The following is a 235946-nucleotide window of genomic DNA, read 5'->3' on the forward strand; positions in this document are numbered from 1 at the left end:
TTTCACCACCAGCAGCCTACATAGCACCTTCCAACAGTACGAAAACTAGCCAGTGGACAGGAAGCTTCTGACTTAGTTCAAGCTTGATTTCTCTATGTCCCACAATCACTTTCATGTCATGTAAATGACCAAGCCAGCTCAGTCAGTCAAATGGGTCTCGAGGGAGGGAGTAAGGACTAAAGAAAAAAAGAGAGAACTAGACAACATTATAACACTACTCCAGTGCTGAAACTGAATAAGGTTTATTTTTTTCCCAGCCCGCTTTTATACAGTTCTAGGTACTTGCAAAGAATAGGGTCAGCTCTTAAATCAAAGGCAAAGTAGTCAAAGAAAGCAATAAACAAAGCCCCATGGTCACTGTCTTCAGGGACTTATCAGGATAACCAAGATACAAGGAATACAATGCATTCCTCAGCTGTATTCATCTTGAGCCTACTTCCTTGCCCTAGCCCAATGTCAAATTCTTTCCAAATTCCTAGCAGTCCCAAGAGTTCTCCACATGTAGACATACATTAGTTTTTATAACCATATAAAGTTCGGGAACCACATGAGAAAAAAAACATAAGGCTTCATTCACTTCTTACAGTGATATCCTATTGCGTGCATTTCCTACAAACAATGTAACTACATTCTTCATTAAGGCTGGAAACATTCCATTGTCTACACACACCACACTTTCTTTATTCCTCTGTTGATGGACACCTAGGTCAGTTCCATAACTTATTTATTGTGTTGCAATAAACATTGATGAACAAATATCTTTATGATAAAATTGACTTGCAGTAAATTCCCAGAAGTGTAGATCTATTTTTAGTTTTTGAAAAATCTCCATACTGATTTCCATGGTGGCAGGACTCTCTCTCTCTCTCTCTCTCTCTCTCTCTCTCTCTCTCTCTCTCTCTCTCACACACACACACACACACACACACACACACACACACAGCAACAATGGTTAATTTGTAATCCCTGTGTTACATAACTTTTCCTGGGAACACAGGAACAAGCATCTGTTCACTGAATTTAGGACGCCAACAAAAGACCAAATGCCAGAGTAAATAAACCATTCCATCAAAACCACCCTGGTGAACTGACTGGTTAATCGAAGCCATTCCCAGAAGTATGAATAAAAGTAGCTGTGTCACCATAAAACCCACCCATAACTGGTGACAACTCACAGAAGTGCTAACCCTGAAACTCTTTACACAGGGAGAAGGCAGTTCCACCAAAGAGTCTTCTTTCCCCCACACAATTGCTTGCTGCCTATGTGACCTGGAGACAGATCCTGTGAGATTCTTGAGTCCTCTAGGTTTCATTGCTTCCTGAGTCTCATGAACCCCCCTCTAAAGAAGACGGCTTCGATTCAGAGGAAAGAGTTACAGAAGCCCCACCTGAACTAAACCTCTAAGCATCATTTCTTTGGCATGCTGAGTGATGAGGTCCTATAGCTCCTACTTCTGATGAGAAAACTCTGCGGTGTCACCAATGCTTTCTTACAGAGGGGTAAAAATATCTCCTAGTATGCCTACAAGTTGGGAAGTAGAAGCAGAACAAAGTGTCCAAGTCCAACCTGGACTACAATAATATTGTATCTCAGAACAAACAAACAAAACGAATCTCCCTGAGAGCCTACACGAACTCACAAAGCAGAAATCATTTGCTTGCTGGAGTTTATTGTACTGTTAAGAATGATATCCCCAAAATGTGGTAGGTTTGGGGGTGATACAGTTTAACTGAAAGAAACGAAAAGACCTTACCAGTAGACTCAGAACCTCATCTTGTCTCTTCCCAGCAGAGCAGGGAGAGACTTTCTGTTTAGTTTCCTTATCAGCATTAGAGCCAGTGAAGAAATGACTACCTCTAATCTCTACCCTGAGCATTCATTAACTGAACTCATAAAGCAGGTGAAAATACTGATCTGGCAACACAATCAGATAGGCCTTTACGTCACACGTCATTGTCTTCTATTTCAGTCTTACCCAATATCCCCCAAAGAATCACCTCTAACCCACTGTCTGTTATGTAGGCCCGGTAGACTTTGACCATGGCCATGTGTGTTCCTCTAGGCTCATTCTGTTCTCCCTGTCAACCATCACTGAACTTAAAATCCCTGTCTGCCTTATCAATTGCTTCCTTCCCTGTCCCATGGAATGGGAGTATATGAAATTTTAATCATGTTGGGATGGGGTTATTTCCACTCCTGTTATTTTCTCCTTTTTATGTTAATATGCTTTTTGGGTGTTTTTTTTTCTTTTCTTTTTTTTTCTTTCCTTCTATCTTCCTGGTATGAGTTCATTTTGAGACTTCTTCACAAAGGATAGAGAGGAAAGTTCTCTTAGCTCTTGTAGTACTCAGGTCTGCTTCTATTACAACATGTAATGTCTATTCCTGGTTGTCAACTTGACTATATCTGGAATGAATAACCGTCCAGAATTGGAAGGCTCACCTGTGGTTCAGATCTTGAGGCTGGGAGACCCCAGTTTCTGACCGGATCTTAGCATGGAGATCTTGAGGCATAGTGTCTGTGAATCCCAGGAGACTAAGGCAAGGAAATCTCAGAGTTCAAGATCAGTGTGAGACAAAACAAGTCCAAGATTCATGTGTGGTGGTATACACCTTTAATCTGGACCACCCATTTCTGGTGGAGACCTACATAATGACATTAGAACCAGGAAAATTTGTTCTTCTTTGCCTGCTTGCATTTACTTCAAAGCACATATGCTGGAATCTACTAGCCTTGTGGGACTGAGCAACTACTAGAGCCTTGGACTTCCATTCACAGCTGACCATTATTGGGGAGATGGACTACAGACTATAAGTTATCACAACAAGGGCTGGAGAGATGGCTCAGCGGTTAAGAGCACTGACTGCTCTTCCAGAGATCCTGAGTTCAAATCCCAGTAACCACATGGTGGCTCACAACCATCTGTAATGAGATCTGATGCCCTCTTCTGGTGTGTCTGAGGACAGCTACAGTGTACTTATATATAATAAATAAATAAATCTTTAAAAAGAAGTTATCACAACAAATTCCCTTACTTCATAGAGACTATCCATAAATCCTGTGACTCTAAAGAACCCTGAGTAGTACAGCACAGAATGGCAGCCTTGGGTCCCCACTCTACTCTGAGCCACAACTTTGTTCCAGCATATGTCCCTAGGCAGCTGCTCACCAACCTCTGATTAAATGACCACAAAAGGCCAAGAGTGTGTCCTAAGAGGTTACAAGACCCAGCTCTTGTTGGCACTATGGGAGGTTGGTTGGCTGAATAGACCTAAAAGCAAATGCCACCTGCCCATTTCAAGGTCATCAAAACAGTCTAAGGGTAGGAAAACATGCCAAGTTAAACAGCATAAGGTTTGTGATCACATGACTTAGAGTTCCTGCCAGTCTGCATACTAGAGATCTTCATTGCTGAGTTGGAGCCACAAGGAAAAAGGACTATGAAACTTACTTTAAAAACGTGTTGGTGTTTTGGTTACCTTTCTCTTTGCATGACAAAACACCACAATCGAGACAACTTAAAAAAGAAAGCCTCTAATTTGAAGATTCACAGTTCCAGAGGATTAGGATCTATGGCCTTCATGGTGCAGAACATGGTAACAGGCAGAAACGGTAGCTAAAACCTTACCACAAGTATCAAATACAAGGCAGAGAGAAAAATGATTGGGGATGGTGTGAACTTTTAAAACTTAAAAGCTCACTATCAATGAAATACCTCCTCTAACAAGGTCACCCCTCCTAATCCATCCCAAATTGTTCCACCAACTGAAAGCCAAGCAGTCAAATATATGAGTCTAATTTGGAGATGACATATAAGTGAATTCCAGAGAGTCTCTCATGGGGGAGAGAAACAGGAGAAAGTTAAGAAGGCTCTAATTCTTTAAAAGTTTAGAGTATCTAGTCCTAGATAGCTTCCAAGGTCTTCTAACTTCATTTTTCCCAGTGCTAGGTATTAATCTCAGAGCCTTAAGTGTGCAAGACTGCTACCTCTGAGATATACCATCTGCCAATCTCATTTTTTTAATACAAAAATACCCAGAAGTTGGGTCTTGTGGTGCACACATCTAATCTTACCAAATATAAAAGTTGAGATGGGAAAATGACAAAGTAACTTGAGTGACACCATAAGACTTGTCCCGATTAGATAGATAGATAAATAGATAGATAGATAGATAGATAGATAGATAGATAGATAGATAGATAGATAGATAGAGGCTTAAATAGAGGCTTTTTAAAATGCATGTCACTGTATTACTACAAAAGTCCTGTGTTGAAGTCCTAACACTTCTATAACTGTATTTATCTTCCTTTTCATTTATTTAGGGTGCTGGAATTTGAATCTAGTATCTCACACAAACCATGAACACACTGAGTTATAACCCTAGTGATGTAACTATACTTTGTGATGGGGCTTTTGAAAGATGTTTAAATTAAAATAATGTTATAACATTGAGCCCTGATCCAATATGACTGTGGCATTAGAAGAGGAAGAGACATGCTCCGCGGGAAGGCCTTTGTAGGACAGAGGCAGAAGTATCATCTACAAGTCACAGAGAAATCATTCTGCTGAGAGCTCCACCTCAGACTTACAGCCTCCAGATCACTGAGAAACACGTTTTGTTTTGTTTTGTTTTAGATTTATTTATTTTATATGAGTACACTGTAGCTGTCTTCAGACACACCAGAAGAGGGCATCATATCCCATTACACATGGTTGTGAGCCACCATGTGGTTGCTGGGATTTGAACTCAGGACCTCTGGAAGAGCAGTCAGTGCTCTTAACCACTGAGCCATCTCTCCAGCCCGAGAAATATGTTTCTGTCGTTTAGTCCCTGAAGCTCCCTTATTTACTATGAATCCTGGCAAACCAACTCACCAGAACTTGGTCATCTGCTGAGAGCCCTCCTTCCTGATGAGCTGGAATTCAGAGGTACTGGGATTGGGATGTCGATACATCTTTAGAGAACACACTTTAACCTATAATACCAGGCATGGACTAGCAGAGATGGAAGGCAGAGGAGATCCTGGTGGCACTGGACTCCATCTCCAGTCCCTGCATTGGTGGGAGTGGAGATGTGTCATATGCAAATTCAGGAGGTCAGAGGACAGTTTTGAAGAACCACTTGTCTCCTTCCACATTGAGGTGGAGTTTGGGGATAGACCAGTGACACATGTATGTGGAAAGCATGTTTAATCACTGACCATATTCCCAGCACTCAGAAAAGACTTTCTGAGGTTCCTCACCTTAAGGTGCTATGCTATAGTGGGAAACTTGTGGATAAGCCATGGACTTGGCATGTTTGAGGCTCCTGGATTAATCCCCAGCATCAAGAACAAAAATCACATGAGGCTTAATATGTCATTTGCATGTCTCACTACATTTAGTTGTCTTTTTTATTTTTGTTTTGTTTCTTTGTTTTAAACCTGTGCCCTAACCCTTGACCTCCTGGAGGCTGAGCAGCATGGTTCCATTTGAAGTTCTCTCTTAATCAACACTCTCTGTCCCTCCCTTCCTCTTTCCCTCCCTCTTCCCGGCCTCTCTCTCTCTCTCTCTCTCTCTCTCTCTCTCTCTCTCTCTCTCTCTCTCTTTCTCTCTCTCTCTCTGCACACATGCATACATTTGTGTATGTGAGCATGTACATATAGGATATGGTGAGCTGGTGGTAGTCAGGGGACAACCCCAGGTGTAAATTCTCACCTCCACTGCCAGCTCTCTCTGTGGTTTGCCATTGGACTGGGTGCACTGAGAGAGCTAGCCCTCAAGCTTCCAGGGGCTCTCTGGTCTCTGCCTCCCATCTTGCCACTGTGATGCTGGGATCACAGAGGAGCTATCGAGCACCTAGCATGGCATGTGTTCTGGGGTCCAGACTTACACAGCTAACTCTATCCACTGATTCTTCTCCCTGGCTCTGTCTTTCGGATTTTAGACATTATTATTTTCTGCCGTGTGATTGCAGATGCCCTTCAGTAATTTCTGGCTTTCCATCTGGTATGAGATCAGTCTTTTAAAATCCATCGTCTCTGACAAGACGTTTCTTAAATAGAGGCTTTTAAAAATGCATGCCACTAATGAGGTGAGGTAGCTGGCCTTTTCATAATACAATTTTACCAAACAAAACGAACAAATTTCTTTTTGGATTTTTCAACAATCAAGGTGAAAGCAAGGTGAGTGTGAGCGGCAGCTTGGCTTTCCCAGGTTTCAGGAGCTGAGCTGCTCTGGGGACGGAAAATAGACCGGACCATAAAGGATTTGCTTTCTTTTAGCACCAAACTTATGGCAGCTTATCCTCTCCTCCTACATCGTACTGGTAGGTAGGAGTCTTAGTGCCCAAGTTAAGTACTAAAAGAGAGATTTAATGGAAGGGTCTTGTTGAGGCTCAGAGAATCCAACCACACACACACACACACACACACACACACACCACCGCCGCCGCCAACAACAACAACAACAACAGCAGCAGCAACAATAAAGGCTTTCTTCTTGAAGGGTTTTTTTCCTTTTCCTACGTGTGCATATTTTTGCAGTGCTAGATATCAAAGCCTAAGAGGACATGCATACTAGACAGGCACTCTACCGTTGATCTGCACCCCTAAGTCCCCACTTATGTTTCAAGGGAGGTGGGATCTAATAAACATTGAAGAATGGGATTGGGTATGGGAAGCAGGAGAATAGTAGAGACAGGGTGACCAACCACAAGGAGCCCCAGAGCAAAGAGAGGGTGAATTGGGATGGTTTACAGTCCTAGCTTCAGCTAACCATTACCTTTTTCCCTCAAAGAACTGATTGGGGTGATTGGCTGGAATGGCAATAATGTTATTAGCCAATAAAGTATCTACCACCCAAGAATACTGACAGACAGCAAACGTAGTAATGATCTCTGTTCCCAAGCCCAGGTGTTGCCCAAAAGCTCTACATATACAGCCCACCTGCAACAGTCTGAAGAGATATGTGTTTTTCTGTAGATTGGTTTCCCTGGCAACAGATTTCCAGATGAGGAATCATATACATGAATATTAAGAGATGCTTTGGGAAGATACACCTAGAGGAAGTTAAGAGCCCAGGATGGGGCTGAGGGTCAATCTGCTCCCAGATTTGGTTCCACTTGAGATCACATCAATTATTCAGAAAGCTCTATGTGGTAGATAAACAAACCCCCATAGAAAAGGCAAGTCTGAGCAGGCCTTGAGGAGGTGAGAGTACAGCCCACGAGGAGAGGTGTAGCAGAGTGCTGACACGTCATTACTGTGACTATTCATGGACTAGGCTGAAAAGGCTCAAGCGTGGAGAGAGTAATAACCCAGAGCCTTAAAATCTAGTCTCCCTACATTCTGCAAAGATAGAATCTTCCCTGTGCAGAGTAAGTACAAGAAAACCGGGCTGCTTTGAAGCCTTAACCACAAAGGTCCAGATTAAAGACACTGACGTTCGCAAAGAAAGGATGCAGTGTGCAAAAGAGAGCTGGGTACTTAGGAAATCATGGGAAAACTGAACTCAATAGGTAAATATGATAGTCAAGAACTTCTTCCAAACAGAAGAAGAAGATTCTTGTGACTTCATATATCTCCCTACTGGCATAATAATAATAATAATAATAATAATAATAATAATAATAATAATAACAACAACAACAACAATAATGGTGGTGGTGGTGATGATGATGATAATTCTCCTAAAATGATTAAACCTTAAGCAAATGCTTCTTGCCACTTTTGGTGACACACACCTATAAAGCCATCTTTTGGGAGGCTGAACCAAGATCTCAAGTTCAAGTTCAAGGCCAGCCTCACCTACCTAGAAAACTCTAAGCCAACTAGAGCTATAATACCAAGATCTGTCACATTAAAAGCAAAGGTGACATTAAAATGACTGTCTTAATAAGGCACAATGGCACGTTCTATAAGTCCAGAACAAGGGAGGCTGGGGCAAGATGATTGTGGGATACATAGAAAGTTCTAAGCCAGTGTGAGTTAGAGAGAGAGAGAGAGATCTTTTCTAAAGGCGGGGGGGGGGGGTGTACTTCTTCTGGGTTGGTCATTTTGATAAGCAGGGTCACCTAAGTCAAAGGTGTATTTTTTGGTTGTTTTTGAGACAGCGTCTTATTGTTTAGCCTAGACTGGCCTCAGATTCATGATACTTATTCAGTTTTTCAAACATTGAGATATATGCCACCAGACCTAGCTTTTGTTATTTTTTTCCTCTTTTGAATTGGATATTTTATTTATTTACATTTCAAATGTTATCCCCTTTCCCAGTTTCCCCCTCTGTATACCCCATCTCCCTGATTCTATGAGGGTGCTCCCCTACCCAGCCCCCACCCCTACCTCACCGCCCTGGTATTCCCCTACACTGGGGCATTTTTAACTTTTCCTCTTTGGAGTTGTCATAGGAGATAGGGGAGAGGTAATGAAGGTCAAGCCCAGGTAATGAAGGCTAGGCCAGCCTTTATCACTGAGTTACATCCCGAGTCCCCAAAAGAGCATTTCTGATTAGTGTTACTCATTTGCAGAATAGTATGACTCCTTGGTACCCTAATTCTATCCAGAAGTCACAACCCCTTGCCTAGGCACAGGTAATATCAAGCATGCAAAGTGTGAGAGTCAAAGGGGAGTTCTAGAGATGACACATGCACCATGGTGTTATCTGTTCATACAACTAGAAACGATAGAACTTCTGTCTTTCACTTTAATTCCATTGAGCTGCATGTGCAAACCAGGAGGTCAAGTCAATCCATGTTCTCCACATGAAATAACATTCTAGTGATAATGTCAGAATGTCTTGAAAAGACCAAGTAGGCAACTGTCAAGGGATGGGGAGCACATTCTCCATACCCTCTGTGATGGTTTATTTATGCTTGGTCCAGGGAGTGGCATTATTAGGAGGTGTGTCACTGTAGGGGTGGGCTTTGAGACCCTCCTGCTAGCCAATGGGGAGCCAGTCTGCTCCTGGCTACCTTTAGATGATGATGTAGAACTCTCAGCTCCTCTAGTGCCTTGATGCTGCCTTGCTCCTGCCTTGTAAGGCAGGGTGATGATGCCTTGATGATAGTGGACTGAATCTCTGAACCTGTAAGCCAGTCCCAAATAAATGTTGTCCCTTATAAGAATTGCCTTGGTCATGGTGTCTCTTCACAGAAGTAAAACCCAAACTAAAACCTCCCCCCAAGATACTAATTAACCCATTAGCAGCTGCTTCCCTAACCTCGGACCTATAATAAAGAAGATGACTAAAGGGCAAATTTTCTGGGCACAATCTCAAAAGATTGATTCATCCAGCATAACGTATGATAACAAACAATCAAAAGGTGCCCCGTGATCTCCAAATGAATGACAAGTGTCACAGTTAATGATTTATCAACAAAAGATCTCCAGAGGAAAGGGCCCATCTATACCTCAGGACCCATCTATAGTCCCGAAAGTGGGTGGAATTCCCATGAGAGAGAACTCAAACAAGGAAAAAGCAATGGTCTTAGTTCCTGGGTCAAGCATTTCTGGGATTCAGAAGCTGGTGTAAGTGAGTAAATGACTCTTGGTCCATCCTTATTGCTCACTCTTCCAGTAGTTCTTAAGTATTTTCTATATTACAGTATAAAGGAAAGACAAATACAGATCCTCCTTCAAGGATAGATCTTGAATAGTCTGTCGTCTATCAGGATTTGTCCAGCCTTTCCATCTTCAAACAGACTCCTACCCTTCTTCAGACTCTACCTCGATGCCAATAAGCACCATTCCCCAAGAGAAAAAGAGAAGGTAGGGGGCCCAAGCTTCAGAACTGAGCATTCAGTCACCTCTACTGCCAGAAAAGAACCCCAGTAGGCATAGAGCCCAGTATAGACCAGAGACATCAAAAAGGGTTTGTAGGGTTGAAGGAAATTAGCTCTGCTTTCCCTGGATATAAACAAGGACGTAATTCCAACCAAGGCTAGCAAACATCCCATCCCTGTAGCCTCGCTTGGATGCCTTACGAATTTGCTTTACATCAATTAGATAAATACACTGTCAAGAGAATCAACAATTCAAAAGGAGGAAATTTTTTTATTTTGGCCTCTGGTTTCAGAGGTTTCCATGCATGGTCAATTGGTCCCATAGCCTTTGGAACTCTCAACATGGTTAGGAAGTTGCTTGCTTGTGGTACTCAGGATGCAAAGAGAGGAGAGTAGAACCCTAACCTTCTCTTAGGGACATAGCACATGTGTTCTAACTTTATTCTACTAGATTCTTGCTCCCAAAAGTCCCTCCATCTGTCAACAATGCTACTGGCTGGCAGCCAAGCCTAAACTCAACACAAGGTTTTTGGGAAACATTTGAGATCTAAACCATCACTTTAATTCATGGCGTTAACAATATGAAGAAGACTAGGATTTTAATGAGCACTGTTTTATCGAATCCTGAACCAACTATTTGAAATATCATACAATTTTCATAATGATATACTAACAGATCCATTTTTTTAGCTAGCTACTCTATAGCTTAGGCTTGACTTGTAGATTTAAAATAATAACAACAACAACAACAACAATAATAATAATAATAATAATAATAATAATAATAATAATAATAAGCAGCAACCTGGGGCTGGAGAGATAGCTCAGTGGTTAGGTGCACACATTGCTCTTGCATGGTCCCGGCATCCATGTCAGGAAGTAAGCTCATGTGCCTGTAATTCCAGCTCCGGGTGATCTGATGCCATTTTCTGGCCTGTGTGGGCATCTGCACTCTCATATACTTCGATACTCAAACACAGATGCCTAAAGATAATTTTTTAAAAAACAATCCCAACTAGAAAAAAGCTCACAGCCTAGGCTCAGCTCTCCTGGAGAGACTGCTTTTTCTACCCTCAAACTATGAATGGAGTATTGAAACTGGTGAATTTCTCAAAGATGCATATGTTTAGGAATTAACATTAAGTGCTTAATCATCATGCAATACAAACAAGACAAGGTGTAAACTTTAATTTCTTAACAATGATGGCTAGCATGTGTTGGGTTCTGTACACAAGTGCCAGTCACTCTTGGTGACTCTTAGAGTAGCTGGCATATATTAAGTCATTTAACCCCACAGCTGGGCACTGCCATTGTCTACTTTTACACTTGAAAAGCTGAGGAGAAATTCTGTTATTCGGATGTATATTTAAAAAAAATCCACTTACAACCAAAATTCTCAATAGTCAGATAGATGGGATAGTAAATACTCAAATTCCCAACATTCACCTGGGCAGGGTGTTCCAGGCTAGCCTAGGATACCTAATGTAAATGAAATCAGAACAGTAACAAAACAATCACAGAACTACTACAGAACTCTTAGTTTGAAAATCATGGCAAAAATATCCGAATGACAGATGTTTGGGGCTCATTACACCGAAGAGGAATGTGTAAAAGGGTTGTCTTAGCTCTATTTAGTAGTGTCATTAAAAAAAGAGAGAGAGAAAAGGGAAAAAAAGAAAGGGAGGGATTGTCAATTTAGGAGATCAGTTTGGAAGTTAATGAAACTTATGTAACACAAGAACAGTAAAGAATAGCAACACAGTCGGTTACATTGGAAATATCCGTGGGAAATAATAACCTTTAAAAGTCCTTTTCCAGCTCTGAGTGACCCGGCAGCAACATCAATAGCACCTAACCCAGTGTTCCAGTCCATTCTCAGAGCCCTACACAAGGCCTTTCGTGTTGTTTTCTTCTGAAGAGAGACACAAATCCTCAGAGGATCTCTAAGTCTGGAACTGAGAACAGAGGGGGAAAAAAATCAGGACATCTTCCTACTATACTTTTGTTACCAAAAGGGAAAAAAATGTTTTCAAGGACATCAGCACCCGTGTGCAAAGCATAAGGGGCCTCCTAAAGCCACCCCTGACTATACAGTGACAGTGTTTGAAATAAAAATTGTATTGTGGATTTATGTATTGATGACATGAGAATAGAAGTGAAAATGTCTAGGCAACATGAGGGGCTGATGGGAAGGTATGGGGGATGGGTGTGTGTGGGGGATGGGAGGGTGTGAGAGATGGGGTATGGGGGGGTGGGAGTGTGTGGGGGATGGGAGGGTGTGAGGGATGGGGGTGTGGGGGAGGGAGAAAGGGGGATTATGCCCATAGTATTGAATACATCTGCTTGAACATGGCCTTATGTAACTCCATGTAATAAAAAGTTAAAGTTTACTATAGAAATAAGGTACAAACAACAAAATGAAACAAGTTAAATGTATTTCCAGGTCAACAAAATCAAACAGTGCTACCCAAACTATTAAGTCCCTTCCCACCACCCCAGGAGCCTTGTTTGTTCCAGCCACACTGGCTTCCCTTTCTGCAGGGTGAACTCTCCCAGCAAGATCCCCCTTTTGTCTTCTTATACTTTCTATGGTGTCTTCTCTACTTTTTCTCAAAGGAGAGGGAAAGGAAGTAGTTTCTAATGCGATGTTGTAGTTTGAGCATCAAGTTTATTATCGTGGCCATCATCAACACACCTTCCAGGAACAAGGTAAGTCTTGTTGAAAAAACAGAAGCTCAAAATGACACACAGTAGAAAAGCGAAGAAAACTCCTGCCCAGAGGTCATTGTAGTACAAAATGGTGAGCACAGTCCCTACTAATTTTAATATTAAGAAGGGAATGGTGCTGCTTCTAGTAATTTTGTGTACATGAGACATTAGTCATGTGGCCTTTTCTCCCTGCTTAAGGAAAATGAATGTGGAAACTGTAAGGAAAAACCTGATAGAGCTATTCCGCCTGAATGAACCCTTGCATGAACAAAAGAGGAAAAGGGTTCTACAGTGATTTCCAAAATAAAGAACGATTAGCTGCAAAGTTCCCAGCTGCAGACCCAGTCTCTCAACTGAAGAGATTAAGTCTCCATGATAATAAGAAATATGCCAGCCTTTAATACTAAGAGAACAAATCAATATTTGATTCTGACAAAGCAATCGTTATATAACAATTGTCAAGAGAGAATCTTTTTTTTTTTAAACTCAAGAATAGGCAGTAGGTTGCAAAATTAAGCCTTAGGCATAAGTGACAACCTGAAATAGTCATTGTGATGTGACAGATGTCAATGAACTATACAAAAGCCTTGAAGGAAATGGCGATTTGGATTAAAATCAACTCAGGAGACACAAGTAAGCCTGCCTAAAGATTAATCCATTCATGTACCAAGGCCCAGTCTCAGGTCCTGATAAGATAATCTTTTCTTTGTGTCTGCTAAGAATTTTGTGACCCCAGAAGGAAAAAGAAATAATAATAAGACTGAAGCCGCAGGGGTTTGTCCAAATGAGCAGAGAAAAACAAGCACAGAAATTAAAACAAACAACAAAAACAAAACAAAATACCATGCAGTCAGTGATGCCACAGAGATGGGGTGAAGCTTCAGCCCCAGGTCTTACCTTCTTTTTGTGTTCATGAACTGTGTTGTTACAATGTTTAAAAGGATTAGCTTCCTAAATATAAAACTGTAGCTACTTTAAACTTTTAAAATTTACTTATATTTTAATCAATGTTTAAACGCTTTAAGAAAAAATTGGTTGGTGATTTGGGTATTGAGCATGAATCACAGAAAGAGTCACAAGTGTCTCTTGACCTGCAAAAAAAAAACAAAAAACAAAAAACCTAGGAGCATAAGAAGCCCTGATGAGAAGCTAAACAGAAGGATTTCTTGGCCTGGATTAGTTACCCAATCTTCCAGAACCACCCACCGAGTCTTAAGTGCTTGTGTCTTTTGTTTGTGTGTTTGCTTGTTTGTTTAGATCCCCTGTCTCAGCCTGGCTTCTAGTCAGTGTTTAGCCAAGGGTGACCTTAAACTTCAGACCCTCTGACCCCACCTCCATTCCTAATACACTACAATGACCGTTTGTTTGGTGCAGATGGTACCCAGCACTTCATGTACGCTGGGCGAGCAGTCTAGCAACTGAGCTAAATCTCCAGCCCTTTGCTTACCATCTACAAACATTTATTAACTAGAGTCACAAGCTTGGATCAGCTGACTACTGTGGCTGCAGGGCTGTCATTGTCACACAGGTGCCAGGCACAGCTGCAACATTCAGATTGTCCTGGGAAAGCTCCCTCCTTTGGTCACTGACAGGTTGCTGAGGGATTAGAGGCTAGAGGTCACATTGTACTCCTTGCCCCGTGGACCTGTCCAAAACACACATGTGGCCTGGGTGAGCCAGGGAAAGAGTTACTCTTCTCTACAATTAAATCTCATAGGTGACATCACATCTTGGCCCTGTCCTCGTATTAGAAGAAAGCCTCTGGGGCTACCAACACCTGAGGGGAGATGATTGTACGAGGGCACAAATCCAGGACGTGGGCCTCACTGGAAATGATGTTTTTAAATGTATGGTTTCAGTATGAACTCTAGCCTGAGCTCAAACTGAAGAACCCCTCGCCTGAGTGCCTGCACTGGGATATGTGTCACCACACCTAGCTTGTAATCACTTTTAAAGCTATCTACTTGTGAAGCTTTGTGAATACTTTGTGAAGTATTGGCACACGAGATAACAAACACACTGAAGGCCCCGGGGCGAAGCTAGATGTACCTCAGCAAGTAATCTCCGAGTCTTCACTGATGCCTGTGTCCTGGGCACTATGGGAAGATGTGCATACAGCGATGACCAAGAAAGGAACTCTGGAAGAACGACTTCGCCACTCTTCTTCTCTTCTCTCTCTGACACCCGCCACTCTGTTTTTCTACTATCTACTTAAATCTCTGGTTTCCTGAGAAGGTGAAATTGTCCCTGAAGCGGAACACCTCTCTTTCATCTTTGTGCCTACGTGTGTCTTTCACGTTACCTGATGTGTTGGAATCCTCAGAACACACACTTTGAGTTTATAAAAGCAGATGTGGTTGGCTGTCTCTATGTTATATATACCTTCCTCTGAAGTAATGGTCCCGGTGTTCTGAGAAATACCCACTGATGGGCGGGAGTGCTTAGGAGCCCGATAGCAGTGATACTGAGGGACCTGGGCAGGCAGGAAGCACAGCGGGCAGGCCAGCTGCCCTTCCTTCGCCCTTTTCCCAGCTCGGTGGGCGTGTCTGCTGAACTGACTCCCAGCTCTTCTCTTCTTGAGGCTTTACATGCTCTGTGACAATGGCAGGGCTTAAACTCCACAGTTATGACACTGACTTAACTCCATTTCTCTCTCAAATAATTGTGTGAATATGAACTCTCTGATAACAACTATGTTTAATTAGAAAATGAGAAGATTTGGCTAATGAGAACAGGTGATTAAAAACAACTGAACATTTCTCCCTGATTTACTTTTTGCACAGACTTCACTCCAATTAAGCTCCAGAGAACCACCACAATTTTTTCAGAACTGTGACTAGTGCTCATCTGAATGAATACATTGCTGGAATAATTCACATTATTCATAAGTGGAAAACTTAGAAAACATCATCTTCCATAGGACTCAGACTTCACTGATGTTTGGAACCAATTTAAGTCAGGAAGGCAAATTTGGGGTCACAAAGTTAATGCTGAATGCAGTTTCCAAAAAAAAATTTAAATGTGTAGTTCACTGTTTGATAGAGATATTTTCTAGAAGTAAAAATGAACTTCTTGTTTGTTTGTTTCTTTTTTTCGGAGCTGGGGACCGAACCCAGGGCCTTGCGCTTGCTAGGCAAGCGCTCTACCACTGAGCTAAATCCCCAACCCTGAACTTCTTGTTTCTTAAAGTAGGGAGGCTGGGGCAGTAGTAGCTCAGTAGACAGAGCGCTTGCGCAGCAGGTACAAGGTGCTGGGATAGATCCCCGTATTACACAAAATTGGATATGGTGGCAGCGGCTATTTTCAGACGTAGAGACGGGGTAATCAGAAGTTTCAGGTCAACCTTAGGCACACAGTGAGTTTGAGGCCAACCTGACATAAATGAGACACTGTCTTTCTTTGCATCTTTCTTTTTTCCTCTTTCTTCCTTTCTTTCTTTCTCTAGAATCAATGGTTTAAGATCTCTGGGTAGTGCCTTTCTTGACTCTGCAGACATTGGTATATAGGCATGGAGGGGACATGCTGCCACTCTAGTCCACAAGGGCAGAACTGAGAAAGGAGGGCCCTGGATGCTAAAGGGCCTGTGTGTGAAGTCTAGGTGTCCTGTCGGGTGCAGGGCCAAAGAGGTGAGCCATTCTCCTCACAGCACAAGGAAAGGGATGAACAAAAATGGAAAGGCAGAAACCCTCAAAGTCCATCCCCAGTGACATACAGCCTACAGTAAGGCAAAACCTTCTCAGACCCTCACACAGTGCTACCCCAGGCATTCAAATGCCGAAGCCCATGGAGAACATTCTCATTCAAACCACCACAGGACTTGAGGGAGTAAGAAGACAGTAATAAACTTAATAACTGAATACATTTTACTATGAAGATGGTTGAAGGAACTGGGAAGTGAAAAGAACTTAGAATAAAGCCCTGCGTCCATTAAGGCTCATATGTGTTTGCTAAATGAAATAAATAGAATCTGTACACACCCATCAACTGACCTGGCTAGGAAGAGTAAATGAAATCCACTGACACAAATAGCAGTGCATAGCTGTAGTGCTGTCCCCAGATTGGAAAGTCAAAGCCACGTATTACCTTGACTTACAGGCCCAGTGCTGTAATTTCATTAGCAATAAATTCTTTTGTGCTTGTTTCCTAAGGGGCACATGCCTGGAACTTAATGGAAAACCAATGTAAAAACAGTTTGGTGATACTTCTGGATTTTTTTTGGTTTAGTTTGTTTTGTTTTGGCTTTTTTTTTTTTTTTTTTTTTTTTTTTGGTCTCACTAACCTATGCTGATCTCAAACTCAGCATTCTCCTGCCTCCTCCTCCCCTCCGCTGGACGTCCAGGCATGGGCCGTCATACTCTGTGAAACATTGGATGTTTGAAATTCCTTGTTCACTTAAAAAATTCTTGCACTTTCAGAGAACATGGCACCATGGTATCGTTGTATCACCGCATCACTGTATCACTGGCTTCATCGTATCGAAGAGCAGTAAACAAACCCGTGGTTCTACCTTCAGAATATAACATTCATATTGGACTACTTTGTACCATAAGCCACCACCTGGATCGTGGCAACTATTCCCTGCCAGCCTCCCAAGTCTCCCCTTACCCTACTGTTTTCTTCCCAATGCAACAACCAAGCAGCTAAAAATAAAAAACAAAAACAACAACAACAACAAAAAACTCCTGGCATCCACGATCTTCCTCTACTCAAAACATTTATGCCAGTCGTCACTCAACCAGGAAGAGAAGCCATTCTACACATTTCTAACAGGCAATTCATTACAGGATTTCGTTATAAAGATTCCTAATTGGTAGAACAGAAATGCTGTGACAGAAGCTGCCGGGAGCCTGACTTTAAGGAGGACTGTAGTGGGGGTTAGGTAGGGTGTCTTTCCTTTTTTTTCTCCCGGCCGTACTTCTCATTGGCAGAACTTGCCCGGCCCCCATCTGGCTAAGGAGTCTGGGAAGTGTAGTCTGCAAGCCCACGTCCCGGGCGTCAGGGGGAAATTATAGAAGGGGATCCTGTGACATTGCCTAAACAGAAAGGCCCAACCTCAGCTGCCTGTCACAGTAATACCACAGCTTCTGAAAGAGGCTCCTGCCACCCAACACACAAACACACATACATACACCACAATGACACACCTTCTTTTCTGACATCATCCCCCACCCCTGCACTACACCCCATCTGTCCTCTTGTGTGCTGCCTGCAACCACACTGCCTTCTTGACCCCTCCCCTTCCTGTAACTGTTTCCTCAATGTCTACTCTTACCCGAAACTTCTGCTACGTCTCTACTCAAGGCACTTTTTATTTATTTTTATTTATTTATTTATTTATTTATTTGGGGAGACGTGGTCTCTCTGTGTAGTCCTTGCTGTCCTGGATGGAACTTGCTCCATAGACCAGGCTGGCCTTAAACTCACAGAAATCCACGTGTCTCTGCCTCCTGAGTGCTACAATTAAAGGTGTGTGCCACCACTACCTGCCACTGAAGACACTTTTCAATGCCACTGTCTGTAATCACGTCCAGCCCTCGGTCCTTTGCAGTGTTGTTGGTTTTTTTTTTTTAACATAAATTTCTCTCTTTCTAACATAATATACATTCTATGCATAGATGTATTGTATACGTGTACTTTTATCATTTATCTATATCATTTTATGTAACTGTGACTAGTGCTCATCTAAATTAGCATCTATACTCTCTTACCAAAATATAAGCTCTGGAGGAGCCACGATTTTTTTCTTTTTGCCTGCTTCTATAGCTTTGATGATCAATAGTTGGTTTGATTTTGGTTTTTGGCTTTTTAAAGAAGAAAGTTTGGTTTAGACTCATAGTTTTAGAAGTTTAAATTCATCCAGCAGTAAGATTTTATATATTTAATACCTTATTAAGAGGTCAGATGTCAAGTATTTCTATAACAATAATTAATATCTACCTGATGAACACAATTAGTGTAACCATTAATAGACATATTTATTGTGTGATTATTTAAGACATTTGCCACCCTTCAGAGCATGTGGGACAGGTGAGGGAATAACAACTGTGTGTGTGTTGTGTAGTGTGTGTTGTGTGTGTGTGTTTTGTGTGTGTGTGTGTGTGTAAGGAAAATGAGCCAACCCAGTTCACACCTCCTTTGAGCAGCCTCCCTAAACCCACCAAGAAAGTGGCTGAAGATATAATGCAGTGGTGAAATATGTGTTCAGATGTATTAGACCTTGGATTCAAGCCACAGCACCAAATGAAAGAAAAGAACCCACTAAGTGTAACAGGGTACCCTTCTTTTACTCCAGATATATTAATCCCATCCCAGTAAAGCTACATTACACTTTACCTGTTACAAGTGTGCTTCCACTAAAAGTGTAAGACCCAGAGAACACCAAAGGCCTAGGGTCTTTGAATTACACAAAGCCTCAAACACCTATGGTACTGCTTTGTAGGCGAATGGTCCCACCAGAGTAAAGTGCTTAAGGGTCTCTAACATCCCTCCTTCTTCCGCTATGTTGGGAATGCGGAAAGGTGAACAGCTGTAAGAAGTGAATAGAGGCAGTCCCACAGTCAGGCAGTCCCACAGTCCCACAGTCACACAGCAGTGCCAAGGGATCAGGTGAGCACTGGAGAGCCAGCAAGAGCATTGTGGCTTCAAAGAGTGTCCGAACCTTTTTATTAGAAATATTCCTATTGCCTGAATGCCCCCCACTGTTGATCTAACAGAGTAAGAAGAGAATAACAAGCCTTGAAGAATTACTAAGACATGAAGTCAGAATTATTCTCGATGCTAAGCAGCGAGTCTCGCTGAATAACAAACGCCGGTCTCGTTCTCGCTGAGTGTGGAGAGTGGGTGTTCAAGCTACAAAAGTTCATTTACAAACGTGCCTTTAAAACTCAATAGCTGTCTTTAAGAGGGAATAGTCACCCTTCACATGCTCATTCGTGGGCTGTAGAAACAATATCTAGCTACGAGACCTTTTGGTTCTTCTCTTTGAGAGTTGGCGTAGATAAGCCTGAAACACCTGCTGTCCTTCTAAAGAGCCGCTGGCTAGATCTTAGTCTTAAAATAGACCTGTCTGTTTGCTAATTGACTGTGGAGCTGGCAGAAATCTTATTACAGATAACGTGCTCGAGCACCAACCTTGTCCCAATGGCTTTGGCCTGGCTTATAACCTCGCCAGTTAGAGGCACACAGAAGCATTCTACCATGTGGGAGTGCAGCTCCCTGCCTGCCCAGTAAGTGCCAGAACCGTGCCACACAGGAGCAGCCTCACAGGAAGAAGGCCCTCTCAGCTTGTCCGTCTCTGGAATGAGCATCCCGTTTTGCTTGCAGAGGCCTGTGAGAGCATCCAGTGTTGACTACCCGCTTCCCTCTTCTGCTTCATTAGAAATTTCAATTTTACCAACGACAATTTCAGATGCGTTATAAGAAACAGGAATTTGGTTCATTGGAAATCTACTTCTTTATTCCTTTCTGACCGCATAATTTTGCAAAATAGCTCCCGGCCCAGAAAATGACTTCAACCTGCTGCCTGGAGTGTACATTTAGTTATTTGTTCGCTGGCACAAGGGGAAGACTGAGCTAAATCAAGTGAGATGCATGCACATGTTCCTGGAAGGATAATTTTGGAACCTGTTTCAAAGCAGGTTCTAATTCAAAAATGCCCCTGTTACTCAGGCACGCGTAGAGATGTTACCAACTTCACAAAATGTCATCAAATTATTTGAGATTCGCTAGTGGTAGGAGTGATTGCAGCTGCAGGAGGCTCCCTTTCTGAGAGAGGCAGGAGGGAGCAGGGTGGTTTATCAGGAGTAGCGTCATGAGAGAGTACGAGAAAGACACACAGGAGAGCCAGGGCTACAAGCTATGGGCTGCAAATTCGGCAAGGTTGCAGGCCGTTCTCGTTGCAGGCAGGGCACCGGAGGGCCCGATAGGACTCCTTGAATCTGTTAGCCAGCATTGAGAACTTGCTGCCGTGGCACAGAGAACAGGTGGCAATGCCGGACCCCTGGCAGTGGAGACAGTTATCCTCAGGGACCAACCCATCCTGCAAGAGACAAGTCAGACTTCAGTTAGACCAGTGAGTGGTTAATGTCCACCATTCTCTGGGAAATCAAAGCAGTACTGGGTCTTGGCAAAGCCTGGAGCAGAATTGGAGGAAATGTTTCCCACAAATGCTAATGAGGGAGATGGCCAGGACACAGGACAGCAATTTTATCAGACTTCTTAGATGAATGCTATCGAGTACATCTGCCATCACATCTGGCATTCTGCAACTTTCTGCTCTTAACCATTCTTGTTCCCATCTGACATGACTTTTTCTCCCTGACAAGTAGAGTAACAAGCCCGTGTGACGAACCTTAGCAGGCACTCAAGGAAAGCAGGTGCTTCCCTTCATATTGAGACACTATATGACAATATCAGACATACAGCCTGGAAGAAGGGAGGGGGCAGACTCTGATCCCTTGGGACTGAACACCAGAACCCATGGTCTTTATGACTGTACATATAGCCCTTGCTGTAGCTACCCAACGTCAGGTGCTCATGAAGGAATGGTGTCTGCAACTGGCAGGCTCAGCGAGTGAATGGATTAGCTCTGAGCTCTTGTAATACTTTATTCTCTTTAAGAACTGTGTTAGGCGTAATGATTAAAAGCCCTGGGCTGTGATGGACAAGAAGGCTCATGAAGTCTCACTCCTATCTGAGAAGTTTCTGGCAACTGATGGCTGCTGGAGAAAGGGGAGTCAGTTTTCTTCGGGGACTTGACCCTTGAAAGCCTTCCTGTGTTTCGGTATAGTCCTACACCCATGCACTTACCGGTGTTACTAAATCAACTCAGTGCTGTCTTCTTTAAGAGAGAAAGCATCTGAATCAGGGAGGGGAAATGGGTGAGTATGGAACTGGAAATGGGTGGAGAATGAAGAGTGGATTCTATCAAAACACTTTATGCATGGCTGGGCAAATACACACACATTTAATCCCAGCACTTAGGAGGCAAAGGCAGGCAGAGTTCAAGGCCAGTGTGGCATGCATAGCATGTTTCCGGCCAAACAGAGCTATATATAGTGAAACCCTGTCTCAAAAGGAAAAAAGCGTATTATATGTGTATATGACATTCTCAATAAAAAAAAGCTCTGGACTGTGGCATCAGCAGACGAGACTGGAAGCTAGTGTTTGGTGAGGACAGTACAGCTGGGGCCCTCTGCTTAGCCTCCCTGTTCTCTCTATGAAACAGGACTGGTAATGCCTACCCTCTGAGTTCTGCAATACTAAGTGAGGTATCACATGGAAATGCAGTCTCTCTCCTCCTATATAGCCTAAGCTCCCCATAGAAGTCACTTTCTTTCTTAGCTAAGTCTCCTGTTTCCAGAAAATGGCCCTCGACTATGTCTTGAGACAGACTGAAGTCTCTCACAGAAATCAACCATTTCACGCTCTTCAAAACCTGAATCTCCTGAGGAGTTGGCTGCAACCCAGACTGATGCCTGGTGAACCTCGTAATGAGCACTGTCCAGTTCACCTTCTAGACATCCTCTCACATCCATCTCAGGTTCTCCCGCACCCACTTTTCCAGCCCAGGTCCCAGCAATGCTGGCACAAATTCACCCATTCTTGTGAGATGCTCTTTCCAGTCAAAGCAGTCCAACTGAGTTTCCTATCATCCTGACCATCTCAGAAGAAGTAAAAAAAAATGAAACAACAGAGAAAACAGAAAGCTTGGAGAACCCTTTTAACCAACACTTGTCCTCCTGATAAATCCTGATGATACAGCACATACCCTTAGCAGATATAATTTTTTTTTTTACCTAAACAGTAGAGCTACTGATTCCACAGAGCCTACCTGAAAGCTTTCACAGAGCTTCAGGCCCTCATCCTGAGACATGTCTACACAGCCTGGCCAAATCATCTGTTTCCAGAGGTCAGCTGTTCAGCTGTCTCCTGACAGACTTACCCACAAATTCTCCCTTGCCAGGAGTCCCACCCATGGCTGCCCCCTGCCAGAAAGTCTTCTACTCCACTGAGCCTTCCTAAGACCCTGACAAGAAACAGAACCTTTCAATCCTTTTCCTACTCCCTTTATGACCAAGGAAAAGGGGCCATGCTCCCTGAAAACATGCAAGCTCTAAAGACAGCGACCAGCCCAAGACCAGATTGTGCAGAACAAAGTGCCTGTGATCATGACACTGGTACATGGACCTAAATTTGACTGTTGTCTCTAGTGACCTCTGGCAGGTTACTTGACTTCTCTTAGCCTCAGTTTCCCTGTCTGCAGAGTAAGACTGTTGGAATACAGTTGTGAATACTCCAAGGTGTCCACATGAGAATGAAATGAACTATTGTATGTACAAACAGAGAATGGTAGCTGAGCCTTATGAAATCGGTAGCTGCTGCTGCTGCTGCTGCTGCTGCTGCTGCTGCTGCTGCTGCTGCTGCTGCTGCTGCTGTTATCATCATCTTATCCTACTTTCTCAAAGATGAGGTCACAGGAAGCACTAAAGTGCCCAGAGGTTGGCGATTATAAACCCACCAAACACAGGGCCAGGGTCCTCCCTCTTGCACATGCCTCTGAGGCTCACCTCCATTACTCTTGGGCTTTGCTTTGAGAGTTGATAGAGGTTCAAGGTGGCCCCATTCTCGGCCTTGCCCCCACTCTTTCATCAGGCTCTCTCTTCCCAGTTCCACAGAGCAGAGCAAAGTGTCTCTTAGTCAGAAGGACTTCCTTGATGCTCTTTGACCCCTTCTTTTAGAATAGAACTTGTCTGGGCATTTATTGCATGAGGGATTGAACACACAAATATCAATTTAAAACAGAGTTTAAAGGGCAGACAAGGGAAGCACAACCTTTCCCATCAACCTTCTGCTACACACTGCCCTCATTTACAGCACTACAGAAAAAGAAGACCAGGATTCTTCCGAATTGAATCGAAAGGTAATTGTCACGTGGGGCCTGCTGTTGCTTTTTCTTTTAGACTTTGGGATTGACCTGCCCCTTCCTGTTTCTTTCTCTTCTGGGTGGAGAGGGGAGTTCCTCCAAGTTACAAGAGAGTAGAAGAAATAATGGAACTGAAGAAATCTAAAGAGGAAAGGTGGTGTTCACAAGGTCCTGGCTGTTTGCCTGCTGGCATGCATGCTAGGCTCTACATCTTTTAGATGATGATAAGAAACAGTGGGTTATTTCTTACCAGTTGACACTGGGTTTTAAATTCCAGTATGTTTTCCACACACAGCTAAACAATATTTACTGAGCATCAATTATATGACAGGGAGACCCTTGGACCTGGGAACTGCAATGTTGCACCCAGCGTGAACACAGCTTCTATCTCTGTGGAGATCAGATCCCGGTAGGCATGAACGAACATTCGGTCACATAAACTGAACATGAACGAACATAAACGGTCACAAAGGTGAAAGGAAAGTCGAGCTGTGAAGAGCTGTTTAAGACCCTGGTGGGTCTATTCTGAGGATGCTGTCCTCGTGGGAACTATCAAGACACTTCTGAAGGACAAAACTCCATTGAGAATTCAAGAGCTAAAGACGAGTGGATGGAAGACCTTGGAGACATTGCATGAAGAAGGGATCTGCTTCCATCAAGAGAGTGCAAAGTCCCTGTGAGAGATGGACTGGTGGGCAGTGGAGCAGGAGAGGGAGCAAAGGCCCAGTAAGAAATATGTACCAGATAAAGCCAGAGAGGCTAGCACTGATCAGGCAAGCCAGGGCTTTCTAAAATACTCTCTGTTGTTGTAACTTGGAGGAATTCTCCTCTCCACCCAGAAGAGAAAGAAATAGGAAGGTGCAAGTCACTCCCTGGGGCTCTCTAAAATAAAGAGATCTGGTCTTATCTCAAGCAGTGTAACACCACAGAATGCTTTGAGGGGTTGGAAGGCTTAAGAAAGGAATGACAGAAACAGAGAAGCTCATTTCAAAAGTATTAACATTCTGCTGTGAATCAGCCCAATGGGTAGATAGATGAGAAACATGCTCCAGGAGCCTTTTTCTGGAGTCTAAGAGGCCTATGTTCTAGTGGAAGGAATGCTAACAGGGGTTGACAGCAACAGAGATTCTTGTTTCAAAAGCATTTGCATCAGTCCAAAGGGTAGCTGGGAACCAAATTTCAGTAGCCTTTTAATAGAGTTGATGAGGCTTGTGTTCTGGCGAGGGAGGAAGAGAGAAGCTGGATTTTTAAGAGGTGATGTGGAGAGTTAGGCATCCATGCAAGGCAGAGAAATGAGAGAGAGTAGAAAGACTTGGTGCCTTAGCCTAAGGTCACCACTCAAATCTAAGCATGACCTTGTTCTCTTTACCTTCATCCTCAAAGGGCAGGGACATCACTTAGGTTCTCCAAAGCCCTTCTGTTTTCCAATCCATCATGGAGTAGTGGGGTGAGTCCCACAGAAACTAATTTTACATCTAAGGGACCCTGAAGCATGATGATCAGTGATGACAGCAGCATCTGACTCAATCATTCACTCTTAGTATATTGCAGAAAGTTGCAGTCCCCAGGTACCCGGGCTTGTGGGTTTACAAACGATATCAGTTTCAACTCAACCTAATCTTCTAATCGACACAAGACTTTACAGGATCTTCACTGGGTGTAGACTAAGTCCCAGGCCACTAATAGAGGCACAAGTGAACCCATAAGAAGGAGGCAGAGTTGGGGCCAGTGATGAAGCTCAGTGGGTAAAGTGCTGGCCTACCGTGCAGGAAGCCCTGGTTCAATGCCAGCATCATACAATCCCGGGTTAGTGGCACATAACTCACTATCTATTATATATCTATAATCCCAAAAACTCTGGGGAGTAGAGGCAAGAGATAGACGGTCAAGATCATCCTCAGCTACATAAGGGGTTTGAGGCCAACTTGAGCTATAGATCCTGTCTTGGACACATACACACATATATAAATAAATAAATAAATAAATAAATAAATAAATAAATAAACAAACAAACAAACAAACAAACAAACTAGAACAGATTCTTTCTTCATCTCTAAAACTCAGTATTCATTCTCACGGTAAAACCTAATATTCCTAATCACATGGGAAAGAGGTCATCCAAAAATTTAAAAATACATATTTAAAATATGAAATTAAGTCGCTTATGCCAATACTACGCCATTACAATCCAATGGATGTTAAAAATCCCCTCACACTTTAACAGATTTTATAAGTGTTGTTATTCAAAAGTGTTTAGAGAGGTGATGCAGGAGCAGAGCAATCTGCAGGCCATGGCTGCAGGGCCAGCCTGAGGGGAAGAGCAGCACAGACGCACCTGTGTGTGCTGACTGTGGAGAAATGTGCGGTCTGTCTCCGGCAGGGGGCTGCTGTTCTGCTCCCTGTCTCCATCATTTTCCCCTGTGATCATCAGAGACTCTTCTTCAGCCACCTCTTCCTTTTGGAGGATTTTCCTCATGAAGTCCCTTTTGTCCATCGGAGTTCGGATGATTTTCAGGTTGTTGGTGTAGATGATTATCTTCCCAAAGTCTATAATTGGCGGAGGCTAGAGAAACAGAGTAGCATCAGCCAGCACCAAACATTGCAGAACCTGCCTGATCCCCATACCCCACCTGATGCCCCATACCCCACCTGATGCCCCGTACCCCACCTGATGCCCCATACCCCACCTGATGCCCCATACCCCACCTGATGCCCTGTACCCCACCTGATGCCCCGTACCCACCTGATCCCCCATACCAAGAAATAACAGAAGGGCTTTGCACCTGTCAAAACTGTGATTCATCCCACCCCAAGGTTTCTTTCTAAAGAAGGTTCCAAGGTTCTTTCTAAAAGTAAGAAGGGTCTCTCCTTCTTGCTGAGGATAAGAACTAAGGAAGGCTGGACCACTAAGAGGGTAGGACTCTAAAAGTCCCTATTCCCACTATTCCCCAGGATAGTCAGTGAAGGCCTGGGCACAGGCGAAAGGACACTTTAGGACCATGCAAAGATTTCTCTATTTGTCTATGCATAGATAACATTAGCACTGCTTATTGAACACTATATATCAGGTGTCATGATAAGCATTTTACTGACATCCCTTCCCTACCAAACATCCCTATGAAGTAAATGCTATGACTTGCACTCTTTACAGGCAAAGACTAAGTCTCAATGGGGTCAAGTATCTCACTAAGGTTATCACTGACTCGAGAGCTGTGGCTGGGATTCAAACCGAAGATCTTTTTTAAAATTCTAGATTCATTCATTTTACTTTAAGTGTAACAGTGTTTTGCCTACACATATGTATGTACACCTCACATATGTTTGGTGCCTACAGAGATCAAATGAGGGCATTGAACACACCAGAACTGGAGTTCTGGATGGCCATGAGCATCACGTGGGCACTGGGAACCAAGCTTGGGCCCTCTGCAAAAGCAACCAGTGCTCTAACCGTTCAGCCAGTGCTCTTAACCATTCAGCCAGTGCTCTTAACCATTCAGCCAGTGTTCTTAACCATTCAGCCAGTGCTTTTAACCATTCAGCCAGTGCTCTTAACCATTCAGCAAGTGCTCTTAACCATTCAGCCAGTGCTCTTAACCATTCAGCCAGTGCTCTTAACCATTCAGCCAGTGCTCTTAACCATTCAGCAAGTGCTCTTAACCATTCACCCAGTGCTCTTAACCATTCACCCAGTGCTCTTAACCATTCAGCCAGTGCTCTTAACCATTCAGCAAGTGCTCTTAACCATTCAACCAGTGCTCTTAACCATTCAGCCAGTGCTCTTAACCATTCAGCCAGTGCTCTTAACCATTCAGTCAGTGCTCTTAACCATTCAGCCTTCTCTCCAGACACTAAAACACATGCAATTGCTTTCTTTCCTTCCTTTCTTTCTTCCTCTCTCTCTTTCTTTCCTTCCTTTCTTCCTTTCATTCTTCATTTCTCACTTTCTCTTTTTTACATGGTATCACTATGTAACCTTGGCTGGTCTGGAACTCATGATGTAAACCAGCAGACCTCAAACTCATTGAGATCCACCTGCGTCTGTTCTCAAAGGCTTGTATTAAAGGCACACACCATTCATGCCTGGCCCTCAAAAGCTAATATTTTTATACTGCACTATTCACAAGCATTCCTTTCCTCCCAAATAGATCTCAATATAAACCAAATATATATATATGTATATATATATTCAATGCATCAATAAATATACCTTGTCATTATCCATTTTTATTAGAATAATATGGAATGTTTTATGTCAGTGTACTTCTAAATGATCATTGTTATTATCTAATGTCTCATTCTATGGATTTACCATGTGTTAATGCTTTGCTTATGAAATAAATGGGCAATGCTATAGTTCACTAAAGAGGGAGATGGAAGGCAGGGCTGTAAGGTTGTAGTTCAGTGGCAGGGAGCTTGCCTAGCACATTTGAAACCTTGGGTTCAGAAAGCCCAGGAAGAAGAGGGGAAACAAGAAGGAGAAGAGGGAAGACGAAGATGAAGACAGAAGAAGAAGAAGAAGAAGAAGAAGAAGAAGAAGAAGAAGGAGGAGGAGGAGGAGGAGGAGGAGGAGGAGGAGGAGGAGGAGGAGGAGGAGGAGGAGGAGGAGAAGGAGGAGGAGAAGAAGAAGAAGAAGAAGAAGAAGAAGAAGAAGAAGAAGAAGAAGAAGAAGAAGAAGAAGAGGAGGAGGAGGAGGAGGAGGAGGAGGAGGAGGAGAAGGAGGAGGAGGAGGAGGAGGAGGAGAAAAGGAGTCTGAGAATCTGAGAATGCTGGAGAAGAAGGAGGATGATGAAGAGGAGGAGGAGGAGGAAGAAGAGGAAGAAGGGGGAAGGAGAAGGAGGAAGAGGAGGAAGAGGGAAAAATCAACCAGAAGAGGCAATATTCAGGTACCACTTGATCAGGAACACAGAGTTCTGCCAAGTTACACATCTTGGATGCAAACAGCCTTGGATTCCAGTTCTGACATCCACTAGTTACAAGATAGAGGGCAATCACAAACTCTGATGAACTCTATTTTGATCATCTGTATACGTCTTGAGATCTAGCTGGTAGGCATTCCCACAGACAAGCTAGTTCCTTAAATGCAAAATTTCAGTGTACTACCACACTAGTAGTACGTAGATATGCTGAAACTCCTGGATCCTGCCACACATTACTCAGGTGGGGAGCTTCCAACATTGTCAAATTCAGTAGTATAAGGGTTAATGCTAGCTGTGTAGTGGTGGCAAATGCCTTCAATCCCAGCACTTTGGAGGCAGAGGCAGGTGGATCTCTGTGAGTTCAAGGCTAGCCTGATCTACAGAGGGAGTTCCAGAACAGGGCTACACAGAAAGATCCTGCCTCATGCCTCCCTAAATAGGGATTAATACTTAAGACACCAAGTTCCAGGGCCCTTCCGCAGCTCTCTTGGGCTTAGCAATACCCACATGGTTACATACTTTGACGCTAGTACCTCAGGATAACGGCGTCTTCTCAGAACGGAAGGTGGTATGAAACATACAGAAAAAAGAGCGATTTGCAGACGCTCGTGGTGATTTGCAAACGTAAATGTCGTCACTGTTGTTATTAAAACTTTTTGGTAGTGTACATCAACTCAAGCTTTACAACAAAATACCTCAGCATAAAATATGTTTCTTGATTCTAGAACTGGATAACCACAGTCTACTTAGATGATGCCCCACTCTAATATTTAAAGTATTCAGTCAGAATCTAGCGTGAGCAAGAATTCAACGTTCAGACTGCTGTAAACAGCCATGGGGGTTTCAATGAATACTTGAGCCCAGGCTTCCTGTCTGGCCCTCTTTCCTCCCTCTTCAGGCGATCCTGTAGCAGATTCCATTTCCTTTTGTTTTATGCACACTGGATTCCCATTTCGCACTCTGGACTATCAGTTTCTGACATCAGGAGATAAGGATGGTGGTACTTTTGGAAGGTTCTGTTTCTACTTCCTGTAATAGCCAAAAGGTTCAGTTACTAGGAAGCCTCCACTGTCCAGGACTCTTGGTTTCTTCTCTTGGAAGACTCAACTTTCAGTAAGCTCAAAGAATGAGTGATCACCAGCCTCAACTCCCTGCCCCCAAACCAGTCAATATCTAAGATATCAGTCAATATCTAAAGTAGTAAATACTTTTACTCCAAAGATGGACGGTCAAAGCCATTCTGCATGTGTGCTTGGTTTTAGTCCACGTGCCAGCCAGATTCTCCCTTGTGTCTGAGCAAACTCTCTGGACATAGCTAAAGTTTACATGGTCTGGTTACATCTAACTGCCTGCAAGGAAAAATCCTCTCTTGTATTATAGAGGACTGAATGGAGCCAAGAATCTTTTAGCTTCTTGTGAACAGTCAAAATGGCAGCTTATGTGGGAAAGTATCTGAAAATATTCTGGTTTCTGTAGCCACATACCTAGAGACACTTATCCAGACACAGAGTAGCCTTGTTAGGTACTAGAAATTTAATGGGCTTTGGAGTCAGCGAAATCCTATCTATTATTATTATTATTATTATTATTATTATTATTATTATTATTATTTTACTGTTGTCTACTATTATTGTGGGGTTTTTTTATTTTTTGTGACAAGGTTTCTATGTACTTCTGGCTGTTCTAGAACTCATTCTGTAGATCAGACTGGCCTAGAACTCAGAGATCCACCTGACTCTGCCCTACTCCGGCCCCTGCCCCAACACCCAAGTCCTGGAAGTAAAGGTGTATGCCACTACAGCCCAGCTCCAATTCAAATTTTATTCCAATGTTACTTGACAACTATGCTAGACGGACACATTATTTTATCCCTGTAAATGTCCGTTTTCCCAACATGAAAAATTCTTTCTCATTGAAATTATGAGATCACTTAATACAAGTATATATTGGATGTTCAGTAAGTGTTATCTCCCTTCCTTTCCCTGTTCAGTTTCACAAGCCCTACACATTCAGTAGGTTTTGGTTCCTTGGCACACTTTTAAATCTAGTATCACCTTTTGTGCCTGCCACATAAAATAAAAGACTAAACACTTCCTTAAACTGTGTTCACCTCTGCAGTCATGGGTACCACCTGCTAACCATTCAGGATGCCACGCACATGGCAGGCATTATCAACCCTAACCATCTATGGCCCTCCTAAGAAGACTTGTGTTATTCTCAGACGAAGATGATGACATTGAGGTTCAACAAAGTTACATACTTTGTCCAAACTCCCACAGGAGTGGATAGAACTGGACATTGACAGGTATCAGAGCCCATGGTTTGTTTTTATTATTCAATTAAGAGTATGATACACATAAAATGCAATTTACTCTTTTAACCATTTATAAGTGTAGAGCTCCCTGATATTCACATTGTACAATATTTCTCTCTAAAACTTCATCTTCCCAAAGTGAGATGCTGAGTCCAGAAACAGTAACAACTTCTTCTCTACCCCTAGCCTGACAACCGCCATATTCCTTTCGTCTCTATTGATTTGAACAGTCTAAGTTCACTGAGCAGCTGCAATGGTACAGGTTTGCCTCCTTATGCATGGCTTATTTCATTTAGCCTAATGTGTTCAAGCTTCATCCATGCAGAAGTATGTCAAATTTCCCTAAGATATCAGAATATCCCGTTATGTGCATGTACTACTTCTGCCCAGTCATTCAGCAACTGCCGAACAGTCAAGCTGCTTCCACCTCTAACTGATTGAGAATTTCTGTGAATAGTGGCGTATAAATACTTGGCTAAGCTCCAAACTCTTAAGTGAATCACTGCACCCAACTACGGCCTATGGCACTATTATAGACAGCATTCATGAAGGGTTAATTTTCAGCTCCACCTGCTAGTAGGGATCATTAACTCCAGCTCTGGTTTCCTTATTTTGCATGAATAACATTGTGAATTGTTTCACCATGTGTGCCGCACACATCCATGCAGGTCCCTGTCACACTCATAGCAAAACTAGGCTCTGGCAGTTGATAAAACAACAGAGAAAACAGGATATAATGAGGCAAACAGGAGTCCCAGCTTCAGCATGGCATCTGGAATACTGTGCTGTAGCGTGGTCTTGTACATCTATGTCAAATCATTCTAACATGTGCCAAAGTTGGCGTGTGAGTTATGAAGTAGCTTAAATCATCTATCATGGCTTGTTTGCATTATGTGTTCGTTGGTTCTCAACTTCCAACTAAGATACAGCTACAAAGCACTATTGTAAGCACAATGCATTGCTGAGTACCTAGGCCATGAATAAATGGCTAATATTACCGCCATCATCAATGTCATCATTACTATGTAATGATATTCTTTGTTAAAAGGGGATGTTCCATAGAGATTAAAGTAAGGGAAACTAGAGGGTCCAGATTCCCAGTCTGACTCAGCTCCTTAGGTCCCTATAATGATGTGTGGGCCCTTTATCAACTGTGCACATAAATTTCCTCATTTACAAAGTAGAAACAAGATCATATCTGTCTTTCTCCTTGAGAGTTTGGTAAGGAAAAGAACATGACGTGGACGTAGAAGATAATCCATGAGGGGTCCGTATAACACCTAAGGCATTCCATCAGTATAAGGGATTATTCACTCTCAACTTCTCAATACAAACATGAAACCTGGTACTAGTTTTGGTAATACTAGATATGCCTACGATTATCCTTTTGCCAACCACAAAACACTTACCTGCCACGTCCATTTTTCTCAGGAAACTAACAAAAAAAAAAGATTTAAAACAATTATCTGAATAAAACCCTTCATAGATGAGGACATACTGTGGTATAGTTACCATTAATAACTTAGATACATTACATAATTACATGGCCTCTTTAAAAGAAATAACATTTATACTTCCACAACCATAGTGCATGACCAGGCCCTAAGATTCTGGAAATCAGTGAGCACTTCCCAGGTTGTTTTAGCTCAAAATAGAAATCCTGCATGGACTTTTGATTATCTGTGGTGCCAGAGGAGCTAAGGAAACCTGCAGGGAGAGCATGTGCCATTGAACTATTAGTTCAAACTTCTTCCCTAAGCAACACTACCTCCGTTTGATTTGCTTTTCACTATTTCTTCCGAGGACCCCAGCTACACAGCATTCGTATTAATGAGCGTTGGGAAGGCAAAACTAAATAAATAGACTAACAATTTAAAAAGGCAGGCAGTAGGAAAGTGATAAGGAGAAAAAAACAAGACATGGATAAACTACAGCTGAGTAATTGGCTGGAGCAAAACGGGCGCCTTCCAATATTCAATTCTTTCAGGAAACGAAATGACCTACTGCTGCATAATTCCATAAAACGGCAGCTGAGCAACCCGAAAACCATTGCGCCTCTATTTAATTTACACACTGAGGAAACTCAGCCAAAGACCCAATTACTGTGTATTACCCTGGATGGAATCTGAATGCCGTTTATGCTTATTGCGCTTTCCAATGGGTAGTCAACTCGCGTGTTATTTTTATCCGAGAAATATTATTCTAATAACGGCTCCCCATTTGACGCACCTAAAGCTCTGGCCGGTGGCTGAACGTGAGCAAGAGACACATCTGAAGCACTTCGGCATTTATCTAGACATATTCCAAGGAGGGAGCCTAACCTAGAAGGTCATAACCTCACACAATACCAACCTTATGGTCATTCGCCTTATAGTCGTTGAACAGGGGCTGGCTGCCGGCCAGAGTGTAGGCGCTGCTGTCTCTGAACACGCTGATTCTCTGAGCAGTCAGCTTGGGGGAGTACAGCTGGGGCTTGGGGACTTCCCCGGACCCATAGACACCATCCATTGGCTCAAGGGCCTCCTGGAGAAAACTGTGAGGATATTCTTCTTTGGGTGATTCTAATTCTTGCCCGTCCTCAAAAACCTGCTTCAACACTCGGCCACTGTAGGAAGAGGAGATTTTAAACCGTACTTTTCTGGGTTTGTCGTCGCTCTTCTGATTCAGTTTCTTCTCGGAGTTCTCCATCAGCAGAAAGTTCACACTCAAGTTTCCAGGCCTCCAAGTAGCCAGTGGAATCAGGCTCTGAGAAAAAGGCATCTTATTTTCTCTCCCCCTGCATATGATTAATTCAAATAGGTTCTGGAGAATGCTCAATTACAGCAACTGACACCCACACATTAAATATTGATAGACCTCATGGAAACGCAGGTGATCATGGCTATGTGAGTGGATGGAATGGAGGAGAAGATGAGTTCTCTGCCTGGTCTTACGCATACACCTAACTTCACCCTAACTCTGGGGATGAATACATTTATTACAATGATTGAGGACCAACTCGGTAAAATTGGACATTTGATCAATTAGCAATTACCTTGTTATCGTTACCAAAAGTAACTATAATCTAACAAGGAGACTCAAATACATGCCCACGTGACTCTAAAAGCACATGTGGTGGCTGACAGCCATCTTAAGTGCAGTTCCCGGAACTTTGATGCACTCTTCTGGCCTCCACAGGCACTGCACACATGTGCCACAGAAGCAAAATACTCAGAGCACTTAAGATAAAAAGGAAGTCCTCATTTGCAACTGTATCAATAGCTCCTACAGCCTAGTAAACTTAACAAATTCCCATCTCTGAGGTAGTAATTGTGAGGAATATCGGAGAAGCCTGAAGTGTGGGTTCTCCAAACAGATCTACAAGTCTATAGAAAACAGACCTACCTGCCCCATGTGAAATGGCAACCTCGTGCTTAGCGGGTAAAGTGTCCACTGATGGGTCCCCCATGGCTATTCTAGAAATGGAGTACTCTCTGAGATGAGAATACAAGACGGATTGGAAAAGCAGGGTCTGTGAGTTGGGCCTATGGGTCTGGTTTAAGTCTGAAGAGCTGGGACGCTTTACTCACTTGTACAAGCTGAGGTTTCATGCTTCTCAGCCACTTCTATGCTCTCTCTCTCTCTCTCTCTCTCTCTCTCTCTCTCTCTCTCTCTCTCATACATTATATAATCCTAAACATAATCTGTTAAGTCCATATAATGCTACTAAATCACGACTTCAGATCTGGCTGTTTGGTACTGGACAATCAACTGGTGTGCTTTACCCCGGGGAAGACCATCTCTCCTGTTCCCAGTTTTCCTCAGTTACCTATAGTTCCTTGTTCAGATCACACTTATGGGTGAGATTTCAGAGTGTAACTTTTGATATTCCTAAGAGACACAACCTCACAGCAAACTCTCTGACCCTCTCTTCCCCGTTATTTCCCGAGCCTTAGGTGTAGAGGTGACTTAAGGGTGGGAAGGTTTGGTTTGGGTTTATAATTCTAGTCCATCAGAACATAGAAGCCATGTTGGAATGGCTTAGTCCAGAGCAGCAAGGCTGTGGTGGCAGTAGCTGTCCATATGGAAATGAAGAGGAAGCAGACAGTTGCCAGAACTAGAAACCTTCCACTAGTGATAGTGACTTACTTCCACCAGCCTTGTCTTACCTCCTAAAAGTTCCACCAGACTCCCAAAACAGCACCTGTAACCAGGTAACAAGTGTAATTGTTGTTGTAAAAATATAAAAATAAAAAAGAGTATTGTTGGTCTTTTACCCGCCTAGGTCCACACCGCGGTGTCCCAAGATATCTGCTAGATATCTTGGCGGAAACACATCCCAGCCGCACACTTTCCTACACTCAAACCCTCAAATAAAAGAACACACAACACAATAATCTTGACTGTAGCTCTCTGTCTGGGGTTTGGGGCAGGGAGCCTCTCTGCAGTTCTCCATAGACCCCTCAGACCCAATCAACTTTAAATCCACCAGTACTCCTGCCTAGATCTCTACCAGAGCCCAATTCTGGGGTGAAAGGGAAGTAAACTTTTATCTCAGGTTAGTTGGGTTCTAATGGATAGGTTGGGCGCCAATTTGTTACAGTAACTTCTCCAACCTGAATGGGCCTGCACAAAGAAAACACAACTCAATTAATATGAATACAAGCTAGCGCCTAGATTGGGCAGATCCACAATCCTATTCCCAGCTCTCAAATCCCTCATCACTTGCACCTTTTCTATGCCATGTCTCCAGCTTCTCCTTCTCTGACGACTCCCTCTTCTCCCCCTCTTCCTCTCTCTCCACTTCTCTTCCCCCTGCCCAAATCACTCTTGCCTTTATTTTACAAATTAAATGAGAGTTTCTGATAAGGTCACCTGAGTCCTGAGTACTTGACTAGGCAGCCCTCCTTGCGGGAGTGGAATTAGCATCAAAATAGAGAGAACTCCTAGGCAAACCACAACCTGTAATTGCTTCAAGAACTAGGTGGGAGAACAGAACAAGAGAGGGAGAGGGAGAGGGAGAGGGAGGGGGAGGGGGAAAAGGAGGGGAGGGGAGAGGGAGGGGGAGAGGAAGAGGGAGGGGGAGACTTTTTTCATCCTGGCATTAGAAGACATATTCCTCACTTGGACGCTGGCCCAGATGTACAACAAATTGCAGGAGTCCAGGATCATAATTTTTCATCCTCTGGGAAAGCTTGGTGGACCCCAAGTCTGCATCAGTCCTGTTTGCATCCTCCGATGTATAGAGAGATATTAATGGGCATGTACATCACACTCTGGAGACCCCTAATAAACTACCATTTCCTTATGTCCTGTATTTGTAAGTGACCAGTAGCCAGTCTCGGTCAAGTCAAACCAGTGACCTGATCTCCCTAGCTACCTCACAACCAAGCATGTCCAAATGCTCCACAATGGCCAACATTAACAAGGACAACCTTCCAGAAACAAGGATTTCAATCAGCTCAAAACCCGAAATCAGTTTTCTAAGTAATATTTGTCCGGGACTTTTTTCTCACCCTTTCTCGGCAGGCTTATGAACTTTCAGTGAGTCACAGCAAAGGTGTAGAGAGTTTGGAAATGAACAAGCTCACTTGACAAGTTTTAGATGTTTGTGTTTTCAGAATGACTGCAACTCATACACTTCCAGAAGAATAAACCAAAGGCTTGAAAACAACCTTGGCAGCATTATCGAAAATCTTAAAAATGTTCCTACCCTTGAGTCTTACTAAGGAAGAAAATAACTGCCTATATCAGAAGAAATCATGTCAAAACGCTAATATCCGCCTCTAGGCAGAGGATGCGGAACACTTTTTTCTTTCCCAGTTTTATTATATTTTACATGCCAATGATAAACTCGCCTTACTGTGATAATCAGGCAGAAAATAAATTCTAAAAATCCATTCCTTTCAGCCTAATAATTTCTCCTGAGGAAATAATTTTCAAAGGAGAGAAATATTTATCTAGGTAAAGATATTCTCCATGACACTACTTATACCCAGAAAAAAAAAAACCTTAAATTTTCAACAGTAAGAATTTCACAATATGAAAGACCATGCAATTCATTTTAGAAATTTATAAAAAGTTTGAAATAATATGGAAAATATTTTTGTTAAAAATTAAGTTGGAAAATATGGCTAAGTTTTATTCTGTAGTGAATAATTTACTATAGAAATTTGTAGGAAAGAAAAGAGTGGATACATTAAAATGCTAGTAGTTCTACCTAAAAGGGAGATCAGTGAAGATCTTTTTTCTCTTTCTTTTTTGACACTTTACTGTATTTCTCTAAAATTCCTGGGGTAAACAAGTGCTGGTTTAATATTAGAAGTGCTTCATATTTTAAAAATACAGATGCAATTGACAGAAGGAAACTGATTCACTCACAGTCGACATTCTGCCATTTTTCTCCTGCTTGAATTCAAACTAGACAGAGAGCACAAAAGGTTGTTTTGCTTTAACATCTCCAGCTTTATTAACACACAGTCGATCAAAAGAAATGTATATATTTGCAGTATGCAGTATTATGCTTGAGTATATGTGTCCTATGCAAAATGTCCAAGCAAATTAATATAATCATCACCTTATATTATATCTATAGCAAGAATGCTTATGACTGGTTCCCTTAGCATTTTATTTTTCTGCTTACCATTTATTTATTTATTTATTTATTTAGTTAGTTAGTTATTTTTACTTATCCACTTTATATCCCACCCACTGTCTCCCTTCCAGTTCCCCCTCCCACAATTCTCTCCCCCTTTCTCCTCCCCTTCTCCTCTGAGACTGATACATCAAGTCTCTACAAGGCTGGGCGAATCCTCTTACCTTGAGGCCAGACAAAGCAGCCCAGCTAGAAAACATCCCACATACAGACAACAGCTTTTAAGATATATGCAGCTTAGTCTTCATGTGCGTCCTGAACAACTAGAGTGTGGATGGGGATTGGGGGTGGGGGTATCTCAAACCCTGCTTATAGTCATGTGGGAGCAGAATAGAAAGAAGGGTAAGTTCACAAAGTCAGAGAGATAGCTTGCTAAGTAAAATACTTACTCTGCAAGCATGAAGACCTGAGTTCAGTTCCCACAAGCCACATTCAAAAAGATGAGCATCATGGAGCACATTCGAATTCCTATTCTTGGGGAAGCAAAGATGGGAAGACCCCTGGAGCTCTCTGGCCATGCAGCCTAACCTACTTAGTAGACTCCAGATCAATGAGAGACTCTGAGGAACGACACCCATAGTTGATCTCTGGCTTCCACACAGATGCACACACACATACACACACACACACACACACACACACACACACACACACAGAGGTGGGAGAGATGGACAGGCAGGCAGGCAGAGACATAAATATAGACACAGAGAGAGACAGACAGAGAGACAGAGAGAATAAGCCCACCTCTGAGGTAGTCTAGACCTAAGTCCTTCTTATGTACAAGCCTAGCTCTTGGTTTACAAGAGTGACGGGGCATAGAAGAACTTGTTAAATGACCGAAGAGGAAGCAGCACACAAAGCAAAGCCGCTCTGTGGGACACCTACAAACACTAGTCTCATCCAAGGGTTATTAGATCAGGAAAATCGCATTCCATCTCCACAAAGAGTAAATTGCTATAACTAAACACAATATATGAGCTTTGACTGTTTCCTTGGGAAATCTGTCTGTGGAACGGGTACCAGGTGCAAGTACAGATATTGTTCATGTTCTCAGGCAAGGTAATACCATGTGATCGTGTGAGGCAATGTCCTTTATGTAAGAGATACATGCTTAAATATTTAAGACGATGTGCTGTGATGTCTGCAACTTAATATGGAAAAACTAACCCTGCAATATAGGTACATGCATATTTAAATATATTTGCATATAGGATTCAAGGATAGAGAAATACTGATAATTCCAGGTAGCTGGTTGTTATACTATTGCTCCAGATTTTTACACTTGAAATTTTTCTACTAAAAATGAGACAGAAATTATGCTTTCAACAAAACGAATTCACAGGTAGGGAGGTTTGCCTCTGTGCATTTTGATTTAGATCCAAATCCTTTTAGAAACAGTATCTTTATCCTATCCTGTCTGATGTCATTTACTGAGCCTTGTTTTATGTGTATTTGGGGATTTAGGAGATTATATCAGATATGTGTCTTGGTGAAAGAAATGTACAATTATTGCAAACTGAGTCTGAACGTTATCCTTTAGTGATCTTTCCACAGCTATCCTTTCTAATCAGGGTAGGGCTTCTAAATTAATTATGTCCTTTTAACCTACTCATAAGCTACTGTTCTCTCTCTCTCTCTCTCTCTCTCTCTCTCTCTCTCTCTCTCTCTCTCTCTCTCTCTCTCTCCCTCCCCTGCCCCCACGAGTGATCCTTCAAGAGACTGAGCCCCTGGGTCTTTTCAGAGTCACTTCCAAGGTTGCCTGAGCTCTCTCAGAAAGGGATGTGAGTGACTTGGTACAGCCTGATGACCTGTGCCCCATCTCCATTTTCACAGGAAAATCTAAGGAGGAGTCCATCTGAAATGCTGGACTTGGGTGGGGGATCACACTACTTAGAGGGGGAAACTTTTCCCTGCGCCATTTTTTACCAACCCATATACTTGACTGTTTTTGGGGGGAGGGTGATAATCCTAATGAAATAAACGTGGGAAACCCTGAGAGGAAACCGGGCAAAGTTCATTTCTTTCTGCCACGAGTTCTCAGAAAGCTCGCCGCTGCCTTGACGTTCTTTATCAGTCTCACTGGGGACACACTATTTCCAAAAATAGACTGCCCACAAAACTCTTTTATTTCTGAAATTACATTCCCTCGGACCAAACGCTGAGCAAAGGCAGCTTGAAAGATGCTCTCCTAAAAGGTTTACCTGTAGGAAAGTTCTCTGCATCTACCACTCCCATTCCTCTGTAATGAGCCTGCTCCTCCGGGACTGCCTTCCCATGGACATGTTCCAAGGCAGAAATGGAAACTTCAGCCCAGAGAGGTTAAGTTACCTAAGCTAGGTCCCACAGCCATTATGCAACAGTCTTTATTCTAACACAGGTCCCACCTCAAAGCTCATGCCTTTCACTTTTAAGGCTTCTATCTCATGGTGTGAAATTGGCCTCCCAGGGTGAGAAAGTGGTTTGCTAAAACTGGAATACACACAATTTTACATAGCCTCTTCGTGTTCTGAAATCCATAACTAAGTGTTGTCGTGCACAATCAGGTGAGGCTTCTCACTGGCTAGGCTGTTACCTAGTGAGTGGTTATAAGCACTGTCTGGGAGCTAGCCCAGAGTTAGCTTTGAAATGGAGCCACCTGCTTTATCTGGGTATATCTCCAGGACACAGGGATAAGCCACCTTCTTCCTCAGCTTTGAAATGCCTCTCCCTCATTGTCTCTAAGCAGGGCTGGCACAAGTCCTCATATCTTGGGCCAAACTCCCATGTCAGAGCAGAGAGTAAAGGATCTCAAAGACAGGCAGTGGGGGTTGGGGATTTAGCTCAGCGGTAGAGCGCTTGCCTAGGAAGGTCAAGGTCCTGGGTTCGGTCCCCAGCTCCGAAAAAAAGAACCAAAAAAAAAAAAAAAAAAAAAAAAAAGAAATGTATAACTTCAAAGACAGGCAGTGGACAAGAATGTGGAAAAAAAAATCAGCCCTGCCAGAAACCATAAGCCCAAATCTGAGAATTCATCAAAAATTAATCACTGAGCGGGGATGTAGCTCAGTTGATAGAGTGTGTGCCCAGTTACCTCAACGTCCTGGACTCAATTTCCACACTGCATAAAACTGGATTGTGAGGGGCTGGGAGAGATGACTTGGGAGTAGCCCTGGCTACTCTTCCACAGGACCTGGGTTCAGTTCCCAGCACCCATGTGGTAGCTCAAAACCCTCCTCTGGCTTCTGCAGCCACCAGGCACACACATGGTACACAGCTGAATGTGTGAACAAAAACACTTTCATGAACATAAAGTATTTTTTAAACTGGATATAACGGTACACACCTACTACCCCAGAGTTCAGGAGGTAGAGCCAGGAGGATAGGAAGGCAGCTCAAGATCATGCTTGACTACATAGCAAGTTCGAGACCAGCCGGGGATGCATGAGAACCTGTTTGCAAAATAAATAACAACAGCAGTAGCAACAATAACAACAACAACCATCATCACGTCATCACCACCACCAACAACAACACCACCATCAACATCATCATCACCACCACCATCAACATCATCATCTCCACCACCACCATCACCGTCATCATCATCACCACCACCAGCACCACCATGATGATGTTGTCATCGTCGTCATCATCATTATCATCGCTTGAGGGTTTGCCTGTTATTTGCTGGCCCTGTCCCAAAGGCCATGTGCCTTATAGGGAATAAGCCACTGTTTAAAGTCATGTTCATGCCGGAGGGGGTTGGTGGGGGGAGCATGCCTTTAATCCCAGCACTCGGGAAGCAGAGGTAGGCAGATTTCTGTGAGTTCCAGGCCAGCCAGGTCTACACAGAGAAATCCTGTCTCAAAAAACAAAAATTTAAAAAATAGAATAAAATAATTGTTCTCTGTTCCTTTACTTCTGGCACAATTCCTGCCAGAGAGAAAACTGAGAGGGCAGAAAACTGGCCCTAGGTTTTCTCTATTCCAGTGTTCTCCAACAGAAGGGAGGTGCAAGCTCTGGGGAGTATATTTAACTTTTCCCGTAGCAGTATTTTAATAATAAAAATACTGCTACATATTTTGATTATACGTATCTAGAGTATGTAACTACTCTTGATAATGTTTAATCAACCTACTTTCTCATGTAGACGTGTCATCCTGGGTAAAGCTATTCACGAGACTCTTTACACCCATTTGCTACCACTTCAAACTCCTGCCTCTGTTTACATTTATAGGCCACATGGTGACTTCATTGAACCTTGTTACACGTATTTGGTCTGTACCCAGATCTCTAGAAGTGTACAGCGGGCAAAGTGGTTCACATGTCCAAGTTGTTATCATCATTATTAAGTGGTAATTAAGCATCTATTCTAAATTTCATACATAACTTAAAGCATGAGGTTTTGGAACTGGCTATACTATGAGTCCAGCAGTCCCACAGGGCTTGTAACTCTCTTCTACACAGCTTGCAGCAGCCAGAGCAGTCAAGTTCTTAATGAGGCTGCTAGTGCCCCCTAGAGGACATTCTTGAAATTTGTGGAAACATTTTAGTAGTTAGTTAATTAGTTCGTTCGTTCATTCGTTCTATGCCAAGCCAGCCTAGGCTACTCTTCTCTCTCTCTCTCTCTCTCTCTCTCTCTCTCTCTCTCTCTCTCTCTCTCTCTCTCTCTCTCTCTCTCTCTCTCTCTCTCTCTCTCTCTCTCTCTCGTATACACAGCCATTTAATCAAACATTGTCAGTCCTGTTACAGTCCTAGCTATTATAGCCCAGCATCTATTTCATCATAATGTCTATATAAAGTACACCCGAGTGTTTGCTACTGAAAGGTGCACTCCTTTATTTTATTCTCAATTACTTTTTTTCATTTGTCTTTGTGTTAAAGCAAAGTTATAGTGTGTCGTTGAACTAAGACTCATGGGCAGTTATTAAATCGGTGAGATGTACTCCAGAGTAGTAAAGAGATGCTGGAAAAGATGTACACCCTCCCCACCTCATCCTCACCCCCGCCCCGCCCCATTGAGCATCCATGGGTCTGAGGAGTAGAAAGCCACATGTCTGGGGAGAAGGCTGACTGGCAGTAGTTCCTGTAGCTAGCAATCCCTGGCAAATATCTTCAAAGATATTTACATTACGATTCATAACAGTAGCAAAATTGCAGTTATGAAGTAGCAACGAAAATAATTTTATGGTTGGGGGGGGTCACCACAACACGAGGAACTAACTGTATTAAAGGGTCGCAGCGTAGGAAAGTTGAGAACTGCTGGGCTAGAGGGTGAACACTGCCACCTTCAGGCAGGAGTGTGAACTGACATTGAGTCATCACAAGTTATTAGGAAGGACACCAGACCGAGTCCAGCGCCTCTCCCGGAAGACTGGGATACAGCCCTGATGCAGGCTGCCTGGAGGGCCTTTCTCCCAAGTGGAGCGTAAAAAAAGGCAGCATCAAGGACTGGGGGAGCAGGCCAAGCAGGCAAGAGCAATCAACCGGCCAGAGGTATTCCTGGACTAGTCCAGACCTCTCTGCCTACAACCTGTCCAGGCCAGTCAATCCGGGAAAATGTACCAAGATTGGTAGTGTTTCCAATCACAAAGAGTTTATGCTTTTCCAAAGTTTGTACCCATTTAGATAGAAACCCACTTAAAAGCATACAACTAAAACAAATGTGCATCTTTCTCTGTTCAACAAACAGACATAGGAGGTTTTTTTTCAAGTCCCCTTTATGATAGCAAAAAAATAATTGTTACTGTAAATCTAGTATATATCCCTCCCAATGTTTCATGCCTCATCCTGCTCATTAATTAAAATTATGCAGTAGTGAATCAGGGACACAGACATCGTTGAGGGTTTGTGTCACATGACTTGAAGCATTGTCTCATCACAACACTGTGAGGTACGAGTTAAAATCGTGTCCACTGTACACATAAAATGTAAGAGAAGACCCCAAGGCATGGGAAGCCTCTGCGACGAATCTTGGATTTCAACCTGGACTTGTCCCAAGACCCCATGTTGTCAACCACATGTATTCTGCAGTTTTGACTTATACGAAACTTCTGTGTAGCTTAATGCTTTTTCCCCTGGGGACTAATAGGTGTTGACTAAATAGTTCCAAATCCATTTATAGCAGTGTGTACAACTCTAAATGTTGCCACAAATGCAGGTCAATGTGGGGACTAAATCACAGCTCCTCTACCTATGTTGTTACCTTGGGTAACTTGCTTAACCTCTCTGAACCACAGGAAAGTGAATCAGGGCCCTGAGAAAATAAAACACAGTGGGCCTTAATTTTGTATGCCGAGAAGAAAACTGGTCTTAAAGATGTTAGATCCAAGTATCCTGTTGGGGAAATCCAGAATCTTGACATTGTCTTCACTTTCTGACCCATCCCCCTCCAGTGAAATTCAATTCCTTCTCTATCTTCCTTTCTCAAAACTGGCTCCCTGTCTTATATCAGCGCTGTCTCTGATTCTAAGGTTATGGGAAAAGGATTTGACTCTGAAACAAAACTACTAAGGGCTGTAAACCCAGCTTATTTGTAGTTGGGCTCCAATAAATGCTTGTGACAGGAACAAAGAGTAGACTGAGGGGATTAGAAAGTAGGCTCATTTGAAGGGGCTCGAGACCCCATATGTACAACAATGCCAAGCAACCAGAGCTTCCAGGGACTAAGCCACTACCTAAAGACTATACATGGACTGACCCTGGACTCTGACCTCATAGGTAGCAATGAATATCCTAGTAAGAGCACCAGTGGAAGGGGAAGCCCTGGGTCCTGCTAAGACTGAACCCCCAGTGAACTAGATTGTTGGGGGGAGGGCGGCAATGGGGGGAGGATGGGGAGGGGAACACCGATAAGAAAGGGGAGGGGGGAGGGGGATGTTTGCCCGGAAACCGGGAAAGGGAATAACACTCGAAATGTATATAAGAAATACTCAAGTTAATAAAAAAAAAGAAAAAAGAAAAAAAAAAAAGAAAGTGGGCTCATTCCGATAAGGCTGGTAACTTTTTGGCATACAGGAAATAAATTGGCAAAAGTAGAATTGAATGGAGATTCAATATCAGGTCTATTAGCTACAGATACTCAGTGGCAAGTGACATCATCTCAAACCAACTTACAAATAGGAAATTCTTAATCTATGACCCTCAAGAACCAAACCATCCTTTTTGGTATTCACTGTCCTGCTCAGCCCCTCCCTCCCAACTCTCACCTTGGACCCATTGTTTTCTCTGGTCATTAGGAAGTTCTTAAGTGTGACATGAGCAGAAACCCATCAAGATCCTGGCACACTGGGACTTGCCTGGTGGGATCCAGCTCAAAAACCCAGACCACGGAGATCTGAAGACTGTGCTCCCAGACCACGGAGATCTGAAGACTGTGCTCCCAGACCACAGAGATCTGAAGACCGTGCTCCCAGACCACGGAGATCTGAAGACACCATGCTCCCAGACCACGGAGATCTGAAGACCGTGCTCCCAGACCTCGGAGATCTGAAGACCGTGCTCCCAGACCACGGAGATCTGAAGACCGTGCTCCCAGACCACGGAGATCTGAAGACCGTGCTCCCAGACCACGGAGATCTGAAGACCGTGCTCCCAGACCACGGAGATCTGAAGACCGTGCTCCCAGACCACAGAGATCTGAAGACCGTGCTCCCAGACCACGGAGATCTGAAGACCGTGCTCCCAGACCACGGAGATCTGAAGACCGTGCTCCCAGACCACAGAGATCTGAAGACCGTGCTCCCAGACCACGGAGATCTGAAGACCGTGCTCCCAGACCACGGAGATCTGAAGACCGTGCTCCCAGACCACGGAGATCTGAAGACCGTGTTCCCAGACCACGGAGATCTGAAGACCGTGCTCCCAAACTACAGAGATCTGAAGACCGTGATCCCAGACCACGGAGATCTGAAGACCGTGCTCCCAAACTACAGAGATCTGAAGACTGTGCTCCCAGACCACGGAGATCTGAAGACTGTGCTCCCAGACCACAGAGATCTGAAGACTGTGCTCCCAGACCTCGGAGATCTGAAGACCGTGATCCCATCTGGGCCCCTGCTGTGTCATTGCAGCAGTGTTCATGTGAACAGCCTGATGCTCCAGCAGAGAAGATAACCCCACCTGGGTCCCAGTGACTGCTTTAAAGTTAGGCAGAACAAAGCGAACGCTCGCCTGATGCTTCCATTACCTACCAAGAAAACCAATGGCTTCCAGGAGCTGCCCCAGACTTAACTTGGGCCGTAGAGAACATGTCGGCTCTCACGGAGAAAGAAGGCACAGCACTTTCAGAGGAGCAGTCACTGAATGAACCGAGACTTGGAGACATACAGTAAATGCTTAATGCTGTACATCGATTCCTGAATGAACAATTGAAAGCCCCAGTGTTTCTGGCAAAGAGAACAACACAACAGGATGTGTAGAGAGAGGCAAAGCTGGGGAGGGGCGGATAAGCGTCATAAACCTGGTCCTCGGATGCCAGACCAAGGATTCCGACTGTTATGCTGATAAGGAACCTGTCGTGGTTTGATTGTGAAATGTCACCCCACAGGTTCTTTTTGGGTTTGAATATTTGGTCTTCAGCAGGTGAAACTACTTGTGAGGTTGTGAAAACTTTAAGGTAGAACACATGATTAGCAGAAGTTTGTTCCTGAGGGCAAGCCTTTGAAGGCCATAATGCTCGCTCCCTTCCCGCCCCTGCTTTTTGGTCTTCAATCGAGCCACAAGCTCTCATCCCAAACATCTAACCAAGCCTCCCCACCATGCCTTCCCCACTCTAATGAACAGTGAAGCCAAGGTGGATCCTTTCTTCCTTAAATTGTTCCTGTCTGCTGTTTTGTCACAGCAACGTCTCTCCTGCCAGCAGTTCGAGGTGACAATGAAAACAGACCTGAGAATGAAACCACCAGGGAGGACTGCAGAGACAACAGGCACACAAGCCAGAGTCTGATGGCTTCATTTACATTCCTGGATGGAGCTGCCCTTGGATTTCTAGGAGCCTTGGAAGCGATCCATTCACATTTCTCCACCACTCAAATTGGTCGCCTGTCTTTTTGTAATGGAATGGTTTTTAGCTAAATATAGACAGGCATGTGTTGGTGCCTTAGCATTCATTCCTCTAATGAATATATCTAAGAGGCAGGTACAGATCAAGCGACCGAAAATGCATAGAAAAGCAGACACCTCTGCATCCTGGAGCTTACATTCTAGGGGAGAGCTGTGGCTTGAGGCAAGGAACAGAACCATTAGGTAAACTACATAATGTATCAAAGGGTACCATGTGCTCTAAGAAGATAAAACAGTAGGTAGGGACTGAGACCAGAGGCTGGCACGGGAATTCAGGTCTTACACAGGGTGATGAGGGGAGGCTCGACTGAGCAGGCGCTTGCTGTTGCTAAGTTGTGATCAGGACAGAGCCTTCCTGGTAAAGGAACCTTCCTTCCCAAGACAGGATTCCGCCTGACAGGTGGAAGAGCAGCAAGGAGACCTGAGTGGCTGAGGTTCGGTGGCCACAGAGAAGGTCGTCTAGATGAGAAGAACAATGGGGAAGGGTGGGCACCCCGGAGGCCACCTTAAGAATTGACTTTTGGGGGCTGGAGAGATGGCTTAATGGTTAGGAGCATTTGCCGTTCTTGCAGAACATCCAGAATCAGTTCCCAACACCCACATTGACGCTCACAGCCAAGAAGAAGAGGAAGAGGAGGAGGAGGAGGGGGAGGGGGAGGGGGAGGGGGAGGGGGAGGGGGAGGGGGAAGAGGAGGAGGAACTTTCCAGGCTGGAGGTATATTTGGTTGGTAGAGGACGTGCCAAGCATGCATGAATTACTGGGTCCAATCCTTATAAACGGGAAATGTTGGTTCACACCTGTAAACCCAGCACTAAGGCAGTGAAGGCAAGGAGGTCAGAAAGTCAAGGCCATCCTCAACTACATAGAGAATACAAGGCCATCCAGTTTCAAAATTTCCCCCAAAATTTTTGACCTTTTATCTTGAAAGCCATGAGGCTGTTGGAGAGCTTTGACAGGGCAGGGGTATGCACCAATGCATTCAAGGATCATTCTTGACAGGAGTAAAAGCTCAGGCCCCTTAGGAGACCTCAGGAATGGGGGAGGGTCTGGCAACACTGAAGGCAATGAGAACAGGCAGCCTTGGTATCTATTCGGAAGGTTCTGGCTAAAGGTAACACCAATGACTGGAATGTGGGATCACACAAGGAAAGAGAAATGTTAGGGAAGACTCCATTTTTTGTGGGAGTATCTTCAAGGATAAAGTTGTCACAAGAAAATGAAAGGAAGGGTTGGGGATTTGGCTCAGTGGTAGAGCGCTTGCCTAGCAAGCGCAAGGCCCTGGGTTCGGTCCCCAGCTCTGAAAAAAAGAAAAGAAAAAAAAAAGAAAATTAAAGGAAGCCAGCAAGGTGAGCAGACTTGGGAGTTTGTTTTTATAGCATTGGATTTGAAACACCCATCAGACTTGTAATGGGGAGACTCGGGGTAGGTGTTTGAAGCCCACAGAGAAACCAAGCTCTAACTTTCTTTTTTTCTTTCCTTTTTTTTTTTGTTTTTTTTTTTTTGTTTTTTTGTTTTTTTGTTTTTTTGTTTGTTTGTTTGTTTTTTTGAGACAGGGTTTATCCACTTAGCCCTGGCTGTCTTAAAACTTGCTCTGTAGGGCTGGGGATTTAGCTCAGTGGTAGAGCGCTTACCTAGGAAGCACAAGGCCCTGGGTTCGGTCCCCAGCTCCGGAAAAAAAAAAAAAAAAAAAAAAAAAAAAAAAAAAAAAAAAAAAAAAAAAAAAACTTGCTCTGTAGATCAAGCTGGCTTCCAACTCACAGAGATCCACCTGCCTCTGCCTTCCAAGGGCTGGCATTAAAGTCACATGCCACCACTACCACCCAGCCAGGACTCTAGTTCTAAACCTGCACCAATACCAGGGAAAGCTCAGAGCAGCTTGGGATGTTCACGTTGGTGCCCTTCCCCTGGCATGACCTCCTTTCTTCACAAGCAGCTGTGATCACCTGCAGGGCCATCAGCCCCTGGGCCTTTTCCTCCCACCTCAGAGACTGATTCTCACTTTCAACAATCCCAGCTAAGAAGTTTGTTTGCTTTAAATTTTTAACGTTAAAGTTCAACTCTGGGTATCCAGTGGAATGAAGATGGCTGAATGCAAGCATCACACTCTCCAGGAACAAAGAGTTCTGAAGCCTCCAAATAACCCAGAAATCCTGAGGACATGCAGGAGGCGGCACAGGACAGGTGCAGAGAGTGAGCCTCACTGACAGGTGTGGGGTGTGTGTGTGTGTGTGTGTGTGTGTGTGTGTGTGTGTGTGTGTGCGCGCACGCGCGCGCGCGCAGATCCAGAATCCTGCCGGTGCCATCAGCTGACAAATACTGAAATGCTCGGAGGATCTTTTGCTTAAAATAGGAACTATGAATATGGAAAAATCTTCTAAATGTTAATGGAAGCAGTATTAGAGAAGAAAATTGGACCTATTGTTTTGCAAACAGCTGGATCTACTGGAGCAAATTCAGCGAGCACGTCTGAGGGCTCCTTTCAAAATACGCTTAATTATAATAAGCAAAACTCCAGGAGGCACACTGCAAGAGAAAGACCTGGGAATTTAAAATCAGGAGATGTGGCTTCTAGCTCCAGTTCTGTGGCAGATTTCTGACTTCTGGCATCATCCTAAACTATGGTTTCTAAAAAAATAAAAATCACTCAAAACTGCAAAGTGAAATAAACGAACTTAGCCTAGCAATGCTAGATGCAGAAGCACCAAGAGTATCACACCCAGGCAATGGGTGAGACCCATGACAAGCACAGAGCTGCAGAGTCTCTATCTGGGTGATGTGTGGGTGAAGCTGAGGGCTTTGGAAGAAGAGTGCCTGGATTCAAATGCCATCCCTATCATCCTGTATCCTAAAGCAAGGTGATCGCCCTGCCCACTTGGTATCTTCATCTGCAATAATGCTTCCTACCTCCTATAAAGCAGACCGTCCATCAGAATAGCTAAAGACATCATAGTTCCCAACACTCTGTGGTAATTAGTCCTATCTATTGCTATGTTAGGTAATTCTCATATGGCTTTGAGGTTGAGGTCATTAATATCGCCACGTTGCAGCTATCTAATTAGAATGATTGTACATCCTGCTCAAGGTCAGGCTGCTAATAAATAATACATACCAGGAAGGAGAGGGAAGTGGGAATCTGTCTAGGATGAGGAGGGGACAGAGAGATCCTAGAGGCTTCCTCTAAGGCTGTCTTCATTACAGGCATGCATCGTCTTCCCAAGCTGAGATGTTCTCAACTCCCATCCCTGTGCCACTGCCTCGATCCAAATCTCCAGCCAGCATTTGTGCCCCACCATCTCAGAAAAGTTGGTGTTTTCTCAGCTAGCAGCCTGTTGTCTGCATTCTCCCCACCCTCAACCACGAGCCCACAAATCACTGCGGCTTTTCTACTTTCCTGTAGACTTCATTGCACACCTTGCTCCTTTGGTTACCACAAATCTCCCACCAGACGGCGTTTTATGAACAATGACTACGGCGTCATCTCTGTTCCACCTCCTGCCTATCGCATAAGTAGATGTTCAATTAGTGATGAGCAGCTGACACTGCGTCTCTGGGCTGTGGCCTTGTATTATTTCTCTTAGAAAGCCATTTTATTAACCTTCTATTTTGGTTCTATTGGCAAGTAGCGAAAGAGTTGGGGAACTTTCCCTGTGTTTTTTTTCTTCCTCCCCTTAACCCATTCCCCTCTCTCATCCACATTTATTTACAGGGCGGGATGGCTGTTCTTGGTTGTCAACTTGACTACAGCTGGAATTAACTAGAACCCAAGTGGCTTGGTACAGCTGTGATAGATTTTTTTTTTCTTGGTAGCATCACTTGAGGTAAATCAGGGTCTTCTGAGGTGGGAAGAGCCTCCTTAAATCTGGTAACAGTCTTTATTAAAGGCAATGGGGAAGGAAGCCCTTTCTCTCTGCCTACTAGTTGTCCTCACTCTTGGTGGCAAGTTCATTCCTTCACTGGCTTTAGAGACAACTTCTTCTGGTTTCTGTCGTAAATTGAAGATATCCAGGCTGGTGTGTTGGGATTTGACTTGTACTTACATGGGAATTTGCATGACTGCCACAAGACCCTGTCAGCAGTTGATTTTCTTTGACTGGCCTATAAAGACCCAGCAGCCAATGGCTGGGCAGGGGAATAGAGGCGAGACTAAGAAACAGAGACAGGGGGAGAGATTCCACCTTCTTCACCATTACAGGGTGAAGAAGACTGAGGTGCAGGAGGGAGAGCCCAGTAATGTGTAAGAATTGGGGAAAGTGGCCCCAGGGGCCACTCCCCAAATTGGGTCTGGGGTAGCAGAGATGAAATATAGATTTAGCAAATATTAACGCAGGAATATTGGAAGACAGTGTTAACCACATGGAGGTCAAGAGTGACCCAGCTATTGAGCTAGCCAAGGCAAATATGAAGGTTGTGTGTACATGTCTTCCATTTGTGAGTCCAGAGCTATTGGACAGGGGCAGAGCACTGTACTCTCTCTTTATTCTTCTGCTGACTTGGGTTGCCCAACTTCGATAACGTTTTCATGATCACACTACTTTCTATTTTGTTAAGTTCTGTTCTTACATCCAGATGCCTGCTGCAGGGGGCTCTGCACTGTTTCAGTGAGCCCAGTGTTATGTGACCTGCTTCAGTTGGTTAAAGGTGTCTGGCTCATTCCTCAGGAGAGCCCTCAGCTCTAAGGCAGGTGGGTGGGGCATGAGATTCTCCCTAGTGGACATCAATTATCCACCACAAGGGAAACACCACTTGGGGATTAGCATATGCATATTTTTGTGTTGTTTTCCTTTCTGCTTATGAAAGTTTGCTAGGCTACACTAGTGGACTGGACAACTCCTGGATTCTTAGAATTTTCATTGGTAGACAGCCATCATTGGACTAGCTGGACCACAGCCCAGAAGCCACTCTAATAGATCCTGTATTTATATACATTCTATCAGTTCTGTTCTTCTAGAGAACCCTGACTAATACCCAAGACTAACATACAATGTAATCAGCCAGGGTTTTCTTCTCTCTAAAAAGCTCGTGCTCCATTGTGAGACTTAGCAAGACTCCCATTCCTCCTCAGTGTCGTGCTGTGTGGCTGAGCCAATATTGGGACTCATATCATATGTGGGAGTTCATTGTCCCAACAATGCTATACCTGCAAGCAGAGTTCTCTGGTAAGTTTGTTATAGTAACAACACTCCAGTGGGGAAATGCCGACTGATTCACAACTCACACTAGAACTGCTTGACAGGGTAGGGTGGAAGAGCCTTTCTAGAAACAGTCTTCTCACACATGGACAACCACTGAGACATGTGCCTGGTTTTCTCAGCCAGGACCCCCAGATTCCAGCTTGACCTCTTACCCTTTCCATTCAGGAAAGAGAGCCCCATCACCTGATCTTTTCCTTTCTTTCTAATAACTTTCCCACTAACAATAACCAGAAGTGATAATGACATAACTGTTATGAAGCTCTATAGTGTCCACTGTTCTTTACCCGGAGTATGGTAAAGAAAGACATATAGCTGATCTTCCTGTCTGCAGTCCAATCAGAGGAACACACACACACACACACACACACACACACACACACACACACACACACACGACTTGATAGAGCTGTGGCCATTTTGATCCTAACTGCCATTTTGCCTGTAAGATGACCCTATTCTCTTCCCATCCCAAGTCAGTGTCAGCCTTGATTCCAAGGTTTTTGTCCAAGGGTTTTCGTTAACTGATGTTAGTTCTGCTAACAGTGGGGGTTTTTTAGAGTCTAATTTTAGTGTGTACGTGTGAGTGCAAGTGTGTGTGTAGGTGTGTGCGAGCTATTCCTTGGAGCTGGAGTTACAGAAAGTTGTGAGTTGTAGCGTGTAGTTTTTGTTGCTTCATTTTATGGATGGACCATGCTACCAGCCCCACCCAGGTTCTTTCAGACCCACGAATGAAAGACACACACATTAGGTTATCGTTTAACCTGTCTTATGGCTCAATTGTTGGGTTCTTTTAGTCTCCTGTGGCTAGGCTCGTGTGCCCTTCCCAGTGCTCTTAGCTCAGCACCCTAATCTGCCCTCAACTTTAGTTACTCAGTCCCCTTCTCCTTGTTCACCAACCCCAAACTGGACTCCGCTCTACTCTCATTTCTCTTTTAATCTCTCACCTGGGAGAAGTGCCCCATGGCTGCTCCACCCAAGATCTCACATGGCTGGGTCAGCTTTTCTCCCAGATACTGAGAATCAAACTCCAGTCTTCTGCAACAGCAGCAAGCATTCAACTCCAGCCTGCTAGTATTTTTAAAATAAAATAAAATAATAACCAGGTGCATTCTGGTTAGCCATGGCTCATTTTGGCTAGCTGAGCTTATAGACCACTTCCTCCTGCCCAGAGTATGGTTATCTGTTTGTTTTGGCTCTTGCTTCTGTCCGTAAGTCCCAATAAATTTCACTTCATAAGTGAACACTGCCTGTTCCTTCCTTCCAAATCTCTATACCCCTTTCCTTTGGCAGTTGTTTCTGGACAGCAGGATCATGTCTTTCTAAAATAGAATGATGGTGAATTATGATATCTGAAGGATACTCATACCCAGCTGAGATTAAGGGATGAAACCCACTTTGGATAAAACAATAAAATGCAGGCTAAGGTCAAAAGGATGAGACTGTCAGTCACCTACATGTATGTTTGCCTGTGGATAGCCACATCCCTGTACTGTGGGTGAGTCCTCAGCTCTGAGAGATCTTCTACCAAAGGTCACTGACATATTACAAGGCAGGAGGGTATGCGTGTTTGTTTTGCTTTACTCTTTAAGATTTATTACTTATAATTAAATTTAAGAGTTTTTTTATTATTATTCTGTCTCTGTCTCTCTCTTTCTCTCTCTCTCTCTCTGTGTCTCTCTGTGTGTGTGTGTGTGAGTGTGTGTGTGTGTGTGTGTGTGTCTGAGACATGTATGAACACCATGTACTCATGTGAAAATCAGAGGGTCTTGTGGAAGTTGGTTCTCTTATTCTACCACACAGGTTCCAGGAACCAAGCTCAAGTTGTTAGACTGAGGTTAGGTTGTGAGCAAGGGTCTTGACCCACAGGGCCATCTCACCAGCCTAAGTGAGGCTCCTAAAAGGTACTTATTTTCTTCCCCTTTTCAAACCAACACATAATAATGACATTTATTTACAAGGTACAGTGTAGCAATTTGATGTGTAGCTATCACGTGTAATGACATAACCAGAGTAGTTAGCATAGCTGTCTCCTTAAACGTGTGTCATTTCTTTGAACGTCCCTCTTCTGGTTCTTTACAAAACACACAGTCAGCTTGAACAGTTGTTTTGCTAAACCACAGAACATGAGAATCTATTTCTATCTGTGTTTAGGTACTCTTTGTCCGACATTCCTCCCTGACTCCAACTCCTTCCCCTTCCAGCCTCTAGTAAGCACCATTCCATTCTGTAATCCTGTAGAGGATTTGAAGAGGAAAGCTCAAATATGTCATATTGCTTTTTGTTTACATTTTACGAAAATAGGATTTTATTCGGAGATTTTTATTTGACAAAATTTTACATATTCAGGGTGTTCAATGCGATGACTACATGCTATGCACTGGTTGCCATGGTGACAATAACACATCCATCACTTCCCATAATTAGCATTTTCTCCACGGCTTTGCTCTAACTGTAGTTGCATAGTTTTTCTGTAGTTCTGTTTTCTGCATCAAATCTAAGACGTCGCAGGTTGGATGCCCAACTGAAGAAGGGGTTGGGTGTTACCTCCTATGTTGCCTGTACACAGCAACATGGCTGACTCAGATTCCCAGGTCTGCACAGGGAAGAAAAGGGCATAGCAGAATGAACCAGAAGGAAGCCATCAGGGCCAACAGGAGATGTGGTTTTTAGAAAATGTGGCTGACTAAAGGAAAACACACAGGGGAGGAAAACATAGGAAGAACCTACTCAAAGCCAAAATAGGACGGTCTCAAGCCCCCAGGTTTGCCCTTCCTGGCCCACTCTGTGATATTGGCTGAATGTTGACATTTATTTCTGATCCCATAACCAAACTACTTTCTTCCATCCCAATTCTTACTAGTGCTAGAGGCAGATGCTGACTGATTGAATGCTCAGCCCTGTGTAATAAGCATTATAAGCAAACTGTCCTACATGGTTTGTGCTCACTGACTTGAGCTTGCGTTGAAGAGAGGTTAGGCCCATATTTCAGATGGAAGCTTGTCTTAAAGGATCTTTCAATGTCCCTCACCTGGAGATGGGCTGTCACCCAAACTCTGTGACAGTGAGGGACGAGAGCAGCTCAAGAGTAAGAGCACTTGAGAACCACTGATCAGAAGCCATTCCCCATAGAAGTTACTACTGCTATCCAATGTTAGATGTGTTACTGTGGGGAAAGAGAACGTCAAAGGAATCCCCTCCACCTTCTACTGGGTGTTGTGAGCCCAGCTTTAATGATTTTACGGCTCTCTGTTATTATCTGTTCTTTCATGCAAAAGCCACACTTAAGAGGATGCCCTGCTCCTCCTAGGCAGCTCAGTTGGAACCCTAGCTCACTACCTCATAGATGCTTCCTAAGTCCATTTCTGCTGAATGTTTTCTGCACTCAATTTGCTATCTATCACCTATCTACCTACCTACCTACCTACCTATCTATCTATCTATCTATCATTATCTATCATCTATCTATACAACTATCTGATCTATTTATCACTTTCTACATTTTTTCACTTTAGCTTCTTATATTCTTAATAAACCTACTTTAAACTAAAAGTATGGTTTTCGTAGATCATTTTCTGGAATGAAAACACACTTACAAGACAAAGCGAACCAAGTGGTCCTTAACTTATCTCCAAAGTAGCAAGTGCCCAGAGTAGTGACTCTGTTGACCCCCATCATCACGATGGCCACCTCCAGCCAAGTATCATCAGCTCTGAGAATACAAAGGGAAATCATCCCACCCACCACAGCTTAAGGAGATGAATCACCTGACAGCTAGACTCTTCAGAACAAGATCCGTGCAGGTGGAGGAGTGCCAGAAAGTCATAGACACCAGAAAAGAGGGCTCCTGACCCTGCACGGGTATCATGAGGCTTCCTAATAGAATATCTCTTCTTTTATCCACTCAGCAAGCATGTGTAGAACCCTTTATGGATCCAGAAGCCACCCTAGCTACAGAGAGCAGAATTGGAACTAAGACTTGTCCCTCCTGGAGCCAACATCCCAGAGAGTAAGGAGACCCAAACAAATAAAGAACAAGCAAATGACTAACTTAATAATCTGATTGCTGGTGGTAAGTCCTTGAGGGAGAAAACTCAGAGGAAGGTCCCATGGTGTTAGAAGAGCGGGAGACCTGCTGTAGAATGGACAGCGTCAAAGGTCCAGAAGAGCCATGGGTGTCACTATGAGCAAAATAAAACAAGGAAAAGGACAGCAATGACAGATTCTGTATCTTTAAAACGTAACTCTGGCTACACTGAATGCAGATTATTGAACACTGAACACACATGGTGATGGTGTCTTTTTTTAGAGGGGTGCTTTCTCAAGGTTTCTCTGTGTAGCCCTGGCTTTGTTGCCTTACACCCAGAGAGATCCACCTGCCTCTACCTCCAAGTGCTGGGTGGGATTAGAGGCATATGCCACCATCATCCAGCCTGGTATCTGTCTTTTTAAATATTAAACTTTAATTTGGGAACAATTTAAGACTTTTAGGAAAGTGACAAAAGTAGATCGCACGCTTCCTACATCCCTGCTGATAACAGATCTCCTAGTGATGGAGCGCATCACTACCAGAACACCTCAAGGGCAACACTGACTTTACCTGCTTTGTAATATCCTTTTCCTGTTCTAGGCTCCACTTTAGGACTGTGTGCTGGGCCCAGAGCTTGCTTTTCTAGACAGCCTCTAGATCCTGGAGGAAATGCCACTTTAACCAAAATCTGATCTGTTAATTTACAGCCGTGGTTCTCAACCTTCCTAATGCTGCAACCCTTTAATTCAGTTCCTCATGTTGTGGTGACCCCCAACCATAAAATTATTTTTGTTGCTACTTCATAACTGTAATTTTGCTACTGTTATGAGTTGCAAATACCTGTGTTTTCCAATGGTCTTAAGGCCACCTCTGTGAAAGGGTCATTTGACCACCGGGGTTGTGACTTACAGGTTGAGAAAGACTGATCTAGAGCAACCAGTCCTGGAAAGGAGGAGAAGAGGTGCAGACAGGGCGAGCAGCATTCTCAGGAGTGGCTTCTATCATCCAGGCTGGAGGTAAGGGCCTACAGAATGACAGGTGATGTCCACCCAGTCAACACAGGCCAGTGGATCACTACCACCTCATCTAATATGTGTTGTTTAAGACTCCCAAACACAGAAAACAGTCTTAGACCTTCACATTGAGCAAACATGGCTTTCTGAAGCTCCTCCTTTTTTCTGAGAAAAGGGAACCTTCATGTGGATATACAGTGGCCCAGCTCACAGACACTCACTCAATGCGAATGACCTCTAAAACCAAAGATGGACTCATGGAATTGCAATAGACAAAAACTTCCTGGGCACCTTCTGTGCATTGGGCACCAGGAGAGCTACTTGTGAGAGACTCCTTTGCTGCCCTCGGAGATGTCAGATGCACTCTGGCTTCAGAAGCATTGTAAGGAAGGACCACAGAAAATGAAATAACTAATTGCAGATTGGTGACGTAGGAACTGACAGAGCTGGTTAAGTTCAAAGCAATTTGATGTGTCTGTGTGGCTGAAATATGAGCACAACCTCCAGGGTAGGTTGCTAAAGAGATCTTATCAAACTGGGCGGGCGGGGACAGTCACTCCTCTTCTTGCAAAGTAGGGACTTCCCACATAATTTATTCAGAGGAAAGCGGGCTTGGAGGTGCTGCCTACATAAGCAGCTGTCTTTCTAACCTGCCCTTTTTGCAGTTCATCTTCCTTCTTTACCCTCCCTGCTTCACTTGGTCCTTAGACCTTAGACCTTAGACCTTAGAATGGCTGATAAAAATGTCCACCATTGCCTGGAAATTAAAAATGAAAAGCAAACATTATCGAGCTTCTGCAAAAACAAAAACAAACAGAAAAGAAAAAGGCAAGATGATAGAAAGGAATGGCTGGATCCTCAGACTTCTCGGCCTTATCACATGGAGCAAAGTACTAAAGGCACAGTGACTAACGTGGAGGGACAGCAGGGCCACGGGGCTGCAGTTATACTCCCCGATACCTGGGAGTATACCTGGGATACCTTTGGGGCAAAGTCAACCACTGACCAGCTGGTGCTATGTGCTGCCTTTTCCTGAGGAGCAACGGAGTCCTAGGACCTTGTATTAGGATAAGCAGAAATGCTTGGTACAATTTAAAAATCCTGGCTCCCTATCCCAGACCACTGAATTGAAATTTCTGGGAGAGGTCCTTAGGATGAGGTCATAGGTGATGCTAACCTTTGGAACGACTGTCCTCTAGGATCCCTGGGTCTCCATGAAAGACTCCAGAGGAACAAGTGTCAGGAATACACACTGACCTGGAAGGAATTCCTACAGGAGGTGGGCAGTGAAAAAAGACATGACATAGAGGCTAATTTCAAGCAGGTCATTCCTGTCCTCAAAGGGAAAAGGTCATGTTTTGTAATTGTTTTTTTTGTTTTGGTTTTGAAACAGGGTGTCACTACTTTTCCCAGGCTGGTCTTGAACTTGCAATCTTCCTATCCTACTCTGCTTCTCAAGAAGCTGATATCACCCATTATTTTAGTAGTACTAGACATCTCTCTGTCTCTCCATATATATATATGTATATATAAATATTAAAATATGTGTGATATATATGATATGATTACCCACATACACACAGTTTTCTTGAGGCAAGATTTCACTGTGTAGCTCTGATTGTCTTGGAACTCATCCTGTAGACCAAGCTGGCCTCAACCTCACAGAGATCCACCTGTCTCTGCCTCCCAAGTGCTGGGATTAAAGGCATGCACCACTATGCCTGCATACTTTCATTTTATTTTGAAAAGAGAGAGAGAAAAAGATCAGCTCAAGAACCCAAATATTAGAGAGCTGTACAACCTCTAGCTTTTTTTGTGCCTCAGTTTCCTCATTTGACCATGGGGTTCCACCAATCTCCATTTCCATCTGTGAGTGAATGAGAATGTCTATTCAAAGCCCTCAGTGTGTGTCTTGGACAGAATGAAAGCAAGATAAATATTTACACAAATGTACAAGTTGTTGAAAAAAATTGCGTGGGAACACACAGAACACACTGACACAGAAGTCACCATGAAGAAATGGAGGATAAAAAGAGACAGTGAAAGGTGAAAAGACACTGTCAGGGGGTAAAAAGAGACACCTGTTCATGGAGGAACAGGTGATCCTCTGTGGAGAACTCCAAAAGCTGCTCCAGGCTGTGTGGGAGGCATGGGGCAGAGGGGGCACTCCTCTGAGCTCCTGTGTGTGCAGGAGTGGGAGTGTGACAGAAAGGAGGAGAAAGGAAGGCAAGTTATACTCAGTGTGCTCATCTGTCACCGCGGATGAGTAATAGACAGGGTAAGAATCCTCAAGGCAAAGCTGTGTCATCAGAGTGGGAATGGAAAGGTCTCATTATTAGAGAAACCGATGCTGTGCGAAGCCAGAGCTTTTAGAGCACAGGGCACCAGCTGGACATTTTCCCAGGCTGGAGAAGTTGCTTTATTGATGGTTGGTGAAAGGTCTTGGGGGCTTTCTCTTACTTCATTGTTTATTGCCCGATTTTCTTTACCAGCCCCCAGGTGGAATCCTGAGGAAGTCTACTACGAAAGGAGGGGAGGGGGGATGGTTCCTTGTCACTGAAGGCAACCCTGTACTTTGAAGGGCTTGATTTGAACTGCTTAGAAAACCCGTCAGTGCAATTCATTATAAGCCCACCGAATGCTTTCAAAGAGCAGAAGATTGGGATGCAGAAACTGATGGAGGTAAACCATGCTTAAGTGACACTGGAGAAGCCTTCGCCATATCTATACTGTATTGGGAGAGATACACAAATGTCACACAGGAAGCCCTCAGGAAGCTTGCTAGGGTGCAATCATCATTGATTGTTATTAGCTGTGTACCACTATAGCTGTGGTCAGCATTCTCTCTCCATCTAAAAGACTGTGGAAGCACCTTCAGATCAAGTCTTCAGCCTTAGAAGCATAGCAGCATCACATGACACTGTTAACAGTGGGAGCCACCATCTTTTTATTTTGTAGATTCCCTGTTCTTACTGGGGGTAGCAGGAAAGGCAGCTATCTCTGGGATGGAGATCGCCAAGAGGCCACACCTCCCTTTCACGTCACCTTGCTGTGTCAAGGCAGACAAGTTTCCTACAGGACTCCCTTATTACTCCCAGACACCACTAATTACCATCCCAGGGTCTCTTTTCCAATTTGCAAGGCACAAACAGCTCAGAGGAAAGAGCAATTGTCATCTCCCTGTCTCAGATTTCCCTGTGTTTTAGATGGAAATGCTTGGACTTCCGTATCTGATCTCCGCAGAGCTGTGGATCACAATAAGGACATTTCAGAAAAAGTTCCGAGACTGAGAAAGAATGTGCAAACCACCAAGGGCACAGTTGCAAGACAAAGGTACCCTCCCAACGAGTCATCCTGCAAGCACCAAGGATATATCTGGGGGTATCTGGCCGACAATGGGAGGACAACTTAGTCCTTCATATAGAAGTCCTGGTCTGGACCCATGTGGTATGAAGGGAGGCTTTCTCAGGACTGACCCCGTGATGCTTCCTGATGAGCACATGTCTATGGCCCCTCATCAGGGGTGGGTTGTAAACACAATATATCTCAAGACATCCCCTCATCATTCACTTTCCACCACAGTGAGGGGACATCCTATATTGAAAGCTACTGTCCCTCATCCTCAACCAAGCCAAAACCGTTGCTTCAGTTCTTTTAACAGAATGCCATGGCTTATAAAAGCTTTCTGTTTTTAATGTCTGAAGGAAAGGCAAGCAGTTTTGCTCTTGTCTTCTGGATGAGGGAGTAAATGGCCAGCAGCCTAAGAGCTCAAAAGTACAAGAGCCAAGTATAAGACCTATCGTCTGCCTGAGTAAAGCGACCAGCAAACTCATCTGAAGATCAGCACCGTTTCCTGACCCCTGAGGCATGCTTTTTCCTTTCAAATGAAATCCAGCAAAGCCCTGATGGAGAAAATAGATTTAGACTCATGTTCAAGCCCCATCCTGCACTCTTCAAAGAGCTCTGTGGAAGGAAAGCTGAGAGTTCTTGCATCCTTCGGTACTGGTGGAAGAGATCAAGTTTGTCCTGAGGGCAGAGCAGAGGTCACGAGGTCCAGAGCACCGGGAACACACAAAGTGTATCCAGCACTGAGCAGCTGCTTCAGGGGCATTATCATTAGCAGATATCCTTTCACCTTCCCCAGCCCGTGCAGCTTCAGCCTCCCTCCCCAGTACTGACCCATCTCAGGAGCCAGTTGCCTTGGATCCCTCTTTAGCATTTGTCTCTTGTCTTTAAGTTCCCATCAGAATTCACTTGTTATCCCCCTCTGGCTTCCTATGGTCTGCCGCTCCTCATGGTCTCAGAGTCTGGAAACGGCACACAGAGTTGGGTTCTTATCTATCCTCACTGCCCCACAGAGCGCAATGCCATCTACAAGCCCCACCTATAGTTCCACTCTACAGTTGCCGCCATGACTATGAGACACCTTTGCCATATAACCTTGGGGTAACAACTTGTGGCTTTAACACTTGCTTCCTAGGGAAAATATCCATTCTTGGGACAGATTGAGGCAGATTTCTTTGTAGAGCATCCACCTTTCCTGTTTCTTCTGTGCCTTTAAAATACAAAGTTTTCCTCTTCCAGCCCAAAGCCATATAAACAAGTCCAGGAGGTTAGAGGATATGGGCCCCACGAAGAAGCTGACTGTTATTACTACACGTATTTGGGAAAGAGGACCTGAGTAGGGGGCATGTGCAGGAATAGATCCCCAAAATGAGTTTTTTCCATGATATTTTTGGTCCTTTCTTAAGAATAGGCTTTAAATTTTTGTGTGTATGTTTTTCTGTACTTACGTATGCCACGTGTGTGGTATATGTTTGTAACCGTAATGGTTAGATGGGAATATTGGGTTCCTTGGAGCTGCCATTACAAGAACTTGTGTGCACCAAATGTGGGAGCTGGAAACTTAACTTAGGTCCCCTAAGGAACAGGAAGTGGTTCTTGGCTGCTGGGCTATCCCTTCAAGCCAGAGTTGTGGTTTTTTGCTTTTTGTTTTGTTTCGCTTTTTAATACCAACAGGCATATCTAATGAATACATACAGGAACCCTACCGTTCTCAGTATAGATAAGAACATAGTGGACATAGTCTCTGAGACAGGAAGGGAGAAGTTGGCCCTGATCTCAGAACCTAGGGCCTCCACCCTATCATGACGTTGCAACCGAGCCTTGCTCTCCCTGGTTGTATCGACAGGGTTTGCAAACCCAGAGAGTGTTTCTTGCTGCAGGATTTCTCTGAGAAGCGAAGACAAAGAACGATTTAGGTAGTGGGTGAGTGGGTGGGTGGTAGGAGGAGGGAGGAGAAGCTGTTAATTTTGGATCTGTAATTCAGACTGCTCATTAAATGGCAGAGATGTCATTGCACCCTTACCTTCTCCATTCACCTTCTGAACTAAAAAGTCACAGCCTGGGATCTCTCCTCCCCATCCTTATAAGCTCTGGGAATAGTGGGGCTTTTTCCAACTCACCACAGAGAATCCTGCCCTGTGAGTCTCCTGTCATTCATGTGATCTCCCCAAAGAATGCATTCAACCTCTGGTAGAGCGTTTCACAGTGTAGGAGAATTTTCCAGGAATTGTTTTTTATTCTGGGCATTCCCACAGGGGTTAAGATAATCGAACCTCCCTGGTACCTAGTCGTCCAGGGGCCTTGTTCCTATTTCTGGGTCACTCAGATGTCGTCATCAGTAGGAATAATTGTTCCTAGCCTCCTAAATACTAAATCCCTCTTCAACTATGTTTGTCCTAGTTCTGCACACATTGAAAATCAAGCGAAAATCAAGCACAGCCAAAACAAAAACCCTAAGATCAGTATTGCATTTAGGTTTGTGTCTATGACCGATTATTACATTTTCTGTGTGCCAGGTTGTAAGTGGCCCTGTACAACCACACCAGTGATAGCTGGTCATGATACCTATACCTGGTCCAGGACCAGATACTGAGTCAGAACCCCTGAGGATGGTCCCATCAGCAGGAACCTTCATAACTCTGCTGTTTCTCAAGTTTGAGAGCCTTTGTCTCACTATCGGACATTACTGCTTACATTCATAAAGAAGGTCTCTAAAGGCTTAAGAACATGGAGTGAGCTGCCCACAGTATCAGTAACACCCAGGTGGGAACACAGTCTAAGATCTTGCTTTCCTATTGGTGAATACTTGGCATGCCAGAGAACCAAGGAGACAAACAGCTATTTCTATGGAAACAACAAGAGAGTTTCAGTTATTCAGGAAATAAACATTCGCCAAGCACCAGATTTGTGCCAGTCGCTATGCATCAAATGGCTGTGTCTCCTCAAATTCTTACATCCAAATTACAATCTCTCAAAGTAATGACATGGGGATGGGGTTGGGGGTTGTTTTAGGGAGTGGTTAGGGCAGCAGCCAGAGATTTCATAAACGGGGTAAGTGCCCTTACAACAAAAGAGCCTAGAAAGACCCCTTGCCCACCCCTTTCATGTTGTGTGGACACCGACAGACTTCACTGACTATGAATCAAGAAGCATCTGCATTCTGATCCACACATGGGATCCGCCAGTGCCTTGATCTTGGACTTCCAGCCTCCGGAAGAGCAGGCAAACACATGTGGTATCAGTTCGGGCAATCTGCTATAGTAGTCCCAGGAGGTTTAAAGTACCATGCATACTTATGTCCTCTCATTTAGTACTTGTCATAGGCTGGGTCAGGTAAGCATTCTGAAATCAGTAAGCTGCAGAGAAGAAACTGAATCCTGCTTAGTCTCTCTCTAAACCCCTCAGAGCTTCCCTGGGGCACATGTGCACATTCAGCAAATCCATGGTTCCTTGTGGCAGAAAGACCAGGAAACCAAGGGTGGATGCGTACACATCAGCAAATGAGATCACTCCGCTCCAGGGCCGAGAGTCCACCTCTCCAGCTCACTCGACACCCCAGACTGCTCATCCTCCCCTCCCTCTGAAAAAACACCAGCTTTCCCTTTTCTCCTTCTGAAACAGGGAAAACAAGTTCTTACCAAATTGGACATGTTGAGTCTCTTTCTTTTAATACCTTTCCAGGGAAGCAAGGCCCTCAGTAGGCTCCTGATGCCAGGAGCAAGATGAATTGCCAATTGGAAGCTTAGTAATATTCAATGAGGATTATCTTAATGCTATGAATGCCTTCAGCCAGCTCCCCACACAGAACGTGTACACGCCCTCGAAACTGGCTTGGGATTACCAGCAACCATCCAAATCGATGGCTGAGTTGATTTGCAAGCTCTGTGTGGTGACACGTCATAAAATGTCTGTGAAGGCAGGCAGCCGAAGGTGAAAGATTGGCATCGGTTTGTATGTTGTCTACAGTCTCCCAGTCATCATAATGTACTATTTGTTAAATATTTTGCTATTTTCATTTAAAGACAGATTTTTTTTACTCCTTGATTTATAGATTCAAAGAGATAGAAGGTAGAAACTCCGAGAATATTCGTTGACACAAATCATGCTAAATCTAAAGACAACCTGTCACTCCCTACTTAAGAACTTGTGATGGTTCTCTGCTACTTTAAGAATGGAGCTCAGAAGCTCCAATCCAGTTTAGGAAGCATTGTGTGGCCAGCCATGCTCCAATCCTAGTGTCTGATGCTCTTACACCCCTCTGCCCAGGTTAGGCAACCCAAGCAGTGCTCAGAAGGTCCCAGATCTTCCCATATTTCATTGCTCTGCAACCTTTAGGCTCTCAGCCTAAAATCCTCCCAAACTAACCAACTTCCTCTGGTCCCTAAAACCTTTGCCCACTTGTCACTTCTTTGGGACATATCCCTTCACTTCCTTGGAGTCGTCTCCAAAGCTGACCCTCATGACTCATGACATCACTCTTCTCATGGTTCATAGTAGTTTACTTATTTTTGTGTCACCTCCAAAGATAGGAGCTCCACGGAGGCCCACCACAGTGCTAAGCAAACAGTAAGCACTCACAGCATCATTGCTGAATGACTGAGCGATGACCTCATCACGTTCGTTTATTGTGCTATAGGGATTGAACTCAGGATCTTGTGTGTTCTAGGCAAAGGTTATATAACCAAACTAATAGCCTCTGCTCTTTTATTTTTGCCCTCGTTTGAGATGGTCTCACTAAGTCACTCACACTGCCCTCACACCTGTAATCCTCTTGCCTCTGTTACTCCCAGTAGCTAAGATTATAAACATAGGTCACATATGCCCAATATTTACATTCCCCGAGGGCTATGGATAGAACCCCAGAGATGAGAAATAAATGATTGTTCTCAGCCAATACTCTTGAAAAGCCCGTTCTACACCCATGGACTCTTATGGCCCAACAGGGTCAGCACATCTCAAAGTTCCCAAACCCTAGTCCAAAACATTACTTAGATAAGCCCATTTTTATTATCTAGATAAGCCCCACAATATTCACCAACCTAGAGAATGAAGTTAGACCAAACTCTGGACTCAGTCCCAGGCTGGAACTGTCTAAAAGCTCAATTTGATTCAGAGCTTCCTATTACAAGGCTGTATTCTGTGTGCTGGGAGATAGTGTATGCATTACAGAGAACTCCAAGGCAAATACAAACTGATGAAAACAGGTAACTGTGGTGGTTGGCGGCGTTGTTTCAATGACAGTCTCTGGACTTACCTAGGTCACAAGCCTTTAGCATCTATCATTAAGATTAGGTTAGCCTCTGGACATGCCCTAAAGGAGGGCAGCGCCACTCCCTGTGCTTGAGCCCTGAATTCCATAAAAAAGATGTGACTCCTAAGGCTGGGGAAACATCACAGAAGAGGAGGCAGAAAGAGTGTAAGAGCCAGCAGACGGAGTAATGCTGTGAAATGCTGTCTTCTGGACACGGCATGGCTATTATACGCATGAGCTCACTGCAGCTACGGTTCCAAGACCAAGCTATGATCAGTCAACGGTGTAAGGGGCGGTACTAATGCAGACTACAAGGCAAGAACAGGAGGAGAGCACGGAACTGGGAGAACGTGGTGGAAGTGCCTGGAGGTATTACCATCACTATGGGAACGGCCGAGGGGGTGTTAAGGAACAGGGTGGATATGACCAGGAGACAAAGTTTACATACGCTAAAAGCCAAGGACTAAAGTAAAAGGTGTTCTTAAAAGACCTGAAGGAGGTAAACTGAGCTTGAGTGGTTATTGTTCTCTGCTTCCGGACTGTGGATGCAGTCCACAGATCCTGCCACCGGGACCGCAACACCATGACAGACTAGACCTTCACACTGAGATCCCAAATATGCCCTCCCTCTCTCCCCTAAATTGCTTTTGTACGGATGTTTTCTCACAGCAGTGAGAAAAATGACTAACACGGCTGTGGAAGATGGTCCCCTAATACTGGCCATCAATACAATTCTCCAGCGACTGTTGGCAAGCCCATTTGAGAATCTAACATAAAGCGAGCCTTCAAGACAAAGCCAGTCGCACTTGACCACATTCAATGTATTATTTAAAATACTTCTATTAGTTACCACTAAATAAACACCAAAGGTTTTCACATAACCGAGGCATTTTTCTGAGGCTCCACCTTTGGAGGTGACAGGGACATGAGCAGGCTATCGCAAACCATGAAGTGCAAAGTCCCATGGTTTCCAGCTATTCTCAGAAATCATTCACAGTGATAGCTGAGACTGAGAAACACCAGTCACTTGCCATGAAGCATGCCCTTAAGGTTCTCACAGCTCCAGCCTGGCCTACTGACAAAGCCAGTCTGGCTTCCATATGCTCTGGAGTTTAAAATCGCTGTTGTGCGTCTTTACAAAACTTTTCTAAAGGGCTAAGGAGATGGCCCAGATAGCTCAGTTGCTAAAGTGCTTGCCCTGGAAGCATAAGGACCCGAGTGTTGATCCCAGTATCCACATAAATGCACATGTGCAGGTCCTATGCGTACTGTCACAGTCTCTGTCACTTCATCAGTGCATCGGTCCAGTTCCACTTACCTTGAAGTCAGATAAAACAGTTCCTAAACCAGTCTTTTGAGAGAGTCTCTTTCGGAACTTGGAATTTCCTGGTTCAGCTTTGTTGGCTAACTAGAAAGGTCCAGTCTCTCTCTGTCCAAGTGATAAGATTACAGGCATGGGCTGTTGTGCCCAGCTTCTTATGTGGTTACTGGTGATCCAAACTCAGAGGAAAGCTAGTAGTTTTTGAAAGGGAGGGGAGGAGGAGCAGTCTGGGGTGTCAGGTGAGCTACTGAGGTGGACTCTCAGCCCTGGAGCGGAGTGACGTCGTTTGCATGTGTCCGCATCAGATCCAACCTTGGTTTCCTGGTCTTTCTGCCACAAGGAACCATGGATTCTCTGAATGTGCCCCAGGGAAGCTGTGAGGGTTTAGGGAAAGAGTAAGCTGTTACAGTTTGTTCTCTGTAAGTTACTGAGTAGTAAAAGCTGCTCATCCTACCTGATCTGACTTCAGAATGCTTATCTGGCCCAGCCTATGACAAGCATTAAATGAGGGAACATGTCTACGCGTAGTACTTAAAGTCTTTTGGGCCTACTATAACAGATCTCCCAAACTGGTGTCTTATAAGCAACCAAATATATTTTTCCTGATGTTCTGGAGGCTGGAGGTACAAGATCAAGACACTGGCAGATCTTGTGGATGTATGGATCAGAAAATAGCTGATTCTTGATTCATTCCAGTATTCGGGAACACGCTGTTTCCTTGGATTTGGCCACGTCCTCCAGCTCTTACACTCCATCTTCACCCTGTCCCACATAGATCTTGAAGCTTGAGGGAAATGGTGTGGTGCCTATGTAGAAGGAGTGCTCCAGAGTCCCTCACTTCTGCACGCTGTCCAGTCTTGGGTCTCTGTGCTAATTACCATCTACTGTAAGAAGAAGCTTCCCTGCTGAGGGTTCAGTGGTGCACTATACACGGGTAGCCATAGGTCATTAGGAGTAGTTTTATAACTATGCTCATCTACCAGGATAATTGCAATAGATTTCATCTAAAGCCTCTGACCTAGCCACTCTCAGGCTTTTGACCTCATTAATTGTGTTAGCTGCAATTAATAAAAGTTAATGCTATTAATTGCATTAATAGTGTCAGGTATGGTTTCATCGAGGCTGACTGAAACGTGGCTGGTTACTTCCATAATAGCGATGCCACTATTGCGCCAGTGAACACGTCTTGCAGGCAGGTCACTGTTGTAGCTTACAGAGTTCATAACTGAATGATATTGATGATTGCATTTCCCCTCTTGTAGCATGGATAGTACCTTCCAGCATTACCAACGCTGGTCGGTAAGATGCTGCTAGTTGAGCACCAGTTCAATTTCTTCATGTTTAGGACAAGTATGTGGTATTTTTAGCAATAAAGTCTTCGCATTAATTGTAAAGTGCAACAAATAGCACTGTCAATAGCTTGTAGCATTTTGAGACATCTATGGGACCCCTTTGGCCAATAACTCAAAAAGATGTAACCCATTCCTGTTACCAAGAATTTTATTTGGTAGCATATGATATCTATCCCATTGAGACATTGTTTCCTCCATTAAATCTCCATTAAATGGTGACTCCATTTAAATTGCATTTATATCCATATGCATATATGTATATTCTTCCACATAGCTATAATAAACTTTCTCCTCCACCATACCTAGAAGCAGTCACAGCTTTTCCTTTCCTTTATATTTCTTTTTTCATCCACATTCTTAGTCCAACCCACAGCTGATTGACCCAAAGATTAAAAAAAAAAAAAAACAGAGAGAAGAGTCAGACCTAACAGAACAAATATTTTTCAGACTTGAAGCTGAAAAGTAATTTAGAGACAAAAAATTGGACATAAAAACAAAACTGGGTGATTCTGTTTACCTTTGAAGGACTCTCTATTTTTGATTTAAAAATAGATGAATTTTTATCCAAATGTATTGTATCAACTGGTCATTATTTACTGTTCTGGCATATCCCTCCTTTTTCTTCGACAGGGTTTCCTGAGGTAGCCCAGGTTGGCCTTTGCCTCTCAGTCCTGTCCCATCCTGCTGAGTGCTGGGATGACAGGTGCCTGCTGTAGCCAGCCATTTCTTTCCATTCTCTCCTTATCTGTTCCAAACTCACTTCCCTCTCTTCTTGCAATAGATTAACCTGAAGTTACTGTTACAGTTCCAAGGACTGAACTCTACTGTCTGAACCGAAATAAAAGTCTGGGATCAAAGCTACTGTAGATGTTACTGATTGCAATAACACGTCCTTTTATATTACAGCTATGTTACATGGGATACAAGAAGGTCAAGAGCACAGACCAAGTAGATCTGAATCCCAGGTTCACTTTGTAGACTCTGGAGCATACATGACCTCTCTAGGACTCTATTTCCTCATCTGTAAAATGAAGTTTAGTTCAGAATCTGGCAGAATAATGATAATTGCTATTGTTTATTCTAGCACACAGCCAGCCCCACCCCTATTAAACTTCTACAGAGTGCTGCAGTACCCAAGACCATGTAAGCCTCTAGGCAACCACTTTGTGGACGGACAGTCATGCAAAGGTCATACGAATAACAGCTTTGGTAAAAGTCAGGAGCTGGGCTCAGTTTTAAACTGTACTTTAGATGCAGCCAGATTAATAATAAGAGGCCAGGCGTAGGGATAATGGGTAACCTTGACTGGGCACTCACCCTGTGTCACACTCTTTGAAGCGTTTTATGAGCATCTTTTGTATGTATGTACACAACAGCTCCACTGGGTGTTATTATTCCCATCCCTTATATCACACATGATTGTTTAGACAGGGTCTCATGTAGTCCAGGGTGACGTCATATTCCCTAAGTAGTCAAAGATGAGCCTGAGCTCCTAATCTTCCTGCTTCTACCTCTGAAGTGCCAGAATTGCAGGAGCGTGGCACCACCCCCAGCTTTGGGCCTTACTCTTATTTAATAAGATGGCTAGGTTCACTTGACCCCAGAGGAACGTGGCTAGGACACATAGAAAGTGCAGGCACTGTGACCAATATCTTTTGCGCACTCTCTATATGGTAGCTATTGCTCCAAGCACCGCCAATACTTATTAAGAAACGTGTCGCTCACAACAAGCCTGAGAAGTAGAAAAGTTGTTGATTGCAACGTTTATGGGTGGGGCTTGGAAATGCTGAACACACTGTTGATGGTAGAGCTGAGATTTCCAGACGTCAAGTCCTAAGCCTTCTCCTTAGGAACGTAGTAATAGTTCAATGCAATTGAACTATCCTCGGTGCTCAGCAGATCTTTACATCAATTGGTCTCAGCACAGAGTGATCAACACAGATGTTGTTCTTGCTTCCTGAGGTGGAGACAATGTAGAAGAAAAGTGAAGGGGAACGCAAGTAAATGGGACATAGTAGCATATGATTAATGTATAATTGGCACCAACCAGAAGTCCCTCAGAAGTGTCTAATTGATTTGACAAATGTTACATTCAGGAATAGAAAATTCATTTCATTTAAATATTAAAAAGAGAGTGCTTGTTTCTCATGCATTCTGTACTTGTCCTTGAAGACCAGACTCAGGATAGATGGACGTCTAAGACTAATCATAGCACTCGGTGTGACTCAGTTATGCAGTTTCCTTGCCTGTGTAATCAAAATCGCAATGCTGTGGTTGCCCAACAGCCTTGGCAAACCGCCAGTTTTTGCACAAGTCTGCTTGGCCATATCTTGTTTGTGGTTTTAATCAAAGCATTTACTGAGTTCCTCAGAAAGGAAACAGTGAAAAAAAGACAGAGTCCACTTAGAGTGGCGTGCCAGTCATGGCCTTTCCTTTCTCCAGGCAGGTACCTGTTCTGGATTGCTGGTGGACAACTTCACTTTCAGATCCTGTGGAACTCATTGTCTTAATATTATATGGGCAGGATATTCGGATTTACCTCACTTCCTTGCAAGCGTTGTAGTAAATCTTCGATGATTTAAGCTATTTGGGGGTTTGGGGTTTGTGAGTGTATGTGTGTGTGTTCATATATATATATATGTGTGCAATGTGTGTAGAGGCAGAAGTCAATCTTAAATATCATTCTCAAGAGTTATCAACCTTGTTCTTTGAGATAGGGTCTCTCCCAGGGATCTGGAACTTAGCAATGCTAGTGGGCCAGGGAGCCCCTAGCTCCACCTCCCCAGATCTGGGATTACAAGCACGTGGCTTCCCAGATGGGTAATAAGGTCAAACTCAGGTCCTCATGTTTGTGGGCTAAGCCCCTGTTTTGTTTGTTTGGGTTTTTTGTTTGTTTGGTTAGTTGGCTGGTTTATTGGTTGGCTTGGTTTCGTTTTTTGTTTTGTTTGTTCCTGTTGTCTTTAGGAAAAAAAAATGTAGTTGAGACTGTCCACAAACTTACTATGCATCACAGTTTGACCTCGAACTCCTGATCCTCTCCCTTCTATCTCCCAAGAACTAGGATTACAGAGTGTACCACAACGCTCTGCATATATATATATATGTATATATTTGTATTTATATGTATATATGTATATATATATTAGAATTGTATGTTCATTATTAAAAATTACAAAGATGCACAAGCAAACTGAAAACAATAAAACCCAAATAATAAGCCAACCTATCATAGTTAACTTTGACTTGTATTCTAATCAAAACACTGTATATCTGTGTATTGTTTAAAAATAACCTTAACTCTGCTAGGCATGGTGGTACACACATGTTACCACAGCACTTGAGACATGGAGACAATCTAATTGCTGCCCTGAGCGACAATGTGAGACTCTGTCTCAATAAACAAACAAAGAAACACCTTCCAAAAAAGAACAAAACTAACTAAACAAAAGGAAGCATACTGGAATCATGTGATTTTTTTCACATTTCTATTCAGTTAGTTGTTAATGTTCTTCATGACATAAAATACATTTCCCTCTATCATTACTAAAAGTTACAGAGCATTCTCATATCACATGTGTTTAACTAGTTTCCCATTGTTTCATATTAAGGCTCTTTGTAACTGCTCACAAGTGTAACTAGTGCTGTGAGAAATACACTTGGGTATGTGTCTGTTCACATTAGAATAAACTTCTAGATGTACCATGGCAGTGGGTGAACAGGTTATACTCTTAGGGCTGTAACTATATGAGGATTTTTTTCAGAAGACTTTGTAGAAATGATACAGAGGACCCCTTGTACACTTTCCACACTCCTCAGTAATGGCATCTTCTAGGGCATAATAGACATGAGCCAACTGACATGGGAATACAGTTGACTGGGACTTAGAAGCAGAGTCATTTTTCACTATTGATAGAATGATAAGATGCACTCTTACCTAGTTTTCTACTTTGTGTTCTCACATGATGCCTTTTAAGTCTTCTAGTCTGGAGAGAAAACATAGGTACACTTATCAGGCTAGTCCACTGAAAATCGGGAGGAAGATTCTCACTAAAGGCAAAGATGGCCAAACCACTCTTCATGATACACTTCTTTATAAGACGCCAGTACAGAGCATCTCAAAGCCAGGTACCCTAACCCAGGGTCCTTCTCTCTTAGTCTCAGGGTGAGGAATCCTTCCTGCCTCCCCTTTTCATTCCTGACTATACCAAGGACACTTTAGTGTCCCTTTTTAGCCATAACTACACAAACTACATCTGCAAATATACCAAGTGAATCTTTGGCTCATTTGCAGAATTATTTTTGAAGTTCCCTTTTAAGATAAATTTTCATCAGAAAAAAACGATTTAATGTTTTTAAGTGTATTCCTATGACAGGAGCCATGAGAGTGGAAGCATTGTTGACCGGAGCCTTCCATTCGATAGGGAACTGGGTGGCTGCACATACTGACCGCTATGTTCTTCCTTGGAGTTAATTTGGTTTAGAATGAAAAGTCTTTGGCACCTTTTCAAAAGTCTGTTTACCAAAAAGGAAGAAAAAGAGGAGGAAGAGAAGAATCCTACATCTAGTAAGCGCCTTTTGACTGCATCAACAGACTCCTTGGGAAGAATCCATGAGGTGTATCCCATAAGTAACCTCATTTGCTACATGAGGAATGCAAAGAAGAGAGGAATGAAGTGGGCTATGTAGCAACTGGCAGAGCTGGAACTCAGATCAGGTTTGTAGGAGTCCCCAGTTATGCTCTTGTCATGGGTTCAAATTGCTTCTCATTAACTTAAGGACCACAAGTCCTCTTGAGAACATAAATAATAACTCTTACCCTTGTCTCAGACTTAAATGACTTTACTGCAGGCCCAATGGTTGCACAGGACTAAAGTAACCCTCCTCACCTACAAACATCTCCTGATGAGAAATAAACCCCTCAGGTAACTTCATTTCAAAGAAAGACAGGGTGGAACCCCATTGTCAGCCAGACTACCCTTCTAACTGCTTTCAAATCCACTGCTAGAAAGGTGCCCATTTTTCTACCTGCCTTCTATTTCCTGAAGAGCTCCAAAATTTCCCAAGAACTCACTGGAAAATCAAACCACAGGGGCTAATCTAACATCAGGAAATAGCACATCTCTATTTAAATATTATAAATGAATATGCAAATTTATACTATGCACTAAAGGAGGAGAGGGTGAGAAGAACAAGCCTCCTCCAAAATGCAATGAGAGCCAAGAGAGGCCATCTTAATGTCACAACTCTGGCTGCAGAGAGCTAGAGGTTACGGGAACTCTTTGAATGGATTACGGAAGGATTAACGCTGTGGTAGAGATCCTGAGGTTATGAACACTAAAAGCAGAAAAGAAAAATGATTTACGTGGGTCATTGAGATAACTTCAGTAGCAAAAGCACTTGCTCCCCAGCCTGACCTTCTGAATCTAACTCCTGGACCATTTGAAGGAAGGAGGGAACTGACTCCCAGGAGTTGTCTTCTGATCCCCACACCTATGCCATCACACACATAACTTGTGTCTACACAAAGACACATAGACACACACATACATAGAAATAGACACACACAGGCACACATGCACATACCAGACACACACAGACACACAGGCATACACAGACACAAGCCATACTACCGAATAGTATGTTTTAGATGGCATACCACTAAAATTATAATTCCAAAAATTATATCCAAACCAGGTGCATTTATTTTATGATTTTCACACTGAAAGAAATTCTCTTCGTCTGAGAGAAAGGCTGGTAATTTATTCAGCAACAGAAGTTAGAGGCAGTCATTCTGTGTGACACCTTCTGGACATAAACTTACCTCTGCTCACAGGACTTACCAAAATCTCAGAAGAATCATGAAAAGAAACAAGAGATGAGAATGTTCTCCATAAGCCATCACCACCTAAGAAGACTCTGCTTCTGGATCAGGGCCCTATGAGTGTGATCAGGTTCTCAAAGGTGACCTACATGACCATCAGACAACATTTGTGTTTGGAGGCAAGCAGTATATGGGAAGATCTTGACACTGCCTAGTGACATCTACTTAAATCTAGTGAAAATTCTTAGTTCAAGTAAAAGGTGGAGCTCAGTGTATTCAGTTTGACTCCAAAGATGTGTCTGATATAATACAGGTTTGATGTATAGTGCCCTAAATATGATTTTTTGGTAGTCTTTCAAGTTGGCCTTGAACTCACAATCTAGTACTCAACATAGGCCTGACTTCCAAACACAACGCTTTGAAAACAGTATTCATCCATTCATGCATTTCCCCCTTCCACTCATAAGTTCACTTGTACACATATAAACACCAACTACATACCAGTCACATAGTTGGCCAAATAAGTGCTTTGCTCCCCTCTGCTCTGTTTGGGAGCGTTAGACATTAATGGATGATTACAGGGCCGAGTTGCAGTTGTGAAAACCTTTATAAAAGAGGATGACAAACTCACTACTCACAGAAATCAAGACCATTTCCCAGAAGAAGGGGCATTTAATTAAAGCTCAAAGTTACAGAGAATGTGAAACAGGCAAAGAGGGAGGGAAGAGGAAAGAGAGAGAGAGAGAGGGAGAGGGAGAGAGAGAGGGAGGGAGGGAGGGAGGGAGGGAGAGAGAGAGAGAGAGAGAGAGAGAGAGAGAGAGAGAGAGAGAGAGAGAGGGAGAGAGAGAGGTTGAAGGAAAAAAGGCAGTGCCTCTGGAATAGAGAGAGATTGAAGGAAAAAAGGCAGTGCCTCTGGAATACAGAGAGGATATGTTCACACAAGCTCAGGCAGATAAGCCAGATCATACACAGTCTTGCAGGCCAGAAGAAAGACTTGGATTTCAGCCTAAGGCCAGTAGGAAGGATGTTGAACGGGGAACCAAAACAATCAGATTAGCCTACTTTTAGCATGAACCGACATGTGAATACAGGCAGTGTAAACCTAAGTGCTGCAGACATTAAACAGGCAGGTAGCCAGGAACTGGCTTGTAAGGAGTTGGTGAATCCGATTGTGATGCAGGGGACCTAGAGTCTGGGAAGGATGTAGAGTTCACGGTTTTGTTTGTTTGTTAGGAACTAAGCTGTTTGTCTGATTTGATGCCAAGGTAGTGCTTGGGAAAGCCAAACTAAAATCTCCATCTAAATCCATCCCCCCACCCCCAACCCAGTCTTCCAACGCTTCAAAAGAAAGGTTCTTCTAGAGACTAACCTCTCAGTGGGTGGTTGGGGACCACCTACAGGTATGAATTGAGAGCCCAACCCTTGACCCCCAGTTAATGTAAACTTTGTCCTGCCCAAATCTTCCACCCTCACTCTGCGGGTTTTGAATTTCCAAATGCCAAATGCACTAGAAAAGGGTAACTCATTGGTCTTTCCTGCCTGCCTTCTCAGGGGAGCAGATGTGATTGAATTTTCTCAGTAATGGGAGGCTCCAAAGAAGTTTGCAACCACCCTGACTGCTGAAACAGAGAGGGGCTGTGAGAGGAGAGAGCCAAAGAACTCTAATTTCCTTTATTCTTACTTTTCTTTTTTCCCTGTAGCCTGAGTTGGTGCAGAACTTCTGACTTTATTTCCAAAGTACTAGGCTTACAGGCAGGCATCACCATGCCTTATTTAGGAGAAAACGGTTACAAAATTTCAAAGAACACTTAAGGAACAAGGTAGACAACAATGCTTATTTTATTATGTAATTTTGTATCACTGTACCGATAACATCTGGTTCACTGGATTTAAAAAGACCTGCTTTGAGTGTGCTCACTCAATGCAAAAAAATTAAATTAAAATTTACAGTATTATAATTTGAATAGATGCCAAATGTCCTGTTCCTTTTCTCCAATCAGGAAGGGAAACTTCGTTTCCAAATCACTTGAAGGTTGGACAAAAATAACCATTCCCCCAACATTCTGTAGCATCCCAGGCAGACTTCAGCCCTTCAGAGAGGACATCCCAGCTCTCATGATTTTGTCAACCAGGAGAACTTTGGTGGCAATCACAGTATAGGGGTGAAGCAGCTGCTTCTTCACACAGTAGTTATCCCACACACCCATTTCTGTGGCCACCATCAGCTCACCTGTGTTCAGATCCACACCTACAAGCTGACCAGATTCTGAATGTTCAGCTTGAACTTTAATGTTTTCTGAAGATCAAAACCAGAGTTCTGTGCCAGAACCTTGGGAATGATGAGCAAGGCGTCTGTACATGCCTGGACTCCAAGCTGAGCTCTGCCCTTCACACTGGGCTTGTATTTAATCAGAGCCTCTGCTAGTGCCACTTCTGCACCTGCACCTGGGACAACCGGGACAACACAGCCATCATCAATAGCATTTTTGACAGCCCTCAGGCCGTCTCTTATTGTATCCTTGATTTGAGTCAACATGTGCTTATTTGGTCCTTTAACCAGTAAAGTGACAGAACAGGGATTGCTACATTTCTCAATACAGGTGAACATCTCCTTGCCTAGTGTATACTCATAGACAAGCCCTGCATGCCCTAAACAGTCAAGATTCAGGTCATCAAAGGAGTTAAGAGCTATCCCACCACAAGCAAGTGTCAGCTTTCCATGTTTCTCCTCTTGGCTCTGAGCAGAGCTATGATACCTTCTTTTGCAAAGAAAAGGGGTCAATACCCTTTTGATTAATAACAAGTCCTTTATCTGAATCACCACAGACTTTCTTCTTCAGTTCTATGATTTTTTAAATTCTATCTTCAATGAATTTTCTTTCAGCCTTTACTAGTTTCTCTCTCTTTTCTGTTCTCTTGCAAAAAAAGAAAAAAAACCAAAACAAACAAACAAACAAACAAACAAAAAAAACAGAATTCACTCTGTCTTCTCATGTTGCATGAGATGTAGGCATTTTCTACTCTTTTCTTCATATCAGGATGCCGTGCCCCATGATCCAAAACAAGCCCCCGATTAAGCTTGTATCAGTTTCATATTTATGCTTCACCTCCATGATCTCAACCATAAAGAGGTCAATGGGCTCATCTTTTTTCCTAATGGCCAAAATGGAGTCCACCATAGCCTCTGCAAGACATCTGCACATCAATGAGTGTTTCTCTGTCCATCTCTTTGCTTACTTTGACTTGTTCCAAAAACTGGAGTGCTTTTTCCTTTGCAGCTTCAAAACCTTCAGATATTATTCTAGGATGAAGACCTTCAGAAACGTAGAGGTCCTCTTGTTTGTGCAGCTCCCCGATGATGAGGACATTGGATGTAGTGCCATCACCAGTTATGTCATCCTGGGCTGTAGCCGCTTTTGCTATCAAAGAGGCTGTGGGTGTTGAATTAGCATTTCACGAAGCAGCACATTGCCATCTTTAGTACATTTGATGTCTCCAGCACCAGATACAAACATCTTCACGGTGCCCTTAAGCCCCGAGTTGGTCCTCAGAACATCCTGCAAGCCCCATGCTGCGCTGCTGTTCACCACCAGCACTGCCTGTGCCCCGGCCACCTCGGCTTTAGGATTTAGGGTCTTCACTGCCATCATGACTGGCCTAGCTCAGGGAAAGGCCGAGAACAATGTTGTTCTTACTTTTCTTGGGTTGCTTCCGCAGTCTGTGAAAGATACACAGTGGACTTCATGTGTAAATATGTGTGGACTTACATAGTAAAATTATTTGAGTAGACTCATTGTAGTACAGGAGTTTGTAACATTAAAAACTCAGGTTCAAGTCAAAAGTTGTAACTGGAAAAGTTATAGCACCTACAACCTAGAGCTTCTGGAAGATTCACTGAGGTAGTTTGCTTAAAGTTTTCTCACTGGTATTGAAAGAGCATACCCCAAAACGGGGAGCCACATCTCTCGCTCCGATCGTGGGGTGGGGTGCCCCCAGGAATCACGAGTAGCCATTTTTTTTGGTTCTTTTTTTTTTTTTTTTTTTTTCGGAGCTGGGGACCGAACCCAGGGCCTTGCGCTTCCTAGGTAAGCGCTCTACCACTGAGCTAAATCCCCAGCCCCACGAGTAGCCATTCTTGATGTAACAGCAAGAGGTAGCTTTTATTAACGAGATCCCGGATCTTAGCGGGATCCAGGGTCGACACGTATCTCACACAGGAGACAGAGGAATCGACCCCGAGCTTCCAAACTCGGGGGTTTATATAGGGGAGGTAAGGGGCATTCGCTCGGTTACACATGATTGGTCAATTCAAATGGTACACAGTTACTTTCGGCGCGAAATGACATCAGCAAGGAGTATGTGTTATCTAGCAGCTCGGCAGGCAGGTAGGGTGGCTCATCTCACTCAGGGGGGTGAAGGAAGGGGAGGGGGTGGCTACGGATGGTCAGTGTCCTTGGGGCTGATAGCTGGTTTGGCAAGTCCTATCTCTGGCTCTCCCTCAGGCACGTCCGGCCCTGCACATACGGACTCTGACAATGAGCAACCTTTATGAAACTCTAGTTCTGCACATTTGGACTCTGACAATGAGTAACCTTTATGAAACTCTAGTTCTACAGTATCTGGCATATATTAAGTTATCTATAACATTTCTATTGTTGCTATGCATTTATTACCTATTTACAAATGTTATATACTGAGAAGACTAGGCTGACTCCATGAGAGGCTTCAAATTGGTAGTTCAGGAAAAGAGGCCTAAATCTCTGTTTCCAAGAACTGGGCAAGTCCAGGCAAGTCCAAGCCTTAGAAGCTGTCCCCATCCCCCACCCCCCTGCCTGAGGCAAAGACAATGGGTCAGCAGCAGTTTCCAGACTTCCCCAGCAACAGTTTCCAGCCCCCACACCGCAGGAATGGTTCTGGTGGAATGTCTCTAGAGATGGAGTAAGATAAAGGTCACCTGCCCCAGAATTTCCCTAAAGTGCTTTAAACATGCCCTGCGAGCTCACTTGGTTTTCTCTCTATCTTGGTAATGGGAGCCCCCAGCATGCTGGGATTCTGCAGAATAAAACACCCTTCGTGTTTATATACTATTTGAATACAGTGTATCATTCTTTGGAAAGTCATAGACCCTTACAATTCCAGTTCAAGCTTAACTGTATATGTGTGCAGAAGGGGGGTTGTCAGGGAGATAGAGTGTATCTGAGAATGAGAGAGGGAAGTGGGGGACACTCCCAGATCCTACTGCAGAAGTGCCGGTATTGAAGCGGTGCTTTCTAAAAGGCAAAGGAACTGCAGGAAAGTTCTCTGAGGAGCTGAGCTTTCCTGAGAGGAAATGAGAATGAAGACCTAGCAGAGAGCTTCAAATGCCCATGCGGTCAAACACAGCAAAGCTGACTGGGATGGGCTACTGCTGAAGCTCAAAGGGAGAAATTTGAAGAGTTATGAGTGTTCTCTCAATTGAACATAGGTAGAAGTTAAGGCCTGAGACCAGAAGAAAAGACTATCCCCACTCCTTTACGATACTCCGTTCATTCTGAGTGTCTTCCTTCCGTCCTTCCTTCTTTCCTCCCTTCCTTCTTTCCTCTCTTCCTTCCGTCCTTCCTTTTTTTGAACTGACATGGAGGAACACTGAAAGACAAACCATACAGACTCCCTGACTCCCTCTTAGGACTTTCAAAGAAGCCATGTCTACATGATAAATAATTATTATCAGGCAGGGCATTCAGACCATGATAGAATCATTGGAGCAAGTATGAAGCCCTAGGTTCAACCCCTTCTTTGTTCCCCCACCCAAAGATTGTTACCCCTCTGTTTAAACATAAGAAAATTAATTAAGTAGATAGAGGGTGTGGGAAAAAAGAGAAAAAGAAAATTTATTTGTGTTGGCGGGGGTGGGGGATAGAGTCTCACATTGTAGTCGAGGATACTGGACTCAAGGTATGCCTCTGGTTTCTCAGTATTAGGATTACAGGTGTGGACCATACACGCAGCTAAAAGATACAAGGAGGAGGAGGAAGAGAAGGAAGAAGAAGAGAAAAGGAGAAAAAGGGAAGAAGAGGAGAAGGAAGAAGTAGAAGAGGAAGAGGAAGGAAAGATAAAGAAGAGAAGGGGGAAGAAAGAAGGGGAAGAGAAAGAGAAGGAAGAAGAGGAGCAGGAGCAGGAGCAGGAGGAAGAGGAGGAGGAGGAAGAGGAGGAGGAGGAGGAGGAGGAGAAGAAGAAGAAGAAGGAGAAGAAGAAGGAGAAGAAGAAGAAGGAGAAGAAGAAGAAGGAGAAGAAGAAGAAGGAGAAGAAGAAGAAGAAGGAGAAGAAGAAGAAAAGAAAAGGAGGAGGAGGAAGATCCAGTTTCTAGTTGCAGCTGTATCCTCACATCACTCACTAGGCAACTTGAGAGAATCTCTTGATCTCTCTGGGCACAGCTGCCTCATCTGCAAGGCATCCTGATTGGTCAGTCAGGGTCATTTTCTCTTGACTTCTTGCCATCCTAGATGAGGTTGGGTGCCCTCAACCCTCTCTTCTCTTAAAGCCTGCTTACCCTGTGGCACAGTAGTTAAGAGCACAGACCACCTTCCCTCCATCTGATGCCACTTGTCTGATGACCTGTTTTCCTGTCTGTCTTAGCATCCTCATCTGGGTGGTTAAGGTAAGGGTGAAGCAGGTGAATCCAGGTAAAGTATTTAGAGTAGTTGCTAACCGAGACAGGGGCCACCCTGCTGTTACATGATGCTATCTCCTACATCACAATGCTTTGCAACTTCACATGAGACATTATTGATAAATCAAAACTGGAACTTCAGCATCATTTAGGGGTGTGGAATGACTACAGGAAATAACAACAGATCTGCCACCATTACTTTTGCCTTTTTTAAAGACCTCCTTGTGTTTCGATTTTCAAAGCATGCGCATGCACACCCCACTCTTTTGTTAACTGGAAGAAACTGAGCCAAAGATTACTGAAGTGCCTCGCATCTCAGAATTCAAGAAGTGATTATTACTTTTAAGACCAGTATTTTATGAGAGGCTGGCTTATCTTTGCAACACAGCTACCATGAAAATGTTTGACCTTCTCAGGAAATACTTATAAAAGTTTAAAACTAAGTATGAGCACTCTGGCATGTTTCTAACTAAGCAAGTTTAAGCTGCTTGTGAAGGGGAGAAAAAAAAGCAAGGAAAGTGGACACGCAAACTCTTTACTGCTTGTCCCTGTGCTGTGACATCAAGGATAGGTCAGCCACAGTGAGGCTGGCAGGCAGTGGCAGTGACAGTGTTAACAGGGCTGGGTAAGGTGATCCCTTGAAACTGGAAGGACTTTGTAGAAGTTTTCAAAGCTTGGCCGTCAGCTGCCCAACCCTTCAGAGGAAAGAAGGCTGGCCAGTTACAAGGAGCAAGCTCCAGCCGAGCCCAGAACTCAAGCAGAGAGTAACTGCAGTTATAGGCACAAGGTTAGTGGCCTCACACACTTCACCAGTGTGCTGACAGCTCTGGAAAAGACAACCCCCACACCTCCACCCCCACACTGCTAGCCCAGGCGCCTCCTTTGTTCAGCCCAAGACATTTCAGCTCTGATAACTGCTGAGGGCCACTGGCCCTCCTGCCAACCAAGCCCACCCCTGATGTCTGCGGTCACACCAGAGCCTGGGTGTAACTGACTTGTGGGGGAGGGGCATCCGAAATGAAACTGTTTCTAAAGCCAGGATTGTTTTGTTTTGGTAACACACACACACACACACACACACACACACACACACGCCTGCCCGTTCACTCACACTGGGCTCTCTGGGTTTCTGTAGGCTGTAATCACAAGCCTGAATTCCTTTCTGCTTCTGCTGAAACCCAGGACAATTGTCAAAGCTACTAAACAGGCCCCAGGACCTCACCTGGTAGGAGGAAGAATGTCTCTGACTAAACTAATCTGGAATGGAGGAACACAGGGAGGCAAAGAGGGGGAACAAGGAGAAGAACGGGACAGAGTTAAGACCAAACAATATTGGGGAGTAGGAACTGGTCTTGTATATTGCTAGAACAAAATAGTGGGACAAGCTCCCCTATGAGAGATAGAAGTCTACATCCGCACGGGAACTGATAAACACTTCACTAAGCTCATCTGTGTTGCTGGAGTTCAGAAGACAAACCGATCTGGGGGTGTGGGGGCGGGGAAGGAAAGGTAGGTAGATATCCTCACAGAAATCATCAGGGCCTTAGACTGAGTTAAGACTGACTGTGCTCCAGGCAGGAGAAAGGATCCCTCCAGCCCCTCCAGTAGAAAAGTAACTCCCTGTCTCAGCTAGACAGCCTTCTTTCCTTGCTAGGGCCCTCCACTCAGGCAAGGAGCAGTCCGTCATTGTGCAGAATTCCCTCTGATCCCTGCAGCAGGAACAAGCTGAGTCTTCTAACCTGCCGCACAGAATGAGTCATTTGACGCTCCCGGAACAAAGTACTTGCAGCTGCCTCCCAAGACACTGCCTCCATGTAGGTGGGACACACCTCTCAGGGCAGTCACATTTTTTTTTCCTCCTTCTTTCAAACAGGCAGGGAGTTCTGATGCTCCCAAAAGACTGGCTCTACCCCTTCGGTTCGGCTGCCCCTACAATGTGGATCCTGCTTCTCCAGGTTGGGACTGGAGTTTTAAAATAAAATGGATGATTTGACGTTACTTGATCTCCTGGAGTGCCCCGTGTGCTTTGAAAAGCTCGATGTTACAGCCAAAGTTCTCCCCTGCCAGCACACCTTCTGCAAACCATGTCTACAGCGGATTTTCAAGGCCCACAAGGAGCTGAGGTGCCCGGAATGCAGGACCCTGGTGTTCTGCAGCATCGAGGCTCTGCCAGCCAACCTGTTGCTGGTGCGTCTGCTGGATGGAGTGCGCTCCGGGCACAACTCGTGGAGAGGAGGCTCCTTTCGAAGGCCTCGAATACTAACCTTGCAGGACAACAGGAAAGCCAAGAGCAGCCCCAGAAGTCTGCAGGCCAGCCCTTTCCGGCTGGGGCCCACTGTCAGGATCCACATGGATGGGGTAAGAGAAATCCTGCTTGCTCACATCATGTGCACTTTGGAGGTTGGCTATGTGTATGCCGAGAGCTAGGAAACAGATTTCCTTCAGTCATGTAGAGACAGGCTTCCCACCAGAGTGCTGGAGGTAGATGACTGCCTAGAAATCAGTTGTGTGAGCTGTGATCACTTTACAGAGACACAACGGGAACTCGGAAGCCTGTCTAACCTATCTGACAATTGGCCTCAGAACCTTTAAGGCTTCCTAGATTGTCTTTAGTTCTTTTCCAGAGGGAGTTGGAATGAGGAAAGCACTTGTAGATGATCGTTCTTGGTCTTTCTCCTGTGCTGTTCAGGAACCAGACCAATATGTGGGAAATGACCTGGGGGGTGAGGAACAAAGAAAAATTGAAAGTTGCTTTTGAGATTTCTGAGATGTTTTCAAAGATCAGGTGTTGCTTGAAATCTGTCTAAATCCCTTGTCTTAAAGTGCTGTTAAGAGGATGCTCATTCATGGTGTGCTTGAAGTACATCTCTCGAGATACTTGATGCGTGAAATCACACAGGAGGGAAGTGTCTATTCGAGTGAACTGATTGATGGCAAAGGCTAGGATTATATAATAGAATCCGTGTGTATGTGAACGCCGCCATTGTGTGTCTACAAAGCAGGAGAACACACAAAATGCGTACCAGGGCAAGGGCTACACTACAGACCCAGTCAAACCATATAGATTACCAAGTAAAGCCTCCTACACTCCTATCTAACCCTGATAGCACATCCTAAGAACATTATCTGGGCCGCTGTGCAAGAGCACAAGTCTGGAGGAGAACTCAGTCCTGTGAGTCCACCCAGATTATTTGCATTGTCATCCCCAGACTCCCTGAACCAAAATGGACATAACACTATGGCTTAGACTATTGGCATACGTAAGTCATCAAAGATGCATTCTTTGAAGCCCTGCCTACAGCAAGCTTTAATGCTAGCAGCACAGTCCCAGGACTGTTCCAGAGAGCTGTAGTGGGTACAAGTTAGTGTTTGGCCCTGGACTCTCTCCTTTCACAGAAGAGGCCTGGAGTGTGCACTATCAGTTATTTCCTAAAAGTTTTCTTCTGAGAGTTCAGTCTCTTGGAGTTCATGCCTTTACGACAACCATGTGGTAGAGTTGTGTGTGTAAGTATTCAAAAATGAGAGCGGGAAGTTGGTGCGGTTTCATCGCTGAAGATTTTTTTTATTGCTGTTGTGCTTGTGTGTGTGAACACATTCCAGAGAAGGGATGGGCGCTCACTCCTCTGGAAGTCTCCTCAATCGATCAGAATCCACAGGCTTCCAAAGGTTAAGTAGGGTGGAGAACAAACTTTATTCAAACAGGCCTTGTTAACAGAGAAAAGCTATCTGTCTCCAGGTTGGCAAATCTCCCTTGAACGCCTAACACCTAGAAGCCTCTTCTCTTCTGTTCCTTAGGAAAGTCTGACTTGCCTTTCAGGAGATACTCATCATCACTGTGGGGATGTTGCCTGGAAGGAGGCAGGTTCCCTGTAATACTTCTGTTTAGGTTTTCATCTTTCCCCCATGTTGCTAAGAAAAGTGACTCCACAGTTATCAAGGAGTTGAACCATGCTAGAGTCACAGAGTATGCTCCTCCACAAGGGAGATAATATGTAAGACATTAAGAAAGTGAGTGTCCTGGGACCTCTTCTTGAGGACTTGGGACATGAAACAAGGGAGACAGTGATATGACTTTGCTACTCCCAAGCTGTCCCGGACCTAGCCCTGTCACTAGGCTGGAACACAGATTCGAGTCCTTGAAGGTTTATACTTTCCAAGAGAATCTGAATTAATAAACATGTTTTTCAAAGAGAGGAGCTGGCAGCCCATCACTAGCACCTCCAATTCATTCATATCTTTCTGTGAAGTATTCATCTCATGCCTTTTGCCTCCTGCTGGGATATGAACAAGCTGATTCCCGGATGTTAAAATGGTGACATTCCACAACTTGTTTCTGCTTGAAAAAAATATAACTATCTTTCCTGTATATATGAGAGCATGAAACCATCATGCCTTCCAGCTCAGTCATTCTGAGAATGGACTTGGAACATCATTCAACCACCCCCCTCTCCCAGAGTTACTTGCCCTCTCTGCTTCAGTTTATCCAACCAAGCCAATAGCCAGTAATATTCGCTCCCCCCACTCCTTCTCTAAGGCACTGTGAAATTATCTTTGCAACATGCTGTATCACCATGGACAACATCTGCTAGGGAAGTGCAAAGCACCATCATTATCGTTAATTTAAACTCTTGGTATGACTTTGGCCAAGCCACTTAAGTTGGCTGGGTCTCAATTTAAAATTCTGTAAAATGGGAAAAATGTATTGTAAAAACAGAGAGCCACCTTAACACCTAACTAATTAGTGCTTGCAAAGCAGTCTGAGAGGCTCAGATGAAAGGCATTGGAAGATCGTTATCATAGTAAACATCACTATTGACTGTTTATTGTGCCCTGCCATTTGTGAGGCATTCTGCAAAAACACGGGAGTTATAGCCCTTGAAGCAAAGCTGAACAGGCATTGTCATTAAACATGAGTCTGTGGTGAACCTGGGGTAACACCAAGTCAAAGTACTCCCCTGAGCAGAGAAAATAATCTGTTGTCATAGGGTACCATTTTGTAAAACACCTCTTTCATAGGCCTCCTTGATAGCCTGGCACTCTGAAGGAGTTCATTTAACTTCCTACCCACAAGCCCAAAGTCTGCTCTGCTCGCCCAGGCTCATCCAGCAAACAAGCTCATCAGGATCCTTCTTGTTGGCTCGAAGAGGCCTGATGCCTGTTGTGCCAGCAAGTATGCTAGGGTGGAGCCAATAGTCACACCTCATGCTGCCAGCCCAAGAGAGAGGAAAAATTAGCCCATTGTGCCTACACATCTAAATCCCTCCCAAGTTGATTGTGTAAAAAGAAAACTTAAGACGTGGCTATGGTCTTTTACGGCATGCAATTATTCCGCCCAGATTAGAAGCTCTGGTGGGTTCCTTATGGTACAAATCCCTTAGCTTCTCAGTCTGCCTCACAATGCAGCCAAGCCAAAGGAACTGCAGGAGCCTGCGAAAAGATTTTGAGTTGCCAAAGAGCAACTCCTTCCTCCTTGTTCAGTTTTATAATATTTCTGAATTAGGGCATGAGATAAAGGTATTGAGAAATTAAAACTCCAAACTCCGAGTCTCCTCCTTCAGAGGTTGTGTATTTTTGACTGAGTCACTTAAACCTCGGGGCCTTCAATTCTTCATCAGCAAATTGAAGATAATAGTAGCACCTACCTCAGAGTGTTGTTGCGAGATATAAGGAGCTGATTCACACCCATTAACTCTTAGGGCACTAACTGGCTCAATAAATATTAGCTGCCATCATTACCCAAGTGACTCAGCACTTTCTACTCAAAACTACCCGCCCTTCCTCACCCCTTTGTGGATTAAGCACCCCCCCAAAAGGATTCTTGGTACCCTGATTATCCGCCGTGTTTGGTTTTCTTCTAAATGCTCTATGGTTCACAGTTCAGGTATATGTTGTTTCAGCACGAGCTGGCTTTGAGGGCTCCATTCCAGAGCCCTTAGGGATCTGTGGGGTCGATGGTCAGAGAGAGCTCACCAGCTTCACTTCTCTGAATAGTTCAAAAAGTTAGTTAAAATTTTAAAACCATATACAGAAAGCAAGAATCTGGTTCACCCCCAAGCAGTGCTGATTCTTCATGAATTTTGCATTTTCTCTTTTCCCTGTCCCACCTCCTTTCTCAGTGCAACTGTCACCAACCTGGGTCTCTCAGGGCTGGACTTCCTACCTGCGTTGTTAAGCACTGTGGCAATCATACCCCAAATCAGCGAGAGCACACCTGCTGTCACCACGCACAGACCAGGTGGCTTTGTCACAGAAACTTCCTCAGCTGTTCTTGCAAGCAATTGAGGAGAGAGAAGAAGAAGAAGAAGAAAAAAAAAAAAGAGATCAGAAAGCACTTGAGGGAGCTGAGGTCAGGCAGAAACTACAAGGTGGCTGTGACTCTTTCTTGGGTCTCAGATGTGTTCTAAGCTGTAATACAGATGGTGGGTTTTGCTAAGTGTACAAAGAACTGAAATCATTCCAGTCCCTGAAAACAGCAGTCGGGTGACACCTGGGACGACCATATGTCGCAGATGGAAGGATTCAAGTATGTAGAGGCTGTGGTTGAGGGACCCAGAGACACCGGTGACTCTCCGGCTTACTCACCTTTATTTGCCAACAACTTTGGAAAAGCACAGGGTCCTGAGGTCACTGGTGTCACCTGCCCTCCATGCACCAGTCGTTAGTTATATCCCATTCTCCTTACCATTGCTAACTGTGCTCATGGATCTCTGGTCAGATGACGCTGCCTTTGGGCTGGGATTTGGCATTTATTAGCTGTGAAACTTTGGGCAAGTCACTTACCGCCAGTAATCCTCAGTTTCTGTATTGTAAAGTAGAGATAATTACGGTATGCATAGAGCATAAGGTCGTTATGAAGTTAAAACGTGATGCTGCGTATTGAGAGCTCATCCTAAGTGCCTGGTACCCAACAGGTGCTAAGACGCATTAGCAACAGTGAATGATAAAGCATCAGCCACAGAAAAGACTGCTGGGAGCAAGGCCCTCTAAAAGAACTGAGCAATGAACTCATGGAGACCGAAGCATGCGCAGGGTCTACGGGTCTGCACCAGGCTCTCTGCATATATAATATAGCTTTTCTTTTAGTACTGTGATGAGACTCCTGAAAGTCTAAACAAGTGGGTACCTTCTCTTGGGGCTCTTTATTCTTCTGTTGGCATGGGTGTCCAACTTCAATATGGTAGTTTTCCTTGTTCGCACTACTTCTTGTTAAGTTCTGTTCTTACATCCAGATGCCTGCTGCAGGGGGCTCTGCACTGTTTCAGTGAGTCCAGTGTTACATGACCTGCTCCGGCTGGTTAAAGGTGTCTGGCTCATTCCTCAGGAGAGCCCTCAGCTCTAAGGCAGGTGGGTGGGGCATGAGGTTCTTCTTAGTTGACGTCAATTATCCACCACAAGGGAAACACCACTTTGGGAATTAGCATATGCATATTTTTGTGTTGTTTTCCTTTCTGCTTACAAAAGATTGCTACACATGTCTCATCATACTGTAAAGAGGTTTGCCAGAGAAAGTACTTGTGTTGCTTATTACCCATGAAGAGTAGCCTCATCTGACCCATTCCAGGGTTCTGCTATCTTTTGCATTCTTTTCATTTTTGCTTAGTCCAGCGACCAGCCTTTCACATGTGTGCATTATAAACCCTTAATGAGTGTCCCACAGAGTTCCAGAGTCAAACCACAAAACTATAAACCTCACTTCAGAATGCTGTTGAGATTTCAAAAGACTTTAACCTCTAATGAACTGGGAATCTCCAAGTGGGAGGTTGTAATAAAAACCATTCCCAAACTCCTCTTCCCCTTTCTGTCCTGTGCTGGGGATTGAACCTAGGGCCTTGCATACACCTAGCAAGTGTTCAGTTCCTGAGCTCCCTCCCCTCACTCCCACCCCATCCTTTCTTGTTCATTTTATTTATTTGAGGGAAAGGTCTTGATAAATTGCCCAGCTCATTTTGAGTCTAACCCACAGTCCAGATGGGCCTTGAGCCCCCAGTCCCATTGCCTCAGCCTCCAAGCAGCCAACATTACAGGCTTGGGGAAATAGGGTGAACTCATTCCCCACATCTCCACAGTACTGCGCCACATTCTTGTCAGGACCTTAGCAATAGAACAAACTTGAAGAAGCGCTGCCTCAGAGTTCACATGCTCAGTCATGACACAGACCTTAGTGTTAAGCAGCTCTGAAACCCACGATCTCCATCCTTTGCGGGATTTCCTTTCTACTGGTTTCTAGCCACAGGAGCTATGGTAACCAACACAGCACAGTAAGCGTATTACTTTCCCAGGGCTAAGTCTCCACCCCTAACTGGCTGGAAACCCAGCTATCAGCATATAAGAATACAAACCCAGGTATAACATGTGTCTGTGTATAAATTAGACATTGATTGTAAGATGGCATCCATTGTAAGACACATTGTATTATTATGACGTATAGGGGAAAAAAGAAACATAACCAACCATATTAGCCATGAATTGTATGACACGTCCAGTTTTAAGAATGCTGGAGGGGTGCTAAATGCAGTATTGCCTCATTCTATTTATATAAAGTTCCAGAATTATGAACTATGAATTATGATTTGGAGGCTAATAAAAATGTTTAGTGTAATTGTATGGAGCTCTACCAAAATTCACCATCTTTTTCTACTTAAATGGATGCATCTACATGTATGTTATAATTCAATAAAGTTGATTAAGACAAAGAAGACACAGGGCTGGGGATTTAGCTCAGTGGTAGAGCGCTTACCTAGGAAGCGCAAGGCCCTGGGTTCGGTCCCCAGCTCCGAAGAAAAGAACCAAAAAAAAAAAAAAAAAAAAAAAAGACAAAGAAGACACAGACTTAAACATACTGAGAATGTCAGGTAATGAGGTAGATCATTTTTGAGGGGAATGAAGCTTGGTCAATCTGAAGAAACTTTGCACAAGATAGGCGTTTTTAGAGATCGAAGGAGAATGGGGTCGAGGGATGAGAAGGCAGGGTCTGACCTGCACATAGGCTGCAAGGAAAGGCAGACAGAGATGTGCTGAATTCGAACAGTAGCTGGGAGGGAGGAAACAGATGGAGAGGAGGCAGGATGCCCTGCCTTCTTATCCGGTGGAAGGTGTATGTCAGTTGCTCCCCGTAATAAAGTCACTCCGACAGCCATGCCAAACCGGCTACATGTCAGCATGTGGCCTTGCAGCTACATCAGTAGAGACTTGATGGATGTGATACAGCTAAATGAGACGGGGTGCTCCAAGGTGATGGCTAAGCACACTGGGAAATGGAGAAGCAGCAGAAAGCAGAGCCAATCTTCAGTCTTCCCATGGTCCTGTCACCAAGTAAACCCAGAGCATAGGAACGCCAGCCACAGCACCCAAAACATTAGTGACAGAACAGCACAGGACATAGTCCTTTGTGTGCAGCTTCCTGCAGCTTGGTCTTTGTCAGCATCAGCAGTAGTGCTGATTCACAGCCCCAGAGCCCCAGCACAGAAGCCGGAGTACTCAGTGCCTGCCACACACCGGCCCTGTCCTGCCAAGTCACAAGAAATGCTCACTGAATTCAACTCAGATCTCTGTCAGTTCTTCAGCCTTTCTTCAAGATACCAAGGTTTGCCTCATCTTTCAATACTGTGCTCAGAGCCCCTCGTCTACAGCCTCACCCCTGGTAGGATCTCCAGAATGTTTATTGAAAGTTGGAGTAAATAAATGGATGAGTTCATGTGTCTGGTAGACTTTCTGGAACCAAGGGCTAACTCCTCTTGGGGCAGGAATGAGTCCTTCATGAATTAAGCTATTACAGAGCTATGTGAGGAATGAGCTGCACACTACATTAGGTGCAAAGCACATGGAGCCTGAATTGCTCTTGACGTGAGTCACCTCCTTAAATACCTTTCTGATGGATGAACATCACTCTGTTAAAAACATGGTGGGGTCAGGCTCACAATCCCTTGGGTCATGGATCGCAAACCTGAAGACAGGAACTGCCCCTCTCCACAAAGCTAACCTCCTTGGTTGCATACCACGAGTCCACACGCACTCCTTGGTTCTCGGTAGACATGTTTCATCCGAGTTAATTGGCGTTAGTCGCAGAAAGGACTGGGCTCCAAAATAATGTGCCCGTGAGTTACAGGGTGAACTGATCTGACTTCCACTATCACTGTGGACAAGCACACGGCTGGGGGCCTCAGTTGCTGCCCAAATCCTAACTTTAGCAGACATGGTGTTATGCCTGCATGTGTGGCCCTTCTGTGTTCTTTGCTCGGCAGCACAGACAGCATTCCTCTTCTGCAACCACAGTCACTCTCTATCTCTAGAACTTTTCCATCATCTCAACAGGAAACTGTGGACCCACTGTAGTTCTCAGTCCCCCCCTAGCACCTGGTGTGTGCATAGGCCTCCCCACCTCTCGTGTGTGTGTGTGTGTGTGTGTGTGTGTGTGTGTGTGTGTGTGTTTAATGTTTTATTTCATGTATATTGGTGTTTTGCTTGCATGTATGTCTGTGTGAGGTGTTGGATCCTCTGAAACTGGAGTCACAGACACTTGTGTGCTACCCTATGGGTGCTGGGAATTGAATCCAGGTCCCTCAGAAAAGCAGCCAGTGTTCTTAACCACTAAGCCATCTCTCCAGCCCGAGACCCTGTCTTAAAGGAAGTAGATGGCCTTCCTAAGGGTCATGCCTGGGGTTTCCTCTGAGGTTTCCTCTGGCTTCCACGCGCATGCACAGGTACTCACTCATGCATCCACACAATAAATAAAATGACAATCCTGGTGCCACTTGGCGCATAAATCAAGAAAACTTCTAGGAATTACCTACCACAGGGCCTGATGGGTAGTGAGCTCTTGTAGGCACTGTACTTTAGTCTTTCTCTTTGGCTTCAGTTAAGACGAAAGCAAATGAGGCACGACCCTTGTCCTCAAAGAGCCTTACACACTAGCCACCGCGAGGAATTCATACTTCCTAAAAGTAGCACTGAGTGCTAACGTAACAGGGGAGGGACCGGTCCACTCTGCCAACACGGTCCATGTAGAGAGTACCTCTCCAGTGTCATTCCTGGGGCAAAACACTTCAACCCACAGATTCTCATTTGATGTGTTTTTAATTTTAAGAAATGAATTTATTGTTATGTATTTAGATATTTTGCCTGCAATGTATATCTGTGCACCATATGTATGCATACGGTGCCTGCACAGGCCAAGAGAGGGAATCAGGTCCTCTGGAACTGAAGCTACAGACAGTTGTGAGCCACTTGGTAGGCTCTAGGAATTGAATCCAGGCCCTCTAGAAGAGCAGCCAGTGCTCTTAATCACTAAATCATCTCTCTAGCCCAAAGACTCCCAATCTACATGCAGCCACAGACATGCGTGCTGTCGAATCTCTATATTGAATATAGTAGCCCCAGGCTCAGCTGGTGTGGATATTGTTTTTATAGAGAATATGATTACAGGTCAAATTTTAGCATCCCTGTGCAGTAGCTGTGGGGAGTTCAGAGAAGTGATTGAGTTGAATCTTTTTTTTTTTTTTTAAATCCACATGGTTTGGGTCACTAATCATCTAAGCCCTGATAGACGACAGTAAGCCAACAAACTTCAAAACACACCGAGACATATATGCTAAGTATTGAGTCCTGTACCTACAGCCCCAAGGCTTCCGGCCTTGGAGAATGTGTCTTTGGTTATCATTCACAGTCAAGAGAAAGAGTCTAAATAACTTAGAGCATTTGGTATAGCCCTTCCCCCAAAAGCTAATAAGAGGATACCACCCTGGAGGAGAAATAAAGCAGATAATCCCAGAGAGCTCAAAACAGACCACCCAAGCTGAAGACATTCATCCAAGGGACAGACAGGAGAGCAAAAATGTGACTTTTTCCTAGTCAGCAAGTTGACCCCACATAGCTGTCTGAAACTCACTCTGAGGTCTATGTAGCCTTCATTCCTCTGGGAAACAAGTCCTCTGCTTACACCCCAGGTCAGTCTTATGTGCCTCCTGAGATTCCCGGGGTTCCCTGTTGCACTCTACTCTTTCCCAATGACCTTAAACTCTGCAAGTAAGAAAGTGTCCTATCTCCCTCCCTCTCTAGCACAGTCTCTCCACTGTAACCAACACTCACTAAATAGTTAATTTGAATGCCTAATGCTTGCCACTCTGTAGGAAACTACATTCAGATTTATCAGCCTCAAGGCTGGAGAGCTACCAGAAAGCCAACCATTTTGCTCCCAGAATCAGTACCAGCTGCTGTCTGGTTGACTGGTGTTTCTTGACTTCAGGCCAGGTGTGCTAGCATAGCATGTAAGTGCTTGCAGAAGATTCAAGGGTAATGGGATTTCAGAAAGTAAAAACAAAAGAAAAGAAAAAGAAAGAGAGAAAAGAACTCAAACCAGAATGGAGCAGATTGCAAGAAGAATGCCAGTGACTGGCATGGCTTCTGAGGAGGTCGCCCTGGTTTTTGCAGAACTGGGAATGATATCGCCATACACATCAGAGTATTTTAATTGGTTGCCAAGGCAATGTGACTGAATCACTGGGCACAGAACAGGAATAGAACCGTGCAGGGTTGTGTTCAGGAACGGTGTTTATCTGAAATATTAACAAGCAGCCTGGATATGAGAAACCCTGGGTGACAATAAATCTTATTTGGGACTTTGGATAAATAAGAGAAGGGGAGCATGGAAGGAGAAAAGTTCCCCTCCCTCCTCTCTGGAGAAGCACAGCAGTGATCTTCCAAAGCTCAAGTGTCTCCTTGGAATGAATTCCAGTGGACTGAGAAAATCCAAGACATTTGTCTCTGTGCTTAAAGGAAGGCGGAATGGGATGGGAGGGTGGAAAGAGACGCCATTTTTGTTTTCTTATGTTGAGGGTTAGGGCAGGGGGAGAAGTTCAAGACAAGATTTCTCTGTGTAGCCCAGGCTATCCTGGAACCTGTTTTATAGACCAAGCAGGACTCAAACTCAGAGATTCGCCTACCTCTGCCTCCTGAGTGCTGGGGTTAAAGGGTGGGCCACCATGACCCAGCTTTATTTTTGTTTGCTGAGGTCTGCGTTTTTCCACAAGTTAGGTTGGAGGTGGGATGTGGTGCCTTCCTACCTTCTGCTAGTCTCATCTCAAGACCTGGAAAGGGGAACAAAATTAGTCAAGGCAAGTGTTGACAAGTGTTGACTAATGTGTGACTACTTGAGAAATGGTAGGTGGACTAGAAAAAGAAGCAGGAAAGGGGTTGAATGCTATGGTTAATCGTGGCCTTGCCAATGACTGGAAGCATACAGTATGTATCATATTCCAGGCAATGTGCAAAATAAACATGTTCTCTACTCCCTCCACTATTCCCTGGAGGTCTACAGTCAGTCTCTCTCTCTCTCTCTCTCTCTCTCTCTCTCTCTCTCTCTCTCTCTCTCTCTCAGCTAAAACAAAAACAGCTAATTAGTGGCAGAGCCAGGACTTGAACCTGATCTGCCTGAATCCAAGGCACTGGGCACTTAGCAGGGAAACCACAGGGACCAGGACCCATGGGATGGTTTCCTGGAACCCTGTGGCACATATACAATTTGCCACTGCTGGTCGCTTCCTGCTGGTACCTAATTCTCCATGCTAATGCTTCTCAGAAACTTCCAGAGAGTGATTCAATCCTTAGCTATTTCAACTCCATGGCAATGATGTGTTTGGTCTTAACTAGGACTGCCTGATCAGAAATTTAAGAATTTCAATCTTAAATAAACAAGTCTAGGTAAGTAGAGAAGAAAAAGAAGGATAAAGGAGAGAGATTGGAAGGATGAGTGGGAGGTCTGGAGCTTGGGGTTGGGGGAGTCAAGTACAAAGAGAGCAAGAGGAAAGCCAATAGGAAATCAGATGTTCAAGGATGGGAAAATGGGGGGAGATATTTTATTGGTAGATATGACAAGTACTGTCTCAGAACTAGTCTGCCTTCCCCAAAATATAAACAGAGTTAGAGCAAAATATTTATGTTACATTCCCTACAGAAACCTGTCATCTGCACAGATGGCAGGAAGCCAAGACTGAACGTCAGGAAACTCAGCTACCAACCCTGTCTCAGCCAAAAAAAAAAAAAAAAAAAAAAAAAGCAACCATGGACACAAAATTCATCAGAGCACTGCCAAACCTTGGCAACAACTATGACTTGGGGGAAAGTTTCAAATTCTCATTCTGAATATTCTAGCATTCCAAATTTAAAGTCTTCCCCTTTCAATTTTAGAGAACATGCAAAAGAAACAGAAATATCTGTATACATATCATTTTAAGGAGACTTTTAATGTAAAGGTCCTCAGGTAAAAAACAAAAATAGCTGCAATCTCAAAGCCTTCCAGTTTTTAAGGGCCTGGGATCATTTAAACCACAGAGCAATAGCTTTTCACAACAGAAAAACTAAGGCTCAGGAGAAGTAAGACATTTGTCTAAGGCCACTCACATACACTGACTGCAGTGCCACATACTAGACCAATAGTTCTCAATCCCTGGGTCTCAACCCCCTGGGGTCACAGCAGTAGCAAAATTACAGTTATGAAGTAGCAACAAAAATAATTTGATGAGTAGGGAGTCACCACAACATGAGGAACTAGCTGTATTAACTAGTCATAGCATTGGGAAGGTTGAGAATGACTGCTCTAGACCCCTACACTAGGGGGTTCCTGGTGAATCTCTGCTTACCTGTACAGAGAGCATGTGTAATACATAGGTGTTTACTTACCATGCATTTGTGTATTTCTTTCAAGTCTCCTTACTAGTTTAAACCTTCCCAACTACACACTCAAGGTCTATGTAAGTTATCTCATTCTTATATTCTGGAATTTGACATCTAAAAGAGATCTTGAGGGTCCTCTAAAGCCAGTTGACTCTCTCTCTCTCATACCTCAATCCTCTCTTTGGCTTCCAGAGAAAGGTCCACTTCCAGGACCTATTCCCTCCACCCACCTCTGGAGAACAATGAGAAATGTCTTAGTCACAAAACACATCTGCCCCATCTTAAATAGGAACATATGACTTTTTAAAGGCAGCTCAAAACAGGTGCATTTTATTGCCAATAATATCTTATTCTCCATTTTATTGTTTTTTCAAACTGAAGATTTCAGTGAGTTCACCCAGTGAGCTAGTTTTAAGTATTATTGACACAGGGGTAGTATAGAGCAATGGTTGAGAGTGGTGGTGGGGGCTGTGTGTGTGTGTGTGTGTGTGTGTGTGTGTGTGTGTGTGTGAAGGTGGAGGAGTGTCAAAGTAATCATAACTGGCTTTATATTCCCTCTCTTCTTGTTTATTAAGAATGGGGGTAACATCCAACACACCACACATAAGTTCTCAGAAATAACCAATATAGTCAAGGACTAGCCTGTGTTCCTGATTTTTATTTTATTTTATTTTTTGCCATACCTTCTATACAAGTATTCATCTCACTTCACTGTATGCACTTGGTCCAAAGTCCAGTTAGTTTCTGTTTAAAAGCACCCACTATTAACCATGCTGCGGTTTCGCTGCTAAAGATCCCGAATGGCCCCACACTGGGTGGGACACACTGAGTTCCTCCAACAAGAAGTGTCACACTCCTAAGAGAAGCCTTTTTGACATCCTTCGCTTGTGAAGAGCCTCTGGCCATATCAAACCGTGCTTAAACACCTTAACAGGAATACTAGTCTTCAAAGCCTTTTAGGAGAAAAATATTTTTAGTTTCTGCTAGTCAGGCTCTGCTTCCCCTCCCATAGCAGCATCTTCACGGGATCCTGAGAGGGGAAGCAAGCAGTATGGCTGGAAATGAAAGAGACCTCAGGCGCAAGAGAACTCAGATGGCATTGAAAACAGAATCTTGGGAGGCAGCTTCTTTAATAAAGGAACAAAGATTACTTAAACTTTTGGGAGGTTGGTAGAGGGATCTCATGATGAGTGTACATTATTGACTGGGCCCACAGCACTGGTGATGCCTCATTTGCATAAAAAAGAATTCTAGCAACTGCTGGATGTGTCCATATAAGGGGAGAGGAAGTTTAATCTGTCTACCTGCTTTGTGATCTCCTCTAGTAGATGAAGGTGGGGGTGAAGGGCTATGAACATCAGGACACACAGGTCCAGGACAGTGGGGGAGTGATCCTACTCTTGCCAATCTTAGGACGAGATTTCCAGGATTTGGACACACCTCAACGGATCCTGTTTCTCCAAGTACCATGGCTCCCTGGCCCCACAGATTTCCATTTTGGAAAGCGTGTGTGTAGAAGACTACTATAAATTAAGTGCAGTGAAATGAAGAAATTCTGCATTTCAATAACAATAGCCACTGATATTCATCAGTTACGAAAACCTACACTGAATACTCTCTGCAAACTGGACAGTAAACTAGGCATAAACTAGGCACTAGGAGATAGCCATGAACAAGACAGATTGATACTTGCTCTATTAGGAAATGTAGAAAGAATAACACATACACACATGCGTGCATGCTCACACAAACATCTGAGGTCTCACTTGGTGTTCTTACATAAGAACACTGTCAGGGTATGGGGACATCATCTGGGGAACAGAGGGGGAACAATAAGGATGTGCCAGCTGCCACCTGGCTCTGAAGCTTAGTCCTTGGGGTGAAACTCTGGGAGATGGTTGATAAATTCTACTAAAGGTGATAGGTCTGGTATGTTTATACCCCACCCCCACCCCAACCCTGTCTATGATGTCACCCTTGGGAGCAAAACAGGCTCTAGAAAGAAAAGAGTTCCAAAAATTACAGGAATTGACCATAGAAAGTGGGCACACACAAGGAGCAAGTGAATATATTTGGGGCACAGACACAATAAATCAATCTTTAAAACAGCAAATGTAGTCTGAATAAAGTATACTTTTAGTTAATAACTCATAAATGCTGGTTTATTAATATTAAATCTACCAATCTGGACATAAAACATTAGCCATAGGTGTGGTTATATACAGGCTATATAAGACATTTTTGTGTTTCCCTAGTTATTTTTTGTGATTCTAAATATTTTTTTAAAGCAACAGACTAGAAGATACAAAATGTAAGAAGATATAAATAAGATATAAACAAGAAAATATGCCCAGCGGTAGTGGCGCACACTTTTTATCCCAAGAGTCAGAGTCAGGTGAATCTCTGAGTTTGAGGCTAGGCTGGTCTACAGAGCTAGTTCCAGGACAGCCATGACTTCTGTTTCAGATGAAAACACTTATTTACACAGTACAGAATACCATGCCGGTAACTGTTGACAGCTTTCAACTGCATGCTAATAGTAGTATTTCTTCTGCACACAGACAACATTATTCTAAGACTTTCTGAATTTCATTGGTGGTTTTAATGAATACACAGTTGTCTATCTTCATTACTCTTTTAAGGAAACCTATATCTTAGCTGGGTCTATCAAATATCACTCCTTTCTTTTTTTTTTCTTTTCTTTTTTTTTTTTTTTCGGAGCTGGGGACTGAACCCAGGGCCTTGTGCTTGCTAGGCAAGTGCTCTACCACTGAGCTAAATCCCCAACCCCATATCACTCCTTTCTATCTGTTAGTCTGAACTTTGATTATTAATGTCCTTGAGCTAGTGTACTCATGCTGGGTGTGTGTGTGTGTGTGTGTGTGTGTGTGTGTGTGAGAGAGAGAGAGAGAGAGAGAGAGAGAGAGAGAGAGAGATCATTCTTGAAGTTTATACAGCCTCTTAAATCTGTAGATTGATGTCTGTATTTGTGATGGGAAGAAAACTAGCTCCCCAAAGGTTCCCATCTCTTAGTCCCCAGTAAACAATCCACGTTAACATTGTAGATTAATTTAGGTCACTACAGATGACCCCAAGTGAAAAGATCATCATGGGTTATCCAGGGAAACCTGGTAGAATCAGCTATGTTTACACAGTAGGAGATGCAGACAGGAGAGGTTGTCAGAGTGTTCTGATGTTGAAGGACTCAGCCTACTTATGCTGATTTTGAAGGTGAAGAAAGGGAGCCCAAGAATGCAGACAGCTCCTGAAAGCTGGAAGCTTCAAGGAGATGAATTCTCCCCTAACGTCCCCTGCCACCATCTTAAAGTCAGCCCAGTGATACTCTTGTAGAATTTCTGTAGAATTCCAGAAATGGCAGACAAAGTTCTGTTGTTCTAAGCCAGCAACTTGTTATAACAGCTACAGAGAGTTCGCACGGTGCTTTCCAAAAGTCCTGGGAAATTCTTCCAACACGATCCCTACATAGTAACTTTTACTTGCATTCTATCCTCCATATCTCTCGACCAATCTTAAATCTTTCATATATTTTTACTTTGGTGGTTACTTAAGAATTAGCAGCTTCTGATTCTACTATAAATTAACTCATATATTTATCCCTATAAATAATGTGTTTATAAATGCAATTGAGTTATATTATGTTCACATTTAAAAGAAATTTGTGTGGTTCCGTTGTGTTCAAGTCTCTCCTAAGCTATGTTTCTCTACCCTCTCAAACTGTCGTCCCACAAACATGGAACAGGTAATCCAGTTTGTTGAGTCAAGTCAGCAGTTTGTAAAGGACTCGATTCAGCTGGTTAAAAGATGCACCAAACTTGATAAAAAAGAACTCCATGGCCATAGTGATAGGATTTGCTATCATGGGATTCACTGGCTTCTTTGTGAAACTGATCCACATCCCCATTAATAACATTATTATGGGTGGCTGATTCCCTTCTCATCATGGAGCTAGTGAACCAATGACGGGATGACAAGCTCATGAAGTAAAATGTTACCTGGGGGAAAAAAGAAATTTGTACTTCTACTCAATATTTTAAGCTTGAGATTTCCGTTTTAGAAATGCAGTGAAATATTTTGGTCAAAATTATTATTTTTTATTTTTTATACTTTGGGTTGCTATGGCTATGATGAAACACCAAAACCAAAAACAGTCTGGTGAGGAAGCGTTATGCTTCCACATCACTGCTCATCATCGAAGGAAGTCAGGAAAGGAGCTCAAGTAGGGTTGGAACCTGGAGACAGGAGGATATGCAAAGGCACATGGAGGGGTGCGGTTTACTGGCTCCACGCGACTTGTTCAGCCTGCTTTCTTATAGAACCCAGAACCACCAGTCCAGGGATGGCACCACCCACAATAGACTGGGCCCTCCCCCATAAATCACTAATTAAGGAAATATCTTTTAGTTGGATCTTATGAAGGCATTCTCTCAGTTGACTCTCTGATGTCTGACTCTCTCTCCCTCCTCTTTGATGACTCTAGCTTGTGTCAACTTAACACAAAACTAGACAGCGCAATAGTCATCTGTTGAAGTCACTTTTACTACTTTTCTCTTCAGTCTATCAACCCAGTTCTGACCAAACATGCTATTAGAACCCTCTTAATTAGCATAACACATAAGGATTTTCTGATTATTAATAAATGTGTGTTTATGTAGATTTATTTACTTGTTTTGAAAATGGCTGTTTTTTATCTTAGATTCCAAATGTCTCATGCTTAAGCCTGAATTTTACTTTCATTAAAGTTATTAAATTAAAGAAAGAGGAGGAAGAGGTGGAGGAAAGGAAGATAGGAAGGAAGGAAGGAAGGAAGGAAGGAAGGAAGGAAGGAAGGAAGGAAGGAAGGAAGGAAGGAAGAGAACTGACTGGAATAGAAATAGTGAAGGGCTTGGAAGAGATATTAGAAGGACCCATGAGCATCACATACATAGGCACACACACACACACTCACACACACACTCATACACATACACACACTCTCACACATTCACACACACTCACACACATACACACACTCTCACACACTCACACACAGACACACACACTCACACACACACTCATACACATACACACTCTCACACACTCACACACACACATTACCTCCCCCTCACACACACACATACACACACTCTCACACACTCACACACAGACACACACACTCACACACACTCATACACATACACACTCTCACACACTCACACACACATTACCTCCCCCTCACACACACACATACACACACTCTCACACACTCACACACAGACACACACACTCACACACACACTCATACACATACACACTCTCACACACTCACACACACAATACCTCCCCCTCACACACACACATACACACACTCTCACACACTCACACACAGACACACACACTCACACACACACTCATACACATACACACTCTCACACACTCACACACACAATACCTCCCCCTCACACACACACATACACACACTCTCACACACTCACACACAGACACACACACTCACACACACACTCATACACATACACACTCTCACACACTCACACACACTCACACACAGACACACACACTCACACACACACTCATACACATACACACTCTCACACACTCACACACACTCACACACACAGACACACACTCACACACACACTCATACACATACACACTCTCACACATTCACACACACACATTACCTCCCCCCTCACACACACATACACACACTCTCACATACTCACACACACACTACCTCCCCCCCACACACACACCACCACCACCACCACCACCACCACCACCACTATCACCACCCCAGAAATGATTACAACTTGCAATGTGTCTGCTGACGTCAAGCATCACAAAGTAAAAGACAAAAAGACCTTAGCTGAGGGTGGTCAAATAAAGCCTCTCTGGAGGCCATGTTTATGATGTTGCCTGAGAAATGAGAGACAGCTCTGGAAAGGGTAGGGAATGGAAGTGGAACACCAACTCCTTCAGCCAAGAGCAGAGTCACAGTGAAGTGAAGCCTAAATCCTTGGAGCTGCCTCAGGAGATTTCACTCTAAAGACCTGGAGCAGGTTGCCTTCCTAGGAGAACTCATCTGACTAGATTCTTCCCATGACTACCTGAGACCCAGTCTTACCTGAGTATCTCAAGGGCTATCTAAACCAAGTTCTCTGATAACTTTCCTTTAAAATGTACCTGATAAAGAATCATAAAAGGCAGGTGTTAAGAACTCTTAAAGAAGAGAGGGTAATAAAAAAAAAAGGCATCTGCTTCAATGTAGAGTATACAAATGTGGAATATATAGTTTGATGAGAGAAATGGGGATTCCAAGGTCACACAGTTCGACAGTCATCGTTCACAAGGAGCAAACTTCAGGCTGGCTCGCTCTTGGGCAGAGCTCTTTATATTTTCCCAACCTGCTTTGCCTCTGCCACAGGCCATTTGATTTGTCTCCAAAGCAGGTGGCACCCCAAGGGATATGTTTGAAATATGAATATATGCAGGTTCTGGGTGGTGCTTGGCAACGGGGTGTTTTCAGACCTCCTGAGCTCAGCAAACAAATGTTTATATAGCCTTGTGGTTTATGCCGATTTTGAACCTCAAAGGGCAGTTTTCTAAGACTCCCATAAAAGTACAACGGATTAACTGTCCAGAAAAGCAGCAATAAAATTATCTTTAAAATGTAATATAGATGTGGAGAAGAAGGTACTCGAGAGCTCTTAGTAAATGTCTCTGTTCTTTATTGGTACTATTATCTAAAAGCATGTCTGGGGTACCCATTTACCCAGTATGACTAACTATTTGGGTTTTTTTGTTAAGATGTATTTATTTATTATATAAGTACACTGTAACTGTCTTCAGACACACCAGAAGAGGGCCTCACATCTCATTACAGACAGTTGTGAGCCACCATGTGGTTGTTGAGATTTGAACTCAGGACCTGTGGAAGAACAGTCAGTGCTCTTAACTACTGAGCCATCTCTCCAGCCTGGTTTTATTTTTTCTAACATTTTAAATAGTTTGCCATTTTAAATGATTTCCAAAGAATTGGGGATGGGGATGCAAAAGGGGTGAGCATTTTGAGACTCTGGGCATATTAATTTGCTTTCATCTCTGTTTGCCAAAACGTTTAGTTGCAAGTGACAGAAACCACCTCAAATGAGCTTAAGCAAGTGTAGGCGTTTGTTAGCTGCTAGACTGGAAAGTTCAGTTAAGCTGGTCTCAATGCCTCTGAGGACCCACAGTTCTAGAAGACTACTGCCCTCTGTCTTGCTTCTACATCTTGCATGGATGAGAACTATTCTCTCCATCTGAAAATCACGTTCTCCATGATTTAGTTTGAAGATGGGCAACTCTGCCAGGACTTTTGGTAGAGAGTAAAGTCTACTAGTGGGGGAGCAGACAGAATAAAAAATAATCAACCAAACTAAAGATGGTAGGCGGTCACAGTTTTGGGGGGACTTAGAAAAGCTGCTTGAAGACTATCTTATGAGGAACAATTGTTCCAGAAGAGCCCTGCTGGCTTGCATGTAACCTTGCTCACACTGTGATATCTTTTTTCCCATCATCAATTCCCAACTTGACAGTCAAGTCAGGTGCATCCTACTGACACAGACTAGACCCCTAGTTACTAGTGACAGTGATGCAGCTTTTGTGCTCAGCTTCTCAGTGTTGAAGCAGATCCTACCAGTCACCAACACACTGAAGTGGGTAGGTGAGTTACCAAAGCAGAAGAGAGGTTCTGGTGCAGGAAATTCAAAATAATCACAAGCAAGTGCCCCCCAAAACCCAAAACAACTACAAAAACAACAACAAAACACAAAACAAAACAACACAAAACAGCAAACATGGCATCAAAGAGCTGAGACTCATGTAATTTTAGTACCACCTCTGTAGTGTTTTATAAAAAAGATAAGGAGAGAAGGAATATGTTTGGTGGATGTGTAGTCAGGTATGAGGGAAGGGGGAAGGTGCCTCAGCAGGCCCATGCTGAGGCATCCCTTCCCCCTGAGGGGCCAGCCACAAGATGGTATAGTATAGAATAGAGTTTATTCGGGGCATGGGGAAGGGAGTTGAGAGGGTAGTAGAGACAGAGAAAGGAAGACAGAGAGCAGAGAAGTAGAGACTGGCCATGAACTTGTAGAGAGACAGGGGAGAGGAGAATGGGGAGAGAGAGGGGAAGGGGCAAGAGAGAAGAGGGAGAGCAAGAAGGCAAGAGAGCAAGAGAGAGCAAAGGGGGCAAGCAGCCCCTTTTATAGTGAGTCAGGCATACCTGACAGTTGCCAGGTAACTGTGGGGAGGAGCTTAGACAAAATGCTAACAACCACTCCGTAAGGAAGCCTCTTTCAACATTGCCTGATTTGATGAGTGATGCTTAATTAAGGTCTGCTGATCTGATATGATCCAAAAGCTTAACAAATAAGGCTTGAGTCTAAGTACAAACACTCTCTGGCATCTAAGATTGATAAACCTAAGAAGAAACTAAATCCTACCTCCCCACACACATTTTCTTCATGTCTCCAGTATCTACCTCACTTAGATTTAACCTACTTTCTTTTTGTGAGCAGAAGACAAAAGGAATATTTGTTTCAAAAAAAAAAAGAAAGAAAAGGAGGGGGACTGGAGTTTTTGCCATTAGAACTCATAGAAATAGAAATAGAAAATGAGATTACCTTTGAAGAATAGTAGCAGGATGGAAATTTGCTATTGGCACTTAAAGATTCATTAGCCAGGACAAAGTGTGGATCAAAAGAACCCAACAGGCAAACAGTTGGCAATATTGTTTCACTGGGTAACAGGGCGGGAGTGTAAAGAACCACCCCTCAAAGAGCCTTCCCAGGTAGTGTCATATTTGGAAGCAGCAAGCAACTGATGGAAATTTTTTACAAATGCTAAAATGCGTTTTGCTAACACATACTCCTACTGAGCTCGAACACTGCCCAACCTTGACTCTTGCCAAGTCACCCATGGAGAGAAAATGGAGAGGGCAAATTGCTAACATTCTTGAAGACAGCAGGATTTTTTTAGGAGTTCTCTTCCTACATTCATCTTTGTTTATTTACTCCCATGACAATCTCAAAGGAACTGTAGTGGGGGGATCCGAGGGGGTCATCTTCAGCTGTCACTGTGGCAATTTCCTTTACTTGGCAACAGAGAGGAGAACAGGAATGACTAGTTGTTTTGTTTCTCGAAAACTTCTTTCTAAGGACCATCACCTCTGTCTGGCCCTAGGGGAAACCAGAGAGCTGAAGAGAGCATTTCAAAGGTGGGTGAAGTAACTCTTCTCAGGATTCTAGCTGCAGCTCAGAAACTGTTTGAGGATTATTTGGAATGAAAGTTCTTGGATACTTAAAATACAGGACGCAACCAACATAGTGAGTTGAAAAGAATCTTCATAGTTGGGGTTGGGGATTTAGCTCAGTGGTAGAGCGCTTGCCTAGGAAGCGCAAGGCCCTGGGTTCGGTCCCCAGCTCCGGGGGGGGGGGGGGGGGGGGGGGAACCAAAAGAAAGAATCTTCATGGGGTTGGGGATTTAGCTCAGTGGTAGAGCGCTTGCCTAGGAAGCACAAGGCCCTGGGTTCGGTCCCCAGCTCCGAAAAAAAAAAGAAAAAAAAAAAAAAAAGAAAGAATCTTCATAGTTTTGATTTAAAGACATCACAGCAGCCACTTGGCTTCTAGTAGGTGGTGACCACCGGGGTCTTACCACTTTAATGGAAGTCATGAACTAAAGCTAACAATTCACCAAGAAAGAAGAGTGGTCCAGGCCAGATGTTAATGCCTATTAGATCAACTTATCCAGGGACAATTTCTCTGTGTTGACACAGATTATCAGCTCTGTGTGGGAGGAAATTTTTTAATGTAATTTGTAAAATTTCTTCTCAAGTAGACTTAAGGAAGGTGTTCATGACGTAGGGATTCTTTGTCTCTCAGCTCCGTCTGCTGTTGTTCTATTCGTTCCCATTCTTTCTGGGAACAAGATGCCCACAACCAATGTCTACAGCATTGTCCAAGTGCTTAATTATAAAGAAACTGTGGTGTCTTCCATGACGGCTCTACCACGGACATTCCTATTCTCTCTCCTTGCTGGCCTCTCTATGCCTCTGCAAGCCATGCTGGAGTATAGGGAACACTGTGTTTGCTCACCTGGTTTCCCTGAAGTCAAGAGGCTTGGACATGGTGAGTTAGTTCAACTGACACTCCATGAACTAAACAGAATTTCTAAGGGACAAATATAGAAAATGGTTCACAAAAGGAAGAAACTGCAGATGAACTCTCTTAGGAAAATACAATGAAGTCCTGAGTATGTTCAGAGTTAGCAATACTTCAAAAGGAAACCTGAGTTCTGGGAAGCCTTATCTAGCTTTCTATCCAACCCCTTTACCACCCAACAACTAAGTCCACTGAACTGAACATGTGTATGTGTGTTCTTTCTGTCCAAGCACCACCCAGTTAGAAAGGAGTTCCTTTAGCCTGCTTAAGACTGTCTACCTCTCAGACCTGAAAACAAGAAGCACCCTTTCACCCATTCACTGCCTTTCCCTCCTGGTCTCATTTAGGTGTGCTTTGCTCTTTGCCCTGTCCCTCACCACCATGTTATAAAAGAAAGTAAGGGAGACACTGGAGAAGGAAGAAAAAGGTCTGCCTGGGATAGCATTTCAACTGTTCTAACAATCTCCTTCTTATTTGTCTCCTATTAGTTTGGGGTGTGTGTGTGTGTGTGTGTGTGTGTGTGTGTGTGTGTGTGTGTATGTATGCACATGTATATATGTGAGTGTATGTACATGTGTGCACATGTGTGTATGTGTATACGTATATGTCAGTGATGTGTGTATATGTGTGTATACATGTGTATGGGATATATGTATATATATGTATATATGTGTGTGAGAGTGGTTGTATGGGGTATATGTGTGCATGTGTATTTGTGTGTACATGTGTACAATGAGAGTATGTATGTGTATGTGTATAGGGGTGTATATATATATATATGTATATGTGTGAGTGTACATGTGTATGTATGTATGTGTACACATATGTGTATGCATATGTGTATGTGTGTGGGAGTGTGCATGTGTATATGTATGTATGTGTGTGTGTGAGTTGGGGTGTGAGTATGTATGTGTGTGCATGGGTGTATGTTGGTGTATGTGTGTGCACATGCATGAATGTAGATATGTGTGTATGTGTGTATATGTGCGTGTATGTGCATGTGTGTGTTGAGGCCAGTGGCCTTAGTTTTCATGCTGTATCACTCCTTGCCTAATTACCTTAAGATATCTCACTTAGCCTTCCTTCTGCTAAGCTAACAGCACTAAGCCCAATGTGGGTGTAGGGGAGCAAATGCAGATCCTCATGTTTGCAAAACAAGCATTCTTACCCACTGAGCCCTTTCCCCAGGCCTTGGCATTTGCCTTACAGGTTTCCCATCCTAGAGCTTCTAACTGACACTCACTCTGCAATATTCAACTATTCCCTTAAAAAAGTCATTTGCACTAAAGTAAATACAACTGTGACAGCACACAGACCTGTACAAGTTCAAGCCAGACCACACACACACACACACACACACACACCCAAAAAATTGGCAAGAAGTGGGTACAGAGCCCCGTTCCTAACCAAGAAGCTTTTGCAATTGATGTTTGCTAGAAGAGGGAAAATCAGTTTTCTCCAATGAAGTGACTCTGGGTTTATCAGCCACACTTCAGGGCAGGCCAGGCCTCGAACTTAGCAGTAATTACACAACACAACTGGACACCATGTTCTTTGTGTGTACCTTTCATTTTGTTTTATTATTGTTGTTTGGGAGGTGTTGGGAAGGGAAAATATCCTCCAAATGTATGATAAAGGCCAATGGAATTATATTTGTAAATAAATAATACTGAATCCATACTAGATGTATGAATTACTAACTACATAGAGTTAACTGTAGTTTTTGACAAACTTTCCCTGGGTTCTGCTGAGAAAGACAGCTACAGAACAAAGAGGTTAATATCAATGAGTTCATAATAAACATTTCATACTAGAAGGTATTAATACCATAATGAAAAAAGATCAAAAATGAATTGTTTTGTCTTGTTTTATTGAGACAGAGCCTTTTTGTGTAGCCTTGATTGACCTGAAACTCTATGTAGACCAGCTGGCCTCAAACTCAGAGAAAATGATTCATCTTAACAATTGCCTGGGAGACTCCATTTCCACATAAAGCATTGTGCTGTATTGATGATTAGAGCCCAGATCCCTCCGACTGTAACTGGTTCCCAGTTCCCCCAAAGATGTTTCTCAAATAATGTGAAGTACTTTATTTCCTACCAGCTCCAGGACTCCCTGGAATTTCCTTCAGCTGCAGGGTTTTTAGAATGTGTCTCCTTATCTCTAGGAAGTCCCTGAACTACAAACAGTGTTCCTTAAGCTGCAGGCCTGTAGCTGAGTCAGGCCCTGGGCCTATTGCGCCTACATCTCCTTCTGAGTCCACAGCAGGACTCCCTCTGGTTCTCCTAAAGCACACGTCAGTAAAAAGACATTTCCTCCGGTGCTGGGAGAATAATGGAAGAGTGGCAGACTTATTTCGTTATTTTGTTATTTCTGACAAGACTGTTAAAAACAAAAACAGAAGAATTATCTTTCCGTGACCAAGCGTATTGGTTTTTTTTTTTTTCTTCCAGTTTTTCTCTTGGAAATGCCATTGTCCTGTTTTGTCAACGCCATTTACCCTCAGGCTAAGTCTGACTGGGTAGACAGACACCAAGGGAAGAATGATGTGTGGGCTGAGGTTAGCCCCAGAGAAATGGGCAATTGACAGGTTGAGTTACAACTCAGAACTGTTCTGAGACACCAGCCTGTCACTGGCTGGAACCATCATTGTTTTGGGCTGGGGTTGTGGCAGTTTTCTATTAAACTAAGAGAAGAAGAAAATAGGAATTCAATTGTATTCATTTAAACAAACATTGCCTATTACGTAAAGTGCCTTAAGACTTGCCATTGTGGGCTTTCTAGGTTGAAAAGAGCCAAGGTAATTATTATTTATACTAACTATTCTAAATGTCATTCACCCTTTTAACAAATATTTACTTGTCAACCACCACATGCCAGACAGACTGTGAAGCCATTGGTAAACACAGAGAAAAATAGAGACGTAGCTGGTCTCTGTCCTCATCAGAGACGTGTTCGGTAGCCAGACACACAAATAATTATATCATTTTAAAGTATGGTTAGAAATAAGAAGGGAGCTGGGTGGGGGTGGCACACGCTGCTAATCCTAGTGCTCAGGAGGCAGGAGCAGATGAATCTTCCTGAGTTCAAGGCCAGACTGGTCTACAGAGTGAATTCCGGGACAGCCAAGGCTATGTAGAGAAACTGTCTCAAAAAAACCAAAGCAATAGAATAATAGTAGTAGTAGTAGTAGTAGTAGTTGGTGGTGGTAGTAGTAGTAGTAGTAGTAGTTGGTGGTGGTAGTCATAGTAGTAGTAGTAGTAGTAATAGTTGTAGTAGTAGTAGTTGGTGGTGGTGGTAGTAGTAGTAGTAGCAGCAGTAGTAGTGGTGGTGGTGGTAAAAATAATAACAGTAATAATGAGGAGGAGGAGCAGAAGGGAAAGGGCTGAGAACTCTGACATATTTCACAAGGAATATTTGGGGCAGCAAGACTTAAATAGGAAAGAATTAAAATCAAGATTTAAAAGGTGAACTTCCTAAGAGATTAGGGATAGGTCAAAATGAGAACTAAAGAATTAGGCAGAAGTGTCAAAAACAGAGAGGAAAAAAATCTCCAGTAAGGTTCTGAGCTGTGAGAAGATAGGTCCTTATGAGGAAGGAAAAGGGGGTCATAGGGCAAGTGCCGGGGAACAAAAACCTACACAGTTAAATTTGGGGTGCTACTAACTGGTTATAAACATGAAGTATAGTATCCAATTTGCATCTTGTAAAGATCATTCTGGCCATCTTCATGAAAAGAGGGCAGGTGACACAGGAAGACATAGTAACAGTATTTGAAATCTGAAAGCTCACCCTCAGTGGTGAGCATGGTACCCCAGGGTTGTAGGAAGCAATCCAAGTACACGCTGGTATTAAGCTCACACCTGGCATACTGAAAGCACTCCATTCGTGTTCAGATTAGTGCTTTCGGGATAGTGGATAGTACTTGCATAAAATTTCACTTTCTTCTCTTTTGAGAACCCCAAGAAAGTCGTTCTAGTTCCCAAGAACAGAAATAGGCTTTCCGTATCCAGCGCTGGTCCACGCACTGAGGGAGAACACACGAGAGAGGAGAACTATGGTCTGGCACCCAGAACAACTTCAGGAATGCAAGTGAACAAATGATGATGATTCTTTAGAAGCAATGATTTCATAAGTAAAGACCGAATGAGCCAACAAAGCCTTTTGTAACTTAGTTGAAAACACTCTAATGTGACAGAAATTCTAAGTATGAGCTCGACACTATTTAAGGCTTTTATTTAAAACTTTTACTTTAAAACAATAGGTAATGTGAAAACTCTAAATGCATATTTGATCCCTCTCTGCCAACCTATGTGGATTTTAAATTTTTAAATTACATCTTATTTATTTGGGGAGTAAGGGCATGTGTGTCATGGCGTACACGTGCCCCGTTTACACAGTTTAAGTCAGTCTCACACCACTAGCTTTGAACTAACAGTGTTCCATTGACTCTGTGAAGAAACAAAGGTGCAATGGGCGTGGTGGTGCATGCCTTTAATTCCAGCACTCAGGAGGCAGAGATAGTGGATCTCTGTGAGTTCAAGGCCAGCCTGTGAGCTCCAGGACTGTCAGGGCTGAGCAGAAAGATCCTGTCTCCTGGGGGTGGGGCCCAACAAACCACAGGTGCCTCAAGGAAAACAAATGACAGAAGTGCCAAAAAGAGAGCAGCACTTACTCAGCATCTGTGGTATGTGTGCCAGACCCCTGAGGGAGGCTTTTGTTCCACTGTTGTAAATAACAAATGAGGATTTACGCGGTCATATGTGACCACTCTATGAGATTTGTTCTGTCTTTTTCTAGCCAATGATCAGGGGACTTTTACTATGAAATATTTCACTGGGAAAAAACCTTAACTGCTTTCAGGATACCCATGAAGTTCTGACACCAAAACAAAAACAAACAAAAACCACTGATGTGTTCACCCAGAGGCACTGTCCTAAAGATAGCCATAGTCTTCTTCAGAGTTTCAAGAGGGTCCATGTCCCCAAAATGTTAAAGATTCAGTCTAATCTCTCAAGGTTAAAGTATTTTACTTGCTAATTGAGTAATGTCACTGTGAAATGCTAGTGAACTGGTTTTTTTTATTTTAAAGATTTATTTATTTATTTATTCATTATTTATAAGTACACTGTAGCTGTCTTCAGACACATCAGAAGAGGGCATCAGATCTCATTACAGATGGTTGTGAGCCACCATGTGGTTGCTGGGATTTGAACTCAGGACCTCTGGAAGAGCTCTTAACCACTGAACCATCTCTCCAGCCCACTAGTGAACTGTTTAACAGAATTGTGCACAGCCTTAAACACCATGTGACATTGCTCATGAAATAAAAAGAAAACTTCAGAAATACTCCAAACTATATCTACAGGGCTTTAAATAACCTTGTATCTTTTTTGCTGTGCTTTAAATGAAGCAGCCCTGAGTGCACTAACAAGTATTTCCACACACCACAGTTAAGCACAGAAATCAAATGGCAGGACATCACCTTCAAAATGGTGGTCATATATGTAATTGTGCACCTATGTGGGATTTTATGTTCATAGAGAAAAATTCGGAACACCATTCTACTCTTATTCTGTTAATGTGAGTCATTTGTGAGGTTTATGTTAAAGCTAAAAAGAGGGGCCAGGAGATGACTCAGACAATTAAGAGTTTGCTACACAAACTCAACCTGAGTTTGGATCTTGTCACAATTCATTCTGTAATCCCAGATTGGACCCTCAAGGATGTCATGACTCCCAGGTTGAGAACCAGTGGTCTAGTGTCCAGCTTTCTTCATATAGAACACTTTAAAGACCAGGAAATGGAGACTTGAGAACAGTAAGTGGCTCTTTTGTTCCCATTCCCACTGTCTGTAAGGGCTGGAACTGGAGTATCAACTGTGCCCTCTGTTCCCCCAAGAAACTGAAAGAGAATCAGGGGGGAAAAGGCGATCTGGTATGGATTGGGTGTAACTTATGAGCGTGTAATTTTCACTGACATGGTTGTAAATGCAATTTGATCTTCACATTATTCCAGAGCAATCAAAAACAGAAGAAAGCAGTCTTTGGGTCATTTCTAATCATTGGGAATATTAATGGGTGCCCTGCTCCAAGGCCTGTGTGTCAAGCCTAAACACTCTGTAGCCTTTGGGGTTCCTTTTAGATTGGATTGGTTCCTCTCTGACCAGATTCTGCTTCCTCTGCCAAGAAATTATAAACCCAGCCTAAAGCATCCTGTGACTATCACCTTTGTGGCTGCCACAGAACCTGAAAGCTCTACAAAGACCCATATTTGTTCTGTCTAAAAATTAAGCCCTTGGGCTTGGATTTTTTTTTATACCACCAAAAGCAGACTGGTTGAGAGAAAAGCAGCAAGTTGAAAAAGCAACAGTCTGCCTTTGCAACTCCCTCCTTGATGTAGACGTCAGAAGATACCTGCTCTGGTTATAGGAGCTGGTTGAGGGAAAAGATGAGGGACGAGTGCTTGTGCATCATTTCACCTTCAGAATGACTATACCAAAATGGCAGGTATGGAAACTGAAATCTGACCTAGATTGGTCATTTTTCATGGATGTTCAAACACCTCATCAGTCAGACCACAAGGATTGATAGAATGCCAGCCATAGCCTATCTTGTACTAGGTACTAAAGGAGCAACTTTTGTGGACTTACTTGCTTCTGGCAGAGCTTTCATGAGTAGGATGGGCACACTGATACAAGCCCAAATTCAGGACCCATGATATGTCTGTGGCTTCAGTAGACAGAGAAGCAGTAATGTAAGGGGCTAACAGACTGTTTACTAAGTTCTGATCGGATACATGCACCTTCTTTCTGAGTCCCATGAGAACAGCATACAGTTACTGTTATTACCACCGTCCTCATCTTAGGGGAGGACACAGGCTGAGGTCACCTACCTTAAAGTAGGATGTGAGTCCAGATGACAGAGACAGTTTTGTTGGGATTTTTCTTCTACTACCCACAAGCCAATGCTGTTTAACTTAGCGTCAACTCATCTGGAAAGGAGAATAGATGGAGGGAAGAAGAGAGAGAGAAGAGTAAGGGGGAAAGAAGGAGGGAGGGAAATGGGGAGGTAGACAGAGAGGGAAAGGAACATTCTAGCATCCTACCAGGATAGTAAGGGCTTTATTTATACTTCATTTCTGCTCCTCAGTCATGTTGGTAGCCTATCTTGTGAGAGATTTAAGTACAAAAGCAAGTGTTTGAAGAATGTGGAGGTGCCTCATTCTTTTTCTATGTTGTATAAAAATCATCACAAATATAGGGGAATAAAAGAACACATGTTGAAGCTTACTGTTTCTGTAGCCAGGAGTAGAGTTCAACCTAACTAGTTCGATCCCCAGCAGTTTAGAGAACAGTCAAGATGGGGTCTCATCTGAAGGCATGCGGAAGGATCAAGCCTTCTTATCACAGAATCCGTTTCTGCACATCCATAACACCTAGGTTACTGCTGATATTGACTGGAGGCCACTTTAAGGGCCCAAAGACCATTCTTAGCTCCTTGCCATACAGACCTGCCAACACAGCCATGCACGTCTTCGAAGCCTGTGATGGAAATATTTAGCAACGCAGCTCCCACAACATGGTTGCGAACATAAACTAACCCCGCACTGAGCTCCCCTGGTATTGACTTTGCTCTGGTGGCTAGCAGCTGTTCACGGTTGCTGCCTACACCTGGGTGAAGGGAATCACACAGAGGATGAACAGGGACCATGCTTATAGCAGGAACCATGAGGCCACCTTAGTCTGTCTGCCATAGATGAAAAGGAATCGGAAGCAGGAAAGGAACAAGGAGAAAAGGGAAATAGAGGATGGGAATGTATCTACATATCCGTAATGTTTATTAATGATATGCTGCTTGTAAGGTATTCATTACTCATTTAATCTCTCTCCAAACCCTGTGTGGCCGTTCATTATTATGACCACTTTACAAGAGATCAAACCAGCACTCAGTAAAGAGAAGCAAATCTTCCAGGCTCACACACATAAAAAAGAAAAAACAAGGCCCATGCTTGTTTCTGGTGGACCATAAACCACCACGCTTTCACTGTTTACTTTAGTCTGAGAAGTGAGGGAAATACCAGAAGAGAATAGGAGAGGGCGTGGGAGACAGAACAAGAGAGCACAAGGCTTCTAAGCCATTTGTAAACTCATTCCTGAAAGAGCTGGCAGTCACCTGGGGTGCTCAGTGGCTAAAGTGCTCACCCCACATGCCAAGGGCCCTAGGTTTAATCCCAGAACTCAGAGGAGGCGGCAGGAGGATAAGAAGTTCAAGGTCAATGTCAACTACACGGTAAGTTGCAGGCCTGCCTGAACTGCATTATACATTATCCAAAGTGATAGAAAGAAGAGGAGGGGAGGGAAGACGGAAGGAAAAAATTCATAGGTCTACATTATATTGTCCAGTTTGTACAAACCCTACTAAACACATAGGTTTGAACTGGAGCTGGTAGGAACCTGGGTGTGTCTCATGCTTCTGAACCTTCCTGGCCCACCTTAGATATCAGAACTTAGAGCCAAACACTGCAGCCAAGCTGTGTGCACAAACTTGGACACCCAGCCGAGGCAGGCGGCATCTTCCATGTGCGTTCTGCCAAGCTTCTGCAGGAGCACATCTGGGCTCCAGCAGCAGGGCCAAGGCCTGGGTTTGTTTTTCACAGCTCATTTGCGATGTCCCATTCTATTCCTGGACACTCTGTCCTTCCCAACTGACATTAGAGCTCAATGTCCCAATAGCCACTTTAACGAGATGGCTCCAGACGTGCTGCTCAGTGTCAGCCTGGGGAAGCCAATATTTTCCAGCACCTGCTAGAAGAAGGATGGCTGGGCATGGTGTAGCTCCGACTCCTCTCTCAGCTGGCTGAGCCTATGTCTTAAAGGGATAGTTGCAGATGCCATGGGAAGCCTCATGCAGACAGAGGTGACTCACAGCCATGTAGGGGAAAGGAAGAGATTTGAAAACCAGATCCTTTTTATACCAGCCCAGGACAGGCAGGTCAGCCAATCCAGTCTTCCCTCTGCCTTTACTCTAGGTAACCCTCCACATCTATCTAATACACCCACCCAAAGGGAAAGCCCAGCAAAACTGCATTCTGTGTTTCCCAACCAACCCTCCTGGAGCTTAACCCACTGATAAATGTGGATTGGGTTCCAACTTTATGCAGGAGCACTGAGACCTTAGCATAAAGAAAGGTAGCAGGAAATACTGTGTTTTCAAACCTGTGTCATGAAACTTCCGGCTCAGCCATTTTCTAGTTGCAGGGCTGCCAGCCAATCCTGTTCTGTGTTCCATGTCCCTTACCTGTCAGGGGGAGATAGCAAAAGGTCCCTCCCTGATGGGTCATTATGAGTCTTACACAATGTACTTCACTACACTGAGGCTCAGCTGCTGTCAGCCAGTAAGTGGTACTGTGGTAGGCATCGACAGGAATGACTGCCAGTAGGCGGATCCATAGCCTACAGCTCACCTTCCTGAGAGGCAGGGTTACGTCTACACACATCTTGTACACAGGAATTCTGACTGTCATACTCACTGGCTAGCCCTGGCTTCCAGTGTTAGCACACACAGGCACTTGGTAAAACTTATCTGATCCTCACTTTACAGAGGGGAAAATGGAATATGGAAGAAGCTACAGATGACTTGTTTTTAAATTATACATTGTAGCTGAGTACAAAGTGGGATTTGAGTGCAAAGCACATTGGCTATAAAACCCTTGCTCTTTGCACAATAGTATCTTGTCGTTTATAAGTCATTAATATACTCAGGAGGGAGAAGCAGGTGGATCTTTATGGGGTCAAAGCTAGCCTGGTCTACAGAGTGAGTTCAAGGAGGGCCAGGGCTGCATAGAGAAACCCAGTCTCGAAAAGCCAACCACCTGACTACCCACCCACCCAAACAAACAAAAAGTCATTTATAATTATTTATTGAGTATATTTTACTTTTTGAGGTGTGTGTGTGCGTGTGTGTGTGTGTGTGTGTGTGTGTGTTTATAATAATTAGTACTAAGTTTTACTTCCTACTCTCAAGAAAAATGGAGATTCCAATTATCTGTAAGAATTCTACTCTAGAATTACGGGTACAGTTCAGTGGTAGGGTGCCTGCTTGTATTTGTAAGCCCTGGGTTTGATCTCCAGAACTTTAAAACATCAAGAAACAAACTGTTTCTAACAGGCAATTATTTCTAGACTCGTGTTCTCTGACTCTCTGAATCTACACAGGTATGGATGACAAAGCCCTCTAGTACACTTTAAGCCAGTGGTGGCTTTTTTGTATCCCAACTAGAGATTACAAATATGACCAGCCAAGTCCATCGGACTGGTCCATTTCCTCCTACTTGGTCTGGAGTTACATGAGAAGACATTATTGCAAGGAAAGCTAATTGTACAAAAGGGGGTCAGGTCACCTCCTATGTGTACCCATGGCCTTCTCAAAGAGAGTCTGTATGCATTTGCAAACAGAAGATACTTAGAAAAATAGAACATTGTTCTTCTAAACACAGCCATCCTTTCAAGAAACATGCTCAGATTAGAACCATCAACTCAGAGTTAATCTTATTTTCTTTCCTGGTTGTATTTTACAATTATAATATTTGGGATCCAGGAGAGAGAGAGAGAGAGAGAGACTGTCTGTCTGTCTGTCTGTCTGTCTGTCTGTCTGTCTGTCTGTCTGTGTGCATGTCTGTGTGTATGTTTTAATCAGTTCTAAATTCATTTGCTGAATATCATGGGACTGAATGAGCCATCACATAATAATTCTACCTCCGTAGGAGAGAAACTGTAACTAGTTCACTTGGGGTAATTATAGGGCAGCTTTCTGCCAGGCTTTAAAGATAGACTTAAAATGTTTATTTTTTCACTTGCCTACTGTTATGTGTAGAGAGAGGTTCCAGCTCCTGGGATACCCGCCAGAGTTAAATGAGGGCCAGCTAGAGAGAAAGAAGGCACAGAGAGTTGGGTCTTATCTTCCTGTGCTCAGACTTATGGAGACACAGATTTATCCTACTGCATTGGTCCCCAAAGAGACCCTCAATAGAATTGTGACAAGATGCTCAACACACAACTTCAGAGGTGTCACTCCTGGGAACTGGTCAGATGTACGGATTCTTTGGGTCCCACCTCAGACCTACTGTGTAAGTAAGTGGGTGGGAAGAAGCAACCTATTTGAACAACCCCTCAAGATGATTCCAGTACACTCTTGAGGGTAAGCGTCACTTCTCTCGGGCCATCGTGTTCAGCTTAGTAACTCTGTCCCAGGATAGAATTGAAGGAGGAGCTGATTTAAATGAAACACACTTACACATAGCCACACAATTTGTTTCTGCTTAGCTACTGTGCAGTTATGGAGCCCAAGACACGTAACCTAACCGATCTTAGTGTTTGAAAGTTTAACAAGTGACTCAGAGGAATGCCATGTCTGTTCATTCCCAAGGCATCAATCAATACTTTTACTGCTTTCAAACAATCAATATGCTGTCAGCCAACTGGAAATTTTCAAGAAAATTTAGCAATTGGCTCTCATAAGTCCAGAGAAGTGAACTCTAATACACAACCACTCTAAGACTTTACTTCTTCAACTATGGATGGATAGAAACAGTATTGACACAGAGGGGTCACCAGAAAATTGAAATGAGAACACAGGAAAGCAGATATATATATTTTTTTTCAGTATACTTAAAGTATATACACATATACTTCATTAGCAGAAATGTATCAAGTGTTTATCCCTTCTGGGTACTTAGCATGCACTGTCCCATTGAGACCTCACAGCTATGACGAGGGCACTGATAATTCTTTTCACTTCATGTATGAGGAACCTGAACTCTAATTATTAGTCCAAAGTCAAATGGGTAGCAAGTGGGAGAACGAGTGTGACTCCAAAGCCCTGGGATTGAAGACATTCTGGGACCTGTTTACCAGTCTAGGCTTTCAGTCCACTATGAAAGAACCTGTACTACACAATTGTTTCCAGTAATTCTAGCATGAATCTGTCAGAAAATACTCATAAAGCTGGGGCTATCGGGTCCATGGCAACGTGCAGTTTGTATTTTGTCCAATGTATACAAATGAGCACTAGGAAGTTTTAAGCGTTCTAGAAGAGAGGCTTCTGTGCACACCTCCGGCAGCACTGATCTTCCTCTGACTTTGGAGAGCTCTTTGTTATGGTGACTTGTAAATCTAAAGGAGAAGACAATGATAAGGAACGGTGAGTCCTCGTGAGCCCTCGGCACCTGTCTACCTGAGGTCCTTCCTACTCCATCCCCAACCCCGCTCACTCTCTCCTCCAACTAGAATAGAATTGGGGCATAACCCACACATCACGCTCTCCCATCATTAGTAAGCACTTGAGCAGCTGCCTTTCAAAGATAAAGATCTATTTTTAACACAACTTCCATGTCACAAGCACATAAAAATTCAATCTAGGCAGCAAACACCTTCTCCCACTGAACCATCTTTCTGGTCCCTCAAAAAAAAATTGATAGGTGTTGCTTGAATTAGGATCCCCCAAGTTCTGTGTATTGTAGTTGATCGATACATCTCTTCGTATTTTTAATTTATAGGCTCATCCCCATGACAAACCTATATTTTTCATATGCAAAGAATAGATTTCCCTGACAGGCTCCAACCCCTGAAATGTTTCCTGTCGTATCCCTGGGGCATCAGTGGACCTCTTCATCTACTGTGTGCCTGGGGCATCCCTGGATCTGTTCTTCGGTCCCTGCATTTCCTAAGCTGACAGATACACACATTACCCCAACCTGTGCAGTAGCCACTAGCACATTGGTTTGTCTTCATTTACACTAATTTGAAGTAAATGAAATCTGAAACTCAGTTCCAATGCTATACAACTACATGGGGCAAGTACTACTCTACAGCAGGTTTCTCTCACAGTAGGAAGTTTATTGAACAGCGGCCCTTCTAGAAGTTTGAATCGATCATCTGATGCCTGTCACTTCATTTTCCCTGTGTACCCTAAAGAGCAAAGAGGAACACCCCGAACTTACATGCATGTTCAGGTCATATAAGAGAAGCAATCAGTATGTGCCAGATTCTATTCCTGCCTGTTATGAGTGGCAGCATCTGTGTTTACAGAAGGTGATTAGATGCTATAAGGAGAACTTTCACTATGTGACAAAAGGCCAGCAGCTCCCGGCAGACAAACAGTCTGGCCCTTTCCTATCTCCTCAGATGGAAATTGAGAGAATTTGTGCTATCCGTAAGACTCAGTTATTAAAAGGCTTGCTGCTTCCAGAATAGTCTTTCCTTGCAGGTGTCTCTGGAGGTTTCTCCCTTGCTGTACTTTTGTCTTGGCATGGGTGCACCAAGCACACTTCATAGCACACTGAGTAGGTTTCAGCTTCCTCCCATGACCCTTTGCAAAGCCCAAGGGGGCCATGTCAAGACAGAGTACATGAGCTACCCCATGGAGAATTCTGGCAGAAAACTCACCAGCTCCTAAAAGACCTCAACAAATAGGATAGAGATGGCAGCTCAGCAGTTATGAGCACTCGCTGCTCCTCCAGAGGATCCAAGTTCAACTCCAGGACCCACGTAAGGCAGCTCACAACCTCCTGTAACAACACCAGCTACAAGAGATCTGACTCCCTCTTCTGGCACTACACACACACCACACACACACAAACAAAATGCACACATATAAATAAATTAGATAGATAGATGATAGATAGATAGATAGATAGATAGATGATAGATAGATAGATAGATAGATAGATAGATAGATAGATAGATAGATAGATAGAAATGTTTTTAAAATGTAAACATCTCGATTTGTGGAGACTTGTGGTCAATTTTGGTGGTTTGTGGTAGGAAAGAATGTGGAAATTTTTAGGTTCAGATATCATTGTCAGTGGATTCGTTTGTCTTTAAAAGGGGGAAAAACACTCATTGGGCCAGATACTGTGTTAGGCATTAATGATACTAGATAAATAAAACCTTTCAGTCCCTGCTAAGTGTACAGTTTAGTATAAGAGTCAGGCAAATCCACACCACTTTAATGTCAATTGACAACGCCATGTGGAGAATGTCATTAAAGCAAGAGGGAAGATCCTTTATTCAAGCCAGCTATTTAAGACTGTGATGTTTACGCTGAGATCCAAACAAGTAGCAACTGAGCAGTAGAGGAAGAGAAGGAGAATATTCTGGAAAACATTTAAGAGGTATGAAATTATGAGGCATAAGTAGTACAAAAAGAAGCTCTAAGGGACTGCAGTAGTCAGTGAGAGGAAGATGCCCAGAGATGGAGACAGACAGAAGAAATTCAGCAGTGTGACCTGAGTCAAGTCATGTGACCTCATGCCTCAGTTTCCTCTGCTCTCAAATAGGCATAATGATGTCATCCGGAGCCCAGTGACAGCAAGTACAAAAGAATAATACAAACTGTATCTTAACATCCTGCCTGGGGAAGGGCGATGGTGCCAGGCTACAGCAGTGTTTCATGTCTGAGTGTGAATGCAGGGAGCCCCACATGGGGATGTCAGAACAGCTCCGCCCACTCTCAAGTGCCTATCTCTTCTGGACACCATGCTCAGTGATGTCATGTAGGTAAACAAAGTAGGATTGCTCACACTGGGAAGTTTGGCATGAGTCCTTCTGCAAAAGTTAATGTACACACAGCGTTGTGTGCACAAGAAAGAGATGATAAGAATAGAGACCCTGGACACAAGAAAGCTTTACCATAACAAAGAGTGACACAGATCTGTTGTAACTTCTGAAAGAGCAGTGTTACATTCAACTCTCTGTCACATGAGACAGGCCCACCCAAGCCAGTTCTCTCAGAGAAGACCGGGAGGGTCACTTCCTCATGCCAAACTATTTCCTGACATGCCAAGAAGTATCAGTGACACCCAGCCTGCAGAGATGAGGCTGGGGCCTCTCAGGTCAGCAGCTGCTGAGAACTGCTTTCTTTGGCACACATGGCTAGCAGTAAATTGCATTTCAATGCTCTGAATAGACAGAAAAAGATAGCTCCTTGCTCTTGCCTGCTCTCTTCACTGGAGCTGCCATCTGTCAATTTTGGTCACTCAACATGGTTACCTGCCCCAGAGATTAGGGACTTAATGCAGAGGGGAATGCTGGGAAGGAAAATGTCTACCACAAGCAAGAATTTCCAAGGCAAATGCCTCTAGAAAACCCTGGACACATATAATTCAAAATACAGTTAAAATGATGGCATCTTTTCAATGGGCAGTTTATAAAAATGCAGTATTTATCTGTGGTTACCATGTCTGATTTGTCCCCACTTTTAAGGAAATAATTAGTTGTTTATGATGTAGCTTTTATTGGAAGAATGTTGTAAACAAAATGCCAAAATTTGAGTGGTGCTTAAGTAGGATGGCTTGATTAAATAATATTTACTCGCTCGGTCACTTGTTCAGCAAATTAACAAGCGTTTGCTAGGTCCTGGTTAGAATGTGAGTTCCAAGAAGGCAAAAGTTGGGTCCATCTTATTTATTGTGGGTACTCAGAAAATTTCTGATAACTGCATGAGTGTGTATGTCACTAGGTACAGAGAGTAGGAAGTGACTATGTTAGTGTTACAGAACTCAGGCTGATATGCAGATATGTGAGGGCAATTACAGTGAGGGCTGATGAGTGCTATACTCAAAGAAGTATAGGACAGCTCACAAGACAGGAGGCTCAATCCAGTCGAGGGTATCAAGAAGACGAAGAAGGAACAGAGGACTATGCCTTGATAGGTCCTATGATGAGTAACCTGCAATGTTGACACGCCTGGATTTAGTGTTACCTAGGAGACAGCCTGGAAGGAGATCACACCTCTTGGTCACATGCATGCACTTGCGCACACACCTGCAACTCTCAAAGACCTGTCATTTTGTAACAGATGTTTCCAGGTGCATCAGGGTTAGCTCTCTTGGAAGTCACTTTCCCCAGTGGCCTGCGGGGGGAGGGGAGCTGTAGCCATTTCTTACCTTGCCGTAACAGCCTGTCCAGGTAGTGACACCTTCACCAGCAATTCCAAGAACTGGATACATAAAAACTGAATAACATACTGAACTGCCTTCTACCCGTGACTCCAGCCCAACCATCATCATTTGGACAATTTGATTTCATCTCACCCATTAACTTTGTGTTAAGTATATTTTAAAGATACTTCTAGAATCTTTCACTTAAAAAAGAAAAGAAGCTCTTTTACCTTTAGAGTTGGAAGAAATAGTTTAAAAAAATAAATAATCACGTTTTTCAGATCAGAAGAAACTGAGATGCAGAGAATTTACTGCTTCAACCAAGGGCGTGCTATGTGAGCTTGGATCTCATCCAGGGGCCACCTTTAGAACATCATCTTGGGTGGCCCCATTCTCAGAGATGCCCTGCTATTTGCCTTGTTTGCCTTGTCACTCACTGTTCTTTTTCCATCTCCAGAGCCCTCCACATGGAGATGATGGGGGACCAATTAAGTTAGGGGAATCAAGGCAGAGGAGAGCTGCTGGCACACTCTTTTCTCTTAAGCTAGTAGGAAGACAGTAACTAGAATACCGTTTGGCTTAGTTTTCCTCGCTCAACATGATGGATTTGGCTCATTTCTCCAGCCACGTGGAAAAAGAGGCATCTGCCATAGGTCACACCTATTGGGAGAACTTACTCTGGAAACAAGAAATGGGAGAGAGTAGACCTGTTTGCCAGACTGAGGGGCTTGATGCTTTCCCAGTCTTTCAGGCTATTGTGAACCTCTTACCTTCCCACAGGTGCCTTGTGCCCTCCTGGAGGAAGAGACGGTGAGAGAAATCTTGGGTTTTGAGGAGTTCAATCCTATCTGTTTGAATATCTGCAGGATTTGGCACGTAGCCCACTTCCAAAACAATCCTGAGTTACAGGATTGTAGAACCAGCTTGTATTTAGAGCCTAGGATATGGAAGTGGACATCTCTGGTATTACCTTCAGGGATAGATAAATGAGATCACTCCAAAGCAAACACTGGGATAATATTTCAGAAGAAAGCAGGGAAGTACATGAATAGCAAACCTTAAAAGGCAGTCACAGATTTGGGCGGACTGATCTCTGCCCACATGATACAAACATCTGCTTCCCTTCCCTTTCTTCCCACTACAGCAAATTTGGAAGTGGCAGGACTCAGGGCAAGAGGGCTGGCACGTCCTGAGCCCTTGGTTGGTATCATCTTGGAATTCAAAGGAAGGATGCCATGTCTCTATGTGGCATGAAATGGGTACATGAAGGAGCCCTGTGATGTCCTGGTGCTGAAGTGCAGGCTAGAACAAAGGGCCACAGACAGAAGATGGAGAGACACATGAAAGAATAGAATGGAGGTTTACAGAGAGACATAAGGGAAGGCTAATTTTCCCTGCACTTTGCCTCCTTCCTACCTCAAGGACTCTTATCCACTATTCTTTTCCTCTATTAAATGTACTCTAACCTGCAATTTTATATTTATTTGTATAAGTTTGATTTTCATTTAACCAAGTGAAATATGAGGTCAATCAAATGCTTTGTATAATGCCTGGCATAATGGGTTCTCAAATTATATTTGTTGAAAGAAAACCAAATAAACGACTGACAAGTAGAACTGAGAAAGTCAAGTCAGATGTTAACGCAGGCTGATTCTTCCTTTCTCTTCCTTCGGGCAAGAATTTCTAAGCATCCTAATTTCTGTAGTATTCAGAATTGCGGCACACTCTACTAGGCAGTCTACATAATTTGTCTCATTAGTCCTCTCAACATGGCCATGAGGAAGTGTGTTCAAGGGCCCCAAGACGCCTCCACATTCAACAAATCACTGGAAATTGGTAAATCTGGTCTATTCTAGCTAAAGAATACGGGTTAAAGTAAGCCGTGGAAAGGGGCACATGAGGCAGAATCCAAGAAGGGCTCTTCTATGAAACACCATGACAAAGTTGGATAATGACCTTTGAGTCCTCCATACTATGCCCCACCCACCCTTCACCCCTACACCTGCAGAGACAAAAAAAAAATGCCAGCAATTATGAGCTGTAAAAGCTGGTGCCAACCGCACATTGGGTAACAGCAGATGCAGAACTTGGAGTCATTCTCCCTGGAGGAAACAGTTGAGGACTGGATAGAATCAACTATCTGAGACTCTTCAGGCGTTTAGCTTTTATGCAAGGGCTCTGGAGTTCAATAATTCATGCTAATGCAGCCAGCATCAAGCCAATGGCATTCATACTACATCCAGATGTTGATTACTAAACAGCCCCAGTGACTTTAATGATGAGAAAACACTCTAGTGACTTCAGCTGACATGGAGGGAGTGTGGCAGAAGCACCAGGACCTTGGGGTCAGATGAGCCCAAGTCTTTCTTGGGCCCGGTGTATACTGGCTGAGTGTAGACCTCATCTGGTGACATTTACCATCTCAGAATTTCTATTTCACAATCAATAAAATAGGATGAAACCACTTACTTCGTAGGGTTGTGGAGGTCACATGAGTGAGATTAACAGATGAAAAATTCAGTAGTACGATAACGTAAGAGAAACTTCAGTGGCCTGAAGAACCCTGAGAGATATGTTCATTTCCTCCCCTCTTTAGAATATCTCTCTCTCTCTCTCTCTCTCTCTCTCTCTCTCTCTCTCTCTCTCTCTCTCCCACCCCACCCCCTCCTACCTCCCTCCATCCTTCCTGTAATGGAGGACAATGTTTTCTGTCACTATAATGAGAGTACCAAGAATACCATGGGCATACTATCCGGAAGAGGAACAAAGAGGGAGAGCCTTGAGCTGAGTATAGAATCTGTAATTCATGTCCACGATGCTTCCCGCGCTGAGGAAGAAGGGGAAGAGAAGTGAGGAAGGTGGGCTGTTAGGACCATCACAGAGTTTCAATGTTGAGGTAGCTTCAAAGGAATCTCAGCCCTTTCTACCACTTTGCTTTAATACACTCCCTCGGTACTCATTAAAATACGTATGCCACTTGCACTAGAAATATCTTCCCGGAAGGAAAAGAAGAAAGTGGGTTAGTAATTTACAAGCTTATATCAAATTCCATTGCCCCCATTGATTTTGAAAAAGATGTTGCTTAAATGAGCATCCTCAAACCTGGGTGAAGGCTAGCTTCATAAAAATTAAAAGGCAGCTACAGAAAAAGAAGAAGCCTACTTCAAGAAAGACTGAGCAAACAGTTCAGGCCTGGGGTCTGGGATATTGTGTTATCAACACACTCCATAAGTCTGATACAAGTAAATCACTTGAGAAACGTGAGCTTAATGGTTAAGACCCTGGACTTAAAAAGAGTAGTACTGTGTTCAGATCCTGAATCCCCCACTACCTCGTTTTGTATATTTGGGCAATTTTGAACATTTCTGATTTCAAATTTTCTAAGTTTTGGAATTTGAATTTATATATACTTCAAAGGTTGCTGCGAGAAGTAAATGAATACACTATGGAATAATGTTGCTTATATATATGAAAAATAATAGTAACTATTATATATATTAGCATCCTTGTGTAAAGGACTTGGATTCCCTTTTATCATTTCATTCTTTTCTTTTTATAAATCAAAAAGAATAATATATCAACATAAACGTATAGGTATGGAAGTAGTCCAAGGACATGCGGCAGGGTCTTTCCCCTGTTTAGAAGTAGCCTTCATTCTCATTACTCAGGATGTCAGTCAGAGCTCCAGGTGCATCCTGCACAGCAGTGTGGAGCAAGACAGTCTCCTTCAGGAGGACTTTTCTGAGAGGCTTCTACTCAGCAGCTAGAAAGACAAAGTGTGGTCAGCCAGTATTCCACATAGTCATGTGCCCAGAAAAATGTGACCCATGTTGTAGTAGAAAAGGTATTTGAGAAGTAGAAGTAGGTAGTAGAGAAGGAATTTGGAAGAATAGGTATTGACCCTTGGTGACCCAGGATGCCTTGTAGGTTGGTTGGGGTCTCGTGTCTGCTCCACCATGGCTGCTTGGGAAGGCAGGAGGTGGAACGTTTGACCGCACTTACCCCACTCTGTACTGAGCAGGTGTCAGGCCATAGGGAAGCCTTGGGACAGGGCTTCAGAGGTGAGGAGGCACAGTTTGAGGTGGGAGACACAGCTGGAGCTGGCTGAAGTGAGGGGGTCCCCAGGCCTGCAAGGAGGCTGGGACTGTTGGGTTCTCAGGCCCTTGGGCATCCAGGCGCCACTGGAAGCCACAAAAGAGCTGAGAATAAAGTGGGGGCCTGCAGACTGAATCTAGCCCAGGGTTGAGGGGGAAGGGGGGCTCCAGCTGGTATGGAGGGGATAGTCCTTGGCTTGATGAGTGTAGGCTGGAGGCTTGGTGGTGGTGATAGCCATGGCTGGGAGCACAGGGAGGCCTTCTACAGGAGATTAGATGGCGGCTCTGTAGGTGAAGACTTTCTCTGTGGCTCAGTGGATCCCTATGAAAAGTCAGTCCGGGGCTTTAAGACATTTATTGTCATGGCAGAAAGCAGATGTGTAAAACCATACCCGCCTGCTCCGGGGGGGGGAGGGGGGGAGGCCTGAGATTAAGTATCTTTTGCAGGGAGGAGTGTCTGGGAAGGAAAGCTCATTGGCTAAGCCTTCAGGCCTTTAGGTACCTCATTGAAATGGAGATCTGTCTTGAGGCCCATGTAACCTGCACTCAAGTTCTCTACCTGTGGAGGGGCTTGGGGCATTGCCCTTATGTGACTGATGGCCACAAATCTATGGAGGGCTGTGGCTAGCGACGAGGCCTGGTTTCCCAGGAGTCAGGGGAAACACCTACCATCCTTTCAGGGTCACCAGGGTTTCAAGCCTTAGCTCAACCAGGAACTAGGGTGCCTTTCATGGTCCTACAATGCCTCAGAGACTTAGATTTTTTCTGGACATCCTCTGACTCGTCCCTCTGCATGCAAGTTTCTTACATAGCATCTCCTTCAGCACAGGTCATGGTCACCTATCCCACTGAGTTTCATTTTCTTTCCAAATTCCTTCCATAGCTCCACCCTCACCTATGAGCTTTACCCCATTCTTTTTTCCTCCCAGATTTGTCTGATTTTAATCGGCAACACAATCATTTTGTTATGAAAGTTTAAAGACCAGGACTAAACCCTTGGGGGGAAAACACTGTTCTCTAGAAATGATCTGTGTTGTGAGGTTCAGACAGCTAACATTTTCCAAAGTAGTTAAGCTAACATGTGACGATAATCTAGTCCACAGGCCTGTCTTTGACTTCTTTTACACTGAGGCTCCATGCTAAACATCAGCCTTAATGACTAAGAACTCTCAGCATGTGGATGTGTGTCATACTTTATTGAACCACGTCCACGTGCCTTGCTCACTTACCCTCCAGTTTCCCCAGGGTGAGCTGTGTTCTTGTATTTCTCTAAGCCCCAGGCTTTCCTCACACTATCCTCAGTCCTGTTATCCATTGCCAAGGGGATGTGAGAGTGTCTCTCTACAATTTGCTTGGAATTGTATTTTCAAATGAGCATTGAAGAACAAAAATGCTGGAAGACCTGAATTAAATTTTCCTGACTTCCCTGGGGATAGCAAGGGAACTGTTTCATCCCACTGCTTAGAAAAACACACACATGTATCTCTGGTGAGAAAAAGGCCTTTGTTGAAAGCTGAGTCATTAAACTTTCAGTGTGCCAAGCAACCTCAAATAAAAGCATATTGAGGTCATTCCCATGTGGAGAAACCAATCTCAATGGGGGTGGGGGAGGAACATTTGACTGTATCAATTTTTTAAACAGACAACTGATCTGACAAATGACGATTCACGAGCTGATTTTTATTCAAAAGCTATGATTGATTCCTGACTAATTGTTTCCTTGTCTCAGTTGAGTTTCCTAATGATCCAGATGCTCATGAGGTCTACAGCTCTGAAGAAGGCTGTAGACAAATTAAGCTGCAGTACCCTCCCAATCCACTTCCTATTTGCAGGTGCTTTCCACTCCCATCTTCTTCCCATCAATGCTGAGGAGTAGGTAGAACTGCTGTCATTAGTTCCCCATTATACATGATGCTAATAAAGGAAGACATTCACTGAGCACATATTATATTCTAGGCAAGATGTTCAATGCATTATGGATAGTATTTATTGCTCACAAAAGCCCTAATGAGGTAGACATTCTACTAACATCCTATTTTATACATGAGCATAGTTCAAAAAATATTAAACAACCCTAATCACTTAACTAGAAAGAGGTATAACCAGAATGCAAAATCAGTATGGAGCCAGAAAGAATCGTTGGTTCACTGCGCTGCCTGGTTTTATGTCAACTTGATACAAGCTAAGGTCATCTGAGAGGAAAGAACCTCAACTGAGAAAATGGCTTCATAACATCAGGGCTGTGTAGGTAAACCTGTAGGACATTTTCTTAATTAGTGACTGATGTGGGAAGACTCAGCTCGTTGTGGGTGGTGCCATGCTGGGTTGGTGGTCCTGGGTTCTATAAGAAAGCAGGCTGAGTAAGCACAAAGAGCAAGCCAGTAAGCAGCATCCCTTCATGACCTCTGCATCAGCTCCTGCCTCTAGATTCCTGCTCTGCTTGAGTTCCTGTCCTGACTTCTTCAATAATGAACAGTGATATGAAGTATAAGTCAAAGGGTTTATGTCCTTTAATCCCCAAATTGCATTTGGTAAAGATGTTTCATCACAGCAACAGTAACCCTGACTAAGACATTCACTCAAAGTCACATAGTTATGAGTCAATCCTAGCCCATACTCCCAGTATCACGATTAACAACAAAAGCTCTAGACTCGGGTGCCCCAGGCTCAGAGCTAATGTTTGCTGATTCTTACCATTCCCCAACTGTGTTGTCACCTTACGAGAGTGACCAAACCACTGACGGCCGGCTTCATCAGCAAATTGGATGATGAACTTCTGTCTCAAACAGTTACTCTGCTGTTTCCATTTCCTAGATACTGTGAGCAGAGCAGTGATGTCCCATCTGAGGTTTGCATAACATTGTGGAAGAAGGCCAGAGAGATTGTGAGGGCCAGGAGATCAAGGAGTTTGCTGCAAAATTGTGTCTCCTTATAATATCAGAAGCTGTTTGTTTCCATGAAGTTTCACCAACATGCTATCCCAGTATAAGTTGATCTAGGATGATACCATTAGTTTTTCCAAATACCTTTGTAGGAAGATAAAAGATAACTGCATATGAACACTGATTTAAAATTCTTTCATATATATATATATATATGTGTGTGTGTGTGTGTGTGTGTATGTATATATATGTATATATATATTGAATATAGTCAATAAAGTGCTATAAATAAATGGGAACAATCAACTATAACTACAAACCACTATCCAAATCAAAGTATAAAATTAAGGTGCTGCCAAGGTAGATGGGAAAAGCCCATGAGACCTCAATCTTTCACAAGGAACTACAGCCAATTGAGTAAAGCTGGGAACAGGAGAGGCAGTGTTCCCCAGATTAGACCATAACAGTTGGTTGTCCAGTGCCAGTCAGCCCTGAAAACATACAAGTAACATTATATAAACTGAGCAGGTTGTATTTGTGTACATGCACGTGCATATATGCATGAGATAACAATTGGTAGAGGTAGAAAGCTATGAATCCGAAGGAGAGTGGAGCAAGGAGTATGAGGGTGTTTGAAGGGAGGGAGTCAGAGAGAAATGTTGTAACTGAATTATAGTCTTAAAATTTAAAAAAATTGTCAAAAAAAGTTACTATGACAGTTGCTGTTAATCGACAATTTGACAGGATCTAGAATCATCTAAGAAAGGACAGCGGATAGTGAGCATACCTGTGGGGGTCATTTTGATTATGTTAACTGATATGGCGGGGAACCTGTGAGTAGGACAATTACTTAGAAAGGAGGAGGTCCTGGACTGTGCCAATGGAGAAAGAGAGTTGAGAAAATTGGAAGTAGTCATTGTTTCTTGACCAAAACTGTGACATGAGCATCTGCTTCAAGTTTCTGCTACCGTGCCTTCTGCCATCTTCATGGACACCTTGAACTGTGAGCCAACATAAACCCTTTCTCCTTAAAATTGATTTTGTCTGTGTACCTCATTACAGAACAGGAAGAGAAACTAAGGCAACTATTTACATCACATGAGACAAGTGGTCCACACACAACCATCATTAGTAGTTGGCATAAGACATTCCATTCTCTACCCCTAAGCTCAGTTCCTTATTTGCTGACCTGTGTCACTTACAGGTGCCTCGAGCCAAGGCCTTGTGCAACTACAGAGGGAAGAATCCTGGCGACCTGAAGTTTAATAAAGGAGATGTCATCCTCCTTCAGAGACAGCTTGATGAGAACTGGTACCAGGGGGAGATCAATGGGGTCAGTGGGTTCTTCCCAGCCAGCTCTGTGGAAGTCATCAAGCAGCTGCCCCAGCCACCCCCTCTCTGCAGAGCCCTCTACAACTTTGACCTTCGAGATAAGGATAAGAGTGAGAACCAGGATTGCCTGACCTTCCTCAAGGTAAGAGTCACAGAGCGCATACAGGCTCTGGCAGAACCCAGAGTCCATTGTGTAATACTGAGTTTTAAGAGTACACGTTACATCTGAATGTGTATGTGTGTGTGCACAAATATATGTATATAATTTCAACTACATAGACACTATCTCAATGTTCTATTGCTGTGAAGAGATACTGAGACCATGGCAATGCTTACAAAAGAAGGCATTTAATTGGGACTTCAGCTGTGTTTTCAGAGGCTCTTCAAGTCCTCTCATAGAAACCTAAGTTGGGGTAACTTTATTCTTTCCTTCTACGACAGGTTAGCATGTGAGCACATGAAGTGGTTATAATTCCTCAGTAAGAGTCTTTTGCAAAGTGTTTGCGTTTTACTATTATGAGAAATGAGATTTCACCTCAGATTCACTCTAACTGAATCATCTCACTGCCCCGCGTATTCTGAAATGACAATCATCTTTATTTTCTTGGTTCCTCAGAGCACTCTTGGCAAGGTCATTCTGTGAGCTAAACTACGAACTTCACACTTAGATGACAGTTATAGAAAGTACAATGTCATGAGCATTTACCAAGTATCAACTGTTTAGCACACATTAGACACTGAGTTCCAAGGAAGACATAGCAAGGAACATCATCTGCTTTGCAAACAGGGACAGTTGTGTCATACTCTTGTTCATTCTGTAAATCCATTACTTGACAATTTCTTTTAAACATATCTTTAATCTATTTTCATTTTATATAGATGAGTGTTTTGCCTGTGTGCATGTATGTATACCATATGTGTGCCTGTATCTATGGAAACCAGAAGAAGGCATTGTCTCTCTATAACTTGATTTACAGCAGCCACCGTGTGGGTGCTGGAATCAAACCCAGGTCCACTGCAAGAGCCACATGCTCTTGACCACTGAGTCATCACTCCAGTCCCCCAACTGATGATTCAGTTACTTGGAATAGTAATGGAGAGATATCCCTCCTTCGATTGAGCTGGGAATCTAATAGTAATAGACACATGCACACAATGGGAAGTTATGATGACAGATCAGAGAATTTTGTCTATTATGTCACTGTGAAAGACTGAAGCTTTGTTAGAAAAATCTAAACTCAGACAGTCCTAAATCCAGTATGTTCAAAGTCAACCAAAGATCTTCCCTCTGGTGACATGTATTTGTATCTGTAATTTCAGCATTTGGGATACTGAGGCAGGATTACTGAAGCCAGCCTGGGCTCCAGAGACAATCAAAAAGACAGTGTGGAGGCTAGGGAAATGTCTCAAAAGAAAAAAGTACTTGCTGCCAAACCTGATGGCTTGAGTTCAATCCACAAACCACAGGGTTCAAAGAGAGAAAGAACTCTCACAAGTTGCCCTCTGACCTCCACACACACCATGGTACATATCACACACATGGGTGGGAAAGGAACAGAAAGTGTTGCTATTGAGGTATTAAGTATGACATCATTTGTAGGAAGTGGGAAAGTAGACAAAATAAGTCGACAATATCAGAGGTCAGAGGTCATGATGCTTGAGTGTGGGAAGAGGCACAAAGGAGATGTAGAGTTTTATATTTGGGTGGGGGTTTATGGCTATGGCTGATTGTTCCAGCTTATTTCCAAGATTTATGAACTTTATTGAATGCATATATGTATGTCTTGAAAAGGATTTTAGTCAATATTTATATGTATATATCTTTTATCTTACTACAAAAGCATCTAGAAAAATAGTCAACCACACTATTAGCAGACAGCATGGGTAGAAACCACATGTTTTTCTTGTCAACATTTAAAATGTTTCTGCAACTTTATATATAATCTTTTGTAGGTAGACACTTTTAAGTGAAAGTTGCTTTATTTTTGATATATTAAAACTGAGTTGGTTCTGGAAAGTCTTCAAAATTCGAATGAACACCATTCCACTTCACCAAGCAAGCTATATCACCTATGGTTTCCCTCTTGACTTCTCCATGTAATTAATTTAAATGAAAGCCACAGGGGCTGGAGAGAGGGCTCAGTGGTTAGGAGCACTTACTGTTCTTCCAGAGATCCTGAGTTCAAATCCCAGCAACCACATGGTGGCTCACAACCATCCGTAATGAGATCTGATGCCCTCTTCGGTGTGTCTGAAGACAACAACAGTGTACTTTTACATAATAATTAAATGTTTTAAAAAAAAGAAAGAAAGAAAAGAAAACCACAGACTCTGCTAGTGATTGGAGTACTCTGGTTTTTCCTATCAAATTCCATTGATCCTCAAATCACTTCCATTCCTCTTGAAAATCTTGGTGACCCAAGCACTACCCTTTATGATGCCAGAAATATTTCCCACACAACCTACTCAAGAGCTCACCCTTCGCTCCTTGCTTCAAACTGATCTCCAAGGAAGGTTTTATAACCTGAAAATGGAGGGGAGAGCTGATGTGAGGCCTTCTCTTTCAGGATGATGTCATCACAGTGATCAGCCGAGTAGACGAGAACTGGGCAGAAGGAAAACTCGGAGATAAAGTAGGCATCTTCCCCATCTTGTTTGTAGAGGTACGTGACTCTCCCGTCTGAACTTGCTCAAAAGGGTGTGTATGCCAGTGAAGCCTGAGAAAAACTCTTATTTAACACGAGGCTCAAAACTCACGAGAGCCTCTAAAGAGGTTCATTCTACACAATAACTCCCAATTTTGGTGAATGTAGAGAAATGAGTCTTTTCTATTTTTTTTCTTGGAATGTAAAGTGGTGAGTTTCTCACATCAAAATGAAAATTCACCTATAAACAAAACAAAGCACAAAGTGTGCACCACTTTATGTTAACAATCACACAATTGAAGATGGGATCATAAGGAAATAGCAAAACAAACACATAAGACTGTTCATACAAAACATACAAAATGCTCACCGTAGTATTGTACATAATGGTGGAAATGTGGAAATGATCAAAATAACCAACAGTAAGCACTCACTGTGAGGGAGGGACAGAGTCTCACTGTGTAGACCAGGCTAGACTCAAACTCACAGATTCACCTGCCTCTGTCTTCTGAGTGCTAGGATTAAAGGTGTGGGTCACCATACCTGACTTACTCTTAATTAGGGGACTAGAAAAAATTATATACAACATTTAAAATGTTAAAGAATAATATTGTAGAGCACTCGATATTATGAGGAAATATATGGTTTACCATTGAATTGAAAACAAATTAAATGAGTATAGATTTCCAAATCCTCAAGAGAAATGCTGGGATCTGTTATCACAATGTGAATATACTTAACACTGCTGGATCAGGCACCTAAATCAGCCCCACTGTGCCATATGTGTTTTCTACCACAATAAAATAAAGTTGGACCAAGTTGAAAGCAGCACTACAAATGTGTGTTTGTGCATAAAGTGTGCAAGGGTCTGCAATAACATGCACCAACATATATGTACCAACATAGTGGGAATAGTGAGCACTAGAGGCTAAAATCCCAGATAGAAGCCAGAGATTGACATCGAGTGTCTTCCTCTACTGCTCTCCACAGTAGTTTCTGAGAGTCTGTCAATGAGTCTGGAGCTTGCTGTTTGATACTGGCCAACAGGATCTGCCTGCCTCCACCCCTTCCCCATCACACTGGGGTTTCAGTGCCACAGACTTGGGGAATGTGCTGCCACAGCCTTTATGCAGGATCTGGACTCCAAACACAGGTCCTCACCTTTGTATAGCAAACAGTTTGCCTACTGAGCTAATTCCTCAGCCTTACTTCTGGGGGGTGGAGGGGGAACCAACTGAAATAAACAAGCTGGGCTATCTATTTCTCTAGTGTCATTATCTAACCTCTAGTCTCTAACCTCACTAGCCATGAGCCTCACCCTAGCTCAAAGCAAGTCATTGCAAATTCAAAAGGGAGTTTTCATTGTTTAACTGCATTTACAGGGTGCTTACCACGCATAAAAGCATTAAGAGTATCAGAAAGCTATACAAGGGCAAGGTAGTGGCCCCACCCTTCAGGAGGGTGGTGGAACAGAACTGAGGCAGAATTAGGAAGAAGCCAATTCTTGCATGCATGAAAGCCAGAGCAAGTTCTGCAATAAAGGGTGTCTCCTAGGCATTGTCCAGTTTTCAAGGAGATGGGTCTGTCCTTCACTCAGCCAAAAGCAACAGCAGAGGGAAGGGTGGAGGGAGAGCCCGTGCAGAACGGCTGTGCTTTTAGTGTGTGCGCCCAAAGGTACTCTCATTCCTAGAGACTTTCTCTTCCTGGCCCACCTGCCCGGTGCTTCCTGCCTGTTCAGATTTCACTCATTTTATGAGGCTCTGCTGGGGGGCGGGGAAGGTCCGGAAAATGTCAGCAGCCAGGTGAGCATTGATTGATTTCTGTCTTCTCTGAACACGTGTTGGTCAGACTTTACAAGCTAGCTAACACAGAACAAGCTCTCCATAAAACAATAGGTTTGCCCTGTTTATATAAGGCCTTGAGATCCAATAACAATGCAGCAATTTGTAAAGCATTAAAATGAATAAATGAAAACCTATTCGAAGGTGGTTAGGAAAAATAAATAAATGAACCATTCGCTCTGACCCTGTCCGGTTCTCTCACTTACTTAATCATTCATTGGCACCTGCTCTAGCGGGCTCTTCAGTGAGTTCTAAAGATACAGGATAGATATGGGTCCCTAAGCCCGGAGGTCACAGAGTTGGGACCCTGAGTAACGAATTACAAGGATGATGGATGAGGCAGAGAGTAGGATGTGGGAACTGTTAGGGGGTTGGGATGTGCGGCTTTATCAGGGAAGTCAGCAAACCCCATTTGAGCTGACTGAGAAGCAATCGAGGTTAGGTGTGTATGAACGGAAGGAAAAGCAGCTAGGGACATATAAGTAGCACCAGAAGGACCCAGAGACGACTAGATCTGAAGCCAAGTCACCAAGCCAAAGAAGTAAATTATAGTAAATTAGGAGCCATTTTGTATTCACAGAAAACGTGAGGCAATGGAATCATATTAAACAGCCCAAGAGTCTCAGTGGCGTCACGAAGAAAATGGTGTTTCCTACCTAAAATGTATGTTCAACACAAGATGCCGGGTGGCTCTCTTCACAGACACCTGGGAACCGACACTAATAAAACCAGGCCACCATTTGGCTGCAACATCTGGAGCATGGGCCTTCCTGGTTTCTACGGGAGGGGAGAGTGGGTTATATATTCACGGTTGAGGACCTCCGAGGTTAACACTGCCCACATTCACTCACTGCTCATTGGCCTGAACCAGTCACATGGTTCAAGTCAGCAGAGGAGAGGGAACCATGTGCATTCAGGGAGGAGACTCTCTCCATCTGCTATAATAAACTTAGATCTAACGCAGAGATCCACAGAAGCCATAGAAGGTTCTTAGGAAAACAGTGATTTGATCAGGTTCGTTTTGTTTTGTTTGACATTTTTCAGTAGGTTGGTTACTAGGAATTGATTTGTTTATTCTGTTTTCAGGACTGTTTTTCCCAGGCTGGCCTGAAACTGAATGTACAGCATAGGCTAGCCTTCACCTTCTTCAGTTCCCAAATGCTCTGGTCACAGATGGGAGCGACCAGGCCCAGACTTAGGTTTCCCGGATACAGTGGGGAAAAAATTCTAAAGAGGAGAGAAAAAACGTGGCCGGACAGATGAGCAGGCTGCCGCGCCGCTCGCTTCATGGCTCAGTTAGGATAGGATGCAACGCTGACTGCTAGACTGGAAATGAGTTGACAAGTTCAGATTCTGCCTCTTATGAGAGCTGGCTTGGAAATTGCATAGGTTGGGGACACCAGAAAGCAGCCTGAAGCATCTACACTCTATGACTTGCGTGCCTAGGTCAGTGGTGGGGCCATTTGCTAAGTGGAAACAGTGAGGATGTTAGGAGACAAAGCTAACTCTCCCAGGACCTGCATTTGGTACCTAAGCGAGCACAGGAAGGGGGAGAGTTTGGCCTGGTCTACTGCAGAATTTTGAGATGCTTCTTCATAGCTCTGGGGTGAGGGGCTTAGCATTAATTTTATCAGCCGTTTCTGAGAACTTTTTTTTCTCAAAACTTCTGTATTTAATGATTATCCATTTGGATAATCTCACTACAAATTTACCTCTAAAATTAGTAAGTATGAGATCCCTCAAAATTATCATTAAACTGGCCATTGTTTTACTTGTTCTAATTGCTAGGAGGGGGAGAAGAAGATAATCGAGTGGTTTGTCTAATTGGGAACCTACTTTTCAAATGTTACTTCAAATCTAAATTGAGTTTTTAAAGCAGTACTTAAAGTTTTGACTCCAGTAATTTCATTAAGACCGGCATGTGCTAAGAACTCAAGTTGTATTGGCAGTGCCATGCAGAGCAGTTGAAAGGAAGGCTTTTTTTAAAAAGGATAACATGGAATTTTTGTGCATAATTAAGGCTCTTTTTTTCCTGTTACTGCATCATTTGATTTATTGAACTGCACCTGCACGAAGTTGTGGTAAAACAAAAGCTGAGCTTCTGCCCACTTTTGTCTGGACTTCTCCAGAGGGCAGCCTCAGTCTGTAAGCCTGATCCAGCCCGAGGAACTTAAAGGATGTTGTTTCAAATGAGTCCCGCAGTCCTTCCCCTGCGGAACTATCAATCACACCAGTGGAGGACAGGGCAGAAGCAGTCCCACCAGGCCCTTTGTTTGGTGTTACTGATAAAAACAAATAAATTTAAAAGGTGATGGTGGTGCCCATCTGGAGCCAGAACAGGCAGGACAAATACAAAAGAATTAACGTTTGTTATTACAGCCGCAGAGGGCAGTAAGGAACATCACTCAATCCATATGAAAGGCATCAGTTGACCTCTTCCTGTGCAAGCCATGCAGGGGCAGGTGCTGTGGGGCCTTGCAAGGCCTTGTCCTTGATCCAGGCTACCATTAGAGAGTGTGAGAACAGGATCAATATCTTGCTAATTGGTATCACTTCTCGCCATCACGTCTGGGTAACATTAATAATGAGGTTTTCATGTATATGGAGCAATATCTGTTTGCTTTCTTATATCTCCAGATCTCTGTTTTGACAAACATATATAACTATGTAAGCATACTACAGTTGATATATAGAAAAGTTCCAGTGTGTACCCCCCAAATCCCTCATTCGGCACCCCTCCATTGTCTGTTCCTTCTCAGACTCTCAATACCTAGTAACCAGTGATCTATTTTCTGCTCCCACGGCTTTCTTTTTCTAGTGTTCTATAAATGGAACCCACAGAACACAGCTTCCTTTGTGTTGCTTAGCACATCTGAGATTCATCTATGTCCGGAGCTCACTTTTTCATTAGCGTCCCGAAGCACAGTTAATCCAAAGATGGCATTTTCAACATTTAAAGGACATTGGCACCTGGGAGGACAGTTCATCTGTAAAGTCTTACCATGCAATTGTGAAGACCTGAGTTCAAATCCCAGAACCCAAGTTTGTTTTGTTTTGTTTTGTTTTTTTCAAAAAATAAAGCTAATTATCATCCTAGCACTGGGGAGGTAGGGACAGTGGTCATCCAGTCCACCTCACTGGCCAACTCTAGGCCACTGAGAAACCCCTGCCTAAAATCCAAGATGGGCAGCTCCTAAGGAACAACAGTCAAGGGTGACCTCTGACCTCCACATACACATACACATACACATATGCAAACCATCAATCGGTAGTAAATAACATCGGGGTTGTTTCCTCCGATTGGCAACTCTGAATACAACTGTGGTTTGAGCATACATTTTTCTCTCTTCGAGAAGTGGGATGGCTGGATCCGATGCTAAGTATGTGTTTAGCTATGAGAAACTGCCAAACGGTAACATGAGCTTTAAAAAGCATAAATCAGACAGTGTCACTCCTCTTCCTGGATCCTGCCAGGAGCTTCCTGTTACACTAAAAATAAGCCAAAGCCGCCTGAATCCTTGTGCAATCAGCTCCCGCCAAGCCTCTGCCTCTTCCAGTCCCCTCACCTGCTCCTTTCCGTCCTTCCCCATGCCTCTTTCTGCCTGGCCTGTTCACATCCTCATTTCCACACAACCAGCTCTTTCTTGTCACTTGCCTCACCTTCTTGAAGGCTCTTCCTTGATCCTCCCCCAACCAATTTAAAGTAGCCACTTTCCCTGGATGCTCTCGCTCTTAGACTGAAAGATCATTATCATCTGATAGCTTCTCGTTCATTAGTTTACAATGGGCTCTGTCACTTGTGCTCTTCTGCTAGGCCTCGGTTTCCTAATCTTTGAATTGGGCTTTTTTTTTTTAAGTGCACTTGGTGAGATCCAGGCCAGTGAGCGACCCTACCTGAAGATACAAGGGGGATTTCTCCTTAGGAATGACAGCGGAATTTGACCTCTGCCCTTTATACATATGTGCACATATGTGTGTGCACACACATGCAGATATGTGGAAAGTCACACACAAATACGAACATAATAACACTAACCTCCTACTCAATGAGTTTTGTACAATATGGAGAGCATTTTCAGACGAGAATCACCTCTCCTTCAAAGTTTTCTGTCTTAGCTATTTTAAACCTCTGCACATTGTCATTTTAAAAGTTCCTAAATGGGAAAAGTCTTTTTTTTTTACCTCTCTAGTTAAATTTCTAAATTAGAATGAGACGTGTGGCTTTGGAGAGCCACTGGTGACTATTATGATAGGAATTTAACTAATCATCCTGAGACTGCAGCGTTAATTCATAGGAACCCTCATTGTTTTCGACTGATTTCACATTTCCGAAGGCTGTGATTCCCCGGGGGCTTTAATGGAGCGGTGGCGAAGGCTACAGTGACACAGCACTGGGCTGGCTGGCACCACATCAGACATGGCATTTGTTCCCTTTCCAGAAATTGTGCTAGCCAGTTGTTAAACCATTGGTTTATCGATAACTCTACACGCCAGGGTTTTTCCATCCTTTCCTGGTTTTTGTTTTTTCCTAGCTAATTAACCAGAATAACTATTTTAGAGACAAAGAACAGGAGAGGGAAGTGAAGAGATGGCAGTATTCAAAATAGGAGAAGCAGGATTAGCAAGAAGGATGTCATCAAGGTCCTAAATGTGTGTCTACTCTGTCTCAAACACTGAAATGTAGGGACGGACTTCAAATGGATAAAAGATGTAGCTTGTTATTATACGGACCAAAGGATGGCCTACCAAGCCAGGGACTGAGACGGTAATGTCAGCTGCCACCGAGCAGGACACTTAGCTATTGTACTATGCCAGAGAGAATAACTCTCATCTCTCCTCTTATCTTTGCAGCCAAACCTCTCTGCAAGACACCTCCTAGAGAAGAGCAAAGGGCATCAGTTATCACGCACAAAACATCTGTCCCTGATGTCCTCACCATCTAGAGGCAAAGCAACCAACACATCCACTCTCCGCAAGAGCCCAGGGTCCAGGAGGAAAGGATCCGGGCAGTTCGCCATGACTACAGCTTTGAATACACTCAACCGCATGGTCCATTCTCCTGAAGGTCACCAGATGGTGGAAATCAGCACCCCAGTGCTCATCAGCTCTACCAGTCCCTCTATGCTCACCCAGCATGGGGACAGGGCCGATTTCCCTGCCAGCTCTGCAGGACAGGTAGGGAATGAATCCGTGGGCACCGGGGTGCTAGGCAAGAAAGCTTCACCATGTCCCAAGCACTGTTGGATGCTGAGTACCTGGCAGGCGCTCAGAATGCATGAATATTACCTGGGGTCGTGTGTACTGTCTAGCAAATGTTTGTGGTCTCGTTTTATCGTTAAGCACCTTGCAAGTTGCGTGTGATTATGATTAATTCCTAAGTTACAGATTAAGAAAACAGAGAGTTCAAAGGGTTAAACAACTTGCCCACGTGCCCAGATACATTTCCCTTTTCTGTCCTGTGGTATTCATGGCTGCCTGTTCATCAGGAAACTTTCCTCTAAGGAGATGTTGGCAGCCATTTTCTAGACCAGGTTTTGGGACTGTACACCGCGTCTTCTGCAATAGCCTGGGCATCGCACAGGAGGAAAGTAAATAGGACCTGTGGGTTAGCAGGCGTTTCTCAGGATGATGATATAATTTGTGGGTCCAATGCCCATTTCTAAATTTTTCAGCCAACGATAAGAGGACAGATGAGAGTTACTCTCTCTGACATAGTACAACAGCTAAGTCTCATTCGTCCTTTGATTTAATGCAAGCCCCCTTACTCAGAAAGCGATTAAAAATTTCAAGATGGCAGCAGCAAGCACATTAAATCAAGTGATGGCCCTGCGTGACTACACAAGTCACACACCCATGGAGTCAGTCTGGGTGCTTTCACAGTGGGCACCTAATGAGGTAATGGGCGTAAAGCACTTGCTGTAAGGTTGTCTGCGCATGTTAAGCTCCCAGTCAGCACTGGCTCTCCGTACTACATTTTATTATTAGCCCTCCTCACTGAGATGCTGAGAAGAGATAAGCCAAGGGGAGTTGTAGCTATCCAGAAGCTGAAGCATTTCTGACAGCATGTGGCTATTTAGGCTGAAGGGCACTTTAAAAGATAAAGGAGTAGAAGGATGAGGCAAGGTAATTAAGGAGGATGCCGTGTTGGGTGCTCAGCTAAAAAACACTCTTTGGAACCAACCACGCAGGTGGCAACTTGAAAGGACAAACTTCAACTTGTGCTGATGTCTTCCTTTCCTTAGAAGAAGCTGCAAATCTTGTTTTTAAACATGAATTTCTACCTCGGGATTAAATGGCTTAATTGGACTTTAATCCCTTTATAACAAGACACGGAAGGAGAAAGTCAAGGGCTCCTCAAAGACTGGTCTGCAAGGAAAACAATCACCTCCATTAACACTCTATCTTATAGTACTGTCTTGGTTGCTAAGAGGGCAGCCTCTCATGTAACTGTACCCCCCACCTACACAACACATACACACACACACACACACACACACACACACACACACACAAACCTCTCTCTCTCTCTCTCTCTCTCTCTCTCTCTCTCTCTCTCTCTCTCTCTCTCTCTCTCTCTCTCCTATACTCTCTCCAAATATACTCTTCTGACATTGAAAAAATTTCTGGCATGCATTCTAAACACATTTTATGAACATATACATGCTTTCTATCGAGTTGTTCTACACACATACACAAACACACGAACACTCTAAAACAGGAACCTGATGACTCACATGAAGCCAAAAAGTGAGAAGTTTCTAAAGGACTCTTTATATAGAGGCCTGGGTATGTAAAGTGCTGCCCACATGCTGTAAAAATAAGCAGGCGAGCTCAGCCATGAGTCGGCTTTTCAAAAGATGTATCCAAGAGACACGTTCCCTGTGCCTTTGAAATTCTTATTCCTGGACCTTTACCTCATCTGCTGAGAGGATGAGTCAGACTGGGAGAAGACCACTAGTACTCAAAACAAATCTTATTCCTTCTAAGCACAAAGGATGATCATTCCAAACCACAGCAATCACTGGGCAATAGTGACAGCCTTCATCAATGCAATGGTGGTAAACAGTGAATATTTCCGTATAGATGGCACAGGTACTGTTAAAACATACCCAGAAGCTCCACATACAATCTTTACCTAAATATAAGCAGGGCATCGGACTCTCTCTCTCTCTCCTTCTCCCTCCCCCCCTCTCCTTCTCTCCCTCTGCCTCCCTCTCCCCCTCTCTCTCTCTCCCTCTCCCTCTCCTGTTTCCTTTTCCTCTAACATCATTGAGAGCCTCATTTAGAGCCTGGGTTGGGTCTAGCCCACTAACTTCTCCCTTCCTTCACACAATACTTATACCCAAGTAGGAATCCAAAAAAAATCAAATCAAATAATCAATGTTTTTTTTTTTACTTAAGTATCTGGGCAGGTGGTAACACACATAGAGAAACCTGAAAGGGAAAACAAATCTTTGTACACCTCACAGATCACTGTACTCAACTAACAAATATCCAGAGTGAGCAGTATGTACTAGTAATCATATTGAGTGAAGTCCTGCTCCAAAAACAAGGCAGTAATAGTGTAAAATATTTTGAGGGGTTTTGTTTTGTTTTGTTTTTGTTTTTGTTGTTGTTGTTGTTGTTGTTGTTGTTGTTTTCCGGAGCTGGGGACCTAACCCAGGGCCTTGAGCTTGCTAGGCAAGTGCTCTACCACTGAGCTAAATCCCCAACCCTCTAAAATATTTTGAAACCAATATGAGACAGATGGATAAATAAATGATAGAGGCATAAACTAATGGGATAGGTAGGTAGGTAGGTAGGTAGGTAGATAGATAGATAGATAGATAGATAGATAGATAGATAGATAGATAGATAGATAGAGTCATATTAGATGAATAGACACATAGATGGATAAACAGACAGTGATAGATATAGACTGACAGATACATGATAGACTCTGATAGGACAGGTCCAGTCTCCAAAGCCCTGCCTCTCCACCCTACAAATATGGTAGAACCTTTGTGGGAGAGTTATAAACTCCTTACATTAAGGTAATTAGGGACCCAGATAAAAAAATGCTTTGGCCAAGTTCACATTGTTAGTAGAGTCTGCCTTGACCTTTAGTCTAGTGCTAAAACATAAGATTGGCGTTTCACTGTGCAATCAGCAAAGACGGCCTGAGCATCACCGTAAGCCAGTGTAGTTTGCCTTAAGTTTGCATCCTCTCTGGTTGTCTTCATTGGTCTTTTTTGACCACAAGGCTTTCCACTGCTCTTCCCTATATACCTCCCAGGGGGAAAACAGAAACAAAACAAAATGCCCTGTCTCTTCTCCACCTACAGGCTTTCATTTACTGTCACTTTGTTCCTTACAAACTACCAGCAGTGTCCAAGTATTCATGGTGCATGTTGCTAAGGCTATCAAGAATAAGATGTTATCAAGAAATGTCACAGTCTAGCAGAGATTCAAAACTCAATGCTAACAGTGGTAGAGACTGGACTCCCTAAAGTAAGGTGAGATCCCTGATGGTCCCCACACTGCCTTAGGTGGCATAAGGAACGAGAAATTATTAATACAAAAGAAAAGACTGAAAAATACACCCCAGTTTTCTGCAGGGTGCTCCAGAATTATTCCACGCCGTGTTCATAGGGTATTCTGTGGGGTGGTTTTAGGATAACAAGGTCTCAGCACTGTTCCCTCTGTCCGTAACTCCTCTCGAGCACTGGTTACTCTCTCTAAGGAAAAGAGAGAAGAGCCTCAGATCCTATAGGAAGTTACTGCCTCACTTCTAAGTTGAAAAACACCTGGTTTCTATTATGTCATGTGGTAGCAACTCTCTAAATCTTACAAGTGATATTAATTGTATGTTCACAGAAGGAAAGGCGTACAAATGTTTGGACACTTGATTTAAATTTAAATTTTGCATATTTATAGAACAATAAGTTGATGAGTGTACATATGTTACATAGACACAGAAAAATACCTATGAAGATATGATTCAGTACAGATCATGCTGATCCCAAGTGAACATATGTGTAGACAGAACATGCATGCACCGCTTTGGACACAGATGGGAAGATAATCATTGTGTTTTAACCTTCTGCCTGGCAGAAAGATATATGAAGTTTTTTGAGAGAAAATCTCACCATATAGTCTCTGAACTCACCATGTAAATCAAACTGGCTTTGAACTCACAGAGATGTGCCTGTCTCTGCCTGCCAAGTGCTGGTTAAAGGCATGTACTGCTATTCCCTGCCAGGGATCACTGAATACTATTTTGCTGTATGCTTATGCAGTGAAAGATCCAGGACATTTCTTTTAGGGAGGTTGCAAAACACATGTGGGTCCCAACAACAAGACAAAAAAAAAAAAGGAGTCTGGCTAGCAGGAAGTTATTTTACAGAGTCAGCATAGAAGCCATGGCTCCCTCTGTGAAGAAACCAGGCTGGAATTGCCCAAGTCGTCATTGTGTAATTGTTACCTTCACGCCAAGGAGCCAGAAAAGGGGATCGCATTTTCTCATTGTCTTTGTGTCTTCCTACCTGTAAGCAACCACTTGCCAGTCCTGGGTAGACCATATGGTAATAACCTGAAAGATCATGTGTGGGCTAGAAACAACTGCACTTCAAAATGACTGAGTCAGACCTGAGTACTTGGGACAGGTTCTGTGTAACTTTTGGTGCAGAAGGTCAAGTGGGTGTCTTGGCACTAACATACCTGACCTTCAGGAAAGCCTGGGAATTCCCACTAGGACGTCAGAAGAAGAAAAAAAAGCCAAGCGTATGAGATACAACTTTACAAAAGAAGTCCTTTGGCAGTACAGTCCCTCTATAGGGTAGTCACAAATACAAGGTCCTCTCTGACCCTGTGATTCAGGATGTGAAGCCTCTCCCAACTGTGTCTGCCACACTCACAGTGCACTGAGCCATTCTCCTTCTCTGTAGTAAGAAGACCTGCTCCCTTGGCTTCTCTGCTTCCTCCCTTCTCATCTCCATCCCACTTCCAGCTCTGTAAATCCCCTTCAGAGTCCCCTCTTACTGTACGTCAAAGCCAGGTAAAAGAATTGCTATTTAAAAACCTCTTTCCCCACCTCCTACCTACAGCTGTTTGGCAAGCCCATTTTGCCTCCTAAATAGTCAGTGTTATGTCCAGTCCTTGACACTTTCTTAGTTTTGAATCCTGTCTCTTGTCTAAACTATAGTTCCAGTCTCTTTCCCGGCCTCCTAGAGCCATGCTTAATCACATGACATCACCCTGGTGCAGCCCCTCCCACAGCTGCTCATTTTTTACAAATATAATTTTATAGTGACTGTTTAAAATTTAAATCCTTCTGGCCACTTCTATTTTCCAAATCACCAGTGGTTCCAGGAGGTCCTAAGGAATGGTAATAATAAATCTGCAATTTATTAAGTGGCTACTAAAAGCCAAAAAACCATGAGTGGACTTAAAGACATCATGATGTGCAACCGTTCTGGAGAGACACTGATGTGCGCCTTTAACAAACAGCAAATCTCTGTGAGGAAAAGATAACATAATCTGTCTCAAGGATAAAACTGAGTCAGAGTTTGAGTGTAACTCATTCTCTCTCCCTAAGAGAGTTCTTAAGTGTGGTATCAAATGGTCCAGTCTGGCTACCATTCACATTCCAGCGGCCTTGGCTCATTACAGTCATATAAGCATACATTACACTAGTCCATGATCATCCGGAAGGTAGAATTAATCTAGATGTGACAGCACTCATAATCCAGCACTTGGGAGCTGCAGGAGAATGCTGAACTCAGTCTCATCCTTGGCTACACAGTAAGTCTGAAACCAGCCTGAAACTGACCACGAGGTTTTGTCTGAAAGCATCCTTACCTGTGTGCATGCTGCAGTGCTCTGCTCCATGCCTACAGGGCACTACGCACTCGGCCACCTCACTCCTCCTTCTGGTCTTGTACCCCTCAAAAGGCCTGAGTTATTCTGGACAATGAACAGATTTTTTTTGTTGGCTAAATAATACAGTTCCCCCTGGAATATATTTCTGCTTCACTCACCTGTTTCAGAAGTACCCATCCCTTAAGCCCTAAATGCATAATGTTTCTTCAAGGAAGTTCTTGTCATCCTTTGAAAGGGTTAGTGTCTCTTCCGTATTAACTACACACTGTTTATACGCTTGTATGACATGTTGTTATAAGCAACATGTTAGAACATCAGTATATAAAGAGAGTATGCATATATCTGATTACATTGCTCAATAGGTTGACAGTTTCTCAGGGTTGGGGATATTGGTTTGCTCACGTATGTCACTGTAGAATATCTGAAGCCCTCTTGTTTTTATTACCTAGGCAATGTAGAAAAGACAGAGAGGGCAAAGGCAAGTTAGTGTGAGGAATGTAATTCTCCTTCCCACCCCTGCCTGAGTAATAGCAGCGAGTCCAGGCATCTTCCCTGGGTTCCTAGAGAAATGAGCTAGCATGTATCATGGAGAATTCTGAGATCTAAAATGTACCTCTCCTTTTAGCCTTGTGTCTTAGAAGAAGATTGTGAAGTAGTTTCTAGAACTATTGCAAGTCTGGATCCATTCTGTGGGTGTCCCATCTTTCATTAGGGACTCATCCTAATGTGATGCTCAGGTCTGCATGAAAGATGGTTTTTTACTGAGTATTAAGATAGTTTTCCCCCTTGGGCTGACTCTGTCTTCTCTTCTCTCTCTCTCTTTCTCAATGCAAATCTAGGCTTGACATTCTTAGCTAACCCCATCTAAGATAATGCACAGAGATGAATAATGCTAATATTTCTAAATTAATGTCTCCCCATATAAATTTCATTCATTTCATGATTCTCACTCAACCAATCCATGCTCAAAAGATGGTAAATGTGGAAATAAGACCTTCATTCCCAGTTTTATTGTTTATTTTAACTTTTGAAGTCAAATGTTCTTAGTAATAAGTTGCTGTATTATTGTCCAATCTTTCCTACGATTTCAAATTTAGTGTGTGTGCAGATGGGTAGTGTTCAGACAAAGCCTCATGAGGTCAGTCCCAAGCTAGCTTCAAACTTATTATGTAGCCAAAGATGGCATTGAAATCCTGATTCTCCTGCATCCAGCTCCCAAGTGCTGGGATTATGCGTGCTACCACATCCAGATAAACTCTGCCTTCTACATTATCCCGGACTAGTGTTCATGTATGTTTACAACTACGTGATGAGCTGAGGCTGCTGGGACGTTACTTGTAGCCAGATCATGAACACTATATTTCAAATCTATATAAAATTAGAGGAATATTACAATGAACACACTCTTGGGCCAGTTTATCCTCCTACCTCATTCCTCCAAGGAATAAATTGAAGTCTGAACATCGGGTCAAATTATCTATTATAGTAACTGTGTCTTTTAAAATATTTTAGCACAACCACACATTAGCAAACAGGAAAGAAAATTGTCCTTTACGTTTTCGAGATCCCATGTTTGTTTCTACACTTGCCTTGCAAACAAATAAATGAGACACAGATGAAGCCCTTTGCATTGGCTTACTACGTCCCAAATTCCTCTCACTCCGTGCACTCACTGGCCTCCTCATCCCTTGCGTTGTACAGGTCTCTTGTCCTCTTAAACTCAAAACATTCTGGATAGTGACAGTGGCTACCCAGTGCTTTTTGATTTTTGTTAGTTTGTGACAATGTTTCATACTATCTGTGTTTCAAAGTTCATCCATATAAGCAGTCTGTATTAGTACTTTATTCCTTTTTATGGCCAAATAACATTCCAGTGTATGGAAATGCCATAAGATTTAGTTTATCCATTCATCAGCTGATGGGCATTTGGGTAGTTTCTATTTGTCTGTTATGAATAATATTGCTAGGAGCATTTGCATGCAAGATTTTGTCTAGGAACATTTTCACATGCACATGATTGTTTATACAGTGGTTCTCTTTCACAGAATTCTGTTTGCAAAACTCACAACTACTTTCCAAACTGAATGCACATTTTACATTTACACCACTACAGCACAATGATTCCAAGTGTTTCCGTTTTTACCAACATGTGTTTACTCTCTATCTTATTATGGACAAGTGCCACCGTAGTGTATGTGAAGTACAGTGTTTCATTGTAAAACTTTGTATGTTTGGCTTTCCTGGAGTTTGCTTTTTGTTTTGAGGTAGGATCTCATGGTGTAACCCAGGTTGGCCTTGAAACTGCAATCCTCCTGCCTCAACCTCCCAAGTCCTGAAATTATGGGTTCATACAGCTGTATCTGAGTGTAGTTTTAATTTGCATTTCTTATAATTAATGACATTGGGCATCTGTTCATAACTTTACTGAATGGATATTTTTTGAAGTATTTGTTTGTGTGTTGTCCATATTTTAATTGTAAAAGAGTTCTTTACATACTCTGCAAAAAGTTCTGGGTCAGATACATGATTTGCAAAATTTTCCTGATGTATGAGCTTCAGACATGCAGGTGTGGGGTCTGGGTTTTTAGCTCAGAGAAAGGTTTCTGTGTAGTGTCTGACACACAAGGTGCTCTCAAAAGCGGAAGTCAATACTACAGAAGTGCTGCAGTTTAATAAGAAATCCAGCAGGAAGTATGGTGACATCAAGAAGGTAGTAAAGCAGGCATCGGAGGACCCACTGAAGGGCACCCTGGGCTACACATGAGGACCAGGTTGTCTCCTGCAACTTCAACAGCAACTCCCACTCCTCCATCTTTGATGCTGGGGCTGACATTGCTCTCAATGACAACTTTGTAAAGCTCATTTCCTGGTATGACAATGAATATGGCTACAGCAACAGGGTGGTGGACCTCATGGCCTACATGGCCTCCAAGGAGTAAGAAACCCTGGACCACCCACCCCAGCCCAGCAAGGATCTGAGAGCAAGAGAGAGGCCCTCAGTTGCTGAGGAGTCCCCATCCCAATTCAACCCCCAACACTGAGCTCCTCCCTCACAATTCCACCCCAGACCCCCATAATAACAGGAGGGGCCTAGGAGCCCTCCCTTCTCTCTTGAATACCATCAATTAAGTTCCGCTGCATCCCAGAAAGAAAGAAAGGAAGAAAGAAAGAGAGAGAGAGAGACAGAGAGACAGAGAGACAGAGAGACAGAAAGAAAGAAAGAGAAAGAAAGAAAGAAAGAGAGAGAGAAAGAAAGAGAGAAAGAAAGAAAGAGAGAGAGAAAGAGAGAGAGAAAGAGAGAAAGAAAGAGAGAAAGAAAGAGAGAAGGATGGATCTGGAATATCACCAAGAATGAAACAAAGTTCAAATCATTAGGAAGAAAGACTGGTGGGGAGTTTGGGAACCAATGGAGCAGGCTGGTGGCATCTCCATTTGAAGTCATTTTAATGCAAAAGGAGATGCAGTCAAACATATTGAACCTCTTGATGTGTTGTGATAAGTATTTAAGTTTTGACAAGAGTGTCAAGTTAACAGAATGAGAATGTGATGCCCTTTTCAATAAATGCTGCTGGGACAACTGGATATCTACATGAATAAGAATGAATTTGAACCCCAATCTCATAACATATACAGAACCCAATTAAAATATGGACAACACACAACTCCAAAGTTCATATCCTTGATCTCTGTCCCCGATCTGTTCCTGAGCGTTCTCTAGCTCAAAAACAAGACTCACTTCTCACCGGTGTCCCGCCTGGCATGTTTGCCACAACTGAACTGCTAACCCTTTTTTCCACTGGCTGCTGCCAGCTGGACTAACATTGCCCTGACCGTCTGTGCCAATCTCCTTGTTTACATCCTTATCATTGCCCTCAGGCTGGCCCAAGTGTCCCAGGTTCCTTGGCTATGTGTGCATTCCTGTACCCTCCCCAAGGTCTAGTTTCCATGTTTGGGCCAAGACCAGGAGAAAGAGATCTGAGCTTGTGCAATCTGGAGACGAACTGGCTTCAAGGTTGATGTGGGGATGAGGGATGAGCTTCTATTTTCCAAATGTGGGTTTGCATATTAGAATTATGTTAGTGTGCTCAGGAGCAAAAAGGAACATAAATCAAAGTATTCAGGCTGCAGGGATAGTGAGAAAGCTCTCATATCCCATGGTCTATTGGGCACTGCAAACAGAAAACCTAGACGAACTTGGGCACTCGTTACTATTGTGTTTTGGTTTCCTCCTTTTTTATTGATTGATTGATTGATTGATTGATTGATTGACTGATTGTAGAATGGCAGCTAAGGAGTTAAAGGTAAAAGTTTTGACTCAGTCCAAGTTTCTTATCATGGCTTTTCCATCTACAAACTAAATGGTATCTGTGTTTTCATTTGCAAAATTGACTAAGTCTTTCCCTGAAGAATCTCTTACAAAGGTGTTCAGTGGCTGGACAAGCTGTAGCTACTGTCATTTGTAAAACTGAAGCAATCCCTGAAACTGCTAGTAAAATCAGGTGGGTGGTGGGTCAAAGGAGTTTAATCGGGTGGGAGTACAGCTTAATCTTGTTTTATGTGTAAGAAAATAGGCAGGAAGTGTTCCGTTCTTGACAGACTCAGCCTCCCCAACTCATCAAATAGACCGTGAGTTGCAATTCAAAACAAAAATAAGAGTCTTCATGTGTAAAATCTGGTGCCTGGCATGATCCCAAGTGGCAGTTGTGAGTGTTTGCACAAGAAACATGACGGATGTGACACTAGTCACATGGGATCCTGTTCAGTGTGTGGCCCTCCGGGTGTCCAGCTCATCCTGGTCTCCTCTGCTAAGGAGACTGATGACGTTTACCTGACAGAGAATGATGGCTGAACTACTTGATAACACATTCTGAAGACAGACCTGAGAGGAGCTGCTACTGTTATCTAGATTAGGACGGCCATTGCTGGGAGCCTCCTCTCTTCTGCTCACACACAGCTTTACTGGCAGTCACATCTGTTTCTGTTCCCAGCAACGCAGTGTTCTCAGCCTCAGAGAGGTGAGGTTCAGAAAGGCTTCTTCCCTGAGACAAAGAGCTGTGCAAAGCTATGGGCTTTGGGATCCTTAGACTCTGAGAAGGGATTCACTGCTCCTTCCTGAACAGGACTTTCAGAAACATATTTTCTGTCTCAGAGCCTCAGTTTTCCATGTACAGGAGACGATGACCTGGATTTAGCAATGGTAACTAACCCAGTAAATGTCCCCTCTGTTGTTTTTATTAGGTCAAACCAGGAAACTATAAGTATCCTCTCTACTGCCCCAGGGTTGACCTGTACAGACCAGCCTTGCTAGGAGTGAGTCGTTCAGAAGAATGACCTGCTGGAGTTGGGAGTATGAAGGCTTCCAAAAGCCCCTTTGCTTCCTTGACAGGCAATGATAATTCCAAAAGTGCAGGAGTCTAATTTGATATCCTAGCCATGTGTCTCCTGGAACAATTGCACGTGCTAAACTCAGACCCTCACCTATAATCCCATGCAAACACATGTGAAGAAAGTAAAAATACACATAGGAGAAAAGACTGGAAAATGACCGAGGTAGGGCCATCTCCCTGTCCACTATTCTACACACAAACACACACACACACACACACACACACACACACACACACACACACACACACACACCTTTTAGCTCTTTCTGGGAATCCTGTCCTCACCTGATGATAAGTACCCTAAGCCAAGAATGAGCCCTGTTTTTTCTTACTTTGTCAGTGGAACAGTCAATAAAGAGTTGTTAGGTATCCACTATGCCCAAAACACTTGAGCCAGACACTCAGCAAATGAGGCACTTGGTTACCACACTTAAGGAAGCTCCAAGGTTTCAAGGCAGACACATACTAAAGTATTGAATATTGATTTCATAGTTATAAGTATGCAAAATGCTATAAGGTTTGAAGGTGAGGCATGAAGAAAATCTGAGATGAAAGGTCCACCTGGTCGGGGAGGCAAGAAGGTCACCTAGGAGAAACGGTGTGCAGATGGACACCTGGAGGTCAATAGCTGTCAAGCAGGTAAATGAAGGCGGCAAGCCGGGAGCTACAGCCAACCCTGCCAGCAGCCTGGTCTCTGAGCAGTACAGGGCTCCTGGTACAGTTACTTCTGTACACTTCCATCCCCAGCCCTGCCCCAGCTCCCCAAGACACTCTAGAGAAAGCCTGGTTTCTGGTGACTAAAGCAGGTTCCATAATTAACCTCTCCCTGGCTTCCTTGATTCAGCACTTCTCCAACGAGTGGTTAAATGTTACATCATCACTTTGCCCAATTAATCCTGGCCGGTGAACCACTAAGGAGACCCAACCCTGTCTGGGTGAAAGAGGGAGTGGCCCGGTCTGCACCTCAGCATTTTGACAGAGATTCTTGAACTCTGAGGCTGAACTCAGGGCTCGTCCCCCAGGGACCTGAGATGCACATACCTTCTCTCTGCAGGCCTGGTCACCCTCCTATGGCACTTTAAAAAAAAAATCTCTCCAGATATTGTTAGACATTCCCTGGACACAGTCCCCCCAGCTGAGAGCCACTGATGGGCAAAGTATAGACCAGATGTGTAACAAATGTGATATAAACAGCAGCTAAGGCAAGGCCTGTGTGGAGACAGTGCCCTATTCTGAATACCCCAGCCAGCCATGCATCTCAAATACACACTGAGATACCGGAGCGGGGGGCGGGGAGTGTTGGAGAAACCTGAAGTTTTTAAAGGTGAGACAAGTAGGTTTGTCAGTGTCCTGTCCCAGGAAATGGGCAAGCAGACTACCCCAGGCCTGAAAGAAGCTGAAAGAATTGAAAACTTGAGTCACCAAAAATGAGTTCACTTTCCACTTCAGCTCAAGCCAAAGGAAAGGGAACGCCTTCTATGACAGATTCAGTGCTATGGTCCCAAATCCCGCCCCCAACCTCTGGATGTTGCTACTAAATAGCATTCCTTTTATTTTAAGTGAACTGAGAGATCCCTCATTAAATAACCCATAATTAGCTCAGGGTTATTCAACCCACGTTGGCTATCTTCCAAGTCTTTCCCTACACCAGCAACAGAAGAGGGAAGCTCAAACCGTCCACAGAAATGGCTTTTAAAAGACTCTTGGGAAGTAGACAGGCACAGTGAGAAAAATTATGGGATTGATTAGTGATGTCTGTCATGCCCAGACATAGGAAATGAGTTACATGTGCCATGTGACAAGTCTATAATCTAAGATTCTCTAAGGCTACAATCATTTTCTTTGTCATTTTGCGGTGGCCATACTGAGTTAGGGGTACATGAAAGTTTGTTTAGCAAACAAGGTTCTCTGGGAGGGCCTTCTTCGAGGGTGGCACTTCTATGGGGTAAAAGATGGGCATGACTTTCTATTGTTATTCTTAGGAAAGAATAAACATGTTCTCCACCACAGTCCCTTGTTAACAACTTAGCAATCTTACTTTCGGTGAGTAACAATATTCTAAGAAGAAAAAAAAAAAAGATAGAGAAATTTCCCAGAAAAAAAATGGGGCACTTTCTTCATTAGACATGTGCTAATCAGTACAAGTGGGTACAAGTGACTGAGACCTGGTGATGTGCCACACTTGGATGTACAGACAGGAAAGCAGTCCCTGGACAGATGTGAGCAGGTGTACACTGGAGGAGTCTACTGGTTTAATCACACACCTAACTTGGTTCAAGCAGCAGAATATAACTGGGGACTTCCTGACCTTCATTCCTGAGTATCAGATACTTTACAGCCACCAACCTGAAAAACAGGGTCCCCGGGAAAGAACTGATCCCCTCACTGTTGCACTGCAAATCACCTGTTTCTTTGACCTAAAATAATACCAACGATCTACAGCTTATGGGACAAGTACTGCCTATTCCCTGGTTTGGAGCTGTGGTGCAGAGGAGATCAAAAGAATAGTACTCTATAACAGGCGAGAATAATCTCATTTTCACTGCTCAAAAAATAATGTTTATTGTCATACAGGTAGGCTCACTCTGTGTATTGTCTGTGGCCAATTTCACACCACAATGACAGAGTTGGGTGATTGTGACTGAAACTAAATGAAAAACCTAAAATACTTGCCCTCTGACCCTTTACAGAAAAATTTGTTTGGCCCCAGACCTTGATCTTTCTTCTTTTATAAGGCTTTGTGAGCATGTGTGTCTGGTCACTTTGAACCCTGTAGGGAGGAAGGAACAGTCAATACTCCACACTCACAGACTGACTACACACACTAGAGATCTCTCTTACTACCCACCTCGTTTGAGAGTTTGCCTAGGTGCTCTCTTTCTGATTTTAGCTCCACAAGGCCAGGGTAACTGGAACTTCCACCAGGGTTAAGTCCAGCCAAACCTGGCCCAGCAAGACGTTTAATAAATGTGAGTTGAATGTATCTGTGGAGTGTATGTGTGAACCACGGAACATGAGCAAGAGGCAGAGTGAAGGGACACTTAGTGATGGAGAGATTGGATAAGAGATGAGTGGATGAGTGAGGAAATTCTTGTATGGACGAGGACTTGGATAAGAATAAAGAAGAGAAGTCTCCAGCTAGGGTGAATGAGCGCCAAGTGAGTGTAGGCTTTGTGGGCCACACAGGAGATAAGGGTGTTGGTGCTCCATTCAGCCCATCTCATCAATTTTGCCTTCCTGGCTCATGCCTTGCCAGCAATTTTGAGCCTAATCTATGCCCTCCCTCTAGGACAGCGTGCCCATGTTTTGATGCTTTCTTTATATTTGGGTTCTGTCCCCAAACAGGCAAAGTCACCTGTTACCCTGGGCCTCAGGCCAGGCGAGTCTAGCCAAGTTCATTCCAGCCAGAGAATAAAACAGTCAAAAGGGAAAAGATCATCAGAAACAGTTCTCACTCATTCTCCATCTCCAGATCCTTTAGAGAAAGCCTTTACCTAGCCTCAGTCCCTTCTAGTCGCTTTGTTGTGCTGCCTGTGCTCTCTAGAGCTTAGGCACCAGGAAAGCAGAGGTGTGCACAGGGAAAGCCCCCAAGGGTTTGATAGGAATATAAGTGTTAGGAATATATAGCACCTGCCTCAAACAGCTCCTGGGACATGGTCCCTCCCCCTGTGGTAGGCCTTGCCTGACTGATGTTAAACTCTGCCAGTGACCATCAGCATGCCACTTGCCCTCTTTGAGGCTTGGGGATTAAATTGACTTTAAGGTTCATTCCAGCTCTCACATCCTGAGTCTCTAAAACCAGAGGCTGGGCCTAGAGATATGGCTCTAGGGTTAAGATTATTTCCTGCAGAGCACCCAAGCTTAGTCCCAATACCCACATTGTATGGCTCGCAAGCCAGGGGCTTTAGGTTTTTCAAGATTCATATAATTAATAAAAGCCGAAGACCCTTGGCCACAATTCTTAAAAATAGTATCTGACGATTAGACAGGGATGACCATCTAACCTGGCCATTGACCAGGAGCAAAATGGCCCTAGGTGTGGTGCTTTGACCAGTGAGCACAGTGTATGAACCAACTCAAAAAGCTGCCACCCTTCTCCCTCAGGCTCTGCTCTGTTGCCTCTGTCTTGTGAAATCTACTCATAAAATTTACAGGGGAGAGATGGCTGGGAAATTTCTCAGGTGCCTTTGTAGGTCTCTCAGGAACTGGGCAAACCTGTCCTAGCTCAGCCTCACAAATAAGGAACTGAGAGATTCCAAGGAGGATCGCAGAGGCTGGTGAGTTGCCTGTAGGTCCCACCCTCACTGTTGCCTGTCCTCCTAGAACCCTCCAACCCTATCACTGGTACCTTGATCCTACCTCCAAAATAAACTCGCTGCCTTATTTATTGCAAGTGAGGCTAAAGGAATGGACTCTGTATCAGACTGTTCGAGTTCAGATCCCACCTCTTCCAACTACCTGGCCCTGTGGCCCTTAGCAAATTATTGTAATACGTGTTTGCTTAACAATCCTGTCAGCAAAATGGGAATGAGGAAGACACAGTAATGCTTAGTCTTCCAAACTAAGAGGAGCAGAGACAAGTGGGTCCCTGGAGCTCCCAGGTCAACCAGCTTAGCCTATTGGACCAGATTCATATCACAGAGAACCTATCTAAAAGAGAGGTGGGGATGGTTTCTGAGGTATAACACCCAAGTTTGACCTCAGACCTCCACATGAACATCTATATACACCAGGGGCACACACACAAATAGCATTTGGATTTTTTTTTTTACTTACTATAAAGATTACATGAGAAAATAAATTAGGAATGTGTGGCCTCTATGAATACCAGCTCTTGTGGCAGGTGCATTCTCAGAGATATATTTTGGTTCCTCCCATTTTATCTCAGTGAGATTACACAACCCTTAAGACAAGGGAACTGGATCTTTCTTTTCAAACCCTTTTCATTCACAGATGATGTCACCTAGAACTCAGACACTCAGAACACTTGCTGACTGGAAGGGATCAGACATGCCCAGGTGACGCCATATATTATCAAATGCCTATCTGTTTGAATCCTTGAGTACCAGACCAGGTCCATGGTTGAGAAAAATAATACCCATGTTTGTTGGAAATCATCCATTGGAGAAAGAAGCCTAGTCAGAGAATATCCAGGAAAAAAATCAAAACAAAGAACAACACTACCTAACTTCCAATGCACCTCAATTATCTGGTGTTGCTGAATCCTTAACACTGATAGACAAAATAACTGGGTAAGAGAAAGCATCTAAACCCAGATGGTTTAGACACGTCTTCTTGGAAGAGCTCCATGAACGTCTGTGGGGTGCTCAGGTATGCTCTGCAAGCTGGGGTACAGACAGCAAAGCTACTTATCTGTTCTATAGATTTCCTCCTCTTGAGTCAGATCCACATTCTCATGCCTTTTTAGCACAATGAGGTAAGAACATTTGGAAGGAAACAGATGGTCCAAAATGTTCCAGGCTCCCTTTATGCCTATCAGTTACAGAAGAACTCTGGAAGGTGAGAGGTAGCCATTGTCCAAAAAGCCTTGGGCTCTGAGCTTATGGAGTAATCTTAGTGAAAGAAAAGACAGCAGAAATTTACCTGCAGAGTTGCCACAGACTGGACCATCGAGGCAAAGATGGTGGGTCTGTGGGACAGCTGATTCAAGCTGCTTAAATCCAGTTAGAAACGTGGAGCATGGGCTTCTCCTGCACTTCAGAGTCGCACAAAACCACCTTACGCTTGCAGAAAGAGACTTAAAGAGATGGCTTTGGAGAAAATGCTAAAAGTCCTTCCATGTCTACACCCAGGCTTGTCTCTAGAGAGTGTGCCAAGCTGTTAATGAGCCTCGAATCCTTGATCTCTATTTAGTCTCAGAAGGAAAGATTTCACAACCAACCAAGGTCTCAGCCTGAATACGGGGTGTTTTTCTAATGGCCTCCCATAAAATAATTCAAAGAGGAAAGCTGTCCTGCCACCAAGAAGGTATCGGGCAGCTTCAGGTTGCTGGGGAAAATATGTCTATGATTTCAAAGGCTGTGAGCTCACTTTTCTTGAGGGAACTCAAATCCCCCAAGGGAACAGGGACAACTGATTTGATAACATAGGGAGTTGTGGTTGGTTTTTCCCTCTTCTCTTTTTTAAGGATGGGGTCGGAGATAAGGGGAAAATGTCGTTATGTAGTATAGCCATGCTTCAAAAATCACAATCCTCCTGCCTCATCTCCTGTGTGCTGGGTTCCAGGCATGCACTACCTGACCTGATTTCTTTTCTTCCTAAAAAAATCATCTCCTTTGTTCTTCTGATAACTTTAGAGAAGAGGGTTGGTTCTTTTTGGTTTTTTTTTTTCCTGTGTCAATAGATACACTATAAAAGGTAAATTCTGGCTGGGAATTTAGCTCAGTGGTAGAGCGCTTACCTAGGAAGCGCAAGGCCCTGGGTTCGGTCCCCAGCTCCGAAAAAAAGAACCAAAAAAAAAAAAAAAAAAAAAAAAGGTAAATTCTGTAAAGATCACAAAGATGGACACAGTATTGCCAAAGGATGTCTGGGCTCTCTGAATTTCTCCAAAACAATTTTTTCAATTAATTTTTCTTTTTAACTAACTTTGGTTTACCTCCCCAACTAGCTCTCCTGAAGTGAGACTCTAAAACTTATGAACTCTTGATAAGTCATTACAGAAAAAAAAAACTATTAAAGTACACCTAAGCAGATGGAAGAATTCAGGGACAAACAGACCCACTTGCCTGGGATTGCTTGGTAAAACAGCAACAGAAAAGCCCCAATTCCCTAGCAATTCAGAACCAGTTTCTAGGGAAAAAAAAAAAACTTTGTAGTCCCTTGACTGGTTTGGTCCAACTCTCCGCTGGAGAAATGTACTTTGGCACCACTCTAACACAAAAGCTACTTTCTCAGGATAGAGGGCACTCTTGTTTGGGTCAGGGGAGGGTAAATCATTGGACTCACTAGATGTTCTGACACATCATATCTTGGGATTGGTCTGTCTGAAAAATATGGACGAGATCCTGCGCAGGCAGATGTCATATTAGCACATAGTCTATCCTATGCATGAGACTAATGACCCTGTCATAAATCCTCATGACATCAGAGATCCTTAGCAATAATAGTTGGTGAATAAATACCACTAGGGGGACTCAAAACAGACACAACAGGAACTTTGCTTACTGAAACATGGTTACACTATAAATTGTAACACTTAAAGTAGCTAAAGGGCCAGATGCTGGTAGCTGGGGGCCCATGTCTGTAATCCCAACACTCAGAAGGCAGAGGCAGGCAGATCTATGGGTTCAAGGCTAGCCTGGTATACAGAGCAAGTTCCAGGACAGCCAGGGAAGCACAAAGAAACCCTGTCTCAAAGACAATAAATACATAATACATACATACGTATATGCATACATACATACATACATACATACATACATACATACATACATACATACATACAAGTAAGTAATGGTATGCCCTTGTCTTTCAAATGTACTATAGTAGCCACCATCTTGGGACACAAAGCTTGCTTTAAAGGCAGCAAATATGTGGACTCAGAAAAGCCTAAGAAAGACAAAGGCAAAGGGTGGAGTGTACCTGACCAAATGAGCCAACTCAGCTCACAGCAAAGGATTTTTTTCTTTGCTCTTTGACTATGGGCTGGATTTGGTACTTTTTCTCAATACACCAATTCAAACCACAGCTATAGAGAAGCACTGGACCCACCTTCCTTAGAAGTTCAAGTGAATGAGAATAGCCCACCCTAGCATCAAGGAAAGATTCCTCTACACAAGTTTCCATAAAATAAAACAAAACAAACAGAAAAAAAATAACCCAGAGAGGTGTGTATTTAAGTTCTTTCATAATTTTGAGGAGATAATGTTTAAACTCTTCCAAACATGAGAAGGGAAAAAAAGCTCCATGTATTTCATGGATCCTAGGATATTCTTTATATTATAAATAAAAAATAACAATAAAAACACAGGGTTGGAGAAATGGCTCTTACAGAAGCTCTAAGTTCAATTCCCAGCACCTACATGATGGCTAACATCTGTCTGTAACTCCAATTCCAGAAGACCTGATGCCCTCTTCTGACCCTTGTGGAAACTGTATGCAGATGATGTACAGACATGCAGGCAAAACTCCCATACATATAAAATGTAAATAAACAAAAAGAAAGGTAATTCCACTAATGTGTCACGTTAACTAGTTAAAGAAAAAAGCCTATATAACATTCTAAAGAATATAGAGAAAATATAGTATGGAAAAATAACATATGGAAATATTTGACAGAATTCTATATCTACTTATTATACACTAGAAAATTTATCAAGCTAAGAATAAAATCCTTAATAGAATTTAGTGAGAGGGATCTGTCTGAATTCTACAGCAAACATCTTGCTTAATGGTGAAATGCTGGGTCCTTGAAGGTTAGAACGAGACCCTGCCGTATTTCTGATCAACCCTGCCTAGAGGCCTGGCCAACAAACTAAGCAAGAAGAAATAAAGGTTGAATATTTGAAGAAAAGAATCGTTAAAACTGATATTATACTATTGTCTATATGGAAAACGCAAACGAATACAGAATAACTCACTGTAACAGGTGTGTGGTTATCAAGGTTCCTAGTCTCAAACTGGCAATCATAAACACAGCTGCATGTCCATCCACCAAAAAGAAAACTAGGAAGGTAATTTTCTATTGCTTTTTATTTTGTTTTGTTTTCATTGTTTCACTTTTTAACCTCAGGTTGACTTGGAACTCACCATGGAATGGAGGTTGCTCTCAAATGGCAATCCTCCTGCCTCAGCCTCCCAAGTACTGGGTGTAAAGTTAGAGGATTTATATCTCAGACAGGATGCCATATAGCCCAGGTTGGCCTTGAACGGGGTATGTTGCAGAATGTGACCTTGAATTTCTGATCCTCTTGACTCTGCTTTTCCCAGTGCTGGAATTAAGGATAGGCACTGTTGTATCGAGTTTTCTAAAAAAGACAAAATAGATAGTGAAATATGTCAGGCTTTTAGACCAGAAAACTCAGTATCTCTCTTTAAACGGTGTCTGGTCCAGGTGTGGCAGCCCACCCGTGTGACCACTGAGGTGGCTGAAGCATGTGATCGGCCTCATCTCATAGCAAGTTCTAGGCCATCCAGAGCAACAGGGATGTATGACGTCTCAGAAAATTAAATAAGAAAGGAGGGAGGGAGAGAGGAAGGCTTAGCTCCAGCTTCTTTTAAGTCAATGTAATATGCTAGAAACGCCGGAAGGAAGTCAGTGTGGAGATGTGATTTATGACAAACGGTGGAAGGGAAGAATGAACTATGCCCCTGGGAATAGGGGTTAGGAGTCCAAAGGCAGGAGCTGGCCTTCAGTCATAATCCTCCGATCTCACCACACATTTCAATATCTTAAAGTAGTTATTCTCCCCAAAATGTATCCCCAAATTCAACAGCTCTGGAGTTGTCTTCATGAAATGCAAAAAATAACCCTAAGTTTCAAACGAAACATTTAAAACGCCAGGGATCAAATGACTTCTAAAGTGAGGGGGTGTGGTTCGTTCAAAGTGACTCGCCTGCTGATCAGATATCACGCATCTTAAGTTAAAACTACTGTCACTAACTTGGTTGGGACTCAGCACCAGCCTCTTTTAAACCAATGGAACATACTAGAAAACCTGGAAACAGACAGTGTGGAGACGTGATTTATGGCAAACACCTCCGCAGGTCACAAGGGAAGAATGAGCTATGACGCTGGGCTAATTGGGTATCTGTGTGGGGAAAGGATGATGAAATTGGATTCCTCACTCGTCAAAAATCAATTCCATGTGGACTAAAGAACATATAGATGAAAGGTGAAACTATAAAACTTTCAAAAGGCAACATAGAAGCACACCTCACAACCTTGAAATTAAAACACATTTTACCCAAGATTTTTCAAAAGTGTTGACTGTGTAGGAATATATTATATAATTAATTTTGTCCACCAAAAGATCCCACAGGGGAATATATATATATATATATATACATATATATATATATATGCATGCTGCAAGGAATTATTTCTAAAAAATAATAGAATTCCACAACTTAATGTGAAAATAATAAATAGCCCAAGAACTGTGGGATAAGGAAGGATCTGGAACAGGCATTGCATGTACTAAGAATGGTCAGTAAATTTTTGAAACCAGGGAAAAAGAATGAGTTCCACTGCACTGGCATCCACAGACATGAATGTGAAGCCACGATGAGTTAGCCTTTCATACCACCACACGAGCAGGTATTAAAGAGCATGTTACCTCATGCTGGCAAGACTCTAAAGTAACAGGAATTGTCAATGTCGCTGGCAGACTTGTAAATTGTTACAGCCACACTGGGAAACAATTCGTTATTACCTAATAAACCTGAACAGGCTCCTACCCTACGGCCCATCAATTCCATTCCTGGGTGTATATCCTGGAGAAACTCTTGTACATGGGCACAGGGGACATGTAGGGGAATGTTCATATCAACACTGTTTATAATAGCCCCAAACTAAAAGCCACCCAAATGACAGATAAGCGATTGATTAGCCCCATGGTGCTATACTCTGCCATGAAAGAGGAGGCAGGAACCACAAATATCCAGCAAACCTCCATGTCACAGAATATACTTATTGTATGTACTTTCTCTTCTTTTTTAATTAATTAATTTATTTTCTATAAGAGAGTACACTCTCTCTTCGGTCGGACCCCATTACAGATGGTTGTGAGCCAACATGACATTGCTAGGATTTGAAGTCAGGTCCTCTGGAAGAGCAATCAGAGCTCTTAACTGCTGAGCCATCTCTCCAGCCCCATGCACTTTCTTATGATGTTCATAGCAGACAAAAGAGAGAAGTCTGTGTAAGGATGTATGCCAGAGTGGGAGAAACTACACAAAAAGCCCTGGGATGACTAGCGCACATTTTAGCACAATGATTAGAGCAGTGTTTCTCAACATTCCTAATGCTGTGACCCTTTAAAACAGTTCTTTGTATTGTGGGGACCCTTATCTTAATAAGGGTTTCATTGCTGTGAAGAGACATTATGACCAAGGCAACTCATATAAAGGCAAGCATTTAATTGGGGCTGGCTTACAGTTTCAGAGGTTCAGTCCATTATCATCACAGTGAGAAACATGGCATTGTGCAGGCAGACTTGTGCTGGAGGAGCTGAGAGCTCCACATCTTGAACAGAAGGCAGCCAGGAGGAACTCTCATTTCCACATTGGGTAGAGCTTGAGCATAGGAACCATCTAGGGTCTGCCTACACAGTGACGTACTTCCTCCAAAAAGGCCACACCTATTCCAACAAAGCTACACCTCCTAATAAAGCCACTTCCCATGGGCTAAGCATATTCAAACCACCACAACCCCAACCATAAAACCATTTTTGTTGCTCTAGGAGGGAAGCCATGTGGTTGGTTACTGAGGGAGATGCAGAGAGCTGCACAGTGTCCTATTTCTATCTGTATTCGGAGTTGAGAGGTATGGATACACGAATTACTTCACTGTTATGTAAGTGATGCATAAAATTACATATGCACTTGCCGTGCGCATGATTATTTATGATTCAGATTTTTTTATAGAAAATAGAAGAAAGATGTGAGAAGTAAATGACTAAAACAGCATGACCAAAAAGATCATACAACAGACATAAAGAGCAGGAGTAGAGAAAGGTGGTTTGAATGAGCATGGCCCCCATAGACTCATTCATACTTAAATGCTTGGGTAGTGGCATTGGGAAGTGTAGCCTTGTTCAAGAAGGTGTGGCTTTGTTGGAGGAAGTGTGTCTCCTGAGGTGGACTTTAGGGTTCTATATACCTAAGCCAGGCCCAGTAATTGCCTCTTCCAGTTTCCTGCAGATTCAGATGTAGAACTCTGTTACCTCTATAGCACCATGTCTACGGGTGCGTCACCATGGTTCCCAACATAGCAATAATGAACTAAACCTCTAAATAGTAAGTCAGCCCCAATTAAATGTTTTCTTTTAAGAGTTGCTGTGGTCATGGTGTCCCTTCACAGTGATAAGTCCCTAACTAAGACAGAAGTCAGTGCCAGGACTGTAGGGTATTACTGTGACAGTCTTAACAAGGTTTTGGGGAGGATTGTACAAGGACTCTGAAACTTTGGACTTGAAGAGCCATTAAGTATTGTGAGCTCAGCGGGCTGCTTTGTCAGAGATTGGAAGACAAGAATGTTGGAAGCAGTGCAGATGATGGAAGCCTGGTTTACCAAGTTTCAAAGGGAAGCAAAGATTCTACTGGAGCCATTCGTATGAGGCTCCGTGGTTCTGCTCAGCTGGGGCTGAAGCATCGGCCCCAATTAACAAGAGAGCAGAACCACTAAATCATCTTTGTTTTAGTGGGATAATTGATGGTGGTCAGCTGAAGCTGAGAAATCAGTGGTGATTAAGAAAAGACCAGCATCGCTAGGGGAATTCTAGGAAGTATTTCCTGAAAGTCAGCACACAGAAGCTGTGTTCCAGAGGTGGCCATGGTTGTACCTCAAGTTGGTAGCCAAACTTGGTAGTGTTTAAAGTCACTCAGATGGCACTATTTTGAAGGCATTTAAGGTTCGTGGAAACAGCTGAGTCTTGGTACTGTAAAAGCTGAGGAGGGGATGGGTGAAGAGGGAGCCTCAGTTGCCATTGACACCCCATGATCCAAAGGCCATACAAAAAGTTGACACTTTGTACCATGAAGAGAGCCCATTGGTGAAAGTGCTGCCAAGTTATAGCAGAAGGCCCCAGCGTTTTGGAGATGCCACTGCCATAGGCCAACCACTAAGAACAGCAGCAGCAGTGGGAAGAAGATCCTGTCCAAGCCTAGAAGACAAGCTGTGTGTGATACAGAAGCTGGAGCTAGAGAAGTGACTCAAGCTTTTAGGAGGAGCCCAGATACTGGACATTTCTTTGATCTAATTGTGACTGTGTCCTGGTATTTCCCTCTCCAAGTAAAAGTGTGTTTAATTTATTTTTTATTTTACAGGATCCCACACCTGAAAGACTAAATTTTGAAGTGGATTTTAGGCTTTAAAAGAGACTTCGAGGGGTTGGGGATTTAGCTCAGTGGTAGAGCACTTGCCTAGCAAGCACAAGGCCCTGGGTTCGGTCCCCAGCTCCGAAAAAAGAAAAAAGGAAGAAAAAAAAAGAGACTTCGAATGTTTTAAATAGAATGAATTTAAAGTGTTTGAATGTGTAAAGACTGTGGGGCTTTTTAAGTTTGTAAAATGTTTTATGTTGTGATAATGATATTAATGTCTCATCTTGGGGATGAAGAAAAAAGGAAAAGTTGTGGCTTGACAGTGGTGTGCTTGTGTGTCAAGTTGACAAGGGGTCAATTGTGCTGGATAGGTTTGTGTCAACTTGACACAAGCTAAAGTCATTTGGGAAGAGGAAACCTCAATGAAGACAATGCCTGCACTAGGTAGCTGGCTCAGTGGTTAACTTTCGATGCTCTTGTGGAGGACCCACAACCACCATCTCCAGAGGGTTCCCACATGCTCCTTTAGTCCCCTCAGACACATGTACACAAACACGCACACACACACACACACAATCTAAAAAGAAAAAAAAAGGGCAGAGAGCCCCAAATGAAGCTGAGACACGAAGCATAAGGGATGTGCTTTGTTCCTGCCTGGCTTAACCCCCCAAATAGGCTGGTGTACTCTTTAACAGGAGAGGGATGGATGGACAGATAGACAGACGGACAGACAGACAGCAACTGGTGTATATTGTGTACCGAACCAGAAAGAAACAGTACATACAGACATCCCTCTAACCTCCCAGTCCTGCTCTTACTCCAGGGGACACTTTACTGCCCAGGTGTTCTCCTCACTTAGATCCCATTTTCAGTAAATAACATCCACTCTGTGATAAGAAGATATCATATTGTGGTACTTTTCTTCTTTGTTTTTGTTGGGATATATTTATGAGTTTTGTGGGGTATATTATAATAACTTTGTACTTACATGTATTGTATAATAATCAAAGGTAGTGAACATCTATCCCTAAAAACAAAACAAACAGAAAAGATGTCCCCATAAGATGAGGGCTGTAAGCAAGCCTATAGGGCATTTTCTTAATTAGTGATGTATGGGGAAGGGCCTACCCCACTGTAGATGGTTCTACTTATGGACTGGTAGACCTGGGCTCTGTGCGAAAGCAGGCTGAGTTAGCCATGAAGAATAAGCCAGTAAACAGCACCCCTCGTGGCTTCTGCATCAGCTCCTGCCTCCAGGTTCCTACCTTGTTTGAGCTCCTGTCCTGACTCCCTTCAATGATGATCAGTGATGTGGAAGCCACATCACCCCTTTCCTCACCAACTTGCTTTTTGTTCATGGTGTTTCACTGAAGCAATGGGTTTCTATTGCTAAAACAGAAAGCAAGGCTGGAAAGGCAAGCAGGGAAATATTCTAAGGTAACTCAGCCTTTAAAATGTTTGCTACACAAATGAGATGACTTAAAGTCAATCCCCAGAATCCAGATCAAAGACCCAGACAGAGTGGTATGGACTTGTAATCCCAGACATAGTTCACTGACTGGTCAGCCTAGCATGATCAGCAAGGCCAGGTCCCGATGAAAGATCCTGACTCACAAAAGAACAAAATTGGGGAGGGAAAACAAGATAAAGGCTAATGAGATAGCTCAGCAGGTAAAAGTGCTTGCTGCCAAACCTGAGGCTCTGAGTTCTGAAGTCTATCCCCCAGGACCTATAAGGCAGAGAGAGCTGACCTCCACATGTACACAGAGAGGGGGGGGGAGAGAGAGGAGAGAGAGAGAGAGAGAGGAGAGAGAGAGAGAGAGAGAGAGAGAGAGAGAGAGAGAGAGGAGAGAGAGAGAGAGAAGGAGGAGGAGGAAGGAGGGGGAGGGGGAGGAGGAGGGAGGAGAGAATAGGTAGGTAGGTAGATAGATAGATAGATAGATAGATAGATAGATAGATAGATAGATAGATAGATAGACAGACAGATAGATAGATAGATGATAAATAGATGATAGAGTAACTTTTTTCCTAAGAGAGCAGGTAGAGTTCAGAGGCTGTTGTGTTTTTATCTGGGAAAAATGAAAGGGATTCAGATTCATGTTCTGTGAGTTATTGAGTACTCTGCTTAGACGTGTGTGTGTGTGTGTGTGTGTGTGTGTGTGTGTGTGTTTGTATGTGTGTGTGTGTTTGTATATGTGTGTATGTGTGTTTGTATGTGTGTGTGTTTGTATATGTGTGTGTGTTTGTATATGTGTGTGTGTTTGTATATGTGTGTGTGTTTGTATGTGTGTTTGTATATGTGTGTGTGTATATGTGTTTGTATATATATGTATGTGTGTGTGTGTGTGTGTGTGTGTGTGTTTTAATACTATCAGTAGTTAATGAGCAGGCAGACTCAGATCGTAGACTCAATTTTAAACTGTGTTTGTCCTAATTAAGTAACTCTTGTCCCCCACAATGTCCCCTCTAATTAATAAGCTACCTTTGATAAGAACTAAATTTGTTGATACTTATAAGGCACTTATAAAGTGTGCAGGGGAAGCTAAGTCCTGAGTTCCTCCTACTTATCTTGCTACTTTCCACATATAGGTCTTCCCACATTGATAAGACCTAGGCGGGGTGGGACTGAAGAAGCTTACAGCCCTGCTGGCTCTATGTTGACAGCCTGCCAGACTCTGCTACCCTCCTTTGGGAACCCAGCCCTGGAACACTACCTGGACGGGTCATAAGATATCTGCTCCACCTCACTCTGCCCAAAGCCGCAAACCAGAGAAATTGCAGGATGGGCGGTGCCAGGCATGGCTGTTGGTTTTTTCAGCTGGGTTAAGCTGTTCTGTGTCTTGTTCATGCACCTGACTTGTAGTGCTCACTGGTTCTGCTTGGCTGTCTCTTCTGCCTATACAGGTCAGCACTTCTCACCCTGCTCCTGCCTCCCCAGGACATTCCACAGCCATGGTCAGTGTGCCCAGCTCCCAGCAACACCTCTCAACGAACATGTGAGTAAAAGGCTCAGAGTCAACCTGCCCTCAGTCTCTGGCATGGAGGTCTCATCTTCGCAATCCCCTCTGCCACCTAGTCTCCATGCCCAACCCAAAACATACAAACAGCTAACAACACCCCTTCCTTCTCTCCCACTGATGGTGAGCATGGATGAGAAAACGACAGATTAGAAAGCACAACATTGCTAGGAGATGGGTATGGAGAGGTCTCTATTGTCTCACTCCAGGTTTCAAATATTGGCTCATTAGTGAATATTGACTTGCTATAGTCAACAAAATAAAAAACAAAAACAAAAAAACAAGTATATTTGGCATTGGGGTAAGAAAAGCACTTGCAAATAACTACTTTGACAAAGAGCTTAGGAGCATCTCACAGTCCTTAGGATCTCAGAGGACTACTGGCATGTCTAACCTGTAGCCTACATGCTTCTTGAAGCCAAACACAGCTAAGGATGCAGCCCACCACAAAATCATAAGCTAACTTAAAACATTGCCAGATTATTTTTGCTATACAGGTCTAAGCAGTCCTGGGGCTTACGTTTTGATGATGACAACCTCATGTCACAATGTCATAAGCTTGGACATGCCAGGCCCAGGTGACTCCGGATCCAGCACAGCTATTAAATTCTTCCTTCAATGCCGTTCCCGAGGCAGCTCTTCTCACAGCTCAGCCTCACCGTTCCCTGTTGTCCTCACAACCGTGACTCATAGCTGGACACCACCTACCTGATTCCTGGGTGAACTTTAGAATAGCATCTTTCTTCTCACTCATTTCTGTAGGACACAAACCCGATTCCCCTCCACCCACCAGTCACCAGTGGAATCGTTATGTGTGAAAATACTAATGAGAATCACCTCTGCCTCCCCCTTCCAAAAGTACACTTTACGGCGCCCAGCTGTCTCCCAGGCTGTTCCCAGAAGTCAAAGAAACCCTACTCTCAGCCCAAAGAATGTTTCAGTTTCTGTGATGACTGGTCTCGTGAGCCTGCCTGTCTTCAGACCCACAGCAGACAGAACTGAGACGGCTCTAGGTAGATTGTCAGACACCTCTGCCACTGATCCTGACCTTCAAGCCGTTTCTCTGCTAGAGGTCAGTTCCTCATTGTCACCGTGCCCATGTAGACCTCTCTGTGATTTCCACCTACATGGAGTAGAGAGACCAAGGCCTGCTTCCTCCCCCAGCATTCCAGCCAGGTTGCTTCACTTCCATCTGCCTTTCATACTTAAGTTTCCATTTTTAGTGATTTTTGTTGCTAGGTGCTGGCAGGTGAGCTACGGGGATGGCCTCCCCTTAGTCCTTCACGGTTCTGTGCCCTCCTCCACCATGTTCCACTTCCCTCACCAGCTCCTTCTGTTTCTAGGTTTGTAGCCCTGCACACTTACTCAGCCCAGGGACCTGAAGAGCTGGACCTGAAGAAGGGAGAAGGTATCAGGGTTCTGGGCAAGAATCAGGATGGCTGGCTGAGGGGCGTCTCCTTAGTCACTGGACGAACTGGCATCTTTCCAAGCGACTATGTCATCCCCGTTTTCAGGTACATCTCCAGGGCCCATCTGTGCATAGAACTGATGATGGCGGACCCAGTGTCTTTTCAGAATATAAGCCAAGAAATAGCTTTTGCCTTCCCATCCCATTAACTTACACACAAAATATTTATAACTCCCACCCCCGAGGTCTCACCATGTATTTATAGGCTGGCCTGGAACTTAGCCAAGTTGGCCTCAAACTCACGGTCCTCCTGCCTCAGATTCCCAGGTGCTAGGACTACAGGTGTGAACCACACTGCCCAGCTTTGCCCCCATTTAATGCCCTGGCCATGCCGAAAAGCCTGGCCTGTCTTATTCTCCACATGAAGTCACTGATACACAATGAAATGACTTCCTTAGGACTGGGTTTGAGACTACGTCCCACATTTCCCTCATCACATCTGACACCAAAACAATACCATCAGTTGGACCAATTGGAAACTGTGATTAAATGCCTCCCCGAGGCATCTCAGAAGGGTTCTCAGGACATGACTGAGAGGCAAATTTTCCATACATTCAGACCCATTCTTGCCCAGCCATGCCCAGGTGAAGGACTAGTTACCCTGGAGGAGCCCTTCCCTCCTAGCTCTCCCAGTGACATACCAAACTGCCCTGCCTCTTCACACTGTGCCCATAAATTCATTCAGACCTCAACTCTATTGCAGCTCCTCCTACCTGCACCATCACCTGCCCAGCCATGAGGCAATGAGGCCCTTATCACATGTCAAACCCTGTCTTTGTGACATGTCAGAGGGTCAAAAACCCCAAGAGCAGCAGACTCCATGAGACATTTTGGCAGACCATCCTTTAGGTGGGGCCCTGTGTCCAGAGGAGGGCAGCAATAATGGTGAGAAAAGAAGGAACTGCAGCATTGGAGAAACTGATGACGTAGGCTGCTTTAACCTGTAGAAAACAGGAGGTGTGAGTGATGTGTGTGCCAGGAGCTAGGCAGAGACCATGACTGGCAGCAGAGGAGGAGGGCAGGAGATACAACTTAGATGACTTGGCTTCCAAAAAGAATACATTTCCTAATACATAGATTTTCCTTTACACAGCAGCTGGCTGGCCAGGTAGATGGTCCCGGTTTAAGAAGAGTACAGGCAAAAATGAGGTCCTTGAGCACCTCAAGAAAGCGATTATGTATATATTATATATATATACATATATATAACATATATATATGAATGACAGAAGTTGGGATAAGATATTATAATCATTCCTTTCAATGTAAGATCCCTAGAATTTGTTCGAAGAATAGCAAATTAAAAGTGTGCATAACTGATGCTTTCATCTCTTTTAACATTTATTGAATTTTTTTTAGATTTAGTGTCTATGGATGTTTTGCCTGTATGTATGTATGTGCACTGTGTGCTGGTCTAGAGAGAGAGAAGGCAGCATTAGATCTCCTGGAGCTGGAGTTACAGATAGTTGTAAATCACCTTAAGGGGGCTAGGAACCAAAATCTGGACCTCTTTAAGAGCAAGTATTTTTAACTACTGAGCCATCTCTCCAGTCTCTTAATGTTCACTATATGTCAGCTATCATACCTTTCCTGAGCCTGGGAAAATTTTAGTAAATCACACACACACACACACACACACACACACACACACACACACACACACACATACACACACATACACACACACACACACACACACACACACACACACACACACACACACACAAGAATTTGGCCTTATGGAGAAGGGAGAGAATGAGGGAAATCTTGGAATTAGCCAAGATGATTTTGGAGAGAAGAACATTACGGGTCATAGGAGCAGCAAGTTCGAAGGGCCTGGGGTAGGAATGTACCTGACATGAAAACCAACTAGACTGGGTTAGAGCAAATGATGGGTAGGCCGATTGAAGATGAGGTCAGAATGGTAAATGGGGCCAACTCATCTAGAATTCTTAAGTCATAATGAAGGGTTTGGTTTTAACTCCACAGCAGAGTTTTTGAGCAGTAAAGTAATATGATCTAATCTACGTTTAATCATAATCTCTGTTTGCTGGGTTGAGAATAAACTGTAGAGAAGAAAGGGTAGACCCAGAAAATCTAGCTAAGAGAACACCACACCAACCCTGCTTCGAGGGTAAGTCGTCACGTCTTCAGCTTACAGGGTGGCGACTGGAAGCTGTAGATTCCACAAATACCTTAAAGCTAGAGGCCTCATGGCTTTTCTGACATTAACTATTAAGTGTGAATGGATAGAGGATTAAAGGTGAGTGTGAGTTTGTTCCTCTGGTTAACCAATAGAGCATCTGCTTTATTAGGATGCCAGTGATGAAAACATTAGCAGATGGGCTTGAGCTGTGGGCAAGCAAACACTTACATCACAGCAGATTGTGAGGTGCCTGTTTGTAACCCAAGTAAAAGTGCTGGCAAGCCACTAAGTATACGTCAAGCATTGAAGAGAGAGCCCTGGTCTTGTGATGCTTACTAAAGCCATGAGATTAGATGAGATCATTTTCGGTGTGATGAGGGGTCAGGAGACTAATAGGCAGCTAGAAACAAAAATCCTCAAGGAGTAAAAGGAGAGTCCGACCTAGAGGGTAAAGTGATTACAACAGCTGCCATGGATGGCAGAGTGTAGTAAGATGAACCATAGCTAGAAGGTATTAAAAAGAATGTGGCGTAACCATGAATGGTTAATAATGGACAAGGAAAGGTACCTATTCCCACCAGAGAACATTTTCTTCTATGGACTCTGACCTAAGTAGCCCAGGGCCCATGCTGACTGCCAATAACTCTGCTTATATGCCAGGGTTAGCCTAGAGTCTGAAATGGATCATCAAAGAATTAGTATGGATAAGAGTGGTCGTATATTTACCATCCATACATGAATATTTTTGAGGAAGTATAAACTGAGAAAAGCTCTCCATTTCCGGAGACAATCGGGATGTGTGGCCACCGCGTTTGTGGGATTCCAGCTTCCCAATGCGCCTTCTTCCATTCTCCCTCTTTGGTCTTCTCTTGGGTAAGCACCTGGTGCCCTCAAGTAGGTCATGCATATCTGTGCTCAACCTTCTGAAATGGGTGCATGCCAGACAGGGTTGGGGTTCTAGCACCACAGAGACAGTGAGCTGATCCCCACCTCCAAGTCCACAGAAATATGAACATTAGCAGATAATGAAGTGCTAAGGCTGGGGTGAAGTTTTCTCATGGGGAAGTGGCATGCACAAGAACAAGTCCCTCTCTCTGTCCCTAAATGCTATTAGGTTAGAGAGGATCCAAGTATTGCTTCCTTGATGCTATTTCTCATACAAAAAAAGCTTCTGTCTCCACTAAGCTTAGAGGTAGATGATGTATGCCAAGTTTGTCCAGCCGGGTACAGCTGGCCCTTATTCATATCTACCTTTCCATCATTTTAAGTTTCATCCTCCCGTTTCTCAGACTGAAAAAAAGGCTGTCCATTGTCAGCTCTGTATCTGCTATTATCATCAGGCTCTATGTGAGAGACAATGCATGCAAGGCTCCTTTCTGTTCTTTCTGCCTCCATTGTCTGTTTCCTGTTTACAATACTAGCTCAGTGGTGCCTTTAACTCCCTTGTTGTATAATGCTAACAGCCATGGCTCTGAGATGGGAGATGCCCCCCTGGGCTCTGACACCTTTGCTCTTGTAGCATCATGCCCTACAAACTGAGACAGAGTTTAGGGATTAACTACAGATAAGAACTGACCAGAACTGGGCATTGTGACACATGCCTGTAATCCCAGCACTGCAGGAAGCTAAGATAAGAGGATTGGCGTGAGTTTGGGACAAGGCTAGGCTATATAGCAAATATCAAGCCAGCCAGAGCTACACAGCAAGACTGTCTCAAAAGAAATGAAAAAAAAACCAAGATTTCTATTTATAATTCAATATGTGGGACATTTTAACTACTCATGCTGAAATATATATATATATATATAAATATATTTAAATATATATAAAATTTATTTAAATATATAAATATATATAAATATATAAATATATATACATATATATATATATATTTCAGCTACCAACACATCTAGTTCCTATTAATCTCGGCTAAACCTCTGCTTCCATGAAGCCTCTTCTCCTCCCAGACCCTGAAGACATAAGCAGGCTCAGGCTTACAAAGCAGTTGCCATGCATCCATCTGTCCAGCATCCAAACCCCTTCATGCATCGGTATCCACTTGCCTCTTTTCCTGTGTAGTCTCAGTAGGTGGTGATCCTCAACTTTCCCATTCCATCCTCAACTAGTTTTCCTTTCTTGGAGGTTGTCAGTGCATGAGACAGGGTCTTGTGTTGCCTAGACTGGCTTGATATTATTGTATAGATGAAGCTCATCTCGAGTTTCTTATTGTGATGGTATGAACAATCCCCCATATGCTCGTAGAGAATGGCACTATAGGTGTGGCATTGTTGGAGTAGGTGTGGCCTTAGAGGAAGTAGGACACTGGGGGGTGGTCTTTGAGGTTTCAAATGCTCAATCCAGGCCCAGTATTTCTCTCTGTGTATTCCTGCTGCCTGAGGATCTGGATATAGAACTCTCAGCTTCTTCTCTAACACCATGTCTCCCCTCTACACTGCCATGCTTCCTGCCATGACGATAATGGACTAGACCTCTGAAACTGTAAGCCAGCCCCAATCAGATGTTTTTCTTTATAAGAGTTGCTATGGTCACGGTCTCTTTTCACAGCAATAGAAACCCTAAGACACATACCCTCCTCCTTCTATCTCCCTAGATATCTCCCTACCTGGGATTGCAGGTATGTGCCACGTGGTAGTTTAGCTTGGCCAATCTACAGTCCTATTTCTGACTTTGAAACTGGAGCCAGGGAGAAAAGAATGCAGAAAGCTAAAGATCTTTATGGTGAGACCAGCAAATGACATCAACGCTCCGATGTCAAATCCACAATTGAATCTTCAAGTACTCACTCAAATCCTGTTCCCAGGCCTTTCTACCTGGCTCCTGTCCTCCCAATAAATTCCTTCCCATGTAATAATGCAGGAAGTTCTTTATTGTAACCTTCATAGACACATATGCCTGTCTTGTGCCTTATGGGTGGAGGAAAGTGACAAGGGCCACCACTGCCTGGCCTTTCATTCTCCACACGGACTCTACAAAGTTGGCCAAGGGTCAACCTTTCTCCTTCACAGGAGGCTGCTTCTGTGGCAAGCCCAATAGAACTACTGTGAGAAATGTTCACTTGGAAAATAGGATAAGCTCTAATATTACAGAGAGAAAAGGACATAGGGACCTGTTAGCAGAGCAAACCAGAATATCCACTCCTCCCACTTAAGCCCAGAATGTCTTCTAGTCTCCTCTGGAAAACAAGGATCATAATGTCTTCAAGTTTGGGGTTTCCTGGGGATTAATTAATATGTGTTAGCAAAGTGCTTTGATGTTGAAAGAAAACACTAGGTAAGTGGTAAGCTTTTTGCCAAAAGACATAGAGGGAGTCAGAATTGGGTGGGAAAATCACAATACAGGAGTTGCTGGAATCAAGCCCGGTGATGAGCTTATAGCTGGTGCCATAAACCATCACTCAGAAAAGGGACCGGTGGAATAAGATTGACTTGAGCCTAATTAGCTGCATTCTGTCCTTGCTTCTGTTGCTTCTGCTGGGAAACAATTTGGGAACCAATCTTGTCTGTTGCTTATGCACTTTGCAGCAAGCAATTCCTAATGGCCTCTTGTTCAAAAGACAGTCAGCCATGCTCTGGGGTGTTAGCCAGTTTCTAGAGATCTTCTTTAGTACCCAGGCCACATATCTAGAATGTAGTCTTGTTTTTAATCACTGGTGAACTACTCCATTCTTCATTGATTACGCCATGGAGACCAGAGCAGGTTGACAGATCTGCATCAAAGGTCCCTTGCAGCAGGTGTCAGTTCCTAGAGCTTGTGGTAGCCTATGCTTCTCGTAGCATTAGCCACAGTAAAACAATAGCTAGCCTACCTTCATTCAGCCATGGCTCATTACAATACACATTGTGGTTTATAATGAGCTGACCAATGGAAGAGGACAAGGAAGAGCAAGGAGAAACAGCCTAAAGAAAACCATGAAGGTCACTGGGTGGCAGGACTAGGAGGGTTTTCTACCAGGTCTGAATCAGTGGGAGTGAGAGAAAGGGACGTCAAGCTACTGCCACACGCTCCACTGGGTTTCAGACTGGAAACAGTGTCCATGAGCTTGCTGTTTATAAAATGTTAGTGTTGATCGTGATATCGCAGCCTAAGACTGAAGTGATAGCATCTTACAAAGTCACTTCAGGGCTACCAGCCACCTTAATTTATTTTGGGTGAAAAAAAATTTTTTTCTCTGCTTCTCTAACTAGCCCTGGAGATGGTATAGTCAGAAGTAGGGCAGAGAGCTGGCTTGACCTGATTTCAAACCTCCCGTCTGGCAATTGCTTAGACAAGTAACCATGAGTCTCTGTTTGTCTCTCAGTCTCTGTATCTGTCTGTCTGTATGTGTATGTATATGTGTGTATCTTTCTGTCTGTCTGTGTCTGTCTGTGTCTTTCTCTCTCTCTCTCTCTCTCTCTCTCTCTCTCTCTCTCTCTCTCTGTGTGTGTGTGTGTGTGTGTGTGTGTGTGTGTGTGTGTGTGTGTGTGTGTGTGTAAGAGAAGCCACATTTATATATAAGTAGGTATGGAGGCCAGAGGTCAACTTCTTCAAGTGTCATTCCTTTGGAATCATCACTGTGTCTTTTGAGCAGAGATCTCTCACTGGGACCTAGAACTCAACAATTAGGCTAGGCTGGAGTCTGGCTAGTCAGCAAGCTCCATGAATCTGCCTGTCTCAGCCTCCCTGAACTGGGATTACATGATACCAGCACAACTGGCTATTTTGAATATGGGTGATGGAGACTGAACTTGGGTCCTCATGGTTTTGCACAAAGCACGTTACCAACTGAGCTCTCTCTCCAGTCCCGTATACTCAGTTTAATCTCTACATCTTTAAAGCCATGGCCATACTGGTGCTACCACAGAAAACCATTATGAAAAACCCACACTAATATGGGTGAAGTACCTGGCCAGTGTGAACACTCATCATGTATTAGCCAAAATGACTAGAAGGGAGTTCTGAAAGCACTGTGGCCGCCAGTGGACAAACACATTAATCATCAGTCCACACAGAACACAGAGGCTACAAAATGAGCCTGAGAAATCTTCACCTTCGAAGTGTTCAACATCTAGTGAGGAAGCCACTGAATAAACGAAGACTTGATAAACAAAATAAGCAAAGAACAGTGAACTCGTGTACGATCTGTGCCCTGAATTGGGCTGACGGAGTGTGGAATGAGGGGGTACCAGGGCCATAAAAAGGAATGAAGCCTGGGTGTGCAAGTTCTACCCAATCTTGTGAGCCCTTCCTTGCTATCAGAGCCCACATAGTTATTAAGGTGTGGGGAAGTGGGATCAATTTAGTCAGGCCTCTGGTAAAGGAGTGGGGATGGGTAGTTGAGAAAGCTATATTCATATGAGGAAGCTGACTTAAAAAAAAAAAGACTCTTGACTGAACATTTTCTTTCTCCATGTCTTCTCTTTTTAAAAAACAATAGCTCAACAGCTAGAAAGACATCTAGTTTTCCTGATTCCCGGCACCCCACTGTCTGCACCACATGGGCGTTATCCACCTCCTCTGTGTCCTCCCAGGGTAGCTTTTCAGAAGGCGATCCCCGGCAAAGTGGACCCTTCAGATCTGTCTTTGTGCCCACTGCCGTTAACCCTCCAAGGAGCACATCTGGCCCTGGGACTTCTGGACAAGGGTCTCTTAGGAAAGTGCGGAGCAGCATGAGAAAGAGTAAGTAATGACCGAGAGGTACGAGCTTAGAGCTAATGATGGCAGTGCCAACTGGGACACACTGGAAGTTTGTCACTAGAACGATGTGTTTGTTTTGAACTCAGCCTCTGCAAATGGTAAATCCTAAGGGACAAGTGCTTTTATTGAGGGAAGCTCAGACCACCCGAAGGCCACTGTCCAGATCCACTCAAACATAATATGGTAAATGGGATGATACCAAGCTGAGGGCTGGTTTGTAATTGAATTATAGCCAAGTTATATTGATTTTTATTAAAAACCAGCCAAAGGCTGATATACTGCTCAGTGCTTCTCTGTGTTCTAGAGAAACCCTTGCATGGGCAGGGGCTGGGGGTCAAAGATGAAATGCTAGGGACGGTACTAAAATCCTGTTTTCTACTACACTATTTGTGTAATGTGTGCAGAGGGGTTCTTCTTGAAAAGGTTATACAAAAGCAAGACTCACACCCTGAACCCACCAAGCCCAAAGTTTTCAAGATTAATAGAGGTACCCAGTGGTTACACTGTCTGCACTGCCCTGTGACTTCCTTTCTCCTCTATAACATCCACACTGAAGGCATGGTGGTCACACAGAGCTGTCAGCAACACCGTGCTGTCATTAGTATCTCACTATACTAAACTGCACGACATTTCCTCTGGAGATAAAAAATCTTGAAACCTCATTGTACAAGACATCAAAGATTCCTCCCTGTCACAATCCAAGTGTGGAACATCCCTCCATCAAACAGGCCCTGCAGTCTCTCCTACAAACTTGACAAATGACTAAATGTGAGATGCAGCCTTGCAAACATAAGAGTGGCATGAGGGACAGTGTGCCACACAGAAATAATTATATGTAATATATATGACATTATATATGGCATTATGTTTATATATGTTATATATTATCCATAATATATGTATACATCAAAAACAAAAGAAAACACTGTCTTCACCTACCCATGTCCCAGTCCTTGCATCTCACAACCTGCGTAGCCTCTTAAATGGACCCTCCTGCCTCAGCCTTCAGCCCCTTCTTTCCTGCTGCTCCTGCCCCCTAGAATTCACCATAACAGTCTTGTATAAGTTACCACTCTCTTTATTCTCCTCACTTATAAAATGGAAATAATAAAACTCACCTTATCACCATCCCTATGCTAGCTAGCAAGAGCATTGTACCCCCCTTAGATTTAACTAACAGACAAATTTAACAAATAACAATACCATGTCTACCACATAACAAGTGCTTGAGAACATGGCGCATATATATACATATATATATATGTATATAAACATTAATTATTAGTAAATAAATCAGTTCATTACTAGTATAATGACACATGCCCATCTACATGAATGGGCTTGTTTAGGATTGAGGTGTTCCCTCAGCCAAGATCACTTAGTAATGCAGAGAATGGCATTAAGTATACTTTTAACAGCTCACATTTTAAAAATACACTCCTTCTGTGTTGCTGTATAAGTCTTGATTGACCTGGACCTTTGACTGCTTTTGTTATATGCTTACAGAGTAAGAGAGCATTGAATCTTTTGAAAATTGGAAACTGACCAGATAAACAGGCAAGAAGCCAAATTTCCCTCATATCCACCAAAGCTAAGGACACATTGGCCTGGTGTTGTTTTGCCTTCCCTAGTTCCACAAGCTTTCCTTTCTCCCTTTTTCCAAGGTGACACAGGTCAGGCTGTCAGTCTTCCCAAAGGCCCATGCCATTCAAGGAGCTGTCAGTGAAAAGAGTGAATGTCTAAATGCAAAGGTCAAACTCTGCAAGTGGCAACATGCTTGCAGCAAGCTACTGAGACAACCTGGGTTCATTGTCCAAGTTTACTTCCTGTGGTTGTAACCACACAGAGAGTGTGGACTTGGCTGGGCCCTCTAAGCTAGACACAAATGGCTTTGATTTACACCTCTGCAAGAGGTGTTAAGAAAGGCCATCACGGATAATATGTGGTTCTCTAAATGCTTAGAGACCCTTTGAGAGATGTCCCACAATGCTTCGCAAAAGTAACTCCCAATCTTTTCCCCAAAGACGAGGAGCCTCCCACTCCCATGGTCACCTCTATGATTTATGTCTAAGGGATGGCACTTCCTCCTTAGAGCGTCTCAGGGAGGACTTGGAGGAAGGACTATCTCAGTGAGGCACAGACCCACACCGTCAGACTTAGTGTTGCTAGGGCAGGCACACCGTGCTGTCCTTCATATAATAATGATGGCCAGTAAACATAAGTGACTTCAGGTGCTGCCTGGAAGTTTGTGTATCTTGTAAGACGCAATTCACACACTGCTGTGATTCCGAGCCGTCACCAAGCAGGAAATAAACATGGACACTGAGCACAGGTGGCTTTCTCAGCTGCTGTCCTAAGCCACAAGCTTATCGTGTCTATTAGCAATTTCTTCAGCAAGCAGACTGTAATCTTTTTCTTGTTTAGCTTTCCTTCTCTGTTGTCTGCGCACTTTGTGTTTCTCTGTCTTTCTTCCTCTCTGGCCTGTCTGCCTCTATGTCTGCTTCTCACTGTGAAACTGTGTCTATTTCTCTAGCCATCTTAAAAGGCTAGAGGAAAAGAAAAGAAGAGGGGAGGGGAGGGAAGGGGACTGGAGAGAAGAGGAGAGGGGAATGTAAATTGAAGCAATATACTTTCAGACACCTCACACAGCATTCAGTTAGACTGTTACACTTTACGAGCATCCCAAATAATACCAAATAAAGGATAGGTCACCTTTGAAAGCCCCCATGAGAGATTAAGTACAGTCACATTGGAAAATCATTTATCTATCTATTGTGGAAAACCCAACACCTTGCAACCTAAATGCAAAATGATATCATCCACCCTATTGCTGATACCTGCTCTGTCATCCCCCAGATGGATCCCTGCAGAGACCAGTTCAATCAGGGATCCCCACTTTCATGGTGGGCTCCCTCAGGTGCAGTCCTGCCATGGTGATCCGGCCTCAGAAGTTCCAGTTTTATCAGCCACAGGGGATGACCCCTTCCCCAACACCCATAATGGTGGAGATAGGGTCTAAATCTATTTCCACTGGGGAGCCTGCCCTGACCTGCATCAACAGAGGTGGCAAGACCAGGACCCACTCCGCAGGCAATTCCATCATCATGGAAGGCAAAGAAACACCCATCAAGAGTGAGCCTCCACCCAAGCCGCCTGCGTCTGCACCACCCTCCATCCTCGTGAAACCAGAAAATTCAAAAAATGGTATTGAAAAGGTAGGAATGGAGTGACACTGGGAATGAGTGACACTAGAAATGAGTGACACTGGGAATGACTGACACTGGAATGACTGACACTGGGAGTGAGTATTACTGGAAATGACTGACACTGGGGATGACTGACACTGGGGATGACTGACACTGGGGATGACTGACATTAGGAATGACTGACACTGGGAGTGAGTATTACTGGAAATGACTGACACTGGGAATGACTGACACTCTGAATGACTGACACTGGGGATGACTGACACTGGGAATGACTGACACTGGGGATGACTGACACTGGGAATGACTGACACTGGAATGACTGACACTGGGAGTGAGTATTACTGGAAATGACTGACACTGGGAATGACTGACACTGGGAATGACTGACACTGGGGATGACTGACACTGGGAATGACTGACACTGGGAATGACTGACACTGGGAATGACTGACACTGGGAATGACTGACACTGGGAGTGAGTATTACTGGAAATGACTGACACTGGGAATGACTGACACTGGGAGTGAGTATTACTGGAAATGATTGACACTGGAATGACTGACACTGGAATGACCTGACACTGGGAATGACTGACACTGGGGATGACTGACACTGGGGATGACTGACACTGGGGATGACTGACACTGGGAATATGTGACACTGGGAGTGAGTGAGAATGTCTGACACTGGGAATGACTGACACTGGGCATGAGTGACATTGGGAGTGAGCGACTGAGAATGAGTGACACTGGGCATGAATGGCATTAGTTATGAATGACTGGGAATGCGTGACACTTGGTATGAAGTGACATTGAAAGCCTGACCCTTTAGCCTCCCCGCTTTGCACATCACAAGACTGCCATGTTGGTGGACATTGGCAACCACACTGGCAGCCTCCAACAAAATCCTCACAGCCAACACACTTCCATCCTGCTAACACCAAGCATGCCTTCTCCTTGCTAGCCATGTGCCTCCATCCCTTTATACACGCTTCTTTTGAGAGCCAGAGACAGCCTGAAGAAACCATGGCTCAATTTAAATTGCCACTCTGGTTAGGTGGCTCTGGCCAAAATGCTTCACTGTTCTGTGCCTTTGTTTATCCATTGTTTACTTGTTTACCTAGTCCACAGAAATTATAATATAGGAACTAGAGCGATGACTCAGCAGTTAAGAGTACTTCCTGTTCTTACAAAGGACCTGGATTTGGTCCCTAGAGCCCTCATGATGACTCATGATCACCCATGATTCCAATTCCAAGAGGTTTGATACCCTCTTCTGACCTCTGTAGGCACACACATGGTGCACATACAGATGTGCAAACAGAGCACACCTATATACATAAAATAAAAATAAATCAAACCATGTTGAGTAAATAATAATAATGGCCACATGTAGGCTAGGAGATGAGAGTGAATGGTGTAAGATGTGTGGCATGTTGGCACAGGCTTTGCACATGCTTTTTCATCAGATGGCAGGAACAACTAAACACAGGAGAATTTGGGTGATATCAAAGTCACATCGAATGATTATTGTAACAGCTGACTTGACCTCTGTGGTATCCATCATCAGATATGTTAACATCTAGTCTGGACAATTTGCCCCTAGAAGGCTTGGATCCTCATAAGGTCCAGCAAGAGAGGTAATGAAATGGAGAAGGTGACGTTAAAGGAGTAGTGTGATGTTCAGCACACGCCTTCAGCTTACTGAGCATCACCACACCCATCAATCATCCCCCACACTAGCACCCTCATCACCATCCCACCAATACTCATTCCCTACAAACTGGACAGGATGACGTTCCTCCTATTCGTTAAGTGTTAAAGACACCGTGCACAGTACGCCATGGGTTCCATCTCATCAAAACCTGACAACAACCCTCTGAGGTAGATAGTCTTTTCATCCTCATTCAGATGAGGGAACAGAGGCTTGGGGAGTTAAACAAAGTTGCCCAAAGCCACACAGCTGACATCTGTATCCTATAAGAAAGCCCAGGCTTCCTGCTAAGCTCAGAAGGAAAGGCATTTGGAAAAGGTCACGGTGACTGACAGAGGGGATGGGAGAATGTCTTCCAGTTTCTGGTTCATGTGATCTAAAGGATTCCATGCCCAGATGTCCAGTACCCCATTTATCAGACACAGCCCCCAATCTCTGAAGTCATTTAGCAAGTCACAAGGTCCCACAGGAATCAGTGAGAAACAGGAAGTATGGGAAACTTGAAAACAAAAGCGATAGAATTCAATGGAACCAAGGGGCAATTCCCAGGCAGTACCACAGAAAGTGCTGGAATAGCGACTGGCTAAAACACCTGCAATTGCTGAGCAGGATACATAACCACCTCGGAGGCACCAGAGGAAGCAAAGTGAGGTAGAGCCTGAAGCAAGTTAGACACACAGTCTAATAAGAAGGGAGCAATTCTTCAGCCCAGTCTGGTGCTGCCAGAATTGGTATAGGCCCAGTTCCAGCTCTTAGATTCTTTGTATATTTGCTTTTGGTTTTTATTTTGGTTTGGAGACAGATTTTTCACTGTATCGTTCAAGCTGGCCTCAAACGGACAGCCTCCAAATGCTTACACTACCACCTCAGCTAGCTCTGATTCTTCCACCTTTTAAAGAGACACAGTAAATCCTGGTCTGCATATTCCTCTTACGGTCTTGCTGCATGGGGGAGTCAGTCAACATTCGGAAGGCTACACGGCAGCAGCAGGTGTTCAGAAACTAAGTCTGTGATGAGCATTTCTTGGGCAATTGTGGAGACCTCAGAGTGGGGTCATTAGTAGAATTCATGAGGAAGAGCCAGGCCTTGAAATAGACCTTAAGGAAAAACAGAGGTGAGAGGGAAAAGTGAACATGTGTTTCCAGTTGGGCAGTCTGAGTTTGTTCACTCTCAGATCAACAGCACCTGACGGGGGACATTACATCATTGCATAGTAGTAGACATAAGTACTTGCTGAATGAATTCCACGTCAATGAGGTGTTTTGAATGGAGACAACTGTAGCGGGACCACACAAATCCTATCATCAAAGGGTTGGGGACAGAGCACACATCTTACCCATGGTCCCTTGCTCTTCTTTCTATTTTACAGCAAGTCAAAACCGTGAGATTTCAGAATTACAGCCCTCCGCCCACCAAACACTCTGCCTCCGGTCCCACCTCTGGAAAGCATGAACAGCCAGCCACCTTGAAGGGGTCCCAACCTGAAGCAGTCTCCTCAGAAGGAGAGATGACCATTCTATTTGCCCACCGAAGTGGCTGCCACTCCGGGCAACAGACAGACCTTCGGAGAAAGTCAGCCTTTAGCAAGACCACACCCCCAGTGTCCACTGCTTCAGTCTCACAGACCTTATTTCCCAGCAAATGATTCTTCAAGTGGCTTTTCTTAGTCACAAAAGGGGTAAATTGCATATAAATACAGTCTGCCTCCACCACAAATGTCCTATGGTTCTTTGAAGGTTGAGTCTCCCTTTTTAACTTGCAGGAAGGGCTGGCCTTCTCCTTTCACCTCAGCCCTGGCTGTCCTGGAACTTTCACTGCAGACCAGGCTGGCCTTGAACTCAGAGATCTGCCTGCCTCTCCCTCCCTAGTGCTGGGATTAAAAGCATGCAGCATCACCAACCAGCATGTTTCTAAACTTAATGGTTTAATACAGTCAAGCCCATTGCTTAAAGCCAAAGAATGAGGCGAGTGTCAATACCTGCGCCTCCAGGACTCAGGATTTGGCCTCTCTTCCTATGCCCTCAATCTAAAACATCTTTGTAGCCTAAAAGACAGCCAGAGTGTGACAGTGGTGAAATTGTTCTCAGGACCTCTTTGGCCTCATCACCATCCCCCTTTCTTCTCATCACACTAGAACATTCTCTGCCATCTGCTGAGGCCATATCTTCTTCACTCCACAGAATCACAACTGCAGCCACAAAGGGGGAATTTGGTATGTGATGGACATTTTCAACATTATGAAATCCAGTGAAACTGAAGAAAGTGACTTTCTGAGTTTGCTGCCCCAAGACCAGAGAGTCTAATGCTGACTACCAAATGCCCAAAGATTATCATGCATTAAGCATCTTGGCCTGACCCTTTCCATATATTTCTACATGGTAGATAAGATAGGATGTGTGTGGTATTGTACACTTCATCCTTCCTCTCAAAGCCTGCTTGAAGGGACCTTGAACAGGCAGTGGATTCAAATCTCTATTCTGCCTGTATCCCAGCATTTTTTGTTCTTTCTGGTTCTTAGTCATGTGGGGCAGGGAACTAGTTTTCCTTATAGGACAATGGGAGAGGGCAGAAAGGAGTGCTTCATGGAGAGTGCTACTAAAAGAAGTGTACTGAGAAGGCTGGGGGTGGGGGAGGGAGATAGGAACAGAGGAAGAATCATGCATGAAACAAATAGATGAAAAGAAGCTGGAAAGAGGAAAGAGTGGAGTTCTCAGGGAAGAATATAAACAGGTCTGGTGGAAGCAATGTTTACACTGACAGAAGGTGGGAAAAGGACCAGAGTCTGCAGTGGAGAAAGGGTCAAAACTAGATGACTCCATACAGATGGGATGGAAGGAGCAGGTCCAGCCAGGGAGCCTGGTGAACAGGGTGAGGAATCGGTGGTGGGAGGCAGTTCTGAGAGCCAGGGCCACGATCTAGGACAGCCCATTAGTTCTCATTAAATGTAATTGTTGTGACTTAGCATTCATCGCATGTCCATCAATGTGGACACGTTGATGCATAAATGTGGTTTGCTACTAAAGTTGGGTGCCACTTAAAAGAAAGACAGGTCTAATTGGATGTTTCCTACAGACCGTTCTTGCAGGTCTCTGGATTGTGAACATACATCTTTTACCCACCCACACACTTGGCAAACTGAATTATCTGTAGGCTTTTCCAGACATTAGTAGAATAAAATGAAACCATAATCCTGCCAAGAAATATGCCATTTGTGCCAGAATTTTGGAACTGGTGGAGTCAATAGTAGCATGCACTTCTGAGAGATGTGTAGGTCATGAAATCAGCACACTCAACTCTGCCTCCTTGAACTCAGGACAGCCATGGAGATGGAGAAGTGGGATACTCAAAAGGACAGAAAGACACTATGATTTGTCCAAGTATGAGAATCTATGCCTCACCTTTGCCCCAGAAAACCATTCTCATTAAGTAGAGCAGACATACACCATCATAATGAGCCAACTAAATGCTTAGCCCACTCTTCATCTGCAGCAGGTCCAGATTTTTTTTTAATGTTTGTGGCTATCAAACAGGTTGTTTAGAAGACCTCAAAGGGGTAGCTCCATGGCACCAAACCTTTCATCCATTCCCAGAACCAAATGCTTCCCAGAGCATCCTTTATCTTGTAGAGCTTTGGGAGGGCTTGAACAGGATGGGCTGATATTTCTAAGTAAACGTTGATTTCACGAGAACCTTCCATTCCTTTATTCCACCAACTTGTGTCTGACGTTTACCTCTGTGCTAGCTAGACACAGCAATGAGGGCTGTGCACTTCCTGTAAAATTTTGTAGGGCAACTATAACTGTTCCTGTTACAGAGCCAAGGAAATGGAAGCTTGAAAACTGGCCACAAACTGGCTGAGGCAAGCATACCTGATAATGTAGCCTGCTTGGGAACTGCAGTGTAGAAAGTCAGATGCCCTCCCTTGACTACGGGAGTAGTGCAATTCTGGCTCCAAATGCAGAGCAGGCCCTGCTGGGCAATTCAGGCCTTCGTTTATCTCTGTGGGAAGGCTATCTCACTCAAAGGCAGCCATTCTCAAACCTCACTAAACTATTGTGAGGATTGCCTGAGATGATAAAACAACTCGATGCTTAATGAATACCTACAAATGCTAGAGTTGGGTGGGGGTTTTTGTTTTGTTTTGTTTTGTCTTGCTGGATAATCCCACTACTTGGGGAGGCAGAGGCAGGAGGATCTCTATATGAGTTCAAAACTAACCTGGCCTATATAGCAAGTTCCAGGCCAACCAAGGCCACATAGTGACACCCTATCTCAAAACAAAGCAAACCAGAAAGGAACTTTAAAATCTCAGGTGAGAATTTTTAAACTGAAAGTCTGTCCGACACTGTGGAGTTAAAAGGAAATCCATACAGCCTGGTCTTTGAGGTCAGAACACAGACTGAGTCCTGAAAGAAAAGCAAGAGTCAGAAAGAACGAGCAATGGAGAAAACAAGCTTCCAAGTAGACAGAAAGCTTTGGCAGTTGGCCTTAAATGTAGCAATCAAGATAACTTCCACTGACAAATCCTCTCCTTAGTAGAACATTCCAGGGATGCAACATTCCCAAGTCTCAAGTAAAAAGTGCTCTCCTGTTACATACACAAACCTCCCGGGTAACTCACAGGCCCTGGAAGGTGCCTCGTTGCTTCAGGCTCAGACCCTAGCACCAAAGGGGTTAATGGTAGGATTTCTTTGGAGGAAAAGGGAGGACAGCTAAGAGATGGCAGTGAGCCCCAACCAACCGAGTACCACGCTGAGAAAAGGAACTAAGCATAAAGATCTTCCATCTGCGCTCATCTTCCTTTCTTACATGGGTTCATCCGCATCCCCATCCTTCACCCATCTCCAAGAGTGTCTCTTGGAGCAGAAGAATTTGAAGCAGTGTCGACTTGGTAAGTCAAGAAACAGCCCAAGGACTCTGAGTCTCGACATCTCTTGAAAAGTCAGTATGACCATTCACACCAGGTGCTTTGGCAGCCTAGAGTAACTGGGTGGGAATCAAGGCAGCTTCAATAAAATAGCCAGGAATCTGTCAGCTAGTCAATCCCACAGACCCACTCCTCCATGCACATGATCCATGCTTGCTTTAGGCACAGTTCCCCCTTGGACTCCATCTCGCAAGTCATAAACCCCTCCAAAGTTTGAGCTAAATTACTAAAGATTAGTCGCCCTGGAATTCTCAAATCTAGTATACTGGTCTTAATCTGGAACCTTGGGAGTCATATTTGGCGATCTTTAGATCAAGACCAGGCACTCTTAAGTCTTTAACAAGCTCCTTCAAGTGGCTCAGAAGCACATAAAGCAAGAGGATTTCATCTCCCTCTATCAGAGGCACAGCAGAAATGGCATCCAGCAGGAGCATGGCCACACTTGTTCTTACACTATTAAAATAGCTCTGTACTAATAAGTGAGTTACAGCCTCACCCCACACCCAGATTTTACCCCAGATCCTCTCCTCCACTCCATCACCCAGCAGCTAGCTAAATACATGGAAATCTCCACCAAAAAGCCCTTCTTTCTTCTGATTGGCTAGTGCCTATGTCTGATTACTGAAAGTCTAACTGTTGCCCTATGATACAGAACACGGCCAATGAGGTCACTCACAAGCAGAGAACACTGCCAGAAAGCCCTGGATTCTTCCCAACCATATCCTGGCTCAGCAAAAGAGCTGACTGAGTGAAGACGACCTCTGCCCTTGAGCCTGCCTCCTCCGGCTAACACTTCCTCCCATAGACATAAACAATGCTTGGGTGCTTGCCAGCTCCTGTTCACACATGGTATTGGCAGGTGTAGAAATCATTTGTCTCAAAGAACTCACCAGGCGTCTACTGGTATTCAAGCCTGACGGTCACAGGCCTGCCACACACCTCTGGACTCCATTCCTGGGAAGTGAGGAACTGGGACAAGAATAGCAAATATGCCCTCACAGCTCCCCCGCCAAGACCCCACAGATGCTTCCCTTGTTTATGCCTTGGAAGGAAGGACTCCAGTCTTCCCTTTTGTTGGGAGAAGAGAATATTCACAGATGCAGCAGCGTCTGGCATGACTACGAAGGACAGCTCTTCAGGGGTGTTTAGGAGGAAGCCCTAGACCAGTCCAAGCCAAAGATTCTTGCTGCAGGTTGGTGTCACTGGGAATAAATCACGCAAGGACATTTTGCTTAAAATAGAGCAATCGTAAATGATCAAGCTGTCTGCCGGAGTTATGTCCTAGACCAGAGCAGAAACAAAATGTTCCCAGGAGGCCCTCAGTCCACTGATCTACACTCTGACAAATAGAAAACAGCAGAGGTGGGATTCAGGGTATCCCTTCAAATCAAACGCCAGGCAAGTCGGAGCTGGAAACAGTGTGGCATACAGCAAGAGTAGCCATCAGTCACCTTGGAGCAGGCTTTAGGAGAAGTGATAGGGACACACTAGTTAACTAGAGGCAAAAATACAGGTGGCCCTCACGGTGTGGGATTCCTTGATGTTTCTAGATTGGGAGCTTCTTTTGTTACTTCCCCTTTTAATTATTAAATGTTACATATATAAAATATACTTAAGCAGTGTTATGATTATATATGATCATAAAACGACTATATGTAGCACACAGCTTCTTAAATAATTGCCAATGCTATTGAGATCCCACGTGCCTCTCCCTACTCTATCCCACCTAACAGTCCTGAAATTTCATGCTTCTCTTCGCCTAGTAATGTTCCTGCACGTGGGCTCTATAGAGTTCTCAGCTCTCCCTGTAGACATGCTCAGTAAACAGTCAAGTGAACGCCACAGCACCATGCTGTAAACATCCCGAGGATTTGCAACCCCATCTGGCTCCCACCTGGGATTCCAGGGCTTTAATTTGCTGCTGGGAACAGATGAACTGACGCGTCTAGTTTTGACATGAAGCTGGACATGGCGGTTTTTCAAGGACTCTTCCAAGAACAGCTGTTTATTGCTTCTAAGTTGAGGCTGTGCCCAGACTGTTTGAGGATGGGATTTTTTTTGACACCTCCTTCCCAAGCCTTTGCCTAGCACCTCTCAATGACCAACTATGAAAACCAAAGGGGCTTGCTGGAATCGGATACTAAAAGTGTCTTGGTGGTGGTGCTGCTGAGATGATGCAGATGACGACACAGACAATGCTGCTGAGTTCCATGATGACAGTGACAAGGACTGGTGCCCATCAGAACCCTGTGAAGCATGCAGAGAACATCTATTTTGGTCCCAAACTGCAGATCAGAACACTGAGACTCAGAATGATGTGGTTCCTTGTGGAAGGCCACAAAATCAGTTGGATGTGGAATAGAAATTAAAAAAGCAAAAAACCAAGCAAACAAAAGTAGCACCTAATGAGAGAATTTGATGATGTCATCGCTTAGTTCCTATGACGTGCCAAGGGCTTTATGTGTTTCGTGCATTCCCTTTAAACCTAGCCTACCTGGTGAGAGCTGTCTATTTGATATACACTATTATAGGATGAGGAATTAAGGATCAGAGCTCAAGTGACTTATTCAAGGCCACAAGAACCGTAATCCACAACTCTAAATCTTAAGTCACAGCCTCCCTTTTCTTCGATGGCAGCTATAAACATACTTCTAATATGGTTGAGGTTGGAAAGGAGAGTCCAAGGGTCTGTAGTGCTGAGATCACAAGGATGGAGTTAGAGGGTACATCTCAGCAAGCCAAGCCTTCCCGGGGGGGGGGGGGGGTGCGGGGATCGTGTCCAAGAGGCAGGAATGAGGTGTGGCACTGGTGGAATAACAGTGAGCATTAAGCTGCCTTCTCTAAGAAGTCTGAGCTGAAAGGAATTAACTGGGAGGGTTTTACCAAAAGTAATCCTGAAAACAGCTCCACCCTCCGTCAGAGCAGCCAACCACAGCAGAGTGCACGAAGCAGTACGGACATCAAAGCACAATGGTCATTTTGCATTCCCCAAATCATCCTCTCCCTGACAGTATTCTGCTTTTGCCTGTCCTTGTGCTAAATGGCATAAAGCAAGTTCCCAGAACAAGAGGGATATGATTTCCAAAGAAATCCTCTTCTCATCTCAGGGAACAAGATGGTTCACGGAGGTGGCATCTTGCAGTGGTTCCGAGCTGGTGTTTATACAAAGTTCAAAGGCAGCTCCCACAGATGCAAGCTGATTATGCAAACAGGGTCACTGCTGACGGACAAGAACTGCAGTCTGCTAAGGACAGAGAGGATGTCAGCCAGGACTCTCGGGGAGAAAGCAGCGGCATTTACAGAGGCCTCTTTTTGCAGACTGTGCAGTTTGTGTGGACACCTTGGAACCAATGCTAGCTTAATGGACGGACTTAATGGAAGCCACTGTGACGTCAGGGTTTTGACTACCATAGATCACTCTGGTGTTGCATGCCAGAGGCATCCTAAGGGCCTTCCCATGAAAATAGAGACTCCTAGACCACATGAGGGGATTGTCAAAGCTATTTATTGGCATTCATGAGACCTACACAAATAAGTGCAAAGGAAGCCTAAGGAGACAGCTATAAAATGCAAGTGTAGAGTGCTGTCCTTGAATGGCCTGGCAGGATTAAGTATGGTAATGGGTCTAATGTCATTAGCACTGTGCCCAGCACACAGAAAGCACCCTGCAATGCTGTCATTATTACCCATAAGCACTTTCTCATCTAATCCTCAGAACCATCCCATGAGTTAAGTACCACACTCCCTCTTCACACATCAAACCACTGAAGGGGATAAACCATTCGTTCATCTGAGGTCACAGTTAGGGAACAGCAGGCGACCTTGTTTTACCTCTCAGATAAGCCGGTAAATGAGATTCTTTGTAACAAATAGGACAGTTAACCTCAAATGAGTTTTACACCATCGCCCTCACCAGTCTTTTCCAGTTATCTCTGCCCCGTCACCACCTCATCTGATGGAGCATTAATGTTTAGGGCAGCTGTCCGTAGCCCCCAGTACAGCCAGTAGTCTCACTGGCGTTATCTGCCCTGGGTACTTGCAGTTTTATAGGATTGACAAGACTTATGAAATGTCCATTCTGATTTGCAAATAGGTCTGACAGGACAAGCTTCCAGCTGGCTGATGGTTTTAATAGCAACTCCTCCTCTTTGGTGCCAAGTAACAGAAATCATATGTCTCTGGCATGCTGCATAGCTCAGAAAACACATGCGCTCATTAGATAACTGTGCGGGGGATACCATCCTAGCCTATGGAATCTGGCTGGAAGTTGTTAGCTTCCCATTCCCACTTGGAGCCAGGACACCTGCTTCCTAGGTAAACGCCAATGTCGCTTTTCATTCACCCATACTAACTGCCCATCTCCCCTGTGCCAGGAATTGTTGTACAGGGTTAGGACACCGCGGTGAACAAGCTTTTCACATCCATGAAGGGAGCACACAGGGAACACACACAGCCGTTAACAGGACAGAGGTCAAGAAGGAAGCAGAGAGGTGGGACAGAGGATGGCTGGGAGGTGTGAGCTGCGGCGTTGCCAGGGATGTCTCCAAGAAAGTGACATCTTAATTGAAATGTGGAGGCTTGGAAGGAAGCAGCCGTGCAGCATGAGAAGAGAACAAGTGTAGCTCACGGTGCCAGGAGGCTCCCGGGCTGGGTCCCACTCACCAGCCTCTACTCAGCAAGCGCCTTTGCGCACACAAGGGTGATCTCTACTTTTCTTTTCTTTTCTTTCTTTTCTCTTTTTTCTTCCTTCCTTCCTTTCTTTCTTTCTTTTTTACATTTATTTATTTATTATGTATACATCATACAGCTTTCTGCTTGCATGTATGCAACTACAGGCCAGAAGTAGTTTACAGACCTGATTATAGGTGGTTGTGAGCCACCATGTGGTGCTGGGAACTGAACTCAGGACCTCTGGAAGAGCAGACAGTGCTCTTAACCTCTGAGCCATCTCTCCAGCCCCTCTTTCTTTCTTTCTATCCTTCTTATTTTTTTTTTTGAGACAGGTTCTCTCTATGTAGCCCAGGATGTTCTAGAACTCTCTGTATAGACCAGGTTGGCCTTGAGCTCACAGATATATCTGCCTGAGTCTCCCTGCTGAGTGCTGGGATCAAAGGCATGTGCCACCACTGCCTGACTTCAGTAATTACATCTTGAAAGGACAGTGGGACCAAAGAGGCCTTTGTAGGCAATGACTCTAGAGCCAGTCTTGAGTTACCATGGCAACACAAAAGTTGCTTCCCCTTTCTTCTCCCCCACCTCCACGCAACTCTAGTCTCCATCTCTAAAAACAAAGGGTGGGCCTCAGGCACCAGAATTTCAGATCTTCAGGGTCTTAGGTGCTCATTTCCCAAAGAAGCCTACTCTCCAAGCTCTCCTTAAAGCAATGGCTGCACAACTTTGTTTGGGGTTCAAAAACTGTGAGATGGTGATTTAGAATTGGGTGGACAGGCTTGAAATGTCATCTCTTTCATCAAGATGAATTACTGGTGTTCCACACCTACCAGTGCACTCAGAAAATACCAGTGATGAGTCTTTGCCCTCCCTTGCTTTTCTTCTGTCCTCTCCTCCTCCCACTTCTCTTCCTCCTCCTCCTCTTCCCCCGGGTTCTCTGGCATGGCACATAAGAGCCCCGGCTGTAGAGCTAGAAAACCTGGATTGTAAGTGTGACTTGCTGTGTGAGTCCAGGCAGTCACTTTACCTCTCTGACAATTCATCGATGTAACAGGATTAATAAGACAGGATACATATACACATACACATACACATACACAAGAGAGAGATACCTAGCTGTTATTATCTCTGTTCTAGAAATTAAAATGTGTGATTTTAAGAACTCCAGGAAGCGAACACAGGGTATTTTCTTTTTAATGGAGAAAGGGTCTCTGGTTATACATATAACAAGGAGCCACCATGCAGTGGTCTGTTCCCATGTATCAGATTTGACATCCTTTAATCAAGGAGTGACGTCATGATGAGTAGCCTTCAAGGAGTCTCTTATGACATATAATAAAACCTTTGAGCCAATAATTCCAGAACCCCTGCTTTGGGCCATTGTTCTGTGTGCTTTACTAGTATTGGCTCTTTAAAATTCTCCCCCACAGCTAAGTGCTATGACAATCTCCGTGTTACCAATAGTGAATCTTAGGATTACAGACATTAATACCCACAGGGTCACAGGCCAGTGACTGATGAAGTTTAGGGGGGAATAAACAGCAGCCTGAATCCAGTGTATGACAGCTGTTTCCCACCTCATCTCAATGAGCCTGAGCACCGAGGAAGAAGACCACTACCTGCCTAGTTCTGAGGGCCCTGGCCTGTAGCACTAGCAAGGGCAGCTTCCTTCCTGAGTTTAGCCTAGGAACATGCACATCGCCTAAATTAATGGGATTTTCAGGTACCTATTAAAATGTCAATTGCTCTCAGCTTTGGAATTCTTTCTACATCACTTAGTACAACCTGGAATGTCAAGTTAGTGTGGCAGTGGCCTTCCGTTGACAGCCCCTCCTTTTGGCTTCCCAGGCCTCGCATGAACCCTCATGAACCCCCAGAAGCACTACATCACAATCAATGCAAACAAACCAACACGGTTCTCATGGGATGCACACACAGTGATCTCGAGTAACCTTGCCTTCCCTCTCAGAGGGACACTCTTCCCTCAGATGACTGATGTGCAGACTGTTCTGGCCTGAGGCAGGATGTACCTTAGAGTCAGGATGTACCTGAGACTGACAAGTTCTTCTATAAGAGCTAAACTTTGCCTGGTGTGGTGGCACAACTCCTTTAGTCCCAGCACTCAGAGGCAGACAGATCTTTGTGAGTTTAAGTCTACAGAGAGTTGCAGGACAGCCAGGGATACACAGAGAAATCCTGTGTCAAAAACAAACAAATGAAGGAGGTTATATGAAGGGACAGGGAAAGGGAAAGTAACAACTGCCTCTGTTGAGTAGTGAAGACAACTCCTATGTGATTCAATGACACAGTGGCACAGAATTCAGCTGGGGACGCTCACACCTGCTTCTTCTGCTAAATGTGAAGAAGCCACCTGGCATGTCTGTTGCTCTGACCACCATTGTGCTGAGTAGAGATGCTTGCTGATGAGCAAGGGCTCCACTGAGCATGCTCAGTGAGAACTCCAAGCAGCTTGGGTCTGAACCAGATGGAGGTTTGGAACTTGGGCTACCTTAGTCCCTCCAGTCTCTGGAGCCATGGATTATAGTTCTCCAGAGAGAAGGGATTTGGGTAAGAATTCCAGATGTAAATGTGATAAGACGCGGGGTTGGGGATTTAGCTCAGTGGTAGAGCGCTTACCTAGGAAGCGCAAGGCCCTGGGTTTGGTCCCCAGCTCCGAAAAAAAAAAAGAACCAAAAAAAAAAATGTGATAAGACCACCCACAAACTTGGCTTTCAACATCTGTCCTTGCTACGTCTTCCAAAATTAAGCCAAACTAGCCTGTCGAGCCAAACTAGCCCGTTACATTAACATGAGTTAATGTTTCCTGATTTAAAGTCAAGCTTTAGGTAAAAGTAGGCAGGGACCTGGAAAACTACTTACTTCTGCTCTGCTGTGTTTTCATGGCATCTCGTGGACAAACCAAGGCTAGGTGTATGAGAAGGCAAGTCTTAGAAGTCACCAGACTGCAGGTCTGTCCCTTCCTCTCGTCGTGATGAGTTTAGACTTTGCCTGCCCTACCAGGTTTGATGGGTTTGTTGCATGCCCTAGTACAGTTCTAGGTACCAGCTGATTCACGCCAATCCACGCCACTTACCCTCTCTGCATAAGAGAACAGCAGAGGGCATGGTGGCGTTTTTCCTAAGGAAAAGTCTGAAAAAGACTGGGCAGCAAGGGAAGAGCTAAGCATAGCCCCGTTGGTTACAGAAGATGGCTAAGATGCAGGTCGGGTTTAGTATTCAAAATGAACCGCTTACGGCCTCGGGGAAATGCTAGGAGCTCATGAATTTTAACTTATTTCCAAAATAATTTCAGGCTTATATAAATGTTTTCTAAAAATGTACAAAATATTTCCGTGCACCCTGCCAGTAGGTTCCTAAACATTAACATTTTACTCTGCTGGTTTTGATTCTGTTTCTTTTTTCTTCCTGAAGCATTGGAGAGGTGGTTGGAGAACAAATGGTAAGTTGTGGTTGAACCTTTCAGAGGTCATTTCCCAGAGTCAAGGGTATGCTCATATACAACCTCAACAGGAAGTGAGGCACAGGCTTCACGTGGTACTATTAACTAGTCTGCAGATCTTACTCAGCTGGCTCACTACGTTTCTTTTTCCAATTGTCCCATTTTTCTTTATAGAATCTTCTTTACAAAGCTCTTGTCTGCGATCCCTTCCAGATTCACGTATGGAGGGCGACTGTCATAGCTCCACAGTCTCTTTCAATCTGTTACAGCTCGAGATTGTCGTGGTATTTTGAAAAATGCCCTCCATTTTATAGGACATCTCTCATTTGGGATTTTTCTTTTATGTCCTTGACATTAGACACAATTGTCACTTTGGACGACAACGAACTAATCCAATGGATCAAATGGGATCTCTATATCTGTACTGATTTAAGGAAAAAAGTGCTTTGCTATAAAATACATGCGCTAAGTGAAGAGAAATGGGTAGAGTTGAGACACCACTTCTTGGCAGCCACTGTAGTAATAGCTGGTTCAGACAGGAACCATCAATGGATGTTAGCTCTAGTTGGGTTACAACTAGAAGAAGCAGGGAACATCTCCTCCCAAGATGTTTATCAATCATAGAGGGAAGGATGGCAATTTTATAGTTCAGGGATCAAAAGGTTCATCAGTATCACCACCACTGAGGAAACTCAAGCCTAAGCCCCTTCTGATGACACCGACAGACATAGACTTTCTTCTGCAGGAAGAAAGCACCATCTCCTGCCCAGAGTGCTTGCCAGTCCTTCCAGGTTTCGTCCCTGCCCTAATAGATTCTGCAATCTATTTTGACCTTCACAGATGCCTTGGCGATCAGCTCCGGAAAGGCTAGGGATGCTTAGGAAACTGAAGGAAGCAAATGACCTTCCAGACAGAAGAAACCCCTGGAAGGTGGGTGGGCCATGAGAGTCTCTGAACATCGGAGATGGCACCGGAAAGCAAGAGTCCAGCCTCCAAGACAGGGGACATCTGTCTTTAGCCCCTGTTGGGTGGTGACCAGGAGGGAGAAAAGCAAGTGGGTCACTATGGGTTGCACATCCCATTCCTCCTGTTTTACTAGCTCTATTGTCAAAGGGATACTCGACCTTGTCTGTTGTCAATGCTTGGTACCTCACCAACAAATGAAAAATTCTCATCCTATGCCTTCCAACCTTGTGTCTGCCTGTCTCTGCAGCTCGTGACTGAGGGTAATGCAGGGACTGGCATACTTGTCTCTCAGGTTTGATCCAGAGAGGGTGCCACTCATACATGGTGTCACCCCACCCATGACTCCCTACCCTGAAGCCAGCATCTTTCCTCCATATTTTTCCACTCCATCTTTTCCTGCGATACCTCCTGACTCAGAGGGTATCTGTTAGGAAAGTGCTTTGTTAATTTTTTCTACTTAAAACCTCTTTGCTTGAGAAATGTTTATGCAACTCCAGATAGATAGGTAAATAGAAGTATGAAGCAGACACTGGTAATAAATCATTAAGAAATGTGTTTTAAAACAGTTAGTATACATATAATTTTACTCTTTGTTAAAAGCTAAAGCAAACTTGCATACTACTCAGATGGATGTGTGTCTTGCTACATAAAGAATTGAATTTTACCAGGCATGGTGGCTCATGTCTGTAATTCCAGAACCTGGGAAGTGAAAGGACTTGGAGCATCAGGAATTCATGGTCGTGCTTAGCTATAATGAGTTCAAGGCCAGTCTGGGATACCTGAGACCCTGTCGTCAAAACAACACAAAACAAAAAAAGTAATTAATTTTGGATTAAAATTTGATAGTGGATGACAAAGTACCTTCGGTGTTTTCTGAGTTGATCCATATCTTGATTTTATGATCATCACATATTTTGTGTTGTTTTGTGCAAAAATACACAGTACACAGTGGCAGAACTATGTTTGCATCACTTCATAAACTGTTAGAAATGCTGTCCTAATCCCAAACCAAAATTAATTTAATGATTTTTATGAAGCTATCAGCAACCCACAGAGCAATTTATGTTTTATTAAATTATTTTATTTATTTACATTCCAAAACTTGCCCTTTTCCTGGTCCCCCTCCCTGAGTTCTTCACTCCATCCCCCCGACCTCTGAGAAGGTGCTCCCCCACCTGCCCACTTACCTTCACCTCACCCCCACCAGTATCCCTCATCCCTGGGGCATTAAGTTTCCACAGAACTAAGCACATCATCTCCCTCTGAGGACAGACAAGGCAGTCCTCTGCTAAACTCTTTGGTTTTTGGCTTCATCTGTAGAAGCTCTGAGGGATTGTGTTAGTTGACACTGTTGTTCTTCCTATTTGTTTGCCATCCCCTTCAACTCCTTCACTTCTTCCTCTATCTCTTCCATAGGGGTCCCCAACCTCAGTCCAATGGCTGTCTGTAAGTATTTGCTTTTGTCTCAGTCAGTTGCTGCTAGAGCCTCTCAGAGGACAGCCATGCCAGGCTCCTGTCTGCACAAACAATATGGCCTCAGTAATAGTGTCAGGATTTGGTGTGTGCACATGGGATGGATCCCAACTTAGTTCAGTCACTGGGTGGCCTTTCTTTCAGTTTCTGATCCATTTTTGTCCCTGCATTTCTTTTAAACAAGAACGATTCTGGGTCAGAAATTTTGACTGTGGGTTGATAACCCCATCCCTCCACTTGAGGCCCTTTCTATTTACTGGAGGTGGACTCTTCAAGTTCCCTCTCCCCACTGTTGGGAATTTTAGCTAAGGTCACCCCTTCTGAGCCCTGAGAGTCTCTTACCTCCCAGGTCTCTGGTACTTTCTGGAGGGTTCCCCCACCTCCCACACCCAGAGGCTGCATATTTACATTCATTCTCCTGGCCCTCTGGGCTTCTCTTTTGTCTGCTACTCCATCTCCCCTCCCCTCACCCCTCTCCTGCTCCTCACCCATCCAGATTCCTCATTCCCTCTACCTCCCATGATTATTTTCTTCCCCCTTCTAAGTAGGATTGAAACATCCACACTTGGGCCTTCCTGCTTGTTAAAATTCTTATGGTCTGTTGGGTATATCATGGGTATTCTGTATTTTTTGGCTAATATCCACTAATCAGTGAGTGCATACCATGCTTGTCATTTTGGGTCTGGGTTACCGCACTCAGGATGATATTTTCCAGTTCCATCCATTTGCCTGCAAAGTTCATTATGTCCTCATTTTTAATAGCTGAATAGTATTCCATTGTGTAAATGAACCACATTTTCTGTGTCTATTCTTCAGTTGAGGGACATCTGGGTTTCCAGTTTCTGGGTATTTTTAGTAAGCCTGCTATGAACATAGTGGAACATGTGCCCTTGTGGTATAGTGGAGCATCTTTTGGGTATATTCCCTGGAGTGGTACAGCTGAGTCTTCAAGTAGAGCTATTTCCAGTTTTCTGAGGAACTGCCAGATTGATTTCCAGAGTGGTTGTACCAGTTTGCAATCCTACCAGCAATAGAGGAGTGTTCCTCTTTCTCCACATCCTTGCCAGCATCTGCTGTCACCTGAGTTTTCTTCTTAGCCATTCTGACTGGTATGAGATAGAATCTCAGGGTTGTTTTGATTTGCATCTCCTGATGACTAAGGATGTTGAACATTTCTTTAGGTGCTTATTGGCTATTCTATATGCCTCAGTTGAGAACTCTTTATTTAGCTCTATACCCCATATTTAATAGAGTTATTTGATTTTCTGGAGTCTAACTTCTTAAATTTTTGTACATTTTGGATATTAGCCCTCTATCAGATGTAGGATTGGTAAAGATCTTTTCCCAATCTGTTTGTTGCTGTTTTGCCCTAACAACAGTGTCCCTTGCCTTACAGAAGCTTTGCAGTTTCATGAGGTCCCATTTGTCAACTGCCAATCTCAGAACCTAAGCCATTGATGTTCTGTTCAGGAAATTTTCTCCTGAATTTTCTCAATGTGTTTGGGGCTATTTCCACTTTAACTTCTATTAGATTCAGTGTATCTGGTTTTACAAGAGGTCCTTGATCGACTTGGACTTAAGATTTGTACAAGGAGATAAATATGGATCAATTTGCATTCTTCTACATGCAGGTAGACCAACACCATTTGTTGAAGATGTTTTCTTTTTTCCCTTGTATGGTTTTGGCTTTGTTGTCAAAGATCAAGTGACCATAGGTGTATGGGTTTATTTCTGGGTCTTCTATTCTACTCTTGATCTTGATCGACCTGTCTGTCTTTATACCAATATCATCCAGTTTTTATCACTATTGCCTCCCAACTAAAAAAGCCCAGGGTCAGATGGTTTTAATGTAGAATTCTACAGACCTTCAAAGAAGAGCTAATATCAAAATTCAAACTACTCCACAAAATAGAAACAGAAGAAGCACTAATTCATTCTATGATGCCACAGTTACTCTGATATCTAAACCACACAAAGACTTAACAAAGAAAGAGAACTTCAGACTAATTTAGCTTATGAATATTGATACAAAAATAGTAAAATTCTTGCAAATGGAATGTAAAAACACATCAAAACCATCATCAATAATTCTCCACAATGAAATAGGCTTCATACTAGGGATGAATATGGGAAAATCCATCAACGTAATCCACTATATAAACAAACTCAAAGGAAGAAAATCACATGATCATCTCATTAGATGCTGAAAAAGCCTTTGACAAAATCCAACATTTCATGTTAAAAGTCTTGGAGAGATCAGAAATTCAAAGCCCATACCTCAGCATAATAAAAGTAATATACAGCAAACAACAACCAATATCAAAATAAATGGAGAGAAACTTGAAGCAATCCAACTAAAATCAGGGACAAGACAAGGCTGCCCACTCTCTCTGTATCTGTTCAATATACTGCTTGAAGTTAGAACCAGAGCAGTGAGACAACAAAAGGAGATCAAGGGGATACAGCTTAGAAAGGAAGAGGTTAGGGTATCACTATTTATGAATAATAAGAGAGTATACATAAGCAACTCCACATCTCTGGAGCATTTGCAGCTGATAAACAACTCCAGCAAAGTGACTGGATATAGAATTAACTCAATCAAATCAGTAGCCTTCCTTTATACAAATGATAAATGGGATGAGAAAGGAAATAGAGAAACAGCACCCTTCACAATAGTCACAAATAATTTAAAATATCTTGGTGTATCTGTAACCAAACCAGTGAAGGATCTGTATGACAAGAACTTCAAGTATCTGAAGAAAGAAATTGGAGAAGATCTCAGAAGATGGAAAGATCTCCCATGCACATGGATTGGTAGGATTAGCATAGTAAAAATGACCATCCTACCAAAAGCAATCTATAGATTCCATGCAATCCCCATCAAAATTCCAACACAATTCTTCATGGCATGGAAAGAGCAATTCTCAATTTCATATGGAGAAACAAAAAGCCCAGGATAGCAAAAACAATTCTCAATAATAAAAGAATTTCTGGAGGAATCAACAACCCTGGCCTCAAGCTGTACTATACAGCAATTTTAAAATGAAACATTCCAACAGAAAACAACCCAAAAATGTGCAGCTTTGATGTTTGCATACAGAGGGGGGATAAGAAAAGATCAAGTCTTTGCTTTCCATATTCAAGGAGAGCAGGAAACCTTCCATGTGAATTGAAAATGCTGAAATTCACTAATATTCTCTAAGCAAAGATGTCCATGCAGCATTACATGGCATGTCTGTGTACTCAGCGCACAGCCGCACGCTCAGAACTGAAGCTCCACTGAGGTCACACCATGAATGCGTCATGGGCATGGAAACCATTTGTATTTGTTGCATTTTATAACCTCTGACATTCAGTTACATAAGCCTACACGGGTTGGCAGCCAACAGCTTAAGAAGCTAGGTGTTACAACATAATGGTCAAGGAAATAAAGAACTGTGTCCAAGAACCTCCTATAGAAAACCCCATAATTGCACAAGACAGATCCCACGGAGTATTGTGTCTCGAGAGAGGCTATTTAAGTAGAAGCAACTGTGTGTTTATAAAGCTACCATAAAGGCAAGCCATTGGGAGAGAGTCTATTCATGCATGAGCACGCATGTGCACGTTTGTGCAAAACTATAAAATACAATTTCCACATTAATTGTATGAGGTCTTTTTGAACCATACATTTCTATTCCCTGCCTTTTAAAACATTGCTAAGGATGATGGCTTTAAAAGGACACAGTACCCTGCCTATCAGAGATGACTATTGAGTACATTCATTATTTATAAGTCGGGGGATTCTAATTTGACACTGAAGCATCCTGCTCAGTCTTCCATCTGGTCCTGATTCTGAACAAGAGTGAGCACCAGCCAAAGTGCGATTAGGGGAAGGGGTTGCCTTTCACAGAAAGTTTCCTTCAACATGACACTAGCCCCTGCAGCATGTGCAAGCCACATGCGTCTCAGTGAGTGAGCTCACCAGGGTACCATCAACAGAACTCCACATTTGGGAGATATTTTAATTTTATAAATGGTGTATGGAAAAGTTGAGGTCAAACAAGTGGTCCACATAAAAATTAAGAGATAATATAAGTTAGTTCCCAAGAGTCAGTGATCATATTTCTACAGGGCCTTGTCTTTCTGGCTCTATTGTCCACATCTCCTGCTTTGCCAGAAACAAAGATGACTGCCAACTCTCGACCATGTGAGCAACAGAAATTTTCTCCACATTTTTACATGTGCCGTTGTTTTGTTTTGTTTTGTTTTGTTGTCTCTAGAAACTTTCTATGGCTCGAATGAAGGGTTTCATGGGGATCTAGCTAATCTTTTGAACCTGGTTATCCAGTAAACCAAAGCAAATAACACACAAGATGGAAAATCCTTTCTTCCTTACCCAATCTAGTAGCTTAGAAAAATCTCCCTGCTTTCTAAAGTGTTCATATCTGGACTCAGTTCCATTACACAAATTACAAGTAGTCATGGTCAAAAGGTGGTGGAGGCAACAGCAAAGGGGAATGTTTGAATATTGTAATAAAGTCAACCATGATTTAGCTTATTATAGATTTCTAACTATGAAAGTCTGAATGCCATCTAAAACCATTGCTTCTTATTTCTGCATTTGGTCAGGCAGAGTGGTATCACTTAGGTGGAAATGAACCTATAGAATAGAATATTTTGAGTTAATACGTTTGTAAATAATGTTCATAACAGGGTGTTATGCAAAAGTCATTATGGAATATGAAATAAATTCTAGCTGTATAAAATATGTGAACAGATAAAAATGATTGCATGGAAAAATGGACACTCAAGGACATTCAAATTTTTCATATCTTTGTTCCAAAAAAATTAGAGTATTCCCAGAATGTAACTGATGTCCTTAGCTTGCTCTATAAAGAGAAGGGTGTCAAGGAGCTTTCTGCTGGCTTGTGTCCTGGGTTCACGATGCATGACATTCTGTACAGGTTACTTTGGAATGTCTCTGTGTTGGTATCACAGACCCACAGGGAGCCATTGAGCTTCACTCCAGAGTCTGCATCCTGGTAAACCAAAAGGGATTTCTCTAATATGATAAGCCCACCGCTGGATAATTTTCAGATTTGTACCACAAATTTCACAGTCTCCACAGATTACAGAGTTGGGAAGTTCTTGTCTTGTATTCTCTGGACACCTGACAGATGGGAAAAAGCCAACAGTAGGACCAGCCAATCTACACACTGTTCCCTAAGGCCATACCAGAGTCTCTGTTCTGTCCAGCTCACATAGCTGGTGGGCGCCTGCGGCTACTGATGTCTTATGTCAGCTTTATCTATCACATGAATGTCTGGCACTGGATAATGGTGCTCTTGGGAGCACACATTTTTGCCAAGTTCCTTTTCTTGGCCTTGACATGTCCTTTTGGAGAAAATCGTAACTTGTGGCCAGAAGCCATCTCCCTTCAGTCATGACTCTGTACTATGTGTGAAGAACTGTCCTATAAATTCTGCTTTGTGTGCTATGAGCCTATGGTAGACATGTTTTCAGAGCTCAGAGTTTGACTTGCCTAGACCTGTCTGACCAATCACTGTTTGCTCTTTACTGATTGGAAGCAGCATATGGAAAGGGAGTCCCTCAGGAAAGGCCCACTCACACACACCCTTTATATCAGCAGAGAGGCAGACTAGGCCAGAGTCTTGTACATGGGCCTCCATCTTTGCTTCCCTCAGACAGGGTCCATTGTGTGAAAGGGCAGAATTACCTCCAGGCTTCCTCACCAAGACTAAGTATTGTTGCCAATTTGAGCCTGTGACTCCTAATATGTGTTTTAACACAAGACAATAAAACCAGATTTATCTTCATTTAACCATCTTATCAATCAGGCCTGCTTTTTTTTTTTTCCTGTTGTTAATTGATCACGACTTAACTATCAGCATGTAGTATTTAATTTTTTTCTCAAGAAGTCTAGCTCCTAGCAACTGCTTTGAGCATCCAAAAGTGTGTGTGTGTGTGTGTGTGTGTGTGTGTGTGTGTGTGTGTGTGTGTGTGTGTAGAAATGATTAGGGACCCAGACAGGAACAATTAACATTGGCAAGGCTGACCATGTTGAATTCTCCTCTGAAGACAACATGGAGGGCCTTGAGAAGGTCACTTGCATTTCCTGGGCTCAGACCTCTTCTATGAAGTGTTCATCAGGAAGAAATGTTGAGGACTGAGTAGCTCAAAATATGCAAAACACTTTTAACATGTTAAAGTTGGGCCGTTGAGATGGCTCAATCAATAAAGACACTTGCTGTGCAAGCCTGAGGATTTGAGTTCGATCCCTGTCACCCATGGAAAGAGGAGAAAACTGACTCCCAGAAGTTGCCCTCTGCATGGCACACAAGCACTGTGAGTAAACACACAACACAACACACAATGATAACAGTAAACACAATTTTTTTAATAGTTTTTACCCCTTCAGCTTGTTTGCTACATCTACATACCAGGCATCCTAGGGACTTATTTTATTTTGAATAATGGCCACTCTCCTGCCTCAATCCCCCAAGTGCTGGGATTGTAGATGTCAGCTACCATTCCTATTTAACTGACTCAATTTTCATCTAGAATTTAATTTTAAAAGAAACTTTACAGGTCTGGAGAGAGGGCTCAGCAGTTAAAGGCGTTGGCCGCTCTTACAGAGGACCAAGGTTCATTTCCCAGTACTCACATGGTGGCTCACAACCAACTGTAACTCTATTCCTGGGGGATCTGATGGGTCTTCTAGTCTCTGTGGGCATCATGCATGCAAACAGTGCACAGAGGTACATGCAGGAAAAGCACCCATACACATAAGATTTTTTTTTTAATTTTAAAGGAAACTTTACATCAGCAGTTAACTTTATATGCCAATGGTACATAGAACACTAGTAAATTTACAACAAATATAAAATATCAAGAGTGCACTTACTAAGTCCTTGTTACTCAGCACTCAGCACAGTGGCTTGACTTGTCATAACCTTGCATCCCTATAAGATTGGTGCTGCCACCACTCCTTTAACCATGAGGAACTGAGATACCGGAGGTAGCAAACTGCCTACAGATGCACAATTAATAGACATCCAGGCTCTTCAGCCATGTGCCCTTGACCTGGCAAGACCTGGATGGAGGGCATACTCACTTCGAGAGGTAGGCGGCTGCCGTACTAGCTTCCTAGGGCTGTTTTATAAATTGCCACAAACTTGGTGTCTTAAAACAACAGAGACTTATTCTATCATTTTTCTAGAAGCTAAAGTTCAAAAGCAAAATATTGGCAGGACCATGTTCTCTTCAAAATTCTGAAGGGAGGGTTCTCCCTTTCCTCTTCCAGCTTCAGCGTCCCTAAGCAGTCTTTGCCTGATGACATCATCACTCCAATCTCCACCCATCTTCCCATAACCATCCTCTGCCTCTACATTTTCTTTAAAGGTCACCTATTACCATGCCGCATTAGGTCCTGCCCTATTGACATCTTAATTTCATCATGTTTGCAAAGACTGTTTCCAGATAAGATCTCCTTCACAGATACCAGAGGTTGGGTTGCAACACATTTTCGTGGAGTGTAGGAAAAACAGAAAGCACAATTTAACCCACAAGTTTTGCCCAATTGTGATTTTGAGCCTAGAGTAAAGATACTACAAGTGTTGAAGAAGAGTTCAAGACCACCATGAACTTCAGAATTTCTTCTTGTGCAACTATGATGAGTGTTTTGCATCAGAGGAAGGGCGGTGACTCACTGTTTCAAAGATGATGGTGCTTAGTTAATCATGCCCACCTGTCACTGATACATTGAGGAAAGTGGGTTGTTACAATAGATACAGAGTATTTTTCCAGCTGCACAGGCACCTCTTATAGAAAGAATGGCATCTGGAGAAATGGCTGAGCACTGGCTGCTTCTCTAAAGGAGCCAAGTTCAACTTGCAACATCCACATGGAAGCTCACAATTGTCTGTAACTTCAGGTCCAGGGAATCTGTGGCATTAGCATGCACATGGTGCAAACACACACACACGCGCGCGCGCGCGCACGCACACGCACACGTGAAGGCAAAATACACAATTTTAAAAAACAAAAGAATAAAAGTGAAAGGATGGCACTAGAGAAAAGTCAACTTCCCAAAACCCATGGGATGAGAGCACACATCATTCACCTGGAGAAGGCACTGTGCATGGCTGGACTGAAATAGCAAAGTCAGAAAATACTAAAGAGCTCAGTGAAATCATAACACAGTAGATACACTAGTGAGCAAATCATTTATTCTCCTAGTCCAGTGAAAACTTATGGAAAACAAAACAAACAAAAGAACAATCTTTTTGAGACGACTTTGGGAGGAAGGTGTAGGAGAGTGAGGGGGAGAGGAGGAACTATCAGACCAGGGTGTCCTTGAGTTCGGGGACTTCACAGATTTCGTAGAGTTGAGAGGTTCTCATCTTAAGTTCTCGGGCCACCTGACAGATGGAGAAAGGCCAGCAGCAATGCACCACCACCCAGTCTTCACAGAGGGTCCCCTAGGGCAAGAGCAAATTATATAAGACCGTTTCTGTCTCTAAGAACCTGTGTAATGTTGGCCCATCCCACCCTCTGCTTCCAAGACACCGAGACACTTAACACTTTGGACACTAGGTGGCCCAAGTATCCAGCAGAGACTGGTCAAGAACTACAGTTCACAGTCATGCCCCTTCAATCTTGATATGTACCTCTTACTGAAATCTCCTATTTTTCATTATAGTGTCTCTTAGACTCGTTATACTTAACATTTTGTAGTGGATAATAACTTAAAATGGCCCCAAATACCCATTGTAAAGAGGGATGGGAAGTAAAAAATAAATCTCCCTTCCCTTCCCCCAGAGCTGGCCCTAGTCATCCAACTACCTGCATGGAGACAATCATTGGTTACATTTCCAGGCAAACTTTGCCAGTACAAGTGTGTGTGTGTGTGTGTGTGTGTGTGTGTGTGTGTGTGTGTGTGTGTGTATGCATGCATGCAGGTATGTGTATATTCCTTTTATTTGAATAGTTATGTAAGTCTATGTCTTGTTTTTTTAATGTAAAAATATATTTTAGAGAGCATCCCACAAAATACCTAGATCTATGTGTGAGAGAGAAAGAAGAGTCAGTCAGTCTGTCTGTCTGTCTGCATCTGTGTCTGTACCCAACACAAAAGGTTCCTTTTTGAAGACCATCTGTGTCTGTGCATCTTGGCTCTACTGAAAGATAAAGACCCCAGAGAACCTTATAAGTAAAATTTTCATGTGCCACACAGGCTACACGTTAAGTCAGACCTCACGAGTGCATCCTCCAAATAAAGTTTTATTCCATCTGTCCTGTCGTGAAGTAATAAGAGACATATGTGTGGTTTTATTTTTGTAGATGGGCAGGGAGAACAGCTATAACCTATTTCCATGCATCAAAGCACATCTCAGAAGTATAAATTGTCCAACAGTTTGACCAAGCCTGCTGACCAACAGTCTTCGTTATAATTTCTTCTAGGAAACATCCCTTACTATACTCCTAGTAAATAATAAATAACTCCTAGTAAATAATGAAATCAGAACTTTCTTCCCACAGTTTTCCATTAAGTATGAAATTAAAATTGGTAGCCATCTTCATCAATACACCTCTCTCTCTCTCTCTCTCTCTCTCTCTCTCTCTCTCTCTCCACCCCCCCATCACTTTGGGAAATCATAGGTTTGAAAAGCATCCAAATTTTCATGAAGATTGAGATTCATACATACCTCAATTACCCTTACCTGTATCTTATGTCTTTCTCTGGTGCCAATTCTCAGTGCAAAGGAGGACCCTGGTAACAGTGGCCAACAGAGACACTCTCCATAATGCCTGGCAATGTCACACTCAAGACACATGGGACAAAACAGACCCCAGAAACCTGTCAATTGCACATAAAAGTAAACCAGCATTCTCAGATATTCGGGGAACAACTTCATATCTTAAATAGATTCACAACCCTGTGTCATCAATTTCAACACCGCCTTGTCTACCCACAGCCAGGGACAGGGAATGGATAAATAATTCTCAAAACTCCAAGTTAGAAAATCGCCATTACCTACCCACAGCTGAATTGAGTTCCTTGTTGAATATTGCCAAAGCTGAACCAGACACAATTCTGTTAGCATGGATTATGGCAACTGGCTTTTACTCCCTTGTCAAAAATGGTAATTTTTGAAATAATTAATGCTTCTTATGTTCTTCCAATTTCAGTACTTAACACAGATCTAGAATACTAGAATATTCTTGAAAAACAGACATCTCTTTCTATAATAATGACAGAAAATCTTTTGGGTATACACTGACTATTTCCTATTTTTACCAGGATTTCATTCTATTTCTTGGGTCAGAGGTTATTCTAATTTTTTGTTAGCTTCACAGAGCCACTGACATTTTCCATTTTAATCTGTAAACTATTAGGTGATCAGTCCCATGAGTGTCAACTGGAAACGTTTTCCACTTATTAGTTCATTGGCTGTTAACTATTGATATGGGTTGCTACACAGCCTAAACGGACTCTCTTCAGGAATTCTATTCTAAAGATGTTTGAGGCCACAGAGCCTTTTGAGAATATAACAGCTGTTGTGAACTTGTTCAGAGGGAAAATGGAAGTACTTGCACATGGGCAGGCAAACTGTGCATTCCCTGTCATGGCATTCACAGAGCCACTGAAAACTATTAATGAGTCACAGGTTAAGAGATCCCGATCTGCAGTTTAGACGTTACATCATCTAACATCACAAGATGACAACCCTGGTGATTTCAAATAGTGGAGACTATGAACCATCAAGAATACCACAATGACCAGTCTTTGGAAACATTGTCTTAGTCATGGTTATCACCACTGTGATGAAACACCATGACCAAAGCAACTTGGGGGGGGGGGGGTCTTTGGCTTATGCTTTCAAATAACTGTTCATCATTGAAGTCAGAACGGAAACTCAAACAGGGCAGGAACTTGGAGGCAGGAGCTGCTGCTGCTGCAGAACCCATGGAGGGGTGCTGCTTACAGGCTTGTTTTCCCTGGCTTGCTCAGCCGGCCTTCTTATAGAACCCAGGGCCACCAGCCAAGGGATGGTCTCACCCACAATGTGCTGGACCCTCTCCCATTAATTACTAATTAAGAAAATGCCCTACAAGCTTGTGTCTACAGCCCCATCTTACAAAGGTATTTTCTTAATTGAGGTTCCTTCCTTAGAGACTTTAGCTTCTGTCAGGTTGGCATAAAACTATACAGCACACATCATAAGCAAGGGTAATTCTAGATTCGCGAACAAACCTTAAGTGTTCACTTTGAGTTTAATAATTGTGTTCACCTATGCATCAGGAAACATGGATCGTTGCTCTCCCCCAGTGTTTGTCATGTTTCTACACAGTAAATCCCCCCATCCTTCCCACCCCTACTCCCGAGGGAAACACAGCCTTGACTTTTATCCCCATAAGTAAGTTTTGCCCCCTCTCATCTCTCATCTCAAGGGAATCACATTTACTTTTATAACTATTTTGGTTTTGTATGGTATCAAGTATTTGGGGGGGTTGTTTTTGTTTTGTTTTAGATTTACTCATGTTATATGAATCTATAATTCTTATTGTTGGATAAATAGCATTTTACTGTATGGATAATCTATAAATTGTTGATCTATTCTCCCACTAATTGACATTTTATAGCTCCACTTTTTATATTAATACCACTATGCTTTATGTGTTTGTATGCCTTTATATGGTCATTTAAGTCTTTATATGGTCATACCTCTAATTCTACATTAGGACATATGTTTCCTTTTATTTGGGTAGTTTCTTATAAGTGCACATGTTTAATTCTACAAATATAGATGAACAATCGTCCAAAGCATTTGGACCATTTCATACCCCCTCCAACAACATCCGAAACTTCTAATGGCTTGACATCATGACCATTATTTACCATTGTTTACTATCGTCGGAGTTTTTATTTGAGCCATGGTAGCCTGTGTACAGTGTTAGTCACTGCAGCTTCTGGTGCACCAGAAACAAAGGTGTGGTAGGAACCATGTAGCTGAGAGCAAACTGAGTATAGCTTCAAGTAATTCTGAGACATTTTAATCTGAATTAAAAAAAAAATCCCAACTGGAGATAGGGATCCGTGGTAGTGTATTTGTAGAATAGACAAGGATCAGTCCCCAGCAATGAAAAATAATCTCCAAGCACATGAGGAGACTCAACTTTCTACTGACAACTAGTCTGAACAACAGAGAAACTAGCGAGATTTACAGCGAGAACAGAGGGCTCCTAGCGTCAGCAACCTTGAATTAGGGCAATTTGAAATCAATGGCACGTTCGGTGAAGATTATGAAATACTGCAAACTCCCACAAATAAGGCAATTAATTAAAATTTGCTTAATTGTAAAGCTGACAAATTAAGCACCTGATCGATTCTGTTTACACGTCTCTAAGCTGTAAGCACACCGTAAAGCTCATTATGCCTTAGTACTTCTGTGCCTCATTGTTAGGACCCAGAAGCTGCTGGGGGTGGGGGATGTTTTGTTTTGTTTTGTTTTGTTTTGTTTTGTTTTGTTTTGTTTTGTTTTTTCAGATTTTAGGAACTTTCTTTTCCTTCCACCTTTTCCTTCTGCTCAGGTGTCTGCAAGGAAGCCCAGGACCCATGGTAGCTCCAACCCATTTGTATACTGTGGGAGCTGCTGACCAGTCCTCAGCGGCTGGCTGCGCACTCCAGTCTTGTGTGGGGAACTTCTGGATGGGCACAGAGGGCATCTGCACACCCTCAGACCAGTCAGTCACCTCAGGCTGAACAGTACTGAACTCAGGAGCTGGTGCGGTTCTGTCGCCCTGAAATTCCTCCTCGGTCACAGCCTTCTCAGCAGCAGTCTGCTCCTCCTTCTCAACCTCCTCTGGGTCTCTGTGGAAATGAAGATCAGGCATAACCCCCCATGGGTGCTCTTGGGAAACAGTATCTCGAATGCGGAGAACTCCCCGGGCCAGCAGCCACATCAGACCCACTGAGTGAGCTCCCTTGCATGGTATGGCAATGTCCACATAGCGCAGGGAAGAATCTGTGTTGCACCGAGCAATGGTGGGCAGGCTGACATAAGAGGCTACCATGAGGGGCTGGGGAGCAGCCCTGGAATCTGTCACCACTAGAAGCTGTGGCTCCCTGAAGGCAGCTTGGATCTGGTTAGGAAGATCCAAGGTGTGAAATCCCAGCAATGGGTGTGGCTCCAGCAGCAGCAGCAAACTTCAGCACAACTCAATGGCCAGTGGTCCTGGAGATGACAGTGACATCAGCAGGGTTCTCCATGGCAACCATAACGAGACAAGTAACAGCCTCTCCCAGGTCCTCTTCCGTTTTGCGATGTAGATACGGTCACTTTTCCTTTTATAGATGTGCTGCTCCATCTGAAAGTCAAGGTCGGTGCCGCCGAAGTGGGTTCCTGCAGCAAGGAACTTGAGGACATCCTCCTCCTTCTGCAGGACATCAAGGGCTCCAGACATTGTGTAAGCTTCCCTTTAAGCTACATGGAGAATCAAGAATAATGCTGTATGGACCTGTCCCTGAGCAGCACAGAAAAGAAAATCTGCTTTTTAAAAACTTATTATTATTAATCTTTCTGTCAGAAAGCCATGCTATATAAGTGTGCTTTTTAGATATTTGTCTTACTTTTCTCCTGAGGTGATAAAACATTATGACCTCAGTAACTTATAAAAGAAAGCATTGAATTTGAGGTCTCATGTTCTAGAATGTTAAAGTCCTTATTTAACACGGTAGAGAGCACAGAGGTAGACAGACAGACATGGAACTAGAGCAGTATCTGAGAGCTTATGTCTGATCCACAAATAAGAGGCAGAGAGGGAGCTAACTGGGAATGGTGTGGATTTTTGAAACCTCAAAGCTCATCCCTCTAAAAAAACAGTAACTCTTCTTCCAACAAAGCCACACCTCCAATCCTTGCCAAACAATTCTACCAAACGACGTGCCAAACATTCAAACATATGAGCCTATGGGGGACATCCTCATCCAAACCACAATACTCAAATTCAATCACTTTGAAATAGAGTTCAGCTGTGGTTTATAGAAAAAAAAACATATGAAGTCCAAAGTTTTATTCCACAATAGCTAATCTTCACAGAAAATTAGCCAAGCTCTCACGGAAAACATTTTGTACATATCACTTCACTTAATCTTTGAAATAGTCATACAAACTAGGCACTTTTAAGGCCTACATGATAGCTTGCTCCACAACTGCAGCACTTATGCAATAGGATATCAGACAATAGGTTCATGAGTTCAAGAACAGTCTGTGCTGTGTAGAAAATTGTTGGATGGCCTGTTCTTACTAAGACCCTATCTCAGAAAACCAACTGATGAATAAAATGGGTCCTCTTGCTATACCCATTTTACAATTCGTTCACTTAATCTCCAGAAGAATCGAGCAATTCCCCCTTATGTTTATAACATTGTTAAGGAAGGGCAGAGACAAGACCCCTACTATTACATATATGTCCATATGTTCTCCTGCTTTACCTTGCCATTCTGCCATAGCACATGTGGATTTGTGTATTCCAGGGCAGGATGCACTATATTTATGCCACAGGGTGGTCTGACCTCATGTGAATTCATTTGGAAGAAGCCTCTAGGTCAAGTGTCACTGCTCTGCCTGGTGAGGAGTGTGGTTGGAGATGAGGAGGCTTAGGCTAGACCCCAAAAAGAGATGTACAAGAATAGAAGGAAGGGGGAGGCTTTGCAGTGATATCTGAGAACAGGGTTAGCATGTAGAACATGGAAGGAACTCTTATAAATCATTCATAAAAGAAGACAAGAGAAAAGGAAACTGCATAGTACGTGAGTGGGTAGCATGCTGAAAAGGAAATACCAATGGACAACAGTAATGTCATTAGGAAGGCATATTAATGCTATCAGAAGTCCCTTGCTCCTCACAAGAATTCCCCTTTTTAATATATACTTGGGGACATAAGTAACAATATATGGATCTGGAAACTGGCCTGATCACATTAGATGATAACTTTGCTCAGCCTAGTAAGATTCAAAACCTTTTAGGGATGAATAATTTCACTTATCAGCACCTAGAGTCATGCAATTCAACTGCACACAAAGGGACCTACAAGGATAGTCACTGCAGCACTGTCTGTATCATAAAATTTTAAATTGTAAGTGTATGTCAGTGGTCCAAAGACCAAATAAAACATGAGTGTAGAACCACTAAGAATGTGGCAAAAGGACTGGAGAGATGGCTCAGTGGTTAAGCAATAGTTGTGCAACCATGAAGACCTGAGGTTGGACACTAGCACCCACATAACAAGCAGTGTACATACCTGAAACACCAGGACTGTGGAAGACAGAGACGGGTGTGCTGGAGCTTAATAGCTGCCAGCCAAGGTCTAGGTTCTATGAGAGACCCAGTCTCAAGGGAAAAAAGAGGTGCATGATAAAAGAAGATATCAGATGCCCATGCACACTGGTACACACACCTGTACACACACCGCTCACACACATAAACTTTTTTCTAAAAGGATGTAGTAAAAGATCAATTAAATTCCAATATGGCTAAGTCTCTAAGACCAATATGAATTTTTAAAAAATCAAATTGCATAATAGGTACAGCTTGATATCATTTATGCTTTGCTTAAAGAGTTACAAAGCAATAGTATACAATGCTAATGGATACACAGGTAAACATAGAGAAAAAAAACCTGGAGGGAAATGTTCCAAATTGATTTTTTGTTTTTGCTCTTGTTTACAAGTAGAAATTTGTTTTACAAAGAGACATGGGTCCTTTTTCTGTAAAACCTCATTTATATAAGATGAGTGTATCAATGGGTTATTAGTCATATATTGTCTTCTTTAACAGAGTTCAAGGTCAGTAGGGATTTGTGGGATACATTCAGCCTCTTTCTTTATACCTACAAGTTTAGAGATTACACCAGCTCCCTTAGTCTACCTTAGCCCAGGCCTAGTCTCTTCCCCTGTATGTGGAGTGATATCCTTCTACCTCACAGGCAAGTCAAGACAAAGACAAGAAGCTGTGGTGTGGAGGCCCAGAGAGCAAAGTCATAAAGTAGGTGGAAACTTGAGTACACCACATTTCAGTTCAGTTATTCCAAAGGAATTGAACCTTCCAATAATACGACACTTTAGAGAGGAACAGAGGATGTTCATGCTTTGCCAGTGAAAGTGTGAATTAGTAGTTCACCTTCCAGAAGAAAGCCACCAGGCAACACCATGATTTAAAGAGACATATTCTGTTTGGTCAGCAAATTTACCCATTAGCTATTACCCAAGACAGAAATCTTTATGCCATGCAAAAATAACATCTGAATAAGCATATTCACACAGCATTGGTTTGAATAAACCACATAAAGGTTCACCAACAGGGGTTTCTGCATAAATAAACTATGGCACAAGGGGATCCATAAAGTAATTTAAGAAATTAGCTCCAGATGTGCTTCTGCGGTGTTCACAACCTAAACATATGCAAAGTAATGGGTATTTACAGTCCTTCTATTTGTGAAAATTATGTGCACACATAAGTAAAGAAATCTGGGAGTAGGAGGGATGTGTCAAAATATCCAAGGGGTATAACTATTCATCCTTCATATTTTTTCTGTTTTATAAATGGTGCTTTTAAATTTTAAAGTATATTTTCTTTTAAAACTTTCCGTAGCCTTCTACGTATGTGTACTCTATCTGGACTCTCAGTGTTAGAGTATAAGAGTGATACATAATCTTCATGAAGATATTCAAGAGATAATAAAGACTGAAACATTTGTCAGCCTGCCATCGGGAGACATCTGCTGTAAATACTTATATTCATATCCTTGTATACTTTATTTCTAAATGCTTTCACTGCCTCCAGACGCAGCCTAGTGAACAGGGTTTGGTACTCACTTGGCTTCTTGAATCCAAAACCACATGTAAGCCAGGTGTGGAACCATGCACCCTTAATCCCAGCACTAAGGAGGCAGAGGCAGAGGGCTTTCTGTGAGTTCCAGACCACCAGGGAAACATTGTGAGACCCTTTCCGGAAATAATAAATGAGTAAAAATAAAACTGTATACAAACTACCTTTTTACCCTTAAATGTCACTCTCCTACATGACTTTCCATAGCTGTATAATAATTCAGTAGATGGATGTGATATGTATACCTCCAAGCGTTGCTACAGTAACCAGTGCTGCAGTTTTAATGTTCCTGGTAAACTTTGCAGACAATTTATTTCATAGACTAAGCTCCTAGAAATGTAGTTATCAGGTCAATAGTGGATGAGGGAAGCTATATTATGTATCTTTGTCAACAACGGATTTTATCATTAAATTTTTTTTAAATACCACACTTATCCTATGAATAGACCTACACTGCTGAAAAGCACGTTTTGTTTTGGGTTTTTTTTTTTTTTTTTTCAACTGAGGAGTAGGCTTGAGACACTAGACTAGTTGAGCTTTTCAGAAATCATTTACTTTTTGACCTTGAGCTGGGGTAGCTTTTCCTCAGGATTGGGGGGATGGGTGGACTTAGGGGTGGAGTGGGGGAAGTTGGGGGAGGGGGGAGGTGGTAAAGAGACGCTTAAGTGAAAAGGAAACCCGTACAGATTTTCCTGTCTCTGCAGACACTGAAGAGGCCGGTGCTCCAGTCCCCACCAGTCTGAACAATAGCTGTGACTGTGGTCCTGCCACTGGCTCCACGGATTGGCTGCTTCACCACGACACAAGCTGGCACATGGCTCCTGGAGAGTCAAGGATGATGGTTAACTAGTCAACAAAGATGCTGCAGAATGGTAACCATTAATCAAGACAGGACAATAAAAAGGAGATCAGAGCCCATGATGCTGAGAGCCTCCGATTCTTAATCCAAGCTGATTTCACCATCTTGCTCTTTCAGCATATTTTTTTTGGGGGGGGGGGTTCCATTAAGAATCAACCTGTCACTCAAGTTCAATATCCAATCTACCAGTGTTTGCCAGAATTTCATGGTAGCTAAATTCATAAACTTGAAACAAAGACATCAGATCAGACCCCAGCATGTCCTTCATGTGACGTGACCTCAGCTAAGTGGTTTAAGCTCTCTACTAGCCTGCTAGTTCAGATGGGTAAACGATCTGATGAGATTTATTTTCTAAGTGGGAAGCCTATTGTTAGTGTACTGTCTCCAGAGAGAGCATTGCAAGATGATGTAAGCTATAGCCCAAGAATGATGCGCCTTGATTGCAGAGAGGATGACTAAGTGAACACCTGGAAGCCTGAGCAAGGCCACTGGAGTCCATGCGTGGATGGCACCCATGCAGAATGTCCCACAGCTGCATCACTAAGTTTAACTTGGAGTTGATTTTCCCTGAAAGGGATGGATAGTTCCACTTTCTGTAGTTTTAAATTAGGAAATGAATGTTCAAGGGACTAGGCTCCAACAGTGAGGGGAAGAGGAAAAAAAAACTCCCTCCTGCTTCTGAGATGGAAAGATTTGCCTGGATTTCAGCCAGGAAAATGGCACCAGTCAGGTGTCACTTGATAAAGTTAAGCTGCTTCGAGCTTCATGGGAAAGTCGGGTCAGTGTGGAGTCAGCTTGGGGCCTAGAATGAGTCTGAGCCTGCGGTGTTGTCATTTTCCGGTTAGTCAAGCCCCATGAAGTGTTTGCACCTGATCGCTAATCTGCTTTGGAAAATTAAGGAAGGATCCTGCCTCTCATTTACAACAAATAAACAAGACAATACTGTTTCCCCAGGAACCATTGTAACAGTGGGTCACCAAGTTCTAGATGGCCTGGGGCTGAAAGTGAAAGACATCTGAACAATCATACATTTGTATTACCCTAGAGAGACCTTCAGACTTAGACCAATAAATTCAGCGAGAGAATATGATGTCATGATATGTCTTCTCCCATCACACCAATACCACCTGCTACAGTGGAACAGGAAATGTCCCCTACAGACTGTGTCAAAGTTGGCAGTATGATTTGGAGAGGTTCTGGAAAGCTCTAGGCAGTAAGGCTATTTGGAAGACGTGCTTCATTGGGATCATGACTCTAAAAGTTGCCTTTCTGGGGCCTGGGGCCACTCTGTCCTCCCTCCCCGCTTCCTATCTACCTTAATGTACACATTATCTTCCTTCATACAGTCCCACCATATGACCTCAACATGGGCCCATAAGCAATGGAGCTAAAATAATATGGGTTGAAATCTCTCTAACTGTAAGCCAAAATACATCAGTCTCCCTTTCAGTTGTTTATTTCATGCATCCTGTCACAGTGACAAGATGTGACAAAGTGACACAGCCAAAACATTACCAAATAGGTAATGTTTATTGAAACAAATTCCAAAGTCTCGCCCCAGACCAACTGCAGTCTCCAAGTCCAGAAGTCAGTACCACAACAGGTTTCCAGGTAATTCTTAAGCCAGCCTTCTGCTAGCACCTGATGCCTCCTGCGGTGGGTCTGGAGGCCATTGGTGACTCCAACAGGTTCCAAGTCTTCACCAGCTAGGTGATGTCCATGTGACAGGAATGGCAAGGAAACCGAACAGGAGGGAGACAAGAAGGGAGGACGCTTGGAATACATCAAGTTCAATGATCCAGTGAGATCCAGGATCCTACACTGGGAAACAGCTCAGAACTGTCAGTGGGTCCCCAGAGCATCCCTCATCCTTTTATCTGCTAGGCATTACAGAGAATACTTAAGGTCTCATTAGCAATTTAAGATTCTATATGTCCTTGAGACTCAGAAAAAAAAAGTATAAAACATAAATCAAACATTCAAAGTTACCTTTATGTCCATGTCACTGCCAAATAGAACTCATGAATTTTGTTGTTTGGTGTGTTTTTGGTTTTGTTTTGAGTTTTGGGTTTTTTTTTAATGTTTTTTAAGATTTTTTTTTTATTTTATCTGTATGAATAAATGTTCTATCTGCATGTGCACCTGAGTGCCAGAAGAGGGCATCAGATCCCATTATAGATGGTTGTGAGCCACACTACAGATACAGTTGCTGGGAATTGAACTCAAGACCTCTGGAAGAGCAGTCAGTGCTCTTAACCTCTGAGCCATCTCTAGAGTCCTGTTTTCGTTTTTGAGTCAGGGTCTCACTATGTAGTCCTGGCTGGCCTAGAACTCACAGAGATGAATCTGCCTCTGCCTACAGAGTGATGGCTTATGCTACCACATGCAGTCTAACTCACAAATAGTTTATTACATTTAAAGATACATTTAAGTTTCTTGTTTCTCAAAAATTCCCAGAGGAATTGCTGCTGAAAAACAGAAGCCAGTGGCTAATTAGCTGCATGTAATCAGATAATATCAAGCCAAACTTGTAAAAGAGCCTTTCATTTTCCTCTCAGATGCCTGGGAAGAGAGAAAATGTGTCATGTGTATGTGTTCATGTTTGTTCTGAAGTTAGGAGTTATCTCTGTGGATTGACAAGTACAGCGAAATGCAATAGTGAGACCCCAGCCCCCAGGATGGCTGTATGTGGAGATGATTCATAGACTCACAGGGAGGAAGTTAAAAGGATCAGAAGGACGGAATCCTAAGTTAACGGGACTGATGAAGGGAGAGGTCTCCGCCCATATAAAGGAAAGACCAAGAAAGCAAAGCGCCCTTTGAGCCAGGAGAGCCCTCAAAGACCAATCGTACTCCCTCCCCCAAGCCCGGAATGCTAGCCTCTAGAACAGAATAAATTAGTTCTCATTAATTCCACCTGAGCCAGGGCTTGGTTTGTTTTGTTTTGGGGTGGTTTGATTTGGTTTGGTTTGGTTTAGTTTGGTTTGGTTTGGTTTGGTTTCGTCATAGCCACTGATGAACATTTGAAACTGGTCCTGAAGAATTCGATTTCACACAGGTTCTATTCCAGCTCCTTCCATCTGAGCTCCTTGTTGCCAGGGGATGCATGCTGTTGTTCCTCTTTGCATGCCCAGCATCCAGCACACTACTCTGAAGCTGAGTGCATACACGATAAATATTTGCTGATTGGATCAAATAGATGCACTGTCTCTTCTATTGTATTGGAGCCTTTCTCAAATCTAGCTCCTGCGAGCTAAATTATGCAACTTGAACTGTGATCCAGTTCTGTAGTAGAGGACATAACTCTCAGGTGTGAACCTGATGAAATAAAAGCAGAGGGCGGCCTAAAAGCTTTCTGCATCTGTCTATAAGGCATTTCCTTCTCGATGTGATGCCTATCAGTGAGACTTCCATCATTATGCTAAGAGCTTCAATCATCTCTGATTTTAGTGGAGGAGTTTCTGAGGGCTGAGCACCTGGATAAGATTTTTCTCTGAAATGAACCATTTACAGCTTGCAGCCGTAGACAAGAATTTTGTGCTTCTATCTTAAAATTATGTGCATAACACCTTTTATCACAGCAAGGAAGCTTCTACCTACTCCAAATCAAGTAATTGAGATGGTAACTTTTACTTGTTGGAAAAAAATTATTTGTGTGTGTGTGTGTGCGTGTGTGTGTGTGTGTGTGTGTGTGTGTGTGTGTGTGTGTGTGTTTGCCTAGTTTTGAACTCAGTAAGAACTCTAACACTCTAAATCTTCAGTGACTTTATATTAAAAGGTTTAGATTTATAGATGTTGGCTAAGATGCTTCAGTTTAAGCTTACTGCTCATCTATCATGATTAAAATAATGCCAGTCCCTCCCTGTGCACTTTCTATGTGCCAGGCATTTAGTAGTCCCATTAGGAATACAACGATGACTAGGTATGACAGTGCACACCTGTAATCTGGTACCTAAGAGAGTAAGGCAGGAGAATTGAGACCATCCAGGTCTGCATAGCAAAAATCTTATCTATCAAAGTCTTATCAAAAGAGAGCAGGAGAGAAAGAGAGAGAGAGAGAGAGAGAGAGAATATTAAACCAAGAGAAAGGGAGTGGCTTATCTTATTCTGAGACTGCTATGAATGAAAGTAATTACTGTAACTTCTTGGGCACCTTGTCTGTATATGTTCCCCAAGGCATGCTTGTGATGGTTTGTAGATGCTTGGCCCAGGACTGGAACTACTAGGAGGTGTGTCCTTATTGGAGGAAGTGTGTCACTGTGGAGGTGGGCTTGGAGACCCTCCTTTTAGCTGCCTGAGCATGCCCAGTCTGTTCCTGGCTTCCTTCAGATGACAATGAACATGAACTCTCAGCTCTGCCTGTACCATGCCTGCCTGGATACTGCCATGCCTTGATTATAATGGACTGAACCTCTAAACCTATAAGCCCCAATTAAATGTTATCTTTTATAAGACTTGCCTTGGGGGGCTGGAGAGATGTCTCAGTGGTTAAGAGCACTAACTGCTCTTCCAGAGGTCCTGAGTTCAAATCCCAGCAACCACATGGTAGCTCACAACCATCTGTAATGAGATCTGATGCCCTCTTCTGGTGTGTCTGAAGACAGCTACAGTGTACTTATATATAATAAATAAATAAATCTTTAAAAAAAAAAGCCCCTGCGCCCGAGACACCACCGGAACCTGAAGGGACCGACCGGATAAACAGTTCTCTGCACCCAAATCCCATGGGAGGGAGAGCTAAACCTTCAGAGGGGCAGACACGCCTGGGAAGCCAGAAGAGACTACATTCTGCCCACATTTCTGACTCCAGAGGAAAACACCAAACACCATCTGGAACCCTGGTACACAGGGGCTCCCAGAAAGGGCGGTGCAGGTCCTCCTGGTTGCTGCTCTCCTGGAGAGCTCATAAGCAACACCCCATGAGCAAACTTGAGCCTCGGGACCACAGGTAAGACCAACTTTTCTGCTCCAAGTGACCTGCCTGGTGAACTCAGGGCACAGGCCCACAGGAACAGCTGAAGACCTGTAGATAGGAAAAACTACATGCCCGAAAGCAGAACACTCTGTTCCCATAACGGGCTGAAAGAAAACAGGAAAACAAGTCTACAGCACTCCTGACACATAGGCTTATAGGACAGTCTAGCCACTGTCAGAAATAGCAGAACAAAGTAACACCAGAGATAATCTGATGGCAAGAGGCAAGCGCAGGAACCCCAGCAACAGAAACCAAGACTACATGGCATCATCGGAGCCCAATTCTCCCACCAAAGCAAACACTGAATATCCAAACACACCAGAAAAACAAGATCTAGATTCAAAATCATATTTGATCATGAGGACTTCAAGAAAGACATGAAGAACTCCCTTAGAGAAATGCAGGAAAACATAAATAAACAAGTAGAAGCCGATAGAGAGGAATCACAAAAATCCCTAAAAGAATTCCAGGAAAACACAATCAAACAATTGAAGGAATTACAAATGGAAATAGAAGCAATCAAGAAAGAACACAGGGAAACAACCCTGGATATAGAAAACCAAAGGAAGAGACAAGGAGCCGTAGATACAAGCATCACCAACAGAATACAAGAGATAGAAGAGAGATTCTCAGAAGCAGAAGATTCCATAGAAATCATTGACTCAACTGTCAAAGATAATGTAAAGCGGAAAAAGCTACTGGTCCAAAACATACAGGAAATCCAGGACTCAATAAGAAGATCAAACCTAAGGATAATAGGTATAGAAGAAAGTGAAGACTCCCAGCTCAAAGGACCAGTAAATATCTTCAACAAAATCATAGAAGAAAACTTCCCTAACCTAAAGAAAGAGATGCCCATAAACATACAAGAAGCCTACAGAACTCCAAATAGATTGGACCAGAAAAGAAACTCCTCCTGTCATATAATAGTCAAAACACCAAATGCACAAAATAAAGAAAGAATATTAAAAGCAGTAAGGGAAAAAGGTCAAGTTACATAAAGGCAGACCTATCAGAATCACACCGGACTTTTCGCCAGAGACTATAAAAGCCAGAAGATCCCGGACAGATGTCATACAGACCCTAAGAGAACACAAATGCCAGCCCAGGTTACTGTATCCTGCAAAACTCTCAATTAACATAGATGGAGAAGCCAAGATATTCCATGACAAAACCAAATTTACACAATATCTTTCTACAAATCCAGCAGTACAAAGGATAATAAATGGTAAAGCCCAACATAAGGAGGCAAGCTACACCCTAGAAAAAGCAAGAAACTAATCGTCTTGGCAACAAAACAAAGAGAAGAAAAGCACATAAACATAACCTCATATCCAAATATGAATATAACAGGAAGCAATAATCACTAATCCTTAATATCTCTCAACATGAATGGACTCAACTCCCCAATAAAAAGACATAGATTAACAAACTGGATACACAATGAGGACCCTGCATTCTGCTGCCTACAGGAAACACACCTCAGAGACAAAGACAGACATTACCTCAGAGTGAAAGGCTGGAAAACAACTTTCCAAGCAAATGGTCAGAAGAAGCAAGCTGGAGTAGCCATTCTAATATCAAATAAAATCAATTTTCAACTAAAAGTCATCAAAAAAGATAAGGAAGGACACTTCATATTCATCAAAGGAAAAATCCATCAAGATGAACTCTCAATCCTAAATATCTATGCCCCAAATATAAAGGCACCGACATACGTAAAAGAAACCTTTCTAAAGCTCAAAACACACATTGTACCTCACACAATAATAGTAGATTTCAACACCCCACTCTCATCAATGGACAGGTCATGGAAACCGAAATTAAACAGAGACGTAGACAGACTAAGAGAAGTCATGAACCAAATGGACTTAACAGATATTTATAGAACATTCTATCCTAAAGCAAAAGGATATACCTTCTTCTCAGCTCCTCATGGTACTTTCTCCAAAATTGACAATATAATTGGTCAAAAAACGGGCCTCAACAGGTACAGAAAGATAGAAATAATCCCATGCGTGCTTTCAGACCACCACAGCCTAAAGCTGGTCTTCAATAACAATAAGGGAAGAACGTCCACATATACGTGGAAGTTGAACAATGCTCTACTCAATGATAACCTGGTCAAGGAAGAAATAAAGAAAGAAATTAAAGACTTTTTAGAATTTAATGAAAATGAAGGTACAACATACCCAAACTTATGGGACACAATAAATGCTGTGCTAAGAGGAAAACTCATAGCTTTGAGTGCCTGCAGAAAGAAACAGGAGAGAGCATATGTCACCAGCTTGACAGCACACCTAAAAGCTCTAGAACAAAAAGAAGCAAATACACCCAGGAGGAGTAGAAGGCAGGAAATAATCAAACTCAGAGCTGAAATCAACCAAGTAGAAACAAAAAGGACCATATAAAGAATCAACAGAACCAAAAGTTGGTTCTTTGAGAAAATCAACAAGATAGATAAACCCTTAGCCAGACTAACGAGAGGACACAGAGAGTGTGTCCAAATTAACAAAATCAGAAATGAAAAGGGAGACATAACTACAGATTCAGAGGAAATTCAAAAAATCATCAGATCTTATTATAAAAGCCTATATTCAACAAAACTTGAAAATCTGCAGGAAATTGACAATTTCCTAGACAGGTACCAGGTACCGAAGTTAAATCAGGGACAGATAAACCAGTTAAACAACCCCATAACTCCTAAGGAAATAGAAGCAGTCATTAAAGGTCTCCCAACCAAAAAGAGCTGAGGTCCAGATGGGTTGAGTGCAGAATTCTATCAGACCTTCATAGAAGACCTCATACCAATACTATCCAAACTATTCCACAAAATTGAAACAGATGGAGCACTACCGAATTCCTTCTATGAAGCCACAATTACTCTTATACCTAAACCACACAAAGACACAACAAAGAAAGAGAACTTCAGACCAATTTCCCTTATGAATATCAAGGCAAAAATACTCAATAAAATTCTGGCAAACCGAATCCAAGAGCACATCAAAACAATCATCCACCATGATCAAGTAGGCTTCATCCCAGGCATTCAGGGATGGTTTAATATATGGAAAACCATCAACGTGATCCATTATAAAAACAAACTGAAAGAACAAAACCACATGATCATTTCATTAGATGCTGAGAAAGCATTTGACAAAATTCAATACCCCTTTATGATAAAAGTCCTGGAAAGAATAGGAATTCAAGGCCCATACCTAAACATAGTAAAAGCCATATACAACAAACCAGTTGCTAACATTAAACTAAATGGAGAGAAACTTGAAGCAATCCCACTAAAATCAGGGACTAGACAAGGCTGCCCACTCTCTCCCTACTTATTCAATATAGTTCTTGAAGTTCTAGCTAGAGCAATCAGACAACAAAAGAAGATCAAGGGGATACAGATTGGAAAAGAAGAAGTCAAAATATCACTATTTGCAGATGATATGATAGTATATTTAAGTGATCCCAAAAGTTCCACCAGAGAACTACTAAAGCTGATAAACAACTTCAGCAAAGTGGCTGGGTATAAAATTAACTCAAATAAATCAGTAGCCTTCCTCTACACAAAAGAGAAATAAGCCAAGAAAGAAGTTAGGGAAACGACACCCTTCATAATAGTCCCAAATAATATAAAGTACCTCGGTGTGACTTTAACCAAGCAAGTAAAAGATCTGTACAATAAGAACTTCAAGCCTCTGAAGAAAGAAATTGAAGACCTCAGAAGATGAAAAGATCTCCCATGCTCATGGATTGGCAGGATTAATATAGTAAAAATGGCCATTTTACCAAAAGCGATCTACAGATTCGATGCAATCCCCATCAAAATACCAATCCAATTCTTCAAAGAGTTAGACAGAACAATTTGCAAATTCATCTGGAATAACAAAAAACCCAGGATAGCTAAAACTATCCTCAACAATAAAGGGACTTCAGGGGGAATCACTATCCCTGAATTCAAGCAGTATTACAGAGCAACAGTGATAAAAACTGCGTGATATTGGTACAGAGACAGCCAGATAGACCAATGGAATAGAATTGAAGACCCAGAAATGAACCCACACACCTATGGTCACTTGATTTTTGACAAAGGAGCCAAAACCATCCAATGGAAAAAAGATAGCTTTTTCAGCAAATGGTGCTGGTTCAACTGGAGGTCAACATGTAGAAGAATGCAGATCGATCCATGCTTATCACCCTGTACAAAGCTTAAGTCCAAGTGGATCAAGGACCTCCACATCAAACCAGACACACTCAAACTAATAGAAGAAAAACTAGGGAAGCATCTGGAACACATGGGCACTGGAAAAAATTTCCTGAACAAAACACCAATGGTTTATGCTCTAAGATCAAGAATGGACAAATGGGATCTCATAAAACTTCAAAGCTTCTGTAAGGCAAAGGACACTGTGGTTAGGACAAAACGGCAACCAACAGATTGGGAAAAGATCTTTACCAATCCTACAACAGATAGAGGGCTTATATCCAAAATATACAAAGAACACACAAAGGTACACTGCAGGGAGACAAATAACCCTATTAAAAAATGGGGTTCAGAGCTAAACAAAGAATTCACAGCTGAGGAATGCCTAATGGCTGAGAAACACCTAAAGAAATGTTCAACATCTTTAGTCATAAGGGAAATGCAAATCAAAACAACCCTGAGATTTCACCTCACACCAGTGAGAATGGCTAAGATCAAAAACTCAGGGGACAGCAAATGCTGGTGTGGAGAAAGAGGAACACTCCTCCATTGTTGGTGGGATTGCAGACTAGTACAACCATTCTGGAAATCAGTCTGGAGGTTCCTCAGAAAATTGGACATTGAACTACCTGAGGACCCAGCTATACCTCTCTTGGGCATATATCCAAAAGATGCCCCAACACATAAAAAAGACACGTGCTCCACTATGTTCATAGCAGCCTTATTTATAATAGCCAGAAGCTGGAAAGAACCCAGATGCCCTTCAACAGAGGAATGGATACAGAAAATATGGTACATCTACACAATGGAATATTACTCAGCTATCAAAAACAATGACTTTATGAAATTCATAGGCAAATGGTTGGAACTGGAAAATATCATCCTGAGTGAGGTAACCCAATCACAGAAAAACACACATGGTATGCACTCATTGATAAGTGGCTATTAGCCCAAATGCTTGAATTACCCTAGATGCCTAGAACACATGAAACTCAAGATGGATGATCAAAATGTGAATGCTTCACTCCTTCTCTAAAAGGGGAACAAGAATACCCTTGGCAGGGAAGAGAGAGGCAAAGATTAAAACAGACACAGAAGGAACACCCATTCAGAGCCTGCCCCACATGTGGCCCATACATATACAGCTACCCAATTAGACAAGATGGATGAAGCAAAGAAGTGCAGGCCGACAGGAGCCGGATGTAGATCTCTCCTGAGAGACACAGCCAGAATACAGCAAATACAGAGGTGAATGCCAGCAGCAAACCACTGAACTGAGAACAGGACCCCCGTTGAAGGAATCGGAGAAAGGACTGGAAGAGCTTGAAGGGGCTCGAGACCCTATACAAACAACAATGATAAGCAACCAGAACTTTCAGGGACTAAGCCACTACCCAAAGACTATGCATGGACTGACCCTGGACTCTGACCTCATAGGTAGCAATGCATAGCCTAGTAAGATCACCAGTGGAAGGGGAAGCCCTTGGTCCTGCTAAGATTGAACCTCCAGTGAACGTGATTGTTGAGGGCAGGGAAGTAATGGGGGGAGGATGGGGAGGAGAATACCCATAAAGAAGGGGAGGGGGAGGAGTTAGGGGGATGTTGGCCCAGAAACCAGGGAAGGGAATAACATTCGAAATGTAAATAAGAAATACTCAAGTTAATAAATAAAAAAAAAGGAAAAAAAATAAAAAATAAAAAAAAAAGACTTGCCTTGGTCATGGTGTCTGTTCACAGTAGTAAAACCCTATCTATGACAATGCTTATGCCACCCTGAAGAACAGGAACAAGCTTGGACATGATGGATGACCACAAAACTATGCTAGTCAAAGAAGCTGTCCATTCACAAACAGAAAGAGAAGATTGTGTCCACTGAACTTCAACCCTAGCTCAGCTACATTCCAGTTCTTTTTGCTTAAGAAAGATTCCTTCACTGACCTCCTCTCTGGCCTCATCTTCCTCCTCCTTCTGTGTTTTAAGTACTCTAGCTCTTAGTTTCCATATACATTCAACAATATCATGTACTTGGTGCATTGGTAGACACACAATTAATGGCAGCTACCATTAACAAGACGTCAGCATCCAGTATATAACATGAGCATTCTTTGCTTTCCTGAGCAACAAAGAAGGCAAGGAAATCTGGATCAGTTTTTTTGTTGGTCGATTGGTTGGTTGGTTGATTGGTTTTCGGTTTTGTTTTTATTGGTTTTTGTTTTTGTTTTTTAGTCAATATATGTACTACCCAAATGCCTTGAAATATAGTTGGGATAACCAACTATCTCAGTTTTCCAGGAGAAATATTTTACTAAGATAGAGAACTTTTGGTACTAAAAGCAAGATGGTGGTCCTGGAGAGAAGGAGAGAGAGAGAGAGAGAGAGACAGACAGACAGACAGACAGACAGACAGACAGACAGAGACACAGACAGAGACAGAGACAGAGACGGCAGTCAGTCTCATCTGCTCCTCCTACCTAGTAATGCTGTCAAATTGGTAAACTGTGTCATGCCTCTTTCTGGCTTCACTCTGTTCCAACTCCCTCTTCTAAGAAGCTAGACACCTTTCCCACCCAATGTTGAATGCCCCCTCATGTTGAATACATCAGGACATCAGGTTGGCAGTTTCTACTAATCCTTTAATCAAACTTGCAGTGCTGAGAATTTATCATGCCTTCTACTCAAGCCTCCATGTTTACTTCAGTTCTTAATTAAAGTTGAAGCTCTGAGATTTTTATATCAAAGGGATGGAAATTACAGGCAGACACCAGAAATAAAAGTTTCACTTGGCTAAGACGGGACATTTTAAGTCGAGAATGAAGCATTTCTTTAACTCAAATGGGCCTTCTCCTTTCACAAGCCAAGCAGGTGGCCCCCTTTTCAAGTACACATGGCACTAGGTAACTCCATTCTCCCTACAAGCTATTATTCTTTCCCTGGCCCCTTTCACAAAGAGATTGGCTAGATGTTCCAACTAACAGCAAACCCTGAGTAGACAGTCCCCTGACTTCCTACCTCAAGTCGGAGATTAAATGCTCATCTTCAGAGGGCATGGGTGAGAAGAGTGGTATGTGTGTACTGAGCAAGGAAATGTCCTCACACCACCTGGAGAAATGATGTCCCAGCCAGCTCATTGTTAGAAGTGTCTTGTCTCCTGGCTATCCTTCCCCTTGGACAATAAGGAGACTGACTCTAAACTCAGATTCAAACCAAAGGGGAGCATGCCTTTAAAAGAATGTTACCTTGGTATTCTGGAACCCGAGGTCATAGCAGTCTGACGGACACTGTTTTTGTTTTTTTTGTTTTTTTGGGTTTTTTGGTTTTTGGGGGTTTTTTTGTTTTGTTTTGTTTTTTTTGAAGACAGCACATGCCCAACTGAGGGTCTGTCGTTTCTTTCTAATCTGAAGGGAGAGACTGAAGGGAGTGTATTGAAGGGTACACTTTACTAAGTACTCACCTTGCTAGTGCCACCATGTCTCTTGTCTCAGAAGCTGCACTTTTCTACCCTATTAGACAAGGCTTCATCAACAGGACCAGTGGTTCAGTCCTGAAAGATGACACAATTCCATAATTTACCCAAAAGCAGGATGAAAAAGGTCTTCCAGCCTGCTTATCAAGGAAAAAAGTCTTCAAAGAATCAGAAAACCATTAAGGAAAGCGATTGAGAACAGACGATCCCCAATATATAGAAGTATTGAACCTTGAACCATATATTTCTAATTACAAATGGGGGTAAAAGAACCACATCATACATGGCTGGAAAAGTGAAGGGGTTTCCTTTAACTCAAATGGGCCTTCTCCCTTTGGATACAGAAGTATCCAAAGTCTTCACAACTGAACATGCTGAGAGTGCTCTTTTTAAAAAGGGAGAAGTGGCCTGCACTGAAAGCTTTGGAAATAACATCCAGGAAGGTGTTTCTGGAACAGAAAGCCCTGGAAGTTGTCACAAACTATCATTGGCAAGGGGAATCCTGGAATTTATCAAGTCTCGAAATGGAACAAACTGAGATAATTTATCTTCAAATGGTTCAATGAAAGTAATGTTTAGTTTGAATTTCAACAAACCCCTAGACATATTGCTAATAGAAATACATTCTGAGCTATTTTAAATTCTGTTTGTCAAGTGAAACAAAAAGCACAAAGAAGCAAGCCAACTTAACCCAATAAATGTGAGACAATACTATGTTGGCATTTAATCTCTTTTCTTTCTCTTTCTTTTTTTTTTTTTTAACTGTGTAAGTGTTGTGTCTGCATGAATGTCTGTTTCATGTACATGTCTGGTGCACAGAAGACCAGAAGAAGGTGTCAAATCCTGTACTGACTGGTTTTGTATATCAATTTGACACAAGCTGAAGTTATGACAGAGAAAGGAACCTAAGTTGAGGAAATGCCTCCAGGAGATCCAACTAAAGGCATTTTCTCAACTAGTGATCAAGCAGGGAGGACCTGGCCCATTGTGAGTAGTCTTGGGTTCTATAAGAGAGCAAGCTGAGCAAGCCACGTTGTGGTTTGCCCTGAACTTATCTGTATTTTGATGCTAATTCCACTGCCCCAAGGACAGCTGCCTAGTCATGTACTCAGGAATCAGGTGACTTCACCAGAACCTTTTCCCCATTGAATTTGTAAAGTACAGGTGAGGGGTAGGTACAGGATAGAAGGAGGCCTGTCATTGGAGGAGAAGGAAGGATGGGCGGGAGAGAAGTTTGAAGAAGAGGAGGAGACTAGAACAGAGAGGAAGAGACAGGAGAGAGGAGATAGAGAGAGGGTGAGAAGCCATGGCAGCTGATGTTAAAATTGTGCTCTGTGTATTTACAGGTTGTTATCAATGCTCCTAAGGGATGGATGGTACCGGGCTTTGTATGTTTAAGTGGGCAATTATATCTTATCAATTGGATCTAAGGTTATTGTGTTGTGTGTTCTTTTATGTGAGGGTTTGAGTGTAGGAAAGTGTGCGGCTGGGATGTGTTTCCACCAAGATATCCAGCAGATATCTTGGGACACTATGGTGCCAGAGCTAGCGGGGTAAAAGACAACTATACCCAAAAAAACGAAAACAAAAAACAAAAAAAACAAAAAACAAAAAAAGACAACTATACCTTTTTATTTTTATATTTTTACAACAACAAATCCAGGGGAAGCAAGCCAGTAAGTAACATCTCTCCAAGGCCTCTGCATCGGCTCCTGCTTCCTACCCTGTGTGAATTCCAGTCCTGACTTCCTTTGGTGATGAACAGCAATGTGAATGTGTAAGCCCAATAAACCTTTTCCTCCCCAACTTGTTTCTTGGTCATGATGTTTGTGCAGGAATTGAAACCCTGACTAAGACAAATTCCTTTGGATCAGAGTCACTGACAGTTGTGACCTACCATGTGGTTCCTAAAATTAAGACCTGGTTTTCTGGAAGAGTAGTCAGTGCTCTTAGCCTCTAAGCCATTGTTCCAGCCCCTTCAATCAATATTTTAAAAAGTGTTAGAGATAAATGCATTCTTTACATGCTGAGTCTTTAAGATCTGGAATGTAAACTAGTTACAGCACATGGAGCTCTGGTCCAGCTACAGTTCAAGTACTCTGAAGATCTGTGAGGCTAGTAGCAAAGCTCCGAACAGCACCCCTCTCAATTTACCATCACAAGAAATGAAAGGAACAAATTGGAAATGCAGTAAGCATTCCTTTATTACATTCGTCAAGACCCATAGAAGAGTAATATTCTACTCTACTTTAGGGTTTTGTTTTAACATGAAATTAGTTAGACTTAGTGTACAGCATAGCAGTGAACAATTAGAAACTTAATTTATAATACCCCAAGTTTGGGGGTTGGGGATTTAGCTCAGTGGTAGAGTGCTTGCCTAGCAAGCGCAAGGCCCTGGGTTCGGTCCCCAGCTCCAAAAAAAAAAAGAAAAGAAAAAAAAATACCCCAAGTTTGGGGTATTTTAACAGTGATTCTCAACTTGTGGGTTACAACCCCTTTTTGGGAGTTGAATGACCTTTTCACAGGGTTTGCATATCAGAATTCTGAATAACAGATATTTACATTATGATTCATAAAAGCAGCAAAATTACAGTTATAAGGTAGCAATGAAAATAATGTTATGGTGGGGATAGGGGGGTCACCACAACATGAGGAACAATATTAAAGGGTCACAGCATTGGGAAGGTTGAGAACTACTGCTCTAATATAAATGTGATATCCAAGACACTGAAGAGAAAAAACTGAACAAGCCACTAGTGTTAAGTCCATACATTTTTTGTTTGGGATTCTCAAGACAGGGTTTCTCTGTGCAGCCCTGTCCATCCTGGAACTCACTCTGTAGACCAGGCTAGCTTCAGACCCAGAGATATGAGTGCCTAAGCCCACATTCTTAAGAATATCAAAGGGAATATATTTTCAAAGGGAATATCAAAATATTAAAACATTAAGCCAGGCATGGCAGTACTCACCTTTAATCCTAGCACTTGGGAGGCAGAAGATGGCAGATCTCCAAGTCCAAGGCCACCCTGGACTACAACATTCCAGGCCAGCCAGGACTACACAGAGAAACCCTTTCTTTAAAAAAAAAAAAAAAAAAAAAAACCCACAATAAGTTCCATCTGTGCCCAGAGCTGGGGCTGTCCCACAACCCTCAGACACAAAACCTGCCTGAAGAGAGCTGGTCTGCCAGGAGTGCTCTCCCTCCTAAGATCACAGGCTCACAGGCCCTCAGGCCCACAGGAGGGACAAGCTCCAGTCACAGACAGCTAAGACCAACTAACATCAGAGATAACCAGATGGCAAGAGGCAAACACAAGAACCTAACCGACAGACACTAAGACTACTTGGCATCATCAGAATCCAGTTCTCCCACCAAAGCAAATGCTGGATATCCCAATGCACCAGAAAAGCAAGATTTGGATTTAAAATCACAACTCATGATGATAGAGGACTTTAAGAAGGACATAAATAACTCCCTTAAAGAAATACAGGACAACACAGGTTAACAAGTAAAAGCCCTTAAAGAGGAAACACAAAAATCCCTTAAAGAATTATAGGGAAACACAACCAAACAGGTGAAGGAATTAAACAAAACCATTCAGGATCTAAAAATGGAAATAGAAACAATAAAGAAATCACAAAAGGAGACAACCCTTGAGATAAAAAATCTAGGAAAGAGATCAGGAGTCACAGATGCAAGCATCACCAACAGAATATAAGAGACTGAAAAGAGAATCTCAGGGGCAGAAGATACCATAGAAAACATCGACACAATAGTCAAAGAAAATGCAAAGCAAAAAGCCCCTAAACTAAAACATCCCGGAAATCCAGGACACAATGAGATCAATCCTAAGGATAATAGGTATAGAGAGAACAAAGATTCCCAACACAAAGGGCCAGTAAATATCTTTAACAAAATTATAGAAGAAAACTTCCCTAACCTAAAGAAAGAGATGCCTATGAACATACAAGAAGCCTACAGAACTCCAAACAGATTGAACCAGAAAAGAAATTCCTCCCATCACATAATAGTCAAAACACCAAATACACAAAACAAAGAAAGAATATTAAAAGCAGTAAGGGAAAAAGGTCAAGTAACATATAAAGACAGAACAATCAGAATTATACCAGACTTCTCAAGGAGACTATGAAAGCTAGAAGATGCTGGACAGATGTCATACAGACCCTGAGAGAACACATGCCAGCCCAGGCTACTACATCCAGCTCTCAATTAACTACTATATACTCTCAATTAACATAGATGGAGAAACCAAGATATTCCATGACAAAACCAAATATACACAATATCTTTCCATAAATCCAGCCCTACAAAGGATAATAGGTGGAAAACTTCAACACAAGGAGGGAAACTACATCCTAGAAAAAGCAAGAAAGTAATCTTTTTGCAACAAACCCAAAAGAAGATAGCTACACAAATTGAATTCTACCTCTAAGAACAAAAATAACAGAAAACAATCACTATTCCTTAATATCTCTTAACATCAATGGACTCAATTCGCCAATAAAAAGACATAGATTAAGAGGTTGGACACATAATCAGGACCTAGAATTTTGCTACATACAGGAAACACACCTCAGTAACAAAGACAGACACTACCTAAGAGTAAAAGGCTGGGAAAATTTTTTTCCAAGCAAATAGTCCCAAGAAACAAGCTGGAGTAACCATTATAGTATCAAATAAAATTGACTTTCAACCAAAAGTTATCAAAAAAAAGATAAGGAAGGACACTTCATACTCATAAAAGGAAAAATCTACTAAGATGAACCCTCAACTCTGAACATCTATGCTCCAAATGCAAGGGCACCCACATTCATAAAAGAAACTTTACTAAAGCTCAAAGCATACATTGTACCACACACAATAATAGTAGGATACTTCAACACACCACTCTCATCAATGGACAGATCATAAAAACAGAAACTAAACAGAGACACAGTGAAACAAACATAAGTTATGAACCAAATGGATTTAATAGATATCTATAGAACATTTTATCCTAAAACAAAAGAATATACCTTCTTCTCAGCACCTTATGGTACCTTCTCAAAAACTGACCATATAATTGGTCACAAAACAGACCTCAACAGATACAAGAAGATTGAAATAATTCCATGCATCCTATCAGATCACCAGATCACTAAGGCTGGTCTCCAATAACAACAAAAACAACAGAAAGCCCACACACACATGGAAGTTGAACAACACTCTACTCAATGACAACTTGGTCAAGGAAGAAATAAAGAAATTAAAGATGTTTTAGAATTTAATAAAAAGGAAGGTACAACATACCCAAACTTATGGGATACAATGAAAGCAGTGCTAAGAGGAAAACTCATACCTCTGAATGCCTTCAAAAAGATATTGGAGAGAGCATATGCTAACAGCTTGACAACACACCTGAAAGCTCTAGAACAAAAAAGAAGCAAATTCACCCAAGAGGAGTGGGTGGCAGGAAATAATCAAACTTGGAGCTAAAATCAACCAAACAGAAACAAAAAGAACTATACAAAGAATCAACAAAACCAGGACCTGGTTCTTTGAGAAAATTAACAAGAAAAATAAATCCAGACTAAACAGAAGGCACAGGGACAGTATCCAAATTAACAAAATCAGAAATGAAAAGAGAAACATAACAGAAACTGAGGAAATTCAAAAAATTATCAGATCCTACTACAAAAGCCAACACTTAACAAAACTGGAAAATCTGGATGAAATGACAATTTTCTAGACAGATACCAGGTACCAAAGTTAAATCAGAATCAGATAAAACCCCTAAAAAAAAAAAAAAAAAATTGAAACAGTCATTAAAAGTCTCCCAACCAGGAAAAAAAAAAAAAAAAGGGCCCAGGAGTACAGAATTCGTATCAGACCTTCAAAGAAGACCTAATACCAATACTCTTCAAACTATTCCACAAAATAGAACAGAAGAAACACTATGTAATTCCTTCTATAAAGCCACAATTACATTTATACTTAATCTACACAAAGACCCAACAAAGAAAGAAAACTTCAGACCAATTTCCCTTAAGAATATTGATGCAAAAATACTCAATAAAATTCTTGCAAACTGAATCCAAGAACACATCAAAAGGATTATCCATCATGATCAAGTAGGCTTCATCCCATGGATGCAAGGATGATTCAATATAATGTAATCCACTATATAAACAAACTCAAAGATAAAAACCACATGATCATTTCATTAGATGCTGAGAAAGCATTTGACAAAATTCAACACCCCTTCATGATAAAAGTCCTGGAAAGATCAGGAATTCAAGGCCCATACCTAAACATAGTAAAAGCAATATACAGCAAACCAGTAGCTAACATCAAACTAAATGGAGAGAATCTTGAAGCAATCCCACTAAAATCAGGGACTAGATAAGGCTGCCCACTCTCTCCCTACTTATTCAATATAGTACTCGAAGTCCTAATCAGAGCAATCAGAAAACAAAAGGTCAAGGAGATACAGATTGGAAAGGAAGACATCAAAATATCACTATTTGCAGAAGATATGATAATATACTAGTGACCTCAAAAATTCCACCAGTGAACTACTAAGCCTGATAAACAACTTCAGCAAAGTGGCTGGATATAAAATTAACTCAAACAAATCAGTTGCCTTCCTCTACTCAAAGGATAAACAGGCTGAGAAAGAAAATAGAAAAATGACACCCTTCACAATAGTCCCAAATAACTCTAACCAAGCAAGTGAAAGATCTGTATGACAAGAACGTCAAGTCTCTGAAGAAAGAAATTGAAGATCTCAGAAGATGGAAAGACCCCCCCCCCCATGCTCATGGATTGGCAGGATTAATATAGTAAAAATGGCCATTTTGTCAAAAGCAATCCCCATCAAAATTCCAACTCAATTCCTCATAGAGTTAGAAAGAGCAATTCGCAAATTCATTTGGAATAACAAAAAACCCAGGATAGCGAAAACTATTCTCAATAATAAAAGAACTGGGGGAATCACCATCCCTGACCCCAAGCTTTATTAGAGCAATAGTGATAAAAACTGTATGGTATTGGTACAGAGACAGGCAGGTAGCTCAATAGCATAGAATTGAAGACCCAGAAATGAACCTACAGTCACTTGATCTTTGACAAAGGAGCTAAAACTATCCAACTGAAAAAAGACAGCAGTTTCAACAAATGGTGCTGGGATAACTGGTGGTCAGCATGTAGAAAAATACAAATTGACCCACTCTTATCTTCTTGTACAAAGCTCAAGTCAGAGTGGATCAAAGACCTCTACATAAAACCAGATACACTGAAACTAATAGAAGAGAAAGTGGGGAAGAGCCCCAAATACATAGGCACAGGGGAAATTTTCCTGAACAGAACACCAATGGCTTATGCTTTAAGATCAAGAATTGACAAATGGGACCTCATAAAATTGCAAAGCTTCTGTAAGGCAAAGGACACTGTCAATAGGACAAAACAGCGACCAACAGATGGGAAAAGGTCTTTACCAACCCTACACCCGACAGAGGGCTAATATACAATATATACAAAGAACTCAAAAAGTTAGACTCCAGAGAATCAAATAATCTTATTTAAAAATGGGGTACAGAGCTAAACAAAGAATGCTCAACTGAGGAATACTGAATGGCTGAGAAGCACCTAAAGAAATGTTCAACATCCTTAGTGATCAGGGAAATGCAAATCAAAACAATACTGAGATACCACCTCACACCAGTCAGAATGGCTAAGAAAAAACTCAGGTGACTGTAGGTGCTGGTGAGGATGTGAAGAATGAGGAACACTCCACTGTTGGTGGGATTGCAAGCTGGTACAATCACTCTGGAAATCAGTCTGATGGTTCCTCAGAAAATTGGACATAGTACTTCCTGAGGACCCAGCTATACCACTCCTGGACATACACTCAAAAGATGCTCCAACATATAATAAGAACACATGCTCCACTATGTTCATAGCAGCGTTATAGCCAGAAGCTGGAAAGAACCCAGATGTCCTTCAACAGAGGAATGGATATAGAAAATGTGGTACATTTACACAATGGAGTACTACTCAGCTATTTAAAAACAATGACTACATAAAATTCATAGGCGAATGGATAGAACTAGAAAATATCCTCTTGAATGAGGTAACCTCACAAAAGAACAAACATGGTATGTACTCACTGATAAGTAGATATTAGCCCAAAAGCTTGGAATACCCAAGATACAACTCACAGACCATATGAAGCTCAAAAAGAAGATGACCAAAGTGTAAATGCTTCAGTCCTTCTTAGGAGAACAAAATACTCACAGGAGGAAATACAGGGACAAAGAGTAAATCAGAGACTGAAGAAAAGGCCATCCAGAGACTACTCCACCTGGGGATCCATCCCACATGCAGCCAAACCCAGTCACTATTGCTGATGCCAAGAAGTGCTTGCTGACAGGAGCAAGATATGGGTGTCTCCTGAGAGGCTCTGCCAGAGCCCTACTGATACAGATGAGAATGGTTGCAGCTAACCATTGGACTGAACAAGGGGACCCAAATGGAGAAATTAGAGAAAAGAATGAAGGAGCTGATGGGGGTTGCAACATCATAGGAAAAACAACAGTATCAACAAACCAGACCCCACCAGAGCTTCCAGGGACTAAACCACTAACCAATGAGTACACATGGAGGGACCCATGGCTACAGCCACGTATGTAGCAGAGGACAGCATTGTCCAGCATTAATAGGAGGAAAAGTCCTTGGTCCTGTGAAGGTTCATTTTCCCAATGTAGGGTAATGCCAGGGCATTGAGGTTGAAGTAGGTGGGTGGGAGCATCCTCATAGAAGCAGGGGTGGGGGTAGGGGATATGGGAGAGGGGAAAAGGAGATAACTTTGAAATGTAAATACATAAAATATCCAAGAAAAATAAAATTAAAAAAACAATAAAATATGAAAATAAAACTGTATCATTTGCTTCAAAAATGTATAGTGACACTCCACTATTAAGTTAAAATATCTAGTTAGAATCTAAGAGCTCCTATGAGAAGACTCCATTTAATTACCTGTTTGCAAATTCCTTCTGGTTCCTAATCATCAATGTCCCATCCTGAGCACCATCTACCAAAGAAACACCATCTGCCTTTACCTCTCAGTTCTTATCTACAAGGCTCAGGAGCTGGGAGTGAGGCCTGCTCCCCTTCAGTCCCCCACTCCTCCACACACCTGACTGCAGTGAACATAATGTCTCTTCCACTCACCTAACAGCCTGACAACACAGACAGCAGACCACCTTCTCCTCAGCTCCAGACCAGTATCGTGGGGCCTCCTTGCTGTTTCTGCTTCCACATGTATCTCCAAGCCTCTCTTGGAGCCTTTGTACTTGTTCCCAGGGACCTGAGAACCTTTTGCTAACAAAAGTACATCAATCCTTGAACCCATAAGCGAGCTCACATCTACAAACTTACTCTGAACACACACTTCCAAAACTATACTATGTACCACATATTCCTAAGGTCGTTCACCATGTTTCCTTTCTTTTCAGACCTATTTATTATTTTCCTGTGTGTGTGTGTGTGTGTGTGTGTGTGTGTGTGTGTGTGTGTGTGTGTGTATGTGTGCATGCGCTCACGTGCCTGTATCAGTTTATGCACACTATGTACATTGAGGACCCTAAGGTGAGAAAAGGGTGTCAGATCC

At 43.2% G+C, this 235946-nt stretch overlaps 3 protein-coding genes, 1 long non-coding RNA gene and 3 pseudogenes across 7 annotated transcripts; 2 read left to right on the top strand and 5 right to left on the bottom strand.

The window, feature by feature from the left end:
* Window positions 1-19907: 19907 nt before the first annotated feature.
* On the bottom strand, window positions 19908-33313 carry Grxcr2 (glutaredoxin and cysteine rich domain containing 2). The gene is made up of 3 exons (NM_001191078.1): window positions 32978-33313; window positions 25731-25958; window positions 19908-20509 (listed from the first exon to the last, which is right to left on the bottom strand). The coding sequence occupies exons 1-3, from the start codon at window positions 33311-33313 to the stop codon at window positions 20327-20329; spliced, it is 747 nt and encodes a 248-aa protein (NP_001178007.1). The 3' UTR covers window positions 19908-20326.
* A 34618-nt stretch (window positions 33314-67931) lies between these two features.
* Window positions 67932-155954, bottom strand: LOC147999758 (uncharacterized). The gene is made up of 3 exons (XR_015642516.1): window positions 155736-155954; window positions 71735-71783; window positions 67932-69757 (listed from the first exon to the last, which is right to left on the bottom strand). It is a non-coding gene; the product is annotated as an uncharacterized LOC147999758 (long non-coding RNA).
* Cct6a-ps5 (chaperonin containing Tcp1, subunit 6A (zeta 1), pseudogene 5) lies at window positions 75328-77289 on the bottom strand (annotated as a pseudogene).
* On the top strand, window positions 80970-182096 carry Sh3rf2 (SH3 domain containing ring finger 2). Of its 2 annotated transcripts, XM_087592846.1 has the most exons (10): window positions 80970-81057; window positions 82144-82628; window positions 129271-129540; window positions 131966-132061; window positions 138736-139059; window positions 166038-166129; window positions 167494-167664; window positions 175199-175440; window positions 178315-178673; window positions 181750-182087. In XM_087592846.1, exons 2-10 carry the CDS (start codon window positions 82251-82253, stop codon window positions 182023-182025), a joined length of 2208 nt encoding a protein of 735 aa, XP_087448972.1. In that variant the 5' UTR covers window positions 80970-81057; window positions 82144-82250; the 3' UTR covers window positions 182026-182087. The 2 variants fall into 2 exon arrangements, with proteins under 2 accessions (XP_087448972.1, NP_001029359.1); NM_001034187.2 differs by lacking the exon at window positions 80970-81057 and having other exon boundaries at window positions 82117-82628; window positions 181750-182096.
* On the top strand, window positions 98624-98946 carry LOC147999759 (protein transport protein Sec61 subunit gamma pseudogene; annotated as a pseudogene).
* A 21989-nt stretch (window positions 182097-204085) lies between the features above and the next one.
* Plac8l1 (PLAC8-like 1) lies at window positions 204086-226359 on the bottom strand. Of its 2 annotated transcripts, none has more exons than XM_087593219.1 (4): window positions 226264-226359; window positions 213456-213592; window positions 205602-205738; window positions 204086-204359 (listed from the first exon to the last, which is right to left on the bottom strand). In XM_087593219.1, exons 1-4 carry the CDS (start codon window positions 226278-226280, stop codon window positions 204219-204221), a joined length of 432 nt encoding a protein of 143 aa, XP_087449345.1. In that variant the 5' UTR covers window positions 226281-226359; the 3' UTR covers window positions 204086-204218. The 2 variants fall into 2 exon arrangements, with proteins under 2 accessions (XP_087449345.1, NP_001434063.1); NM_001447134.1 differs by lacking the exon at window positions 226264-226359 and adding an exon at window positions 225822-226042.
* LOC147999760 (small ribosomal subunit protein uS2 pseudogene) lies at window positions 207921-209395 on the bottom strand (annotated as a pseudogene). The gene has a single exon (XR_015642517.1). The product of XR_015642517.1 is annotated as a small ribosomal subunit protein uS2 pseudogene (transcript).
* Window positions 226360-235946: the final 9587 nt, after the last annotated feature.

Source organism: Rattus norvegicus, chromosome 18, assembly GCF_021556685.1.
Source record: "Rattus norvegicus strain SHRSP/BbbUtx chromosome 18, alternate assembly SHRSP_T2T, whole genome shotgun sequence".
NCBI classification, from domain to species: Eukaryota; Metazoa; Chordata; class Mammalia; order Rodentia; family Muridae; genus Rattus; species Rattus norvegicus.

Excerpts from the sequence above, each read along its gene's own strand:
- Sh3rf2 (XM_087592846.1), top strand. The coding sequence starts at position 82,251 with ATGGATGATTTGACGTTACTTGATCTCCTGGAGTGCCCCGTGTGCTTT. Across the intron at positions 166,130-167,493 it reads CAACACCTCTCAACGAACAT|GTTTGTAGCCCTGCACACTT; the intron begins GTGAGTAAAAGG and ends TTCTGTTTCTAG. Across the intron at positions 178,674-181,749 it reads CAAAAAATGGTATTGAAAAG|CAAGTCAAAACCGTGAGATT; the intron begins GTAGGAATGGAG and ends TCTATTTTACAG.
- Grxcr2 (NM_001191078.1), bottom strand. The coding sequence starts at position 33,313 with ATGGAGAACTCCGAGAAGAAACTGAATCAGAAGAGCGACGACAAACCC. Across the intron at positions 25,959-32,977 it reads ATAAGGCGAATGACCATAAG|CCTCCGCCAATTATAGACTT; the intron begins GTTGGTATTGTG and ends CTGTTTCTCTAG. Across the intron at positions 20,510-25,730 it reads TCCACAGTCAGCACACACAG|GATGGGTTGGTCCCTGAGGA; the intron begins GTGCGTCTGTGC and ends TGTCTCTTGCAG.
- Plac8l1 (NM_001447134.1), bottom strand. The coding sequence starts at position 225,940 with ATGAGCTGGCTGGGACATCATTTCTCCAGGTGGTGTGAGGACATTTCC. Across the intron at positions 213,593-225,821 it reads CATTTAATCTCCGACTTGAG|GAGCCATGTGCCAGCTTGTG; the intron begins GTAGGAAGTCAG and ends TTGACTCTCCAG. Across the intron at positions 205,739-213,455 it reads CTGCAGAGACAGGAAAATCT|GTTTCTGGGGTCTGTTTTGT; the intron begins GTACGGGTTTCC and ends TGCAATTGACAG.